The sequence below is a fragment of the Pinus tabuliformis genome, chromosome 3_2, assembly GCF_031772625.1.
Source record: "Pinus tabuliformis cultivar Carrire ecotype Pingquan chromosome 3_2, CPIR1, whole genome shotgun sequence".
Classification (NCBI taxonomy): Eukaryota; Viridiplantae; Streptophyta; class Pinopsida; order Pinales; family Pinaceae; genus Pinus; species Pinus tabuliformis.
In genome coordinates, this window is record NC_142302.1 from 985661408 (window position 1) to 985949765 (window position 288358).

The 288358-nt window shown below is 38.3% G+C and overlaps 2 protein-coding genes, 1 long non-coding RNA gene and 1 pseudogene across 6 annotated transcripts; all 4 read right to left on the bottom strand.

Annotated features, from left to right (window-relative positions):
* Positions 1-31147: 31147 nt before the first annotated feature.
* LOC149183918 (pentatricopeptide repeat-containing protein At1g11290, chloroplastic pseudogene) lies at positions 31148-34670 on the bottom strand (annotated as a pseudogene).
* A 23016-nt stretch (positions 34671-57686) lies between these two features.
* On the bottom strand, positions 57687-178916 carry LOC149183919 (uncharacterized). Its single transcript, XM_089415143.1, has 11 exons — positions 177000-178916; positions 127612-127757; positions 80372-81310; positions 69262-71455; positions 68950-69055; positions 60744-60815; positions 60564-60659; positions 60455-60475; positions 60093-60172; positions 59783-59836; positions 57687-58663 (listed from the first exon to the last, which is right to left on the bottom strand). The coding sequence occupies exons 1-11, from the start codon at positions 178771-178773 to the stop codon at positions 57768-57770; spliced, it is 6378 nt and encodes a 2125-aa protein (XP_089271269.1). The 5' UTR covers positions 178774-178916; the 3' UTR covers positions 57687-57767.
* LOC149183920 (uncharacterized) lies at positions 67961-68892 on the bottom strand. Its single transcript, XR_016257216.1, has 3 exons — positions 68628-68892; positions 68456-68527; positions 67961-68371 (listed from the first exon to the last, which is right to left on the bottom strand). It is a non-coding gene; the product is annotated as an uncharacterized LOC149183920 (long non-coding RNA).
* Positions 178917-274438: 95522 nt separating the features above from the next.
* Positions 274439-279229, bottom strand: LOC149183921 (pentatricopeptide repeat-containing protein At1g11290, chloroplastic-like). 4 transcript variants are annotated; one of them, XM_089417314.1, is made up of 3 exons: positions 278448-279228; positions 275576-278347; positions 274439-274874 (listed from the first exon to the last, which is right to left on the bottom strand). In XM_089417314.1, exons 2-3 carry the CDS (start codon positions 278165-278167, stop codon positions 274725-274727), a joined length of 2742 nt encoding a protein of 913 aa, XP_089273440.1. In that variant the 5' UTR covers positions 278168-278347; positions 278448-279228; the 3' UTR covers positions 274439-274724. The 4 variants fall into 4 exon arrangements, 3 of the variants coding, with proteins under 3 accessions (XP_089273440.1, XP_089273438.1, XP_089273439.1); XM_089417312.1 differs by having other exon boundaries at positions 275576-279229; XM_089417313.1 differs by having other exon boundaries at positions 274439-274861; positions 275576-279228.
* Positions 279230-288358: the final 9129 nt, after the last annotated feature.

Consider the following 288358-nt stretch of genomic DNA (forward strand, 5'->3'; position numbering starts at 1 on the left):
AAACACTAAATTTACCATATGACAGATTTTACATGAACCTAAACATTAAAAAAAAACTTATCTAAAATGACTAATCAAACTGAAAATCATTTCTAGTGGTAATCATGGATAACAGAATCCATCAAGGATCCCCTCATTCCCTATGTATCAAAATTAGAAATATCAAAAGAAATATATGACAAACTTGTAGAATTGTTCTCTCTAAGCACTATAGTAAAAGTAATATCATTAAGGCAAGAACTATACAAAATGAATATATAAAAAGAAGGAGGAATAGCCTCATACTTTATGAGGATATCTGAAATAAGAGATAAACTACAAGAATTGGGAGAGATAATTTCTAATAAAGAGATGACTACCATAATACTCAATGCACTACCGGAAGAATGGAGAAACTTCACATCAAGTATCTAGGGGAAGAATAAAGTTACTCAATTCAATGATTTTTGGTCACTATGAAAAATTGAAGAAACTGGGTTGAAGGAAAAATATGATGTACGATCAAATGAGAAAACCTAGGCATATGTTGCCATGGCAAATAGAAAAGAGAAGTTCGGTAACATTGGTCCTCAAAAAAGATTTAAGAATATGGCAAAGGTACAATGCTATGGATGTCAATAATATGGGCACTACAAGAGATATTGTCCTAATCTTAATAAGGACAACAACAAAAGAGGAAGGGAAGAAGCCCATATCACTGAAGAAGTAGAAGAACCTGAAAAGAAGAAATCCAAGAAGGAGGAAGAAAATGATCTCTACTATGATTGAGATAGTCTTCCTCACCTATTTCTTTTCAAGGTTTTTTTTTGTGTGGTAGGAATCATTAGAAGCATGATAAGATGCATCATGGAGATAGCATCATAGATTCATATGATTGAAAGTAGTATCTCATGACATCATCATAAAGAAGCATGATTGATAGCTGAAATAAAAGTCTATAGCAGTCACCTATAGAAGGATATATCTCTTGGTAACCTCGGTAGTACTTATGGGAAAAAGAAATTCATCTAGCATATAAATCATCATACATCATTCAAGAGGAGAATTCTCTAATAAGGATGATCAAGATCCTTCGATGGAATCATCTTTGGAAAGTTCACCTACTTGAAGAAGCAAGTGTCTCGCTAGGAATTCTAACTTGTATGGGATCCATGGAATAATGGTATGATGTAAAAAAAATAAGGTGGGTCAAGGGATTGAAGTTATTCAATCAAGGAAGTTTTGTAAGGAAGTCTAGATGACCAAAATAAAGAGATGAGGTATGTATGCTTGTATTTGATAAAATAGAGTCATTTCATATGGTTGTAGATGTCATGAATGAGTGTTCTACCTCAAGATAATGATCAAAAGAAAGGATATCCTCATTTGAAAGGATGAATGAAGGCGTTGTTTGTTGGAAATTGGATAAACCAATGCTCCCCATGTGTTTCGTGACATGGACTAACCACCTCTTGTGGATCATTATCTCTGGTGATGTGATCATTGACTAACACCTGTAGGTTTTGGTTTAAAGGCAATCGTGATTCCCAACAAATGGTATCAGATCATAGGTCACGAGTTCTATACACACCTAGCTCGCATTGGGGGAGAGATTGTTGGACATTGGATAAACCAATGCTCCCTGTGTGTTTCATGACATGGACTAACCGGCTCTCGTGGATCCTTATCTCAGGCGATGCGATCGTTGACTAACACCTATGGGTTTTGGTCTAACGGTAATCAAGATTCCCAACATGGTTCACAATTGACTAGATGAAATCAACATAATATGTCCTCATATGAAATATGAGGTGGTTGAAAAAATTACAAGAACTATGATTTGAAGTTCCTGGGAGGAAGTGTATGAATAAAGGCAAAGATCGTGAAAAATGCAACTATGGAGAAGGAAATCAACATCCAAGGACTAAACTATTTGACTATGATATCTCCATGGGAAATATATGAAGATCCCGATGAAGTCTGGAAACGAAAGAGACCCTTAACGTTGTATATATTTTTAGAGATGTGTCAATATATATGCAGGATGTTGATGTAAACAAGGAGATGTCATGATCAAATACCATCACAAAGGTAATTTTGGTTTAATATTCATTTTCTATTTTTGAACAATATCTGGATGGGCTAACGTAGGGCTACCAAAGAAAGAGTTGTAGATGTGATCTACAAATGATATTCATGTGATAGTATGAAAGATCTTGAAGGAATCATGGCATGAAGAATGTAGCAAGGCATGAAGGAAATCCATATATGGACTAATGGATCACTTTTCGATGAAAAGAAGGATGACATGACTGACATAATTCTTGAATGAAAGTGATGGATGGTTTCTGCCCTACAAGAAGTCCCAAAAAGGTGTAGGCTCCATATCAAAGAAGAAACGCATGACATCGAAGGAAGGATTCCTACAAGTAGTTTTTTATCCCATGATCTCCACCTAAAGAGTTGTTGGAAGCAATTCCTTGGTCAAGAGGGAGGTTGGGTACATTCCTTTTATAGGAATGGGTACATTCATTCAACGTAATTGGTATATCCTCCCTAGTTAAGAGGGATAGATAGACAAATCATTCTTGTCTTCACTTGGGAAGATAGAATGGAGGATTGGGTAAGCATCTAGCATCTCATACTCTTTGAGGATGTGATAGGGCATCTAAGACAAGAGTAGTCGTAGAGGATTGATATTCTTTAAGGAATGGGAATCCAAGATAATAATAGTCCTGGTGGAACATACTTTGAGGGAACCTGGGTGGGGTATGTTTCGAGAGAGACAATGATGAGGGTTTCTATAAATCATTGCTCTCACCAACATTGTGCTCTAATCTTATGGAGAGATAGAGTGGTTAGCCAAGGCCTTTTTATGTGACAATGTTGGATAATATGATGCCATAAATATGGGTTACCAATCCAACTCTTCTTATGAGAATTATTAAGATTCAGAATGTCCAAGTACCTTGTATGGATTATGAATACCTCCCTAGTTCAGAAGGAGTGTTGAAATATGTAACTAGGTTTGGTCTTCATAATGACGTGTAATCATGATTTTATGTAATTAATGAAAGAAGAAAAATAAAATAATTTTTATGTTATGCTTGAGTCATGAGTTTCATGCTCGATAAATTTTGTAGATCAAGCTCCCATTGTGAGCTATTAGGTTTGTTCATTAAGTCATAAGTCAATTGAGTCATTGTCATGTATTGAAGACCCATTTGGGCATGTTACATATTGTAAAAGAGAATTTATTTGAGTCACTATAAGAGTCACAAACCCTCCAAGACCTTGTCACAAGTACTCAAATAAGTCGACCTTTCAAATATGATATAGATCGTTTTAGAAGGATATGTCGGCCTAGGAATATAGATAGGTTAGCTTATTTACATGGGCATATCACTATATAAAGGAGGAATCAACCTCACTTGCTAGATCATCCATTCAAGCATCTGAAATAGAAGAAGAAGTGTGAGTAAAGGGTAGAAAGAAGTCTCTCATATAGTGAAGGAAAAGAGAAGATTGAATTATTTTGGCATTATTTTTGGGTCATATTCCTCACATGTTTGACTGCAATTAGGGTTTCTACAGTGAGGTCACATCAATCCTTGAAGAAGCCAAGAAAAGGGTCACCAAACAAGCATTATTTCTAGCCAAGATCATAACGAGAAGTTTCCAAGTCAAGCGAAGGGAAGGAACCTCACCAAACTCCTCCAATCATCTCACACGTGCAAAATTGCAAAGTCTTCAGGTAGGCCGAAAATTGTAGGTCTGTGTAAAGAGGCCAAATTTCATAGAATCTAAGATTAGAAGTGTAAGAGGACAATTTGTTGAGTGTTGAATTTTAAGAGAAGAAGAAGTTGTTGAAAAGGTCTTGTGAGTTGGTCTTGGAGAGGTTAGTAGGTCAAGGGTCTTGGTCTTGGAATTCACCAATTGAAGGTTCTATAAGAAGAATAATTTTGTGGGTTTTCCTCTCAAGATTGGAGAGGTTTTGGCCCTGAATGATCGCCTATATCTTGTGTCTGTTGTCTCATTATTTTTTACATTTTGATAGCTTTTTATGAAAAGAACACAAGCTAAAGAAGAACCTAATCAACAGAAGTAAAAAGGTACTCACAAGCAATTATCATTGCTAGAGAAATCACTTCATCTATCTACCCTAGATTTCTTAACACTTCTAACTGTACCATCATATAGCTTGGTTAGAATGAAGTAATTGACTAGCATGTAAAGTAATCAAAAAAGAATAAAAATCATGTTTTTTAGTCAATTGATGTGGATGTAGTCTTTCTTACTTATAAGAGTTGATTATGTATTTTTGTCATATAAGATGGAGTAACTTTAGCCACATAGTTTCATGCACGTAAAGATAATAGAAACCATGACCAATGTTCTTATTACATATTTTTATTGTTGTTGCTTGCAATGTGGAAACACCTCATGAACTAGTTTCACATGTGGCTAGGGTAACTTGTCAAATTCCCGTTGAGGTCCATTATTTCCATGTTGAGGGATCAATTTCACCAAGGTCAACAAGTTGTTTGTGTGTTGCGTCACCATGATCAACTATATTGTAAGCAACCCAATGTCAATTCTCGTCGCAACTAAACTTGTGTTTTCTTGTTATTTGATTAGCTCTGGTAGTAGATTGATGAAATAGTGATGAAGTGATAACTAAGAAGGGAATCCTGACATCACAGTGAAACTTTTGTTTTCTGGTTATTTGATTAGCTCTTATAGGATACTAGTGAAATGGGGATGAAGTGATAATTGGGAAGGGAATTGCATCACATCTAAACTTTTGTTTTGTGGTTATTTGATTAGCTCTAGTAGTACACTAATGAAATATTGATGAAGTGATAACCATGAAGGGAATCCCATCATAGATAAATTTTTAGAGGGGGAATGTAAATGGTCTTAATTTCGCTAAGATTGCAATAGATTCAACATAAGTTTCTAGGGACAGGTGATAGTTAATGATCTTTTTAAGCCAGTTGTTAGCATACACTTAGAAGAGAAGGAAAGTCATAAGGGAAGGGATGTTAAGTGATGATATTGGAATAGGAAGGCAAAGTATGTGTTGTGACTCGAATGTCATCCAAACCCCTGAGCTCAACCCAAAATTGAAGTAGTTGAGACCAAAATGTGCAATTTGGAAGGTCATTTGCTAAAAGGATTTTGGAATTTCATAATCACATACCATACCTTTTTCAGCACATTTGCCTATGCAAAACATGATTTTTTTTCTTGCCACAAAGCTTAACCATCCAAATTTTGAAATGTTGTACGATAAGTGACCACATGGAAAGAAAATAAAATGACAAAATATACAATTTTGAATTTCTCGAAGGCATAGACATCACATAAGAAATTATGAGAAACACAGAACAATGCAATTTATAGGTCATGAAATGTCATCTCTAAATTGTCTATGCAACTCTAACAATACAAATTGCCATCAAGTTATGAAAAATCACTTCCATGCATTGTGTTGGATGAAACAATTAAAAAATGTAAATAGATTATAATGAATGGATTTTGGATTTATTTTGAATGCTCATTACTGTGATTTCTATACATATTATTGCATTTGATATTGGACAAGTGAAGAAATTGGAGGAAAATATAGAGAGAACAATGGAAGCATGGAAGGGCCCAACAAAAGTAGAAGTGGAGTTGAAGAGTAGGCTCTCGCAACTTACTGATCTCCTAATTCAAAAGCAGGCACAAGTTTGTGTGTAGACTAGAATGGATTTCTATAGTTGTGAAATTTTTTATGGCTATGTTTGAATTGAATGGTCCCATATATTCACAAAAAGGTTTATATCATATTCATATTTTCTTGTCAGCTGAAACGATGTCAAGACTGCTTATTTACGCATTATTGGTGCCATATAAATGTTATCTATGTAAAATACTAAAAATAATGGGCTTGAGTCTTAGTTTCTTCATGGTCCTTAAATTCTTGAATGAATGGTAAACATAGTAGAAAATAATTGCATATATAAGCACATTTGAATGCATGCATGTTCAGTTGTGTACTCGAGATTTCATTGGGAGTCTATCAAGGGGGGATAACTTTGTGAGCGATATATATTTTCTCACACTCCCTTGCATGGGGTTAACGTCGCAAAATACAACACAATAATCCATTTTTATGCTATCAAACTCTACTATGAACTTGTAGATCTCCCTCAAACTTTGCTATAAACTTTTAGTTTTTGAGAGAATTCGAATTGAGGTGAATGGTAGCGTGGATAGAGGACCCCTATAGACCTATTTTCAATTCTTTAAAATTTATTCAATATTTTCCTTTTAAAACTTATAGCTTATGTTTATAAACTTAAGAGTGCATATTTCATTTGTTTTGGTTTAAATTCATGAGAAATTTACCACACATTTTTGTTTTAAATCCTAAGTTTATATAGAAAAAAACATGAAAGTGAGAGAACAAAGCATTTCCTTTGTTTGATTGCATTATGAATTTCTTCCATTTTATTTCATTTCTGGTTCAAATGTAGAGTTGCCAAGAAAAAATACACCCAAGCCCAGAAAACCACCTCAAGCATGACACTTATCGTCGTTGCCTCAAACATCAACAAGCTTGAGGATAACATCTCAGATAATAAGTTTACTACACTCTCACCTATAGTCGAAAAACTTATAATTTGGTACTAGTATTGGTACTTACCTCGCATGCGACATTCAACGTTGAACATCCACCGAGCACTAATTGTTGTAGAACCAACAATATATCCACTAGCAGACTCTATATGGCATGTCCTCTTTTTTGTGCAATGAAAGGTTTATGCAAGGTTTCCCAGGTCTGAGCAGATCAACAAGCATAAATGGAATTGAAATTTTATATGTTCCTGGAACTTCTGATGTTTGCTTGTCATCTCCCTGGTTTCCCAAGAAGAACATGTGGCCAATTTGGGCAGTCGTGTGTAGCAGAGGGCTCAGGGGATTGTGGTGATTAGCAATAATAATCTATAATGCCAAACATTTTCAGTTCTTTAAAGCAAACATTTGATGTTAACCAAGTAATGCTAGACTGATGTTAGCATTACTTTATCATGAAAAATCATTCCGTAGAGTATGCTTTTTAGTCTAAGTTTTTCATACACAATGTGCTCTCCACCTTGGGGAGGCCAAATAAGATGGTAAAACTATTCATTGGCTAACCAAAATGTTGTGTCAAGATTTAATATGGTGGATAAAAAGTGTATTGCAACATTTCCTTTAAAACTTTGGTTTTTATGTCTTAATTCTTGTGCATGGACTAATACTAATCATCGAATTAATTATTATAGTCCTTACTGCCTTACGATGGGGACTAATAAAAACATCAAGCCTTGAAAAATATGTTTTGTTAATGCATTATTAAACCTTAGGGATCAAATACAAAAAATGAAAAAAAAATGAATCTTTTCCACCTATATTTCATGTTAAATGTTATCATGAAACATTATTAAACATAGAAAAAGTTAAAACGGGTAACATAAAAATTCAAACTCTTTGTTGTATATTTGAAGAAGAGGGTAGTATGTAATCCTTGAGGATCTTTAAACTTCGTCTATTGTTTTATTTTTCATTAAAAAATATTGTTTTGATTTTTTTAATTATTAAAAATATGTAAAAATTCATTTGTTTTTGAGGACTTAGAAAGAAAATAAAATTTATTTAACGTCTTTAATATAATTACTTTTATATTTGTTGAAGACATATGGAATTTATATTTTCAAGCTCCAGAGGGTGTGAATGAAAATTGAGAATAAAAATACAGAAAATATATATATATATATTTTTTTGAAGCTAGGTTTCAGCTTTTAACAAACTTTTTCTCAACAAATATTATACTTTGAAATATTTTAATATTAATTTAATCTAATTTCTCATCCCAATGCCAAGAATGAGATATTGTTTTCAAGCTTGACTAACCATGGGTCACTGCTAACCCCAATGTTGGATGAAAGAATGATATGCTCACTTATGGGATGTCACCAGGATTGTGCAAGGCTCAGTTGAGCCTAGACACCCCATTCAGATAGATTTTATCCCCCATGGGTGGCTCCCACCCTAAAACCCTCCCATGAGATACAAATCAATGACTTAATGGGGATTAAATTCCACAAAAAAACAACTATATACACCTCATAGGTCAATGGAAAATCATGTAGGAGTTGTTGTATTTTGAGGGTCTGGAAAGGAGGTGTGAATGAAAATTGAGAATAAAAACACGGAAATAGATTTCAAGCTAGGTCTGAGATAAAAAAACAAATTAAAAAAAAAAATTCTCAACAATATTACACATTGAAACATTTTAATATTAATTTAATCTAATTTCTTATCTAAATGCCAAGAATGAGATTTTTTTTTTCAATCTAGGTTAAGCATAGGTTAGGACCAACCCCAATGTTGGATGGAAGAACAATCTACCCACCTATGAAATTTTGTCACCAATATTATGCAAGGCTCAGTTGAGCTTGGAAACCCATTGGGACAATTTTTATCCCCTATAGTTGACTCCCACCCTAAACCTTTCCCCATGAGATTGAATGAGTGATCTAATAAGGACTAAACCCCACACAAACTAGGTAGTCTACATCTCATGGGTCAATGCCAAGAATGAGATTATCAATAAAATGTTATCTCAAGGATGATTGTATTGCTAGGCCTAAACACAAGCAAGTGTTTTGTCACCATGCCATTAGAAACAACAGTACAAGGTTAAGAATTAGAATGAGATATGGACGTTGAATGTCAAGCAATATTCTCATAAATGGATGGCATGGTTTAAATTTACTCTCAGTCGTTTCAACTGATGCTCCATTGTTCTACTGCATATTAAAATTTGGTTTACACAATGTTGCATTTATTGTTATCAACAATTTATCATTGGGGATTGAAAATTTAAATTATAGGCAATATCAAGAAAAATATTGGAAATTAACATCAACATCAAACAAATACATTGCTACATAAATATGAAAATAAAATCGATGTTTAAGATGTCAAGTGGTACATCAAATATCGATACTGAAATATAGTTTATGTCCTTGGTCATAAGATTTGACAAAATTATAGAAAATCATATCAAAACAAAAATAAATGTATCTCATGAGATGAATCATAGCAATGAAAAACAATGGATTTCCCTTTTTTGGTTAATGGAAAATAGTCATAGTGTCCTCAACAATGTATTAGAACCGGACCAAATATTGGTCAACCAAAACATACATAAAATATTCAATGTTTGAAAACAACATATAATTCATGTGCATCCATATCAATCCAAATTATTGTACAAAGTTTCTCATGTATATAGTAAGGGTGCATATAACCAAAATAATGTTGAGTGCAATACATTATTGAATCAAAACAGATCAACAAAGAGGCCCCAAATAACCTCTAGAGTCCAAAAAAACTCACGCAACAACAAATAGATACATAACATCAAAATAATATCTGATATCAGGATTCTTCTCAATAAGATTACCTCTAGGCATTAAATATAATAGGAAAAGCTTAACATGCATAATCAATGATTTTGCTTGAGTGAAGTGCACATTTTTACTAGAATTGTGATAGAGGAGTTCAATAATCAACACCACCCAGATTGAGGTACATAGAGGGCTTAGTGCTTTTGATTAAATGCCAGTTCCATACCCTCATACATCACATAATCTAGTAGAAATGTTGTAATCCTGCCAATCCTAACATCTTGAAAATTATTAAGTCTGTTGAATTTTGAATGAGATCTGAAATTCTACATTCTCCATATGAAATCCAGTGAGGTCGGAACCACTCTAAAACATCCCAACACAATTAATGGTGACGTTAAAAATTTAAGTAAAAGCGACATTCTCCTTTATCAATTTTACTTGAATTTACTTTTATCACTTTTACTTAAATTTACTTCAATCTCACTTCTACTTTCAGAATTTAATATTACCATTACTACTAGGGTATATATCTCATGATATGAATCATGGAAAATGAAAACAATAGATCTCCCCTTATTTTCTTGATAGAAAATAGGCACAATAACCTCACAGCTCAACCCCATAGCTCATTTTTTAAAAATTAGGGTTAAAAGAAAAAAAATGGTTATAAGTTGAAACTAACAAAGACAAGATGATAATTTCCAAATTAACGTGATAATTACCTAAATTATCACAATAATTTCAAAAGGGATGCTAAGGTAAATAGGGTATTCCATATAGGGGAATCACCTTCAATAGCCACTCATGCAAGTACAAGATCAAAGATCACAATGCCAATATTTTTACGTGGTTAACCTTATAAGAGGGAAACAGACCACTGCCCCAACCAATGTGGCCACTTGAGGGAATTTTATTAATGCAAAAGAAAATATTTTACATAAGAGAATTATCACAATCAATCATTAGCCATGGCCCTCCTTATTCTTTAAATAGATATCATGGACCAATTGGGTGTTAAGCCATGGATCAATAGTCATTAGTATCAAGGAGAATATGATTCATCAGAATACTCTATGTATAGAACATATCGTGACCATCTATTTACAAAGTGACTAATTCATACTAAATATACATACTCAAAAACACACTTTTACCTAATAGACACATTAGGCCAATTTGAACTTAACTAACTCCTAATAGTCTAAATATTGTAACATCACCCCTTAACATCAACTTGGGAAAGGATTGAAAGATTTACAAAGGTGACACAATAGGAGAAGAAAGGATCCAGTAGAGCTTATCCCCCCTTAATGGTAACTTCTTAAAATCCTAACATAGATCGAAGTGTAGAAATTTTTTTCTTATGCAAGAGACTTTGTGAAGATGTCTACAACTTTGTCACTTGTAGGGTAAAAGAGAACTTCAATAACTCAATCACGAATGAGCTTTCCGATGAAGTGCATTTGTAACTTAATGTTTTTGTTGCACTAACGCTGAACTGGATCTTTGGCAAACTTGATGGTACTTTGATTGTCGCACGAGAGAGTGGTCAGATGTTGTTGCTAGAATCCAAACTCTAATAGGATCTGTCGAAGCCACTGGACTTCTTGACTTGCATTAACCGTTGCTCGATACTTTGCTTTTGTGGAAGAAAGAGAAATACCATGCTTCCTTTTACAAGCCCAAGTGATAGGTTTGGATCCAAAGCTGAAAACATAACTTGCAAGAGAATTATGATCATTAGGGTTTCCATCCCAATCTAAATCAATGAAACCAACATATCCTCCTTGACCCATAATGTATCACAAACTAAATTGTACCTCAAATATATCAAAGTATCATTTTTGTTGTTTTCCAATAGTTTCATGTGGTGTTTTCATATACCAGACGATAAGACCAACGTTAAAGGAAGCATCAAGACATGAATGATCCAAATAAATGGGTCTGCCACCTAATTGGCAGTGTAAAGTGGCATTGACTTCAGGTGTAGTGTCAGTGGCATTAAATTTGACTCCATACTGAAAGGGAGAAGAGGTTTATTTACAATCTTCCATTTGAAAATAGTGATGAAGGTCGCATTCATACTTAGATTGGGAAATAGAAATTCCTTCCTTAGTTTGCAATACTTGGAGGTCAAGGAAATAATGCAAAGATTGTAAGTCTATCATTCAAACTTCTTCTTAAGGCTTGACTTCACAAGGGTTAAAATTTTAGGGTAACTTCCTATGAGGATAAATAATAAATATTATGAGATGGCTTCCTACTTTCTTGGTGTAGACATTGGGGTTGGAAATACATCTAGAGAAGTCAATGTCATGAAGAAAGTTATCTATTTTTACATACTAAGTTGGAGGAGCTCGTTTAAGATCACAGAGGGATTTCTTAAGGTGGAAAACAAGGTTGTAATCACCTTAAAGATAGCTAGGATTTTGTTCCATGTAGATTTATTCTTGTAGATCCCCATGTAAGAAGGTAGATATAACATCCATCTGATGGATATCCCATCCATGTGAGGCAACAAGGGAAAGAACAAGGCAAATGGAATTCATTTTTGGCAATAGGGGAAAAGATTTCATTGTAGTCAATTCCTTCAACTTGAGAAAATCCTTTAGCAACTAGGTAAGTCTTATGTCTTTCAACACTTCCATATAATGCATACTTAGTTATGTATAACCATTTACGTCTAACAAGTTTTCTTATTTTTAGAAGAGGTACAAGTTCCCAAGTGTTGTTTGCTATCAAAGAACTATATTCTTCATTCATTGTTGTTTCCTAATCTAGATGGTTAAAGCTTCTGCAAATGTTTCCAAGTCATGAGTTTCTGAAACATAAGGAAAAATAGAGGAGGCTCATTAGAACTGTGAACGAATATGATGTTGATCTATAAGATCACCAACTACTTCATGTGTTGAATGGACCCAATTGGGAAGTTGTGGTGCTAGTGTGATCCAAGTGGATATCAGTGGCTCAAAGAAAAATTCTCCATCATGGTAGTTTTTCTACAGTTTTTTAGGTCCTAAACATCCTTGGTTGTTTTGAGGCCTTAGACGATGTTTTTTTGATGTGTTAGAGGCTCAGGCTATAGCCATAGGAAAATCCTAGGTTGGTCAAAATGTATAATTCTTGGTTAGACCTTTCTAATGAGCACTGAGTGCACCAAACATATATTGTATGAAAAATTTATGACCTTGGGAAGTTGATGTACCAACTCACTCCAATGGGACCCACAAGACTTTTGGTGTTTAATCTCCTAGGGTTAGGATTCTAGATGTTTATGGTTTCCTCATTGCATATAATGTTAAAAAGGGTCTTTTGACTTCATTGTAAGGCACTTTGATGAAGGCACGTAGCCATCAAATTTCTTCTCAGCGATAAGTTATTACCATTCAAGCTAGTTTGTTTCATTCTACATTTTTACAATTTAAGCACCTTCCATTTATTAATAGAAGTCAAGTTTCACTATATCTTTGTTTTTTGTTTGTAAAGATATAATTCATTTTGTTTCCTTCATAAATTTGGATCACTAGTATTCGAGTGGTCTTCTCTTTATCCATTTTTTCTTTGTGTCCCCAGTGAGGTTGGGGTATAAGGAGTTGGGACTCAAACTGCTTGAGCTCTTGCAAGACCATCCTCACCGGCCTCGATGACCTCCCATGGTGGAAAAAAAATGATGAGGTACCAAGAGATCTTATTAAACTATTGCTCAAAGAATCCCTCATGCAACAAAAGAACGAAAAATTGGATAATTTTTCCCTATCCTAAATCGATGAATGCCAACAATTGATGCATCTTCATCAAGTGGCCACTTTGGAGGTGCCTCCCCCTTCAAGATACAAGTCAATTTTAATATTTCTATATTCGAGGGCCAGATAGATGCAAATGCTCTAAAAAAATGGTTAAATCGGCAAGAAGGGTATTTTTTAGTCCATAATTTTTCTGATAGAGAAAACATTACCTTTGCACTTCGTAAGGTTATCCCCCAAGTCAAAGATTGATGGGAGACTTACCGTGAGCAAAAGGCCATGGAGGAATATGAATTGTTTGCATGCGCATCCACTTGGGGCTCTTTTAGGGATGCTATTAAGGAACAATATTACCCTATTTGAAGCTATGAATACCAATACACCAGATAGACAACACTATGATAGGAGAGGGACAAAATAGTGCCAAAGTTCATAAATATCTTCCATATCTTACACACCAAGCCGAGTATCAAAGACTCCGAGCGACATATCTCAAGTACCATGGTTGTCAACATAGATACATCTAAATAGAAATGGAGTTTTTTGACATCACCTCACTTAGCATAACATACCAATATGTTGTCAAATTTGAGAAAAAGTTTAAATAGAAGTGAGACTTTGGATCTATGAATCTCTTATAGTAGACGCAGGGTAAGGGCATCCACAGATTACAGGAAAAAGGACAAAGTAAGGGTGGACCACCCCAGGACAACCAATCTAAGCCACAAACAAAGAATGATAATGGGAAGATGAAGAAAGACACTTGAAAGTGGTGTGAGTTCCAGAAGATCCCTTCTCATAACACTGATGAATGTCGTACAAGACAATCATTGGTGGCTAAGTTGAAAGCGTTAGATTCAGATGTAGGTTTTTACTTTGAATTAGACATAAAAAATGGGAAACATATATTGATGTAGAACCTAGTTCCATCATTGCCACCTCTAAGGTCCACTAAAGTGAGCCTGAAGACTTGGATGGAGGTGAGACACTTTTTCACTCACAGTTGTGGGTGAAGGGTGCTCCACTACATTTGATTATCATTAGTGAAAGTAAAAATAACCTCATCTCAGTAGAGATAGTTAAGAAATCGGACCTACTGACAACACCACACCCGAAACTATACATCATCGGGTGGCTCTGCTAAGGGCGAGATCTTTGTTTCAACCAATAGTGTTGTCTACCTTATGGAATCAAGCCCTCAAGAATGAGGTATTGTGTGATATTGATGCCCTTGAATTTTGTGGTGTTCTTAAAGGCCATCCATACTTGTGGAAGTGTCACACTGTATATGAGTTTATACTTTGTAGTTTTATTATTACTTTGGGTAGACAATTATATAGGATACTAGAGGTAGCTCCACCTATTTCCATTTCTTTGATCTCTACTAAGAAATGTAGTAAGGTCATCTCCTAGATTGGGAAATTCATCTTCTTCCTGATTTTATCTCAAGGTAAGGAGAAGATTTTGGCCACATCCATGGCCTCAACACAGTGCCCCTCCACACAGTAGAAGCAAGTGGACAAGGTCATGGAATAATACAAAGACATATTATCCTCACCCATTGGGGTACCTTTGCACTATCAGGTCAAGTATTCAAACAATTTGACCTCTGACGCACCTCTTCCCAATGGGTCAATATATTATTGCTCTCTTCTGGAAAATAAGGAAATCAAGTGTTAAGTCCAATAGTTTCTCCAAAAATGGAACATCTGACTGATTTCCTCGCCCTATTGAAGCTCAATTGTACTCATGCAAAAGAAAGACACGACCTGGGGACTCTACATTGACTATTGGGCCCTTAACAAAATCTCAGTCAAGAACCAATACCCGAATCCCAAATTGATGACCTTCTTGACTAGCTCAAGTTGGCCAAGTACTTCAGTAATATTGATTTGAAGTGTGGATACCACCAAGTCCTATAGAACCAATTGATGTATGGAAGATTTCTTTCAAGTACAAGGAGGTTCTTTTTGAATGGTTGGCCATGCCCTTTGGTTTGACAAATGAACCAACAACTTTCATGAGGTTGATGGATGCTATCTTGTATCCTTTCACCAATTCTTTTTTGGTTCTACATATGGATGATATCCTCATCTTCAGCAAGAGTTGGAAATGACACTTGCATCATATTCAATAGGTCCTTCACTCTCTACAATAGCACAAGTTATGTGCTAACTTGGAAAAATGATCTTTGGTATGAACAAGGTCCAATACTTAGGCTACATCATTGATGAGTAAGGTGTGCATGTGGATCCATCTAAGATCCAATTAATTCGGGATTGGCCAACCCTGATGACTCTAACAGAGCTTCATAGCTTCTTGGGCCTTACTAGTTTCTACTGAATATTCATGTTGGGGTTCTCTTATATCGCTTGGCCCTTAAGTAAAGTAACCAAGGGAGGAGCAAAATAAAAGCTTTTTCGGTCTAAGTAACAAGAAAAGGCATGATCTAAAACATTGCCTTTTCTTTGCATCAGTCCTTACCCTCCTAGACTTGAAATAACCATTTTATATTGATACAGATGCCTCTGACTATGTTATCGGTGTATCCCTCACTTAGAAAGGACATTTACTGGCCTATCATAGTGAAACATTATCTAATATTGTCTAGAGATACCCCACCTATGATAAGTAGATGTACTCCATCGTTTTGGCCTGTTCATAATGGAAGCATTACATTCTGGGGAAGGAGATGATCATCCACACTAATCATAAACCTCTAAAATTTATGCTGACACAAGGGAAGTTACAGAATGACTTCAAATAGAAATGGTCCACATACTTGCAACAATTCCTTTTGAATGTCAAATACAATAAGGGTAGTGTCAATCATGTCATAGATTGCATTAGTGAACCCCAAATTGTCACTCTAACCACAGTTCTTAACTCTTTTGGGAATAATACCTCTAAGTGGCCACAGTTATACAACAATGACTCAAAGTGACACGTACCAAATGTTGATGGAAAGTAAGCAAGTTCTAGGCTTCCACCTCCAAGATGCTTTGCTGTGCTACTGGTCCACTTTTTGTTCCTTCAAGCGAGTGTGCCAAGCTAATCTAGGAGGAAATTACAATCGGGTGGTAGGGAACTTTCGTGTGGAGAAGACAATGGTAGTACTTCAACAATATTTCTACTAGCCAAGGCTTTGATAATATGTTCAATGGTATATCAGATCATGCACCACTTGTGGCATTGTTAAACCAACATAAAAAAGTAGGGGTTGTACACTCCTCTACCTACCCCATACAAGCCCTAGGAGATAGTCTCCATGGATTACATATCATCTTTGACATCCACCAAGAATAGAAATCAGTGTGTGTTTGTGGTGGTCGATCGGTTCTCTAATATAGCCATTATGGCACCATGTAAGAAGAGTATCATAGTTGGAGACACTACTAAACTCTTCTTTGAGTGTGTATGGGTTCACTTTAGGCTACCTTGTACTACTATTTCAGATAGGGATATTAGGTTCCCCAACACCTTTTGGTTCAACCTATGGTGTCTCATGGATAGAAAGTTGACCAAATTGACTACCTTTCATCCCATATCATATGGAAAAACAAAAATGATCAATGGGATGATTGTGCATATCTTGTGCATGTACAACTCCAAGAACCCATGTGCATGAGATGAAAACTTTCCTTATGTTCAACGTAGCTATAAAAGATCCCTCTGTAGTTTTATTGACCATAGTCATTTCCATATGTGATTGGGGTTCCAACCATTGGCTCCAATTAATGTAGCTATTCCCATTACATCTTCACTGACCGAGTCCTCCCATGGTCAAATCAAGGCAGAAAAGGTAGCCAAATCTGTTGAGTGGATCCAACATCTCCAACAATAGGTCCATGATATCCTATAGAAATCAAATTCCAAGTATAAGCAAGACATGACCAACATAGGGTTCCACATAAGTTTCAAGTTTGTAATAAGGTTTGGTTACATTTAGAGGAAAAAGCGCCTCACGAGCCTCAATAATAATCTCATACCACTCTAGTATGGGCCATACTCAATCACAAATACGGTAGGTGATAATGCTTTTGAATTACGCATTCCCCCATTCCTTGGCTTGCACACAGTGTTCAGTGTGGAGTTGCTTCGACCATATTATCTGCCTCTCTTCGACACCTTGGAGGTAATCGAGCAATTGGCCCCCACAAAGCTCAATCATGAATACATTGAATAGGATACATTTGATCATGTCATGGACACCAAGACAAGAGATACCCATTAGCAACACGTCAAACTCTATTAGGTTGTGAAAACCAGGCACTTCTTCACCAAGGCAAGTGGCTCACCATGAGCCAAATTTAGCAAAAGTTTCCCCATATGATGGGTACACTTAATGCAATGGAGACCATTGCTTCTTAAGGGGGTGGGGGGTGGGAGAATTAATCTCGGCTGATATCGGTGGCCAGTCCACCTACTCCACTAAATCAAATCATAGTTCTCCATCTTGGCAAATTTTCTATATTTTTTCGGTTCCTAAACATTTGGGGTTGTTTTGAGGCCCTAAATGATGTTTTTTTGATGTGGTAGGGACTTTATAGCCCGGGTCAGTCGAAATGTGTAATTCTCGGCTAGACCATTCCAATGGGCTACTGAGGGTGCTAAATAGATATTGTATGCAAAAGTGATGACCATGGGAAGTTGATGTACCAACTAACCCTAGTGGGGCCAACAAGCCTTTTGATGTTTCATCTCCTAGGGTTAGGTTTTTGAATGTTTAGGGTTTTCTCATTGATTTTGATGTTAAAAAGGGCCTTTTGACCTCATTGTAAGGCACTCTAGTGAACATGCATAGTTGTCACATATCTTCTCAAAGATAAGCTACCACTATTTGATCTAGTTTGTTTCATTCTACATTTTTTACAGTTTTAGCACCTTCCATTTATTAATAGAAGTCAAGTTTCATTATATATGTGTGTTTTGGCTATAAATATGTAGTTCATTTCGTTCCCTTCATAAATTTGGATCATGATGCAAGTTCATGTTCAATAGACTTTTCTAAAGGAATATGTGTAGGTGAAGGTTGATTTTCATCCTTAGTGTCATCATTCGAAGAAGAAACTAGAATAGGAAGTGAAGGTGGCACAAATGTTGAAGATGGATTGCAAGTCGAAAAGGGCACAATCGTCGAATTAGGCTCTCAATCCAAGATATTTTCATCCAATTTAATAGCTCTTCTGATGATTATTTTATTGTAGTGAGGTTGAAGAAGTCTATAATATTTTACATCTTCAAAATATCCAACAAAAATACACTTCTCACTTTTAGGCTATAAAGCTTTCCTTTTTTCATCAAGAATGTGATCCCATGCTACACTACCAAAGATACGAAAGTGGCTTACATCTAGCATAATGTTAGTCCATGCTTCTTCTAGTGTTATATTGTTTATAGCCTTCTTTGGAGTGTAATTTACTATGCAAAGTTCACAATGGATTGCTTCCAACTAATAATGAAAACTTAATCCCTTAGATTGAACCACACAATTAGCCATTTCCTTTAGTGTATGATTTTTTCTTTCAACAACACCATTTTTATATGGTGTATATGGACCAACATGTTGTATTTGAATTCCCTATGCAATGCAATAAGTTGTGAATTTATTTTTGACATATTCACCTCCATTATATTTTCTTAACCTTTGTTGTTGATGTCCAGATTGTTTTTCTACAAGGGCCTTATAGGCCAAGAACAAGTCAAAAGATTCACTATTAAATTTTAAGAAATAAATCCATGTGTGTCTGGAGAAGTCATCAATGAAAGTTAAGTAATTGAACCCAAAGAAGGAGAAGAAAGTGGACCACATAAATCACTACGAACAAGTTGCATAAGGGGTTAGGGCATGTTTGTCAAAACTACCCCAATGATGTTTACCAAGAACACAACTGGCACAAACACCATATTTACAAGAAACAAGATGAAGATCAATCACCATATTTTGATTGCATAGTTGTTGCATTGAACGATAGTTTAGATGACCAAATTGCTCATGCCAAAGTTTGCTCAAGTTATCATTATAAGCAATAAAAAATGAGGGAAAATATGATGACTCAAAGTTACCAAACTTGTACACTGATAATATCATTAACTATATTAGTGGCAAGGAAATGCTTAAGATATTTTAAATCCTTAATTACAACTTGGTGAATTGAAAACTCTATTGTTTTACCTTCACTTGGATAAGTGATCTGAAAATTTGATAGAAGGTTGCAAGAAATACTTCGAACACATGATACATCATTGGAATAACCATTATCTACTTGAATTTTTCTAGACCCTACAACACTAAGATATCTACCATCGCCAACAAACATTTGTTTGGTGTTACAATCATTAAAAGAAAAAAAAAATGGCTTTATCCTTAGCCATATGATAAGATGCTACAGAATCAATAAGCCACTCATCAAAAGAAAAAGTAGAGGTTGCATTGAAGGAGAAACCAAAAGTAGGAAGTCTATGTCCATAGGAAGAAGTGTTAGAATGAGAATCAAGGCTGATGTTGTGCTTATTCATTGTTGCTTCTAAGGTTTTCATCTTTTTAAAATATTTAGACTCCACATGTCCATATTTCCCACAATAATTGTAATGTTTTTCAAACCTCTTACTCTTTGATTTTGGTATGTTTTCACCATTAGGAATAGAGGTTGGCTAAGACAGTTTAGGACCCTTATTTTTTTTGTTGCAAGGATGTTGCTTCTTTGGATGCTTGGTTTTTTCTTTCTATTGGGCCATTAGAGTCTTTTTACATGTACCTATAGTGATAATCACTTCAATATGCAAAAGTTTGTCTTGTTGTTTAATAAAAGAGTCACAAAATAATTCAAAAAAAGGTTTTTGATAGGTACCTCCTAGACCTTATTTAGTGGCATAAAATATAGATACAAAAATAGAATATGTAGAACCAATATTGGAAAGAATAATATATATGAAATGTCCATCCCTTAAGTCAACTTAACAGTCTAAAAGTAAATGTTTAAACAATACTTAGATAAATAATATTCAATGCAAGAGAAATCATTAGGACTTAAATTCATGATCTGATTTTTAAGTTGGTGAGATCTAATCATATTAGGTTCACCAAAAATTTGTTTCAACTTTTCTCACGATGCATTTGGATCATTGATTCCTTGAATATGAAATTGAAAATCAAGAGAAATGGACATTCCAATTAATCCATGTGCCTCATCATTCGTATTATCTCATTTAGATGTATTATCAACATCATTGAGGAGCATTTCTTGTCCGAAGGTAATCTGGTACAATCTTTTACTCCATAGCACATCCTCCATACTTGGTACTAGTAAGCAAAAGCTCACTTAGAATGGCCATATTAAAAGTGTAGATATTATTGTTTCAAAAGTTGAAATTGATTGTTTGGATAGAAACCTCTTGAACAAATAGGATGTTTCGAAAAAACAACATCGAAAATGGACTTCGGATGTGAAAGTTATGCCATTTAAAAAAAAAAGACATTAATGGTAGTAGAGACCCATGTGGAAAGTAGATGTTTACCTACATGGTAATGGATGTTGATAAAAGAAATAAAAAATGTTTTCCATTGTTAGTTTTTTCTATAAGCTCACTTTTAAAAATAAAGTACTTTATGAAATGACCCGTTTTTATAAAACAAGAATTGTGTTTACAATGAAGTTACTTTATAAGTGAAAGTTGTATGCAAAAAAATAACTTAAAAAATACTAAAGTTATTTAATAATGATTCACTTTTATATGACAAGTGAAATACACTTTACAATGAAGTTATGAAATAATTTGAGTTTACATGAACTTTTTCAAAAAATAGCTTAAAAGCATATATGAACTCAAGACCTTTTACTAAATAAAATATGTTTTAACTAAGCGAGTGAAAAAGGCATAATAGTAGTGAAACCGGGTGGAAGTCTTCTTGTTGTTGTTGGGGTTCTACCTTGAATTGTGTGCTTGCTTGAAAAAATGTGCTCATCCAAAAGAAAACAACAACTCAATTTTTTTTTCCAAAACTCAACAACAATGGGGTTAAATCTTGGTTGGCTTACTCGGGAAATGCAAGTTCTTTCGTTGTTTCTAATTTTCCGAGATCACACAATGCGCAAGGAAAAAAGCATATGCAGTCAAGAAAACACTTTCCACTATATTTATGATTTGTTGAGATCACATAGAACACAAGCTCAAAAACATACGCAGACAAGAAAGAGTAGTAGATAGGGAATATAAAGAAGAAATTGAAATATAAACTCTGTAAAAAGAAATTCAAAAAATGGCATATTTGGACTATATACCTCCATATTTGACAAAAAATGTTATATCTCAAGTAAAAAAACACTTTTTCAGATGAAATGAAATTTGTTCTTAACTAAAAACAATGTTTTGAATGCAATGGAATTGTCAATTCATACCAAAATGGTATATAAATAGAAAATCTGGGAAATGTTGCAACACAGGGTTTAAGATCTCGATCACCAATGAGAACATTTATTCAAATAGTCTCCAATACCATGTTTGGGTAAACATGGTATTCTATATAGGAAAAACACATTCAATAACCACTCACACAACCAAATCAAAGATCAAAACACTAGTGTTTTTACGTGGTTAAAACCCTTTGAGAGGGAAACAGTGCACAACCTCGGCCAATGCAGCCACTTGAGACAATTTTATTAATGCAAAAAAAATATTTTACTTAAGATACTTCTCACAATTGATCATTGGCCATGACCCTCCATGCTCTTTAAATAGGGATCATGGACCAATAAGGTGTTAAGCCACAAATCAAAGCCATTGGTATTAAGGAGAATATGAGCCATCAAATCACTTTATGTCTAGAACATATCATCGCCATCAAATTACAATGTGACTAATGCATACTAAATAAACTCACTAAAAAACACACTTTTACCTAATAGAGACATTAGACCAAGTTGAACTTTACTAACTACTAAGCGTCTAAATATCCTAACAAGGGAAAATTATCGCGATAATTATTGTTGATATTATCGTCGAGGTTGGTTTTGGTGATATTATCGCAATAACTCTCATATTATCGTGATAAGTGCACCACTAGGTTTACAATCCAAATTTCCCATAACAATCATAATTTAAGAATCACTCACTTATACAAACAAGTACTATAATCTTCCTTTTGATGAAATTTTAGGACAAGTTTAAGCATTTTTTCTCATAGTCAATATTAAAATTTGGTTATGCAATTGTTGGTGAAATGACAATTTTATATTGCTTAAATTTCATTTTGAATGCATAGCAGCGTAAAATACTTGTAGAGCCCTCAAATTGTGTTATCTCAATAACTGAATGCTGCAATTCTAGCAATCCTTCTAAATTTTTGGCCATATTTTGGGAAAAATTGTTTGTTAAAATGTGCCTAGAAAAAGTTGAAAACTCATAACATTTAGATTATGTGGGAATTTTATATAGTTTACCTCAAGATAATGAGTTTAACATATTGTACCATGATTTCGTGGGTGTAGTGTTTGTTAATGCAATGACATCCAACATAATATTTAAAAGCATTGATATCTACAAAACATTTGAATTGATTTTGGTTTGGATGAAATCTATGCAGTCATCACACATTTATATTAATAAGCATGACATGATAACAACTAGCTCAAAATAACTTAGATATCCTTACATGTGTAAAAAAATATAGTATTATACTATCTCAAGTCTTATGGAACTCAAAGTGTATATTTTTTTACTAAGTTGCACGCTACGGGGAAACGGGAACACATTGGAAACGTGATCCCAAAATAATTAGGAAATAGGAAACATGATATATATATATATATATAGAGAGAGAGAGAGAGAGAGAGAGAGAGAGAGAGCATTCAAGTTCTAGTTTTTAACATTATAATTTAGAATACATATATAGATTCAAGATTCAAGAATAAATGTGCATGTGCCAAAGTTAGAACATTTAAATGAGAAACATAAAATAAATTGGATGAGTGATACATCATACAGGTGACATAATGCAAAAAATAAACTCCAAAGACAACCTTTATTATTTATAAATGAGGCTATATATACAAAATTATTCTCTATATGTAGGCCTTAAAGGCTACAATGCTACATGTATGAACAATGTAAATAGAAGTTAGTAAAGATTAAAGGGCCAAGGCTAATAGCCATCATCATTTTCTTCATATTCATCATGGAAAATAGAAGAACGCGCAAATTCAACAATGGAATGTGGAATATTTGTATAAGTATTTCCAATTATACTTCTAAGTTCATTAATATTTAATGCAGAAAGAGAGATGTCCAAGTCAAGACATTCAAGATCTACATCCCATATTTATAAGACCCACTACTCTACTTTGAAGCGCTACGAGATGTGAGACCAAGTTTGGATTGTATAAAGAAGATCCCTAGCCTTCTGCAAACTCAACTTATTGTGCATCACTAAATGAATAAAACCATAGGTGCTTCAATTTCTTTCTACTAATGAAGAGTGTGTCACTCATGATAGAATATGAATGGCAATGCTTTGCAGATATACACCACTTGCTCTATGACAAATCCACCATCTAATTGTACCCATGGTGCTCCTCTCATCTAAAGCTAAAATATCTGAATACTCATCCAAATTAGCAGCAAAACTAGCATATTTTCCTTCACCTCCCTATGTAGATAAGTTGGAAATATTTTCATCAAAGCTCTTTTCACTCCATTTTCCACTTCCCTATCCTTATGTGGCACCTTTTTTTTCCCATTGTTTTCAGCAGTAAGGTCTTCGTAATAAAATCTTGGGTTTAGGGCATGTGTTAAAAGTGTGCAATGGAGTGCTAGTTTAGTTCCATCTCTCAACTAGGATTTTCTTCATTGTATCTCCAAAATGGGTATCAACACATAGAAGCTAAAGAGATTCTTGTGCAATAAATAGTTTTCTCAACCATGGTATCCATACAATCATAAGCCTCTCCCAAGAAAGTTGTGTGTTCTCAACACTTAAGCCACTCGTGCATTTAGAGTTTCTGATGAAAGTCATCTTGAAGATGAGAAACTCTATCTCCTCAAGGTTTTCAAAAATAATGGTTATAATAAGCTCCAATGTCTTACGGGTTTCCTTAAAGCTGGCAAGGGTTTCAAGATTAAAAAGGAACCCAATGATCGGTTTTATGGGGTACACCTTCCTTTTATGCAAGGGACCACTGACAAAATTGCAAGGATCCTAAGAAAGCACAAGGTTCCCTCAACCTTTAGTCCCCTTAACATTATTCAAAGTTCCCTACGATCTGTAAAGACTCGTTGGACCCTAAGAATATGAAAGGTGTTTATGTGATCCCTTGTTAATGTGGAACATCCTATGTTGGTTCAGAGGATTCAGGAACATGTGGCAGACATCAAACATGGGAGGACTCGCTCCTTAGCGTTAGCAAAACATGCAGAAAAGACAAAACACCACACCTGCATTGATGACGTCTGAGTCATTGCTAAGATAAATCATGTCCATCACTGTAAGTTTAGGGAAGTTATAGAGAGTGAAAGGAGGCCAAGCAATCTGAATATAGACGATGGCTAAAAAATTAGCAGTTGTTAGATCCCTGCCATTTCTTCTTCTTCAATATATATATAATTTTTATAATTATTTATTTGTATTTTTATCTTAACTACTAATAAATAGTAATTATTTATTCATTATTGATTTATTTATTTAGTTATTTAATTAATTAATTTTTTATTATTATTATTTTTCACCATTTATTACTTTTAAGATTTTAGAATTAATTATTTTGATTATTAAGTTTGGCCTAAATATTATTTTTATTTTAGTGTTTTGATTATTTAGGTTTGACCAAAATATTTTTATTTAAGTTTGACCATTTATTATTTTTATTTATTTTTAAGTTTTTAGAATTAATTGTTTTGATTATTTAAGTTTGACCCAAATATTATTTTTAATGTATTATATTATTATAATGATTTTATTAATTGTTTTATTGTTTGATTATTTAGGTTTGACCTAATTATTATTTTTATTTTTATTTTGAGTTTTAGATATTCATTTCATTAAAATTTTCCTTTTGATTAATTATTTTCTTAATTCAATATTAACAATTATTTCTTTATATTAAAATATTATTTATTTAGTCAAATTTAACCAATTTCTTTATATAAAAATATTATTTATTTAGTCAAATCTAATCGTTACATTATAACAACTAAAAAACAAATTCTCTTCATCAATTTAACTTGATGCCAATATTTTGTTCTTCATCTTGCCCTGTGGTTCTTGCCCTGATGATGAACCACATTGGATGGTTCGAAACGCATCGACAAAACTCTGATGATATGATTTTTACCAAAAGTTTTCTTGCTTTTGATAATATGGATCACAAAAACCTAAATTCAATTAAAGCTTTGTCTATGTCAACACTTCGAAGAAGCTCAAATGTAGGCGATGTGAACTTGAGCCAAAAAATTATCTAGCTCCACCAATCCTCATCAAGACATAATCTGTGCACCATAGACTCCCACTCTAAATTTGTCTGTCTCCATTCAACACAAAATTGATTCACCATGATAGAAACTAATGGTTGCCTTACCTCAAGAAGGTTGCCCAACAGATGAAATTTGAGGTATATCTCGTCTCAACAAGTTTCAACAACTCTAACCTAGAGTGTTCACGAAATATTGCTTGAGACCAGTGTTTTTAAAACCGGAACCGGTGACCGAACCGGTCCACCTAGCTAACCGGTTTACCGACCGGAACCGGTCTAACCGGGACTGGTTTGGTCTAAACGAACCGGTTTTTAAAAAATACATTAAATAATTAATTTTTAATGAAACAAAACTATTTTTAAGATGTAAAACCATGATTCCAAGCCAATAGAGACAAAATATGCAAAGTTTGCTCATTTATATACCATGCAAAGGTGAATATATCAAAATGGCACCGAGTGCAATACATATCATCGACAAAATAGCAAAATACATAAGAAATGAGGCTCTAAATGGCCTATAAAGTCCAAAAACAATGCTGCAAGCTATGAGGCCATTGGCCTACTACAAGTCTACAGTGTACACATGATCAATCATCAAGTCCATCACCACTACTAGACACAGGATCATCATCAGAGCTACATAGACATCATCTGGTTCAGAGTCTGAGGATGCCTCAGCACAAGTCAGAGTAAGGTCTGAGTTACCTATGTGTTTGAGACTGAGTCGTGAAAGAAGTTCAAAGCCAGATCTCTGTAATATTGTTGTGTAATCTGAACTCTCCTAAAAGGGCCTAATCTAGGCCTTGTTGCAGATATTTTCTAGCAGAACTTGATCAAGATATTTAAAACATATTGATGACACCTTGTTGATGGACTGACGCCAGCAACCTGTGGAATAAAAGGTTCAATCACAAAGCGAAGATGCATGACAAAAATTTATTATACAGGAAAGAAGTAATGAATTAGTCATGAGAATGCAGACCTACAAAAAGATCATTGAAACAAAGCCAGAAATCAAAGTCCAAAACATATTAAAGAAGGCCCGTCGTGAAGTTTACAAACAGATTTTGAATTGCACTGTCAAGTACCTCATTTCTCTTTGAGATTTATTTTGTGCTTTTTTGAAATACAAATCATTTCATAGTTTGAAGGACTCTAAGATCTCCATGCAAAAGACATTACAATGATGGGTAGCTCAGCATCTCATAACTCACAGCCATAAATGAGTCTAACAAAATTATAAGTCTGCAAATGAAAGGTATGCATCATGGCTTGATTTACCCACAGTGACCTTAATCAATATTAAAGATTTTGCTTTGGCATCATTCTTAAAAAATTTCAAGGCTTGGAATAAAAGACATGTATCAAGAGGTTGATTTCACAAGAATATGATCAGTCAGATCATAGAACTGTCAATCTTGTTGAAGATTGGCAGCTTCGGTCAGAATTTCGTTAGCAAATTAATGGAGAAACTTAATATTTATGACTTTGGCCAAGTCAGCCTCGTAGAAGACAAGTTGGCCCCACATTTCTGACCAGCATTGACTATCTTGATTGACTTGTCCATAAACCGGCCGGTTTAGGACAAAACCGGCCGGTTAGCAATAAACCGGCCGGTTTTGACCTAAACCGGCCGGTTTTTACCGGTTAGGTCTATTTTCTGGGCAAATGAGGCTTCTAACCGGGTTTTTTCACCGGTTCTGACCGGTGAGCCTCCCAACCGGCCGGTTAGGCCGGTAACCGGTCAGACCGGAACGGTTTTTAAAACTATGCTTGAGACTAGTGATGGTTAGTGACGAATTCAATCATCTCCCTTGCTTAATGCATATAAGTTCCCTAATCCATGGAACTTTGTCAATATCCTCTGAGATCAAATTTAGATTTTTGGCAATGCAAGGAATCCATAAAATGTGATCATACTTGCTCTCAATAATCAACCCCGCAACATTGCAAATCGATGGATTGTTCATGATAACTTGCACCACCCTAGCAGGTCCTAGTTGCTCAATAGCTTTGATTAAGATATCAACAAAGAATGGAGCAGCCTTTACCTCTTTTTGGTGAATTAGTAATGATGTTGATTAATGGCCTATGTCTAGTATCTATCCATCCATCTGAGATAATGTTAACCAAGAGCTACTCCATGAAACATGAATAGGTCCCAAAACATCCTCAAGAAGTTCTTCCTCCTTTTTGAGTAGATCAGTTCTGACCTTTTCATAGTTAGACCCCTTGTACCCTTGAGAAGTTGTGTTAATTTCCCTCACCAGGTTTTAACAACGAGGAGACCGAACGACATTGAAAGGGATACCACAAGCATAGATGGTCCTTGCCACTCTTGAATCAGTTCCTCCCCCAAGCATTGATCATTTTAGCTAGTCTACTCTCTTGAATTGATGGGTTCCTAACAGTTTTTGATATTGGTTGTTCATGTTGTTGTTGAGTTGCTCTCCTCTTCCTTGCTTCATGCACAATCCTTGGCTCAATGTTTGGAGCCTGATGAGTAGCATTGGCAAGTTGATCATGTCTTTTCTTAAGCCCATCAACCTCTTCTTGCTCAATCTCATACTTCCTCCTTTCTTTTGGGTCAGTTGTCATTGAGCAAACATTTGAACCCTTTCCCTTTCCCTTATCAAAAATGTTCCCTCAATCTTCGGTGAGAGCCCTTGTAAGGTTGCTGACACAGGTTGCATATCCATTCCCATGCACCACCACCTCCCAGCTTCGAAAACTTGTATATTTCCTTAAGGGCCAAGGCTTGGAAAATTCAAAACCCTTAAAAATCTGAAATACATTTTTAGAAAATCTAACAACTAAATAAACTAAAAAATGTAATCTTTTTACCACAAAAAGTTTGTTGTAGTTGAAGCTGCTCAAAAAACACCCCAAAACATAATGCAATGATGATTGTAGCTGTCCAAAAGCACCACAAAACAGCGAAAAACTATGGATGTAGCTCCCAAAACACCAAAAGACAACAACAAGGATGGTTGTAGCTATCCAAAAACACAAAAATACAGTAAGTTAGCAGCAAAGATGGTTGTAGTTGTCTAAAAACGTCACAAAACAGCCAAAAACTATGGTGGTAGCTGGGGAAAAGACTATAAAATAGCCAAAAACTATGGGTGTAGCTGTCCAAAACAACACAAAACAGCAACAGTAAGGCTGTAGCAACCTATTTGTCCAAAATCCTCTCTTGCTAACGTCATCCTCGCACAAATCCCCTTGCTGTAATCACCCTTGCTCAATGCCCAATTGTCCATTGCTCAAACTTCAAATAGCGTGAGGAGAAATGAAAGGGGCGACTTCTTTTCCCCCAAAATAAAATTTAAAGAAAAATAAATAATAATAAAATAAAGTCTTAGAAGCTCCAAAAAAATATTGAAAAAAATATTATTAAAAGCAATTTATTGTATTAAATTAATGTCTAAATGATTAAAAAAACTTGTTTGGTTTCCAACCAAATTGAGGCCCTCATGTCTCAGTCAACACGCTGAAACGCATTGTATGGACACAAAAATGTGTTTCAACATTCCCGTGGCAAAATACGCGCAAAACCTGGGGGGGTTATAATATGTCAAATACAACGCTACATCTTGATCTAGCTTTGGAGTTGTACAAAAATTGTGCATTGCTCGATATAAAGATAGTAGACATATTTTGAAAGCATTCCCTCTTACTCTTTGACTTATAGGCAATGATTTGACACTTGTAATAGAGCAAGAATGTGCATTTACTCATGAGCATATATGATGAGATTGAGATTGCAAGAATACTGCAGTGCTCTATTAGTTTGTAAGTATTAGGCATTCATTATGTCATTTTGGGCATATATACCTTTCATTAGATGATGTTATCAGCAATGTTATGGTGTGTTTTAAATGGGGTTGATGTCCTTGACAAGATTGGGATCGGTATATATTTCCCCTGTACCAACAAAGGACTCAGAAGTGCTTCTGAAACCATTCTAGTTGGTCCTCAATTTTCCTTCCCTTAATCATCAATATGGTCATTTTCCTGTCCTCTTCTAAACCATTCGGTGAAGGCAACTCCTCAAATTCAACTTTGTACCCTCATTAATTCATCATGGAATTTTCTGCCATCTAATACCACTATTCTCTCTATCACGTATCGTGGTAAAGTGGCTTTTCAAGGGATCAAAGTGGCATTGGATAAAAAGACGAGAGAAAAAGTGGAAATTAGGTATGGAAACAGTAGGGTGATGTGTCCACCCCTTACCATGAATGACATGCAAACCTTTAGTGTCCATGTAATGTTCTAACAAAACATAACAACAAGGTCTCATTGTGTCATGAAGCACTTGACATGTCCAAGTTGAGATCACTGTCAACATTTGCCATCATAGCTACTAGCTTATGGAATTTTAACATGCATTCTTGATGTATAATTATGGTAGGAATATTTTTCCACAAATAGTTGGCATGTGTTTTAATTCACAGTCGTACCAAGGCTTCTTTGTGCTTCACCAAGCATCAAGACAGAAAGACTCTCAAGCAAATGTGAGTAGTAGAACATTAAGTTAAATCAAGCTTCCAAATGGCATCGTCCCCGAGCTTCTAGAGAATGTTGATATGATTTATAAGCACAGTGCTAGAGTAAGAGCAAAGGAAGGAGATCGCAACCAATGAATAGCCCAAAGCATTCTAGAATGATTGATGAAAACATGGTTTCGTTGCATCTTCTCTTCTAAGATGCAGACACCAAGAATATTGAGCTTGGTGTTTTGGTTACTTGTTGACTTAATGGCTAGTGTAAAATATCCACTATGAGTATAAGATATACCTAATAGGGAAGCAAATCTTGGATTCATATCGAACTTAGAAGTTGTTGAAAGAAGTAAAGAAGGAAATTCAAATCTAAACTAATAAGTACTTGGATCAAGGGTCCATGGTTCTTGAAAGAAACCCTTTTGTAGCTAATATGGTGATGCACAATACAAAAAAAATTCTTTCAGAACAGTCATAGGCTATATCAACCTATCACTGAGAAAAAGTTCCTAGCACTGGAGATTTTAAATAATAGCAAACTATCAAAGAGACTCCAATCAATATGGCTATTTGGCAAAAACATTTTGTCTTTTGATGATAGCATCAAATCATAGTCATGAAAAGGCACAACCAAAAATAAACCCTAACAGCTAAAGGCTTGTACAATTTCAAGGTGACAATGCTCTGCCAGCATATTCTACAGAACTAATCTATTGAGATTTATTTAAACATCACAACTCCAACGGTTTGTTACATAAATTCAGCTAAACATTATAGAATTTAAATGATCTGACTGGGATAACAGACTTTGATAAGTTGTTAGATTAGACTAAAGGCAAAGAGAGTAACTGGAATTCAAAATAGCAGAATGTAGCATTAACATCACAATGCCATGAAGATCTGAAATTTAAGACATCCCAAACAGAGGGATATAATGCACTGTTGCGGACATTAACCAATATATGCAAACTGCAACATTGGCATGATATTATCCTGATATCAAACACATGCCTCTCTTTGTCCAGAGATGTTATACTTTTCTAAACAAAGGAATAGTGTGTATATATTAATTTGAAAAAATAAATATATTTGTTACATGGTTCAATTACCATCACCAGTAATCTCCACAAGAACACAATCCATCATTAAAGTGGTGGAAACGGTTTGCATCTCTTACAATAATTTCTCGCCCAACAATCTTGGAGATGAACTTAGTGGCATTGTGGCAGTCACTACACACGCGGAGATTCTTCGTGATACGGATGGGGGTGCCTGGGCTTGTATTGATGATCCCAAAAGCAATGGCCAGCTTCTCACTATGACTGCATAGCATGTTTTCCTTCACCTCCTCCTCCACATCTTGCAGCACAAGATTTGTGTTAGGCACATATCCTGCCTCCTTCATTTGCCCATACAAGGTTTCCAACATTGCATAAATTTTTTCAGATTGAGGATGGGTTCTGTCTCCCACAAGGAATGTATGAACTTCTCTATTTACCTCAATAAAACTACATCCTGGTGGCTTCTTCACTTCCCTCTCTTTCATCATTGTCCTCAACTTTGCTACATCCTCCCACCTGCCTGCCTCAGCATAGATATTTGACAACAATACATAATATCCAGCCTCACTTGGTTCTAACTCAAAAAGGTGTCTCGCTGCTTCTTCTGCAAGCTCAATATTGCAGTGAATTCTGCACGCTCCAAGCAAGCACCCCCACACTACTGCATCGGGCTCCAATGGCATATTTTTTATGATTTCATGTGCTTCATCCAGATGCCCAGCACGTCCAAGGAGGTCAACCAAGCATGCATAATGATCCAGATCAGGTGCAAGGCCATAATCCAACATCATGCACTCAAAGTATTGTCGTCCCTCGTCTACTAACCTTGCATGGGAGCAAGCAGTCAAAACACCAATAAAGGTGATATGATCCGCCATTGTGTCTGTCTGTTGCATTTGGGAAAAAAGTGCAAGGGCATCTTCACCATGTCCATGAATTGCATATCCCAAGATCATCGCATTCCATGAAACCACATTTCGACTTGACATCTTGTCAAACACTTGTCGAGCAATGCCTATATGCCCACATTTGGAATACATGTCCACAAGCCCACTTCCCACAAAAACATTAGAGTCAAATCCACTTCTGATCACATAACTGTGGATCTGCTTACCATGTTCCAGAGCCAATAAATCAGCACAGACAGGCATAAGACTAACCATGGCGATTGAGTCAGGTTTTATACCCTGGATTTGCATTTCGTGAAAGAATGCCAAGGCTTCATGGGGGTGGCCATTCTGGGAATAACCAGCAATGATTGCAGTCCATGACACAATGTCTCGTTTAGACATTCTTTCAAACACTCGTTGAGCAATGCCTATATGCCCACATTTGGCATACATGTCTACAAGCCCATTGCTAACAAAAACATCAGATGTAAATCCACTTCTTATTGCATAACCATGGATCTGCTTACCTTGTTCAACAGCTAATAAATTCGTACATGCATTCAGAACACTAAGAATGGTGACTGAGTTGGATTTTATGCCCTGGACTTGCATTTGGTTGAAGTATGCCAAGGCTTCACGGTGGTGGCCATTCTGGGAATAGCCAGTAATGAATGCATTCCATGTCACAACATTTCCATGAGGGATTCTTTCAAACAATTTGAGAGCAGTGTTGACATTCCCACATTTGGCATACATGTCTACAAGGGAAGTTCCCACGAGAACATTACATTCAAGTCCACCTCTTATTACATAGCCATGGATCTGCTTACCTTGCTCCAGAGCCAATAAATCAGCACATGCAGGAAGAACACTAATTATGGTGACTGAGTTGGGTTTTATGCCTTGGACTTGCATTTCTTTGAAGCATGTCAAGGCTTCATGGGTTTGACCATTCTGAGAATAACCACCAATGACTACATTCCATGACACAACATTCCGGCGAGGCATTCTTTGAAACAATTTTTGGGCGATGTCAACATAACCACATTTGGCATACATGTCTACAAGACCAGTCCCCACAACAATATCAGATTCAAATCCACTTCTTATTACATAACCATGGATCTGCTTACCTTGTTCCAAAGCCAATAAATCGGCACACACAGGCAGAACACTAACAATGGTGACTGGGTTGGCTTTAGCACCTTGGACTTGCATTTCATAAAATACTGTCAAGGCTTCACGTGGACATCCATTCTGTGAATAACCAGCAATGATTGCAGTCCATGACACAACATTACGTTGAGGCATTCTTTCAAACAATTTGTGAGCCATGTTAACATTTCCACATTTGATATACATTCCCGCAAGTCCGTTACCCACAACAACATCAGATTCAAATCCACTCCTTATTACATAACCGTGAATCTGCTTACCCTTCTCCAGTGCCAGTAAATCTGCACATGCGGGCAAAACACTAACCATGGTAATTGGATTGGGTTTTATGCTCTGAACTTGCATTTCATAGAAGAACGCCAAGGCTTCATGGGGGAGACCATTCTGGGAATAACCAGCAATGATGGCATTCCATGACACAACATTTCGTTCGGGCATTCTGTCAAAAATTTCGCGTGCATTCTCTAAACTCCCGCACTTAGCATACATTAATGCAAGCGCAGAACCCAAGAAAACATCCGATTCCAATCCCCTTGCGATGATATCTTGATGAATCTCCCTGCCCGTTTCAAGAGCCAACAAGCCGCGGCATGCATGGATCAGAGCAATAAATACCAACCTGTCAGGCTCTACGCCTGAGAGTTGCATTTGATAATAGAGCCTCAGCGCTTCCTCGTACAAGCCATTCCTCACAGAATCTCTGATCATGTCTTTCCATAAGAAAACATTTCGTTTTTCGTGTGTATTGTTTTGAGGGATTTGGTTTTGATTGCCATATGCGATTGCGCTTGCTGAAACTTCTCTCTTCCTCTTCAATTTATTTCTCCGCGGCTGTTTACCTGTCGCTGCAAGAACAGTGGAGGTGGGTATAGGACAACGGACATTGAAATAAAATTGGTAAGATCTATTAGGCAGAACTAAGGGTTGATGCAGATGTGTGTGATTGTTATGTACATAGAAAGCAGTTTCATTTAGAGACGCAGATACAGATAGAGAAGAAGGGGAAAATGGGGACAAATCCATCCCACAAGGAAATGTGATCTACCATATCATCATTCTTCACGCGAATTTGGCAACCACGAGTTTAAGAGTTCGTTTAAATGTGAATCTGCACAATCTGGATCCTGCCAATTAATTAAACCCAGACTGTACCAGAGAATAAGACTATCACATATGCTCATTTCTACAAATAAGAAAACATGTTTTGTTATTCAATAGTTGTTTCTGAGCATTCCTGATTCTCTGCGTTGTTTGTGGAGGAGTTAGAATTCATATCAATGTAGTGAGCATCTTGCCTGGTGCTCGGATTTTCATTTTAAATAAAAACCACATCTTCGTTGACATAATTTTGTTAAATTATATGAACAGAGTACATTGCCTGAATGCTCATGTACATCTTAATTAAAAACTTTTTCTACCATTCAGATAATATTGCTCTGGTATTAAAGGCTCTAAATTGTAATTTTTAAACATTTTCAAGCTTTTGGTTACAAACAAATTCAAAATTAAAAGTGTAGTTTTTTATATTATTTTGTTAAGTGAAATAGGGATGCTCCTATTGAAGCAATTGTTATAGTGTGGGTCATAAGGTATTTAAAAAAAATTGAGCAAATGGAAGATGATAGATGGCCTAAGGTTGTCTTTAATGACATATTGTGCAACAGAAAAAAGACTTGGATGCAACAAAATAACAAATGGTTTAATAAATGAGGTATTTGCTTGAACACGTGTCCCATAAATAGCGAAGAGATAAACGCTTTTGTTATGGATAAGTTCCATAGAAGTACTTGGGATAAAGAGCTAAGAAGTAAGAAAAAGGACTATATTGAAGTGTTTAATCCCACTCAGTCATCAACCAAAAGCATACATAGAGGTCAATATCTCTTGGAGAGCCAAAATTCTTATTGCTCAGTTAAGGACTAATTCTCATCAACTCCGTTGTGAAACAGGGCTAGAAAATGCCAAAAGAAGTGTGGGAGGAAAGAGTATGCATTTTTTGTTCATCCGGAAAAGTGGAAACACAAAAGCATTTCATTTTAGAATGTGAGGCCTTAAAGACAAGAAGGAAAGTTATGCAAATATGCTAGCAGCTAGCTCTTGGGATAATCTATTTAGCGAGGGGTTTGTCCAGAAGTTGGGAGCATTTATTGTGAGGCTTCATAGAAAAAGGGTTTACGTCAAATAGATGAAGAAGCAATATGTCCCATAGGCTATCTTTAACCTCGTGGACGTTAAAATATTTTTCTTTCTTTTTTTTCTTTTCTATATGCACTAAAATGTTAACTCAGGCACTCTCATCTAACCTAGGGAATATATTTATATAGAAACCATTTATATGTCACACCACAATAGAATCAAATTCCACTTATCAAATTAGATCATAATATAATATATTATATATGTTTGTGAAGGGAGGTTATGTAAAATAAGTTGTAATTGATGTAAAATACATTATAAAAACAATGTATAAGTTTCATCCATCAATCATACTAATTTAATAAAAAGTCCATTTTGTCATGTGGCTAAAGTTTTGTTTTGTATTTTGTCACACTCTTTATAAACAAGTTTGTTATTATCTATTGGTTATTTGAAATATAAAAGTTATTGTAAAATTACAAGTTGTTTGTAGATTATAATACTATCTAGACTAGTAAATGTTTCATTCATTTTAGTTTTTTTTATCATTTGTTTTCACCAATTCCTAGATTCTCACCATTTATATAGCCCATCTATTAATCTCTTTTGGCAAGGTCTCACTTATACCCTTGTTCTTTTGTGAATTCTAACTAATAAAGTGATTAGTATTTCATTAATATGTGAAGGGTTTTGCTTAGCTTCTCTCTTGCCAAAGTTCAAGTGTTAAATCCACTCTCTAAGTATATTCATACTATAGGTCTAAATCTACAAGGGAGTCTAATCCTCTTATTGTATCTTTACCCCTCTCTATGATAGTGAATGTAACCTTTAACTATGAGTTTCATGCCATTGAGGAAATCATCAGAAGGAATATTGTTGGGACTATGTATGTGCAAGGACTCGATGCAACAACTATATGGTGAGGACTTGATTCCTAGCTTGGTCCACACTCTACCATATCCCCAATGATTGAGTCATGCTAAGATGTATTGGGTTATCTAGTACTCCAGAGTGTCATATGATAACTAAACAAACATTGACATATATATTTTCTCAATTTATTGTTAAAATTACCAAATCAAACTGTCATTTTGTTACAGTAGAAAGTAGAATACGTTATAGTTGTAATAAGTAAGATGAATATCCAAGTAACAAAGTGGGTGCTTTATTAAAGGTGGAAACTGTATATTACTTAACTATATTTTTTTCTTGATCCAAGTACAAAGGGGTATTTTTCTAAAGAGTCTAAGTACACTAACTCCACTCTTGGCCAAGACAAGTTGCTCTTATCATTTTTATCTTGGTCATTATAACAATTTTTGTTTCTTGAAAGCAAGTAAGACTTTATTATTGTTATGTTGGGTGTGGCTTGTTTTGTAGCAAAAAGAAAGTACTTAAAATCCTTGGTCCCATATGCTCCAGCATAGTCATAACAAATCTTGCTCGAGCTCTACTTTAGTAAAGTCTTCATTTTACTTGTTCATGCTAGCTTTCTTAAAGTTTAGTTTTGAAAGGTTGGCATTAAACTACTTTTGCTCATACTTTTGTAACAATATTTGTATGCCTAGGGCTTACTGTTACATTCATTTTGTGTCCTTTTATGTGTTATTTTTCTTTGTTATTTTTTTTGAGATGCAAAGAAGATGTTAAATGTTAGTGTATTTTTCTAGGTCTCTTTTGCATCCCTCTTTTGTGTCTCCTTGCATTGAGATTGCATCTCATTTTGGTATGATCGTGTGTCCATTTCTCATTTTTATCATTGTTACTTAGTGTCTTTTTTTTGCATCCTCGTTGCATATTTTTTGCAAAAAAAAATGTTGTGCTTCCTATTTCCAATGTCTTGCATCCAATTTGTATATAGTAGCAAACTAGTTGCCTCATTACAAATTCAAACATGTGATCTATTAAATACTAACCTTTTGACTTTCCAATTGCTCTATGAATACAATTGGTAAGTGGTATGTAATTATTACTTTTAACATGATGTAATTACAATCATTTATTATCTTGTTGGGACCATAATGCCTACATATAAACTTTGTTTTATATACACTAAAAGTAGAGCTTGAGGTGTTTTCATATTTCAATAAGCTTGGCAAATTTTCAATATTTCAATGTTTTATGAAATTAAAAAAAAAAAAAATTGCAAGTCATTATGATGAAATCTAAGGAAACAATCATTATTTGGTGTGACAATGAAAATGAAATCTACCTTTCCAATCATCCAATTCAGCATTAACACAAAAAGCACATGAAAATATGCATGGGGCACCTCATTCATAGCTTATGCATAATCAAGTTGTGGACTTGACATTTTTCTACACATAAGATCAAGTTGTTGGCATCTTCATGAAGCCCCTAAAAAAGGTCAAGTTTGTTCATCTTTGAGTTATGTTTGGTGTGAAAAAGAGTTGTCATTGAGGGATAGAGGTAATGCCTACTTGCTTCTCCTATGACATTTTGTAATCCTTAATGCTATCGCAAGTTATTCTTTAGAAGGGGTTGTTAGCATATTAGACAATAATGGTTGCTTAAGACCTATTACCCCACCTATTAGCAGGGGTACATATACTTTTCAATGCAACATTCATCACCATTGTAGTCAAAAGCCATCTAAAAACCATGTGAGGCCATGTCTTAGGCATCCTAGACCTATGTCTCTGTTATTGAGTCTGCATTCATATGTTTGGTCAAACCATGTCTTATCCCTTGAAGTCTAACTTAAGGTTTCTTTCGTCCCTAAATGGATTGGATGGCTTTAGGTGAACTCTCTTGAGGACTCATGGTTTTATGGGAGACTGCATTTGTAGGGGTGATCACCACTGTATGGGCCATTCTATCTTGCATCAAGGTGCACCTATCTCATTCCATATGGTCAGAATCTATCTAGTCTACATGTGACCTTATCCATGGTGCAATATTACTCACGATAGCTCTCAGAGCATAGCAATCTATTTTTACAACATTCACATTTCCTGAGGCAACTCACGGTTCCCAATGCAATGTGGTCCCAGTGGTCAAAAAGTCAACCCAGTATCAGGCATGGTCAATTTCAGTTATTGAATATCGTTCTGCAACTAAGATTATTTTCTTACGATTCGAGCTAGGTCTGAAACTGGTTGCTCGTTGCAGCGTTCTGGGCTGCCAGAGAGGCGCTCAGGCCCGGGCCTGAAGACGCTTGTTTGTTGCGCTGGTGGTGAGCGGTGCTTTGTGCTTCTACTCTGGCCCGTATCGACTGTTGGTAACTCTTCTGCTCAGTCCGGGGGTGGGCTTTCCGCCCCCTCTTCTCTGCCTCCTCGTGCGGTGAGTTTTGATGGCTGCTCCAGTGTAACTTAGGCTTCTCTGCTTGGCCTGACCCGAGTGTGATCTTATCATGGATGCAGAAGGGGTGTCTGATCCCCCTCCTCTGCCTCCAGAGGTCCTGGCCTTCAAGTCGTTAGTGGCTTCCGGCCCAAAGCGTCCTCCTTCTGCGACTATGCAGAGGTTTGTAAAAAAGATGGACTCTATCCCATCAGTGGCTCTGCCCGAAGAAGATACTTGCAAAGCTGCCCTGAATCTGGCTGAAAGAGGCCTCATAGGCCAGTTCACAGGCCTTTGGCCTTCGCCAAAATCGGTAGAGGAGTGGACTCAAAGAAACTGGAAGCCTCTCATTAAAGAGGGTGTCAAAAGCTACTTCGTGGGTAAGGGATTCTTTGTTTTTGTATTCGAAAACCCTGACGACAAAGGATTAATTTTCAGAAATGGACCTTACTTCATGGGCCCCCAGGGCCTTTACCTAAACAAATGGTCGCCTGACTTTGACCCCACTCAGGACGTTCCTTCGGCTGTCCCGGTATGGGTCAGGCTTCCCCATTTTCCCCTCCACTGTTGGAATCACAAAACCCTACAGATCATAGGGAATGCCTTGGGAAAATACATAGATCAAGCTGCAAGGAAGGACCAGTATTCCTGCGCACGCATCTGCGTCGAAGTGGACCTGGAAGAAGGGCTACCGGAAGCCATCAAACTTACAGTAGTTGGGTGGACGTATGTACAAGAGCTGGACTACGAGCAGCTGCCGTTTAAATGTAGACACTGCCATGGTCATGGTCATTTTGCAAAGCACTGCAAGAAGAAGGCGGAGGAACAAGTGGACAAACAAAACGGGGATCAATGGATCCCAGTGCAGAAAAATGCAAATACAAAAAAAGGTACAGGAAAAGGAAATAAGAATGGAGAAACTAGCAGATCCAAAATAAACCAAGAGGTGGAAGTAAGTCCAAATGGGACAGAAAGTGAACAACAGATCCATCAAGTTAACCCAACAAAGGAGAATGAGGAGCAGGAAAATACTCCTCCTTCGCACAAAGAGGGAGCGGAAGCAACCCAGAGCGATTCCAACCAAGGCAGCCCCACCAACCTATCATATGCTGATATAGCAAGGAAAAAACCAATGGAGAGCTCAGATTCTTCAGAGGATGAAACCTACGAGCGTCCATAAAAAAAAGCAGGAAGGAAATCCCGAAAGGAAAAGAGGGAGGAGGAGGCAGAAAGACTCAAAACACAAGGAAGTCAGCCCACAATAGAAATGTCTATCGGGCGAAACACCAGGCCAAGGCCTTCCAAGGGAGGTCTCACCCATCAAAATAATAAATAATGAAGCTAGTCTCTTGGAACTGTAGAGGACTGGGGAATCCCTCCAAAATCGAGGTTGTTAAAGACCTTTTGAAAGCTGAACCCTCAGATATTCTCATGCTCCAAGAGACAAAAATAGAAGGGCAGGCCCTTCTAGAGGTCAGTAGATCAAAGTGGAATAAAAAAGCAGGCAAAGCAGTCAGTGCAAGGGGTACCTCCGGGGGCTTGGCAACCCTTTGGTCTGAAGATCTTTTCCATCTGAATAACTTCCAAGAAACCCAGCACTGGATCTTCACGGAATTGAAACACAAAGCAAGTAAGTTAACTATCTCTCTATTCAATCTTTATGTACCAGTTTCTTATACTGAAAAAAGAGAATGCTGGAACAGCCTCTCTGCCTTTTTAGATCTATCTTCCCCCATCAATATCATTATAGCAGGTGATCTAAATATCATAATGAAAGCAAAAGAGAAGAGGGGGGGAATTGTCAGCAGGGATCCCATGCTGCCCATGGTTGAGGAGCTCTCCCAAAGCTGGGATCTGTTGGATTTTAACCCAGTTCAGGGTATATATACCTGGTCCAATAACCGGATTGGTCCGGAACACATCTCTGCACGACTTGACCGCTTTCTGGTGCAAAGCTCCATAATGATGAATAAAAAAATCATCATCACAAAAATTTTACCTAAACTTACATCTGACCATAAGCCAATTCAGCTCCTCCTGGAAGAAGAAGAAGATCTTGGTCCCATCCCTTTTCGTTTCAGTCCCCTTTGGATTGAGAGAGAGGGTTTCTTAGACACGGTGAAAGAAGCTTGGTCCAAACCCATCAATGGATCAACTAGTTATGTTTGGGAGCAAAAGTTAAAAGCTACAAAACAAGCCTTGAAACACTGGATCAAGAAACCAACCCATACTCCTCCTGAACAAAGAAAAGAGGCAGTTCATTCATTGCAAACCCTGTAAACCGACATGGAAAGTAAAGATATCACAGCAGAATTGTTGGAAACAGAAACACAAGTACAACGATCAGTATATCAGTCATTCCGAAAGGAGGAAGAATATTGGAGAATTAAATCTAGAAGTCTGTGGTTAAAGGCGGGGGATCGGAATACATCTTTCTTCCACAGGCAATATAGAGCAAGACTGTCAAGGAATTATATAGCAGAAATTAAAACAGTAGATGGTCAAGTCTGCAAAGGATACAATCAAGTCAAGGCAGCTCCTGAATCTCACTTCCAGAACCTCTACACTGCAGATGCTCAAAGTAATGATGAGGAAACTGCTGCATTTCTTTCAAACATACCCAATCTCATCAGCCCTAAAGAAAATGCAATCCTCTGCAGACCCATAACGGAGAAGGAAATCATAAATGTTATATGGGCCATGGAGGCGGACAAGGCACCGGGGCTCGATGGATTCACAATCCATTTCTTTAAAACATGTTGGCATATTATCAAGGCAGATCTGCAGAAAATGATAAGAGGATTTATGACAAAAGCCAAGATAGGTGGAGGAACCAACTCCATTTACCTAGCTTTAATCCCCAAAGACACCAATCCTGAAACTTTTTCCAGATTCAGACCTATTTCGCTGTGTAATGCGTCTTATAAAATTTTGGCCAAACTGTTAGCAAACAGAATTAAGCCACTTTTAAAAAGGGTGATCTCCAACTCCCAAAGTGGTTTTGTGGAAGGTAGACATATTCTGGATAATGTAATCCAGGTCCAGGAGACAATCCACTCCAGCAGACAGCGGAAAGAGAAAGGAATGGTGATAAAATTAGACATGGCAAATGCGTTTGATAGAGTCAACCGCAATTTCCTTAGCAAAGTACTTCTCACATTTGGCTTCTCGCCCTTTTTTGTTCATCTCATCAAAGCCTGCATTGACAATCCATGGATCGCTCCCCTTGTCAACGGCCGTCCAACAAATTTCTTCCAAGCCAAGAGAGGCATAAGGCAGGGATGCCCTCTCTCCCCCTATCTGTACATTATTATGGCAGACTCATTAAGCCGAAAGCTCAATGCAGAAAAAGTTGCAGGTATCTTACCGGGCCTCAAAACTTCAATAGGAGCTAAGCCTTCAAATCATGCACTTTTTGCAGATGATTCTCTCCTCCTAGGTGGAGCCTCCCTCCACTAGAATTGCTCGAGCATTTGACACTGTCCTCAGAAACTACTGCAGAGTCTCTGGAGCGGCAGTTAATGACAGCAAGAGTGAAGTTTTTAGTTGGAATACTGATCAACAAGAACTTGCAGGCATAACTTCTATTCTTGGGTTCAAAGGACAAACAGTGTGGGATAGATTCAATTACCTTGGCCTGCCCATTATATCTGGAATCAATAAAAGAGCTTTATGGAGTGAAATAATCTCAAAAATGAAAACCAAGATTACAGCTTGGGGGGGTTACTGGTTGACTAAGGGTGGCAAAGTTATCTTGATCAAATCAGTGTTGTCAGCGCTCCCAATCTTTCAGGCTGCTTTTCTTTTGGCTCCTCGAAATGTTATGGAGCAGATCTCCAAACTACTCAGATATTTTTTGTGGCAAGGAGGGAAAGGCAATGAAAACAGAATACATCTGGTGAATTGGGATGTTGTAAAGAGAACGAAGGAGGAGGGGGGACTACAGATAAGAGATCCCCAGCTCGTTAACTTGGCCTTGGGAGGAAAAATCCTGTGGAAATTGATCCACGATCCCACTCACCCTGTCAGCATTACATTGCGGTCAAAGTATGGAGTCAGCAAAGATCTCAGCAACGTAATACACATGCCCACAACCAATAGCACGCAACTCTGGAGTTTGTGTTGTAAAAGCAGTAAACATTTCATAAAACAACTGTATCGAATCCCTGGAAGCGGCAAACACATCAATCTGTGGACGGACAGTATCATGAGGAACGCTCCCTTAGCAGATCATGCGGATATATCAGATCTAAGATCCTGGTTGGAGCGAGTTGGAGTCAAAAGTCTCTATGAACTGTCGAAATGGAACCAGCGTGGGGAATGGGAGGGCTGGGATCTCCATGGAGTCCCGAACAGATTGAATTATCAACAATCTCTGCTGGAAGATCGATTGGAGGACGCTGCCCCTGTACATAGAGCCTCAAAAGATTGCTGGGGATGGGGTCAATCTGGCGTTTACTCCACAGCTGCTGGCTATAGCGCTCTGCAGGGTTTAAGAAATAGTAATCATCCTCCGACTTTCTGGAAAAACGTTTGGGACTCATTTGCCACACCAAAAGTAAATTTCTTTTGCTGGACCTTGATTCATAACAAAATTCTCACGGGAGATAATCTGGAGAAACGAAATATAACAGGACCTCATAGGTGTTCTATGTGCAATAACAATTCAGAAACAGTCCAGCATCTATTTATGGATTGCAGTGTAGCAAAAGAAGTTTGGGGGCTCATATTAATGGACTTGCAGACTCCTGTCCCATCCTTTAACTCTGCAGCAGATCTTTTTGCCTCTTGGAGGCATCATTACCCCCATCATATTCCCCAAAAATCATTCTGGAGCAAAATTTGGGCAGCGATACCCAAATACGTTTGCTGGCATATTTGGTTGGCACGTAACCAGCAAATATTTAAAGAGGTGAGACACACTCCGCTGCAAATAGCTGCAAAAGCTAAGGCCTTTCTGATGGAAGCAGCCCAACAGCAGTATATAAAAGAAGACTCTTTGCTTCTGCCAGAAGAAAAGATGTGGTTAGGCTCTCTAGTGCCTTATCCGAGCAGAAACTATCCTAAACCACAAAGTGACAAACAAGAATGGCGCTTAAGAGATAAAGAGGATTACTTTCAAAACTGGTGGAGGTCTCAAAAAATACCCACAGTCTTCTTTGATGGGGCGTCTAAAGGGAATCCAGGGACAGCTGGAGCTGGGGGAGTCATCTACTCTCCAGACGGTTACTCTAAAGACATCTTCTATTGGGGATTAGACCAGAAGTCCAACAATCAAGCAGAGCTTCTAGGGCTTCTCAAAGCCTGCCAAATTGCAAGAGACAAAGGTGTGAAAAAGCTGCAAGTCTTCGGAGATTCAGAGCTAATAATAAAAAATTTAAACATGGGGGATCGATTCAATAATCCTAGCCTCAACAAAACGTTGGAAAGACTGAAAAGAGTCCTTCAATACTTCGACAACTGCAAATTTTATCATATACTCAGAAATTTAAACAGTGAAGCGGATCAAATGGCTAACAAAGGCAGTGCTATCATGAAAGGGCTTATCTTTGTTAACAAAAATAGTTTTGTTCAAATGCCCTGAATTTTGTAATAGAGGAAAAGAGTCAGAGTTCAGAAATCTGCATTGTATTTGGGGACAGTTCGAAAAAGTCCCATTTGCTTCCAGATAAATAAAAATCATATAAACGTTTCAGTTAAAAAAAAAAAAGTCAACCCAGTATCAAATTATAGAGCATGATGAGAGGATTGCATGCCACATGGAATGTTTCATATCTGATTATCCAATGGCTAGTTATAGCTTGGTAAAACTTGGTCAACATGTCGGGAAAAGTTTCCAAGGGGCATTTCAAGTAGGGCATTAGGTAGAATTAGGCATGCAATATTTCAAAAGTGATCATCATAAAAAAATGAAGAATATTCATGTGTCATATTTTGGAGAGTAGTCAAGGTGTTACAAATGCAACACAAAGTTATGATGACATGGCATATAGGGTGATGATGTGGCAATACCCTTGATGATGTGGAAAATCATAGACATATCCAGTATAGATTAAGACATATAGAACAAACCAAGGTTCCAAAATTGCCAAGTTGACTAGGATGTTGGAGATCCAACATCCTAGGCAACTCACGGTTCCCAATGCAATGTGGTCCTAGTGGTCAAAAAGTCAACCCAGTATCAAATTATAGAGCATGATGAGAGGATTGCATGCCACATGGAATGTTCCAAATCTAATTATCCAGTGGTTAGTTATAGATTGGTAAAACTTGGTCAACAGGTCAAGAAAAGTTTCCAAGGGGCATGCAATATGTCAAAAGTGATCATCATAAAGAGATGAAGAATATTCATGTGTCATATTTTGGAGAGTAGTCAAGGTGTTACAAATGCAACACAAAGGTGTGATGATGTGGCATATAGGGTGATGATGTGGCAATACCCTTGATGATGTGTAAAATCATAAACATACTCGGTACAGATTAAGATATATAGAACAAACCAAAGTTCCAGAATTGCCAAGTTAACTAGGATGTTGGAGATCCAACAACGGGGTGGCCAAGTCAATTTACTGAAGGAAAAGTCAAGTCAAACTAGTTGTTCGAGGTCAAACTGGCTATTGAGATGACTTGACTAGTTGTTACAGTGAAAGAAGGATTGGGAAGTTAGATGATGGACTCACTAAGGACTAGGTTGAACCACCAAGAGGAATTCATACCACTTTCTAGAGCAAGTTGAGTTGGGTAAAGGAACAAGGAAGGAGAATGTTGGGGATCTAATGTTATTATTTTTTACCTTGACCACCAAGAATCACTTGCAAAGGGAGTTTGTGGGCCTACTTGTGGATTCCAGAACAATTCAACTCCCTTGAGGGAAATATTAATTTATTTTTGTAATATCTCAAGAATTAAAAAAATCTCTCTCCAACTTGTGGATGACTAGCAATATTTTATTCAAGGAGAGACCCACTAGCCATTAATTAGCTAATAGAATTTTTTCTATAAAGGCTAGGCTCACATCATTTCTAAGGTTGTTGTTGTCAATCGAGACAAGTGTTATCATAATAAAGAGCTCATATTTTACAAAACCTTGCGTAATTTATTTTGTACATTAGTGGAGTGCCTTTTTATTTTTGGTTTTCTTCTTGGTATATGATTTGTGCATGGTTATTCTAAATTATTAGGTGACTAATAAAACTATTCCAACACTAAGAAATTTCTCTGTTGAGGGGCTACCTATTCAGGTTGAGATAATCAATTAGGAGACAACCCCACTTGAGTTTTATTGGTTTTGCAAGTAGGTCAATCCAAGCATTTTAACCATCTCATTGAGGGAGGTTCATATTGTTTTCAAGATTTTGTATTCTACCGCACACAAAAATTGAAGGTTGAAGATGCCACTTCACGATGAGCTTGCTCTTAGAAAAGTTTAGAAGTCACGAATAAGGGTTAAGCAACAATGAGGGTGACTTCCATTATGGACCAAACTCACTCCCTTAGAAAAGGCCATTTCTATCGACTTGGAAGAATACTGGCTTCACTCTTCAACAAGAGGTGAGACACCAAAGGGCACATATATATCACAACATCCATCTATTTTCAAAATCTTTTTTTTAATATGTAGTTAAAGTAGGATATTAGTTTGTCGGTTTCTTTTCTTTTATTCTTTTAGCAAGTTAAAATCTTGGGGATAATTGAGTTGATAAATCTTACCAAAATAGGTAAAAATTTTTGTTACACATTATTTTACAGATGTATCTAACCATTGGAATTGTAGATCCATGGATCCACAAGGTTGTACCAAGATGGATCTACATTTTACATAGAATTGTACAATTATTCAAGTAATTGTCTTCACTATAGAACTTTGCCATTTGTTGTTTTAAAAGCATTATTTTCATTATTTAGAGTAGATTTTCTTTTATTTCTTGCCATAAATAGTTACCTATTTTAAATATGGAAATTTATAGGTACTTGGCACTTAATTCTTTTACCCATAAATCTAAAGTTTAATTTCTAGCCTACTGAAAATTGAGTTTTTAGTTAAATTTGGGTAGAGTGAAGGCCTCATAAGCCTCTATATTAATCCTCTAACCTTTCCACCCCCTAAACTAACCCTCTAGGAGTGTTTAGACATTTGTAGGGTGGATGTAATAGTTAAATCATATTGTTGTTCCTTTGTTTAATGCAAACTTCATAGTTTGTCACACATGAAGAAATTTCAATCCCCACTCCAGTGATCAGTTTTCCTTATCACTCAATGCATTTAGTTTTAAATCCAAGCATGATAAAATTCTAAAATCTGGAAATGGAAATACTTTTCTAAAAACACAAATTTAGAGATTTTACAACTGCTGAAATTGTAGAAATAAAACACAGCAAAATTATGACAGCCACACACAGAAAATAACACAGTGAATTTTTGTCAATGTGACCCTGGGAAAACCCCCTATAACTCCTGGGAAAACCAGTTTGAGAGCTCTTATTTATTTCTGAAAATGCTTTTACAGAGAAACTAAAATACACAGTGAAAAATCCAGCAACCACAAATTACAACTTATCTCGATTTCTGTGCTTGCACTTCACCTTGAAAAACGTGCCAATCAGCAAATAGCCAAAACAAAAAATTTCCAACAATTAAACAACATTAAATTTTGTACGGCCAACCTCGAAAAAATGTGCCCAAAACTTGTTGTACGGACCATATAGATTTTAGCAGTACGACTGCCTTGAAATTCGTGCCCTTGTTGTTGTCCCTCTTCCTCTATTTTTGTGCCTTTCTCTTGCGGTACGATTTTGCCTTAGGATGCGTGCCAATAAATGTTGTTGTCCAAATTTGCTGAAATGTATTCTTGCTGCTCTCCTTCACTTCCTGACTGCTCAGAAATTTTCTCCTTGCTCTCTCTTCTCTCTCTCAAATGCTCATGAAAGAATGAATTGATATTTTCCTCTTCTCTTCTCCTTTTATATTCTCTAAATGACCTCTTGGGTTCCCCTAAGATCTAATGGTTGAGATTCATTTAGATCTAGAGATGAGAATAAATGTGCATTTAATTCTCACTTTCTATTTTTTAACTCACCCACTTAAATAAAGACCCACTTAACCTTTTATTTCCATAGTCACTTTTTCACTTTCTAATTCTTCATTGAATTTAATAAAGTCACCTCTAAATTAGAACGTAACTTTACCACTTATAAAATCACTTTTAAATTAGAATGTAAATTTACCACTTATAAAGTCACTTTAGGAGAAAAGTAAAAAAAAAAATTGGACACTTTTCCCTAGGCCAAAGATCAAAGTCTTAGGGAACCACTTGTCCTCTGGTACCCAAATTTTAGCATTCCCTCTTACCGAGGAAAGTGTTCCTCACCTGATCTGATAATCACCCTGTGAGTGACCTCAGTTAAAGATTTATTAAATGAAGGTATTACAGACTCATATGTTGATGTGTGTGTCTATGTTATTTAAGCAACGAATCAATCAAATTGCAAATACACAGACACTTGAAATGGAAAACAGCAGAAAAACATAGTAAGCAAATACAAGAACACAAAAATTTAATAAGGAGTTCACCCTATCCTCTAGGGCTATGTCTCCAGTCCAGCTTTCAGTGGTGGCCTTATTTTATTGTGTCTTGAAGCAGAGAATTGCAATGAAGGAGCTCAATGTGAGTCTCCTAAAATGGAATTTGCTTGGCAGGGTGGTTCTTGGATTCCCCAAGCGACTAGAGTACACAGACTCTTTTCCTTACCAGCTCTGTGACCTTCTCGTCTATAATGGAGAGAGCCCAATGTGGTGCTTAGTCCAGACAGATCCTCTCTGGGATGGCTTGAATCCCTCAAGCTCTCTAGTGCTCAATGCTGTCTTCAGTCAGCTCGGACCTCTGTCTTCCGTTCTGTTGTTGCTTCACTGTCTTTCTTCTCTCTGTTCTTCCTTTCTGTGTTCCGTCCTCCTCTCCAGGTTCTGGTCGTTCTTCCTCTTTCTGCCCTCTGCGTGTGTTATGTTCTCTGTTCATGGCTTAAAACCATTCGTACCCATGGCTCTTCGATTCCTCTTCCACTTCCCGTCGGATCGCCTGCTACAGCTTCGCTTGGAGTTCCCTGTTCGGCGTCATCATCAGGCTCATAGGGAGTGGCCACATGTCCTCCTGCAGCTGTGCCAATTCACTTCGTTGATTTGGTTTTTCCATTATGTTGTGGAATGAGTCTTCTGCCACCTTGGCAGTCAAATCGGATGTCAAATCTTTACAAACTGCGGCTTAATCCCCCGTCGATTCTGCTTTCCCATCGGGCGTGATCTCAGCCGTTATATCTGGATCCCCCAAATCCGACGTTGTTCGCTCGTCCCACGTGGTTGACTAGCTCGACCGTTAACACGCGATCAACTGCGGTTTTCTCTCTCCTCTGCTTGCCACACATCGACCGCTGAGTGGGATCGCTCCATTTTTGCCAATTCCGCTTACCGTTTGAGGGTGCCCCCGATCAATATCGCCAGTTTTCGAAGCAGGTCCCGCCTTTAGCGCTTTCGCTTTTATCCCACGGTTTTCCTGGCTCTCAGGCGATCGAGCACTCGAGGCTTCTCCAACCTCCTCCGTTTCTCGATCCGGGCTTCCCAGGGGCTAAATTTGCCTCCAGTTCAGTCTCCATGGGCCTCGGTCAGCGCGCTTTGACCGAGGTCCTCGTCGTTCCACGTTGGCTGCCATTGCCACTAGTTTAGAGGTGTTTTTTGATCGCTGTTGTAAATTCTTTGAAGTTTGTCCTGACCTGGTACAACCATGGTTCTATTTATCTCTCTTTATGGATCCAATTCGGATCACGACCTTCCCACTGAAAAGCTTTTGGACCACAAAAAGTTGGTTTTCTTTCAAGCATCGACTAAGTGAGGGTACCATTGTCTCACTTTTCCAATCTCAATCCACTTTGCACTGCTCAGCTTCAAAACTTTGAGTCCAATTCCGAGGTACTCGACATCCCCTCTGCGCATCGTCCTCGCCTTCCTGTCCAAGACTGTGTCTTCCTGCAATTCATTAAGATATTCAGGTAGCAGGTCATCAATAGAAGGCAATTGACTTTGCTCTTCAAGATCCTCAATCATTGAAGGTTCAAACAATCTCAAGCAATCTGCATTTACGACTGAGTAGATGTGCATGTAAACTGGTAGATCAAGGTGAAAAGCATTTTCACCAATCTTCTCAAGTATCCTAAAAGGTCCATACCTGATAGGCTTTAGCTTTTTACCTTCACCTTGCATCTTGTCCTTGCTGATATACAGCTAGACCTGGTCACCAACTTGAATAAGCTCCAATGTCTATAGGGCTTTCCTTAAAGCTGGCAAGGGTTTCAAGATTAAAAAGGAACCCAATGATCGGTTTTATGGGGTACACCTTCCTTTTATACAAGGGACCACTGACAAGATTGCAAGGATCCTAAGAAAGCACAAGGTTCCCTCAACCTTTAGGCCCCTTAACATTATTCAAAGTTCCCTACGATCTGTAAAGACTCGTTGGACCCTAAGAATATGAAAGGTGTTTATGTGATCCCTTGTTAATGTGGAACATCCTATGTTGGTGAAACTGGTCGCTCAATAAATCAGAGGATTCAGGAACATGCGACAGACATCAAACATGGGAGGACTCGCTCCTTAATGTTAGCAAAACATGCAGAAAAGACAAACACCACATCTGCATTGACAACGTCTGAATCATTGCTAAGATAAATCATTTCCATCACCGTAAGTTTAGGGAAGTTATAGAGATTGAAAGGAGGCCAAGCAATCTGAATAGAGACGATGGCAAGAAAATTAGCAGTTGTTGGATCCCTGCCATTTCTTCTTCAATATATACATATATAATTTTTATTATTATTTATTTGTATTTTTATCTTGACTACTAATAAACGAGTAATTATTTTTTCATTATTGATTTAATTTATTTAGTTATTTAATTAATTTATTTATTATTATTATTATTTCTCACCATTTATTACTTTTAAGATTTTAGAATTAATTGTTTTGATTATTAAGTTTGGCCTAAATATTATTTTTATTTTAGTGTTTTGATTATTTAGGTTTGACCCAAATATTTTTATTTAAGTTTGACCATTTATTATTTTTATTTATTTTTAAGTTTTTAGAATTAATTGTTTTGATTATTTAAGTTTGACCCAAATATTATTTTTATTTTATTATATTATTATATTGATTTTATTAATTGTTTTATTGTTTGATTATTTAGGTTTGACCTAATTATTATTATTATTTTATTTTTAGATATTCATTTCATTAAAATTTTCCTTTTGATTAATTATTTTTCTTAATTCAATATTAACAATTATATTCTAACAATTATTTCTTTATATCAAAATATTATTTATTTAGTCAAATTTAACTGGTTTCTTTATATAAAAATATTATTTATTTAGTCAAATCTAACCGTTATATTATAACAACTAAGAAACAAATTATTTTCATCAATTTAACTTGATGCCAAGATCTTATTCTTCATCTTGTCCTAATGATGAACCACATTGGATGGTTCGAAACGCGTCGACTAAACTCTGATGATGTGATTTTTACCGAAAGTTTTCTTGCTTTTCATAATATGGATCACAAAAGCCTAAATTCAATTAAAGGCTTGTCTATGTCAACACTTCCAAGAAGCTCAAATGTAGGCGATGTGAACTTGAGCAAAAAAATTATCTAGCTCCACAAATCCTCATCAAGACATAATCTGCGCACCATAGACCCCCACTCTAAATTTCCCTGTCTCCATTCAACACAAAATTGATTCACCATGATAGAAACTAATGGTTGCTTTACCTCAAGAAGGTTGCCCAACATGACGAAATTTGAGGCATATCTCGTCTCAACAACTTTCAACAACTCTAACCTAGAGTGTTCACGAAATATTGCTTGAGACTAGTGATAGCTAGTGACGAATTCAATCATCTCCCTTGCTTAATGCCTATAAGTTCCCTAATCCATGGAACTTTATTGTCAATATCCTCTAAGATCAAATTTAGATTATTGACAATGCAAGGAATCCATAAAATGTGATCATACTTGCTCTCAATAATCAACCCCACAACATTGCAAATCGATGGATTGTTCATGATAACATGCACCACCCTAGCAGGTCCTAGTTGCTCAATAGCTTTGATTAAGATATCAACAAAGAATGGAGTAGCCTTTACCTCTTTTTGTTGAATTAGTAATGATGTTGATTAATGGCCTATGTCTAGTATCTATCCATCCATCTGAGATAATGTTAACCAAGAGCTACTCCATGAAACACGAATAGGTCCCAAAACATCCTCAAGAAGTTCTTCCTCCTTTTTGAGTAGATCAGTTCTGACCTTTTCATAGTTAGACCCCTTGTACCCTTGAGAAGTTGTGTTAATTTCCCTCACTAGGTTTTAACAACGAGGAGACTGAACGACATTGAAAGGGATACCACAAGCATAGATGGTCCTTGCCACTCTTGAATCAGTCCCTCTCCCCCAACCATTGATCATTTTAGCTAGTCTACTCTCTTGAATTGATGGGTTCCTAACAGTTTTTGATATTGGTTGTTCATGTTGTTGTTGAGTTGCTCTCCTCTTTCTTGCTTCAAGCACAATCCTTGGCTCAATGTTTGGAGCCTGATGAGTAGCATTGACAAGTTGGTCATGTCTTTTCTTAAACCCATCAACCTCTTGTTGCTCAATCTCATACTTCCTCCTTTCTTTTGGGTCAGTTGTCATTGAGCAAACATTTGAACCCTTTCCCTTTCCCTTATCAAAAATGTTCCCTCAATCTTGGGTGAGAGCCCTTGTAAGGTTGCTGACACAGGTTGCATATCCATTCCCATGCACACCACCTCCCAGCTTCGAAAACTTATATATTTCCTTAAGGGCCAAGGCTGGGAAAATTCAAAACCCTTAAAAATCTGAAATACATTTTTAGAAAATCTAAACAATAAATAAACTAAAAAGTGTAATCTTTTTACCACAAAAAGTTTGTTGTAGTTGAAACTGCTAAAAAAACACCCCAAAACATAATGCAATTATGATTGTAGCTGTCCAAAAGCACCACAAAACAGTGAAAACTATGGATGTAGCTCCCAAAACACCAGATGACAACAAGAAGAATTGTTGTAGCTATCCAAAAACACAAAAATACAGTAAGTTAGCAGCAAAGATGGTTGTAGTTGTCTAAAAACGTCACAAAACAGCCAAAAACTATGGTGGTAGCTGGGGAAAAGACTATAAAATAGCCAAAAGCTATGGGTGTAGCTGTCCAAAACAACACAAAATAGCAACAGTAAGGCTGTAGCAACCTATTTGTCCAAAATCCTCTCTTGCTAACGTCATCCTCGCACAAATCCCCTTGCTGTAATCACCCTTGCTCAATGCCTAACTGTCCCTTGCTCAAACTTCAAATAGCGTGAGGAGAAATGAAAGGGGCCACTTCTTTTACCCCAAAATAAAATTTAAAGAAAAATAAATAATAATAAAATAAAGTCTTAGAAGCTCCAAAAAAATATTGAAAAAAACATTATTAAAAGCAATTTATTGTAATAAATTAATGTCTAAATGGTTAAAAAAACTTGTTTGGTGGGACTGAAACTTATGTGGAAGAGAGCTCCGAAGATGAACCCTAATCTCTTTGCCGTCGCCTCCCTTCCTTCAACCGCCATCTGGCCTTTGCTCGGCCCTGCAGAAGATGGAGACACGAGCTTCAAACATGGAATGCCGGCTTCTTCCATCGATGCTAAGCCGCATGTATTCCATTCCCTTCTGGGAGCTCACCTCCCTCTAATCTGCGCCGCTCTAGACAATGGTGTAGCCAGATCTTGGCCCTCTACTGCTGCATATCGTAACAGCCGCCCCCTTCAGATAGCAGATGCAAGGTTAAGGACGGAAATGTAGAATATAATCCTACTTCTCCTCAGGCTGCGGCTCTTGGGAAGAATATTACGCTCTAGAAGGCTACTCATCCCCATTAGTACCTCCTCTGTCTCCCCAGAATAGTCGATACTCTGTATTTCATATTCAGAATTCTTTCAGCTTCCTGGATCTGCCTAGATGGAGCATCTGGGAGCTCTTTTAGGTGGAAAGAAATGACAAACTCAATGACCATTGGACTCTCTCCACATCTTCTCACAAGCCCCTGCGGCAAGTTCAGGAAAAGGTGGCCCTCCAAAGCACTAGCTTCCTCTCGTCTCAGATTTGCAGAGCAAAGCAGAAGTCTGATCTCTCTGCCTCGTTCCAGATCCAGATCGTGCTCCTTTCTGGCAAAACTCTGCTACAATGGGTGAGCTCTTCAGATCTAGTGCAGGACCTCAAGCAAATTCTAGAATTCAAGCTGGGGATTCCCTTTGCATCTCAACGACTCCTCCACGAAGGTAAACAACTTGAGGATATTTATCCCCTTTTTTTCTACAACATTAAGAGAAATGCCTCCATCATTTTTACCCTTCGTTTGAGAGGTGGAGCTGTTGGACAGTCATCTTCAACTGCGGCTTTTTCATACAAAGATGCTGTCCATGCTCAGATGCCCAAGAAAACAGCTCCACCAGCTCAGGCTCCCAAACCTTTTTTGGTGGACAAACTGGAGGAAACCCCCTCCATGGAAATAATGCATCCAACGCTGGATGAGCAAATCCAAAAGTATGCAGAGCATGCCATTATTTGCAGGTTCAATGGGCTATGGCCATGCACAGCGGACCTCTACCAATGGATCCACTCTAACTGGACCAACAATTGCAAGGTTCTTTTATGCTCAAAGGGTTTCTTCATTGTAGTGTTTACTCTCGGTGACGACTACCAAAAAGCTTTAACTGAAGGCCCATGGTTTTGGGGCTCAGCAGGTTTATTCCTCACCCTTTGGTTCCCAAATTTCGATCCCTCTACAGCAATCATCACCAAGCTCCCCATCTGGGTCAGACTTCCTAATCTCCCGGTGCATCTATGGCACTTTGCTGTATTCCAAGGGATCGACAATACTCTAGGCCGCTTTCTAGCCACAGACACCTCTAGAGGGGAAAAGGGCATATACACCTTCGCCAGAATCTGTGCAGAAATAGACATGAGCAAAGGTCTCCCTGATCAGATTAATCTCAAAATTGGAGACTTCCATTGGACTCAGACCTTGGATTACGAGAATACAGCCTTTCGCTGCCGAAATTTCCATCACACAAGGCACCTTCAGAGCTCTTGTCCCATGATGCCTGCCCAAAAGAAGAAAGCCAATTCTAAGCCGAAATCCAAAAGCTGGAAGCCTCATGATCCTCCCCCCATGGACGATTTTGATTTTAGCTCAGATGAAGAGGAAGAGGATGAGGAAGGAATGGACGCAAAGCTGGCACAGGATCCGCCCTCGACTGGTCCTGAGGATTCGACTGTCCCACCAAACTCACAGAAAAGAACTCATGAGTCCTCTCCCTCAGATTCAGACAAGGAGACCTCTCCGTCAGCCCAGCTCAGTTTGCAAATCATGCCAGCTCAGCAGAGTCATCTTGGTTGGGTCAAAGTTGGTAAAAAGAAAGGAAAAAAATGCCGAATAGTTGATTCTACCCATGTTGGGTAGAATCCTTTGTTCTGCTCTTGTTCCTCTGTTCTTCTTGTTTCTTCTTGCTTAGCACTGCTCTCTTCTCATTTTCTCTTAGGGGCCGAGGTGGATAGTCTATCCTTTCCGGCTGCCCGTTTTCTTGCTTCTCTTGGTTGTAACTTCATATTGTACCATACGTCCTCTTAATAGAATTAGTTTTTACTGAGAAAAAAAAAAAAAAAAACTTGTTTGGTTTCCAACCAAATTGAGGCCCTCATGTCTCAGTCAACACGCTGAAACGCATTGTATGGACACAAAAATGTGTTTCAACGTTCCCGTGGCAAAATACGTGCAAAACCTGGGGGGGTTATAATATGTCAAATACAACGCTACATCTTGATCTAGCTTTGGAGTTGTACAAAAATTGTGCATTGCTCGATATAAAGATAGTGGACATATTTTGAAAGCATTCCCTTTTACTCTTTGACTTATAGGCAATGATTTGACACTTGTAATAGAGCAAGAATGTGCATTTACTCATGAGCATATATGATGAGATTGAGATTGCAAGAACACTGTAGTGCTCTATTAGTTTGTAAGTATTAGGCATTCATTAAGTCATTTTGGGCATATATACCTTTCATTAGATGATGTTATCAGCAATGTTATGGTGTGTTTTAAATGGGGTTGATGTCTTTGACAAGATTGGGATCGGTATATATTTCCCCTGTACCAACAAAGGACTCAGAAGTGCTTCTGAAACCATTCTAGTTGGTCCTCAATTTTCCTTCCCTTAATCATCAATATGGTCATTTTCCTGTCCTCTTCTAAACCATTCGGTGAAGGCAACTCCTCAAAATCAACTTTGTACCCTCATTAATTCATCATGGAATTTTCTGCCATCTAATACCACTATTCTCTCTATCACATATCGTGGTAAAGTGGCTTTTCAAGGGATCAAAGTGGCATTGGATAAAAAGACAAGAGAGAAAAAGTGGAAATTAGATTTCATATGGAGAAAGTAGAATTTTATATTTCATTCAAAATCCAGCAGACTTCTCAGTTTTTCAGGATTTTAGGATTGGGAGATTGTAATGTTTCCAGGTGACACCACCTGCCTGGGCTACCCCTGCCACCAGTAGAGGACGTGTTCTACCTCCTATAGCTCCTACTTCTACTTCTTCAGCTTCTAGAGCATAGCAGACTCCACTGCCAACTCCACCAGCACCAGCATCTACATCTAGAGGGAAAAGGAAAGCTATGGCATTTTCTCGCAAGAAGCGCAGAGGAAATCAATAGGATTAGACTTTAGTTATTTTCTTCATTTTATTGTATATGACATTATGACATGATGAGATACATTATTATATTTTTTGTTGATATTTTGAGGTTGAGTTGGGACTCGGGAGTCAGGACTTACTATTCAAGACATGATTCAATGTTATGTGTGATTTTAGCACTAGAAATGATATTAAACATCTTAGATATTAGTTCTTTTATCATATTTATGTGACAATGTATTTATTTTATGTTGTAGATGGTTTAGATATTAAAAAAACTGAGACAACCAAAAAAAATGAATATTTTTGTACCAAACGATTTTTTCCCGATTATTTCCCGATAATTACGATTTTTTCCGGCTTTTTCCTCGCGCCAATATTATCCCAATAACGATTAATGCAACATTGTAAAATATACACTATGAGTATAAGATATACCTAATAGGGAAGCAAATCTTGGATTCATATCGAACTTAAAAGTAGTTGAAAGCAGTAGAGAAGGAAATTCAAATCTAAACTAGTAAGTCCTTGGATAAGGGTCCATGGTTCTTGAAAGAAACCCTTTTGTAGCTACTATGGTGATGCACAATACAAACAAAATTATTTCAAAACAGTGATAGGCTATATAAACCTATCATTGAGAAAAAGTTCCTAGCACCGGAGATTTTAAATAATAGCAAACTATCAAAGAGACTCCAATCAATTTGGCTATTTGGCAAAAACATTTTGTCTTTTGATGATAGCATCAAATCATAGTCACGAAAAGGCACAACCAAAAATAAACCCTAACAGCTAAGGGCTTGTACAATTTCAAGGTGACAATGCTCTGCCAGCATATTCTACAGAACTAATCTATTGAGATTTATTTAAACATCACAACTCCAACGGTTTGTTACATAAATTCAGCTAAACATTATAGAATTTAAATGATTTGACTGGGATAACAGACTTTGATAAGTTGTTAGATTAGACTAAAGGCAAAGAGAGTAACTGGAATTCAAAATAGCAGAATGTAGCATTAACATCACAATGCCATGAAGATCTGAAATTTAAGACATCCCAAACATAGGGATATAATGCACTATTGCGAACATTAACCAATATATGCAAACTGCAACATTGGCATGATATTATCCTGATATCAAACACATGCCTCTCTTTGTCCAGAGATGTTATACTTTTCTAAACAAAGGAATAGAGTGTATATATTAATTTGAAAAAATAAATATATTTGTTACATGGTTCAATTACCATCACCAGTAATCTCCACAAGAACACAATCCACCATTAAAGTGGTGGTAACGGTTTGCATCTCTTACAATAATTTCTCGCCCAACAATCTTGGAGATGAACTTAGTGACATTGTGGCAGTCATTACACACGCGGAGATTCTTTGTGATCCTGATGGGGGTGCCTGGGCTTGTATTGATGATCCCAAAAGATATGGCCAGCTTCTCACTATGACTGCATAGCATGATTTCCTTCACCTCCTCCTCCACATCTTGCAGCACAAGATTTGTGTCAGGCACATATCCCGCCTCCCTCATTTGCCCATACAAGGTTTCCAACATAGCATAAACTTTTTCAGTTTGACGATGGGTTTTGTCTCCCACAAGGAATGTATGGACTTCTCTATTTACTTCAATAAAACTACATCCTGGTGGCTTCTTCACTTCCCTCTCTTTCATCATGGTCCTCAACTTTGCGACATCCTCCCACCTGCTTGCCTCAGCATAGATATTTGACAACAATACATAATATACAGCCTCACTTGGTTCTAACTCAAAAAGGTGTCTCGCTGCTTCTTCTGCAAGCTCAATATTGCAGTGAATTCTGCACGCTCCCAGCAAGCACCCCCACACTACAGCATCGGGCTCTAATGGCATATTTTTTATGATTTCATGTGCTTCAGCCAGATGCCCAGCACGTCCAAGGAGGTCAACCAGGCATGCATAATGATCCAGATCAGGTGCAAGGCCATAATCCAACATCATGCACTCAAAGTATTGTCGTCCCTCGTCTACTAACCTTGCATGGGAGCAAGCAGTCAAAACACCAATAAAGGTGATATGATCCGCCATTGTGTCTGTCTGTTGCATTTGGGAAAAAAGTGCAAGAGCATCTTCACCATGACCATGAATTGCATATGTAATGACCCCAGGATATGTAAATTTGAAAGTTTACTGTGGTAAAAGACAGTAATACAGTTGTTGTTATGTTTTAAACAAAACTGTGACAAACTATTTTTAATTAAGTAATTTAAATATTTATTGGAATTGCTGGCAGCCTCTAAGAGGTGAATCTTAAAGAAAGTGATCAGTTGTGATAACTGATGGAACTACCCTCCAAAACAGGAAAAGTCCTGACTGAGGGAAATTCTGGGCTGTGAGGACAGACAGAAGAAAGAAAATCTTTTTCCAAGAACAGGAAAAAGGGAAGAAAAGAAAAGTGGTTAAGTCTGGTTAGGACCAGATAACCTGGCATAGAGAGTGCACAAATCCTGTTGAGGGCTGGAGGCCTGCAGGATGGCTCGGGGGGAGAATTCCGTCTGAGGGATGGATCTCATGGCTGGGTGGAGAGCAGAATTAAAGCTCAGGTGACTTGTTTGTTTGAAAAACCATTCCTGACATTGGTAATCAGGTACGGTTCCAAACTGTGTAGTCCCTGATTGGAAATTAATGTGCATTGAAGTTACAGTAGTTAAATAGGAAAAGTCTGTTTGTTTTCCTAGATACTGTCGCAATGATTAGCATAGTGTACAAGTGTAAACCTTAAAGAAATGGACTGTCAGTTAAATGGGCAGGGGCTGGGTTGGTACCCAGGTAAAGTAAATGGTACGTAAATAGTAAAACAAGGTTGTATACGAGTATAAGGTAGCCATAACCGAGGACTGGTTACTGAGTAACAGTCTCGACCTAACCTTATTAGCAAGGTCATTACTGTTCAAAACAAATAGATACTGATGAAACTAAACAATAGTGAACTCTATAACTGTTATCTGAGGCGAATGCTGTGGAATGGCATTAGAATGAGGGTTTAAACCTCTGAGTTAAAAGAAGAGCACCGACTGTAGTCGGGAGCAACCCCGCGACGGAGGAACAGTGAGACAGAAGATAACATAAGCAAATAATAATCTGTGCATGACCAACAAATGACTCTATATAGAGAGTGTTGGTGAACTGTGAAATGGAGAGTAGAAATTGTAATGCACTTCATTAAATAATTGTTACCGGGTCTCAGTACTCGCGGTATGAATATAAAAACAAACCTGTGTTTATAGAGCTATAACCGGGTACAGAAAGAATACGAATAAACCAAGGTTCTGTGTATTATAGCAACAAATAATAACAGTGGTAATACATATCCAGATACGATGCATGCAAACGAAAATGAAAGATAATCATATTAAACCAGAGAACCTGTGCATGCAACTGTAACGATAGATATTCATTTTAATCAGGGAAACTGTGCGAAAACTGAAAGAGAGACAGTAATCATGCATGAAGGATAGTCTTTTCCACAGGGAAAAGGGCTAACTATCAAACGCTAAACATTCGCCGAGGTCATATTATACAGACTGGCGATAAAAGAGCGTCTGGAAATACAGAACTGGTAACCAGAAATTATCATCATAACTTTGATAACACCAAGGCGAATGCTGTATGAAAAATAAATAAAACCTGTAGCAAAATATAAACCCTATGCCTCTGTTTCTTGAGTATCGGACAAACAATCTGAAACGATTCAATATACTGATGGAAATGCCCTGAGGGCTAAAAGAGTTTGTGCTCAGTTGTAACTACAAACAGCACCGAACGGTGAAATATTAAACTTAAATAAATCAGTACATTTGATTAAGGGAACAAGCCCCAATTTACTCATTACGGGATCTGTGCGTGAAGACCAGATCTGAAACCCAAGTAAACTACATCAAATGTACCAAACTTGCCGCAAGGCAGTTCTGTAAATCCAAATGGAAAAATAAACGTGAAATGCATAACGTAACCCAGAACTTCTCTATGAACTATAACATTCAACAGCGAAATCACCGTCGTGACCTATCTATGCAGCGAAGGCAACTGTAAGGGTTCTCCACAGAGAATACCCTGCAGCGGAAATGAGAAAACCGTATTGGAGGCAGAGGTCTGCACCAAAACACACATGGTAGTTCATGATTGTAACCATTAACCATTACTAAGTAAACAGGGCTTCGAATGCCGGGAACATACCTGTGTGTCATCGGAGGATTGTTTTGCAGTGTGAAGTCACCATGGGTTCGTCCGAAGCATAGCAATATGCGGCTGCACAAACTCGGTAAAGAAATGTAAAGACTGTAAGTAACACTCCATGGATAACAAAGCAGTTAAATCATAATGCAAGACTGATATACCATGTTAATACCTGTGAGGATTCAGTTATGGGCGGAATGCAGTCTCCGAAGCGTTGCAGGTTGAAGGGATAAGGTTGTTGGAGTCGAGCTTGAGAAGGAGCATTGAACCAGGTCCGCAAAGACCGCGGACACCAAATGAACGCTAAGATAGTGTGGAGACGCTTAAATATCATAGATGACCCTTGAACGATTTCCAACCCTCCGATCTCCGGATGAGATCTGGGCCGTCGAAGTAAGGCGGGAATCACAGGCGGTAAGACCAAAATCTGCAATACCAAGGCATCACATGGCCGGAGAAACCAGGCCATGCCACCTGCCCCGGAAGGACTGTTGTCTTAAAGGTAAGTATGACCTGTCATCCGATAGTACTGCAGCGGGACCATCAAAGCCCACGCCCATTAATACAGTGTCGTTGGTAATATCTTTAGTAGGTACTGTAATATAGGTAGAGTATACACCTATAACATAGTTACTATTATGCTTAATGCCGTGTGGAATATAAAACAGGGATCCATAAAATAGTATCGCACGCCAATGATACACATGTATATGGTATAATGTGTGAACTATGATTATAAAGTGTAATGTGCACACGTAAGACCGGATTATCTTATAGTGAGCATTAAGTTAGAATGGTTGGGTATATATTAAAAAAAAAAAATTATGTATATGTGGAAAGAGGTGTGACAAATTGGTATCAGAGCCCAGTTTCAACACTGTGGCCTCAGGTAGAACTTATTTCAGTATGCAGAAGGGTACACCAAGCAAACATATGCAAGCTAACAATGTACTTAACTGTGTTCTGTTTATTTGGGGTGAAATACAGAATTGCAACAGCTAGCAGTTAAACCAGAGAAGAGACAAAATGCAAGGACCCGGCAGTAACCCTCAAGAGAATGCAGAGCTGTGGGTGCAATTGGGTGCAGAATCACGGAGTACCAACCTTGCAATCCTGGAAACTGTCCAGGAATTGAAGAATGAGATGGCACGGTTGCGAGAGGACAACGCGCGTTTAACAGTTGAACAGGAAAGGATTCTGAAGAGCCTGTCGGACAGGCAGAACCCACCCCTGTCTAACCCCAGTGCAGAACAGCAGAGGGTGACAGAAGAACAAGACTATCAAATGGAACCTGAAAATTCTGACGACAAGGAAAATCACTCTGATAATGCACCTCAGCAGCAAACCTCAAAACGTCAGAAAATGGAACTGCAGGGAGAATTCCGAAAGATTAAACCCCCACATTTTGATGGTGAACAGGAGGAAGCTGCGGAAGCCTGGTTGATAAATATGAATAAGTATTTTCAGTTGTATGAATATGACCACAATTTGAAGGCAAGATTGGCAATCTTCCAGTTACAAGGTAAGGCAACCTTGTGGTGGGAGGAAATCAAGATTGTCAAGGGGGTCAGCGAACGAACCATTACATGGGAGAAGTTCCAGAAATATTTTAAAGAAAGGTACCTGACTGAGCGCTTCTATGATGAAAAGGCAAGGGAATTTCATGACTTAAGACTGGGACAGCAGACCATGGACGAGTTCATTAACCGTTTTACCTCGCTGCTACGTTATGTACCTTACATCAAGGAGCAGAAAGCCAAGGTCCAAAGGTTTGTGAACAGCTTACCTTCATATATAAGGGAAAGGATTGAATTCGACAATCCTAGAACCATGGATGAGGCCATCCGTAAAGCGAGAATCTGCTACCAGCAGAGTAAACAGAAGGGGGACACTTCGAGCAAAAGATGGAATGAGAAAAGAAGCGGTCGGATGGTTGGGAACAGCAAAGGAAGTCGCAGCAATGGGAATAAAGGTGCTGGTAAAGGACTAAACAGTAGACCTGTTGCAAGGAATGCGCCCCGGTCCAGACCAATGAGCGAATCTAAAGCAAATGAGCAGTCTGTTAGACCAGAAGGTGAGGGGATGACCAGACCACCAGTGCAATGCTAGGGTTGTGGAGGACCTCACTATGTTAAAAACTGCCCACAGAGAAAGGGGACAGACCAGATATCCCAGATTCATGAAGCATCGACTGTTGGGGACGTGGCACGTAGTGTACCCAGAATCAATGCAGCACTGGAGGATCGCCAAGCGGAGTACCAGCCATCTATGGTCGAATTCGAAGGTAAAATCTCAAACCTTTCCATAGCTGTTCTTATAGACCCAGGGGCTACTTTAAGTTATATTAGCCCGAAAATAGTAGAACAGTGTAAACTGCAATCCGAAAAGTTCAGGAATCCGTGGCTGGTCCAACTAGCTACAGGAGCCAAGAGACGAGTCTTGGCCAAGGTAAATAATTGTTCCTTGACCATAGCAGGACATCCAATAGTGGCGGATTTGAATGTATTACCGTTGGGTTCCTATGACATCTTGATTGGGATGGACTGGCTGGAGAAACACTGGTCCTTAGTAAACTGCAAGACCAAAACCATCTATTATAAGGATGACCGTGGAGAACAGCAGGAGTTACAAGGAATCAGACACCCTGTGCAGATTCGACCCATTACAGCAACTCAGCTAGCTAAGTGCATCAGGAAGAAATGTCAAATCTACGCTATTCAGGTGGGATACGCAAATCAGAAAGATAAAACTGCTATGCTGGGTAGCATTCCGATAGTACAAGATTTTGCAGATGTTTTTCCCGAGGAAGTGCCGGGATTACCACCTAAAAGGGATGTGGATTTCACAATTGAGCTGATTCCAGGGGCAGCACCTGTATCACGGGCACCCTACCGTATGAGTGTACCAGAACTAACAGAATTAAAAATGCAACTGCAGGAGCTGTTAGATAAAAATTACATCCGTCCCAGCGTATCACCCTGGGGAGCCCCAGTGCTATTCGTCAAAAAGAAAGATGGAACCTTTCGGATGTGCATTGATTATCGTCAGCTGAATAAGCTCACAATCAAAAACAAATACCCTTTGCCTAGGATCGACGAACTTTTTGATCAGGTGAAGGGAGCAACGGTATTCTCTAAAATTGATCTGCGATCTGGTTACCATCAGATCAGAATTAAAGAGGAAGATATCGCTAAGACCGCTTTCAGAACGCGGTATGGGCATTATGAATTCGTGGTGCTACCTTTTGGGCTGACCAATGCACCTGCTACCTTCATGTGTTTGATGAACAGTGTGTTTCATCGGTTTTTAGACAAGTTTGTGCTGATATTCATAGATGACATTCTGATTTACAGCAGATCAAGAAAGGAGCATGAGGAACACCTTAGATTGGTGTTGCAAACTTTGCGAGAACATCAATTATATGCAAAGTTTAGTAAGTGTGATTTCTACAAGGAGGAGATACAATATTTGGGCCATGTAATCACCAAGGAAGGAATCGCAGTAGACCCTGAGAAGATCAGAACTATAATGGAGTGGCCTATACCAAAGGACGTGGCAGATATTAGGTCCTTTATGGGGTTAGCGGGTTATTATAGAAGATTTGTTGAAGGCTTTTCGAGGGTAGCATACCCTATCACCTCTTTGCAAAAGAAGGGAAAAGTATTTAAGTGGACCTCAGAATGCCAGAAGAGCTTTGAACAACTCAAGCACTTACTCACTACCGCACCTGTATTAAGTATAGCTGATCCTAATAAGGATTACGTGGTCTGCACAGACGCAAGTAAAGAAGGTGTGGGAGGAGTGCTGATGCAAGAAGGAAGAGTCATTGCTTATGAATCCAGGAAGCTGAAAGAGCATGAGCAGAAATACTCTGCTTACGACTTGGAGCTGGCTGCTGTCATTCATGCTCTGAAAATGTGGCGGCACTACCTTTTGGGCAGAAAATTTCTGTTACTAACAGACCACCACAACCTAACAAACTACTTCAACCAACCCACTTTAAACACAAGGCAAGCTCGTTGGGCTGACTTCTTAAGTGGGTTTGACTTCGAAATTAAGCATTTAAAAGGAAAGGAGAACCGAGTGGCTGATGCATTAAGTCGAAAAGTACAATGCTTGTGCAAAATTTCAGTTAGTAAATGGCAGAATACGTTATTGGAAAGGATAAAAATAGCAGCTGAATGTGATGCTGTTTACCAGCAAATTAAACAGCAAATACAGCAACTTCCTGGTAAAGAAACACAACAGGGACATGAGCTGGATGATGCCGAAATGCTGTACTTTAACAAAAAGCTGTATGTACCCAATGAAGACAGTGTTAAGAAGCTAATTCTGGATGAATTTCATACCAGCCATTATACTGGGCATCCGGGCTACCAGAAAATGGTTACCGCTCTTCGAAAAGAATATTACTGGCCAAAAATGAAGAAGGAGATAGCTGAGTATCTAGCACGATGTCTAGAATGTCAGCAGATTAAGGCGGAACATTTGCATCCAGCAGGGCTGTTACAACCCTTACCCATTCCGGAATGGAAATGGGAGACTATCTCCATGGATTTTATAACTGGACTGCCTAAAACAAAGAAAAATAATGATTCCATTATGGTGGTAGTGGATAAGCTGAGTAAGGCAGCACACTTCATACCTGTGCAGTCGACATATAAGGCTGTGCAAATTGCTCATATTTTCATGCAAAATGTGTTTAAGTTGCATGGGCTTCCGAAGGTGATTATCTCTGATCGGGATGTCAAGTTTACATCAACTTTTTGGAGGACATTGTTTGCTGAACTAGGAACACAACTGAACTTTAGCACAGCTTATCAACCCCAAACAGATGGCCAAACAGAACGAGTGAATCAGGTTGTGGAGGACATGCTGAGAGCCTGTGTTATGATGAAGCCAACCCAATGGGAAGAATATCTCCACCTGGTCGAATTCGCATATAACAATGGATATCACTCCTCAACACAGATGAGTCCTTTTGAAGTTATGTATGGGCGGAAGTGCCGCACACCCGCAAGCTGGGGTGGACCGGAGGACAGGTTGCGAATTGGTCCTGATATGCTCAAGGAAATGGAGGATACGGTGAAGAGGGTGCGTATCAACTTAAAAGCCGCTCAGGACAGACAGAAAAGTTTCGCTGATCGAAAGAGAAGATTCAAGGAATTCCAAGTTGGGGATCATGTATTTGTAAGAATCCAACCAAGAAGGAGTACCTTGCAGTGGAGCGGATGTGCCAAACTAGCACCTCGCTACTTTGGACCTTTCCAGATCTTGGCAAAAGTGGGGCCGGTAGCTTATCAACTTGCCCTACCAAGCCATATTAGGATCCACAATGTGTTTCACGTATCCGTATTAAAGCAATACGTTTACGATCCTAAACATGTGATTCAATGGCAGAATGTTCGGGTCGAGCCGGAAGGCGAGGTTCTGGTCGAACCACTGACCATTCTCGACCGGAGAGAAGTGCAGCTGCGGAAACGGGTTATTTTCCAAGCTAAAGTGCAGTGGCAGCACTATGGACCGGAAGAGGCCACTTGGGAGGATGAGGAACTCCTTAGAGAAGCTTACCCAAACTTGTTTAAAGGAGACAGACATCGGGACGATGTCCAATCTCAGGAGGGGGAGATGTAATGACCCCAGGATATGTAAATTTGAAAGTTTACTGTGGTAAAAGACAGTAATACAGTTGTTGTTATGTTTTAAACAAAACTGTGACAAACTATTTTTAATTAAGTAATTTAAATATTTCTTGGAATTGCTGGCAGCCTCTAAGAGGTGAATCTTAAAGAAAGTGATCAGTTGTGATAACTGATGGAACTACCCTCCAAAACAGGAAAAGTCCTGACTGAGGGAAATTCTGGGCTGTGAGAACAGACAGAAGAAAGAAAATCTTTTTCCAAGAACAGGGAAAATGGAAGAAAAGAAAAGTGGTTAAGTCTGGTTAGGACCAGATAACCTGGCACAGAGAGTGCACAAATCCTGTTGAGGGCTGGAGGCCTGCAGGATGGCTCGGGGGGAGAATTCCGTCTGAGGGATGGATCTCATGGCTGGGTGGAGAGCAGAATTAAAGCTCAGGTGACTTGTTTGTTTGAAAAACCATTCCTGACATTGGTAATCAGGTACGGTTCCAAACTGTGTAGTCCCTGATTGGAAAATTAATGTGCATTGAAGTTACAGTAGTTAAATAGGAAAAGTCTGTTTGTTTTCCTAGATACTGTCGCAATGATTAGCATAGTGTACAAGTGTAAACCTTAAAGAAATGGACTGTCAGTTAAATGGGCAGGGGCTGGGTTGGTACCCAGGTAAAGTAAATGGTACGTAAATAGTAAAACAAGGTTGTATACGAGTATAAGGTAGCCATAACCGAGGACTGGTTACTGAGTAACAGTCTCGACCTAACCTTATTAGCAAGGTCATTACTGTTCAAAACAAATAGATACTGATGAAACTAAACAAAAGTGAACTCTATAACTGTTATCTGAAGCGAATGCTGTGGAATGGCATTAGAATGAGGGTTTAAACCTCTGAGTTAAAAGAAGAGCACCGACTGTAGTTGGAAGGAACCCCGCGATGGAGGAACAATGAGACAGTAGATAACATAAGCAAATAATATTCTGTGTATGACCAACAAATGACTCTATACAGAGAGTGTTGGTGAACGGTGAAATAGAGAACAGAAATTGTAATACACTTCATTAAACAATTGTTACCGGGTCTCAGTACTCGCGGTATGGATATAAAAACAAACCTGTGTTTATAGAGCTATAACCGGGTACAGAAAGAATACGAATAAACCAAGGTTCTGTGTATTATAGCAACAAATAATAACAGTGGTAATACATATCCAGATACGATGCATGCAAACGAAAATGAAAGATAATCATATTAAACTAAAGAACCTGTGCATGCAACTGTAACGATAGATATTCATTTTAATCAGGGAAACTGTGCGAAAACTGAAAGAGAGACAGTAATCATGCATGAAGGATAGTCTTTTCCACAGGGAAAAGGGCTAACTATCAAACGCTAAACATTCGTCGAGGTCATATTATACAGACTGGCGATAAAAGAGCGTCTGGAAATACAGAACTGGTAACCAGAAATTATCATCATAACTTTGATAACACCAAGGCGAATGCCGTATGAAAAATAAATAAAACCTGTAGCAAAATATAAACCCTATGCCTCTGTTTCTTGAGTATCGGACAAACAATCTGAAACGATTCAATATACTGATGGAAATGCCCTGAGGGCTAAAAGAGTTTGTGCTCAGTTGTAACTACAAACAGCACCGAACGGTGAAATATTAAACTTAAATAAATCAGTACATTTGATTAAGGGAACAAGCCCCAATTTACTCATTACGGGATCTGTGCGTGAAGACCAGATCTGAAACCCAAGTAAACTACATCAAATGTACCAAACTTGCCGCAAGGCAGTTCTGTAAATCCAAATGGAAAAATAAACGTGAAATGCATAACGTAACCCAGAACTTCTCTATGAACTATAACATTCAACAGCGAAATCACCGTCGTGACCTATCTATGCAGCGAAGGCAACTGTAAGGGTTCTCCACAGAGAATACCCAGCAGCGGAAATGAGAAAACCGTATTGGAGGCAGAGGTCTGCACCAAAACACACATGGTAGTTCATGATTGTAACCATTAACCATTACTAAGTAAACAGGGCTTCGAATGCCGGGAACATACCTGTGTGTCACCGGAGGATTGTTTTGCAGTGTGAAGTCACCATGGGTTCGTCCGAAGCATAGCAATATGCGGCTGCACAAACTCGGTAAAGAAATGTAAACACTGTAAGTAACACTCCATGGATAACAAAGCAGTTAAATCATAATGCAAGACTGATATACCATGTTAATACCTGTGAGGATTCGATTATGGGCGGAATGCAGTCTCCGGAGCGTTGCAGGTTGAAGGGATAAGGTTGTTGGAGTCGAGCTCGAGAAGGAGCATTGAACCAGGTCCGCAAAGACCGCGGACACCAAATGAACGCTAAGATAGTGTGGAGACGCTTAAATATCATAGATGACCCTTGAACGATTTCCAACCCTCCGATCTCCGGATGAGATCTGGGCCGTCGAAGTAAGGCGGGAATCACAGGCGGTAAGACCAAAATCTGCAATACCAAGGCATCACCATGCCACCTGCCCCGGAAGGACTGTTGTCTTAAAGGTAAGTATGACCTGTCATCCGATAGTACTGCAGCGGGACCATCAAAGCCCACGCCCATTAATACAGTGCCGTTGGTAATATCTTTAGTAGGTACTGTAATATAGGTAGAGTATACACCTATAACATAGTTACTATTATGCTTAATGCCGTGTGGAATATAAAACAGGGATCCATAAAATAGTATCGCACGCCAATGATACACATGTATATGGTATAATGTGTGAACTATGATTATAAAGTGTAATGTGCACACGTAAGACCGGATTATCTTATAGTGAGCATTAAGTTAGAATGGTTGGGTATATATTAAAAAAAAAAAATTTATGTATATGTGGAAAGAGGTGTGACAGCATATCCCAAGATCATCGCATTCCATGAAACCACATTTCGACTTGACATCTTGTCAAACACTTGTCGAGCAATGCCTATATGCCCACATTTGGCATACATGTCCACAAGCCCACTTCCCACAAAAACATTAGAGTCAAATCCACTTCTTATCACATAACTGTGGATCTGCTTACCATGTTCCAGTGCCAATAAATCAGCACAGACAGGCATAAGACTAACCATGGCGATTGAGTCAGGTTTTATACCCTGGATTTGCATTTCGTGAAAGAATGCCAAGGCTTCATGGGGGTGGCCATTCTGGGAATAACCAGCAATGATTGCAGTCCATGACACAATGTCTCGTTTAGACATTCTTTCAAACACTCGTTGAGCAATGCCTATATGCCCACATTTGGCATACATGTCTACAAGCCCATTGCTAACAAAAACATCAGATGCAAATCCACTTCTTATTGCATAACCATGGATCTGCTTACCTTGTTCAACAGCTAATAAATTCGTACATGCAGTCAAAACACTAAGAATGGTGATTGAGTTGGATTTTATGCCCTGGACTTGCATTTGGTTGAAGTATGCCAAGGCTTCACGGTGTTGGCCATTCTGGGAATAGCCAGTAATGAATGCATTCCATGTCACAACATTTCCATGAGGGATTCTTTCAAACAATTTGAGAGCAGTGTTGACATTCCCACATTTGGCATACATGTCTACAAGGGAAGTTCCCACGAGAACATTACATTCAAGTCCACCTCTTATTACATAGCCATGGATCTGCTTACCTTGCTCCAGAGCCAATAAATCAGCACATGCAGGAAGAACACTAATTATGGTGACTGAGTTGGGTTTTATGCCTTGGACTTGCATTTCTTTGAAGCATGTCAAGGCTTCATGGGGTTGACCATTCTGAGAATAACCACCAATGACTACATTCCATGACACAACATTCCGGCGAGGCATTCTTTGAAACAATTTTTGGGCCATGTCAACATAACCACATTTGGCATACATGTCTACAAGACCAGTCCCCACAACAATATCAGATTCAAATCCACTTCTTATTACATAACCATGGATCTGCTTACCTTGTTCCAAAGCCAATAAATCGGCACACACAGGCAGAACACTAACAATGGTGATTGGGTCGGCTTTAGCACCTTGGACATGCATTTCATAAAATACTGACAAGGCTTCACGTGGACATCCATTCTGTGAATAACCAGCAATGATTGCAGTCCATGACACAACATTACGTTGAGGCATTCTTTCAAACAATTTGTGAGCCATGTTAACATTCCCACATTTGATATACATTCCCGCAAGTCCGTTCCCCACAACAACAACAGATTCAAATCCACTCCTTATTACATAACCGTGAATCTGCTTACCCTTCTCCAGTGCCGGTAAATCTGCACATGCGGGCAAAACACTAACCATGGTAATTGCATTGGGTTTTATGCTCTGAACTTGCATTTCATAGAAGAACGCCAAGGCTTCATGGGGGAAACCATTCTGGGAATAACCAGCAATGATGGCATTCCATGACACAACATTTCGTTCGGGCATTCTGTCAAATACTTCGCGTGCATTCTCTAAACTCCCGCACTTGGCATACATTAATGCAAGCGCAGAACCCAAGAAAACATCCGATTCCAATCCCCTTGCGATGATATCTTGATGAATCTCCCTGCCCGTTTCAAGAGCCAACAAGCCGCGGCATGCATGGATCAGAGCAATAAATACCAACCTGTCAGGCTCTACGCCTGAGAGTTGCATTTGATAATAGAGCCTCAGCGCTTCCTCGTACAAGCCATTCGTCACAGAATCTCTGATCATGTCTTTCCATAAGAAAAAATTCCGTTTTTCTTGTGTATTGGTTTGAGGGATTTGGTTTTGATTGCCATATGAGATTGCGCTTGCTGAAACTTCTCTCTTCCTCTTCAATTTATTTCTCCGCGGCTGTTTACCTGTCGCTGCAAGAACAGTGGAGGTGGGTATAGGACAACGGACATTGAAATAATATTGGTAAGATCTATTAGGCAGAACTAAGGGTTGATGCAGATGTGTGTGATTGTTATGTACATAGAAAGCAGTTTCATTTACAGACGCAGATACAGATAGAGAAGAAGGGGAAAATGGGGACAAATCCATCCCACAAGGAAATGTGATCTACCATATCATCATTCTTCACGCGAATTTGGCAACCACGAGTTTAAGAGTTCGTTTAAATGTAAATCAGCACAATCTGGATCCTGCCAATTAATTAAACCCAGACTGTACCAGAGAATGAGACTATCACATATGCTCATTTCTACATATAAAAAAACATGTTTTGTTATTCAATAGTTGTTTCTGAACATGCCTGATTCTCTGCGTTGTTTTGGCAGGAGTTAGAATTCATATCAATGAAGTGAGCATCTTGCCTGCTGCTCGGATTTTCCTTTTAAATAAAAACCACATCTTCGTTGACATAATTTTGTTAAATTATATGAACAGAGTACATTGCCTGAATTCTCATTTACATCTTAATTAAAAACTTTTTCTACCATTCAGATAATATTGCTCTGTTATTAAAGGTTCTAAATTGTAACTTTTTAAACATTTTCAAGCTTTTGATTATAAACAAATTCAAAATTAAAAGTGTAGTTTTTTATATTATTTTGTTAAGTGAAATAGGATACTCCTATTGAAGTAATTGTTATAGTGCGAGTCATAAGGTATTTAAAAAAAATGAGCAAATGGAAGAGGGTAGATGGCCTAAGGTTATCTTTAATGACATATTGTGTAACAAAAAAAAGACTTTTATGCAATAAAATAACAAATGGTTTAATAAATGAGGTATTTGCTTGAACACCTGTCCCATAAACAGCGAAGAGATAAACGCTTTTGTTATGGATAAGTTCCACAGAAGTACTTGGGATAAAGAGCTAGGAAGCAAGAAAAAGGACTATATTGAAGTGTTTAATCCCACTCATAGTCATCAACCAAAAGCATACATAGAGGTTAATATCTCTTGGAGAGCCAAAAATCTTTTTGCTCAGTTAAGGACTAATTCTCATCAACTCCGTTGTGAAACATCGCTGGAAAATGCCAAAAGAAGTGTGGGAGGAAAGAGTATGCATTTTTTGTTCTTCCGGAAAAGTGGAAACAGAAAAGCATTTCATTTTAAAATGTGAGGCCTTAAAGACAACAAGGAAAGTTATGCAGATATGCTGGCAGCTAGCTCTTGAGATAATCTATTTAGTGAGGGGTTTGTCGAGAAGTTGGGAACATTTATTGTGAGGCTTCATAGAAAAAGGGCTTACATCAAACAGATGAAGAAGCAATATGTCCCATAGGCTATCTTTAGCCTCGTGGATTTTAAAATAATTTTTTTTTTTTTTTCTTTTCTATATGCAATGAAATGTTAACTCAAACACTCTCATCTAACCTAGGGAATATATTTATATAGAAGTCATTTATATGTGAAATGAGATATGTTAACTCAAACACTCTCATCTAACCTAGGGAATATATTTATATAGAAGTCATTTATATGTGAAATGAGATTCACACCACAATAGAATCAAATTCCACTTATCAAATTAGATTATAATATAATATATTATATATGTGTGTGAAGGTTATGTAAAATAAGTTGTAATTGATGTAAAATACATTATAAAAACAATGTATAGGTTTTATCCATTAATCATATTAATTTAATAAAAAGTCCATTTTGTCATGTGGCTGAAGTTTTGTTTTGTATTTTGTCACTCCTTATAAACAAGTTTGTTATATTATATATGTGTCTGAAGGGAGGTTAAAATAAGTTGTAATCGATGTAAAATACATTATAAAAACAATGTATAGGTTTCATCCATCAATCATACTAATTTAATAAAAAGTCCATTTTGTCATGTGGCTGAAGTTTTGTTTTGTATTTTGTCACACTCCTTATAAACAAGTTTGTTATTATCTATTGGTTATTTGAAATATAAAAGCTATTGTAAAATTACACATTGTTTATAGATTATAATACTATCTAGACTAGTAAATGTTTCATTCATTTTATTTTACTTTTAACATTTGTTTTCACCAATTCCTAGATTCTCACCATTTATATAGCCCATCTATTAATCTCTTTTGGCAAGGTCTCACTTATACCCTTGTTCTTTTGTGAATTCTAACTAATAAAGTGATTAGTATTTCATTGATACGTGAAGGGTTTTTCTTAGCTTCTCTCTTGCCAAAGTTCAAGTGTTAAATCCACTCTCTAAGAATATTCATACTATAGGTCTAAATCTACAAGGGAGTCTAATCCTCTTATTGTATCTTTACCCCTCTCTATGATAATGAATGTAACCTTTAACTATGAGATTCATGCCATTGAGGAAATCATCAGAAGGAATATTGTTGGGACTATGTATGCTCAAGGATTCGATGCAACAACTATATGGTGAGGACTTGATTCCTAGCTTGGTCCACACTCTACCATATCTCCAATGATTGAGTCATGCTAAGATGTATTGGGTTATCTAGTACTCCAGAGTGTCATATGATAACTACGCAAACATTGACATCTGTATTTCTCAATTTATTGTTAAAATTACCAAATCAAACTGTCATTTTGTTACAGTAGAAAGTAGAATATGTTATAGTTGTAATAAGTAAGATGAATATCCAAGTAACAAAGTGGGTGCTTTATTAAAGGTTGGAAATTGTATATTACTTAACTATATTTTTTTTCTTGATCCAAGTATAGAGGGGTATTTTTCTAAAGAGTCTAAGTACACTAACTCCACTCTTGGTCAAGACAAGTTGCTCTTATCATTCTTATCTTGGTCATTAACAATTTGTATTTCTTGAATGCAAGTAAGACTTTATTTGTTGTGTTGGGTGTGGCTTGTTCTGTAGCAAAAAGAAAGTACTTAAAATCCTTGGTCCAATATGCTCAAGCATAGTCATAACAAATCTTGCTCAAGCTCTACTTTAGTAAAATCTTAGTTTTACTTGTTCATGCTAGCTTTCTTAAAGTTTAGTTTTGAAAGGTTGGCATTAAACTACTTTTGCTCATACTTTTGTAACAATATTTGTATGCCTAGGGCTTACCGTTACATCCATTTTGTGTCCTTTTATGTGTTATTTTTTTGAGATGCAAAGAAGATGTTAAATGTTAGTGTATTTTTCTAGGTTTCTTTTGCATCCCTCTTTTGTGTCTCCTTGCATTGATAATGCATCTCATTTTGGTATGATCGTGTGTCCATTTCTCATTTTTATCATTGTTACTTAGTGTCTTTTTTTTTGCATCCTCATTGCATATTTTTTGCAAAAAAAAGTGTTGTGCTTCCTATTTCCAATGTCTTGCATCCAATTTGTATATAGTAGCAAACTAGTTGCCTCATTACAAATTCAAACATGTGATCTATTAAATACTAACCTTTTGACTTTCCAATTGCTCTATGAATACAAGTGGTAAGTGGTATGTAATTAGTACTTTTAACATGATGTAATTACAATCATTTATTATCTTGTTGGGACCATAATGCCTACATATAAACTTTGTTTTACATACACTAAAAGTAGAGCTTGAGGTGTTTTCATATTTCAACAAGCTTGGCAAATTTTCAATATTTCAATGTTTTATGAAATTAAAAAAAAAAAAAATGCAAGTCATTAGGATGAAATCTAAGGAAACAATCGTTATTTGGTGTGATAATGAAAATGAAATCTACCTTTCCAATCATCCAATTCAGCATTAACACAAAAAGCACATGAAAATATGCATGGGGCACCTCATTCATAGCTTATGCATAATCAAGTTGTGGACTTGACATTTTTCTACACATAAGATCAAGTTGTTGGCATCTTCATGACGCCCCTAAAAAGGTCAAGTTTGTTCATCTTTGAGTTATGTTTGGTATGAAAAAGAGATGTCATTGAGGGATAGAGGTAATGCCTACTTGCTTCTCCTATGACATTTTGTAATCCTTCATACTATCGCAAGTTATTCTTTCGAAGGGGCTGTTAGCATATTAGACAATAGTGGTTGCTTAAGACCTATTACCCCACCTATTAGCAGGGGTACATATACTTTTCAATGCAGCATTCATCACCATTGTAAGCCTAAGGTCACAAGTCAAAAGCCATCTAAAAACCATGTGAGGCCATGTCTTAGGCATCCTAGACCTATGTCTGTGTCATTGAGTCTGCATTCATTTGTTTGGTCAAACCATGTCTTATCCCTTAAAGTCTCACTTAAGGTTTCTTTCGTCCCTAAATGGATTGGATGGCTTTAGGTGAACTCTCTTGAGGACACATGGTTTTATGGGAGACTGCATTTGTAGGGTGATCACCGATGTATGGGCCATTCTATCTTGCATCAAGGTGCACCTATCTCATTCCACATGGTCAGAATCTATCTAGTTTGCATGTGACCTTATCCATGGTGCAATATTACTCACAATAGTTCTCAAAGCATAGCAGTCTATTTTTACAACATTCACATTTCCTAAGGCAACTCACGGTTCCCAATGCAATGTGGTCCCGGTGGTCCAAAAGTCAACCCAGTATCAAATTATAGAGCATGATGAGAGGATTGCATACCACATGGAATGTTTCATATCTGATTATCCAATGGCTAGTTATAGCTTGGTAAAACTTGGTCAACATGTCAGGAAAAGTTTCCAAGGGGCATTTCAGGTAGGGCATTAGGTAGAATTAGGCATGCAATATGTCAAAAGTGATAATCATAAAGAGATGAAGAATATTCATGTGTCATATTTTGGACAATAGTCAAGGTGTTACAAATGCAACACAAAGTTATGATGACGTGGCATATAGAGTGATGATGTGGCAATACCCTTGATGATGTGGAAAATCATAGACGTACCTGGTACAGATTAAGACATATAGAACAAACCAAGGTTCCAGAATTGCCAAGCTAACTAAGATGTTGGAGATCCAACATCCTAGGCAGCTCATGGTTCCCAATGCAATGTGGTCCTAGTGGTCAAAAAGTCAACCCAGTATCAAATTATAGAGCATGATGAGAGGATTGCGTGCCACATGGAATGTTCCAAATCTGATTATCCAATGGTTAGTTATAGCTTGGTAAAACTTGGTCAATAGGTCAAGAAAAGTTTCCAAGGGGCATGCAATATGTCAAAAGTGATCATCATAAAGAGACGAAGAATATTCATGTGTCATATTTTGGAGAGTAGTCAAGGTGTTACAAATGCAACACAAAGGTTTGATGATGTGGCATATAGGGTGATTATGTGGAAATACCCTTGATGATGTGGAAAATCATAGACATACCCGGTACAGATTAAGACATACAGAACAAACCAAAGTTCCAGAATTGCCAAGTTAACTAGGATGTTGGAGATCCAACAATGGGGTGGCCAAGTCAATTTACTGAAGGAAAAGTCAAGTAAAACTAGTTGTTCGAGGTCAAGCTAGCTATTGATATGACTTGACTAGTTGTTACAGTGAAAGAAGGATTGGGAAGTTAGATGATGGACTCACTAAGGACTAGGTTGAATCACCAAGAGGAATTCATACCACTTTCTAGAGCAGGTTGAGTTGGGTAAAGGACCAAGGAAGGAGAACGTTGGGGATCTAATGTTATTATTTTTTACCTTGACCACCAAGAATCACTTGCAAAGGGAATTTGTGGGCCTACTTGTGGATTCCAGAACAATTCGACTCCCTTGAGGGAAATATTAATTTATTTTTGTAATATCTCAAGAATTAAAAAAATCTCTCTCCAACTTGTGGATGACTAGAAATATTTTATTCAAGGAGAGACCCATTAGCCATTAACTAGCTAATAGAATTTTTCTATAAAGGCTAGGCTCACATCATTTCTAAGGTTGTTGTTGTCAATTGAGACAAGTGTTATCATAATAAAGAGCTCATATTTTACAAAACCTTGCGTAATTTATTTTGTACATTAGTGGAGTGCCTTTTTATTTTTGGTTTTCTTCTTGGTATATGATTTTTTCCCCTGGAAAAATCATAATCTTTCATTATACTTTGAAAAATTACATATTGCAGATGCATCATAGATGCATATGCTATAGTCTGTCAGCCTAATGGCTCAGCAAAATAGATAATAGATATATCAGCATAGATAACCAGTTCATCACGCAGGATGATCATTTAGGTTCTGTTTGTTTTATATACATATTGCCACGCAGGGCCAATTATATACTTTCCGTCAAAATGTAATCAAAAAACTGTACAATTTTTATCAGATATTCAGTTTATGGGTTGTCCGCCCTGTGGTATTGAGGGTCTATATATGGCCGATGATAATATTGAAAAGCATTAGGCCCTCTCTGCTCATGGATCATCCACTCTCCTCGGGGTAGTGTCGTGGCCGCCTTGGATAGTTCGTCGACACTGCTGTTGTGTTCCCTGTAAATATGAGTGCAAGTAATATCATTAAAATGTACCTTCATGATATTTATTTCATCCAGTATATTGCTGAGTGTGTGAGTGTGACATGCAGTTGTAGCATTAAACCAGTCTATGATGATCTTTGAATCGCCGAAAATATGTATGATCATGCAGTTATGACCCAATGAGAAATGCATGAGGTGACGAAGTGTAATGATCTCAACATAATTGTTTGAGCCAGTCCCCAAACCCATTTTGAATTTATAATAGTGTTGTTCGTTTATGTAGAGTATAAATCCGCCCCCGCAACCCTGCTGTTGGGTTGCGCCATCAAAGAAAGCCCATGGGGTATTCTTATCTATATGAGGTGGTTCACGGGGTCTTCTGGCTCGAGGTTGAGGTGGTTCTGGCACATTATTGTAAGTTGTTATTATCTGTGCATATATGTGCGGCCAGCTTGCATTTTTGCCATCAAATATGATACGATTCTGCGTCAACCATAGTTGCCAACTTATAATAAGAGGAAGGCTCTGTAATTTGGATCCCTTGTTTTGGTGGTACCAATCTTCCCAGGCTCTGTACAAGTCATCACCCTCCCAAGTGCCTGTGAAATGAATCGCAGATGATATGTTTAGCCATAGATCCTTTAGGGCAGTACACTTCAGAAAGAGATGTGTTGTCGATTCAACGTCGTTTTTACACAGCGAACACCAAGTAGGCCCGTGTATGGCACAATGCATAAGATTCTCCCCAGTGGGTAATTTGTTTTTTAATATGCACCAGAAGAATAATTTGGCCCGGGGTGGCGCTGTAAGTTTCCAAATGGTCTTCCAACAGAAAGTAATCAAGTCAGGAACTTTGTGAGAAATCAGCACTTGGTAGCCCCCCTTTGGAGTATATATACCGCTATCAGATTGGTGCCAAATGAGCTGATCCAGTCCCTCTTTTATCCTAATGTGAGATTCGTAGAGAGCTGTGATATATTCAGTCCATTCGAGGTGCCAGCATTGGGGCAGATTGATTTGGTGTGTGGATTTCCATCCTTGAGTGAGAATGGTGGTATTGAGAGGATCCGCAATATTTGCAAATACCTTGATGTCCTGGGAGTGTATGTACTGTATAAGATCCCTGGTTAAACGATGTCTTCCACCGCTCCCAATCCAAGGATCAATACCAATGTGGGCCAACTGTCCATTATTTATTCTCCAAATCAGATTGTCCCTGATAAGAGGCAGTGAATGTAGAAGTGCCTTCCAGACTGTTGAGATGCCATTTTTGGGCCAATTTGGGAGTTGTATCCATTCCATGATATTCATTGGCCAAATATATTTATGATATGTGATGCTCGTCCAAAGATTTTGTCCCGTGATCAATGTCCACCCCATTTTGGCAGCAAGTGCCTGGGTGAAAAGAGGCAGGTCTTTCAAGCCCCAGCCTCCCCATTTCTTTGGCACAACTATCCTATTCCAGGCCACCCAGGTGAATATCCTCTTGTCTTGGTTCCCATTCCATAGAAATCTGTTGCATATTTGGTGAAGCCTAGTCAAGATGTTCCTAGGTATCCAGGCAAGTTCCATCCAATAAACAAGTGTTGCCTCAAGGACAGATTTGACCAGTACAAGCCTGCCAGCTCTTGATAGGTATCTGTGACTCCAAATTCTTAGCCTCTTCTCTAGTTTTGATACAAGCCAAGTCCAATCAGAAATTTTCTGATTGACAAGCTTAATCTAGTATCCCAGGTATTTTAGGCCCCGATCAAGCGGGGTGATGCCATAAGGAAACAGATGGTGCGCATATTGGGACTCTTGTATGGAGGTGCGAGTGTATATGATGGAGGATTTTGAGTGGTTTGCTAGCATACCAGTGGCAGATGAGAAGAGGGATAGGATCTTTGAGAAGGAGCGGGAGTCCCTGATACTGCCATCGAGAAAAATAATAACGTCGTCCACAAACAAGAGGTGAGTGAGATAGCATTCATCTGATATCTTAAGACCACCAAGATCACCATCTCTTTTAGCTGTTGCAATCAACCGACTGAGGCCATCCATGACAATCAGAAATAGAAGTGGAGATAGGGGGCAACCTTGTCTGAGCCCTCTTTCAAAGTGGAAGAATTGAGACGTAGACCCATTGATGAGCACACTGAAAGTTGGAGTGGTAATACAAGCCATGATCCATGTGATGAAGTTGTGGGGGAAACCCAAGTGGATGAGTAGCATCTTAATATATAACCAATTGACACGGTCAAAAGCCTTTGCCAGGTCAATCTTTAGGGTGATGGCCTTTAGGTTCTTGGTCCAAATGGAGTGGATGGCTTCCTGGGCCGAGCCAATAGCTTCATGAATCTAGCGGTGTTCCAAGGAAGGCAAATTGTTAAGGAGCAATATGTCGAGACAGGATAGGGCGGAGACAATTAGCTATGATCTTGGTGATGATCTTATAGAGGCAATTGCAAAGTGAGATGGGTCTGTAATCATCGAAGGAGGATGGGGAGTCCGATTTGGGTATGAGGGCTATAAATGTCGTATTGATAGCATTATACATTGATCTGGATACCCAACATTCCTCCACTACTCTTAGCAAATCATGGATGAGTAGCTCGTCGAAAGCAAGGTAGAATTCGATGGTCCACCCATCCGGACCTGGGCTTTTATCCTTTTTGAACCATTTCAAGGTGCCCTCAAGCTCCCCAGGAGTCACAGGATCAAATAGCGCCTCTGCTTCGTCCCCATTTACAAATCTGGGGAAATGACCAGCAATATTTATAATGTCAGCAAGAGTCGAGCCTTGAGGATTTTTATAAAGATTCTTGAAGCGTGTTGATCCCAGGTGAGAGAGCTTGCTAAATGTATCAGCCACACCTCCTTCCAGATTCGGCATGCTCCATATAGTATTGGTGACCTTCCTGCCCTGTGCATAATTATGAAAAAACCGTGTGTTTTCCTCCCCTGCCTTTAACCATATAGCTCTGCTGCGCATGCGGATAGATTCCTCTCTGTCTTTTAATATCTGAGTCTTTTGTCTTTCGAGTTCCACCAGGTGGGATTTATCTTCCGCAGAGGCAAACCCCAGACCTCTTTCATCCATCAGTGTGCAGAGCTCAGTTTCTATGTTCAGTAGAGCCGAATTTTCCTTCTGATACTTCTCTTTGGCCCACTTGATGGACAGATGCTTTAGCTGGGCTAAGTTGGAGCAAAATCCTTTTGCTAATGAGACTGTTCTGTCAATCGGATTTGCAGTCCAGAAGTCTGAGACCATTCGAATATATGATGGGTCCTGTAGCCATATGTGATTAAATTTGAAGGGGGCTTTTGGTTTTTGAATAGGGCTCGAGATCTCCAAGTATACCGGGGAGTGGTCCGATATGCCACCAGCTCCAACCCATTGTTTATATTGATGCAGATGCTGTATAAGGGATCCTTTCATGATAAATCTATCCAGTCTGCGAGTTAGGGCCGCCTCGCCCACCCTTCTATTCCGCCATGTGGGTTGAGGTTTGTTCATAGGGACATCAATCAGATTGTGCCTTTCCAGTAGATCAGTCATATAGCCAGTGATCGAGTCGACCTGTGCCATGGATCCCCAGGATTCACCAAAGCCCAGTGAGAAATTGAGGTCTCCTCCAATGATGATATTCTCCTGTGATAAAATAGAAAGTCCAAGCAGATGTTGCCAGAACTGCTCCCTTTGCTGACAAGGACCATATATGTTAATTACCCGAAGGCTGGTCCCCAGCTCTGTAGAGTAAAAATCAATACCCATATACCCTCGGCCTCCCCAGGATGTTGTAACTTTAATGGATTTTGGATTGTACCCAATAGCAAGACCTCCGGACCGTCCAGTGGAGTCTATGGCCAAAAATATCCACCCCGGGCACATAGAGGTTAAGGAATCAGAGATGAGATCAGCCGGGCCAAGAGTCTCTTGAAGTAGTATGATGTCAATAGGAATAATCTCGAAAAGTCTCCGCAAGGCTAGTTTCTTTGAGGCACTAGCCAAGCCTCTGCAATTAAAGGTGAGGCACTTCATGGGGGAACGCTGGCAGGGGTGTTCACTGCTCTAAGAACCCCATCTAGCGTAGATTGACAGCCAGAGGCTACTTCAGCTCCAGCACGTCGGATAGCCTTCGAAAGGTCAGATTTTCTCCCTCGAGATGTCAAGGGGGTAGATCCAGGGATGGCAAGACCCAAACCAGAATAATGCAGAGGGGGATCCCGGGTTAAGATGCGAGGACGAAGGTTATAGTGATGAGCCTTTGACTCCCGAGGTGAGGAGGGAGATGAGGAGGGCAAAGGTAGGGGGTGCAAGGAGGGAGCAGGTGGAGCCATGACAGGAGAGGATGGCAATGAGAAAAGTGCAACAGATATAGATGGTACATGCAAGGAGGAGTAGAGAGAATTATAAGAGAAGGGAGAGGATAGAGAAGTGCGGCTTCTGCTACTACCCATGATCTGGTGACTGATGGCGAGGGCGAGCAATGAGTCGCGACCACTGCCTGTTGAGCCGAGGGCGCCGGATTAGGTGCAGGAGTGTGCTAATTTTCCTGAGCAGCAATCTTGGAGGGTATAGTAGGTGTAGTGGGGGTATCATCTATCTTCTTGTTGAGTGGGCAGTCCTTAAATAGGTGCCCAGCCTTGTGGCATCGACGGCATCGAAATGGTACCCCCTCGTAGTCCAATATCTAAACCCTGGTGTAGTTTCCCCAATGTAGAGTAATTTTCTCCTCCAGCCCCTCGCAGGTATCCAAGTGTACTAGTATGCGAGCGAGGGTTCTGTTCCTTGATTCCACGAAGGTTTTATCATGATCAAGATATGTCCCCAGAGCATTTCCTATCCAAATGAATACCTCCTCACACCAGTATTGAAGAGGGAGACCAGGCAGGCGTACCCATAATGGACCAGCCCCTATTTGTTCTCTTTCGGGATCAAAGAGAGGGCTCCATCTCTTTAGCAGGACCGATGCCATCTCAATGTGCCAGTATCTACCGAGTACCAAGTCAGTGTAGGCCTCCATTGCAAAGTGTAGAGCAAACCAACCTCTAGGTAATACTTGTACCTCTGGTAATTCGTGAAGTACCCCTCCCCATATTTCCTTGACCCATTGCGTAAGTCGAGTAGCCGAGTACGCCCTTCCACGAACATGACCAACCAGAATGGTGCAAGCCATGGTTGCTGCTTCCCCAATGGCTGAGGTTTCGCCAAACCGGATCGAGATGTCCCTTGAGGTTGATTTTACGCACTTTGATTTCCTTTTCCGCGAACGAGGTGCAGATGGGTGGTCTGCAAGAGGATCCTGTGTGCCGGCCGGGGGAGTAGATCTAACCCTAACCGCCGAAGTCTCAAAGCATCCTGATGGCGAGTGAAGTGAAACCGCAGGATTAGGGGCCACCGGGGAAGGGGATTTGCAGTAGGCTCTGCGAGGAGGGAGATGCCGGGCGGATTGGGGTCGAAAGGGGGCGACAGAGGCGCGATAGTAGCTAGGATGTGTAGGGTTCCAGGTGAAAGAGGGGGTGTATCCAGAGCCGATGAAGACTGAGTGAGCCCAGCTGAGAGCGATGCCAATTGGGGTTCCAGTAAGGTAACCACCGGAAGGGTGTGGGGCGGAAATAGATCTGACCGATAACCAAGACCGGCTTCCGAAAATTCGAAATTAGGGCCACCAAATATAACGCAATCAGGATGGGGGTCTTCTGTGTAGTCTACCTCCTCCAAATCCATTGTTTCTCCCAATATACCTGCAAAGGAAGACATCCCGAAAATGACAGATGGCCGGGAAAACGGGAAAGGAACATATAACTGTTGGCTAAGAGTACGCGGTTAGTAATGTTATCGGGCTGCAGTGATGGCTTGCGGTTAACCGGTTCCCTGCGGTGATGAAAGAGGGTTATCCAAAACCCTTGCGCAGTCCTGCGGTGCCCGTGCGCTCCATCCTCCCGTTTTTTCACATCAAGCTTGTCCAGAGCTCAGGTTCACTTCTTGGTATATGATTTGTGCATACTTATTCTAAATTATTAGGTGATTAATAAAACTATTCCAAGACTAAGAAGTTTTTCCATTGAGGGGCTACCTATTCAGGTTGAGAGAATCAATTAGGAGACAACCCCACTTGAGTTTTATTGGTTTTGCAAGTAGGTCAATCCAAGCATTTTAACCATCTCATTGAGGGAGGTTCATATTGTTTTCAAGATTTTGTATTCTGCCGCACACAAAAATTGAAGGTTGAAGATGCCACTTCACGATGAGCTTGCTCTTAGAAAAGTTTAGAAGTCACGAAGAAGGGTTAAGCAACAATGAGGGTGACTTCCATTATGGACCAAACTCACTCCCTTAGAAAAGGCCATTTCTATCAACTTGGAAGAATATTGGCTTCACTCTTCAGCGAGAGGTGAGACACCAAAAAGCACATATATATCACAACATCCATCCATTTTCAAAATCTTTTTTTTAATATGTAGTTACAGTAGGATATTAGTTTGTTGGTTTCTTTTCTTTTATTCTTTTAGCAAGTTAAAATCTTGGGGATAATTGAGTTGATAAATCTTACCAAAGTAGGTAAAATGTTTCGTTACACATTATTTTACACATGTATCTAACCATTGGAATTGTAGATCCATGGATCCACAAGGTTGTACCAAGATGGTTCTACATTTTACAGAGAATTGTACAACTATTCAAGTAATTGCCTGCACTATAGAACTTTGTCATGTGTTTTTTTAAAAGCATTATTTTCATTATTTAGAGTAACTTTTCTTTGATTTCTAGCCACAAATAGTTACCTATTTTAAATATGGAAATTTATAGGTACTTGGCACTTAATTCTTTTACCCATAAATCTAAAGTTTAATTTCTAACCTACTGAAAATTGAGTTTTTAGTTAAATTTGGGTAGAGGGAAGGCCTCATAAGCCTCTATATTAATCCTCTAACCTTTCCGCCCCCTAAACTAACCCTCTAGGAGTGTTTAGACATTTGTAGGGTGGATGTAATAGTTAAATCATATTGTTGTTCCTTTGTTTAATGCAAACTTCATAGTTTGTCATACACGAAGAAATTTCAACCCCCACTCCGGTTATCAGTTTTCCTTATCATTTGTAGGGTGGATGTAATAGTTAAATCATATTGTTGTTCATTTGTTTAATGCAAACTTCATAGTTTGTCATACATGAAGAAATTTCAACCCCCACTCTGGTTATCAATTTTCCTTATCACTCCATGCATTTAGTTTTAAATCCAAGCATGATAAAATTCTAAAATCTGGAAATGACAATATTTTTCTGAAAACACAAATTTAGAGATTTTACAACTGCTGAAATTGTAGAAATGAAACACAGAAAAATTATGACAGCCACACAGAAAATAACAGAGTGATTTTTTGTCGATGTGACCCTGGAAAAAACCCCTACAACTCTTGGGGAAAACCAGTTTGAGAGCTCTTATTTATTTCTAAAAATGCTTTTACAGAGAAACTGAAATACACAGTAAAAATTTCAGCAACCACAAATTACAACTTATCTCGATTTCTGTGCTTGCACTCCACCTCGAAAATCATGCCAATCAGCAAATAGCTAAAACAGAAATTTTCCAACAATTAAACAGCATTAAATGTTGTGCGGCCAACCTCGAAAAAATGTGCCCAAAACTTCTTGTACATACCATACAGATTTTAGCAATACGGCTGCCTCAAAATTCGTGCTCTTGTTGTTGTCCCTCTTCCTTGATTTTTGTGTTGTTCCTCTTCCTCAATTTCTATGCCTTTCTCTTGCGGTACGATTTTGCCTTGGGATGCGTGCCAATAAATGTTGTTGTCAAAATTTTCTTAAATGTATTCTTGTTGCTCTCCTTCACTTCCTTACTGCTCATAAATTTTCTCCTTGCTCTCTCTTCTCTCTCTCAAATGCTCATGAAAGAATGAATTGATATTTTCCTCTTCTCTTCTCCTTTTATTCTCTAAATGACCTTTTGGGTGACCCTAAGATCTAATGGTTGAGATTCATTTAGATCTAGAGATGAGAATAAATGTGCATTTAATTCTCACTTTCTATTTTTTAACTCACCCACTTAAATAAAGACCCACTTAGCCTTTTATTTCCATAGTCACTTTTTCACTTTCTAATTCTTCATTGAATTTAATAAAGTCACCTTTAAATTAGAATGTAACTTTACCACTTATAAAATGACTTTTAAATTAGAATGTAACTTTACCACTTATAAAGTCACTTTAGGAGAAAAGTAAAAAAAATATTGGACACTTTTCCCTAAGACAAAGATCAAAGCTTTAGGGAACCACTTGTCCTCTGGTACCCAAATTTTAACACTCCCTCTTACCGAGGAAAGTGTTCCTCGCCACTCCCATCTTGTCTTTGAAGTAGACATGATTACCCCGTGGTAAGGCTTTGGTGAAAATGTCTGCTACTTGCTCATTTGTGGAAATGTACTCAAGCTTGACAACGCCCTTTTGGACATAGTCTTAAATGAAGTGATGCTTGATCTCAATATGCTTTGACCTATCATGAAAACTAGATTCTTCGTGAGTTTTATGCAAATCTGATTATCACAGTAAATTACTGAAGGTCCCAATGCTTGACTAGATAGACCAAACAACATCTTGCAAAGCTATATAGCCTCACAACTAGCCAAACTAGCAGCCATATTCTCTGCCTCAGCTGACCTCAATGCAACTGATTGTTGTTTCTGGTTGATCCATGACACAACTGTCGAACCCAACCCAAAACAACACCTAGAAGTACTCTTCCTATCTGAAGCACAACTTGCCCAATCTGAATCCGTGTAACCTGCCAGTCTCAGTACATCACCCTGTCTATAATCCAAACCAAAATCCACAGTCCCCTGCAAGTAACGAAGAATGTGTTTTGCAGCCACCCAGTGCACTCACCCGGGCTCACACATGAACTAACTCATAGTGTTAACTACAAAACATATATCTGGTTGATTGTTGACCAAATACTCAAACAACCAATCAGTTGTCTATATAGAGTAGGATCCACCAACTCGGAATCAAAAGCATGAAGCTTCTTCCAGTTAGTGATCATAGGTGTGGACATGGGTTTGCAGTCCTCCATGTGAAATCTGCTAAGAATATCCACAATGTATTTCCCTTGTCCTAGGAAGAAATGCCCCTCCTCCTGCCACACCTCTTATCCCAGAAAATAATGCATCAAGCCGATATCCTTCATCTCAAACTCTGGAGCAAGATCTCTCTTGCAACCCTCAATGAGTCTCTTTGCAGCGATGATGATCAAGTCATCAACATACAACACCAAAATGAGAGGCCCCTCACCCACCACAATGAAGTATAGGTTCGGATCAGCCTCACTCTTTGTGAAACCCAACCGCTACAAGTATGTATCAATCCTAGAGTACCAAGCTCTAGGAACTTTCTTTAGGCCATAAAGTGCCTTTTTCAATATGCATACATGGGACTCCTTCCCATGCACCTCAAAGCCCTATGGCTGCTCAATATAAACCTCCCCCTGAATGAAGCCATTGAGAAATGAGGTCTTCACATCCATCTGGTGGATCTTCCAACCCACCTCTGCTACAATCGATATAAGGGAGCGAATAGATGTATACCGAGCTATGGGAACAAAGGTCTCCTCATAGTCAACTCCCTCTACTTGTGAGAACCCTCTCACCACAAATCGAGCCTTGAACTTATCGATGCTGCCATTTGCAACATGCTTTATCTTGTAGAGCCATATAGAAGTAACAACTGATTTACCTTCAGGCCTCAGCACTACCTCCCAAACATCGTTCTTCATAATAGAAGAATACTCCTCCATCATGGCCTCTCTCCAGACCTGTTGGCAGGCTGCCTCCTCATAACTAGAAGGCTCAGAGTCAATAATGCTTGTTACCAATGCCATGTAACTACAAAACCGCTCAGGTGGTTTATTCTCTCTAACCTATCTCTTTGGCCCAGCAACTGATGTGGCCTCGTGCAAGGTATCTTTAAGCCACTTGGGCTTCCTCTTACCTAAGCATGCTTCTCCCACCGGAGTGAAAGAATCCTCATCATCATCAGAATCCTGAACTCCTGAAGGCCTGCCAACTGACCTCATACCTGAATTTGTGCCCATAGATGCTGAAGTATAGTGTGAACTATCCATTAGTGGACTACCTGTAGAAATTTTTGAATAATTTAACACATATTCAACAGAGATTATCCTGATCATGTACTATTGCGGAAAACATACACAATACATAAGCTCCTCTACGTTGATCATCAATATAGCAGCATCAATAACAATAAAACATCAAGAGAATTCACACATTAACACAGTATGTATCCCGGGGAAAGCATCTCGCTAAAAACCCCAACTGTCTGTATATTAATGATTGAGTCATGTAACATTACACAGCATAATACTTCTCACAAGTATCTCCACCTCTGTTACACACAATACAGCTCAGATCTGATCTCCAAATCTCTTCCACTGCTTGTCTGCCTCCACTGCTCAATACCTGCTCAAGAACTGATGAGAATGGCTCACCAAACTCGTTTTTCACCTGCAAAATAGTCACTCACACTTTGTTGGACGTGAGCACAAGCTATAATGTGGGAAAATACGTGAGCAAACTCATTGGCATACTCAATCCCTTTATTGTGCAAGATCTGGTGCACAACTATAGTCACAACTGATAGCAATCTGATTCTCTACCACCTGTCCCTGTTGAACTGAACATGCACTGACATGCAACTGAGTTAACTGATGTATTCATTAGTTGTATTATGAGTTAATAACTTGTGAATTAATTAATAACTAATTCACCCAACTCATCTCTAGTCTATTTGCCAGTTAGACTAAATACAACCAGTTTAACAAAGCTAAATTGAACACAACTCCATCAACTCCACAATCAACTCCACCAAACTCAACTGATTGAGTTCTAACTGAATTCATGCATGCAACAACTCAACTGACTCATAAGAAAAGCGTGTTTCCTTCTGAGAGCTGCATGTGCCACCTCTGTAGCTCAAACTGAAGTGCTCCAAGAGAATAAGATTAAGTTTATAGTCCAAATATTATTGTGAGATAATAATATTTGACTTTTCTATTTTTGACAGCTAGTCTAAAAATAGACTTTGATCACTCACACTGTGATCACTCACACTTTCATCAAAAATAGAAGTCCATCTATTTTTTCCAATTTGATCAATCATCCATAAACAGCAACCTGCAATCCATAGACATGATCCATATGTATAAAAATAGACATAGTCTAAAAAATAGACTTGCGCCAAAAATAGCCTGCGGGCCCACTTAGTGAAGGCGACTCTTTTCACTAAGCTCCATCATCTTGTTGCAATCTCAACACTACCCTATGAACTGCTCTGTGGACTATCCCGCATGCTATCGGAACAACCACCGTCTTGACTCTGAGAGCCACTGCTCACTGATGGACTTGGCACTGTGATCGATGTTCTTGATCCCTAACCATTGGATCCCTGTGACAAATTCAGCTGCTCCTGAGGGTCTGGTGACTCTAGATACTCTAACTCCCGTGACCTCCTAAAATCTCTCTCCTCCTCAAACTTCACATCCCGCCTAACAAACACTTTCCTCTGCGCAATAATATAAATCCGATAAGCTTTCAAGGTCTTGCTATAACCCACAAAGATGCCCTTGTTTGCAGTGGGCTCTAGCTTGGTATTGTTCTCCTTGGGGACAAAGGAATATGTGAGGCACCCAAAGATATGAAAGTACCAAACATCAAGATTCTTCCCAAAAAAATTCTCCTCTGGAGTCACATTCCCCAAGGCCCAATGTAGACTTCTGTTCTGTAAGTACAAAATAGTGTTGCAGGCTTCTACCCACAAAATAAAGGTAACCCTTGATCATGAAGCATGGCTTTGGTAGCCCCTATAATGGATCTATTCTTCCTCTCTACAACCCCATTCTGCTGGGGGTGGTAAGGAAATATGAACTCCCTCCTAATGCCTACCTCAACACAAAAATCAACAAATGCACCGAGGGTATACTCCCCTCCATTGCCTGACCTGAGGACCTTGATCTTCCTATCTGTCTGGGTCTCCACAAGAGCTTTGGACTCTTGAAACTTCTTGAAGACCTCATTCTTGGTCTTCAAGAAATAAATCCAGGTCTTCCTGGAGCGGTCATCAATGAATAAAACATAGTACTCATAGCCACTCAAGGATACATGAGACATTCGACCACTCACATTAGTATGAATCAAGTCAACGATCCCAATCGCTCTATTGTCACTACTGGGAAAAAGGGATCTGGAAAACTTCCCCATATCACATCCTTTGCATACATCAAGGTGATCAGAACTGAAATCTGGCACACCAGTGGTGATCTCCTGCAATGTACTCAAGACCCCATGATACATGTGCCCCATCCTGTGATGCCAAATCTCACACAACTCTGAATTGCTAGATATTTTGTTGGTCCTATCTCGGGTGCTGCTACTCAATGCCATCAGGGGCTGGAATGAGAAATTGTACACCTTGGCATGGCACACACCAATCTCTCTAGCTGAAGAAACTAGAGTTCCCCTAGGATATATAAGCACTTTCCATCTCATGAACAACACATCATACCCTCTGTCCTCAAGTGCTAAGACGGATATCAGGTTCTTCTTCATTCTAGGCACATATAGAACATCTAACACTTTCAAGGGAGGTTTGGGTCCCCTATCAAATGTCAATGTCCCCACATCGACTACTCTAACAATGTTGTCATCACCAAGTACTACCTCCATATCAATATCACCCTCTGAAAGCTCTGAGAAGTACTCTTTGACTCTTGTCATGTGGCGGGATACCAAATGCTCTACTAGCAGTGGGGAATGCACACTCCCTCTAAACCTATATGGCAGGTGATCTCGCACTAGTGGCCTCACAAGATATGAATCCAAATTCTCAATCAAATCTCTCTAAGAAGTTGTCTATCTCTACAGAAGCTGCCATGCGTTTGTATTTCCCTTTCTTGTTCTTCTTCTTCGGACACACAACAATATAGTGTCCCAACTTTTGAAAATTCCAACATTTGAATTTGGAATAGTCCTTTTCCTTGTTCTATTGCTTGCCTTTACCTTTACCTTTGCCTCCACTTTTGGAAGCTTACTTCTTTGCTCTGCCCTTCTTGCCTCTTGCTAACAATGCCACATTTTCCTCCTCCTCCACCTGTTTGGCTGCCCCAAGATGGTTCTTTCTGATCTCATTCTGAATGCAATCATCCCACAACCTCTCCCAATCGGGAAGGTTTTCCTGTGCAACAATGCCATCCACAAAATTCTCCCAAGTCTTGGGAAGACCATTCAAAGTAATCCTCACCAACTCAGTGGGTGCAATGATCTCTCCTATGGCTGCCAACTCATCTCTCACTGAAGTGATCTTTGTGAGGTATGTTGTAGCACTGTCAGCCTTAGCCATTTTAATGCCCTTTAGTTTCTCCTTTAGGACCATTTTTATGTTTTCATTTGAGCTTTGGTAAAAACTAGTCAAGGTTGTCTGCATCTCATGTGCATAAGTCTTTCCTCTCACATGAGGAATGACATGGTCTTTGATTCCTTCCAGAATCAATCTTTTTTCCTTAGTATTCTTTTTGTTAAACTCTGCCAACTGTACAAGATCAGTAGGTAATACTATTGGGTTCTGTGTGGTATTTACCATAATGCCCCAGAATTATGCTTCCTCAAAGATGCTCTGGATTCTATCCTTCCAAGCATGGTAGTTGTTCTGCCCATCCAATCTGTCTTTAACTCTCAAACCCAAAGACATGTTTCACTGTCCTACCAAACTAAAATTTTCAAATTTGTGGTAAAGGTTTTTGTTTTCTGTGTAAAAATCAGCTTGCTGTAATTTTCACTTTGATGTCCGAAACTGCACTTTTCAGCCAACCAAGCTTTGATACAATGAAAAAATTTCAATCCCCACTCCTATTATCAGTTTTCCTTATCACTCCATGCATTTAGTTTTATATCCAAGTATGATAAAATTCTAAAACCTAGAAATGACAATATTTTTCTAAAAACACATCTTTAGAGATTTCACAACTGCTGAAATTGCAGAAATAAAACACAACAAAATTATGACAGCGATATACAAAAAATAACACAGTGATTTTTGGTCAATGTGACCCTAGAAAAACCCCCTACAAGCCTTGGGGAAAACCAGATTGATAGCTTTTCTTTATTTCTGTAAATGCTTTTACAAAGAAACTGAAATACATAGTAAAAATTCCAACAACCACAAATTACAACTTATCTCGATTTCTGTGCTTGCACTCTGCGTCGAAAATCATGCCAATCAAAAAACAGCGAAAACAAAAATTTTCCATCAATAAAACAACATTAAATGTTGTACAGCTAGCCTTGAAAAAACATGCCCAAAACTTGTTTTACGAACCGTACGAATTTCAGTAGTATGTCTGCCTCGAAATTCATGCCCAAATCTGCTTCGAAAATTATGCCCTTGCTGTTGTCCCTCTTCCTCGATTTTTGTGCCTTTCTCCTATTGTACGATTTTGCCTTGGGATGCATGCCAATAAATGTTGTTGTTCAAATTTGTTGAAATGTGTTCTTGCTGCTCTCTTTCACTTCCTCACTGCTCATAAATTTTCTCCTTGCTCTCTCTTCTCTTTCTCTCAAATGCTCATGAAAGAATAAATTGATATTTTCCTCTTCTCTTCTCCTTTTATTCTCTAAATGGCCTTTTGGGTTACCCTAAGATCTAATGGTTGAGATTCATTTAGATCTAGATATGAGAATAAATGTGCATTTAATTCTCACTTTATATTTTTAACTCACCCACTTAAATAAAGACCCACTTAGCCTTTTATTTCCATAGTCACTTTTTCACTTTCTAATTCTTCATTGACTTTAATAAAGTCACCTTTAAATTAGAATGTAACTTTACCACTTATAAAGTCACTTTAGGAGAAAAGTAAAAAATAAATTTGGACACTTTTCCCTAGGCCAAAGATCAAAACCTTAAGGAACCACTTGTCCTCTAATACCCAAATTTTAACAACACATGACAAAAAGTTGTTTTAAGTTGTATCTCATCAACCAATCACCCAAACTGAAAGACAATAATATTTCTGATTAGAAATTTTAGTGTATACCAAAATTCAAAGGTTGCATGTTATATGTTTAGTGAGTTTTGGCTATTAATAATTGTTGTTTATATTTACACTACTACGGTGATAGTTTTACAACTACACACTAGGTATAAAGTAAACACAATTCCACCTCAATTGACTCTACATAAGGCGTTGGCCTTGTATCAAATTTGTTGAGGGTAATTTAGTGACTCCACCCTTGGTTGTTTAGAGGGTATTGATCCTACACAACAGGGACTTGGACCAAGGTGACAATGGGTCCCTAATCTAGCAGGTTATTAAGGCCTTAGCAATATTGCTAATTCAAACAGTAACATTTTTTAGCATCGTTGTTGGGGATAAGTTCATTAAGCCTAGTCATATACAACATCACTCCACTTTGGTAAGTTTTAAATTATTGTTTTGTACTTTGATGAGATTTTTTCTTGGAAGGACAAACCTGTAGGATCTCATCTCACAACTCCAACTGAGTGGACTTCAATAGGACAGAATAAAAACAAAAAGTACACAACAAGGTATTCTAACTAAGGTAAGTTAATCTTTGTTCCCAAGCCTAAGTTATTTTATCAGTGTAGGAAAGCTAAATCTAAGAGTAGGGAACAAAATTTATTTGCATCTCAATTTTCATTACTTGCGCTTAGAGGATTTTTTAAATATTAGGAATCTTTAGTTCCAAGTGCATCAAATCAAAACACATCTCATAATAACACAATGGCTTTGCCTTGGTTGACCAATCTTTATAAGCCTCTTGGTTTTTCACAAATATTTGGTCAACGTAATGCTCTCCCTTATTCTTTAGGCACATTTCTTACCTTTAATGCAGATCAAGCACAAAATGCATAAGAATTTTGGGAAATATTTACTAAAAGTATGTCTAGCATGAAAGTAGAGCATGTAGATATAGCAAAGGGATGTTTTTCTTGCATTAAGTGGTGATGCATCTAGATGGTTTGCTAGTCTTCATGATAAAATAATTAGTGGTTTTGATCGATTGAAATATGAGTTTTTTAAAAGATGGTCACAAAAGAAGGATTTTATATTTTTATTAAATGCATTAACTGAATTTAAAAGGAGTAACAAAACAGTAGATGAGTTCAATATTAGATTTGATAAAGTGGTCCAAGAGGTCCCTCAAGATCATTGGCCACCTGAAAAGGGTATCCTTATCTATTACCTTAATGCTTTTAAAAGAAAATATGCATTATTCCTTATTCACAACCAAATCTAGTGCCATTGTTATAGTATGACATTATTTGGAAAACTAGATCCAATGACTCAACTTAAATCAATAAGTAAAACCCAAACTAAGACATCTAAACCAAAAGACAAACCTTCAACTTCTAATTTATATGACCCAATTTCCCAATTAGCTAACCAATTCAAATAATTCCAAATAACCATGAAGGAAATGGCACAACGACAACAAGATTTGCAAAACAAATTCATCCTGTTAGAGAGGGGTCATCAATTATTTCCACCTAAAAATAACTTCGCTCCTAAATCAATTCTAAAATCTCCTTATCAAGGTCATAAGAGTCCAAACCTTAGTCTAACAACATTTTAGAACAATTCAATCCTTATTTTTGTAGGGTGTGTGATGATTTCCATTCTAAGCACTCTTATGCATCTTTTGCATAGGCATACAATGCAAATAAACCCAAGGGTCCTAATTTTCTATACACTTGCACTGTATCCACCTTTTCGGGGATTGGTGCTTTGTTTGGGGAACCACAACCTAATGATAGTGAACCTGAAGTCAATAAAGCCACTAATTGTTTGGAAGGATGCCTTCCTAGAATATGATTGGAAAAGTGGTTGATTGTTTTAAAGAAAAGACCTATCAATGAAAAGCTAAAGAAGCATCCTCCCCAAGTCAAACGTCTATTCAAACATCCTCTTCTTCCAAGAGGAAAATTGATCACCCAAAGTCTTCAAAACCTGAGGAATCAAATGTGGACATTTCTAGTTGGGCTAGCAATGTCAAAGTGTCAATTCCCTTGACGAAAGTTTTCAATTTCCCCACTTCAAAAGTCAAATTGGAAAGGTTTTAGGTTTTTAAGAACCAAAGGTTCAGGAGGAGGCAAGAGATAAACCACTTAATGTAGAACAAAGTGAGGATTTTCCCACGTTTCTCACATCTGCAATATTTAGTAGACTTAACAATAACCCATTTAATGAACCTTTCTTGGTATTATTGATTGTGACCTAATGGAACCTTCACAACTACATGATGGATTCAGGGGCTACAGTTAATGTCATGAGTCTTTAAGTGGAAAATAGGATAGGACTTAGAACTTCATGTCCATACAAAAACATATGTGCTTTTGATTCCCATGAGATCCCATCTGTAGTCTTGATCAATGATTTGCAAGTACACTTCGCAATGCATCCTAATGCATTATTGAGTATGGATATGCCTCTAGCTTTGGGATTACTATTGTCACAAAAATGGATGGCAGATGTAGGTGGTTCTATTCATATGGATTTATTATACATCACAATACCTATCCCCTAGCATGAGCCTATTAGATTGTATAGGGAAGTGTATATGATGAATCATGTAGAACATCCCAAAAAACATATCAACAAAATAAAAATTTGTAAAAGAAAATATGGGATCCTACATGGTCATGGTTGTTAAATCTCTTAAATGAAAGGAAGATGATCAATTATGGAGGATAAGCTTTGATGGCACTTCCTCAAAATATGGAAATGGGGATGGAATATTTGTCACCTCTCCAAATGACTAAATAATCCATTTATATTATTGATTGTATTTGAGGCCACAAAAAATGTGGCAGAGACAAGGCATGAATGTTAGGATTAGTTATCACTAGGTATATGGGGATTTCATGCTTAAAGGTTATATGAGATTTTGATTTGGTGGTTTGTCAAGTGAAAGGTCAACATTCCTGTAAGAATGAAAGAATTAAAAGTTATAGGTGGGAAATTATGGGAGCCATAAATGTGTTTGATGCATTTAGTATAGAGATAGTGCTAAGATCAATGAATAACACAATTAATTTATTGGCAGTGTGTGCATCAATCATGCAATTGACCCTGGAATTAGAAAAGGGTGGTCGAATCAAAATCTTATACAGACCTTTAATTCTACATAATGTTCAAAACTGGTAGGTATTTGAAGATGATGATTAAATGGTTCGATTTATTAAGGGAATAGAAGATTTTGAGGGAAATGAGCAAGATCCATGGGATGAACATTATGTAAAACCATTTCCCTTAAATAAGATTCCCTTTGGTTTGATCCTATTGGAAGCATAATTCAATAGACAGTATGCTTTCAAAGGTGGAATCGAGTTGATCAGTGTTAGTTTTTGGTAGCAACGAACAAGTGCTCTAGTCTATATGGTGTTTGAGAGGCTAAGGAATATGATATCTCCAAAACCCAAAAGAGGTTTCACGAGAAAAGCCTTAGAAACTCCTTGATTATAGAAACTAGTTAATTAAATTAGATTAATTAAGGGAAATCAATTTTGCTCTAGAGACTTCCAGAAAAGTGAATTGATGGATTCAAGATGATCATAGCCATTGATTGAGATATGATCATGGTTGTTGGTTTCCCAACAGAAGATTATAAGAGCAAGTCGATGGGTTTTGGAGAAGACACTCTACTATGAAGAACAAATCGACTACCTAGTTGCAGTGATTGAGCAAGGGTGAATTTGAAGCTAGAAAGACACCAGTAGCAAGTTATTTAGTGGTGATAATTTCTAGAGAAATTCCCAGGAGGTCAGTGATTGAAGGTGTTCTAGAGTCAAGAAAGGAGGCCGAGATTTCCAGCAAAAGAGGTTGATTCAACTAGTGTGAGTAGCCAGTTCCCCAATGCCAGTTGCAAGAGAAGTATATCACTTCTAGTTTCTACGAGAGTTGTCGGAAGGAGGTGTGAATATCTTCAAGAGGTAAAGGGACGCAAGGCAACTTGCAAGGAGGAGGCCCGAGGCTGTGCAAATTTCCTAGAGGTTATAGTGCGCATTCCTGGTAGACAATTCAACTGCCAGAGAAGAGTGTGAGTGGCCAAGAGAAGGCCAGATCGATTTGCTGGAGGGAAAAGGGTTTTCCCAATTATTTACCAGTGAGATAAATTTGATAGAAGCTTTTCGAATGAATAGGCAAGTAGTTGTATTCTCTATTTTGCTGAAGAATAATAACAAAACCCTCATTTGCTGCATTAGTTTTCCCTTCTAAATTTTTCCAGGGACTATTTTCCAAAAATATTGGTGTCAAAATTATTGTGTGTACATTATTTTCTTCATTCTAGTATTTTTATTTTTTGTAGTGTATTTTCTTTGTGAGAAATTGCAGTGTAAGTTATTCTATATTTGTCGTTAAGAATTAACATAAGACAAATAAATTACATAATTTAAGAGAATACTTTCCAGTTGCTCTAGTTCGTGGAAATTTCACATGGTATCATAGAAAAATAGATCAAAGAAGCTTTAGAGTGAAGTTGGTGCAAATCAGAGGGAGATCAGTGCATTGAAGAACAAAACTTTGATTTAGCCAATTAGCCAGTGCGTGTTTTAGAGGCATCAATTCAATTTCCAGTCCAGGGAGGTGATTTGGAGGAAGTGTAAGTTGTTTCAATGAGTAACAATAGGCAATGAGATTGCAAAAAAGGATTTCCAGACGTAGATTGAATTTCGCAGAGAAAATATAGCGCAAAGAGTTTGCAACAAAAGGATTTTGCAGGGTAAATCAGCATAGGGCATGATAGAGAAAGAATGAGGGTATTATAATCTAGTTTATTAATTTCTCTGGTGTATTTGAGTTCACAGATTTTCCAGAGATGGCCGCATAAAGATTCAGAGACTAGGATAATTTGGATTTGTCTTTCAGATTGGAAGATGAATTCGCTCAGATAGCTTGCCTCTCTAGCTCGAATTCATAGGGTGTTTAGTACATAGATAGTGAAGCATGAGCTCATATGACAGGGGTTAGAGACTACTTCTCCAGTTATAGAGAGGAGGATATGGACTTCTAGATACAAATGGGAAACAAGACAAAATGTACTGTAGTTGCGGGAGGTACCATCGATTTTCAGAGGGTGTTAGGGGTAAGCACCAGTGTTACAAATGTGTTGCATGTGACAAGTTTGGGCATGAACCTAATTTCAGTTTAAGAACTAGAGGATAAGGGATAAGATGTCTACTTTGTAGGGAAGAAGGTGTTTATCAAGCACCAAAGTTGGAAGAAGGTGAAACAGATTGGGGTTCGAAGCAACAAATTATATAAGTTGCAACTCGATTATCCAAAGACACTAGTTAGCAACACCAGTAGCAATGGGAGAGACTTGGGTGAACTGTGGCATAGGAGAATAGGGCATTTAAACCATAGGGAACTTAAGATGCTCAAGGAGACAATGACAGGTGTTCGAGAATTAAGCACAAAACATGAAAATGTGTAGGCGGTGTGTACTTGGGAAATTCACTAAGGCAGTGTTCCCAAGAAGTGACAATAGAGTAGGTGGTGTGTTACAGCTTGTACATGCAAACATTTGCGACCCAATGTCCATCAGATCTCTCAAAGGGTATGAATACTTTGTCACCATCATAAATGAATACTCCAGGAAGACCCGGATCTACTTTTTGAAGACCAAGGATGAGGTCTTTAGTCACTTATAAGATTTTAAGGCTCTTGTAGAAAACATGACAGGGAAAAGATCAAGGCACTTCATATAGATGATGGAGGAAAGAATGCAGATAGTGACTTCACAAGTTTCTACATGAAGAATGGCATCAGGAGGGAGTGGAAAACTCCATACAATCTATAACAGAATGGAGTAGCAGAGCAGAAAAACAGGACTATAGTTAGTGTAACAAAGGCTATGATTTATGACCAGGACATGCCCAAGTTTATGTGAGCAGAGGCATGTAGCATAGTCGTGTACATAAAAAACAGGGTTTCTCACAAGGCGTTGGGGAAGAAAACACCTGAGGAAGTCTTGATAGAGAATAAACTTGACGTCAGTCACTTTAGAATCTTTGGTAGTATGGATCACCACCATGTGCCGGATGAAAAACACACTAAGTTAGATCATACTGCAGAGAAGAGGTATTTTGTGGGTTATAGAAAAACATCCAAAGCATACAAGATCTGTGTTCCAAGAAGCAGAAGGATCATTGTGAGACATGATGTTAAGTTCCAGGAGGATAAAGCCTTTAGAAAGTCTCACAAGTTGCTGGTAGGTGATCAAAGTGAGCCAGCAGAAGCTCCATTAGTCCAGTAGTAGGGACAACCACAGGGACAGTCGCAGGGATGACAAAGTATTAGTACAATTACCAGTATGAGCACCAACTCAGGTACAAAGGGTTCAACAAGTTCTCAACAGAAAAAGCAGGAGAGGCAGGATGAGGAGTTGGTAGAACCACCCACCACTAATTCTAGAACCGGCATAGAAGTTTGTCAGACACTGAAGGATGCGTTGGGGTTTGTGGGAACTCCTAGAATAGGCAAGAGGGAGTGTAAACATCCATACAAGTAAAAGGCATTGGTGACAGAGGTTGTCAATAAGTAACCTTAAAGTAATGAGGATGAGGCACAACATCAGGTGTGGCAGGATGCCATGGTGGATGAGTATAGTTCCATCATGATAAATGATGTATGGGAGGTTGTGCCTAGGCCTGTGGATAGGTCAGTTGTAGGCTCTAGATGGATCTATAAGATCAAATATGTTGCAGATGGTAATGTAGAGAAGTATAAGGCTAGGTTTGTGGCCAAAGGAAGGTATAGACTATAAGGTTACCTTTTCACTTATGGCCAAATATACTTCCATCGAAGCAATGATATCTCTAGCAGTGCAGATGGGATGACAGATTCACCAGATGGACGTCAAGACAACATTCTTGAATATGGTGATAGAGGAGGAGGTATATATTGAAAAAATGGAGGGCTTCTAGACACATAAGATAGGCACACATGTCTGCAATCTGAAGAGAGCGCTCTACGAGCTCAAGTAGGCTCCCAAGGCATGGTATGTCCAGATTGACAACTACTTGCAACATATGGGATTTGTGAAGAGTGAAGTGGATTCCAAACCTTTATTATCTGATGGTAGAGGGTGAGCCACTCATCCTAGTGTTTTATGTCGATGATCTATTCTTGACAGGGTCATCAGGGCTCATAGAGGACTGCAAGAAGAACCTGGTAGAAAAATTTCAAATGAAGGACTTTGGGTTGATGCATTACTTCCTAGGTCTGGAGTTATGGAGATGGATGAGGAGATCTTTCTTGGGTAAGGGAGATATGTTATGGAGATCCTAAAGAGGTTCAGGATGCAGGACTGTAGACCCATGACCACACTTATGATTACTAACTGGAGGAAAATATATCCATCAAAGGATGAAAATGTGGACCCAACCTTATATAGGAAGCTCATCGGTTCACTCATGTATTTGGTCAATAAAAGGTCAGGTATTTGTTTTGTGGTCAACACTCTCGGTTAGTTTACGGTGGAACCTAAGAGGGTGCAATGGACATCAGCAAGACATATATTGAGGTACTTACGTGGCACAGTCAAGTATGGTTTGAGGTATACTTGAAGTGATGATGTCAGGTTATGTGGATATACAATTGTAAATTGGGCATGTAGTTCAACGGATCAGAAAAACATGTTAGGTTGTTGCTTTAGTATTGGATCAAGGGTTGTCTCTTGGTGCAACAAGAAGTAGAAGTTCGTGACACTGAGTTTTGAAAAGGAAGAATACATGGCAGCTAGCATTGCCACATGCAAAGATATTTGGCTTCAGAAGCTGCTAGTGAGTTTGTTCGATCAAAGAATGGAGTCAACCAATATCTATTGTGATAATCAGAGTTGCATCAGGCTCTTTGAGAATCCAGTGTTTCATAATAGGTCGAAGCATATCGACATAAGATACCATTTCATCAGAGATTATGTGCACCATGGATTAGTTCATCTATAGCATGTTCCCACAGATCAACAGGTTGCAGATATATACTCACGAAGTCCTTGGGTAAGGCAAATTTTATTATTTCTGTACACAGGTTCAGCATAGCAAGGGCGCGTATACACGCTGGTTTGGTAATTCATAACAGCGTATACGCAGGTTTGCCTTAATATAGCAGCGTATGCATGCAAGTTATACATATTGAAGTAGCGTACATCTCAGTTTTAGCTACTTCTGTTTATTGCTGCAGTCTTCTAGGTTCAGGATTGGTTTCTGGTTACTGTTACTATATTTTGGCTACAACATTCAGAGAAGTGATTGTTTGATTCATTTTTGGTTGGTGCAAAGGAGATTGGTTGATGTAGATATATTTGATGTTTCATTGATGTTATTGATGGATCCAGTTTGAAAATTTATGAAACGTGGTCCCTGGAAGAAAAGAGAAGGTTGTAGCCTTCTGTAGGTCAGCACCTACGTACTAGTACATCAGCTAGTACAAGAGCTAATGGGGTTGTAGCTCCCTTCCAGGAGAAGCTGGAGAACGATAAAAGGTTGTAGCCTTCTACAGGTAGAAGCCTGCGTACTGGTATAAGACTGCACCAATACATAAATATTGTAAAAAGAAGTTTCTTATTAAAAGAAGATAGAGACGAATTGCAGCAGGTGGTTTTCACCCACATTGGGTTTCCACCTTATATCTTGTGTTCATGTGTGTGATTGCCTGTACTATTTACTGCACTTGATTACTGTTTTATGGTTCTGATACACAGATTAAGATCAACTAACTAAATTAGAAGTTTGCAAGATATAGGCGGTTTCCTCTAAACACAATTGCGTATATACGCAGGTTGAATCAACAGAATTAGCGTATATCAATTTGTTTATGGAAATGAAAATTTGTTAAATTGCTAATACTAATTCACCCTCCCTCTTAGTATTATTTCCAGCAATTGGTATCAGAGCAGGTCCTTCAGAAGAAGCTTGATCGCTTGAAGGAAGATCTATCATCATGAGAAATTATGAAAAAGAGGCATCCATCAGGCCACTAATCTTTGATGGGAGCAACTTCGTCTATTGGAAGGTAAGAACCACAACCTATCTTCAATCTCTTGGTACAAAAGTTTGGGATATCGTGGAAGGAGGATACACATTTCCATCAACAACTCCTACAGATACGGCTGGTAAAAAGCAGTATGAAACAAATGCAAAAGTTGTCAATACTCGATTGGGGAGTCTATCCCAATCAGAATTCGTCAAGGTTATGCCACTTAAAACCACCAAAGAAATACGGGACAAGATCATTCTAAGCTATGAAGGAGACAATCAAGTAAAACGTGCAAAACTACAATCTCTCAGAATTCAATATGAAACTCTCAAAATGCACAATGATGAAAGTGTGGCTAATTATTTCTTACGTATAGATGAGTTTGTTAATCGCATGAAAAACTTGGGTGAAGAGATAAAAGAGGTTACTTTAGTTGAAAAGGTTCTAAGATCTTTATCTTCTAAGTTTGAATCAAAAGTTTCTGCCATAGAAGAAAAGCAGAATCTTCAGAGTATTACTATGTCACAACTGCATGGAATCCTAACTACTTTTGAAATGAGAAAGTGGGGTCCATCGGACATGAGAGAAGCTACATTCAAAGCTTTAGGAAAAGGAGAATACAATGAGTCATGACATACATCAGAAGGAGAGGAAGAATCAAATTTTGTCAAGAACCTTCAACGGGGTTCTGGAAGATTTAGAGGCAAGCTACCTTTCAAATTCTTTGCTTGTGGAAGATTCAATCAATATGCAACCAGATGTCCTCATAAAGATAAGCTTGATAAAGGTAAGGAACCAGTTAAATGGAACAGAAAATAGAACGTAAGTAAGAAGAGCTATTATACACATGAAGACAACGATGGATTTTCAAATAGTGATGAAGATGAACATGGTAATGATTATAGACTTTTTATGGCTTTTGAAGATTATGATTTCTTGGATGTTATAGATGAAGATGGTCTCTATGAAGAAATTTCTAAACTTAAAAATCTGTTTAGACGAGAAGAATATGATTATAGATACTCTGACATTCCAACTTGTTGAAAGGGAAAAACACAATGGAAAGTTATAATGTGAAAATTGTGGGACTTAGAAAAGACATTGAGAAAAAAAAAGCTCTTAATCTTAGATTTGCTAAAGGATCTGAAACTTTAGATGAGATTATCAAAGTACATCGTTCTCCTCTAATCAAGACAGGTCTTCGATATACTGAAGAAGCATCTCAAGCACATAAACCATCCACCTCCAAAAGTTATCTTGAGGCAGCAAGGAGAAGTGAACAGGTTGACAATCGTCAGCAAAGGCATAAAACGGATCACCAGGTAAATCGGGGTCAAGCTTCCTCAAGGAAGTAGAAGCTACAACCAACCACAGGTAAATCATTCTCAATTTTCCTCAAGAATGAATGTCAATGGAAACTACAATCACCTGGTCGATAGATTTGATAATTGCAGGAATTTATTTAATGGCCAATGTTTCTCATGTCATAACTTTGGACACAAAGTTTCTCAATGTGTTGCCTACAAGACTATCATGACTAGAGAAGCACGAAATCAAAGGAGTGTGACTGGGATCATGAAGAGGACCTACAATAAATTTTCTGCTCTTGAAAATGAAATAAAATGCTCTATTTGTAACAACTTCGGTCATGAAGATTCTGATTGCAGGAGTAAGTTTCGACAAAAGGGGCAAGCTTCATTGGGTCCCAAAACATGGAGAAATAAAGAACCGCAAACAGAAAGATGTGCTATAGCCTTGTATGCAGAAGGACAGGAAAATCAGTGGTACATCAACAGTGGATGCTCGAAACATATGACAGGTGATAAAGAAAAACTTCAGTCATATAGTGCCTTAGAAAAGGAAAGGAAGGTCTCATTTGGAAATGACACCCCTGCACTCATAAAAGGTAAAGGCTCTGTTCTTTTAAAAGAAAAGGTCAAAGCTAGAAATGTTATGTATGTTGATGGCTTAAAGCATAATCTATTGAGTGTTAGTCAAATGTGTGATCAAGGAAATGAGGTAGTATTTCGATCAAATGGATGTATTGTTCGTGAGCTTGATACAGGAGAAACAATTATCAAAGGCATAAGAACTCCAAATAATTTATACATACTCAAGGGAGGACAACAACAATGCTATCTAAGCAAAAATGATGAACACTGGCTATGGCACAGAAGATTGGGGCATCTAAGCTTCCCTCAGATAAGGAAAGCATGCAAATATCAAGTTGTTCGCGATCTTCCTGACATCAAAATTCCAAACAATACAATATGCAAATCATGTCAGTTTGGTAAGCAAACCAGAACACATTTCCCTAAGAAGGAAGGATCAGCTAGTAAGCCATTTGAACTTGTCCATACTGATTTATGTAGTCCATCAAGGTAAAAGTCACCTCGTGGAGAAGAATACTTTATATTGTTCATTGACGACTTTTCCAGGATGTGTTGGATAGGACTTTTGAAGCATAAAGACAAAGCTTTTGAAAAGTTCAAAACTTTCAAAGCCTTGGTTGAAAATGAATCAGATCGCAAAATCAAATGCCTCAAGTCTGATCAAGCAGGGGAATTTAGCTCAGATGATTTTTTCGACTTTTGTGAAGAACATGGAATAAGAAGGGAATTCTCTACTGCAAGGACTCCTCAACAAAATGGAGTGGTAGAAAGGATGAACAGAACGGTTCAACAAATGGCTCATGCTATGCTTGATGAGTCTGGAACTCCTGCAACCTTCTGGGGTGAAGTTGCATTTGCTGCCATTACTATTCTCAACAAAACAAACGTCCGGGTAAACAGCACTCAAACTCTTAATGAACTTTGGTATGGTAAGACTCCTACTGTAAAATACTTCAAAGTTTTTGGAAGCAAATGTTATCAAAAGGACTGATGAAAAGCTTGGCAAGTTTGAACCTAAAGCAGATGAAGGCATTCTCCTTAGGTACTCTTCCCGAAGTAAAGGATATAAGTGTTACAATAAAAGACTTGGAAATTGTTGAAAGTATTGATGTGGTGGTTGATGAAGCAGGCAACAATCCAAAGCAGATAAAAACTGAAGATTTTGAAGATGATGAGGACTATCCTTCAACATCAAATCAAACTAATGCTGAAGAAGAAACTTATGAGGCACCAGAAGAACAGATAAGGGTAGAAGAAAAGACTCCATCTAGGTACATCTAGAAGAACCATCCAGAGACTCAAATTTTGGGGCAAAAAGAGGCAGGTGTACAAACAAGAAGAACTATTACAGAAGCTTCAAGCTATCTAGCATTGCTTTCCTCCGTTGAACCACGAAATATAAGTGAAGCATGAAAAGATGAATGCTAGGTCAAGGCCATGAATGAAGAACTTGAGAAGATTGAAAAGAATAACACTTAGGAATTGGTTCCTAGACCTAATGATAAGAATGTCATAGGGACCAAATGGATATTCAAAAACAAGCTGAATGAAAATGGAGATGTTATTAGAAACAAGGCCAGACTTGTTTGTAAAGGGTATGCTCAACAAGAAGGTATAGACTTTGAAGAAACTTTTGCACCGGTTGCCAGACTTGAAGCCATAAGAATGTTCCTTGCTCTTTCTAGCTTTCAGAAGTTCAAAGTATATCAAATGGATGTGAAATCTGCCTTTCTAAATGGAGACTTAGAAGAAGGTGTATATTGAGCAACCAGATGGATTTATCTTTGGAAATGATCCAAAACTTGTATGCAGACTCAGAAAGGCTCTCTATGGTCTTAAACAGGCTCCAAGGGCTTGGTATTATCGTCTGGACAAATAGCTCCATCAACAAGGTTTTTCAAAAGGATCAACAGATAGCAATCTATATATAAAAATTGACAATGATAAATTGCTAATACTTGTTGTGTATGTTGATGATATCAACTTTGGTAGCAATGAAGAAGCCATGAGTCAAAAATTTGCTTTGGTGATGCAGAAAGAATTTGAAATTTCCCTGCTTGGTGAGCTCACATATTTTCTTGGTTTACAAGTCCAACAAAACAAAGACAGTATCTTTCTATCACAAACCAAGTACCTCAAGTAGATCTTGAAGAAATATGGCATGGAATATTCGAAGCCAGTATGTACCCCTATGGTAACAGGATGCAGCCTCAGCACAAATGATGAATCAGTAGCAGTACATCAACCAACCTATAGATCCATGATTGGTATTATTCTCTATCTGACAGGTAACCGACCAGACATCATGCATGCAGTGGGAATAGTTGGAAGATTCCAAGCAAATCCAAAAGAAGCACACCTTAACACAGTTAAAATGATTTTCAAATATATTCAAGGAACACAAAACTATGGCTTATGGTATCCTAGAGATACAGATCTCACACTTCATGCATATACAGATGCAGATTGGGCAAGAAGCATGGATGACAGAAAAATCACTAGCAATGGTGCATTCTTTATGGGTTCTAGATTAGTATCTTGGTTCAGCAAGAAACAAAGTTCAATTACATTATCTACAGCTGAAGCAAAATATGTGGCTGTTGCATCTTGCTACACACAACTCCTTTGGATGATGCAAACATTGCAAGACATTCAAATCACTTGTACTCCACCTATTTCCATTTTATGTGATAATACAAGTGCAATCAGTATTTCAAAGAATCCAGTCATGCATTCAAAGACCAAGCACATACCTATCAAATATCATTTTCTCCAGGAACAAGTGCTTGAACAAAAGGTGAAATTGGAGTATGTTCCCTCCAAGGAACAGGTTGCTAATATATTCACCAAACCACTGCCCAAGGAGACATTTGAATACCTCAGACAGAAGCTGGGAGTAGTTGATGCATCATCTTACTGTTGACACTTATATGTTTCATAGAAAAGTGGTTGTACGTGAGTTTCATGAAGAGCATCCATGTACATGCGCCTGTTTCTGTGGGTATAGTTGCGTATATGTTGGTTTGAAGAAAAACAGTGGGCCAGACTTAGGATGAAAAGAGTCTGATATGGGTTTGATAGAGACCATCTGGCACAGGTTTAGGGGGAGCATATACTTCTAATAATGCATTGTTGGCATTATCTTAGAAGATCTTGGTACAACTTCACAATTGTTTTTTATTCAGGTGGAACAGGTGCAGAGGGAGATCATGGTTGATGGTCCAGATGGTGATTGACAGATGCTGCTGATAATAGTTTCTGATGACTGTCATAGTCTTGTCTTAGATATTTGGTCTCTATGTCATGTATTTCTTTTATTATCAAGGTCATGTAACAACCTATTTTGTTTCCCCACTATGCCTGGGATGGATGATGTAATATTCTTGTTTTATCATGTATAAATTTTTGGTATATCCCCACTTGGTTGGGTGAATGAGTCAATTATGGTATATCCCCATTTAGTTGGGAGATGGATGTATGTATGAGTCTGTGGTGATAGGAAGGTCATTTATAATGTATCTTTTTACAGACACTACCTACAGTCAGGGGGAGCATGGACAACATAGCAGAGCAGAGATTTCAGCATGTACTCAGGGGGAGCATAACCCTTTGCCCTTGATGACAAAGGGGGAGAGTGATTTGGGGTTGCCATCAAGTCCAAAGGGGGAGATTGTTGGCATTATGACATAAGCTTGGCACTATGGCACAGGTATTGTCCTTGATGGCAACTCACTCGGCAAATCACTCAGATGACAATTCAGGCTCACAGGCTCTCAGAATAAAGGAAAATGAGGTATACGCAGTTTTCCATTGACCAAGATGCGTATACACACGGATTCACAGACCAAAAGGCACGTATGCATAAACACGCACTTTCATGCACTGAAAAGCGCGTGCAGTTTTGAAAACTTGGTTTTTGGACCTTGGTATTTGGACCTATGGTTTTGGACCATGGTATCTCGTCCGAAGTGTTGAACCCAGGTATTTGGACCCAGGTATTGGTTCTAAGTGGTTTTGGACCATGGTATTGAGTAAGGCCTAAGACTATAAAAGGGGAAGGAGATCATTAGGCAAGGACACCAAAAATATTGAATATCTTATGAAGAGCAAGATCTAGAATACAGGTCATTAGGTTATGGTGCATAGCTGGATCTGAATCAAGGAGGAACCTGAGCACTAGAAGACGTTCTATTGATGGGTCAAGATCTTAAGGCTTTAAGAAAAGTATATTTATGTGATTTTGATCTTTTATATTTGGTGCATGACTTGATTTGTAAATCTGATGATCTGGGTATAACTGATGTCTGAATAGTTGAAAATGGTAAATTATCTTTTATAGATCTGTACGCAGGTTCAGCATAGCAATGGCGCATATATACGCTGGTTTGGTAATTCAAAACAACGTATACGCAAGTTTGCCTTAATATAGCAATGTATGCACATAGGTTATACATATTGAAGTAGCGTACGTCTCAGTTTTAGCTACTTTTGTTTATTGCTGCAGTGTTCTGGGTTTAGGATTCGTTTCTGGTTACTGTTACTGTATTCTGGCTACAACATTCAGAGAAGTGATTATTTGATTCATTTTTGGTTGGTGCAAAGGAGTTTGGTTGATGCAGATATATTTGATATTTGATTGATGTTATTGATGGATCCAATTTGAAAATTTATGAAACGTGGTCCCTGGAAGAAAAGAGAAGGTTGTAGCCTTATGTAGGTCAACACCTACGTACTAGTACATCAACTAGTACAAGAGCTAATGGGGTGGTAGCTCCCTTCCAGGAGAAGCCGGAGAACGAGAGAAGGTTGTAGCCTTCTGCAAGAAGAAGCCTGCATACTGGTATAAGACTGCACCAGTACATAAATATTGTAAAGAGAAGTTTCTTATTAAAAGAAGATAGAGATGAATTGCAGCAGGTGGTTTTCAACCACATTGGGTTTCCACCTTATATCTTGTGTTCATGTGTGTGATTGCATGTACTGTTTACTGCACTTGATTACTGTTTTATGGTTCTGATACACAGATTAAGATCAACTAACTAAATTAGAAGTCTGCAAGATATACGCGATTTTATCTAAACACAGTTGCGTATATACGCAGGTTGAATTAACAGAAGTAGTGTATATCAATTTGTTTATGGAAATGAAAAATTGTTAAATTGCTAATACTGATTCACCCCCCCCCCCAGTATTATTTCCAACAGTTTTTGTTCCTATCTTTTCATAGACCATTTTGACATAATACATGTAGAAATCTGACAAGTCCTACCCCTGTTTTTTTCACCTGAAAGTTATACATACCATTTTACCAATTTTAGCCACTCATAACTACATCATGCCTTCACTATTTGGAAAAATTTCAACATGGCATGTAATCTCCTCAATATTGTGAGTATTTTGGGACCAAGTTGGCTTTTTTACTTATAAGACCACTTGCATCATGAAACATGAACTACCTCAAAAAATGTGAAAACGTTGATCTTGAGACTATCATGTTTAGAATTGCCCGAGGAATACTAAACCAATACCAAGGCCACATACAAACTCTATGACACATCACCATGCCATAAAACAAGGCACACCATGACATGGGATACACTGATCCATGCACCACTGATCACCCCTGCATCATAAAGGCTCCTCTAAATCACGAATCCTCCTGAGATCCATCCACAATCTCTCGATCTTCTACAGGACAAAGAGACTAAGGACTTAGCCAAAAATGATAGACCATGGTCGACCATCAAAAGGTCTAGGATACCTAAATACAAAGAATCGCATGGTTTTTACAAGGCTTTTGACTTGTGACCTTGGGCTTACAATGGTGATGAATGCATTTTGAAAATATACATAACCCCCAATGACATGTGGCGTAATGGTTGGCTTCTATTGTAAAATGTGTGCTCCACCCAAAAGGATGTGAGAATCCTAAAATCTTCCACCTATCACCTGAAAAAACCTTACAAAATAGGCAAACAGTACTAGGAGATAATTGAAATTGAGTCCTATCCCTTCCTAACATGGAAATAAATCAAATTAAACCATAACTAAAACAAAATTGCATAAGTAGTGTAAAAATAACACACAAAGAACATAAGGAAAAATGAATAAATAATGTAATAAGAAAGTAAATAACAACGCAACAATAAATGAAATCACACAAGAAAAAATGGAAACTAGCTAAGGTTTTGTTGATGCCTCTAAAATCGTAGCACCAACATTGGGGATAACCACCCGGTCCGGACCTTAGTACAGCTCCTTTTCCGTTTGGTGTGGTGGCTCCGACTGGATGTTATGGGACCAGTTTCCCAATAATGTATGGTTTGATGAATGAGTGTTTTAAATGTATAACAAAGATGATAGGTGATTTAATCTATAACTCTAAAATATACAAATATATCTATATAACCCAGGTAATCTCATAACAATGCGATTCTTGATGATTCCTAGCAGACAAATAATCATATAGATGATTTACTTATCCATAGAAAGATGCATTTAAATAATGATTACTTTGTTTAAGAAATTAAACAAAGTAATTGTAAAAAACATATCGCATGACATACTAATATTTATTGCTGACATATATCTTTTAATATAACAATTCTAAATCATTCAGAAGTGACATAATATAGAGTTTCTTGAAGCATGTTAATACATCAACAATAGCAAATTAAATGGAATGCTAATTACATAAAGAACAAGACAAAAAGAACAATGATAGAAATACCGAATGCATTTGAGTCTCGTTATGTAAGTAACATTCTGGTTCCACCTTCTTATTCCAGAAACTCCAAGGAGATACAAAAATGCAGGTCTTGATTGAAGTTCTTTCACAAAAATCTAAAACCTTGATCCACGGCTTATAAAAAATAAATTAAGAAGTGCAAAAGTGCAACTTCTCAAGTCTAGTTTTTGTACAAATTGAGGACCCCTTCTAAAATAACATGAAAGGGGTTTTATAATAAAATTAAAACAAATTGTTCACAAAAATCGCTGAGAGTTGTTGGAACTGCCTACATTAAAATCTGGGATTTGAATTGCAAAAATAGTATTGCAATTGCCTTTGAAAAGATTCATCGCATCTATTTCTTCTCTGTATCCGCAACCAACAAATTGAGAGCATGTTTTGAATTTCTGGAGGATGACTCATCCTGGAGTGTAGTTGTCTCGTGTATGTGGCATCTGAAAGCTCAGGCATCATGCAATCAACAACATCAGCAAGGCATTTGATGGTCATCTTTTGGCTGTGCGGCTTGACCAAAAAGGACCAATATGCATCCCAGTTAAGGCTTTCTATTATGTTGAGTTGTTCATCTTTGGTGGCGAAATCTTGCTTCCATTGATTTTCTAATACTTTCACCTTTGGAAGATTTCCTAGGGAACAATCGGAAATAAAATTGGCTCCATATAAATTATCATTTACCAGCTCAATCACATTATTCTTTATAGCCCTGGCCTTGGAGGTAGCCCTTTCTACCTTTATCAACTCTGTTTCACATTCTGAAAACAATATTTCTTTATGAGACCCTTGAATTTTCGGTAGTTTAGCAACTCTTCCTTCCTCTGTGCTTTGCCAGGAGAGGTAATTTGTAGCCTTATCATCCACATCCTCAAATTCTAATCTGGTATTAACTGCTTGATCGTTCAGTGATGTAGTTGTGATGCATAATGGGTCGATAAGAGATATTTTATGGCAAAGTAGATTCAGCTATTGAGATAAGGATTTATTTGCCTCTAAGGCTTCCTTTTTAAATTCCTCAACCTTGGGATAATCTCTAAATTGTTCTATGTAGAGTTGTAGCTGTGTGATTTGCTCCTCTTTAGCCTTAATTTCTTGTTGATGTGTCAATTGAAGTTGTTTGAGCTCTTGAGACAACTGTTGTTGTTTTTGGATGGCATGTTGGTCGATCTTCTATTTCTCCAGGTTTAATTGTACCTCAAGCTGCTCGTTCTTTTGTTTTTCTTCTGTCAATTGTTCCTCAAGCCGATTAATCTTCTGTTGTTCTACTACTGCTTGTTCTTCAAGTTGATTAATCCTTTGATCCTTTTCTTTGAACAATTGGTTAACTTCAGTTGCCTTATCAATTGTAGCAGCTGTGTATGCCCCTGCAAATTGAGATAACTTAGTCAAATCCTCAGAAGGATTGACCTCTGAATCCTTCCATAAAACATTCATAAATTTAGATTAAGGAGCTGTGGATGATGTCTGGTCTATTTTCCTCTTTTTCCTCTGCCTTTTGACTACAAATCTATTTTTTGGACTGTAAAATACATCCAAGGGTGGTATTTCCTCAATATTCAATGTAATTTCTCCTAAAGGATTTTCAGGGATTATTTCAATCTCTTTCTGAGCTATGTCTTTACTGGGTGTTCCTTCAATCGCACTATCAGGAACGATGGGCCGTTGTGTTGCGGGCAATGTTGATGTGATAATGTTTTGGGGGTCGCTCTGGATTTTGATCTGTTGATCAAATTTCTCCCATTATTTAATCAAGATGGGGTCAATATGAACATCTGTGCTAAGTAGCTCACTGGTCTTTCCACTTGTTTCACCTTCTGCGGAAATATTTTCAATAGTCTTCTCCCCGCTGTACTCTGCTTGTTGAATAATAGGGGTAGTATTTAATAAATCCAGAAGTACTGTCAGTAACCTCTGTGTCCTATATTCCATGAATCTGTCCATCTTCTCAGCTCCCGATTTGAATCTTGCCAGATGAATTACTGTTGAGAATAACTCTACTAAAGCGAATAAGTCATCAAACACATCATTCTCATGTATGAATTTACTAACTTTCACCTAAGTGGTGAAATTGAACGCGACCTTGTTTGGATCATATTGTCTTTTAGGAATAACCGCTAGACTCAGATCCTTTGTTTTCTCTGCTTCTTTCTCGGCATGTTTAAAATCATGCAATGTGTAAGTGCCACAGCAGAGGGGAAATGGAGGCCACACTTGTTTCTTAGAGTCTTTAAGGTTTCTAGACATCCCTTTTTCCACTATCTAGTAGGCTATTTCCCTAGCTAATAGCTTATCTGGAATGTAGAGTGGAAGGACATGAGGATCTATGATACTGCCAAAAACCCTAATATAGGTGAACTTCTCCTCCCCAAACCAACTGTCGATTGCAGTTAAATCAATGCTAGCCTCGTCAGACAGCCAAGGAGCAGGTTTATTAAAGATGGCTTGATGGATAGGTAAAATGAAACCATGGCAAATCCTGTATAAATGATTCTTGTATTCAGACTTCCATAAGTACTTATGATAAATATGAATGGGGGTTGGATCCTGAATAGTCCATTTCCAACCTAGGATGGGAAAGTCAGAATTAAAACAGATTGTGTCCATTATGTAAGCACTCATATAGAATGGGGGCACAACTCAGGTGGTGACAAATCTGTTCTTTCTATAATCTAGTATTTTACTGGCCATTTTATCCGATGGAATAGTTTCTCAATCCATAACAAAGGAGTTGATCACTGCTTCTATCAATGGAACCATTTCTATAGAAAATCTAGCAAAATCGGGGCTTCCAAAGAGCCTACATAACATAGCAGCAGCATAACAATATGGAGATGCTAAGGAGTCCACAGAGTACATACCAGAAGATTCATGTTTATGCTTGTTAGGAAAATGTCTCCATTGTTTGATAGGGTCTGACTCTATCTGATTCTCCTTAGTGAAAGCTTCCAAGAATGATTTGTTGTAGTGTCACTGGGGATCCGTAAAGTGATACATCCTCTTGACATCTTCAGGTTTGAATGTCCTGAACATCCTTCCATCGACTGTGAAGAAAGCTCTGTCTATTATATTAATACTTTCAATTACCCACCTCACTAGATCATTATATGGTAAAACTTTTTCACAGGTTGCTATTCTATGGAGGAAGGAGCTGGACAAATCACTGAGTTTGTTTTATGTTTCATCAATTCCATCGGTTGTTGCTTCTTCTTCTATCTCCTTTGGATTCTCTACTTCAAGTAAAGCATATATGCCTTCCCACGATATTTTACCAAGGCCTTGACAAGTAGTATCTGAAATTAACACCAATTTTTGATTGTCCTTCTTCCACTGTAATGGGGACCTTTGTCTTTTGAGATTTCCTAGACATCTTGACCAACTGTGTGATTCTGGATTAACACTACAAAATGAGAAAGAGGAGAATAATAGGCGAAAAACTTGAGAGGAGATAATTCACAAATTACAGACTAAAAGAAGTTATGCGCATTAGATGCAAAAGATCTTACATTATACATAGCCACCACGAATGAAATCCTTAAAGGACTTAACCATAACTATCCCTTAATGCTTTTACCATAGTCTCATAACGTGAAAATTTAATGCTGAAGTAATATATATCGCATCGCAATGTTCGTAATGGTCATTTTTAGAACAAGTGTCGTGACTCTTGCAATTTGCGATTAGCGATTGTATTATTTTAATATTTGTAGAACCATCACGTATCGCAAATCGGGAGTTACAAGCACCACACTCAAAAGGTTTCTTTGCATTGTTGTGATTGTGATGAGTGCTGAGCTGGCATGGGGAGACAACGGGTTTCAAACTTGGAAAATCACGTTTTTCTTTATAATTGCTTTATCCCTATACCGCATGTATTCATAGTATTTATTACTCGCTTTTATCGAGAGCGTGATATGCGATATTTATATCGCATCACAATTTTTCAATGGAGTGTTTTGGATGCTTTCCTATGGATCGACGATATGCGATTGCGATAGCCTTATCGCATCACAAGGTTTCAATGAAATGCCATAAGTCATTCCTTGGGATTAATGATGTGCGAGATACGATAGTTATATCACATCATATTTTTTATAAATGGCTTATTTTGATTAAAATTTCATGATGAGGGTTTTTCTATGACTCTGATCGCATCGTAACTTTCCAAATGGATGTTCATGGGTTCTAAAGAATTGTGATTTGTGTGGAGCAGTCCTAAATACTCATAAAGCATCTTTTATATGACTAATATGGAAAATCTATTTTATTTCTTTTTAAATTCTAAAGGGGACCCATTTCTTATTATCATTTAAAGACTAAAATTAGAAATTAAAATGGGGCGCTGTTGTATAGCACAACAATTGGAAATTCACTGGCAGAACTAGTTAGCTCTGAAAAATAATGAAATTTATAAAACTTTCTTAAGTTGAATCAATTTAGGAAAAGAAAACTATCTAAGAATTGGTTAGATAAAACAAATCTTACTCTGAATAAACAAAATATCAATTTTTCAATTTCATTTACAAACCCTTATGATAAAATAAAAACATTTTTTTGGTTTCTTCAAGCTTTGATTGGTTGTTAAAGATAAAGTAGGGGGCTCTTCCAACTTAGCTTTTAAATTTACTCTTTTGTCACAAGTAGTGCCTCTGCTGCCAGCAAACATCTATAGTCTCAACAGGGTTACCTTTTAACCATCAATCATTCATTGTCCCATCCATTTAAGAGTATAACTTTTGAAAGATAAATCCAAAAAGATATATCTACATGTATTTTCATTTTTTACTTTTTATTTTTTTGGATAAAAGCCATTGTCCTGATTTTGGAGCCATAAGATGACAATGTCATTCACTAGTTGTAATTGAACTGAACAAACTGGCTCGTAATGAGACCACTTGTCTTATGATTATAAGCCATTAGCCTGTTTTGGTATGCGGTATTGGTAATGTCAGTTTAATTGGTTCCCTATGATCATGGTAACCAAGCTCATCATGAGACCTCTTATCTTTTAAATCAGATATATTTTAGAATTACACTCTGAAAAATCATAAACCTAGTGGATGGGGTGAATGACTTACTCCTTAATAGTTTATGGATGAAAATTCTAGAGTTGTGGATGCTTATCTGGAAAAAGTCTTTATCTTTTTATAAATAACCTTTCTCAACTGATAAAACTCAAAATGATTTACTGTATTTTCAAGGTTTGGAAGATTTCACAAATTTAAAGAGGATATCAGATTTCCAAAACTGTAATCATTTCCTTGAAATTTTCTAATTTTTGAAATCAAGTATTCACAATATTTTTTCAAAGATATTTTCAATAGTGAAAATCCAATGGTAGACTATTTACAACATTATTTCCTAAAAGAAACTAGCTTGCATAAAAAATATGTACAGGTAAGAAGGGGTTACCTCCTTAAGAAAAGAATTTCTTTAAGATAAGCCCATTCACAGGAAGAGAAATATCTCTTTCCTGATAAGTCTTGCAGTAGAAATGTCGATGAGCCTATCTTTTCAACGATCTGAAATGGTCCAAGCCACATCTTCTGAAATTTGGTATGCTTACCTTTGTCTTCATGTGCTTTGTCCCATTTCAAAATGATATCACCAATCTGTAATGTTTTTGAGCCGACAGAACTTGCATCAAAAGAAGATTTAATGACCTGTTGATGTTTAGCATGAGTAATTTTGGCCTTTTCTCTTTCCTCATCCAATTTAAGGATTTGATCAAACCTTAATTAAATAGAGGAGGAAGGAATTTCTTCAATGAATTGTACTAGGGCTAGAGATGGGAGTGCTAAATTTGGTGGTATTACAGCTTCTTTCCCATACACCAAATTAAAAGGAGAAGTACCTATTGAGGCCTTCTGAGTTATGCGATCTACCCATAATGAAAATATTAAATATTTATGCCAATTCTTTTGGTTTTGATCAATAGTTCGTTTAATAATCTTGGTGAGATTCTTGTTAGTTGACTCTGCTAAACCATTTCCTTGAGGATGGTAATTTGCAGATTATTTTAACTTAAAACCTCTCTTAAGATCAAATTCAACTATATTATTCCCAAAAAGATAATATGCATTATCAAAAATAAGCGCGTTAGGTAAACCAAACCTTATAATGATGAACTGATCAATAAATTCAATAATTGCATCAGAATTGGCTACCTTTAGTGGAATTGCTTCTACCCACTTTGTGAAGTAATCTGTGGCCATGAGGATGTATCTGTGTTGCTTGGAAGAATGTGGAACAATCTCTCCTATAATATCAAGCCCCCACTGTTCAAATGGTTGCTCAATGTTTACTGGTTGTAAAGGAAAGATTTGTTTCCTTTGTCTTCCGCTAGCAGTTTGGCATATCTTACATTTCTTTACATAGTCATGGGCATCTTTAAACAAAGTTGGCCAATAATATCCAGCATGTAGTATTTTGTGAGCTGTAGTGTCTCCTCCAAAATGTCCACCTGCTAGGCCATCATGAAATTCTTGCAAAACCATTTGTGCTTCAGTTTTTTCAAGGCATCTTAATAAAATTAAATCATAGTTTCTCCTAGATAACACATTATCAATGATTTCAAAGTATTTGGCTTTTAATCTTAAGGCACGTTTGTTTTTGTAACTTAATTCAAAGGGAGCATATCAATTTTTCAAGTAAAAGATCAGATCAGCATATTGAGATTTAGAATTAATGATACTTATCTCATTTACTTGTGCAGTATTATCTGAATCTTCATGGTTTGGAATATTGGAAGCTCCTGCCAATAACATGCAAAAACCTTGTCCTCTAACAATTTTCGTTGGTTTAATATCAATATCATACTCTTGTAAAGTTGTTACCCAGTTAGCTCTCTTCTCTCCTACTTCCCTTTGAACTAGCAATTGTCTCACTGCAGAGAATGGGACTATTACTTTAGTGTGTGTTTTTAGGAGGAATGGTCTAAAGTGTTTGATAGACTTAAATACAACGAAAGCTTGTTTTTCAACTTCGGAATAGTTGAGCTTAGCACCTTGAAAATTAGAACTAAAGAAAGATATGGGTGCTTCTACTTGTTGGTCATTGATCTGTGTTAAAACAACAGCGTAAGATGTTTCAGTGGCCAAAGTATACAAAATAAAATGACTAGAAAAAATCGGAGTGTTCAATGCAGGAGCATTAATGATTGCTTGTTTGATCGAGTTAAAGGCCTCTTTTTTGTTATGTCCCCATTTGAAGACTGAATTTTTCTTAATCATGGATTGCAAGGGCAAAACTATATGAGAAAAATCAGGAACAAATCTCTTCACGAAATTTATTTGTCCCAAAAATGATTGCATAGATTTCTTATTATGTGGCAAAGGGATATCAGAAATCTCTTTTATCCTGTCCGGATCAATGTATATGCCATCTTTGGATACAATGAACCCTAAGAGTTTACCTTCATTAAGAGCAAAGAATGATTTCTTGGGATTTAAAGAAATCCCATATTTTTTGCAACATTCAAAGATTTGTTTTAAATCATGCAGATGATTGCTCTTTTTCTTAGAATAGATAGTTATGTCATCTAAGTAAACAACGACTGTCCTATTGATCAAACCTTTGAAGGCTATATCCATGGCTCGTTGAAAAGTAGCTCCAACATTTATCAAACCAAAAGGCATTTTTTGATAAGCATAGGTTCCCCATTTAGTTATGAATGTAGTCTTTAATCTATCATCTGGATGTACCAGTATCTGATTGTATCCTGAAAATCCATCAAGAAAAGACATTAAATCTGAGCTGGATACTAATTGAAGTATCTACTCCATTGTTGGTAATGGGAAATTATCCTTCTGACATGCTTTGTTGAGATTTCTAAAATCTATGCAAATCCTAATATCACCATTCTTTTTCCTTACTGGTACTAAGTTAGAGACCCATTTAGAATGTCTAACAGGAAAGATTATTTTAGCTTTAAGGAGTTTATTCAAATCTGCTTTGATTTGACCTTCAAGATTTGGGTAAATTTTCCTTAGCTTCTGTTGTACAGGTTTCTCATCAGAAGTCATTGGAATTGTGTGTTGAATGATAGAAGTATCATAAGTTTTCAGATATTCGTAATTCCAAGAAAAAACATTTTTGTATTTCTTTAATAATCTGATGAAAGCAAATATTTCATCTAATGAAAGTCCAAGTCCTAGATTAACATTTTGTGGTTTGGCCTCAGTGCCGAGATTTACTAATTCGAACCTTAAAGTAGAACTTTTAAGTTTTGAATTAGTGGCCTTTTTGAATCTATTTTTATTATCATAAAGATCTTCTAGCTTGACCACAGATTTAGGAATAGGATTTTCATTGAGTCTTTGCTTTAATTGAAGATCATGATCGCTTTGATCGACAATCTAGTAGTCATAAGATCCTTCAGAAGTCAAGAAATTTAAGATTTCCTCATCATGATTAAACACATGCCAATTGGTGACATTATCTGGAACAAATGGCCAAAAAATTAATTCAATAGAAAACCTATATGGACTATAATCCTCGGATGGAAGGAGTTTAGAAGCAACATTAGCCAAAAGATCAGTTGTTGCATTCTGTGATCTAGGAATGGGAGAAATGTCAAATTCCAGAAAATGAGTTATGAGATCTTGAACAAGTGATTGATAATATTTGAGATGCCCTGAGAGACAATGGATAGTATTTCTCACTTGTTTAATGAAAATTTCAGAATCACCAAATACTTTCAGATATTGGATATTCAAGCCTATTGCTTTATAGAGCCCTTGAATCAATGCCTCATATTCTGTAGTGTTATTGGTACACTCAAATTCTAGTCTACATGATAACATCATTTTTTCTCTTTCTGAACTAACTAAAATACATCATGCTCCTGCGCCGTCATTAGATTTTGATCCATCAAAATACAAAGACCAAAATAAAGGCTTATTTACGGGCTTATTTACAAGTTCATCTGCAACACTAGCACACTTGGAGGTATCAGTATGGGAAAAAAAATTTATTTGTGACATGACACTATTAACAAGAAAAGGGGATTGTTGAGCATTAAAATTCCCAAAAAATGATTCAACTGAATAGTTTCCAAGGATGTTATTATTGAAGGCTACAAGTTGATTTTCTTCTTCAAACTCGGTTACTATATGAGTCAAATGTTTTTCGTAATCTATTCTGATTTGATTTGGTTTCCCATTATAGGGAAGCCACATGTGAGACCACTCAGTCGAAATATAACTGTGAAGTTTTTCAAACCAGTCCCTGCTAAGGATTAAACCATAAAACTCAGGGATGTCAGCAATTAATATATCAATTCTTTGGACAACCCTGGGATCAGCTGATAATATGATAGTAACTAAATTTATTTCTCCTAAAACTTGAACCTTAGTTCAATCTAATTGAACAATATGAACTACAGACTTCTGGTGCTCAATATTTAACTTGGAGCAAACTAAGGCTGGCATTATATTTGATGAAGCCCCTGAATCTATCAAACAATTATGAAAATTTCTATTGTAGATCTCATAAGTCAAGAGAAAAGGAGGAGTATGAGAATTTGACCTATTCCCAATTAAAACAACATCAGTGGCATCTACATTATCAGAAGATGGCTTTCCTGATCCTCTGGCAGCCTTGGATAATACACCAGTTGGAAGAGGAGAAGAAGGTACTGCATTTAATTCTTTAAGCAACAACTTTTGTTGATGTTTGAGATTGCTAAGTTCATGTAAATAAATATTTTCTCGAGTCTTCTTCATGTCTTCCACAATGTTATAATCCATGGAATCTGAAACTACTAGCGTTTTAGATGATGGGGGAGGATTGAAGGATGATTTTTTATTGTGGGGAGACACAACTGGAGTTTTCTTTGTGGGGGTTGTGTCTTTAGTAACACAACTTGAGTTTTTCTTCTTTGAATTTGCTTTATTAGGCTCTACTGTACTTTTGATTCTGGTATTTACTAGGAGAGCTTCCTATTCACTTTCATTATCAGAGTTGGGTAAGATAAAATCCCACATTCCATGACATTCAATTATTTCATCTTCATTTATTTCTTCAGCTGATAAAACATTATCTTCATCATCATCATCATCCAGATCAGATTCTGCATTAGATATAGCGTTAGGCGGTTTAGGATCAGTTGGTTGATTTCTTTTAAAGTTCCTAAATGGTCTTTTTGTAGAAGTTTCAGCTACCTGCTTTTTTATTTCAACCATTTCATTAGACATAGTTTTAAGAACTTTTTGTAAACCTTCCATGTCATATGGATCCTTGATTGCTTTCTTCTTTGAATCATCTCTAAAGGTAACTTTTTTGGATTTCCTTTCTTCTAGAGCATTTTTCTTTTCCAAAGCAAGGATACGTTTTTCAATAACGATTTCTTCCTTCATATTTTCTGCTAATGTTGGTTTAGTAGCCCTATCAACGAAGATGTCTATGTTTGAAGGCAAGGCAGAAATATACCATTCATTCTGGACTTCCTCACTAGGCTTGGATGTCGCAAGAATTTTATTCAACAGTTTATTAAAGAGTGAGTTGAAGTCTTTGATGGGTTCCTTTGATTCAGATTTCAGATTGGAGAGATCATTAATCAAAGTTGTTGTAGACCTATCGTCTCCAAACTTAGTTAGAAATTGCTCCTGAAAAGCATCCCAACTATTGATAGATCCTGGTGGTAATGAAAAGTACCACGATCCTGCTGCTCCTTGTAGAGTGTATGGAAATAGTCTAACAACCGCATCTTCTTCCGTTACTCCATTCAAGTTGATTGATAACATGAAATTTAAAGAGAAGTTTTTCGGCGAAAATCACAAGGAATATCATTTGTCGACGCGTTTCGAACCAACCAGTGTGGTTCATCGTCAGGACAAGTTGAAGAACAGAACCAGCTTAGCGTGTTTAAATAGCTAGAGCAGAGACACCAACGGTAACCAGGGCGAAAGGTTGACTCAAGGAGCAAGGTCAAATTTAGTTATATTAGGTAAAAAATAAATAAATAAAAATCTAAATATATAAATGATGAATTATAAAAATATATAAAAAAATATAAATTTAGTTATACTAGGTGTAAGAAAAATTAACAAATATAATAGTAAATCGATTATAGTAATATTATTAAATAAATTAATTTAGTTATATTAGTTATATAAAAGTAATAAATAAATTAATTTAGTTATATTAGTTGTATTAGGTAAAAATAAATAAATAATAGTAAATAAATTAACAAATATAATAGTAAATAAATTATAGTTATATTAATAAATTAATTAATTTAGTTATATTAGTTATATTAGTAATTTAGTTATATTAGGTAAAAAACAAATAAATATCTAAATATATAAATGATAAATTATAATAAATAAAATATAAAAAAAATTATATAAAAATATAAATTTAGTTATATTAGGTGCAAGAAAAATAATAAATTATTCATTTAATATATAAATGAAGAATATTAATAAACTTTTTATTTATTAAAAAAAAATAATAATAAATATAATAGCAAAAATAAATAAATTAATTAATTTATATAAATAAAAATAAATGGTGTCATTAGCAAGGTCAATATATTCATATATAAATTTAGTTATATTAGGTGTAAGATAAATAACCAATTGAAGAATTATAAAACTAATAGTAAATTATTTATTTATAATAATAAATTACTTATTTATTTATTAAAAAGGAATAAATTTATTTATAATAATAAATTACTTAATTATTTATTAATGGTTACCGAAATTTAATCCTGACATTGGACAAAGTCTCACTGTTAGATTATGATGGTGTCTTCCTAACCCCTTTTCGACTTGGTAGAGGGAATTCAACTGGTAGAATACTAAGTTTTTCACTCTTTTCCCTAGCAAGCGGTTGCGATGGGATATATTGCAAAGTCAATTGCCTTGGGATAACTCAAACTCTTCTTGGGATATTGAAAACCCTTAGAGTTTATGAATCAAAGACTGTACTTCAGGGGGTTCAAGAGAAGAATTTTCTGGTGTGTTTAGGGTTTCAGCAATGGGTGTTGTATTTTCCTTTTCAACTTCTCGCTTAGGAATAAGAGATTTGGAATGAGAAGGAGAAGTTGGAGGATATGGTGAGGGAGTTTTACTTTTAGCATGGCCTATGGATTTAGATTTATTCGCCATTCACAGTTAGGCCCTCTTTCTAGCGCCAAAAATTTTGATGCCTCTAAAATCATAGCACCAACATTGGGGATAACCACTCGGTCCTGACGTTAGTACAACTCTTTTTCTGTTTGGTGTGGTGGCTTCGACTGGATGTTATGGGACCACTTTCCCAATAATGTATGGTTTGATGAATGAGTGTTTTAAATGTATAACAAATATGATAGGTGATTTAATCTATAATCATAAACTATACAATTATATCTATATAACTCGGGTAATCTCATAACAATGTGATTCTTGATGATTCCTAGCAGACAAATAATCATATAGATGATTTACTTATCCATAGAAAGATGAATTTAAGTAATGATTACTTTGTTTAAGAAATTAAACAAAGTAATTGTAAAAAACATATCGCATGACATACTAATATTTATTGCTAACATATATCTTTTAATATAACAATTCTAAATAAATTAGAAGTGACATAATATAGAGTTGCTTGAAGCATGTTAATATATCAACAATAGAAAATTAAATGGAATGTTAATTACATAAAGAACGAGACAAAAAGGATAGTGATAGAAATACTGAATGCATTTAAGTCTCATTATGTAAGTAACATTCTGGTTCCACCTTCCTATTCCTGAATCTCCAAGGAGATACAAAAATGTAAGTCTTGATTGAAGTTCTTTCAAAAAAATCTGAAACCTTGATCCACAGCTTATAAAAATAAATTAAGAAGTGCATAAGTGCAACTTCTCAAGTCTAGTTTTTGTACAAATTGAGGACCCCTTCTAAAATAACATGAAAGGGGTTTTATAATAAAATTAAAACAAATTGTTCACAAAAATCGCTAAGAGTTGTTGGAACTGCCTACATTAAAATTTGGGATTTGAATTTCAAAAATAGTATTGCTATTTCCTTTGAAAATATTCGTCGCATCTATTTCTTCTCCTGTATTTCAACTGACAAATTGAGAGCGTGTTTTGAATTTCTGGAGGATGACTCATCCTGGAGTGTAGTTGTCCCGTGTATTTGGCATCTGAAAGCTGTGATGCTTGACCAAAAAGGACCAATATGTATCCCAATTACGGCTTTGTATTTTGTTGAGTTGTTCATATTTGGTGGCCAAATCTTGCTTCCATTGATTTTCTAATACTTTCGCCTTTGGAATATTTCCTGGGGAACAATCAGAAATTAAATTGGCTCCATATAAATTATCATTTACCATCTCAATCACATTATTCATTATAGCCCTAGCCCTAGAGGTAGCCCTTTCTGCCTTTATCAACTGTGTTTCACATTCTGAAAACAATATTTCTTTATGCGACTCTTGAATTTTTGGTAGTTTAGCAACTCTTCCTTCCTCTGTGCTTTGTGAGGAGAGGTAATTTGTAACCTTATCATCTGCATCCTCAAATTCTAATCTGGCATTAACTGCTTGATCGATCAGTGGTGTAGTTGTTATGCATAATGGGTTGATAAGAGATATTTTATGGAAAAGTAGATTCATCTATTGAAATAAGGCTTTATTTTCCTCTAGGGCTTCCTTTTTAAATTCCTCAACCTTGGAATAATCTCTGAATTGTTCTATGTAGAGTTGTAGTTGTGTGATTTGCTCCTCTTTAGCCTTAATTTCTTGTTGATGTGTCAATTGAAGTTGTTCCAGATCTTGAGACAACTGTTGTTGTTTTTGGATGGCATGTTGGTCGATCGTCTATTTCTCCAGGTTTAATTGTACCTCAAGCTACTTGTTCTTTTGTTTTTCCTCTGTCAACTATTCCTCAAGCTGATTATTCTTCTTTTGTTCTACTGTTGGTTGTTCTTCAAGCTGATTAATCCTTTGATCCTTTTCTTTGAACAATTGGTTAACTTCAGTTGCCTTATCAATTTTAGAAGTTGTGTATGCCCCTGCAAACATAGATAACTTAGTCAAATCCTCAGAAGGATTGACCTTTGAATCCTTCCATAAAACATTCATAAATTCAGATTGAGTTGTGGATGATGTCTGGTCTATTTTCCTCTTTTTCCTCTGCCTTTTGACTACAGCCCTATGTTTTGGACTGTAAAATACATCCAAGGGTGGTATTTCCTCAATATTCAATGTAATTTCTCCTGAAGGATTTTCAGGTATTATTTCAATCTCTTTTTGAGCTATATCTTTACTAGGTGTTCCTTCAATTGCACTATTAGGAACGATGGGCCATTTTGTTGCGGGCAATGTTGATGTGATAATGTTTTGGGGTTCGCTCTAGCTTTGGATCTGTTGATCAAATTGCTCCCATTCGTTAATCAATATGGGGTCAATATGAACATCTGTGCTAAGCGGTTCACTGGTCTTTCCACTTGTTTCACCTTCTCCAGAAATATTTTCAATAGTTTACTCCCCATTGTACTCTGCTTGCTGAACAATAGGGGTAGTATTTAATAAATCTAGAGGTACTGGCAGTAACCTCCGTGTCCTGTATTTGATGAATTTGTCCATCTTATCAACTCCCAATTTGAATCTTTCTAGATGACTTATTGTTGAGAATAACTCTGCTGAAGCGAATAAGTCATCAAACTCATCATTCTCATGTATGAATTTACTAACTTTCACCTAAGTGGTGAAATTGAACGCGACCTTGTTTGGATCATATTGTCTTTTAGGAATAACCGCAAGACTCAGATCATTTGTTTTCTCTACTTCTTTCTCGGCATGTTTAAAATCATACAATGTGTAAGTGCCACAGCGGAGGGGAAATGGAGGCAACACTTATTTCTTAGAGTCTTTAAGGTTTCTAGACATCCCTTTTTCCACTATCTCGTAGGCTATTTCCCTAGCTAATAGCTTATCTGGAATGTAGAGTGGAAGGACATGAGAATCTGTGATACTGCCAAAAACCCTAATATAGGTGAAATTTTCCTCCCTAAACCAACTGTCGATTGCGGTTAAATCAATGCTAGCCTCATCAGACAACTGAGGAGCAAGTTTATTAAAGATGGCTTGATGGACAGGTAAAATGAAACCATGGAAATCTTGTATAAATGATTCTTGTATTCAGACTTCCATAAGTACTTATGATAAATATGAATGGGGGTTGGATCATGAACATCCATTTCCAACATAGGATGGGAAAGTCGGAATTAAAATTGATTGTGTCAATTATGTAAAGACTCAGATAGAATGGGGGCACAACTCGGGTGGTGACGAATCTGTATTTCTATATTGTAGTATTTGATTGGCCATTTTATCCAATAGAATAGTTGCCCAATCGATAACAAAGGAGTTGATTGTTGCTTCTATCAATGGAACCATTTCTATAGAAAATCTAGTAGAATCGGGGCTTCCAAAGAGCCTACATACCATAGCAGCAGCATAACAATATGGAGATGCTAAGGAGTCCACAGAGTACATACCAGAAGATTCATGTTTCTGCTTGTTAGGAAAATGTCTCCACTGTTTGATAGGGTTTGAATCTATCTGATTCTCCTTAGCAAAAGATTCTAGGAATGATTTGTTGCAGTGTCACTGGGGATCCGGCAAGTGATACATCCTATTGACATCTTCAGGTTTGAATGTCTCGAACATCCTTCCATCGGCTGTGAAGAAAGCTTTGTCTGTTATATTAATACTTTCAATTACCCACCTCACTAGATCGTTATATGGTAAAAATGTTGCACGGGCTGCTATTCTATGGAGGAAGGCGCTGGCCAAATCACTGAGCATGTTTTTTGTTTCATCAGTTCCATCAGTTGTTGTTTCTTCTTCTATCTCCTTTGGATTCTTTGCTTCAAGTAAAGCATATATGCCTTCCCACGAGATTTTACCGAGGCCTTGACAAGTAGTATCTGAAATTAACACCAATCTTGCTTATCCTTCTCCCACTATAATGGGGGCCTTTGTCTTTCGAGATTTCTTAGAGATCTTGACCAACTATATAATTTTGGATTAACACTACAAAATGAGAAAGAGGAGCGTAATAGGCGAAAAACTTGAGAGGAGATAATTCACAAATTACAGACTAAAAGCAGTTATGCGCATTAGATGCAAAATATCTTACATTGTACATAGCCACCACAGATGAAATCCTTAAAGGACTTAACCATAATTGCCCCTTAATGCTTTTACTGTAATCTCATAACGTGAAACTTTAATGCTGAAGTAATATATGTCACATTGCAGGTTTCATAACGGTCCTTTTTTAGAACAGGTGTCGTGACTCTTGCGATTTGCGATTAGCGATTGTATTATTTTAATATTTGTAGAACCATCACGTATCGCAAATCGGGAGTTACAAGCACCACACTCAAAAGGTTTCTTTGCATTGTTGTGATTGCGATGAGTGTTGAGCTGGCATGGGGAGATAGTGGGTTTCGAACTTGGCAAATCACATTTTTTCTTTATAATTGCTTTATCCTTATACTGCATGTTTTCATAGTATTCATTACTCTCTTTTATCGAGAGCGCGATATGCGATATTTATATTGCATCGCAATTTTTCAATGGAGTATTTTGGATGCTTTCCTATGGATTAATGATATGCGATTGCAGTAGCCTTATCGCATCGCAAGGTTTCAATGAAATGCCATAAGTCATTCCTTGGGATTAATGATGTGCGAGATGCGATAGTTATATCACATCGTATTTTTTATAAATGGCTTATTTTGATTAAAATTTCGCGATGAGGGTTTTGCTATGACTCTGATCGCATCGCAACTTTCCAAATGGATGTTCATGGGTTCTAAAGAATTGTGATTTGCGATGAGTGGTCCTAAATACTCATAAAGCATCTTTTATATGACTAATATGGCAAATCTATTTTATTAAAAAGTTTTATTGCTTTTTATATTCTAAAGGGGACCCATTTCTTATTAGCATTTTAAGACTAAAATTAAAAATTGAAATGGGGGGTTGTTGTATAGCACAACAGGTTCAAAAACACCCATGATAGAATTTAATGTATACTTATGTACTAGAGCTTGAGGGCTTGCCCATGTACGAGAAATGGAAAACTCTCACCATTCAGATGACCAATGTAGAAAGAATCTTAACTAGCAATCTCCACAAGTTGGTAAGGACCTAACCAAAAACTTTCAAACTTATCACGGTTACATGGTTTTTCTCCCTTTTTGTTCCAAAGCAATACCAAGTCTTCGATCTCAAAGTTTCCTCCGCGGACCTTTCTATCAAACTTCTTCTTTGTTGCTTCCTCACTCTTGACAAGGTGGTCGAAAGTTCTCCTCTTGTTCTCATTTAGTTCAATTAGTTTTGAAATTCTCTCCTGCATAGCATCTGCATCAGAAAAGAGTGTAAGATATGATATACAGGAAGTTTTAAAGGAATAGGCAAAGTCACTTCCATCACATACACCAATTCAAACACGCTCTTTCTAGTTGAATCCTTCTTAGTAATCCTATCATCTCATAAAGTTTACTTGATTTGACTATCCCACCATCTTTTATTTTTGCCAACGATCTTTGTAATGATATTCATCAAGTTTTTATTACTAAAATCTTCTAAACCATTTCCTTGGAGATATTTATTTGAAGAGTGTGACCAAATAATGCCATAGTCAAAGTAGAAAGATGTTACCCTTGTGGATCTAAATTCCTTTCTATTATCTGTCATAATTTTAGAAGGGACCCTAAATCAAGTAATAATTTTATCTTCAAGAAAATTAATCACAACCTCATCAATCTCCTTCTTGGCGGATATGGCCTCCACACACTTTGTGAAATAATCCGGGAAGTAAAAATTTGTTTATGACCTAGATTTGTCTTTAAACTCACCTATAAAGTCAAGGCCCCATTGTTGGAATGGTGCCTCCACTACTACTGGCTCTAGAGGTAATATTGTCAACTTTTGTTTTCTCATGAAGAATTGGCACAGTTGACACTCTCTAACAAACTAATGAACATTTATGAGGATGGATGGCCAATAGTAGCCACCCTTAAGGTGTTAAATTTTGTAGCTATGGTCAGTCTTCATATTGTTTCATTCATACTTGTAATGATAAAATATAAACTATATTTGTAAAAGAAAAACTATTTTTGAAGCATGTTCTTCATGCTCTTTAATGGTCAAAAATAAATTTAGAAAGACATGTTCTTCATGGCCTCTGCAAAAGAATAAAAATCGACTTTTTTCAAGAGTCTTTTGTGTCCTCATGTGACCAAGTCAGCCCTCCTAGCATCAAGTCGGCTCATCCTACAAGGAGACACCCATTCGCATTAGTGGAAGGCTATATATAAGCTATTGGACTCCCTTCAAATGGCATATCAATCTATAATCTATTTATGTCCTATGTGAAGAACACAAGGAGAACAAGGAGGTTGAAAAATAGAAGCAACTAAGTGATCTTATCTACTTCGCTCTTGTGGACCAAAGAGGCAAATTTCAGGCATAACTATGAGACATATTTTATGTGGTTCTATGGCATGAATTCCTTAGGATAATGTGGATATTATGAGGCAAGAATTTTTGAAGTAAATGTGAAGTTCTGAGGCATATATTCTATGGTGATACCTGAATTTTGTGGCTAAGATAGAGGCTAAAATTCAGCCTTCTTGGAGATTTGAAACAAACTTTATTGAAGACCTATTTGTGGACAAATTTGAGGCATCTTGTCTTGGAAACTTTGGAGGGTTGGTTTGGCACTTGGTGGATGGCCATATTGCTACTATGTTGGTTAGTTTGTCTATGACTTTGATGTATCTTATTGCATTGATTCTGTAAGGAAAGGTTGTGTTAGGTCCCTATACTGCTAGTGTAGCCCCTTATTGTTATTAGTGCAACCCCCTTATTGTATTGTTGTGTCCATGTAGTCCCCATATTGTTATTATTGTGCCCCATAGAAGCCCACTATTGTTATTGTTGTACCCTTACATTATTATTGTTATGTTGGTTCTTATTATATTGTGACCCCTTAGACTCCTATATATAGAAAGGAGGTCTTATCATTTGTATCATCAAAGAATTATTCATTTGTGTACTGTAAAGGAGGTTTCCCCCTCGAAGAGGCTAATTTTGAAGTTTTTGATCTATCTTTCCTTCTATTTTGTGAATTGGAATAACATTTGGTATCAGAGCTTTGGATTCTAGGGTTTTGTTGCTTCAAATGGGTTAACATTTGATACTGGTTGCATAACAGGTTGGTTGCGTTTTTTCCCCTGGTGAGTTTTCCCAGGGTAAAATCTTATTGTCTCTTTGTGCATTGTGATCTCTATTGCTTTATTGACTCTATGGTTGAATTTTTGAACATGCAATTACTTAATGATTCACTGAAAGTGAAAAATAATTATTTACATCATTGGAAGTAATTATCAAGTTTTAGAACTAAATGCTTGTATAGTTTGGAAAAAAAAAATCAACATAAGGATCTTATGCAGGGTAGTTCTAGTTGTGTGATGGCCACTACACAATCCTTGTTGGAACTCTATGATCAAGTTATGGGCTTCCTTTGGATTAACACACCTTATAATCAACCCATTGGGATTCCTCCATCCCTATCCCTGATCTATGAAACAATACTTCGAGGCCTTTAAGCTCAAAGATATTTTTATGCTTTGGAAGGTGTCTAGGACTACTCAAGTGTTTGAGATAATAGATTATGTCTTTATACCAATCATTTTGCTCTAACTCTTGAGTAACTGTGCTTATCATGGCACAATTGTCATTGTTGAGCCCAAGGGATTTCTCATTGCCTTTGGCCATGAGTTTCATGAGTCCTTGACTCTTAATAATCTTCATGGGTCTAATCTCTAGATCATACTCTTGAATATTTGCAACCTAATTTCCTCATGCTCCCAAACAATCATGTTGTGATAAAATCTCTTTTACTGCAGGATGAGGAACGAATGCCACAATTATTGAATAGTCCATGTAAGTATGGAAATGTTTTAATGACTTCACTGGAGGGTATGTCTATTTCTCCATAATCACATAATTAAGATCGACATCTCTGAGCATCTTGCTCTTAAATGCTATGGGTTTTTCATAACTTTCATCATTAATTTGAAGTAAGACTCTGACAATGGTATCATTTGGAGAAAAGGAAAATATGATAAATTCCTTCTCAAAATTTGGACTCACAAGGCCTGGGGCGTGAACTATAGCATCTTTTACGTTTTGAAATGACACACAACTTGCTTCATCCCATTTGAATGTGGCATCCTTCTTAAGCAACTTATTAAGAGGTTTTGTGATTTCAACAATGTTTGGAATGAACCTCCTAATAAAGTTGACTTTGTCAAAGAAAAATTGTAAGTATTTTAAGTTCCTTGGTTGTTGAGTCTACTAGATGGCCCGAATTCTCTTGCGATCTACTCTTACTTCTTTTGACACTATATGCCCGAGAAGCTTCCCCTTAGTCATCCCAATAAAATGTTCTTGGGATTCAAAGATATCCCTGTAATATTCCTAATGAAATATTTTATAGTGATAACAAAAACATGCAAGACAATACAACATAAAAAAATTCACTGAACACCAACAACCCATAAATGCTCCCAAGCATGCCAAAATTGGGCAATTTTATTATATAGATTGTTAGAGTACAATGTGAAATAGAAAGAGTGTGCATGGTCTTGTACAAGGCAAGCTACAAGCCTCAGGTGATTGATATGCCAATGTCCAACTGATGCTGGAGTTTATCTATCAGAAAATCTACATCGACCTAGTAATTTTGCATTGTTGGCTGTGTTGAAATCCTTAATTGACCCCTCAAATCTACCTAGAAAATTATGCAAAATTAGATTTGAGGTCCTTTCCCAAAACCCAAAAAGGGTTTTGGAAAATTCCACCAACCACCTAGGACCAAAAATTTAAGCTCACTCCTCCTAACTCGTTGCTAAATAATCTTGTTGTTTTGGGGCACCAAAACTCCTCCAAAAATTCTTCAAAATTAGGAGCATACTTCTTGATACTATTCCAACAAAACCCAGAAATGTTTTGGGTTAATTTCGATCTCCTGGAATTACCCAAATTTGGTGCTACACTCTCCTCTACTAGTTATGCATCCCCCTCAAGCTACTACTACAAATTTGACCATATTTCCACCCTCGAATGGTTGTAGAATTTTCTGCAAATTACTCCTGGAAGGTAAGAGGGAAATCCTTTCCTCAACCTTGCACAACTCAGCTAGCAACAACTCCATGAAATTTTGCCCAACAAAAGACTACGCAGGCCCTAGGAATGTTGAATTTGGTTCTCACCAGAGTAGCAATCTCCAACCTTGAAACTCTCCACAAAATCTGGTCCAATATCAAGGGAATTTCTCCTAAATTCTCCAGTTGAATTTTCCCTTGAAGACCCCTCAACCAAGCAAATCGATTTCTGTCACTGTGTCCTCTTGGAAGTTCGAATTGGCTAAAGTATAGCTGCAAATAACCCACAATCTCCAGCAATCTCCTCTCCAATAAGCTCTAAAATTCTCTCCTAGGGTGGCACTCTAAGTCCACTGAAGAAAGAGCTGATATTTCCGCTCGGAAATCTCCTTGTGCTAAGCAGCACTGGTAGTCTTGGCTAAGCAGCTCAAGAGTACTCTAAATCAGAAATTCAATTTGTCAAAATCCCCCAAAATGGTGCCTCTTCCTTCAATTTATCTTTGTTCCCCTTCTCTCTCCTTATGGGCTACACTAATTCAACCTTTCTCTCCCTAGCTCGATTTTCCTAGGGGATTTGAATTCCCCTTTTGGGTGGCCCCCACATCCCCGCTACCAATTTAATTTAATTTTTCTCTAATGTTGGTGGCTTCCATTTCTCCAAAAATTAAATGGGGACTCCCTCAACCCACTTTTCCTAAAATTGGAATTCTTCTTAACAAAATTAATTTAATTGGGGACATTACAATCCTCACCACCAAAAATTGTTATTCCTCAAGCAATGCCTAAACAAGCATCCTCTCGATCAGATGACCCAAATAGTCATTGCACACAATACCAACGTCCCAAATGTACCACAAGGCTAAGTTACCAAAAATGTCCCTCCCAAACCCCAGAAACATCGTTCAACATTTCGGAAATGGAAACGGTTACAATATGGCACAGAAACAACATGGAAACGTTTTAATTTTTTGAAAACGCATGATCCTAATTCTAAAATGTTTTCGCTTTTTTGGAAATGCATGATCCTATTTTTGAAACGTTTCTATAATTTTTAAGGGTTTTGGATCCATTGCCAGAGTTTCCTGACTTGGATATGACATTGAATGCCATGTCTCATATGATTTTGTTTGATGAGGAGGCACCAATAATTGCATCTTCAAGTGGACATGGCAGCAATGCTCCCACACATGGAGAGGATCCAAACGATGATGTGAATCTTAATTACATGGATGAAAACATATTTGATGATATGTAAATGTAATTTATGATGATGTTTTAAACTTTTGAACAATGGACATTGAACATCATAATATGTCATATGATAGTAGATTGTCAATCATAGTTCAATTTTGTAATTTGTACTATGTAGTGTGCATTTAGCATTATTAATTTTGGTGATGATGTTGATGATTGAAATTGGAAACAGAAACTTGATGATATGTTGAATGTTATAATAATCTCTAATGATGATGACAATGTTTAAGCTTAATTGGTGATGATGATTTGTTTGTGTGGAATTCATGATGATGATTATGTATTTTTAAATATAAAATCTAGATTCTAAAAGATGAATGGTAATATGAAAGTTTTATTCTGTCATATATATAAATATATGTGTGTGTGTCATTTTCCTGCCATATTGTATGTAGATATTTTGAAAATTCGTTGTACCTGTTTCAAACCCTATTTCCATATATGTTTCAATGCAACTTAGCCACCGGGTCACCTTGAATCCATGCACCATCCTATCATAAATAAATCCCTCAATACCAGGGTCTCATGCTAATCTCAAAAAGATGCCACCATGTTGATGTTGCGCTACTCTGATTAGAACTAACTACGCATCGTGCACATATCGTATCGACCTCTCCTGGAACCTAATGGTGAAATATGGATAAAGGCCAAATACATCCTGCCCGGGCATCTCCATGATGCCAAAGGCTGCCCATCCAAAGATAACCCTGAACCTATGCAGTAACAGTGAAAGATTGCCTAGCCATACGATGAAGGCCTCCGCAAACCCCCGTGTGTCGACCTAAGAGTGAACTAGATCACTTTCTTCCATGACTTTGCTCATCACAAGACAGAGTGATCTATCAACCAACTGAACCCTTGGATCCAATAGCCAAACCTGTGGCAGCATAGCTCTAACTGTTGAAGAATATAGGGAAATTAGTGATAATAGAATTCTTCAAGACTTGATAACAAATTGTGAAGCACTTTTTCAATTCTTCTTGTTAGCTTGATCTTCTTCTTATTATTATTGTATGTGTGTTTACTTCATCAAACTACTACCAAAACACAAGAAACGAGAACACAAGATATTGGCTCTCTGCCAGGGCAAAACCTCTCTCCCTTGGAGAGGAAAAGCCTTTCGTAAGTTTCTTTTATTGAAGCTTCTATTCATCAATGCCAAACCCTAGACCCTTTATAAGAATATCCTCCAAGCACAAGTCAAGTCTTTGACCTTCATTTTCCGGCAGTTCTTCCTCCTTCTTTTGACACTTCATTCTTCTTTCTTCGACACTTTGCTCTTCTTCCGGCAGCTAATAGTAGTATTGGTTATACTTGCTCGAGAAGAGATATTCTTCTTTGATTCTTAGTAGGCTCCTTCACATATGAAGGGTACCTTATTTTCTTTCCAACCGAGCACCTTCTTAAGGTATAGTTGCAAACTTGTTGTGACAACAATGCAGCCCTATTTCTTTGCACGTGTGAGGGGATACCTTATGAAAGTGACCTCTTCCTTCTTCGCTTGAGTGAGCTTCTTCTTCACTTGAGTAGGAGGTATTATATGCCTATGTTTCTAGCCCAAACATTGAGAGATATGTGACTTTGGTAGAGGGCTTCTATGACAGCAGATAGACCCTCTCTTTCTCGCACGTGTGACTGTAATTTGACCTTAGAACAGACTTCCAAGGCTCGGTTTTGTTTCTGTTGGGTCCCTATAATACTAATGATTACCCCATTACTATTGTAGTTGCATCCCTTATTAATATTTTTGTGCCCCTATTATCCCCATATTGTTATTACTGTGCCCCATAGAATTCCTCTATTGTTATTTTTGTGGCTTTATATTATTATTGTTAGGTCGGCTTGGTTATATTGTGACTCCTTAGACTCCTATATATAGAAAGGGGGTTTTGTCATTTGAATCATCCAAGGATTTTTCATTTATGTAATGTAAAGGAGGTTGCCCCCTCGAAGAGGCTGAATTCTAAGGCGTGGATCTATCTTTTCTATCTTTTTCTTGAGCTGGTTTCATAACATTTGGTTTCATAGCCTTGGATTCTAGGGTTTCGTTTTTCCAAATAGGTCATCGTGGCATTTCGCTATAACTTTTTTTCTGCGACGTTTCAGAAGCTAAAAAAAACCCATTTGAGAAGACATTACGCTGAACCTCGGGTCTGAATTTCAAAGATTTTCACGCTATATTTGCGGAGATATGATCTGAGGAAGTTGGTCTTTTTGCAGACTCCTGAATTACATTCCAAACAGGTGACCTAGGGAAAATCGTCATAACTTTCTCTCTGAGCATCGAATTGAAATTTCATATGAAGTTACAGAAAAAGGACAGATTGTAGTTTCTTGTAGTTATTTTTCAGAACCAAAGGTCGAAACAGTGACTCATGGCACGTCGTACAAGTTTGCTCTACTGAACTAATCTATAATCAAGTCACTGTGGAAGATTTCGCATAACTCTTCCTTGGAGAATCAACTGGGCAATTTTTACGGAAGAATTGATAGCACATTATGAGGATACAAAAAGCAACACTTTTTTTAGCCAATTGATAAGTCTCAAACAAAAGGGTTCAATAATGGAGCACATTGAGGAGTTCCAAAAATTGAACATAAGGGTAAAAAATATTCCAGAGGAGCATAGGATTGATGTGTTCATAGGGACTTTAAAGGATAATATCCAACATGATGTTTGCCTTTGGGAACCTGATTCATTAGAGAAGGCATTCAGGTTAGCAAGAAAAATGGAAAGAAAAATTATGGCAACCAAGAAGCATACCACTCACAACTATAAAGATGGAATTGTGGTTTCCCCTAGTCTTCCACAACCTATAAGGTTGACACCACAAAAATTGGAAGAAAAAAGAGCAAAATGGCTTTGTTACAGTTGTGATAGAAAATACACTAAAGGTCATAAGTGTGCCGAGAAGAAATTATTCTACATAGATTTCGAAGAGGAAGAAGAAAAGGAGCAAGAAAGGTCAAAAGAAGAGGATATACTCCAGGAACAAAACCTAGATAAGAAGAAATGAATCCGGCCATATCTTGTAATGCATTGGTAGGAATTACCACTCCTCAAACCATCAAGATAGAAGGACAAATCAAGAAGAAAAAGGTAATAGTGTTGATTGATTCAGGAAGTACCCACAATTTTATTCATTGTAAGGTAGCAAAAGAATTGAATTGTTTCTTATATCCAGCACCACAGTATCAAGTGATGGTTGCAAATGGAGGAACAATAAATTGCTCTGGAAAGTGCCATAATATCAAGCTATCGATGGGAGAATATGTATTGACTAGCCCAATGCTTTCCATTCCAATGGGAGGTGTTGATGTTGTACTAGGAGTCTAATGGCTACAATCCTTGGGTACAATAGCTTTTAATTTTCAAGAACTTTTCATGAAATTTTCCATGGAAGGAAAGGAAGTTGAATTAAGGGGTATTGCAGGGAAACCAGGAAAGATAATTAGCTCTAATGGTATGACAAAGCTTCTAAAAATGGAACAAAGGGGTGTAATTGCACAATTATGTTCGCTAGATGTTTCCACATTGCAATCATCTATTTCTCCAGATCTCCAAAAAGTCTTGGACAATCATTCCAAGGTGTTTGAGACTCCCAAAGGTCTCCCACCTATTCGTGATCATGATCATGCTATTCATTTGGTTCCAGGAAGTATTCCTCCAAACATTAGGCTGTACAGATATCCCTATGCCCAAAAGAGTGAAATTGAACGTATGGTTGTAGAAATGCTAGAGGCTGGTATAATTCAACCGAGTCAAAGTTCTTTCTCTGCTCCAGTAGTATTAGTGCACAAGAAGGATGGATCATGGCGCATGTGTCCGAATTATAGGGAGCTCAACAAGCTCACTATTAAAGATAAGTTTTCCATTCCCGTCATTGATGAATTACTGGATGAATTGCATGGATCAATTTACTTCACCAAGTTGGATCTTCATTCAGGATATCATCAAATCAGAATGAAGACTAAAGACATTCTGAAAACAACATTTAGAACTCATGAGGGTCATTATGAATTTTTGTTCATGCCTTTTGGCCTTACCAATGCACCTTCAACATTTAAAGGTTTGATGAATTTCATTTTCAAACCATTCCTTAGAAAATTTGTGTTAGTATTTTTTGATGATATACTAATCTACAGCAAGTCTTGGAAGGATCATGTTGAACATGTTGACAGGGTGCTACAACTGTTGGAGGAGAAACAATTATATGCAAAAAGATCCAAATGTTTCTTTGGAGTGCAAGAGGTGGAATATATGGGTCATATTGTATCTCATGAAGGAGTTAAGGTAGACCCTAGCAAAATTAAAGCCATTAAGGAATGGAAAATCCCCACATCAATAAAGCATCTGCAAGGATTTCTCGGGTTGACAAGGTATTATCACAAGTTTGTTAAGAATTATGGGAGAATAGCAACACCTCTAACAACATTATTGAAGAAAGATGCATTTTCATGGACTCCAGAAGCAACAAAGGCCTTCGAACATCTTAAAGAGGCAATGTGCCAAGCACTGGTCTTAGCCACACCGAACTTCAAAAAAACCTTTATTGTGGAATGTGATGCTTCAGGAAATGGAATTGGTGTTGTTTTAATGCAAGATGAAAGACCCATTGCTTTTGAAAGTCATCCAATCAAGGGAAAGTTTTTACACAAAGCTATTTATGAAAAGGAAATGTTGGCAATACTCCATGCACTTAAGAAATGGCAACCCTACCTAATGGGAAGACACTTCAAGGTAAAAACGGATCACGATAGCCTTAAATACTTTTTAGAACAAATATTATCCTCTGAAGAGAAACAAAGTGGGTCACAAAGATGTTGGGTTATGACTTTGAAATCATCTACAAAAAAGGGAAAAAAAATGTGGTGGTAGATGCACTCTCAAGAAAGGATGAGGATGTGGAAGCATTGTTATGCGCCATTTCTATTATTCAACCAGATTGGATAAACGAAGCAAGGGAGGAATGGAAGAATGATGAAGAAGTGTGGGCACTTATTCAAACTTTACAAGAAGATTCCAGTACGTCTGATACATTTAGTTGGCAAAATGATTCTTTATGGTACAAAGATCACTTATACCTCTGTAAGAATTCCCAACTAAAACAAAAGATTCTTATGGAATTGCACACTTCTCCCTTAGGAGGGAACTCGGGATTTTTAAAAACTTACCACAGGGTTAAGAAGGAATTTTTTTGGGATGGCCTTAAATCGGATATTCAAAAATTTATAGCGAAATGTTTGGTTTGCCAACAAAATAAAGTTGAAACAATTAAGACATCAAGTCTATTACAACCTTTATCCATTCCAAGCCAACGTTGGGAGGAGGTTTCAATGGATTTTATCACAGGTTTACCCAAGTCTGAGGGAAAGAGTGTCATCATGGCGGCAGTTGACAGACTTACCAAGTATGCACACTTTTGTGCATTATCACATCCATTTAAAGCCAGTACAATTTCTACTGCATTTATGGAAACAATTCAAAAGCTACATGGAAACCCAAAGATTATTGTAAGTGATAGAGATGCCATTTTCACTAGAAATTTTTGGACAGAATTATTTTCTTGTCTTGGTACTCAGTTAGCTCATAGCTCATCTTATCATCCTCAATCTGATGGGAAAACTGAGATAGTAAACAAATGTTTGGAAGGATATCTTCGTTGCTTTGTATCTGATAAACGGACACAATGGGTCAAATGGTTGCCTCTGGCTAAATGGTGGTATAACACTTCCTTCCATACAACAACAAAAATGACCCCATTTATCGCACTTTATGGATATCATCCACCATCCATCACATCATATTTAAGAGAAAATTCTAAAGCTCAAGTAGTGGAACATCACATCGAACATCAACAACAAGTCCTCCAACTCTTAAAGGATAACCTCGTGTTGGCACAAAATAGAATGAAACAGCAAGAAAATCAACATCGCAGTGAAAGAAGTTTTGATGTAGGTGATTGGGTATTCCTACGGCTACAGCCATATAAGCAAATGTCCCTCAAGCAAGCTAAGAAGGATAATATATTATCACCAAAGTATTATGGTCCGTACAAGGTGTTGCAAAATATTGGTACTATAGCATACAAATTGGAGCTTCCTGCAGCTTCTCGATTGCACCAAGTTTTCCATGTTTCATGTTTAAAGAAGTTTATAGGCGATAAGCTCCCAGTTCAAACAATATTGCTAGAACTTGACGAGGAAGGAAAATTTATATTGAAACCAGAAGCAGTCACAGAAACAAGAACTCAACAGCTACGAAATCGATCAATTTCGGAGTATCTTATCAAGTGGAAGAACTTATGCGCTAAAGATTCCACATGGGAGGATGGGAATTTTATACAGAAGCATCCAAAACTACTCAAGAGTTGAGGACAACACTTTTCTAAAGAAGAGGGGCATGTTGGGTCCCTATAATACTAGTGATTACCCCATTACTTGTTGAAAAGTGTGCAACAAGAAATTCTTGTTGAGATTGCAACAAGATGATGGAGCTTAGTGAAAATAGTCGCCTTCACTAAGTGGGCCCGCAGGCTATTTTTGGCGCAAGTCTATTTTTAGACTATGTCTATTTTTAGACATATGTATCATGTCTATGTTTATGGATGATTGATCAAGTTGGGAAAAATATATGGACTTCTATTTTTGATGAAAGTGTGAGTGATCACAGTGTGAGTGATCAAAGTCTATTTTTAGACTGGCTGTCAAAAATAGAAAAGTCAAATATTATTATCTCACAATAATATTTGGACTATAAACTTGATCTTATTCTCTTGGAGCACTTCAGTTTTGGCTACAGAGGTGGCACATGCAGCTGTCAGAAGGAAATACGCTTTTCTTATGAGTCAGTTGAGTTGTTGCATGCATGACTTCAGTTAGAACTCAAGTGAGTTGAGTTTAGTGGACTGGAGGTACAGTTGATGGAGTTGTGTTCAGTTTGACTTAGTTAAACTAGTTGTAGTTAGTCTAACTGCAGATAGACTAATGATGAGTTGTTAAACTAATTATTAACTCATAATACAACTAAAGAATACATCAGTTAACTCAGTTGCATGTCAGTGCATGTTCAGTTCAACAAGGACAAGTGGTAGAGAATCAGATTGCTATCAGTTGTGACTATAGTTGTGCATCAGATCTTGCACAATCAATGGATTGAGTATGCCAATGAGTTTGCTCACGTATTTGGCCCACATTTTAGCCTTTGCTCACGTCCACAAAGAGTGAGTGACTATTTTGCAGGTGAAAAACGAGTTTGGGAAGCTATTCTCATCAGTTCTTGAGCAGGTATTGAGCAGTGGAGGCAGGCAAGCAGTGGAAGAGATTTGGAGATCAGATCTGAGCTGTATTGTGTGTAACAGAGGTGGAGATACTTGTGAGAAGTATTATGCTGTGTAATTTTACATGACTCAATCAATATAATATACAGATAGTGTGGGGTTTTTTAGCGAGATGCTTTCCCCGGGATACATACTGTGTTTATGAGTTTGATTGATGCTTCTATGTGTGCCTGTGAATGTTTCTGCTTCTGTAAATTGATGATCAACGTAGAGGAGATTATGTATTATACATGTTCCGCTTATAATTGTATGATCAGGATAATCTCTGTGAATATGTGTTAAATTATTCAAAATTTCTACATGGTATCAGAGCTAGATAATTGTAGAAAAAGTTTCTACATGGTATCAGAGCAGCTTGATTTGTAGAAGAGATTTTTACAGGATATCAAGCGAGGATTGATCATCAGATCTACTATTCAGGAAGTGGTTACATTCTATTTCTTCAAGCAGAGTCTGTAATCGGGCTAGGTAGCCTCTGGATTCATCCTTCCTTTGGAAGGTGAGATATCCGGTGAATGCCCATACTGTCAATCTCTGTACAAGAAATAATTTGTTCTCATGAATTCTAGATCGGAAGCAGTTGAGTTTTGTGCTGGTGGAATTCGAATTTAATTCCAAAGCAAGAGATAAAACTCAGAAACATTCAGTTCGAGAATGGAGATAGTATGCCCTAGTATCTCACGAGGTTCACTCAGTGTCGAGATGAGCTAGGAAGTGTGGGGGTTACTGTTGATGATGAGGATGGTGAGTCTAGGACACCTTGACCTTCCTAAGAGTTGGCATAGCTACTAGGACTCGGTGAATGGAAGGGAGAAACTGCCAAATTGGGAACGACCACGGTTGGATTTGATGCAGGAGGAGATTAGACGGAGCACCAGAGACGGTTCTTCATCCATGCAGGATGAGGAGAACTGTGCCTTAGCGAGTAAGGCGAAGAAGGGGAAGGAGAAGGTTTCTCTTTTCGAATCTTGTTCTTCCAATGATGGGAAGAAGGTTGACAAGGCGAAGGTGAGATGCTTTCGTTGTCATGAGTTGGGTCATTATGCTACTAATTGCCCAAAGAAGAAGTCCAAGAAGGGATCCGGGGAAGGATCTGAAGGTGAGGCAGCCTCACTTGCTTCACAGTTTGAGTTGGACTTCACACTCTTCGCATGCATGGTTTCATCCATGATGGGAAGTGGTTGGTTTCTTGACAGTGGAGCTTCTTTCCACATGACCGATGACAAAAGTTTGTTCAGTACTTTGGAGGAGAAAGATCTCCAGATACTCATAGGGATGGGTAATGATGAGAAGTATAGTGTCTCAGGTGTAGGCACAGTTATTTTTCAGAGGGAGCATGGAGCTCGCCTTACCTTGACCGATGTCAAGTATGTACCAGGACTGAAGAGAAACTTGGTGTCGATCGCGATGCTGGAAGACAGAGGCTATGATGTAGTCTTCAGTAAGGGAAAGGTTTTCCTTAGACACATCATCACCAGACAGGTGAAGAAGATTGGTTCACGGGTCAAGAACCTGTATGCTCTTGAGGTTCAAGATGCATGCAAAGCCTTGAGCAGCAAGGCAACTGATGGAGACTTGGTGGTTGAGAGGGAGCGTATATTACCTCTCAACATGCAGAGCCAGAAGAAGTCTCAGACGATTGTGGAGGAGCCACGATTGGTGCAGCAGCTTCAGGAGATTGTGGAGGAGCCACAACAGGGGAAGCTGAGAGGATATCGAGTAGAGACATCTACTCATCTAGAGACCTCCAGTAGGGGGAAAATTCAAGCCAGGTGGGCTGAGGGATCGCATGCATCCATACCTCCAGGTAGGAGGTGGGGTGATGTGGATTGATCATCCCAAGGAGGAGGGGCAAGATCCTTGAGGTACCCAACCTCTTGGATGAGACCTTGCTACGGGAGCCCCGATGTGTAGTAGCAGGAACTGACTGATTGGGTAGAGACAGATGCGGATGGAGCGGCAGAGAGAGCGACAGTGCAGGGAATCCCAGGACAGCGCATAGCTAGCAGGCTGTAGCAATGCGAGAGGCACAAGTGTTTTGCACAGTGCTAGGTGGCACAGAGAGGTGTGCAATGGTGCGAGATGCATGGAGATGTTGCAGTAGCGCAGATGTCAGAGAGGGAGCACTTGTCAGCAGCAGGTAGAGCTTCAGCATCAGAGGATGTTTCTATCCCAACAGGGAGGTCAGTTGGGAGGTGCAGTGCGGATGCAATGCTGGGAGATAGAACCAGCAGCAGCACGGATGCAGACAGAGATCAAAGTGACAGAGGCTAGAGCAGTCAGATATTGAAGAGCACAGAGATGCAGAGTTTCAGTCGACAGAGGCAATAGCAGTCAGAGACTTTGATGACAGAGCAAGTGGACCGGCCAGATGTGTTGCATGGAGAACATTCCAGAGTTACAGGATCGGGTTTGAGAGGAAGCCTTTCTTGTTGAGAGGGAGTGTTGAAAAGTGTGCAACAAGAAATTCTTGTTGAGATTGCAACAAGATGATGGAGCTTAGTGAAAAGAGTCGCCTTCACTAAGTGGGCCCGCAGGCTATTTTTGGCGCAAGTCTATTTTTAGACTATGTCTATTTTTAGACATATGGATCATGTCTATGTTTATGGATGATTGATCAAGTTGGGAAAAATATATGGACTTCTATTTTTTATGAAAGTGTGAGTGATCAAAGTCTATTTTTAGACTGGCTGTCAAAAATAGAAAAGTCAAATATTATTATCTCACAATAATATTTGGACTATAAACTTGATCTTATTCTCTTGGAGCACTTCAGTTTGAGCTACAGAGGTGGCACATGCAGCTGTCAGAAGGAAATACGCTTTTTTTATGAGTCAGTTGAGTTGTTGCATGCATGACTTCAGTTAGAACTCAAGTGAGTTGAGTTTAGTGGACTGGAGGTACAGTTGATGGAGTTGTGTTCAGTTTGACTTAGTTAAACTAGTTGTAGTTAGTCTAACTGCAGATAGACTAATGATGAGTTGTTAAACTAATTATTAACTCATAATACAACTAAAGAATACATCAGTTAACTCAGTTGCATGTCAGTGCATGTTCAGTTCAACAGGGACAAGTGGTAGAGAATCAGATTGCTATCAGTTGTGACTATAGTTGTGCATCAGATCTTGTACAATCAAGGGATTGAGTATGCCAATGAGTTTGCTCACGTATTTGGCCCACATTTTAGCCTTTGCTCACGTTCACAAAGAGTGAGTGACTATTTTGGAGGTGAAAAACGAGTTTGGGAAGCTATTCTCATCAGTTCTTGAGCAGTGGAGGCAGGCAAGCAGTGGAAGAGATTTGGAGATCAGATCTGAGTTGTATTGTGTGTAACAGAGGTGGAGATACTTGTGAGAAGTATTATGTTGTGTAATGTTACATGACTCAATCAATATAATATACAGATAGTGTGGGGTTTTTTAGTGAGATGCTTTCCCCTGGATACATACTGTGTTTATGAGTTTGATTGATGCTTCTATGTGTGCCTGTGAATGTTTCTGCTTCTGTAAATTGATGATCAACGTAGAGGAGATTATGTATTATACATGTTCCGCTTATAATTGTATGATCAGGATAATCTATGTGAATATGTGTTAAATTATTCAAAATTTCTACATTACTATTGTAGTTGCATCCCTTATTAATATTGTTGTGCCCCTATTATCCCCATATTGTTATTATTGTGCCCCATAGAATTCCTCTATTGTTATTTTTGTGGCTTTATATTATTATTGTTAGGTCGGCTGGGTTATATTGTGACTCCTTAGACTCCTATATATATAAGGGAGTTTTTTTCATTTGAATCATCCAAGAATTGTTCATTTATGTAATGTAAAGGAGGTTTCCCCCTCGAAGAGGCTGAATTCTAAGGCATGGATCTATCTTTTCTATCTTTTTCTTGAGCTGGTTTCATAACCGTTTCCTCCTTCTTCACTGCACTAGAGGCTCCCTTTCTTCATCTTTCTTCACCCTTTTCTCGACTTCTTTTCTCGTTTATTTCATAGATGCTTGATGCTTGTCGTTGGAGGAGTGGTACTCTATATATAGAGGTTTGTTGCTCCTTTAGGCCGACTTGAGGCCAACTAGAAGACTTTAGACCGACTTGAGTCTGACGAGAAGACTTTAGGTCGACTTGAACTTTATACTTCAGATTTGCTTCTTTGGTGATGTCGTTGCATGGAGGAGACTAGTGACTTTGCTTGGAGGTATTATTTTGACTCTAATACAAGTATATACATAGTGCAGCATGCCCTTAAGGGCCTTCATCATTTCTTTTAACTCTTTGACTTCCCTATAACACTTTAACATGTGCTAGACCTATTCAATGAGCAAGAAACTCATTGATATAAATAACAAAAATAATATTTCTTTTCTTTTATAAATACAAATATCAAAATTACATTTATGAAGACCGAACCTAGTTACACTTTCTTCAACACTCCCTCTTAACTAGGGAGGTATTCATAAATCATTACAAGGTGTTTGGCTATTTTTTCAATCTTGAAGAATTCACATAAGAGAAACCGGATTGGCAATCCATCTATTATAGCATCATAGTAACCAACATTGTTTTATAGCAAGGCCTTGACTAACGGCTCTACCTCTCATAAGATCAGAGCACAATGTTGGCAAGACCAATGATTTATAGACACCTTTATCATTGTCTCTCAAGGTTGTTGAAGATAATGGAGAATATCCTAGAATAGGTAGAGTTGGTTCACGTAGACTTAGGATAGGAATTAGTTTCTATTTCTAAGGACAATGTTCTAACTTCCCTAAAACCATGTATTCTATTTAATTTGTAATGTTGATGAAAAATGTAGAGCATTCTACAGAGCCAGACTCTCCTGGTTCAAACTCTCTTTCGTAGAGCTAACCAGTGGCTTTTATTTTTCTTAATACAAACATTGCCATTTTCATCATGGTATTAGAGCGTCAGGGCTAAGGAACCTGTACGTTGGCTGGTGGGTGGTTCTTTGAACCAAAATCGTCGCAAGTTTTGAGTGGATAGCCATGACAATAGCACTATTACACTTCTCAGAATTTTTATTTTTCGATCATCGCAGTTTTCAGTTTACAGCTGCAACAGTCTCAGAAAATTGATGTAAAACTGCGACAGTCTCGGATATTGTGTGTATATCTGCGACGATCTTGTAAATCAACGAAACTACATGAGGGAGCCAAGAACAAGGTTGTAGCTGTCAGAGAAGCTGAGTGGGGAAGCCAAGAACAAGGTTGTAGCTGACAATAGGAGGTTCTCTGGAGGTTGAGAAGAAAGCCACGGTGATCTGCGTGTGTTAAGAGATCAAACAACAGTGATCTGTCTCTGTCACAGATCTGGGGTAAATTTAACATCTTTTGTCTGTCGAAATTTTTTTTTCTAAATCACCAAGATGAATAACAACATATTTGAAGCATGCATGAACAAGCATAACAAGCTCAATGGTTCCAATTATGCAAATTGGAAGTTTAAGATGCAGACTCTGCTAGAAGTGTAGAGTGCTTGGATGATTGTTAATGGGGATGAGCCGAGGCCCGTGGCTGGATCAGCATCGGTCCCAGATTGGGAGAAACGAGAAAGCAGAGTAAGGACAATGTTAAAGATGTCAGTGAAATATGTATTATACCACACGTCAGAGAAGGTAAGTCAGCTAACGAGATCTGGGGAATTCTGAAGGAATTGTACGAGATCAGAAATTCAAATCGTCTTCTGTTTCTCAAGAGTAAGATTCTGTCCATGACAATGGAGGAGAATGAAATGACTGCTTCATTCGTAGCAAGGATCAAGGATCTAAAAACCAAATTATCAGATATTGGTCATACAATGGACAATACAGATCTTGTGACCATTACAATGAATGGTGTCACTGACGATTATCAGATGTTCATCACTGGGATCAATGCCAGAGAAAAGATCCCGCATTTTGAAGAGCTGACAGGTATACTGATGCAAGAAGAAGAGAGGAGATCGACTATGAAGCCTTAGAGAGCTGATCTTGAATTGGTGGCGAGGAAAAACTTCTACAAAGGGAAAGAAGGTCCACTACAGAAAAACGGAGCAAGTTCACAAAAACGGCAAAATCTAACCCAAGGTATGTACTCGAATAAAAACTACTCTGAAACTAAATGTTTATGTTGCGGAAAATTGGGTCATATTGCTAGGGAGTGTAGGAAAAAGAAGTATCATGAAGAACAACAGAAGCCAAAGAGACATGCAGGTCATCTCGCAAATGGTGATCAGGTGCAGAATTTGAGGTTGTTCATGGCATATTGCGATGAAAATGTTGATGCAGACATCTGGTATGTAGATTCAGGAGCGTCAAAACACATTACAGGGAACAAGCACTGGCTGGAGGATTTTAAAGAGATGAACATAGGTGCACAGATTTACCTAGGAGATGACAGAAGTCATCAAATCAAAGGATGTGGGAAAGTTTCTGTCATTCTACCTTATGGTAATATTAAACAAATTTACAATGTAATGTATGTGCCTGGCATAAAAAAGAACTTGATTTCTGTATCAATGATTACAGATCAAGATTTGAAAGTTGAATTTTTAAAATCTAACTGTTACATTAAGGATCTGCTAGATGGAATGAAGACAATTTCTACAGGAATTCGAACAGGAGGACTGTACAAGTTGGATGTGAGACCTGCACCGGTTCGAGCATTGACAACAATGAGCCTGACTACAGAAGAGCTTTGGCACTAGAGATTCAGTCACATCAATTACAATGATTTGTTGTTACTACAGAGGAAAGAAATGGTAAGAGATCTTCCAATGCTGAAGCAAGTACATAATGATTGCAATGCTTGTACTTTAGGAAAAATGCATAGAGAAGAATTCCCTGTTAGAGTAGAAAAGAAACAGAAGGATATACTGGAGTTAGTGCACACAGACCTTTGTGGTCCCATGCAGACAAAATCATTAGGAGGTGCAGTGTATTTCCTATTGTTTATTGATGACTGTACGAAGTTTTCTTGGGTGTATTTCTTAAGTAAGAAGAGTCATACATTCAAATACTTTAAGCAGTTTAAAAATATGATTGAAAGACAAATAGGGAAACAGATAAAAATTCTCCGCTCTGATCAAGGGGGAGAATATAGGAAAGATGAACTCATCAGATATTGTGAAGATCATGGAATTTTGTAGCAGTTTACAGTACCCCATACTCCACAGCAGAATGGAGTAACAGAAAGGAAGAACAAAACTCTGGTGGAATGTGCTAGAAGTATGCTTAAACGTAAGAATCTTTCAAATGGTTTTTGGGCTGAAGCAGTGAATATTGTGGTTTATTTGAAAAATAGGAGTCCTACAAGAAGTCTTGAGTTTAAAACTCCTTTTGAAGCTTTATATGGATATAAACTTGCAGTAAAACACTTAAGAATATTTGGATGTAAAGCATTTGCCCACATACCAATGGAAGATAGAAAGAAATTAGACTCAAAAGCCATCAAATGCACTTTTATAGGGTATTTTTCGTCACATAGTGCATACAGATTATTTAATCCCTCTACTCACAAGATCTTTGTTAGTAGAGATGTTAAATTCCATGAGTAGGATAGTGAAGAAACTGATGAGCACTATGATGGATGGGACATTCCGTACTTTGAAGAAGAAGATGCAGAGAACAATCAGGATCAACAGCAAACAAAGGCAGAGGATGAAAAACAGCAGCAGCAGCAACAACAACAACAACAACAATAGGAAGAAATAAGGCTTGAAACCAGTACCCCACCACTCAGGAGATCAGGTAGGAAAGCTCAAATGCTTGCAAGATATAGGGAAAATGCTTTTATAACTAGGATGATGAATGTGGTTGAACCGTCTAGTTATAAAGAAGTAAATGAAAGTAATGAATGGAAAATAGCCATGGAACAGGAATATGATTCAATAATCAGAAACAACACTTGGGAATTAGTAGAACTTCCTAGAGGAAAACATGTCATAGGTTGCAAATGGTTATATAAACCAAAAATTAATGCAAATGGAACTATAGAAAAACTGAAAGCTAGGTTGGTTGCAACGGGGTACACAAAAAAAGAAGGGATAGATTATGAAGAAACCTTCACCCCTGTAGCTAAATTGAACACCATCATAATTTTAATTGCTTTAGCTACTAAGAAATATTGGATAATGCACCAACTAGATGTAAAGTCTGCATTTCTAAATGGAGAACTGAAAGAAGAGGTTTATTTAGAGCAACCGGAAGGGTTTGTCCAGAAGAGAAAAGAACATTTAGTCTATAGGTTGAAGAAAGCACTCTATGGACTAAAACAAGCTCCCAGGTCATGGTATGAGAAAATTGATTCATTTTTTCTACACGCTGGCTATAATAGAAGTAAGAATGACCCTAATCTTTACACCATGAAAGATGAACAAGGGCGCGTAGTGTTGATTTCATTATATGTACATGATTTGATAATTACAAGTGATGCTATATATCTAATTGATGAAATCAAGCAGCAAATGTCACAGATGTTTGAGATGAAGCATCTCGGTGAACTCAGATACTGTTTAGGTCTTGAGATCTGGAGAGATTCAGGTCAAAAATTTATGTCTCAAGTAAATTATGTCAAAGGCCTATTAGAAAAGTTTAGAATGGATCAGTGTAAGCCGGCACCGGTACCATTGCAGTGGAATATCAAATTGCAGTGTGAGGATGGCTCAAAAGCGGTGGATGCAACACTTTACAGACAACTAGTTGGGAGTCTAATCTACCTAACCACCACTAGACCTGATTTGGCTTATGCAGTCAGCGTGTTAAGCCAATTTATGTCTAAGCCACTTGAAATTTATTGGAATGCAGTGAAGAATGTTTTGAGGTATCTAGAAGGTACTGTAGATTATGGAATTATTTACACTGGCTCTTCTGATGTTAGATTGGCAGGATTGGCAGGATTTGCAGATTTAGATTGGGTAGGAAATGTAGATGATCGCAGATCTATAACAAGTTATGCATTCAGTCTTGGATCAAGGGTGATCACTTGGAGCAGCAAGAAGCAGAACACAGTATCCTTGTCCTCAGCAAAAGCAGAGTATCAAGCCATGTGTGCAACAACGTTCGAGGCGGTTTGGATGCGGAGACTTCTCCAGGATGTTGGGGAAGAACAGATAGTTGCAACAACAATCAAATGCGACAATCAAAGTTCAATCAAGCTGGCCAACAATCCGGTGTTTCACAAAAACACTAAACATATTGATACTCAATTCCATTTTGTTAGGGAGAAAGTGCAATCTAAAGAAATTCGTCTAGAATATTGTAATACATGTGATCATGTTGCTGACATTTTCACTAAGCCCCTTGGAAAAGTAAAACTTCAAATGTTTAGGGAGATGTTAGGCATATATGTGAACCCATTCTCTATTAAAGGGCAGTGTTGAAGATAATGGAGAATATCCTAGAATAGGTAGAGTTGGTTCATGTAGCCTCAAGATAGGAATTAGTTTCTATTTCTTAGGAAGTTGTTCTAACTTCCTTAAAACCATGTATTCTATTTAATGTGTAATGTTGATGAGCAATGTAGAGTGTTCTGCAGAGCCAAACTCTCCTGGTTCAGACTCTCTTTCGTAGAGCTGACCAATGGGTTTTATTTTTCTTAATACAAACATTGCCATTTTTATCAAAGGTACATACCCACCTTCTAGGACTATTCTTGTCTTGGGTTCCCAGCCCTCAAAGAATATTGGTCCTCTTGCCTACTCTTATCTTGGATGCCCTACACATCCTCGAAGAGCATCAGATGCCAGATGATTACCCAATCCTCCATTCTTTCTTCTAAAGTGAAGACAAGAATGTCGTGTCTATCTCTTCCTCTTAATTGGGGAAGGTATGCCCAAGTTTCCTTTGACAAGGAACTTTCTCAAGCTCCTTTGTAATTAGGAACTTGTTGGAACTCCCTCTTAGCTAGGGACTTGTCCATTCATCAACAAGTTCTTCACCATGTGTCCTTCAGCTGCTAGATCTTCTTCTTCCTTTGGTGTCATGAAGTTTTGTTGTGCTTCTTCTTTGTAGGGCATCGACCATCGATCACTTTCCTTCCTAGTTTGTCGTGTCATTTCTTCCTTTGTGGAAAGTGGCCTTCTTGATATATGTCAGGATCTTTTGTCATTTGGCTACTCCTTTGTCATTTGGTTATATTTGGGAATGTGTATCATATGGATGCTTAGTTATGTCTGTCTTTTCCAATACTTTCGATTTAGTATCCCTTCTTGACTTCATCTTGATATTACTTCATCAAATAGTGCTTTGTTGGATGGCCTTCCATCATGACATCTTTTGTAGACTTCAATCAATTATCTGCATCTTAATATATCCAAGGCCTTCATGGGTGTCAAGAGTCCTTTGATCTTTTTCTTTGTCAGAGTTGTCATGCCTTCTTTTGGGAGATGTCTTTAATGGATCTTGTCAGATAATGATTCTTTGTGACCATGGTGTTCTTACATCTTTGATCTCTTTCTTCATCTACTTCTTCATAGATTGTTTAGTCAACCATCTCATACTCCTTATGAGGGTACTTCTTCATGTTGGCCTTCATTGGTTTGTAATCAATGCTTTAGGGCATGTCATTGGTGAAAGAGATCCTTGTGTACTGATCATGTTTAGAACTATTCCCATGATTCAATAATACATATGATGACATGTCTAAATATTGATGCATACATACCTCATCTTGATTCTTCTTTTGATCATCTCAGCTTCTTTTGTTGGTCCTTCTTGATTGAGATTGCCTCAATTTTCTTGCTTCATCTTTTCTTGCCTACATATCATCCTTTTTTTGAATCCCATGAATGGAACTCCTATTGAGACATCTACTCTTATTTATGAACCTTCTTTTGAAGATTCTATCATAGGATCTTGAAGAACTTCATCCTGCAAATGCTTCTTCTTTTTTGATGATGGAGGTTTTCTAAAATTTAATCATGTTCAATTTTATTTCATCATGGAAGAGGTTCTTTAATAGGTATATTCTTTCTACATTGATATCTTGAACTATATCTACATCATGCTCCTATATTCTAGAGGATATATTTAAACCATGCATTCTATCCTATTGTAGAAATTTTGAATAATTTAACACATATTCATAGAGATTATCCTGATCATACAATTATAAGCGGAACATGTATAATACATAATCTCCTCTACGTTGATCATCAATTTACAGAAGTAGAAACATTCACAGGCACACATAGAAGCATCAATCAAACTCATAAACACAGTATGTATCCCGGGGAAAGCATCTCGCTAAAAACCCCACACTATCTGTATATTATATTGATTGAATCATGTAACAATACACAGCATAATACTTCTCACAAGTATCTCCACCTGTTACACACAATACAGCTCAGATCTGATCTCCAAATCTATTCCACTGCTTGCCTACCTCCACTGCTCAATACCTGCTCAAGAACTGATGAGAATGGCTCACCAAACTCGTTTTTCACCTGAAAAATAGTCACTCACACTTTGTTGGACGTGAGCACAAGCTATAATGTGGGAAAATATGTGAGCTAACTCATTGGCATACTCAATCCCTTTATTGTGCAAGATCTGGTGCACAACTATAGTCACAACTGATAGCAATCTGATTCTCTAACACCTGTCCCTGTTGAACTGAACATGCACTGACATGCAACTGAGTTAAATGATGTATTCATTAGTTGTATTGTGAGTTAATAACTTGTGAATTAATTAATAACTAATTCACCCAACTCATCTCTAGTCTATTTGCCAGTTAGACTAAATACAACCAGTTTAACAAAGCTAAACTAAACACAACTCCATCAACTCCACCAAACTCAAATGATTGAGTTCTAACTGAAGTCATGCATGCAAATATTAGTCATCCCATAGGTAACCACGTATTTCCCTCTGGGATCTGCATGTACCACATCCGTAGCTCATCCTGAAGTGCTCCAAGAGAATAAGATTAAGTTTATAGTCCAAATATTATTGTGAGATAATAATATTTGACTTTTCTATTTTTGACTTTGATCACTCGCACTGTGATCACTCACACTTTCATCAAAAATAGAAGTCCATCTATTTTTTTCCCAACTTGATCAAACCTGCAATCCATAGACATGATCCATATGTCTAAAATTAGACATAGTCTAAAAATAGACTTGCGCCAAAAATAGCCTGCAGGCCCACTTAGTGAAGGCGACTCTTTTCACTAAGCTCCATCATCTTGTTACACTCTCAACAAGCATTTCTTGTTGCACACTTTTCAACACTCCCTCTCAACAAGAAAGGCTTCCTCTCAAACCCGATCCTGTAACTCTGGAATGTTCTCCATGCAACACATCTGGCCGGTCCACTTGCTCTGTCATCAAAGTCTCTGACTTCTATTGCCTCTGTCGACTGAAACTCTGCATCTCTGCGCTCTTCAGTATCTAGCTGCTCTAGCCTCTGTCACTTTGATCTCTAACTGCATCCGTGCTGCTGCTGGTTCCATCTCCCAGCATTGCATCCGCACTGCACCTCCCAACTGACCTCCCTGTTGGGCTAGAAACATCCTCTGATGCTGAAGCTCTACCTGCTGCTAACAAGTGCTCCCTCTTTGACATCTGCGCTACTGCAACATCTCCATGCATCTCGCACCATTGCACACCTCTTTGTGCCACCTAGCACTATGCAAAACACTTGTGCCTCTCGCATTGCTACAGCCTGCTAGCTATGCGTTGTCCTGGGATTCCCAGCACTGTCGCTCTCTCTGCTGCTCCATCCGCATCCGTCTCTACCAAATCAGTCAGTTCCTGCTACTACACATTTGGGGCTCCCGTAGCAAGGTCTCATCCAAGAGGTTGGGTACCTCAAGGATCCTGCCCCTCCTCCTTGGGATGATCAATCCACATCACCCCACCTCCTACCTTGAGGTATGGCTGCATGCGATCCCTCAGCCCACCTGGCTCGAAGTTTCCCCTTACTGGAGGTCTCTAGATGAGTAGATGTCTCTACTCGATCTCCTCTTAGCTTCCCCTATTGTGGCTCCTCCACAATCTCCTGAAGCTGCTGCACCAATCGTGGCTCCTCCACAATCTTCTGAGACTTCTTCTGGCTCTGCATGTTGAGAGGTAATATACGCTCCCTCTCAACCACCAAGTCTCCATCAGTTGCCTCGCTGCTCAAGGCTTTGCATGCATCTTGAACCTCAAGAGCATACAGGTTCTTGACCCGTGAACCAATCTGCTTCACCTGTCTAGTGATGATGTGTCTAAGGAAAACCTTTCCCTTACTAAAGACCACATCATAGCCTCTGTCTTCCAACATCGCGATTGACACCAAGTTTCTCTTCAGTCCTGGTACATACTTGACATCAGTCAAGGTAAGGCGAGCTCCATGCTCCCTTTGAAAAATAACCGTGCCTACACCTGAGACACTATACTTCTCATCATTACCCATCCCTATGAGTATCTGGAGATCTTTCTCCTCCAAAGTACTGAACAAACTTTTGTCACCGGTCATGTGGAAAGAAGCTCCACTGTCAAGAAACCAACCACTTCCCACCATGGATGAAACCATGCATGCGAAGAGTGTGAAGTCCAAATCAAATTGTGAAGCAAGTGAGGCTGCCTCACCTTCAGATCCTTCCCCGGATCCCTTCTTGGACTTCTTCTTTGGGCAATTAGTAGCATAATGACCCAACTCATGACAACGAAAGCATCTCACCTTCGCCTTGTCAACCTTCTTCCCATCATTGGAAGAACTAGATTCAGAAAGAAAAACCTTCCCCTTCCCCTTCTTCGCCTTACTCGCTAAGGCACAGTTCTCCTCATCCTGCATGGATGAAGAACTGTCTCTGGTGCACCGTCTAATCTCCTCCTGCATCAAATCCGACCATAGTCATTCCCAATTTGGAAGTTTCTCCCTTCCATTCACCGAGTCCTAGTAGCTATGCCAACTCTTAGGAAGGTCAAGGAGTGCTAGACTCACCATCCTCATCCGACAGTCACCCCCACACTTCCCAGCTCATCCCAGCATTGGGTGAACTTCGTGAGATACTGGGGCATACTGTCTCCATTCTCACATTGAATGTTTCTGAGTTTATCTCTTGCTTTGGAATTAAATCTGAATTCCACCAGCTCAAAACTCAACCGCTTCCAATCTAGAATTCGTGAGAACAAATTATTTCTTGTACAGAGATCGACTGTATGGGCATTCACCGGATATCTCACCTTCCAAAAGAAGGATGAATCCAAAGGCTACCTGGCCCGATTACAGACTCTGCCTAAAGAAATAAAATGTAAACACTTTCTGAATAATACATCCGATGATCAATCCTCGCTTGATATCTTGTAAAAATCTCTTCTACAAATCAAGCAGCTCTGATACCATGTAGAAACTTTTTCTACAAGTATCTAGCTGTGATACCATGTAGAAATTTTGAATAATTTAACACATATTCAAAGAGATTATCCTGATCATACAATTATAAGTGGAACATGTATAATACATAATCTCCTCTACGTTGATCATCAATTTACAGAAGTAGAAACATTCACAGGCACACATAGAAGCATCAATCAAACTCATAAACACAGTATGTATCCCGGGGAAAGCATCTCGCTAAAAACCCCACACTATTTGTATATTATATTGATTGAATCATGTAACAATACACAGCATAATACTTCTCACAAGTATCTCCACCTGTTACACACAATACAGCTCAGATCTGATCTCCAAATCTATTCCACTGCTTGCCTACCTCCACTGCTCAATACCTGCTCAAGAATTGATGAGAATGGCTCACCAAACTCGTTTTTCACCTGCAAAATAGTCACTCACACTTTGTTGGACGTGAGCACAAGCTATAATGTGGGCAAATACGTGAGCAAACTCATTGGCATACTCAATCCCTTTATTGTGCAAGATCTGGTGCACAACTATAGTCACAACTGATAGCAATCTGATTCTCTAACACCTGTCCCTGCTGAACTGAACATGCACTGACATGCAACTGAGTTAACTGATGTATTCATTAGTTGTATTGTGAGTTAATAACTTGTGAATTAATTAATAACTAATTCACCCAACTCATCTCTAGTCTATTTGCCAGTTAGACTAAATACAACCAGTTTAACAAAGCTAAACTGAACACAACTCCATCAACTCCACCAAACTCAAATGATTGAGTTCTAACTAAAGTCATGCATGCAAATATTAGTCATCCCATAGGTAACCACGTATTTCCCTCTGGGATCTGCATGTACCACATCCGTAGCTCATCCTGAAGTGCTCCAAGAGAATAAGATTAAGTTTATAGTCCAAATATTATTGTGAGATAATAATATTTGACTTTTCTATTTTTGACTTTGATCACTCACACTGTGATCACTCACACTTTCATCAAAAATAGAAGTCCATCTATTTTTTTCCCAACTTGATAAATCATCCATAAACAGCAACCTGCAATCCATAGACATGATCCATATGTCTAAAAATAGACATAGTCTAAAAATAGACTTGCGCCAAAAATAGCCTGCGGGCCCACTTAGTGAAGGCGACTCTTTTCACTAAGCTCCATCATCTTGTTGCACTCTCAACAAGCATTTCTTGTTGCACACTTTTCAACACCTATTTCTATATGCTCCTATGATACTCAAAACATTGAAAGAAGACTTATGTAAAGAAGTTGACTTAGTCATAGTAGAGATCTGGAGGATCTTCCTTCTTCTGCTTCTTGTCTTCTTCTTTCACTTCTTGAGTTATGTGATCTTCTTCTCTTTTTCTCTTGTTGTTGTCCTTCTTAAGTTTGGGACAATCCCTTATGTAGTGTCCATATTATTGATAGCCAAAGCATTGTACTTTGGACATATCTCTGTTGCTTGTTGTTCGTGGACCAAATTTGCCAAATTTCCCCTTTCTCTTGGCCATGGTAGCAAATGATTTCTCTTTTGATCCCACATCATCCTTGGCTTTGAGTCTAGTCTCCTCAATTTTGCATAGAGACCAAAGTTCACTTAGTGGGGTACCTTCTTTCTTGGCATATATGCTTGATGTGAGGTTGCCCCAATCCTCAAGTCGAGCATTGAGTGCTACAGTTGTCATTTCTTTGTCAAACATGACTTCTCCTAGTTCTTGAAGTTGAACTCTCATCTCAGAGATCTTCATGAAGTAGGGAGCTATTCCTTCCTTTGATATCTTCATTTTATACAAATCATTACGTAGAGATATCACTTCTCCAGTTTATCATAGATTTCTTTTGATGTTTCAAATTTGGAGACATAAGAAATGAGAGAGTCCTTAATAGTTTCTATTAGAATCCTTTGAGCTCTTGTCTCATCCTTATTGTACTTTGCTAAGGCTGGAGTTTGTTCCTTAGCAGGGAGAGTGATGTTTCCTCGGAGGAGGTCTAGAAGTTCATTCTCCTTGAGAAGTAAATCAGTCCTCTTCTTCCATGCAAGGAAGTTAGTGGTCCCAACCAATTTGTTGTTCTCCTTGCAAAAAGACATTTAGGTATGTTCAAGAGGGAACATATATATACTTACTTGATAGAGCTTGTGATGTATTAGTCTTGCTTGCATCTTGAAGACTAGATGGCTTGCCTTCTTGGATCTTGATGATCTTCAAATTGCTTCCTTCAAATAGACTTGCTTGATGATGAGATTTGCTTGGAGAGAAGGACTTGACTTGTAGTGCTTTTTCCCTTGAAGATGGTGCCACTTGATGTAGGTCCCTCTTTGATTGGATCTTCTTGTAGGTGCCTTTATATGAAAGGCTTCTCTTCTTGCTTTGTAGTCTTCCTTGATGGATAGTAGATGGTAGACCTTCTTGTCCTTGATGTATTTGAGACTTCTTGTCTTGATGCTTCAACCTTGTAAATGTTCTTGAGATGTCCTTCCTTGATGTGTCACCTTATGAGTGTTCTTGAGATGCCCTTTCCTTGATGTGTCACCTTAGCTCTGATACCATGTTGAAGAATCTAGGGCAACTAGTGATAATAGGATTCTTCTAGACTTGATAACAATTTGTGAAGCACTTTTTCAATTCTAGTTAGTTTTATCTTCTTCTTATTATTAGTGTATGTGTGTTTACTTCATGAAACTGCTACCAAAACACAAGAAAGAAGGACACAAGATATTGGCTCTCTGCCAAGGCAAAACTTCTCTCTTAGAGAGGCCCTTTCGTAAAATTCTCTTATTGAAGCTTCTATTGATCAATTCCAAACCCTAGACCCTTGACAAGAATATCCTCCAAGCACAAGTCAAGTCTTTGTCCTTCGTTTTCCGACACTTCATTCTTCTTTCTCCGACACTTCGTTCTTCTTCTGGCAGCTGATAGTAGTCTTGGTTATACTTGCTCTAGAAGAGATATTCTTCTTTGATTCTTAGTAGGCTCCTTCACATATGAAGGGTACCTTATTTTCTTTCCAACCAATCACCTTCTTAAGGTATAGTTTCATAATTTTTGTGAGAACAGTGCATCCCTATTTCTTCACATGTGTGAGGGGATACCTTATGAAAGTGACCTCTTCCTTCTTCGCTTGAGTGAGCTTCTTCTTTGCTTGAGTAGGAGGCCTTATAGGCCTATGTTTCTAGCCCAAACAATGAGAGATATGTGACTGTGGTAGAGGGCTACTATGACAACAGATAGACCCTCTCTTTCTCACACGTGTGACTGTAATTTGACCTTAGAACAGACTTCCAAGGCTCAGTTTTGTTTCCTCCTCCTTTGTTGCACTAGAGGCTCCCTTTCCTCGTCTTTCTTCACCCTTTTCTCGACTTCCTTTCTCGCTGATTTCAGAGATGCTTGATGCTTGTCATTGGAGGAGTGGACAACCTCTATATATAGAGACCGTCCCTCCTTTAGGCCAACTTGAGGCCGACTAGAAGACTTTAGGCAGACTTGACTTTTATACTTCGGTTTTGATTCTTTGGTGATGTCATTGCATAGAGGAGACTTGTGAATTTGCTTGGAGATATTCATTTTACTCTAATAGAAGTGTATACATGGTGTAACATGCCCTTAAAGGTCTTCATCATTTCTTTTAACTCTTTGACTTCCCTATCACACTTTAACATGTGCTAGACCTATTCAATGAGCAAGAAACTCATTGATATAAATAATAAAAATAATATTTCTTTTCTTTTATAAATACAAATATCAAAATTACATTTATGAAGACCGAACCTAGTTACACTCTCTTCAACACTAACAATTGTTGGAATCCATCTGTGCCTCATCTCTAATCCTTGCATGCAATCAATATATAGGCTCCATATATCATGAACTAATTTGATGCATGCTAAACTTCCTTGTGCATGCGAATGTGTAGTACTAATGACCATTGGAAACCACATGTGCCAAATAGCTACCCCTTGAATGTAAACAATAAATGGGTATCTAATACTCCCAATCAATTCAGTGTATGTGGATCCACTTTGCTCATGCCAACCATCACCACTAAGTCTGCCATCCGCACCCTTGGTAATGTGCTGATACAGTGTATGAAGCTTGGATACCCCATGGAAAATTGCTTTAGTTGTACATGGTATCCCCTGCTCATGCAGGATACCAACAAGCCCTACTAAAGTAGAGGCACATGTCTCCCCCATGATCAGCTCCCCAAGTGTGAGCTCAGAGATGAATGGTATACCACCCCTATAGAAGTCATCTCCCAGCCCATGGCTGCAAACTCGCGTACCAACCTTGCTCCTCCACCGAGGAATTCATATTGTGTCGTTGATACACTGAATCCCATAGAGTCGTCTCAAGCAAGTTTCCTAGGTCCTGCTATCCATAATGTAGGCCTCGATCAGACACAACAAGGCTCTCCTCTACCGCCTGTGATACCAATGAGTGAGAGATGTGTAGATTCTGATGGGTATGATCAGAAACCCGTGTAGATGCTCCCAATCTGTCCCATGACCGATCTGCTCTCCTAATCTGCGTATGTCCATCCCAATGGCATGCCTGACATCCTCGTCAAGAAATCTCCTTGCTAGTAGCACTCCCTTAGTCTGTAGTGTATCCCTGCACACTACTGTATATAACCAGGTATCCTCGTGTCCCTTGGCATATAACTGCACCCAGTCGCACATCTCTGTGTAGCACCGAACCCTGCTACATGTTGTTGCATCATCTCGGATCAACTGGTATCCCTCCTATATCGATTTTTCTATCACTCTATGACGTAATGTACTATGATGCCAACCGCTCCTTCGACAACCTAGTGCGACACTACACACCACTATGCACCACTGTGCACCTTTGTGCTCCACTGCATATCGTTGTGCACCATTGCATGCCCCTATACACCCTTGGGTACCATGGTCTAAAACTATGTCTGTAAGTATCAGCCTCCATCCTGTCAGTTCCATTGTATCCACCCTCTCATCTCCATACTCTCGGATGAGTGGACCTCCCCTCTTAATCCTCCCCAAGAAATATAACAGGAAAATCTCCCAATGTGCCTGTGGTGGTATCACCACGGTGTCGTTCCACGGTGACCACTATGCCCCATATATCCATGGGAAATCCTCCTATCCATACGAGGAATTATCCGGTGGCATGTTGATGCCACCTCCTCTGACCTCCTGCCAGGGTACACTGATCATCCAATGACCCCATGCACAACCAACTTGCCAAGACGACTCACAAAGTCTGTCAGCTCCCCTATCAGCCCAACCTGTCACTAGTGTTGTCCAGAACTCTTATGGGAATATGAAAATCAAGGTGAGTCTGATCATCAAATCCACCATCCTGCTAGTACCATGACTAACCCAATCCATGAAGTGATGGGGAGTCCTACTTGGATCCCAACAATGATCTAGCCCTTGAGCCCCTCTGGAAAACCACAGCCCCTGCTGAACTATGCTCCTGACTATGGATGTATGCAAGAACCTAGCCAACTCCACCAAGTACCAACTCAAAACTTCTTTCCACCCAACCCCATGAGAGGGATCAAATGCAAGGACCCACGAGTACGTAAAAAATCTATCATGCAAGTGTTGCGCCCTACGTAACTCATGTTGCCTCGTCTCACTGGCCCGATCAACATATACAATCTGTCTAGGTAACGTAGCCACTATCCCTCTAACGTGCAGAGGTAACCTAATAATGTTACAGGCCCCATCTACGTAACTATGAAGAGAGTTACTGATTAGAAGTACTGCAGCTCTATTGCCCGCCTGCCCATTTATCTGCTCCCCATCGATGGTAGGTGCAACAAATGACTGCCCATCCTCCTCTACCATTGGCTGAATTGGAGTCCTGAGTTGTCACTCCAAAAGTAGCTCATCGAGCATAACATCCTCATCTAGTTCACACTCCTCAAGGTACTCTCCATGTTGTTGTGGGTATCTATAGTCTGAGAATTCTGTCACATCTCTGGGTACCTTTGTGCCCATTAGCACCTCACTAATGGATATGTCTCTTGTCACCTCCCTAATTTGTTGTGGGCTACCATCACTGGAAAACCCGGATATGAACCTGGACACCTCATCAATGGATACCTCTACAATGGATGGAACCTCATCAATGGTGGTCACAACATCATCAGATGGCCCTCTGAGTGTATGATCTACTCCCTTTGCTAAGGTGTCAACTAGAGCTAGCAAAGGGATCTCCAACAAGGGTGACTCTTGCGTCACACTAGGTATATTAACATGCCCCTCCTGCCTACCATCAACCTCATGCTCAATCTCCCCCTCAAGCTCCTGATATCTAAAGCCAAGTCTCCACCAACAGAAGTGTCTCCTGGTCTCACCCTCTGATTGACATCCTCTATGTTCCTCAAACGAGAAATCCCTCCTAATCCTAGGGTCCAACGCCTCATACTCATCAATCCTATCCACGAAGGACCTCCTCAAATCTACAAAGATGTCGGGTTCCCTCCCCTTCTCCTGTTCATCCAGAAAATGTGGCATGGTAGGTCAGCTATGTTGGCCATGGGTATTGTTCTACTGGGTTGCGCGTGCATGTGCATGGCTTCTCTACTGGGTATGTCTCAACTTCCCCATCATTTGTTGCATCCTCTCTAGGACCCGTTGGTTTTGCCTCCTCAATTGTCGGCTCTGCCTCATCAACTCCTCCATGATCTTGCTAGCCTCCCCCGCAGTTGGCAAAGATCATGTTTTGATACCACTGTAATATTCCTAATAAAAAATCTACAATGATAACAAAAACATGTAAGACAATACAACATAAAAAAATTCAATAAACACCAATAACCCATAAATGTTCCCAAACGCGCCAAAATTGGGCAGTTTTATTATATAAATTGTTGGAGTACAATGTGAAATAGAAAGAGTGTGCTTGGGCTTACACAAGGCAAGCTACAAGCCTCAAGTGATTGATATGTCAATGCCCAACTGCTGTTGGAGTTTATCTATCAGAAATTCTATGCTAACCCAATAATTTTGCACTGCTGACTGTGTTGAGACCTTGATTTGATCCCTCAAATCTGCCTAGAAAATTATTCAAAATTAGATTTGAGGTCCTTGCCAGAAACCCAAAAAATCCCATAAAGGGTTTTGGAAAATTCTACCGACCATCCGAGACCCAAAATTTAAGCTCACTCTTCCTAACTCATTGCTAAATAATCCTATTGTTTTGGGGCACCAAAACTCCTCCAAAAATTTTGCAAAATTAGGAGCATACTCCTTGAAACTATTCCAACAAAACCCAAAAATGTTTTGGGTTAATTCGATCTCCTGGAATTACCCAAATTTGGTGTTATGCCCTCCTCTATTGGTTCTGCGTCCCCCTCAAGCTACTGCTGCAAATTTGGCCATGTTTCCACCCTCGAATGGCTGTAGAATTTTCTGCAAATTACTCTCAGAAGGTAAGAGGGAAATCCCTTCCTCAACCTTGCACAACTCAGCGAGCAACAACTCCATGAAATTATGCCCAACAAAAGACTACACAAGCCCTACGAATGTTGAATTTGGTTGTCACTAGAGCAGCAACCTCCAGCGTTGAAACTCTCCACAAAATCTGGTCCAATATCAAGGGTATTTCTCCTAAACTCTCCAAATGAATTTTCCCTTGAAGACCCCTCAACCAAGCAAAACGATTTCTGCCATTGCGTCCTCTTGGAAGTTCGAACTGGCTAAGTACAATTGCAAATAACCCACAATCTCCAGCGATCTCCTCTCAAATAAGCTCTAAAATTCTCTCTTAGGGTGGTACTCTAAGTCCACCGAAGAAAGAGCTGAGATTTCCACCCAGAAATCTCCTTTTTCTAAGCAGCGCTGGTAGTCTTGGCTAAGTAGCTCAAGAGTACTCTAAATCAGAAATTCAATTTGTCGAAAGCCCCCAAAATGGTGTCTCTTCCTTCTATTTATCTTTGCTTCCCCTTCTCTCTCCTTGTGGGCTACACTAATTTGACCTTTCTCTCCCTTCTTCTTGTTATCACCCCAAGAAACTCTCCTAGGTTGTAGCTCAGATATGCTCGGGAACATTACAAACTCAACTTAATGTTGGAAATGGATGAATGGAAGGAATGATGCTTGTTCAAGCCAGATAACCACTTCTACTATGCTTAACTCCAGACATGCGTGAACACCCCCAGACTACAAGACTTTAGACCACCAATTACTCACAATTTAAGGATTAGGTGAATATGGAGAATACTGACCACACCAGCAGATGCACAAGACCATGTGATGGCCGGCTGCAACCAGTAAAGAGGTCTGCAAATCTATTTCCTAATGCACAGACAGGATGACAGCTCTCTGGCACTAAGTTAACAGAAACCTGAACAACACATTCACTGATATCTACAAGATTTTAACACAGAGGTAGGATGACAGCTCCTCTAATGCTAAACATCTAGAGTTCATGAAACTGCATAACAGGCACAACCTAGAACAGAATAGAAGTGAAAAGTGAGCAATTAATAGCAAAAGAAGCTTGTATTAGCTGAAAATGAAGACGAGACGCTGCAAGTATCAAAGTAGTTACAGTCTCCAGAAGTTGAACCTTACATCAAAACAACAACCATCAACCCTAATTACATCTTATTTCTGGGAATATATAGAGTTTCAATACAAAGGCATTTAGCCATTCTAGGTATGGAGGGGTAATAATTGACCACCAACCGCTTTAGCTCCCTGATGGAGTCTCTGATGCAATTCGCCTACTTCAGTGAATGAATTTGATCTTCTTGGGTGCTCTGTTGTCCTCCCGGGCGAGTGGAGTGTCGTGCAGAATGAAATTCCATAACTATTCAATGCTTTCACCTGCTCGGGCTCTGTCCTTTTCTTTTTCAGCCATACTGTCTGTTGAAGGCGGTTGTTGAGGAGCAAATGTGTCGTGTACTAGTAACTAGTCACCTTCGTCCTTCGGGTGCATGGGAGAGTTCAAGGACGTGGACTACATAGCAAATTGACGAACTGGATGGAGGAACACGATTGGCTGTCGGATTGAACAAATGGACGACGGATACGGCTTGGCGGGGACTATCAGGAAGGCAAGGCGGAAGATGATCGTGAGCCGTTGGATGTCGGGCGGACAGATCCAACAGTGATCAAGCTTCGAAGATGAATGGGCGCTACCGAGCAAGAAATTGGGACTGAGCGGTAAGTGGTATTGCTCGCACCGCTTTCGAATGATGGGCGGTAAACGTACAAGGGCACGCGATTCCATCCGGAGGGTGACACGTGGCTGTGGGGGCAGAATGAAACCGCTTTCGATCGCGAGTTAACAAGTTGTCAATTCGCGGGCGTGGGAAAAGAGAACGTCGTCCGATCGCGGCGGGGATGATCGGACGATGGGGAAACAAACGCACAGGTTTTTCATTAAACGCAGCGGGGGAACCGTTGGATCGAGATGTGATGATCGATGGCTATGATTTAGAGACGAGTGAGGGTTACAAAGGCGCAGGGTCATGTGATGGCAGTGCTATGGGGATTTACACTTAGCGCTTTGGGGCTTGAAGAAACAGGGGCTTATGTCGAGTTTTGGAAGAAAAGCAGAGATAGCGGGGTTAAGGGAGAGTAAGTGTAATGAAGGAGAAAAAGGAGGATGACTATTGTGAGCTCCCTTTTGAGCACAAACACATGGCCAAGCTTGTATTTGGCCCTCCAAATGTCGAGATATGTAGCAGAGCTAACACTGGCTCCTTCTGTGGATGAGACCCTCCTTGTGAGGTCTCAAGAACTACAGACCATTGCCTTTTCTGTGAAAACCGAATTAGCAAAATTTCCTAGTGTTCCATTAGGCATGGAGTCTAACTGAGCCTACACTAAAAACTGATAAAATAACATATTTACAACCTTAAGGCCAGAATTCCTTAAGCAACATAAATTTTTAAAAACCACCCATTAACTGGGCCATCAAAAACTGTTTCTCCTCCCATACTTTGCAGTATGAAGGTATTGTTCCCTTAGATCTGAGAAATGATAAAAGGCCCTGTCCAGAAAGCATCAAACTTCCCATAGTTTCCTTTCTTTTCTTTCAGTGCATCCCACTTCAAAACCAAGTCTCCAACCTAAAAATTATTTGTTTTTGTCCTTCTATCAAAAGCTTCCTTGATCTTTTTCTGATGTGCCATGGACCTTTCAACCAGTTGTTCTCTAATTTGATGCACCTCTGCTAAATCAATTATTATTTTTGCCATGTCTTCTTCTTCATTCTGCTCTTCTTGCAAGAACTTTGCTACAGGGAGGGTTAACTATATTGGGAATACAGCCTCAGTGCTATATACCATCTTGAAATGAGAATCCCCTGTGGATTTCTTGGTGGTCACTCTGTCAGCCCACAGTGCATATCTGAGCTTAGAATCCCAATTCATTTTGTTGTCTTCCAACAGCGTTCTAATTATCCTTAGCAAGCTCTTGTTGGGGGACTCTGCTAGACCATTTCCTTGAGGGTAATATGAGGTGGAATGAACCAGTTTAATGCCCATTGAGTCACACATGTCCACCAATTCTTTCACCCTAAAATCTGTTGCGTTGTCTGTGACTAGTTTATGTGGACAACCAAACCTGGTGAAGATATTCTCTGTCAAAAACTTCATGACCACATGATGATCAACCTTTCTAGTAGGGATTGCTTTAATCCATCTTGTGAAGTAGTCTGTGGCTACTAAGATCCATCTATGATGGCCACAGGAATGTTGATTGATTTCTCCAATGAAATCCAAGCTCCACTGCTGAAAAGGACCACTAGCATGTATAGGCTTTAAGGGCAAGGACTTCAATTGCTGCTTCCCTTCAAATCTCTGGCACCTGTCACAAGATTTAACAAATAAACACACGTCAGAAAATAAGGTGGGCCAATAGTACCTAGCTCTGAGGATCTTGTGGGCTGTAGTCTTCCAGTAGTGGTGTCCTCCACACATGCTGAAATGAAACTGTTGCATAACTTCCATAGATTGTTCTTTGTCCAGACACCTCAAAAGAATTCCAGAGGGGTCCCTCTAGTAGAGCAGATTGTCATGAATGTAATATTTAGCTGCTCTGAGCTTAATAGTTATGCCTTGGCTTGAACTAAGACCTGGAGGAACTTCCAGCTTCATCAAGAATTGAGCTATCACAGAATACCAATCACAAGAAACTAAATTTTCTGCCAATGACTGATTTTTTCCTGGTTCAGCTGTTACTTCTATTGTTGTCTGATCATTTTCTGAAATTGAGCCCATGATATTTATGTCCAGTGTTCTGGAATTTTCTTCAGCGAATAATTTGGCCAAGCCCTGGCCTCTGACAAGCTTGGTGGGCTTCAATTCTATGTTAAATTCAATCAACTTTGCAATCCATTTAGCCCTTCTCCCGTCAGCATCAGGCTGCGTTAAGACATCTTTTCTTGAGGCAGAGGGTACATATGCAATTACCTTGGAGTGCAGAATGTAAATCCTGAAAGCCTTCAAAGACTTAATAAGAACATATGCCTGTTTCTCAATGATCTCATACTTTATTTTAGCATCCCTTAATGTTTTGCTGAAAAATGCCATTGGATGCTCTGAACCTTCCTCATCTGCCTGCAATAAAACTGTTGCAAGGGTGTCTTCTGAGGCAAATGAAAATATATGGAACTCCTTGCTGTAATCTGGGCTGCTTAAAGTGGGAGCTTCCATAATAGCTTTCTTAATGCACTCAAAGGATCTTCTTGCTAAATCAGTCCATTTGATCTTTGACCCCTTTCTCAACATGGAGGCAATATGTTTCACAAGTTCTACAAAATTTGGGATACACCTCCTCACAAAGTTTATTTTGCCCAGAAAGGACTGGATATCCTTCTTTGATCTCGGGACAGACAAGGTCTGTATTGCTTTTCCTCTTTCTGGTCAATTTGGACACCTGCAGCAGAAACATGTTCTAACAACTTGTGTTCTTTTAAAGCAAACTGTGACTTTTTAGGATTGACTGAAATCCCAAACCTTCTGCACTTCAAGAACACCTTTTTCAAATGCTGCAAATGGTAATGATGGCTACTGAAGTACATTGTTATATCATCAAAGTAGATAAGGACAAACTTATCCTTCTCTCCTACAAACGCTATATCCATAGCTCTCTGAAAGGTGGCTCCAACATTCATCAACCCGAAAGGCATCTTGGAATACATAAAGGTGCCCCAAGGAGTAGTGAATGCAGTCTTTTCTTGGTCATTTGGATGTACAACACCCTAATTATACCTTGAAAATCCATCCAGGAAAGACATCACTTTGGCTCATGAGACCTTCTGCAGCAAATGCTCCATCTTGGATAGAGGATAGTTGTCTTTCTTAGAGCATTTGTTTAGATTTCTGAAATCAACATAGAGTCTGATTTCACCACTTTTCTTCCTTACCACTACCAAATTGGCTACCCATTTTGAATATCTGAGAGGGACTATGATTTTGGCAGCCAGTAACTTCTTTATTTCTTTTTCAATCAGAGGGAGGAGCAAGGGATTCATCGTCCCAGCTTCTGCTTGAAAGGGATGGTGTCTTTCTCTAAAGGAATTTTATGCTGGATGATCTTTTTGTCATAAGTTTTCAGGTCACTATATTCCCAGGCAAAGACATCAGCAAATTGCTTCATTAAATTGCAGTATTCAGCGCTTTGGTCAGCAGACAGGCGAGTGGACAAATTTATGTATCTTGGCTGACCTGGACTCCCTATGTTGTGCTCACAGACTACAGATTGATCTTCTTTTCGGGCAACCTTATAAGGCACATCATTCTGGTCAAACAACTTCTCTAAAGGAACTAGGCCTTTAGGTATATGATTGTTGGGTAATTAGACAATGCTATTTTTGCCAATTTTGTTTCTAAGTCAGGGCTGGGAATTTTCTTCGAAGGCTTCATTCTCTTGATCAATTTGCATTTCAGAAAATTCATTAATGACTTGCAGAAACCTGTTCACCTCATCATCATCTTCAAAAACTTTCCAATGCTGGACATTATCAGGCAAGGATGTTCTATATTTCATCTAAACTTCATAAGCTAGTCTGGGAGGCATGGGAGGGATAAACATGCTAGCAGACACAGCAAGGGAATCATCAAGCTGATTTTTTACTCTAGGAATGTATGAGATACAAAAACTATCAAAAGAATCTTTGAGTCTCCATACCTCATCTCTGTATGCTTTCAGCCTAGGGTGCTTTGCTTGAAAAGTTTTGTTCACTTGCTGAATGATAAGATCAGCATCTCCAAACACTGTTATGTCCCTGATTCCTCTGTCTTTAGCTGCGTTAAGGCCCAATATCAGAGCCTCATACTATGCTATATTGTTCGTGACTTGGAAAGCCAGCGTAAAAGACAGGTGTGTACTTTCTTGTTTTGGAGATATCAGCACCACCCCTGCTCTTGCAGTCTCCCTGGAGCATGCTCCATCAAAGAACGTCTCCCAAACCAAACTTCCTTTCTCTTCCTCGGCCTGATTCACTGGTTTCTTGATCTGCATTGAGGCCTTCTGGGATTCTTCTATTTGGAGAATGCATGCTCCAAAATCAGTGTCCACAGCATAAATGGGATGATTAGAAGGATGCTTTTGATCATTGATGATGTATGCCAATTGTGCCTCTTTGTACAATCCCTTGCTTTCTCCTCCAAAAACTGGGACAATGGCATAAGATAAATCATTTTGTAGTGTCCCACCTAGTCTCTTGATCCACCCTCTGGACAGCAGCATGCCAAACTTAGGAGGGACATCTGCCACCACAATATCCATCATCATGCTCTTCATGGGCAGCTGAGTTAGGGTAATGGCTAGATCTTTGATCAATCCTAGGCATTTTACTTTCCTTGAATCAAAAGAGAATAAATCATGATATGGTCTGGTGATATCAAGACCTAACTCTTCCATGACAGCTTTGGGCATCGGATTGTGGCTAGCCCCCATATCTAGCAGGCAATTGTGGAGGATTTTGTCATGAATGGTCAATGAGACATAAAATGATGGGGAATTATCATTAGCAAGTTCGGTCATTGGACTAAGCACAACTGTAGGCTTATCATCTTGAAAATTGACATAGTCAGTGGAGGCTTGTGTGGCTTTTAGCTCAAGAGCATCAAGGATATGCTTTATAAAAACTTCACTCTTTGTAAGTTCTGTCAGAGGCACAGATATTTTCAACTTCTAGACTTTTGATTCAAAGCTAAAAGGGTAAGGCGACTTGTCAGGACCTCTGACCTCTTGAACTGGCACTTTGAGGATGATTGGATCAGCTGCTGGTCTCTTCAGTCTGATGTTCTATTGCTCTGTGGGAACAACAGCTTTTTGGACAGGGTTCTCCTTGACATTGTTTGCTTTTGACCTCAGATTATATCTTTGTTGTTCACCAACCTACATAACAGCCTCTTTGTCCCATTCTTGACTAGTTTGGTCCTACAGCAATGATTTTTCATAGGCAAGCAATGTCAAAAAGGCAGCACTTCCTTTATCTTCCATACAATGAATTTCATCCTCATCTTCAAAGTGCTCCTCCTCCATGACTACATTTTGGAAAAGGGCCTTAACCTTTTGTTCTTCATTTGCTTCTTTACCCCTCTGAATGATTTGCAACTGTTCATTTGCTCTTCTGAATGGATTTGGGTTTCTTGGAGCAAATGTGTTTGGAGGCCTTGTCTTTCCTGAACTCTGTTCAGCCTCTAGCTTAGATATCTTAGCAGCCAATGACTCTATCATTCTAGTCATTTTGTCTAACTTAGATTCTGAAGAGGAAGCAGAAGAAGAAGAAGCCTCACCTCTCTTCCTCCTTCTATCAGCATGACTCTTGAGCTTTTTTGCAACCGTAATGTTATATTCCACCTCTAGAGCTGCATCTTGCATATCAGCGAGAGTGGCACATCTTCTTTCTCTTAACAGCAAGCAGAAATCAGAGTCAAAGGCACTAGCATAGGCAAGTTTGGCAGAGGTGGGAGTAGGCTTTACTTCAGCTGGTATCTTACTATACATATGATTGAATCTTTTATTAAAATCAGGTAGTGATTCCCCATTTTCCCTCTTCAGGTTTCCAAACTCAGTATGGTAATATAGCAAGTCTTTTTTATCCCCCCAGTACTTCAAAAATACCTCGTCTAAGGCTTCAATACCTGTTATAGACCTAGGTATCAGTTCTCTGAACCACTTTCTAGCCTCTCCATCAAGGCTCTGGACAAATACTCTCATCCACACATCATCCTCACTGATATCCAGGTTGTCAGCATAACTATAAAAAGATTCAAGGTGTTCTTCAGCGGTTACCCCCTCTGTACCAGTGAACTTAGGCATGTATTTATGGTATTCTCCTGCAGTGATGGCATTCAAAGGAACAGGCAAGACCAAGGGTCCATATCTAACAGCTATGATTCTTTCCATCTTTGTAGGTGCTAGCTGGCCTGCCATCACTGGGGTAGGTGGAAGGATACTCGCAGATTGAATGGTAAAAAGGAATGAAATAGATGACAGAGACAAGGGAATATGATGGACTGTATGGGAAGTTTTCTTTGGACTGAAATCCAAAGGGGAACCAAATGAACAAGGAGCTCTATGAATCTCTAAAGGTATTTCTTCACTAACAACGCTAGGCCCTATTTCTTCAAATTGTCTATTCTCAGCTATAATCTTCTCTTGCAGGGATCCATAAGATTACTTGAGCTTATCTGATCTTGATGCTCCTTTCTGTGATGTTTTCTTTTGCTTAGCAATCTTCTCAAGGTCAGGCACTGGGTCCGCTGGTGATTTCTGAGGATTTCTCCGAGTGTGCCTCACAAACTGAGCCAGAACTGCAATGTGGAGTTGCCACTAGGTTGGTTCTCCAGTAGAGTCGCCAGATAGCTGATTACAACCAAAAATGTGCCTAGACTTTGTCTATCATCAAAATCTGGAACTATGTCGTTCTCCTAGGGAAGCTGAGCTTCAATCTTCAATCCCCAGCAAAGGCGCCGATTAATGTTATCACCCCAAGAAACTCTCCTAAGTTGTAGCTTAGAGATGCTTGGGAACATTACAAACTCAACTTAATGTTGAAAATGGATGAATGGAAGGAATGATGTTTGTTCAAGCCAGATAACCACTTCTACTATGCTTAACTCCAGACATGCGTGAACACCCCCAGACTACAAGGCTTTAGACCACCAATTACTCACAGTTTAAGGATTAGGTGAATATGGAGAATACTGACCACGCCAGCAGATGCACAAGACCATGTGATGGCCGATTGCAACCAGTACAAAGGTCTGCAAATCTATTTCCTAATGCACAGACAGGATGACAACTCTCTGGCACTAAGTTAACAGAAACCTGAACAACACATTCACTGATATCTACAAAATTTTAACACAGAGGTAGGATGACAACTCCTCTAATACTAAACATCTAGAGTTCATGAAACTGCATAACAGGCACAACCTAGAACAAAATAGAAGTGAAAAGTGAGCAATTAACAGTAAAAGAAGCTTATATTAGCTGAAAATGAAGACGAGACGTTGCAAGTATCAAAGTAATTACAGTCTCCAGAAGTTGAACTTTACATCAAAACAACAACCATCAACCCTGATTACATCTTGTTTCTGGGTATATATAGAGTTTCAATACAAAGGCATTCAGCCATTCTAAGTATGGAGGGGTCATAATTGACCACCAACCGCTTTAACTGCCTGATGGAGTCTCTAATGCAATTCGCCTACTTCAGTGAATGGATTTGATCTTCTCAGGTGCTCTGTTGTCCTCCCGGGCGGGTGGAGTGTCGTGCAGAATGGAATTCCATAACTATTCAATGCCTTCACCTGCTCGCGCTCTGTCCTTTTCTTTCTTAACGATACTGTCTGTTGAAGGCGGTTGTTGAGGAGCAAATGCGCCGTGTACTAGTAACTGGTCACCTTCATCCTTCGGGTGCATAAGATAGTTCAAGGACGTGGACTACATAGCAGATTGACGAACTGGATGGAGGAACACGATTGGCCATCGGATTGAAAAAATGGATGGCGGATACGGCTTGGCGGGGACTATCGGGAAGGTGAGGCGGAAGATGATCGTGAGCCGTTGGATCTTGAGCGGACATATCCAACAGTCATCGGGCTTCGAAGATGAATGGGCGCTACTGAGCAGGAAATTGGGTCTGAACAGTAAGTGGTATTGCCCGCACCGCTTTCGAATGATGGGCGGTAAACGTACAAGGGCGCGCGATTCCATCCGGAGGGTGACGCGTGGCGGTGGGGGGAAAATGAAACCGCTTTCGATCGCGAGTTAACGGCTTGTCAATTCGCGGGAGCGGGAAAAACGAACATCGTCCGATCGCGGCGGGGATGATCGGACGGTGGGGAAACAAATGCACAGGTTTTTGATTGAATGCGGTGGGGGAACCATTGGATCAAGATGTGGCAATCGACGGCTATGATTTAGAGACGAGTGTGGGTTACAGAGGCGCAAGGTCATGTGGTGGCAATGCTATGGGGCTTTAAACTTAGTGCTTTGAGGCTTGAAGAAACAGGGGCTTATACCGAGTTTTGGAAGAAAAGCAGAGATAGCGGAGTTAAGGGAGAGTAAGTGTAATAAAGGAGAAGAAGGAGGATGACTGTTGTGAGCTCCCTTTTGAGCACAAACACATGGCCAAGCTTGTACTTGGCCCTCCAAATGTAGAGATATGTAGCAAAGCTAACACTTCTCCCTAGCTCGATTTTCCTAAAGGATTTGAATTCTCCTTTTGGGTGGCCCCCATATCCCCATTACCAATTTAACTTTCTTTTTCTCTAATGTTGGTGGCCTCCATTTCTCCAAAAATTAAGTGGGGACTCCCTCAACCGACTTTTCCTAAAGTTTACATGCCAAAACATTCTCAACGCCCAATTACAAAAATGGGAATTCTTCTTAACAAAATTATTTTAGTGGGGAACATTACAATCCCATACTTCCTGCATCTCTTGAAAACCTATGTTAAATAGTTGATGTGATCTCCATTTTTTTTTAACACAGTGAGGTCATCTAAATAGCCCTCTATGATTTTCTTCATAATATCTCGAAAGACATAATCCATTGCCCTCTAGAATGTAGCACTTGCATTTTGCAACCCAAATGGCATTATAATGTGTTCAAAGGTACTCCATGGAGTCATGAATGCCATTTTTTCTCTATGCTCCTCTTTTAATAAAACTTGATTGCATCCTAAGAAACTGTCGAGGAAGGACGTTATCTTAAATCTCGTGATCCATTGCAACAACATTTCCTTGTTGGGCCATGGATAGTTATCCTTGATGGAGGCCGCATTAAGTTTCTAAAATCCACACACATATGGATTTGACTTGTCTTGACTTGTCTTCTTCCTAACTACTACCGGGTTTTGAGTACCCTTTCAAGCTCTTGCTTAACCAAAGGTGCCAGCTTAGGATTGATTTGCCTCAGCTTTTTCCTAAAAGGTTTGGCATCCTTGGTTAGAGGGATGGTGTGTTGGATAACGGTGCCTCTGTACACCCTGAGATCATCATATGAACAGGCAAACACATCCCTGTACTCAGTAACAAAATTTCTGATCCGCTTTTCTTCTGGTGTAATGTTCTTTCCAATCTTTATAATCTTTGGATCAACCTGCGTCCCTATGTTAAGTTCTCCATGCTCTTCAAGGCTGATAGTATCTGTTCATCCCTTGAAAGCATCATCTTGATTGAACGGGGCTTCCAGACCTCCGGGAATCTTGTTAGAGGGCCATTATTCAATAGAATCTTCTTCTCTTAAATCAGGCTCATTTCCGTCGAACTCTTCTGTGACATTGAGAAATCTGACAGTCTGATCATCATCTTCAAAAATCTGTTAGTTTTCTACATTATCCAGAATGGAAGGCCTGTAAATAATCACTCTTCGCCCACCCTGTTCAAGTTCCAGGCAAGGCTGCAGAATAGAAGCTGCGCCTGTTAATGAATCGGCTGTCACATTCATTGACCAGGGCACCGCAGATTAAACATCATGGAAGAGGAACAACTAGCTGAAAGTTCAGGAATATTTTAATTTCGACAGCATCAAGATATAAACAAAGCCTGTAAGCCGCTAGATTGTCTGCTCCAATGCAATTGTAACATACCCACTGTGCAAGGTGCACTCACAATTGAAGGTTATGGCCTTGTTGATTGTCCCAATAAAGATGATTTTATAGATCTGAATTCTGTCGAGAGAGTGGAGAAAATGTCACTGACAGAGTCAAATCAGCTGCTGATTGGTTTGAGGGTGAAAGGGTTGGTTGTATAGATACTTATATTTCTGGCAAACAGCACTACGTAGTCTTCAAAGCTATTGACTATAGGATCCCTGTTGTCCAAGGAAATCCGCAAGACAGAGGTCTCTGCATAACCAATAGACTTTCAAATGCGTTAAACCTTGATTCCATGTAGGTATGAAAGTGTGCAAATATTGTTTGTGACAGGCCCTTGAAATTACACCTTGAGGATGGGAATGGATTCGGTTTTAACCCTGTCTAGACCTGGAATGTTTGTCAAATGTTAAAACATACGCAGAAAGGAGAGGATACTAAGATCTCTGTTGATAGAAAGAAGTGTGACAATGAATATGTTGATGCTGGTTGGAAAGAGCATATGCCTGGACAAACAGGCCTTAAACAGATACCCAGGTATATTTTTTGAGTCTACACTGAAAGGGGTAACAGCCTATAAGCATGAGAAATTGTGTTTCCCCCAGAAATGTTGAGATGCCTAAATTGGATCATGCATTTCACTTTAGCATTTTCATCCATGGCATAGCGAAGTAATAATGAGATTCTGGGATTCTCAAGTGCCACTAAGTAGGATGCTTGTTCCAAGTTGGAGCCAAATGTTACCCACCATATGGTTGGGTGACATAAAGGGGATCATTGGGATGAAGTTGCATGAAGAAGTTGAATGAGCTAGTAAAGGTTTCAAGCCAGATCTCTTTCCTCTTTTAGTGTAAGTTGTATTCTGAAAGTCCAGGATCGATTGTTATTACAAAGGGTTGTTAAAACAGAGCATGAAGATTTCTGATGCCTGCTGGAGAAAAATGGACTCAGAAAAGATGTCAGTTTAGACAGTTAAGGGCCCAGGATTATTGAAGCAAAGCTATCTATGCAGAAAAGGATACAACAATGGTATTGCTGTTGCAAAACTCTGTTCCAAAACAATGCATTGTTACATCATCTTTACTGAGCATATCAAACAGGGATGAAAAGTTCCAACTAGGTATTCTGAAATTTGTGAAGTGAACCAAGGCATGCTACGGAACTTCCAGTAAAAGAGGCACCCATGGAGGTTCATGATAATTTTTTATCAGATATATAGTATAATAAACCCCAATGTGCTCAAGCAGAACAAAAGAAAGATAGTCAATGAAGTTTAGAACGACAAGGTGTTGTCATTCCTAGCTCAGTATGACAAAAAATATTTGGAGCAAGGATATGAGGACAGTGTTTTATGCTGCATGATCAAGCATATGAAGATGCTAACTCCAGAGGTTGCAGAAGGCTCACAAGATAACTCCTGTAGTATTGTATGTGATAGTTGATTCTTCCATCTACCTATATCAAAGGAGACTTTTATGGATATATTATTATTGATCCGTTTATGGACTGTTGTGAACTTGTAGTGTTGAAGGCTGTTACAATTTGGGAATATTATGAGGTTTGGAATACTTCTGCAAAATATAAAGTGTGATGATGATACCTTTGTAAGAATTGATACTGTATTCCCCATGTACATGGCTTGTATATGGGTAGGCCTAACCTTTTCCATAAGCCTCTTTGTGTTGGCAAATGGCTTGTATTATGCATCTGTTTATATATCATATTGAAGCAAACATTAAGTCTCTGTTTTGGATAAGTATAAAGTTGAGCCTGAAAATTCAAAATGTATATGTAATTGCTCTACAAGCATGCAGCTCCCATCCCCAGGGATCAGTGCAGAAAATTGGATGGCTATTTCAGAGACACGGGTGCTCCAGCAATGAATGAAGCGTCTTTGATACACCTGTACAACAATTTCCATCATAAAAACAATTCAAATCAGAGCACAAACCAAACTAAGGGTATAGTATAATGTTGAATGTGACTTCCAACCTATTCTCTATGCCCTGAGATTTCAAACATTGAAAGGTGCTGAATGTAGACAATTCTGTTGCCACCCAATTGCAGGGCCTAGTGATGAATACCTTGACATCATAAAACAGTGAGCTTTGTCTTTAAATATATGATCAGTAAGTGAATTTTCTGATTGGGGCCAAACTGTGCATATAAGTGCACAAGCAAGCCGATCTTGGCAGCCCTAAACCTGATTTTGTTTTGTGGGGTTGACCTCTGAAGGCGTAATTTGTAAAAATGAAAATGAATCTGAGCCTACCTGTTTGAGGCCTAGGGTCGACCTATTCATTTTGAAGCTGATTTGTATGGATCTGTTATATTTTGTTTTGAGCATTTGGAAGGGTTGTCTTGAGGAGTTTTGTGGATGTACGTCGCTTGCATTGGATGCTTATATGACTGCATAGCATGTTTTCCTTCACCACCTCCTCCCCATCTTGCAGGACGAGATTTGCGTTATGCACATATCCTGCTTCCTTCTTTTTCTAGGACAAGCTTTCCAACATTGCATAATTTTTTTTAAATGGAGAATGGATTCCATCTCCAACGAGAAATGCATGAAACTCTCTCTATATACTTCAATAAAATTACGTCATCGTTGTTTGTTCATTTTTCTCACTTTTCATCATTGTCATCAACTTTGCTACATCCTCCCATCAGCCTTCCTCAGCATAGATTTTTGACAACTTTACATATTAGCATTTCCCATTTTAAAGATGGAAGGAATAAAAGGCATTGTCTATCAAGGCCACAATTTCGCCTGGAAAGCTATTTTCAACCCTATCAAAAACCCTGAGCCCTTGGAATCTTGAAACTTGAAAACTGTAACTCAAAGTTCCCAAAATTTCTGCCATATTTTATCAAAAATCTTACTGGAATTTTCACTATTTTCCAGACAAAATTCTTTTTCCAAGCAAAATTGTGGCTGCTCTCCAATAAAGCACCCAGAGGAATCACAATCCATAAGGTGCCATTCCAATGTTTTCCTCGGGATTGGGATTGTGAAACGTTGGGAATTGCACCACAGAAATTGTGATTCCTCTCCGCACTTTATTGTTTCCACCTTTCCGATGGGCAATGCTAGTTATGACAGAAGAAATATGTTTAGGTTCAGAAATATACAAAATTAGATCTCCAAAAATTCACGTCGGTTGAATTCGCCTTCTTTTTACATATTCTAACAGAAAATCATACCCCAACTGGACTATGGTTTACACTTCTCAGCACAAAGATCCAGCTATGTTTGATTTTAATTCGAAAAGGTGATGTGCAGCTTTCTCTCCAAGCTAAATATTGCAATGAATTCTGCAGACCCTGAGGGAGGCATCCCATCGAAAAGCATTTGTTTCTTAAGGCATCCTTTTTATAATGCCATGTTTCATCTATATAGCCCAAGGAGATCAGCCAAGCATGTATAATGCTTCTGTTCAGGTACAATACCATAATCTGACTTCATGCTCATAAAGTATTGCCAGCCCTCATCTACTAGCCCTGCATTAGTGCAGGCAGTCAAAACACCAACGAAGGTGATATTATCCGCCTTTGTGCCTGCTTGCTGCATTTGGGAAAAAAGAGCGAGAGCATCCTCACCATGTCCATGAATTCTATATCCCAAAATCATTGCATTCCATGAGGCCACATTTGGACTCGACATCTTGTCAAACACTTGTCGAGCGATGACTATATGCCCACATTTGGCATACATATCTATAAGCCCAGTGACCACAATAGCATTAGATTCAAATCCATTTCTTATTACATAATTGTGGATCTGCTTACCTTGTTCCAGAGCCAATGAATCAGCACATGCAGGCAGAACACTAGCCATGGTAATGGAGTTGGGTTTTATGCCCTGGACTAGCATTTCCTTGAAGAATGCCAAGGCTTCACGAGGACGACCATTCTGGGAACAACCAGCAATTATTGCAGTCCATGAAACAACGTTTTTTTGGGGCATTCTTTCAAACAAGTTGCAGGCAATTTTAACATTGCCACATTTGGCATACATGTCTACAAGCCCAGTGCCCACGACAACATTAGATTCAAATCCGCTTCTTATTATATAACCGTGGATCTGCTTACCTTGTTCCAGAGCCAATGAGGAGCCACATGCAGGCAGCACACTAGCTATGGTGACTGGGTTGGGTTTTATGCCCTGAACTTGCATTTCATTGAAAAAGGCCAAGGCTTCACTGGAATGGCCATTCTGGGAATAACCAGCGATGATTGCATTCCATGACACAACATTTCGCTGAGGCATTCTCTTAAACAATTTGCAGGCAATGTTAACGCTCCCACATTTGGCGTACATGTTTACAAGCCCAGTGCCAACAACAACATCATATTCAAACCCCCTTCTCATTACATAACCGTGAATCTGCTTCCCTTGTTCCAAAGCCATTAAATCGGCACATGCAGGAAGAACACTAGCCACAGTAATTGGGTCCGGTTTTATACCCTGGACTTGCATTTCACAGAAGAATTCCAAGGCTTCATGAGGTAGACCATTCTGGGAATAACGAGAAATGATTGAATTCCATGACACAACATTTCGTTTGGGCATTCTATCAAATGCTTGGCGCGCATTCTCTGAATCCCCACATTTGGCATACATTAAAGCGAGTGTAATACCCAAACAAACATCCGAACCCAATCCCCTTGCAATTATTTCTTGATGAATCGCCCTGCCCGCTTCCAGAGCTAACAGAGCGCGGCATGCATGGATTACATAAAAAAATACCAACTTGTCTGGCTCTATATCTGTGCGTTGCATTTGATAATAGAGCCTCAGCGCTTCTTCGCACGAGCCATTCTTTACAGAATCTCTGATCATGTCTTTCCATAAGAAAGCGTTTTGGGTTTCGTGTATATTCGTCTGTGTGTTTTGGTTTTGGTTTTGGTTGCAATATACGATGGTGTCTGCTGAAACTTGTTTCTTTCTCCTTAATTCATTCCTCCGCAGCTGTTTCCCTGCTACTGCAACAACAATAGAGGTGCGTACAGGACAACGGCCATAAACATAAACATCATAAGAATTAGTATGCAGGGCTAAGGGCAGATGCAGATGCGTGTGATTCTTATTTGTATGGATGGAAGTTTCAATCGGACACAGAGATGCAATTATGGATAAAGAAGCCGGCCAGAATGGCAACAAATCCATTACAGAAGGCAATGCAACCTAACAGATCATAACTGTCCACAGTAGTTTCTCGTCACCAACAACGGCTTCAACAATTTGGCATCCACGAGTTCAATCACTGGTTTGAACATGAAGGTGGACCATATGAATTTTTTAATAAATAAACAAAGGACCATATGAATTTTTTAATAAATAAACAAAGGACCATATGATTTTTTTAATAAATAAACAAAATATCCAGAGAATTTTCTATACCACATCCTAGGTGGGTGCTTTTAAGAATGATGTGGGTATTTGTCAAACAACCAATTTATATCATTTATATTATCCACTGTGATATCTTGAAAGGAAAGAAAAAGCATTTTTGTGAAATATTGAATATGGTTAATCTTAAAATTTTAATGTTTAAAAGGGTTGGGAGGAGCGAGAGGGGTCTCCTATAGCATTAAGAAAATGATTGTTTTGCATTTTATTTTCTTCAGAGGAAGATTTAATCAAAATCTATTTCAACTCATGGTTTTTTGGTAAAAGGTTTTTATAGACTTAAAGGTGACATGTTAGTTTTAACCTTGTTAGCGAGAAACCCCGCCTCAATTACTTCTGGGTCAAATCGCGAGGGTTTCCTTTTGAGCTCTGGATGTGGAGTATTTTTGTTAGTTTTGCCAATGCTCTCGGGATATTCATCTACTTCGACAACAAGTCTTTAGTGGAGTTTGACAAATGTGTTGCCTAGATTTTGGTAGAATTGGATTCAGAGGCCAACATCCTTGAGGAATTGCTTATCTTATGTGGTGGCATGACTTATATCTAACCTCTGGACTATTGAAAAACTTATTTTAGATGCTTTGGTTGCGACCAACTTAGGTCATCTATGCAAGGATTATAGGCGGCTGCATCGAGGAAAGGGATATGGTCATATGCACAGGGCATTCCAAGATATGTTGGAATTTTTGCCTAATCGAGTTGATTCTTTGGCTCCTAGTTTTACAGTAGCCCCTTCAGGGTCAGCAGGCAATACCTTTCCAGAACGTCATGCATCTTCCAACTTAAGGTTGCAGGGTTTGAAATTTGGGTAGCCAAAGTCATATTTTGATCCCTTTGAACCTACGGAGCTCGTGCAGGATGGGAGCGCAACCTCAAGTTGCCCTGACCTTCTTGTCTTTGATGCCTTCTCTACACAGGTAGCTCCCTTACATGACTCTCTAATTTCTTCCCTCTATCTGGAAGACATGGCTATGATGGATGAGTTTAATCATATTTTTGTGCCCAACTGTTCTAATCCTTTATCGAGGGTTAGTGTTCTCAAAAACTCTTTAGAGGTTCTGGGTTTGAACAATGTTAATAATAACACTCCTAAATCTTTGTTGGTTGTGTCAGTCACCAATTTTGACTTTTTGCGTGCTCCTATGTCTTCATCCCTCTCTAGGTAGTTTTTGAACCCTGAAAATCCCTCTCTTCCTTATCTCTCTGACCCTCGCTCATATTCCCTTAATAATTCCACTCATTCTCCCATCCCAAGTCGCCAACGAGTTCCTTCTAGATCCTTAGATTTGGGCCCTTCCCCCCCATATTCCTTTGTCCTCCTCCCTCATCTTTGTTATTCCACCCCAAGCATCCTCTTAGCTCACAGCCCTCGCCCTCCCTAACCCCTGCTCCCGTGGCTCTAATCCTCTAGTCTCGTCCATTTCAACATCTTGTGATATTCTTCACCCAATTCCCTTATTGATCCATAATGGATCCTCCTCCTCTCCCCTAATGATGGAATTTCCTTCTCTCTCTAAAACCTTCATCACTGTTCGCAGGAATTAAAAAGACAACAAAAAATATCTAGCCAGAGAAGTCCCTTCTCATGGTGACTATAGTAACCTCTCTTCCCAACCCCTTGGAGCTTTGTCGTCCATGAAAGACAGTCTAGAATGAAAATATTATCTTTAAACATTAGAGGCCTTGGGGGGAAGCCCTAGATCCCTCTCTCTAAGGAGATTGATAGAGTCTCACCATCCTTCGGTCATGCTTTTTCAGGAAACAATAGTCTTCGAACCTAAAGCTGGGGATTTTTACTCCAAATTTTGTTTAGGCTCGTGTGTTTGTGCATCAGACACAAATGGACAATCTGGTGGTCTTGTTGCGATCTAGGACCCTACCATTGCCTCTTTCTCAACCTTTCAGTCCAAAGTGGGAATCATTCTTGAAGGTAAGCTCAAGGGTTTTCCTAATTTAGTGACAATAGTAAATTGTTGTGATCCATATTCTGAAAGGAGGTTTTTTTGGGACACTTTTTAGAATAATGATCTTTTGAGTAGTAATAAGCTTATTCTTGCAAAGGACTTAAAGCTTACCCCCTCCACAAACAAATTTTGGGGAAGAAAAGTTAAGTTGGATCCCCTTGCAATGTATTTCAATTCTCTCTTTCAGGAAGCATACCTTATTAATCTCAGGCCAGTTCCATTGGCCCCTACCTAGAAAAATGGAAGACTTAATAGTGATGGGATTGCAAAAAGGTTGGATTGTTTCCTATTGGATGAGAGCCTTATTCCTTGTTTCGGTAGATACAAATCATGAATAAGAACTGACAGTATTTCATACCACTTTCCTATTTTTTTAGAGATTGAGGCTCAAGTTTCCTTTAAACCTCCTCCTTTTAAGTTTAATCAAATGTGGTTGGATGATCAATCTTTCAACAAGATGGTAAGAGATTTTTTGCTCTCTCTGGAGGTACCCCCCTTTGATTTATATATGGATTCCTTTTCCTATAAGTTAAATAAGTTGAAAAAATTGGTTGTGAGCTGGGTGAGGAAGAAAAAAATGATTTAAGCCTTTAGATGGATGTGCTGAAAGAGGAAATAACCCTCCTTAATAACTCTTTTTTCAAAGATAGTTTCTCCTTGGAAATCAAAGATCACTTGTGCAACTTACAGTCGAGAAAGCTTCACATGTTAAAGTTAAAAGAAGAAGAATGGAGAATCAAAAGCAGGGTCATCCAGATTTCCAAAGGGGATGACAATACAAAGTTTTTCACAAATATGTCTCTTTTAGGAAAGTTAGTAAACTCCATTTGGGAACTGAAAGGTTATGACAGATCAACTATTGTTGATCCAAATGGTCTTAAGCATGTTGCAATCTCTCATTTTTCTCAACTCTTAAAGCAACCCTAGGTTAATAATCTGATGGAACAACTCCAAGCGATTAATCTTTTCCCCTGTTTATTTTCTGATGATGAAGCAGTTTCTATTGCTTGGCTTGTTTCATTAGAAGGATTGGATGGAGTCCTCAAGTCTTATGCTAAAGATAGAAGCCTTGGTCCCAAAAGTTGGTATGTTGAATTCTTCTACGATTTTTTTGACCTTCTAGGGAATGATCTCCTAAAAGTAGTTGAGGAATATAGATTCAACGCTAGAGTTACTAATTCCATTAATGCTTCCTTCTGGGCCTTAATTCCTAAGTCTTCCAAACCTCTCTCTTTTGAGCAATTTCACCCAATTTCTTTGTGTAATTTTGTATACAAAGTTATCTCCAAAACAATAGCAAATCATCTCAAGGATAAGTTGGCCTTTGTAATATCCAAGGAATGGTTTGATTTTCTGCTTGATTGTCAAATCTACGAAGCAATTGGAACAACACAATAATTCCTTCATTCCGTAAAGAACAAGAAGATAAAATCTCTCATTTTTAAATTAGACCTCAAGAAAACCTATGACAGAGTCCACTAGTACTTCCTCAAGATGTTATTAATCCAAATTGGTCTCAATTCTTTTGCCACCAACTGGATAATGTCTTGCATCTCTTCAGCTTCCTTTGCAATTTTAATTAATGGCTCCCTAACTTCTTTTTTCCCTTGTTCCATAGGGATTCTCCAGGGGTGCCCTTTATCCCCTCTTTTCTTCCTTCTAGTTATTGAAGGACTCAACAAACTTATTTTGAAGGAGAGAAGGGAGGGCAATCTAAAAGGTATCAAGGTCTCTATAGGTATTATTGTTTCCCATTTACCTTTTGTTGACGACGTGCTGATTTTTGGGGATGAATATTTTAAGGAATGGTCTATCTACAAGATGATTATTCTCTATTTTCTACTTGGCTTCAGGGATGGAGGTGAGCCTTGAAAAATCTTGCTTTCTTCTTCATGACATTGAGGATTCCATCATGTCTAGCGTTCTGAATATATGGCCCTATAAGATGGAAAACCTAGACTCAAGTTTTAAATACCATGGATTTTGGCTTAAGACCAACAACTATAGGATGGAGGATTGGTTATGTCTTGTTAAGAAGGTCGAAAAAAAAATTAATTGTTGGTGTTAAAGGTGGCTTTCATTAGGAGGATGTTTAGTGTTGGTCAAATCGGTGCTAGAGAGTATCCCAGTTTTCTAGATGAGTCTAATTAAAATTCCTTCCTTTGTTATCTGTATAATCAGACAAGAATGTTTCAGTTCTTGTGGTCAGGTAAGGCAGAGAAAGCCAAAATCCATCTAGTGGGTTGGGAAACTATTTCTAAGCCCAAAGACTTGGGGGGTTTGGGCCTCAAGAACCTCTCTTGGTTTGGGAAAGCTCTTACAACCAAAACACTATGGGGAGTGATCGAAGGTAGTGGTTTACAGAGCTCAGTCATAAAAGATAAGTACATTAAAAGCCAACCAATGCATGAATGGGTCCGAAAATCAATAGCTACTACAACCTCCTTTGTTTCTGGGTCTATTGTATGGAAAAAATTTATGGCCTCCTTTCTTTGGATCTACAAATGGTTATCATGGAATATTGGTAATGGATGCCAAATTTGTCCTGGTAAATTATGTTTTATGCCTGACACCTTGATCTCCTTGCTCAATTCCAAAGGTATAAATCTATTGGCACAAGCCTTCAACTCCTTTCCCTTTGATTGTATCGGGGGGCATTGGCTTTCATCCATAGACGTAAATCTCCATGGTGACCATGCTTCTAAATGGGATTGGTTTGTTCTTAACTTGTCACTCAATGGTATTAATCTTTCTGGGGAGAAAGACAGGCTTGTCAGGGATTAGAGGAAGTCATATGAAGAAATATCTTCCCATTCAATACACTCAACTATAGCAAATTCCTTCTACTAGATGGATTCCCTTTGGTGTTTTTCCAATATATGTAAATGGAATCTTCTTATGAAAATCAAAACCTTTTTATGGCTAGTTTTGATGAACCAAATTATAACATGCGATAATTTGCAGAAAAGGGGTTTTCAAGGCCCAAACACTTGTGTCCTCTGTAGAAGTTGGGGGGGGGGGGAAGATATAGATCATCTCTTCCTTAGGTGTGAAGTGGAAAGACTTATGTGGATCTCTTTTTGAAATCCCTTGGTATTAAGTCCTATGAACAATTTAATTTCTTTTTAGGTTGTCTTCATTTCCAGTACTTCAATAAGAGAAATTTCCACTCCCTTATGATCTTCATAGCCTAGAAAATCTAAGGGGTGAGAAATAAGTTAATTTCTAAAAACTCTAAGCCTAATATGTTGTTGACAACTTCCGAAGTTATTTCTCTTTGGGGGAATACCCTCCTAATGTTAAGGATCATCACACACGGAATGTCACCAACCCAATAGTAAATATTTGTTATCCTGTTGCTTTCTTTGATTGCACAAATCAACAAGACAAAAGTGCAGGTGGATTTATAATTCTCCTTGGCATAAATCATGTCATCAAATCCAGAATGAGTTTTGGTTTGGGCACAAATACGAAAGAAGAAATTTTGGCTCCCTAAGCTACAATGCTAATAGCAAAATACTTATCTATATCTAACTTAATGATTAGAGAGGACTCCAAGATCATCATAGATTGGATTCTTGGGAAGTCTAAACTTCGAGTATTGAATCTTCATTATTGGATGGTCAAGGTGGAGGATTTTTGTAGAGAGTTTCAAGCTATATCTTTCTTTCATGTTTTTAGAGAATTCAATCTTCAGGAAGATACCTTGTCAAAGAAGGGTCTTCTAATGTAGTTGGGGTCTATTTTCCTGGAAGAATCTTATGAAGGAAATAGGCTCCATGTTGGTCTTTATCAACTACTTTGATTCACTCTAGACATGGTTGTGGTGTCTTTTTAGTATTGGTTGTTTCGGTTTCTTTTTTGTGAAGAGGATCTTAGAAGGAGTGGCTCCTTATCACTGGCCTATAATAGTCTTTGGTATCTCTTCTCGCTGTCAACTTTAGTTTTTGTTGGATTCTCAATTTTTATTTTGAAGTTGTGCTTCTATAGTTAAATAAGATCTTTTGAGCTCTAGCTCACATCCTTTGTGGCATATTAGTCTTATGGTTAGTGCTTTCTAGATAAACTTGTGCTTTGTAAATATCTTTGATTTAGTAAGGAATATTAGGATATTGTGTTTCTTCCAAAAAAAAAAGACGTATGCATGGGGACTTGAATCAATGACAAACAATCAAGAAAATATGCATTATTTGTTACATGTTTTGATCTTGTCTACAACATGATAGGTGTCTAAAATTAGAATTTTGAGAGATTCGTTTATTACCATACGAAATTTACACAAAGGAACATCGCTCTGAGACAAGCACTTGACGAACCTCTTAAACCAAATAAGAATGCTCCTTGAATACATTCCATAAAAAATTTACTTTCATATATTGAGAAATCAAAATGAAGAAGCAGACAAATGCACTAATTAATCCTACAACTTCAATCAGGACATTTAGAGGTAAATGGCATCTTAGAATGGTGGTATTAAAAAAAAATAGATGGCAAAGTTTATTTAATAAAAATATTTATATAAAAATATTATGACTTTCAACAATTATAGATTAGTTAGTGAACACGACATATTTTACAGTAAAAATTAGGTAAGTGGCCCAATGAATGTCATGGTGCCCCGAGTAAATTTGGTCCATGTAGAAGGTAGAAACCCCCCTCTTCAAATGTGGGACGCAGGCCAAAGGATATTGTATAACATGCCATCATACACTCACTTATGTTGATGAATATTATGGGCAGCAAGACAATTATGAGCAAGCATGCAACAATAACTCTGGATACATATGGGATTGGGGAAAGATGACGAAAATTGCAAAAGACACTGAACAAGAGAATTTTGTGGGTTTCCATTTTGATCAACACTCTGGCAACAAGAAATCGCGAGAAAGGCCAAAGAGTTTGGCAGGTTCATGTAGTCAGGACTTACACAGTGTGCCATCCTCTCTAGTTGAGACTTTTGCCCTCCAATTTGGTTTCCATTCCTATTTGTTACTTGGTAAATTTTGGGTGCATGTTTGGGGGAACATTTTAGCTCTCATTGCATGGAATAGGCATATACAAAGACTATATTGGTAGGAATTCCATTGTAGAAAAGGTTTCCTGGGCTCTTCACAAAGACTAGAATCAAGCTCAATGACTTGGGAAATTAAGGCAATGTGTGGCTTGGGATTGGACAAACCTGTATATCTTGGGATCTTATGTTGTCTTACAAGCCCTCTTAGTGGCTCAGTTTGATTATCAGCGTGATATACTATGGGGTAATCCACACAAGAAAGGGCACAAAATTAAAATGTTGAGAAGGCACACAATTGGGTCTACTTGGGCCAATTGGTGGCTATGGAAGAATAAGGAAAATGACAAATTTGGGTTGGCCGATTGTGAGTATTTCAGATTGAGTTTGAGGGCTAGTAGCAACACAGGAGTTGACCTGGGGAATCTGGGTGGTATTTTGAGGATCAAGACCCTGGGGAAACTATGTGGTGTAATGAGGAAGGTGGATATTCTCTTTGGATCGGACAAGTCAAGATGCGGCAAGGTAAAGAGAAAACTTAGTGTGATAGTGCCTAGGGAAGGCAAACAAGTTGCAGATGTAAGGAACGAGTCACTCAACTAACGGAGAAAATGGACGCCCTCCAAATGGAAATGATTATGATGAACTTGAGACAACAATAGTAGATGGAAACCATGGTAAATGTGCTTGAGGAGATTCAAAGTTTAAAAGATAATACATGCCAACAAATAGATGAGATAGAGGCACTTTGCCAACAAATTGTAGAGTTATAAGAATGAGTCCAACTCCTAAAATTAATCCAACTCTGGAGGTTGGAAGGAGATAAACAAGGATCGAGATCTCAACCAAACACTTAAGAGTGAGGATTCTAAATAATGTCTTGTTGCAAATTTTGTTTATTACTAGGAACTTATTGTCAGACATGTCCATATTGGAATGTACTAAATTTTCTGAAACTTTGTACCTTAGAAGTTACAAAATTTTATAATAAATATAAAAATAAGAGGCAAGTTGAATGATAGTCAATGTATTCCTAGAGTATTCTCTATGACAAGGCATTGATTTAATACAATATAAATACTCATTTCTATTAAAAAAATTAGTTAAGAAAATAATATTTAATTAAAAAAATCAAATAAACATAATACAAAATTCTATGTATATATCAAAATTGAGATTATTTGGTTTATTTTTTTTTAATTATCAATTTAAAATTTATTAAATTTTTAATAAAAAGTAAAAATAGTTATATTATATTATATTATATATATATATATATATAGATATAGATATATATATATATATATATAACAAATAAGAAGAGATTTGTTATTAAAATGTGTCCAATCATAGCAATATACTGGAGAGATTTACATCATGTTCAGAATGGTTCTAAGAGGAAAGAAGGAGATTTCTCTAAAAGATTTAGTTGGTTTTTGTTACAATCCTTCCTACTGCCAAAACTTTTGTGGCTGTAAATTCTACAAAATTGGTCATTAACCAAAATATATTTTCATGGAATTATCATAGCTTACTGAGGTGGATCAATTGACATTTGATCTGCATGGGCTCTGCTTCTTGTGCTTATGGAGTCTTCATTGTTCCTTTGGGCTTTCAGATCTGTTAGTTGAAGGCACATGCCATCCATTTCGTCTTCCATATGATGAATTTTAATTTGTTGGCTTTGCACAGTTTCTGACAGGGCAGAATTTGTTGGCGTAGCTCTGAAACCTCAACACACCAATCAAGTGGAGGATGAGGGCATAAATGGCAATGGTGATCGATTATAATTTTTTCACCTTCCCTGATGACAAGTTCATTCCACGAGCTGCCAATGTTTGCAATATTCAAACTCGAAAACCTTTAAAAGGCTAGAGACCATTCAATGTAAGAAACAACCTATTCATTCATGCTTGAAGATGATTTTATAGCTGATATTGAATCGTTATGTTTGCTCAAGCACTGAGACCTGAGATATTGTACATGGCAAGTTGCAACAGAGGCGGCCAAGACACCTATTTTCGCAGATTTAGGAAGAAAGTTGCGATCTAGCCTAAGCCAAATCTCTTGAAGAGTGGCTCTAATTTTAGGAACGGACTTAACTTGAATCATAAATGCATGAGAGAACTGAAAACCAGGTGGGATATGACACTTGAATGAAAGAGAGACAAAGATTTAAATCGAGAAGGGCCAAGCTTTGTCCTTGTCGTTGAATTGATCCATGTATTTATCCACGAGGAACCAATTTAATAGCTTCAACATGAGCTCAACCTACATGAATGTTTGCATAGGGTACAAGATCTCCCATGCTTTCTAGATTGCTAACAATGTCATTACCTGGCATAGGTGACAATCAACATCGAATTTGTAGGTTGCAAATGAGTATGAGAGACAAGGTGAGGAGCCAAAATGTAATTCCAAACTAGCATTATTCTGCATACAATCTAGATCTCTAGATGAGGGAGTTAGCCTAATAAGGACACTTGCATCTCGAGATCATCAGTTAGGGAAATTCACATGAACCTTGAGCGCATGAGTTATGGGGTTGACACTGCCATTTTTTCCATACATGAGGAGCGAGACCTTAAATTTGGGATATTATTCCTCTGTTGAGTTTTTCTTAGCAAGGATTTGATCATGGGATACATTTCCAAGAGATATTTTGTTTATCCTCATTTTCCATTCTTCAAGATGGCAAGCTAAATTAGCTTGTTTATCGACATCTTGATGCTAGTTGCAGAGAATATGATGGAATAATTTATGAACAAAATATTCGAGGATACCAAAAACTCTACAGAGGAGGAGAGAAAGAGTGTTGTGCAAAGGGAGTGAAGCATAAAAAACGTGTTGAATAATCAAAAGAGAGTCCTTGAGAATTACAATAGAAGAAATACACTAATCCTTGGCTAACTAAAGGCATAGAAAGAGGCCATACATTTCAACTGCATTACTCGATCTTTTCTCTAGGCCCAAGAATAATTGATCTTCATTTCTCCTTCAAGATTTATGATAATCCCTCCCCGTCTTATCAATCCTGGATTTATTTTAGAGGTACCATCAAAAAATAGTAGCCAATTCTTTTGTTGCATTCTCCATATTTTAAAGTCGACATTAAATAACCTGTGTTTCCATTGCAAGGAGGAAGGACACCTTAAATAGGCCTTAATTGGGAAGCCGACCCTTGGAATTGCAAGATGCTCAACCCATTGCTTCTTATGGAGATACAATCTAGGGTCAAAGTCTTTGAATTTTAATTGGTTAGCATTTGCATAAATCTAGAGAGCCTTGGCAACCACTGATCTTGAAGGGGTTTTGATGTCCTTGAAGATGACCTTGTTTCTCATGAGCCAAATCTACTAGGAAACAAACTTAGCAAGCGAAGTCCATATCCATTTAAAGCTGAGATTACTTGTGACAAAACCTTCATATTGATTTAGCTAGTTAGTCAATAAATTGGCTATATCATTTGGGAGATCAAGTTTGGATGACAAGGGGCCAACAACCATATTCCAAAATTGAAGAGTAAAGGGATAGGATAAGAATAGGTGGGGATCAATTCTTCATCGAGGGGGCAAGGGGATGGACCAACAATGCCTCTTCTTTTGAGGTTTTCAGAGGTAAGGATTTTCCTATGAAGGAGGGTCCAACAAAATGAGTTAACTTTGGGGATGGTGTTATTGGACCAAAGCTTTCTCTAGAGGGATGATTTAGGAGAAATTTGATCTTGGAAAAATAATTCTTCATAGCCTTCCTTAACTGTGTACACATAGGATTTCTGTCCAAGCTTGTCTTCTACCCATCGGTCAACGGGAGCACGTCTAGATAGCTTAACTTTAAGAAAATTAGCCAAATAAGTGAGATTGGGGGGAGGTCTCCTAGCCACCAATCAAAGCAAGAGATAGAATTAGACCATGCACTTATCTGGGCTAGCGTGTTGATTCCTTGGAGAGATATATGTTATTGAAGAAGTCAAAGAACTTCACAATATTTAAGAGGGGGGCGGTGGAGGATGGAGTCAGACAAAATACTTATTTTTTACTCACACCCAGAAGTCCAACTAGCATGATTGTTAATAAAGGAGGATGAGGCCAGGATGAGGCTCCAAATAGGCGAGTGGATTTTAGGAGGAGGATCGAGCCTAGAGGCAGAATTATCTCTCAGATATTTATTGGATAGAACTTGCACCCACCAAGCTTTCGAATTACGTTTCAATTTCCAAGCCAATTTCGCTCCCATTGCCTAATTCATCAAGGTTGGGTCTCTAATCCCTAGACCACCATGATCTTTGGGAGCCTGTTATATACCTAGGGGGGATAATATGGGGTACCAAGGGAGGTACCCAAGGTAATAATGGGATGGGCCATAGTAATAAATAAGGTGGTTAACCCATATCATATAAGGGACCACAAGTAGTTAATAATAATGTAATGGGCCCATGGTATTAGTTGATGGTATGAGGGAACCATGGTAATGACCCATGGTATTGTATGTATAAGGCCTATATAGAGGCTAGAGACTCCACATGGAGATAGAGTTAAGGATTATTGTATGAACAGGCATATGGCTTGTGGAGTGTTCTCCTTCCTTAAGGAGTGACTGTATGGTGTTGCCCTACCTTAAGGGTTTGATCAATAAAGAGAAGCATTTCTATTTCTATCTTATTATTATTGTGTTTATTTATATTCTCATATATTTTCTGGGTTAGATCTATAACAAGTGGTATCAGAGCTACAACAAGTGGTATCAGAGCACTTTCTTGGGCAAAAAAGTGGAGATTTTTTTTTTTTTTTTGCAGGATTTCGGGGGCGGTGAGTTTGCAGATCAGATCTGTAAATTTTGGTGCAAGATATGTAAAATCTAATTACAGATCTGGATTCTTTGTGAAAAAATAGTCGAATTCAAAAAAAAATCAGTTGAGTCGGAGTCCGGATGAAGGAGATATCGCTGATCTAAAAATCAGTGGGGTTGCAGACAATTTCTCAGGGCAGCAAGTTTGCGGCGCATATCTGGACCTCCTGGTGCAAGATCTGCAAAATTTAATTGTAGATCTAGATTCTTTCTGAAAAAATACCCAATTTCAAAAAAAAATCAATCGAATCGGAGTTCGGATGAGGGAGATATCGCTGATTTAAAATCGGCTCTTTTTTTAGAAATTTTGGGTGACGGCGGGAGAGTAGCAGCGCAGATCTGAAATTATAGCGTCTGAATCAAGATTTCTATCACATGGGCAGATGCAGAATAGTTGTTCCATTTCCAAAAACATGTTATAATAGGGATTCTGAGCAATATTGACGAACTTGTGACCATTTCAAATTTTCGCCAAATTTTTTGTGATGGCGGGCCCAAATCGGAATTTGAGGGACTTGTATAAATTTGATGGCTCTCATCCAGCTAGATGGCTAGCACAAATGGAGCAGTATTTCAATCTGAATCGCATCTTAGATGATGAGACTCAGCTTATGGTGGAGAGCATGTACTTGGACAATGAAAGATGATAATGGTGGCAAGAGCATCAATGTTCCAATAGAAGGTTTTGGACTTGGGACATATTCACAAAAACTATTATGGACCACTTTGGCCAAAAAACTAATCTTGTTGATAAGCTCACACAGACAGACACATTGCCTAGCAAAGATTTTATTTTTACAGAAAAGAAGGAAACCATGGAACCTAAAGGGTTATTTTCTACTGATGTTTCCTTATTGCAGGTTCATGGATTGATTCAGAAAGAGAAGATCATTGTTTCTATAAATCCTAGTTGCAAGCATAATTTCATCAATGCTAATTTGGCAAAAACCTTGCAAGTTCCTGCAAAACACATTGAAAACACACAGGTGGATGATGAGGATGTTCAAGTGTATAAGGATTTGAAGATTTCTATGGATAAGTATGTGTTGCACGGTGATTTTTATACTTCAGAGATGGATAAAATGGATGTTGTTTTGGGATATCCTTGGATGGAATCTGCGGGTACGATCAATATTAATGTGCAAAAGAAATTCCTGAAGCTCTGGTACAAAAAGAAGAAAATTACATTACAGGATATTTCCATCAATAAACAGGTAGAGACCATTGAGGTTGACGCAAAAGATGTTCCAGGGACTGACATATCAGATGATGAGCATATGATGGTCGACAATCAAACACAAACATAGGCTGAAGCTGAAAAGGTAACAGGTGCTGACACATCATGAGGATTCAGTGGTTGAAGTCATATTGGAAACGAAGACACAACAACAGGGTGAATTAAAGAAAAAGGCACCGTGGGTTAAAACTTCAACATATCATCACCCACATCACCCCGCAAGAAAACAACCAATAAGATGGCAACCAATTAGTCATAAGGACAACAACCCCCGTATGACGGATAGCGAGGAGCGACGATCCACCTACTACACATCAACACAGAAGAGCTGCCATGGTCAACTTCCATCTCAAGCGAGCGAGGCACCAGCGAGATCGAGGGTTCACCTTTCTCTTGGATGGCTAGATGCACGTGCATGGTACCAGTGGACTACTCTTTTGAGTAGATCTTATTATTTGTGTTCTTCCCATGTTTCGGGGACGAAACATGCTTAGGGGGGTGGAATGTTATATACCTAGGGGGGATAATATGGGGTACCAAGGGAGGTACCCAAGGTAATAATGTAATAATGGAATGGGCCATAGTAATAAATAAGGTGGTTAACCCATATCATGTAAGGGACCACAAGTAGTTAATAATAATGTAATAGGCCCATGGTATTAGTTGATGGTATGAGGGAACCATGGTAATGACCCATGGTATTGTATGTATAAGGCCTATATAGAGGCTAGAGACTCCACATGGAGATAGAGTTAAGGATTATTGTATGAACAGGCATATGGCTTGTGGAGTGTTCTCCTTCCTTAAGGAGTGAATGTATGGTGTTGCCCTACCTTAAGGGTTTGATCAATAAAGAGAAGCATTTCTATTTCTATCTTATATGATAACGGAAATAACCCAAGAAACAATAAGAGAGAAATAGATAGAAATGATTCACTTTATTGATATCAAACCATTAAGGTAGGGCAACACCATACATTCACTCCTTAAGGAAGGAGAACACTCCACAAGCCATATTCCTGTTCATACAATAATCCTTAACTCTATCTCCATGTGGAGTCTCTAACCTCTATATAGGCCTTATACATACAATACCATGGGTCATTACCATGGTTCCCTCATACCATCAACTAATACCATGGGCCCATTACATTATTATTAACTACTTGTGGTCCCTTACATGATATGGGTTAACCACCTTATTTATTACTATGGCCCATCCCATTATTACATTATTACCTTGGGTACCTCCCTTGGTACCCCATATTATCCCCCCTAGGTATATAACAGAGCCCTCATAGTTTTCTAGTTGAGAAGTGAAGTTTTCTTGAGGAGGATTTGCTTTCTTCCCAAAGGAACCATCAAATCTCCTTGTTGATCACCTGCAAAATAAATTTAGGAGCCAGAAGAGCCAAAAATTGGAATATAGGAATGGCAGACAAGACGAATTTGACAAAGATGATACAACCTGCTAGAGTAAGCTATCTTTCTCCCCACGACTCTAATTTTTCCTTAAGTTTCGAAAGGACTGAAGCCCAAGCTTGGGAGGGATTTTTGGCATATAGGAATGCTAAGGTGTTTGAAATATATCCAATTCTCAGCAAAAGTGAAACCAAATATGTTGTTAATTTGATGTCTCTTATCAGTTGAAACATTCTAGGAATAGATCAATGATTTGGAAGAATTCGTTGAGCCCCCATAGGTTGCTATAAAATGATCCAGGATCTTCTTGAATCTTTGAGAAATGAATATCAAGGCCCTTCCCAAGAGAATAGTGTCATCAACAAATTGGGAATGGTTGATGCTCTTGACGAGTTGTGTAAATATGATGCCTGGAAGTTTTCTTATGCTTCGCTCATATTCCAATCTTTTGCTTAGGGTATCTACCACCAAAATATAGAGGAAGGGGGGAAATGGGTAGCCCTAGCGCAACCCCGTTGAGGCTTTGAAGAAATTGGTAACACGTCCATTTAGTAAGGGAGAAATCCAAGGAGAACCTATGCAGATGGAGATCCATGGAAAAAAGTGTTGTTGAATCCCAATCTACTCAAACATTTAAATAGGAAACTATGCCAAACTTTTTCAAATGCATTAGCCATATTAAGTTTAATATCCATTCCCCTATCCTCTCATTCTCTACTTGAGAGGATTGCCTCTTCAAGTAGAATAATATTATCAGGGTTTGTCTCTTGGGTACAAATCCGCCTTGGTTTTCATATATCACTTCAAGGAGGAAATTTTTTTAGTCTTTTTGCTAACAAGTTTGAATTGATGATTTTATAAGAGACATTACACAAAGAGATTGGGAGGAATCTGTGGAAGGAGGATGGATTGGATTCTTTAGGGATTAAAGCGAGGAAAGAAGAATTGATTCACCCACAAATATCACCATTCTTCAAGGCATAGGTAATTATTTGATTAATATCTCTTATGATGAGGTTCCAAAAGTATTGGAAGAAGTGAGCAAAGGACCCATCTAGCTTGGGGCCTTGTTCGGGTTGAAAGAGAAGAAAATTTTTGAATCTTCTTCAGAAGGAATATAGGTAAGTTGCTTATTCATGTCTTTTGTGATGAGGGGTAGAATATATTCCAACATGTAGATTTATGAATCCTCATTCAAAGGATGATTTTGAGAATATAGTCTATTGAAGTGGGCTACAACCTCCTCCTATATTACTTGGAAATCATTAAATGTGGCTCCATTGATGGTGATTTCTTGGATGGTATTTTTCTATTCTTTTTTTTCTGCCTGATTATGAAAATATTTGGTGTTCTTATCGCCTCCTTGGAGCCAACCACTTAGATACTTCAATCTTCGGTATTCTTCTTCCCCCTCATCAACACATGGTATCTGTCAAACAAATGCTTATCTTGTTTTAATTTCTCCTCAATAACTTGGGCATCTTCCATTGTAGTGTGCAATTGGCTGATTAAGTCTCCATTCTTTGGATTTTCCCTTGCCTGTAAGATTGAATATAACGGGCCCAATCTTTGAGTTGATTTTTTTCTTTAATTTTTTTCACCCATATTGTAATTGGGCTACCTACTTCCCATGACCACTAGGATTGAGCCACAATTTCACATAGGTCGGGATTTTGAAGCCAAATCAGGCTAAATTAGAAGGGGATGGGTCCAAAATTTAATGGGGGGAGAGATCAAGACAGATGGGACGGTGATCCAAACCATTCTGGGGAAGAATGGAGGAGGAGATGGAAACATTTTGATGGAGGAAATTATCAAAAATAAGAAATCGATCAAGCCTGGTAGCAATGTGGATGGGACCCACCCTTTTATTGGACCAAGTATATTTAAATCTAGTATGCTTAAGGTCTATTAGGTTGGCCAAAGAAATTAAATCCTCCATTTTCTCTTGAAAGGGGTCTATAGTAGGAAACCCTCCTTTCTTATCCCAATTATACAAATTTGTATTATAGTCTCCCTGGAATATACATAGATCCTTCATTTTAGAGTCCCCAAGATTGCAGAGGGATGTCCAACACTCTTACTTGTCTCTAAAATGGGAATGCATGTAAATGTCGATAAAAATGCATACCTGATTAGAGGAGGGATCAATAAATTTTGATGTCAGCCAGTGGACATTGGATATTGATTCAATCATCTCATCCTGGAAGGGATCCCAAAGAGTGCAGATTTCTCCAAAGGCCCATCTTGCACTTACTTCTGCAATTCCACTTCCATACCACAAATGTGATTGGTGTGTTATTGTTTCTTACTCTTATAGCTTTGTCTCCTAAAGCAGAGCTATGGAGTGCCTCTCTTTTCGAATTAGAGAGGATACTTTAGATCTTGTTTTCTTGGACCCCAACCCCCTACAGTTCCAGGAGAGTACAATCATTGCTTAGATATTCTTTTCTTTGGGTTCGTTACCTCTTTCTCCACCAAATTGGATGTTTCTTAGAGTGGGCTAGTGACTAAGTTCATTTTCTTTTTTAGTTTTTTCTATTATTATTTATCTATTTTATTTCCTTCAAGACTGATGGGATTCATGGGATTTCCCCAAAGCTTTCTCAATTTTATACTTTTCATCCACTGAGCTTGCAAAAGGAGCACCAATTGTTCCATCCATTGGACAAAGAAAATCCTCCTCAACTTATGAGGTGTCCTCCTAGCTCGAATTACCATCTATCACTTAAAGGGAAAAGAAAATTTATGGTGTTAGCAACTCAAGGAAGTAAACAATTAGATGAAAAGAATATTTCATAGAAGAAATTCAAAAATTATTTCCAAAGAAAGTACTTGTCTGAACAATACTATGAGAGAAAAATGTAGGAGTTTTTTAAACTCAAATTGGGGAATATGACAATGGAGGAATATGGTAGAAAGTTCACTTAATTACTGAGGTATGTATATTTTATCAGAGATGAAAATTTGAAGATACAAAGATATGTGAGTGGATAATTATCACCATTCTATGGATTCGGGATTAATTTTGATGAATCAAATACCTTGGATGAAGCTATGAGGAAGGAAGAGTACTTGAATGAGTAGGGAAAAAATAAGATAACTTTCCTAAGAGCCTGGGATGATAAGAAAAGAAGCAAGGTGGAGTGAAGGAAGAATGGGTTCAAGCCTCCAATCTTCAAGAAAAATTCTCAAGCAAATCAACAAACTCATTCAACCCATAGTGAATGAAAGAGGGTTTATTTCTTGAATAAGAGACCAAAATTTCAACCCTTTAGTTGTTGGAGTTGTGGAGGAGAGGATCAGTATAGACAATTCCCACACAAAGAAGGAAAATGAATATTGCACATAAGATCCAAGGATATGATACAATCTAGGGCGTGGGAAAAAGCACGCCCATGATCTATTAAGTGTTGGATAAAAACAAGACGAGCACTGGGAACACATGGTTGAAGTGGAAAGTAAGTTAAATCATTATCTCATTTCTATTTTAATTGATTATGGAGCTATCCATAGTTATATTGATCCTAAGTTGGCTGAAAAGTGTAAATTTAAGGAACCCAAGGATATGAGGACTTGTTTAGTTCAGTTAGCTATTGGAGCTAAAAGAAGAATAATTGAACTAGTGAAAGAATTCCCCATCAATATGAATGGATTAGAAACAAATAAAAATTTAAAAATAATACCACTAGGGTCTATTGACAGTGTTGGACCCACCAACATGTCAAGGGGATCTCCCCAGTAAGAAGTCCCAATTAGACCTCAGACCTTTTGGTGTAGTAGTCCTAGCAATGGGTCGTATGGTAATGCCTTGACCGCAATGTCGCACAGAGGCAAGTAAGATAACTCTATTGGTAGCATCGGTGTGGCCGCTACAGTGAGTCAAGGAAGGTGCATGAGAGGTTCCTAACATAGGTGGGTTGAGATGAGTGCGCCCCTTGGCAACCTGTAAGTGTACTCATCTGGGAAGGGAACACACGAGCGAAGATGCATCACAAGTTGGAAAGCAGGTCAGTCCAGAAATCCAAAGTGATGGTTAAACCAATAGCACATCTGCAACAAGATTCATATAATTGCATACAAAAGTGTTCATACACAACTACGTAAGTTAAACAACATACATTGCTACAACAACCAGAACAGTCCAACTACAATAACAACATATGCATGAAAACATGTTGGCTCTTATTATATAAACAAGTCTAAGTTCAAATCATAAAACACATCCATGTAAACCTGCTAGCCCCAAAAGTGGAATGTTATAGCCACATCCTCCTGCTCCTCCAAAGAGATGAACTAGCTTCATGCAATGGATAAGCCAAGGCACATTACAATATTCTCCAAGCTCTTTCCAAGATAGTCTTATCAAAATCTTGGCTGACTAAAAGCCTATACAATAAGTTATGAGGGACTATTTATAGAAAAAACTAGGGTGGCCCTTGACATTCCCCTCTGTGACTGTTTAACTACCCTCATGACTCTTCACCTACTCTACGACTATTACATCCACTATTAACACTTGACTTACACTTGACAAGACTCAACCTTACAACGCACATTCACCCATGTGAACACAATGGCTTGAGAAAGCCAAAATAGACATCACTATGACTTAGACAACTATAGAAGTCCAACTGCTCAACATCCTCATGCTGATCAACAATAACAAATTGATGCCAAGCTCTATCGTCCCTAATAGTGTCTGTGTGTTCTGCAGTGACATCCATCTGAAACCTGACCTTTGCCTCCATAGCATCTGGGTACACTTCTTGGGCTCCTCTGTCCCACTCATCTAAAAGCATATGCATCATTGTCTTCAATGTGGCCAGACCAGAAATATACTTGTGCGTGATGTCTGCACTAATAGGCAAGTATGGGCTGGTGGCAATGTGCATGAACTCGTCCAAGTACGATTCAAGATCTAGTCATACCTGTTTCTTTGTCTTTGCCTAGGTGACAGTCTCGATTGATAGGATCACATGCATGTGCACCAAAATATCTATACTCTTAATTATTGGTGCATGGGAGGCCTGTATGCTAGTGATGAACTGTGGGAGCTCTTCATAATTCTACATTTGACTCCAGATACATGCCTTCATCTCGACTGCATTGACCCTCATCATCTTAAGCAAGTAAAGTGGGGCTCCCTTGTACTTCATCATCCATGTTTGCATGTCATCAACAACAGCATGCACGTTCATCAAGATGCATGCTCTTCTAGCACACCATTGCTGCCATCCATTCAGATGGACGACTGCCTTGTGCACCGTACCAAACTTGGATTACAATGCTCACATAACTGTGTCAAGGGACAATACATCATCTAGTATTGCCTTCTTCAGTTCATCTTGGGCGAACATTGTCACCAAATCTCCTCCTTGCTTGATCATTTGTATTTCCTTCACCATTTGCTCATTCTCAGCTATTAGGAAGCAAACACTTGAGCTAGTGGCTTTGGCATACACTCTGGTTGCATCAACCAATGTAGTTGGACGTTTGCGCACATCAGTCATAATCACTCATTCTTCAACTTGCACAGGAGATGTTTGATCCTCCGTAGTTGACACTCTGTGAGACTGCACAACTCTATGTTGGGATTCATCAAACGAGATGTTGTGCATCTCTTCTTCCAATTGATCACCAAGGATCTCAGTGCGTCCTTGGTCATCCGAGACTTGCTCATCATCTGGATGCATTGAAGCGGGTGAGTCGACCTCTTTGCAGTGAGGCATGAGTTCAATGTCACGTTCCAACTCCTGTTGCTCCATGTCTGCATCCAACTTTTGAAGTGTTTGTTCTATCTCACGAGCAAAGTCTTTCCCCTGCGATGGTTCACCCTGTTCTCCTGATCCCAATTGTTCAGATGAATCAATTACTTGTATGGGCGTTTCTTCTTCTGTTTGCACATGTTGTGCCCCTGTTGTATCTGTTGTTGTTGCGCTTTCCCCTCCTGTTTGCACAGCTCTTGTTCCTTTCGGAGTTTCTCCCTCAACTCATGCAACTCCTTCTCTACTTCTTCCATTCTCTTTTTTTCCTCTTGCCTTCGCTCGATTCGGTTGTCGCAAAGCTACCTCTTTGTCTCTATAGCCATAGCTTCTTTCTCTACAAGTGGATCTGCTCGAAACTTGCAGCTTTTCTCCTCCTCCATGTGATCGACAATCTTCCTCTTCCCTTTGTCGCACACTGGTATGCTTGGCTTTGCTGCCACTGTTGCTATTGGTGATTCTCTCTGTGATACTTCTTCACGCTATTTCGCTAACCACTACACAGCGAAGCTGACCAGTTCATTGTGTCTGGAGAAACTGTAGCAATATCTCCATGGGTCCTCCTCAGCCCAATGAAATGCCCCGTGGATCCAGTTGAACTGAACTCTCGTGCAATGATCTTTCACAATGCAATGTGGGTCATACGGATTGTAGCTTCGGAGGTCGAATGGGTACTTCTTCATCAGTTTTGCTTCGACATTCGCTTGCTTGATACTTCGGATCTCATATAACCCAATCTGCAATAGAAGAGTGAGCCAAGGTGCCTTCTTCTTCCAAAGTCGTATAGTTGTCAATCATGTCAAGATGTGATAGGCTACTTCCTACATGAAAAGTACGTCCAAGGCAAACTTTGGCAGAACATGCAGAGGCTTCTCCACACTAAACATTCGAATGAAAGTGTTAGACGGTGAGGCATACCAATCTGCAATGCCTCCATTACTTCCTTTAACATTCAAGGTGGATCCTGTTTAAATATCATCTTATACACAGGGGCAATAAAATGATCGCATAGCCATATGATCACTCCTTTGAAGCTACATTCGGAAAACAACTTGAAATATGTGTTCACAGCAGTCTCCGCCAGTGACCATGCCCACTCCAAGATCGGGAAATTTTATACAGGAAAATGACCTCTTCATCATCTCAGAGGACAAATACATGATTACTGAAGGACTGACCAAGTTCACATGCCCAGTTGTCAAGCTAATGTTGTCTAGACACTATCAACCTGCTTTATAAAGCTTCTCAGCAAGCCTAAGGGTGTGTTAGTGCCTAGGGTAATTCTACTTGTCACCTTAGGAACAACGTTAGTGACCCTACATCAGTTTCTATGGGTCAAAGGAGCAAATTGACTGAGAAAATATCCCTATATTCTCTCCTATGTCAACTCATAAAAGTAGGGAAACATCAGAACTCGACTTGTTTGGGGGAATTACTAATTCCTAATGGAGTATGCAAATGGGAAAGAGCACTAAAGCATGGAAACATCACTGCTTTTTCCTAATGGAACTCATGAAGGACTTGGAAACCCTAACCCTACATGTTATATATGCAAGGCTTGGGCCATTGTGAAAGAGGTTGAAACATTTGAAAGGATTTCTTATTTGACTGTCAAGCAGAGTCTTAGACTAAGGCATCAGAAGAGGTTAAGAAGGGGGAGAGAGAGAGGAGCTGGAGGGGTAAGGGAAGGCTGATGCAACTGATGGCTGTAATCACTCTTTCTACATCAATATAGAATTATAGTTTTGTTGTCCACTCCTTGATGTTGGTAGTATAACTTGTTTATATGCTTATCTAATATCTTCTAGCATGAGAGGATTAGTTATATGCAACTAGATATCGTTTATATGTTCATGCATTTGTTTATCAAGGTTTTTTGTTGTGATATTGCGTTTGTCTTTGTTATGTGTAGTCAACTCAAGGGTCTTCTGCCTAGCTAAATTGTGCTCTCCAGCAACACCACACTAAGACTCAAGGTAATAATTCCTTCTCGCTTTGATATTCGTTGTTAAACATAGATATGCATGTATCTTTGTGATAGTTGCAACTAATTTGACTATTTGTTCAGGATCCTGGGAAGATCCTTGAGGGTTTTATACATCACCAAACACCCGTGCATTAATCCCTATAGTAGAATTGGCGATCCCATTGGGGACTACACTTAGTTCCCAGTTTTTCCCATAAATTTCCTAGATCTATCTTTCTTCCAGGCCTTCCTGTACTTCTTCATTCCCTTTCCAACCACTCAAGACCATACAACACCCTTCTCTCAGTTCTCAGCCCTAGATCTAATCCCCACAGCCCATTTTTTGAGTATTTTTCCTCACTAACGCAGGTTACCAGTGAAAACAGTGCTTTATAAAGCATTGTGCCCTCACAAACAGAGCATTAGTGCTGAAACTAACTCTCTGTAGCCTCTAGTACAGAGCGTTAGTCAGCCATTTCTTGATAAACAACTTACCCTGTGAACTCAGGGGTTGGGAAATATGCTTGTAGACTGATCAGGGATCTGCAACTGCACTTGTTTGACTGATCTGTGTCCTGAACAATTTTTTTTTAAGAAAATAGCTTTACTTCTTAAAGTTTTTGTTTTCATTAAAGAAAAAATACAAAATTTTTACTGTTTTCTGCTTAGCTGGTTAGATCTGCATTATTTGGTTTCAATAGTTGTTAGTGAGCATTGAAGTTCTGTTGGTTATGCTAGTGTTTTATTGAATAGGATGCATGGAATAAATATTGATGTATGAATGACTCTCCCTTTGTAGAAGCAGCTTATTCATCAAAAGTGAAAATTTACAAGCATTGTTTTTGCATGATTTGAGTCAAAGTCCCATATAATTTCATACGTCAACACCCCTACCAAAGACTCTAACAAAGTACATTTAAAATCTACCTAATAAAATCAATCAACAACTCTTTTTAGAGTAAACACACTTTAGTTTAGGCTAGGATCTTGGGATAGGCAGTGTGAGTTAACTACCCAAGATCATACACCAAAACTAGTGTCATTAAAGAGAGAAATCCTTCTGCACTCATACTATCTGGGACCACTCCAGTAAAAGCGGAGCTAAATATGAGACAACATCGGACTATAAGTGAAGACAACCCGTCTTTGCTTACATCTCCTTTGGGTATTCTATATATCGAGGATCCCTTCGGGTATATCAGAGCTGAGTCGGGGACTCAAGTATCCTGCCCACACAGCGTACTGTCTGCGACTATGTGCCCCCTGGTAGTGTCTGTGATTTGAGGTATCCTTAGTGGCCATACATTTAGGGATGAACACAAGGTGACTGGGGAGGGCTGCCTTGGTACCTAACACAGACGAACCTACTTTTTCTTTGGTTTTTGGGAGGGTGCTCGTATTCACGAGAGTACTTGGCCCTTTAATTTGAGGTTCGGGCGAAGTTCAAGAGTAATTGTAACTATACATTTGGCCAAATCTCTCTGTTATTCATTGTGATATTGGGTTCATCTCTAGTGATCGGTGCTTATCAGACAGGGTCATTTCCCTCTGCTTGTTTATTGATTTCCTTAGTGTATTTTCTATTTTTAGGTTCCAAAGTGTTATCACCGAGACTTTAATAAACATCACTGTAAAATTTACTAATAAAAATTATCAGCCACTGTGGCTACATCCGGCCCTTGTCGTCAATCTAGACGATTGTTAGGACTTCCCCCACTCACTTTGGAGGATCTGCTGAGCTCCAGTGAACTGAATTCCTTGTCTTCGGGAAATCATTCTCCGAGATCTAACACAGAATCAGTTTGGACATCCCACGATTCAAGATTACTGGAGGATTTCTTTACTGAAGGATTTCTTCCTCCATACAATCCTCCAATCATGAATCCGTTGGGCCCACTCTTGGTTCTAGTTTCATTTGTACCTCCTTTGTCTTCAATTGGAACATTTCCACCCATCCCATCGATGACTATTAGGTTGTGAGCTTTTGTGGACACTTTTGGTCCACTACCACCTCCCCAGTCGACAGTCAGTACCACACCTCTAATGGTAAACCCCATTATCCCATCTGTCCCAGATTCAAACCCTATCATGACACCCTCCGCGAGTGGAACCTAGTACATTCCAGGTTCCGGCCCTTTTGTGTTAGCCCCTAGACCTTTGACAAGTGCAACATATAGCGCTCCTTATAACGCTAAATATAGCATGGCTAGCACAGGTCCCTTCAACCAACAATATGGTTGGAATCCATTGTATAGTTCTAACCTGAGATTCAGGTATCTATGGGCATTGTTCCCAATATGCATATATCGGTCGGGAGCATAACAGCTCCCCCTCGGTTTTTAGGTATGCATGGTCAGTCATATTTTGACATGAACCCTCCTTATGTCAATCAAGGACCTATGGTTAGTTATGTGGCAATCAGGAACCCTTAACAAGGTCCCAATCAATCCATAGGGGCACCCTACTCACAACCTCAAATGAGTCAAGGTGGCATTCCTTATCCTGGGGGTGTTTCTATCCCCTAGCCTAACAACCCCTATGGAAACCCACAATACAATACCATACCCAAGGTATTTACTATACCACGCAACCTGTGTATAATATTGGAAACAACACGATGGGAGGACCGCAAGTATCCTCAGGTCATATGTCATCTCCTTGGTCCGATTCGAGGGCATCAAACACTTTTCCTTTCTTGGCAATGCTTGATATCCCCGACTTGTACAAACTTACAGATGACCCTATCTATCACAACTTACTTTGGTTGCCAATCCCGCATAAAATACCAACAGACATCCCGAAGTTCGAAGGGAAACAACGGGAGGATCCGGGTACACACATCACCACCTACCATTTATGGTGTGTTTCTAACTCCATGTTGGATGATGTTGGGTGTGGAGCATGATTATTTAGAGGTCTTTGTTTCAGTCAGATGTATACCCTAGGAAGCTTTTACACCCCTCCACGCAGGGAGGTGCGGGGGGGGAAATCCTCCCCAACTGGGGGGTTCGGGGGCCAATGGTCCCCTGGCAAGGGTTTCGGGGGCAGCGCCCCTGAAGCTAAAAACAAATGTAAAATTTCCTTGTAAAAGTATAGTAATTTCTAGTCAATCTGGGCCGTTCATTAGGCGGATGATCTCACGATAGAACTTATGTTTAGTTTAGGGTTTTTTTGCCCAAGAAGGCAACCCCTGTCTTTGTATGAGGGCATTGTATTGAGGCTGTGATATAGATGTGTATTCTCCGAGAGAGAAATAGAGAGGTGAGACTGTGAGACAAAACAGAGGATATTACAGCGGATATGTTGTAGTTTGTGTCTCTTCATTTTACTGGATAATAGAAAGGAAGGACTGGTTGTTCGGGGTGGACGTAGCCAAAACTGGGTGAACCACATATATCTGTGTCTCTTTGGTTTTATGCATTTTATGTGTTTATATTTATGCAATATTCTATATGTTCCATTGCTCTGTAATATATAATTTTCTAATAACTGGTATCAGAGCCAAAGGTCTATTTCGCTGATAAACTCGTAGGAAAGAAGGGTTCCTCGTTCGAGTGGGAGCAATGGTAGAAGATGGTAATTTTAGGGTCGAGAAATTTAACAGCCAAAACTTCTCGCTGTGGAAGATGCAGATGGAAGATTATTTGTATCAGAAACATCTGTACCTACCATTGGGCGGAAAAACAAAGATGCCGACGGGTATGATAGATGAAGAATGGAACCTTCTTGATAGGAAGGCACTCGGAACAGTACGGTTGTGCTTCGCAGCGTCAGTCGCCTTCAACATTTTGAAGGAAACAACGACAGAGGGTTTGATTAAGGCGTTGGAGAAACTATATGAAAAACCCTCGGCCTCAAACAAGGTATTTCTTATGAAACGGTTATTTAATATGAAGATGTCGGAAGGTGGATCTGTTGCAGACCATTTAAATGATTTTAATACTGTTACAAGTCAGTTATTTTTTCTAGGGGTAAACTTTGATGATGAAGTTAGAGCTTTGTTATTCTTGTGCTTATTGCTAGAAAGTTGGAATGGTTTAGTAATGGCCATTAGTAACTCTGTTTCTGGATCTACTACTTTAAGGTTTGATGATGTTGTCGATGCTATCCTTAGCGAGGAAATGCAACGGAAAAGCTCCGGTGAGACATCGAGCAATTATTTGAGTGCAGAGTCTAGGGGAAAAAATGGAAGGAGGAAATAGCTTAGGATATCACAGTAAATCAAGGAAAGGTAGATCCAAGTCTAGATCGGGGATAGTGTGATGGAAATGCGGAAAGAAAAGACACCTAAAGAAAGACTATAGATCTCAGAAGGGAAAAGAAGGAGATGCACAACAAGAAAACAATCATGAATCAAATGTGACAGGTGAGGTGTTACAAGATGCTTTGATTCTTTCTTTCGAAAATATTATTGATTCCTAGGTGGTAGATTCAAGGGCCTCATTCCATGCCACACCTGATAAGAAATATTTTCATGATTATGTTCAAGGAGTTTTTGGAAAAGTCCTTTTGGGTGATGATAAAACTTCTAGAATTGTTGGAATGGGTAAGGTTCTTGTAAAACAGCAGAATGGAAACCAATGGCTACTAAAGGAGGTAAGGCATGTTCCAGATCTGAAGAAAAATCTGATTTCAATAGGGCAGTTAGGCAGTGAAGGTTGTGTGACAACTTTCACAAATAAAGCTTGGAAGGTCACCAAAGGAGCCCTGGTAATAGAAAAAGGTGAAAAGGTTGGTACATTGTATTTATGCAATGGCATTTCTAACTCTGTTAATGCTTTAACTTCCAAAGGAGTAGATGCAACATTATGGCATCATAGGCTCGGACACCTGAGTGAAAAGGGGATGAAGATTCTTCACTCAAGGAATTTGTTGCCGGGTTTGAAGAATGTTGATTTGGACTTTTGTGAGAATTGCATTTATGGAAAACAAAAGAGAGTCAAATTTCTTAGAGTTGGGAAAGAAAAGAAGAGCAAAAAATTAGAGCTTGTGCATACAGATGTATGGGGACCTGCTGAGGTATCATCTCTCGGTGGCTCTCATTATTACGTTACTTTTATTGATGATGCAACTAGAAAAAATTGGCTTTATTGTATTAAGAATAAATTTGATGTATTTGATACTTTCAAGAAATGAAAAGCTTTGGTTGAGATTGAGACAGGAAAGAAATTGAAGTGTCTCAGATCAGAAAATGGAGGTGAATGTTGCGGCAAAGAGTTTGATAGGTATTGTTCAGAGCATGGAATTCACAGAAAGAAGACAGTTCCAAGAACACCACAAGAAAATGGTGTGTCAGAAAGGATGAACAGAACAATCATGGAGCGCGCAAGGTGCATGAGATTGCATGCAGGATTGCCTTTACAATTTTGGGCAGATGTTGTAGATACTATTGTTTATCTAATTAACAGAGGGCCTTCAAGTTCCTTGGATGGTGGTGTTCCAGAGGAAGCATGGATAGGTAAAAAGGTAAACTACTCTTTTTTAAAGCCTTTTGGTTGTGAGGCCTTTGTCCATATTAATAAAGAAAATAGAACAAAGCTTGAGGCAAAGTCAAAGAAATGTACCTTTATTGGATATGGTGTTAATGATTTTGGTTATTGCTTATATGATTATGAAAATCACAAAATCATTAGGAGCAGAGATGTAATATTCAATGAAAAGGTCTTGTATAAGAATCAGTTGCAGGAAAAGAAACAGGAAAAAGAAAACAAGGAATATGCAGTTCTTGATGAAATCACTGAAAAAGTAAAGGTGCCTGAAAATAATAATAATCAACAACCACAACAATAAAAACCACCACAACAGCAACTGGCACCCCAAACACCTGAAAGTGGTGTTAGAAGATCTACCAGGATAAGTATACCTCTGAATGATACTTTCCTTCATTATATTATTTATTGTTGACTGATTATGGTGAACCCGAATGTTATGAAGAAGCAATTCATGTTGAAAGCAGAAAGAAGTGGGAGGTAGCCATGGAAAAAGAGATGGAATCCTTAATGCATAACCAGACTTGGGACTTAGTCAGGTTGCCTGCAGGAAAAACTACATTGAAGAATAAATGGGTTTATAGGCCGAAGGAAGAAGATGGAGGAAAACAGAGGTACAAAGCTAGACTTGTGGTGAAGGGGTTTGCATAGAAGAAAGGTATTGATTTTGATGAAATATTTCCTCTTGTTGTTAAAATGACTTCAATCAGAACTATTTTAAGTCTAGTAGCAGTTGAAGGTTTGCATCTTGAGAAGTTAGATCTAAAGACAACCTTTCTCCATGGGGATTCAGAAGAAGAGATATATATGCAGCAGCCACAAGGATATGAGGTGAAAGGGAAGGAGAAACTAGTGTGCAGGTTGAAGAAGAGCTTTTATGGCTTAAAACATGCTCCAAGGCAGTGGTAGCTAAAATTTGACAAGTTTATGTCTGAACAAGGTTATACTAGATGTCACTCTAATCATTGTTTTTATCTGAAAAAGAAAAATGATGGCAGCTATATTATATTGTTATTGTATGTAGATGACATGCTTGTTGTAGGGTCTAACATGCAGGAAATAAATGTGCTCAAAAGAAAATTGGCAAATTCATTTGCAATGAAGGGTTTGGGAGCTGCAAAACAAATCCTTGGTATGAGAATAACTAGAGACAGGGAAAATCACAAATTAACATTGTCTCAAAATGAGTACATACGAAAGGTGTTGAAAAGATTCAATATGCACAATGAAAAACCAGTCAGTACACCTTTTGCTAGCCATTTCAAAATTAGTAAGGAAATGTGCCCAAAGACCCAAGAAGACATGGATTATATGTCTAAAGTTCCATATGCATCAGCAGTTGGAAGCTTAATGTATGCAATTCTGCACAAGGCCTGATATTGCACATGCAGTGGGAGTTGTAAGCAGGTACATGAACAATCCAACAAAGGAACATTGGATGGCAGTGAAATGGATTCTCAGATATTTGAAAGGTACCACAAATCAAGCATTATTCTTTGGTGGTTCAAACATTTCTCTACAGGGATATGTTGATGCAGATATGGCAGGTGACAGAGATAACAGAAGGAGCACTACAGGATATGTATTTACTGTAGGTGGAACAACTATCAGTTGGGTTTCAAAAATCCAAAGTGTTGTTGCACTTTCAACAACAAAAGCAGAGTATGTTGCTGCTACAAAGGCTAGTAAAGAAATGATTTGGTTACAAATTTTTATGGGTGAATTAGGTAAGAAGCATGATATGGGCACGTTATACAGTGATAGCCAAAGTTCCATTCATCTTGCAAAAAACTCAACATTTCATTCCAGGACTAAACACATACAACTCAGGTACCATTTCATACGATCAGTGTTGGAAGATGGAGAGTTGAAGCTAGAAAAGATACACACTAGCCAAAATCCTGCAAATATGCTAACAAAAGTTGTAACCAGGGAGAAACAGAGAATATGCTCAGTTTCAATTGGTCTTCAAGGATGACGATGAAGATGAGAAATAGCCAGGTACAAAGAGAAGTCATTGTCCAACAAATGAAGCAGTGGTGGAGTTGCTACAATCACTTTCCAAGTGGGAGATTGTTGGGTGTGGAGCATGATTATTTAGAGGTCTTTGTTTCAGTCGGATGTATACCCTAGGAATTTTGTACATCCCTCCATGCGGGGGGGTGTGGGGGGGCCGATCCTACCCAGCTGGGGGGTCCGGGGGCCAGTGGTCCCCCGGCGGGGGTTTCGGGGGCAGCACCCTCGACGCTAAAAACAGATGTAAAATTGCCCTATAAAAGTATAGTAATTTCTAGTCAATCTAGGCCGTTCATTAGGTGGATGATCTGACAGTAGAACTTATGTTTAGTTTATGGTTTTTTTGCCCAAGAAGGCAACCCCTCTCTTTGTATGAGGGCATTGTATTGAGGTTGTGATATAGATGTGTATTCTCCGAGCGAGAAACAGAGAGGTGAGACTGTGAGAGAAAACAGAGGATATTATAGCAGATATGCTGTAGGTTGAGTCTCTTCATTTTGTTGGATAATAGAAAGGAAGGACTAGCTGTTCGGGGTGGATGTAGCCTAAACTGGGTGAACCACGTATATTTGTGTCTCTCTGGTTTTATGCATTTTCTATGTTTATATTTATGCAATATTCTATGTGTTCCATTGCTCTGTAATATATAATTTTCTAACAGATGATAGTATTCGGCTACGTCTCTTTCCCCACACCCTTAGTGGAAATGCAGCCAAGTGGTACATCGAGTTACCACGCACGTCAGTCAATAGCTTTGCCACTTTAGCAATGGAATTCTTAAAGCACTTCTAGCTACCCATCCGCTCTGAAATTGGGATGGAACTCATCACTTCATTATGTAATGATAGCGCCACCCATATCTCTGAACATATACATGAATGGAGACTTAGGTAGAGGTTATTCAAAGCTCCCATCCTAGACAATCTATTAGCGGATTGGTTATGCAAGTCCCTACTCCCCTAAATCGCTAAAGATGTCGCCTTAGGTGGTGCTGTCACAAGAGACCAATCCATTTTTCATGCCCAGCACTTAAATCTGATATATTCATAGTATGGCACTTTATATGACGTCATTCCTAATGCCCCTCACAACTCTAATGCTCCCACTACTCAACAACCTGGAGCGCACACCGATGGGATTATTGACGCAACCTCCGGGGCTGCTATAAAAAAACTCAATGGGCACATTACTAGATGTCAATTGACCCCTCTACCAATTCAACTGCTCTTCCTACCACTGCGGTAAACTCTGTGCAGTCTACACAAAAACCCAGTGGTAACAACAAGAAGAGTAAGAAAAAGACTGATCCTTCTAAAGAGTAATCAATAAAGCAGCACACCCCAAAGCAGAAGGCTATTGTGCCCTCTTATGATGGAAAGGATAAACTCGCCAGATTCCCTTACAAAATCTGTGTCGAAGACCACATGACCTATCGTTGTCCACGTCTTCAGGAATGCACAAATTTCATTGCTAAAAAGGACATTGGCAAGACCCCTGTTGTCCTAAATAATCCTTTCCCTACTTAGCAGCAGCAGCACCTTATTGAAAACCAACCCCAACCCCCGCAAGGGGGCAATGGCGGATCGCAACATCCTTTAGCTAGTGAAGAACCATCTACTATTTACACCTTTGAAACGATAGATCTACAAACCAAAGCCAAATCTTATGGAGCTCTAGTCACTCATGCAGAGGAACCCTCAGTTGAGTCCCTATAATACTAGTGATTACCCCATTACTATTGTAGTTATACCCCTTATTTATATTTTTGTGCCCCTATTACCCCCATATTGTTATTTTTGTGCCCCATAGAATCCCTCTATTGTTATTTTTGTGGCTTTATATTATTATTGTTAGGTCGGCTGGATTATATTGTGACTCCTTAGACTCCTATATATAGAAAGGAGGTTTTGTCATTTGTATCATCCAAGAATTGTTCATTTATGTAATGTAAAGGAGGTTTCCCCCTCGAAGAGGCTGAATTCTAAGGCGTTGATCTATCTTTTCTATCTTTTCTTGAGCTGGTTTCATAACATTTGGTATCAGAGCTTTGGATTCTAGGGTTTCGCTGCTCCAAACAGGTCATCGTGGTATTTTCGCTATAAATTTTTTTTCTGTGACGTTTCAGAAGTCGCAAAAAAAACCCATTTGAGAAGAAATCGCATTGAACATTGGGTCCGAATTTCAGAGCTTTTCGCGCAATATTTGCGGAGATATGATCTGAGGAAGTTGGTCATTTGCAGACTCCTGAATTACATTCAAAACAGGTGACCTGGGGAAAATCGTCATAACTTTCTCTCTGGGGATTGGATTGAAATTTCGTAAGAAGGTACAGAAAAAGGATGGACTGTAGTTTCTTTTATGTGTGTTTCAGATTCAAAGGTTGAAACAGTGACTCGTGGCACGTCGTACAAGTTCACTCTACTGAACTAGTCTAAAAGCAAGTCACTGTGGGAGATTTCACATAACTCTTCCTTGGAGAATCCAATTTGGGTCAGACTTGTGGCATTGGAAAGAGGACGCAGAAGGCTACTACAGGTCACAATTTCAGAACTGGATGATCCAAAATTACAGAGATACATCAGATTCAATATCAGGCTTCTATAAAGTGAAAAAAGGTGTGTAGTTTTTTTTAAATTTTTGTGTAAGCTTGGTTTAACGGAATTCAAAGGGCATAGTAAAGCATTATTATCGGTAACTGATGCCCCGAGGAAAGAAAATGCAAACACCTAGTAAGGAACCTGAAAGCTCTAGCATGACTCATGAAGAAGAGGAAGAAATGCTACATGATATATCAAAATTACAAGAACAAGTGCAACAAATGTCACGCTCACAAAAGCTAACAGAAGCTAAGATAAGTGGCGTGGAATCTAAGATAAATGGCGTGGAATCTAAGATAAAGGGCATGGAAGCTAAGATGGATGATTTGAAGACAGATTTGAGGACAAATTTGAAGACATACATGGCAGATTTGAAGACAGATTTGACAAATTTTCTACAAGAAATACTTACTAATGGTGAAAAGGTTGTAAAGGAAACTCATGATGTGAACAAAAATAATGTTAATCATGATTCCATAGACGCTAATGTTGGATCGAAGATCCACCATATTCCAAAAATCGATATGAGGAAGTTTGATGGCAAGGATCCCGCCACATGGATATTACAGATGGAGCAGTTCTTCGATCTCAATAATGTGCAAAACACACAAAAGGTACGTATGGCAACTGTATATTTGGAACCAAATCAGTTTGTATGGTATCAATGGCTTTGCTCTCGTAAAAATTTATCACTTGGGCAATTTTTACGGAAGAATTGATAGCACATTATGAAGATACAAAAAGCAACACTTTTTTTAGCCAATTGATAAGTCTCAAACAAAAGGGTTCAATAATGGAGCACATTGAGGAGTTCCAAAAATTGAACATAAGGGTAAAAGATATTCCAGAGGAGCATAGGATTGATGTGTTCATAGGGTCTTTAAAGGATAATATCCAACATGATGTTCGCCTTTGGGAACCTGATTCATTAGAGAAGGCATTCAGGTTAGCAAGAAAAATGGAAAGCAAAATTATGGCAACCAGGAAGCATACCACTCACAACTATAAAGACGGAAGTGTTGTTGCCCTAGTCTTCCACAACCTATAAGGTTGACACCACAACAATTGGAAGAAAAAAGAGCAAAAGGGCTTTGTTACAGTTGTGATAGCAAATACACTAAAGGTCATAAGTGTGCTGAGAAGAAATTATTCTACATAGATTGTGAAGAGGAAGAAGAAAAGGAGCAAGAAAGGTCAAAAGAAGAAGATATACTCCAGGAACAAAGCCTAGATGAAGAACAAATAAATCCGACCATATCTTGTAATGCATTGGCGGGAATTACCACTCCTCAAACCATCAAGATAGAAGGACAAATCAAGAAGAAAAAGGTAATAGTGTTGATTGATTCAGGAAGCACCCACAATTTTATTCATTGTAGGGTAGCAAAAGAATTGAATTGCTTCCTATATCCAGCACCAGAGTGTCAAGTGATGATTGCAAATGGAGGAACAATAAATTGCTCTGGAAAGTGCCATAATATCAAGCTATCCATGGGAGAATATGTATTGACTAGCCCAATGCTTTCCATTCCAATGGGAGGTGCTGATGTTGTACTAGGAGTCCAATGGCTACAATCCTTGGGTACAATAGCTTTTAATTTTCAAGAACTTTTCATCAAATTTTCTACGGAAGGAAAGGAAGTTGAATTAAGGGGTATTGCAGGGAAACCAGGAAAGATAATCAGCTCTAATGGTATGACAAAGCTTCTAAAAAAGGAGCAAAGAGGTGTAATTGCACAATTATGTTCGCTAGATGTTTCCACATTGGAATCATCTATTTCTCCAGATCTCCAAAAAGTCCTGGACAATCATTCCAAGGTATTTGAGACTCCCAAAGGTCTCCCACCTATGCGTGATCATGATCATGCTATTCATCTGATTCCAGGAAGTGTTCCTCCAAACATCAGGCCGTACAGATATCCCTATGTCCAAAAAAGTGAAATTGAACGTATGGTTGCAGAAATGCTAGAGGCTGGTATAATTCAACCAAGTCAAAGTTCTTTCTCTGCTCCAGTAGTATTGGTGCACAAGAAGGATGGATCATGGCGCATGTGTCCGGATTATAGGGAGCTCAACAAGCTCACTATTAAAGATAAGTTCCCCATTCCTGTCATTGATGAATTACTGGATGAATTGCATGGATCAATTTACTTCACCAAGTTGGATCTTCGTTCGGGATATCATCAAATCAGAATGAAGATTGAAGACATTCCGAAAACGGCATTTAGAACTCATGAGGGTCATTATGAATTTTTGGTCATGCCTTTTGGCCTTACCAATGCACCTTCAACATTTCAAGGTTTGATGAATTCAATTTTCAAACCATTCCTTAGAAAATTTGTGTTAGTATTTTTTGATGATATACTAATCTACAGCAAGTCTTGGAAGGATCATGTTGAACATGTTGACAGGGTGCTACAACTATTGGAGGAGAAACAATTATATGCAAAAAGATCCAAATGTTTCTTTGGAGTCCAGGAGGTGGAATATTTGGGTCATATTGTATCTCATGAAGGAGTTAAGGTAGACCCTAGCAAAATTAAAGCCATTAAGGAATGGAAAATCCCCACATCCATAAAGCATCTGCGAGGATTTCTTGGGTTGACAGGGTATTATCGCAAGTTTGTTAAGAATTATGGGAGAATAGCAGCACCTCTAACAACATTATTGAAGAAAGATGCATTTTCATGGACTCCGGAAGCAACAAAGGCCTTTGAACATCTTAAAGAGGCAATGTGCCAAGCACCGGTCTTAGCTACACCCGACTTCACAAAAACCTTTATTGTGGAATGTGATGCTTCAGGAAATGGAATTGGTGTTGTTCTAATGCAAGATGAAAGACCCATTGCTTTTGAAAGTCGTCCAATCAAGGGAAAGTTTTTAAGCAAAGCTATTTATGAGAAGGAAATGTTGGCAATACTCCATGCACTTAAGAAATGGCGACCCTACCTAATGGGAAGACACTTCAAGGTAAAAACGGATCATGATAGCCTTAAATACTTTTTAGAACAAAGATTATCCTCTGAAGAGCAACAAAAGTGGGTCACAAAGATGTTGGGTTATGACTTTGAAATCATCTACAAAAAAGGGAAGCAAAATGTGGTGGCAGATGCACTCTCAAGAAAGGATGAGGATGTGGAAGCATTGTTGTGTGCCATTTCTATTATCCAACCAGATTGGATAAACGAAGCAAGGGAGGAATGGAAGAATGACGAAGAAGTGTGGGCACTTATTCGAAAGCTACAACAAGATTCCAGTACGTCTGATACATTTAGCTGGCAAAATGATTCGTTATGGTACAAAGATCGCTTATACCTCTGTAAGAATTCCCAGCTAAAACAAAAGATTCTTATGGAATTGCACACTTCTCCCTTAGGAGGGCACTCAGGATTTTTAAAAACTTACCACAGGGTTAAGAAGGAATTTTTTTGGGATGGCCTTAAATCAGATATTCAAAAGTTTGTGGCGGAATGTTTGGTTTGCCAACAAAATAAAGTTGAAACAATTAAGACACCGGGTCTATTACAACCTTTATCCATTCCAAGCCAACGTTGGGAGGAGGTTTCAATGGATTTTATCACAGGTTTACCCAAGTCTGAGGGAAAGAGTGTCATCATGGTGGTAGTTGACAGACTTACCAAGTATGCACACTTTTGTGCATTATCACATCCATTTAAAGCCAGTACAGTTTCTACTGCATTTATGGAAACAATTCAAAAGCTACATGGAAACCCAAAGATTATTGTAAGTGACAGAGATCCCATTTTCACTGGAAATTTTTGGACAGAATTATTTTCTTGTCTTGGTACTCAGTTAGCTCATAGCTCATCTTATCATCCTCAATCTGATGGGCAAACTGAGATAGTAAACAAATGTTTGGAAGGATATCTTCGTTGCTTTGTATCTGATAAACAGACACAATGGGTCAAATGGTTGCCTCTGGCTGAATGGTGGTATAACACTTCCTTCCATACAGCAACAAAAATGACCCCATTTATGGCACTTTATGGGTATCAACCACCATCCATCACATCATATTTAAGAGAAAATTCTAAGGTTCAGGCAGTGGAACATCACATCGAACATCAACAACAAGTCCTCCAACTCTTAAAGGATAACCTCGTGTTGGCACAAAATAGAATGAAACAACAGGCAGATCAACATCGCAGTGAAAGAAGTTTTGATGTAGGTGATTGGGTATTCCTACGGCTACAACCATATAAGCAAATGTCCCTAAAGCAAGCTAAGAAGGATAATAAATTATCACCAAAGTATTATGGTCCGTACAAGGTGTTGCAAAAGATTGGTACTATGGCATACAAATTGGAGCTTCCTGCAGCTTCTCGATTGCACCCAGTTTTCCATGTTTCATGTTTAAAGAAGGTTATAGGCGACAAGCTCCCAGTTCAAACAATATTGCCAGAACTTGATGAGGAAGGAAAAATTATATTGGAACCGGAAGCAGTCACAGAAACAAGAACTCGACAGCTACGAAATCGATCAATTTCAGAGTATCTTATCAAGTGGAAGAACTTATCCGCTGAAGATTCCACATGGGAGGATGAGAATTTTATGCAGAAGTATCCAGAACTACTCAAGCGTTGAGGACAACACTTTTTTGAAGGAGAGGGGCATGTTGGGTCCCTATAATACTAGTGATTACCCCATTACTATTGTAGTTATACCCCTTATTTATATTGTTGTGCCCCTATTACCCCCATATTGTTATTTCTGTGCCCCATAGAATCCCTCTATTGTTATTTTTGTGGCTTTATATTATTATTGTTAGGTCGGCTGGATTATATTGTGACTCCTTAGACTCCTATATATAGAAAGGAGGTTTTGTCATTTGTATCATCAAAGAATTGTTCATTTATGTAATGTAAAGGAGGTTTCCCCCTCGAAGAGGCTGAATTCTAAGGCATTGATCTATCTTTTCTATCTTTTCTTGAGCTGGTTTCATAACACCCCCCTCAAGTCAAAACCCACCGTCGCCTAACAATATTCATATTGAAAGGTCGATCTTTGATCTTGTGATTCACCCCCGAAAAGGGGCACTTCATCACACAACGCACAATGCATATGCACGTGCCGCCAAAAACTACAGTATTTCAGAAGAGTTGGCGCAAGCACCATTAGCTATGTTGGCTCTCGAAGTATTACAAACCTGTCTTGCACAAAGGAAAGCTCTGCTTTCGGTTATTGGTGATATCGACCCTCAGGATTCCATAATTGCAATTTTCGACATGGAAAAATGTAGACCTCCCCTTTCACACCAGCTTTCATTTTAGGTGCAAATATTTTTGAAAGGGAAAGGAATACATAGAATTGTCATTGACGAAGGTGCTTCAACCTGCGTAATGTCGGCTTCATGTTGGCTCGCTTTGGGTTCTCCAACACTATCCCGTTGTCGAATTCCCTTAAAGCTTTCGACGGCCACAATTTCATCCCAAAATTTTACCTAGCTAGCTACCCCATCACCTTGAATGGGAAAATGGTAACGATGGACATTGAAGTCATAGATAGAAAGCTCGACTATAATCTATTCTTGGGTCGTAATTGGACTTACGCCATGATTTCCATTGTGTCTATTGTCTTTCACATCATCCTATTTCCAATGGATGGAAATATAGTCACAGTGGACCAGTTTTCCTTTTGCACCCCTGATTATTCCCCATTACCCAGCGGCTCTGTACCCTTAGTGGGTGGTGTACCTGACTCTTACGTCAGTATCAATATCGGTCTATTGAAGGGATCTTCCCTTATGGGTTGTTTCCCTCTTCTGCCTCCAGCGATTCCACAGACAATCAATATGGTTTCATTCATTCCTCACAAACCGATCGATCCTTGGATCCTACTGGCCCCTTCAGACATTGACAATTAAGGAGAACAAATGCCACTATCACCAGCTGAATTTGCCTACCAGGCCATTCAATCTGCATCTGAGTCTCCGGTCACTTTGGTCATGGCCAACAGTGCCACCACGCCTCCCATAAATGCTCCTTCTTTCTATATCCTCAATCAAGTCCTACCTACGGACGAAGCTATTAGAGGGATCATGAGTTTAGAAGAGCAACCTTAGGAGGAATTGCACCATCATGTTTCGATATCTTATTCAGACATGATGCCTCTTCAAATCATGTCATTTGACACGCATGAAATCATTTCCTCACCTTATACGACTATCCAAACTTTGGACTCGGAGGGAAACATGGGAAATACTTCAAAAACATTGCGCATCGATTTTTCTATCAAGACAGGGATCATGGAGAACATCCAGGTTGGAAAAAATTGCAATCCTGAGGAAATTGCGAGCTTCACCTACCGTTTTAAGGACTTTCGCAATGTTTTCCCTTGGTCTTATGAGGAAATGCTTGGCATAGATCCTTCTATTGTCAAGCATAAGATCAAGACGTAGTGAGCATTATTTTTATGATATTTTTCTTGCTCGTTAATCCGAAAAAACCTCAAGTCTCCTTCTTCGGGCTCATTAAACTACCACAAAGAATATCAAGCATTCTTTTTATGGTATTTTTCTTGCTCGTTAATCTGAAAAACCTCGAGTCTCCTTCTTTGGGCTTGTTAAACTACTACAAAGAAGATATGGGCACTTTCTTTTATGGGATGTTTTCTCACTCTAAAACTAAAAAATCCCCAAGTTTTTCATCGTCGGGCTCGTTAAACACTTACGATGACGGTCTGAGCAACTCTTTTTCCCTCTTTTTCTAGCTCACTAAACTGAAAAAAAAGATCGATTGAGCATTCTTTTTTTGGACCTTTTTCTCAATCATAAAGCTAAAAAAACCTCAATTTCCTTCTTTAGGCTCGTTAAAAACTTATGAAGCACCGAGCATTCTTTTTGGGAACTTTTCTCCCTCGTTAAATTGAAAAAACCCTGATTTTTTGTCATTGGGATCATTAAACATTTACAACGACAATATGAGCGCTTTCTTTTTTGGGACTATTTCTTGCTCTTAAAACAAAAAAATACCCAAGTTTTTCCCTTCTTAGGCTCGTTAAATCTAAGAAGAAGGAATGAGCAGTTCTTTTACCTCTTTTTCCTCTCTCACTGAACTGAAAAAGATAACTTGAGTTTTCTTCATTTGACTCGTTAAAATTCGATGAAGGTATTAAGTTTGTCATCTTATGACTCATTAAAATTTCACGACAAATATTGAGTTTACTCCATCTCCTCGTACTCGTAACAAAATGAGGCAAACATCTATTGAGCATAGGTTTCTCTTTATATGGACTCAGTAGATTAACTTACGGAAAGGAACCGTTTTGGGTATACTATTAAAATTTTGTCGCACCCGGTTAACAACTATGACAAAGGGACCACCTTAGAGTCGTTCTTTACAATATTTTCAAACTCTTGAAATATGAAAATACCACCAAGTTGTATCGCCTGGACTCATTAAATTACATAGATGAGGAATAGAGTCGCTCTTTTTACGATCCTTTTCAGACTCTTAAAACATGAAAATGTCGACGAGTTTGCGTGTCTAGACTCATTAAACTAATCAGGTAGGGCATAGAGTCACTCTTTTTACAGTCCTTTTCAGACTCTTAAAACATGAAAATATCGATGAGTTTACCCGTCTGGACTCACTAAACTAATCAAATGGGGAAAGTGGACAATACAACTACGTTATGTTTTGTATTTTGAAAGAGTTTTTTGGTAGCAGTCGCTCCCTTGAACATGGCACTCCCTCAGATAAACCTTCCTTGTGATGGCCTCTCAATATGAATCTTACCATCCTATGAGTTTATCCTATATACCCCGATGTTCTTACATCTCTGTATCCTAACGCTCTTTGGTGTTCATGAGTCTAGTGCTACATGGTTAAAACCATTGTCATGCCTTATATTGTTCAAGGGAAAGTCTTTATCTTTTGTTTCCTCCACCAAACCATCAAGCATAACCTACCATCACGCCCTCTATTGCTTCAACCCAATGCTCAAAAGATTCCTCAAAAAACAATCATTCTTGTCCCATTTCATGCCGACTGATTTAGGACACCTTATTTCCTACCTTTCGACAGGTCTCTTCCTATCGACTTCAATACTCTATCTAGGAAGAAGACCTAGAAACACTTCAATGTCTTGGTACTTGCAGACATCAGCGATAGGTCACGTTTTGTTTGATCAGGGGTTTTCATTATTGGCTCCTGGTTAAATGATTCTACAAGTGTTTGATGACAAAAAAAAAAATTGCACTCATTAGATTGTACTATGCATCTTGGAAACCATCAATATTATTGGTGTCCATCCTCGTGTCTGTTAACAGTCTCCATTATTGACTGGTAATCAGACGATTTCGTGCATGTTCAACATCAATGCCTATATTCACATTTATCAATCTATGTTGTTCGGTGAAGCGGAAATCAAGACCTTGGGTAGAGGCTTGCATCACTCAACCTTGTTTCCTCTACCAAGTTGTGTTTATTTTTTTTTGGAGACAGCTCATCAGAATGATCCTATTATGACACAGGTTCTGCATTGTGCTTATCGCCAACCAGCATTGTCAAATCTCTTTTCTGATAAAATCACTCGAACATAATTACTGAGCGTGGGAATGCCCGACTCAGGACATGAATTTAGTTGTTTTATATATATGTGTTGTATTTGGTTTCCCGTATCACCCGAAGCTCTGCTCCTCTCTCTCTCTTTTCCAAAGAAAAGGACAATTAAAAATAAAGTATTTTAGCGATCGTCGCAGCCTCTGATCTCACACTTTAGGGGGCATCTGTTATATAGGAAAATGACCTCCTCATCAGCTCAGAGGACAAAGACATGATGACTAAAGGACTGACCAAGTTCACAGGCCCAGTTGTCAAGCTAACGATGTCTAGACACTATCGACCTTCTTTATAAAGCTTCTCAGCAATCCTAAGGGTGTGTTAGTGCCTAGGGTAACTCTACTTGTCACCTCGGGAATGGTGATAGTGACCCTACATCAATTTCTCTGGGTCAAAGGAGTGATTTGACTGAGAAAATATCCCTAGATTCTCTCCTATGTTAGCTCATAAAAGTAGGGAAACATCAGAACTCGACTTGTTTGGGGGAATTACTAATTCCTAATGGTGTATGCAAACGGGAAAGAGCACTAAAGCATGGGAACATCACTACTTTTGCGTAATGGAAATCATGAAGGACTTGTCAACCCTAACCCTACATGCTATATATGCAAGGCTTGGGCCATTGTGAAAGAGGTCGAAACATTTGAAAGGATTGCCTATTTGACTGTCTAGTAGAGTCTTAGACTAAGGCATCAAAAGAGGTTAAGAAGGGAGAGAGAGAGATGAGCTGGAGGGGTAAGGGAAGGTTGATGCAACTGATGGTTGTAATCACTCTCTCTACATCAATATAGAACTGCAGTTGTGTTGTCCACTCCTTGATGTTGGTAGTATAACTTGTTTATATGCTTATCTAATATCTTCTAGCATGAGTGGATTAGTTATATGAAACTAGATATTTTTTATATTTTCAGGAATTGTTTATCAAGGTTTTATGTTGTGATATTACGCTTCTCATTCCTATGTGTAGGTTTTGATCTCGAGCCAGCTCAGGGTCTTCCGCCTAGCTGCATTGCACTCTCCAGCAACACCACACTAAGACTCGAGGTAATAATTGCTTCTTGCTTTGACATTTGTTTCTTAAACATAGATATGCATGTATCTTTGTGACAATTGTAGCTAATCTAATTGTCTGCCGAGGATCCCAGGAAGATCCTTGAGCGTTTTCTACATCACCAAACACACATGCATTAATCCCTATAGCAGGAACTCCTGTCGGGGACAGAATGCATCTAGGATGTAGGCAGATATATAAATCACTACATGCATACCTTTGGGCGAATGTCGAGCCTTCGTTACTTGCTCCTTCGACTAATGATACAATATGTCGAACCAGTTACATGGTTTTCCTTCTCTAGCCAATTGGTCCAATGCAACCACCCAACTCTATGGGAAGGTTTTCGTGCTTGCTTGGTGTTAAATTATGGTATGTTCTATGCTTAGAGCAATTTACTTATATTTCTTATTATTATCCACATATTAGCAATCACATGTACATAACTAAATTGTAGATAGAACATTAAACGATCAATATAAAACAAGCCAAGACAAGAGACACAAGATGTGGCGGCTAGCCAGGGACAAACCCCAATATGGGGAAACCCTTTGATCAAATATTCTTTTATCTTCAATAATTCAGCAAAGAGAAATAATACAAAAATCTGATTTATATCAGTAGCATTAAACCCTAGATCAGTGGCATCAGTGGCATCAGTCAATATCTGTCAGATCACCTAGATCAGCGGCATCAGCGACATCAGTCAATATCTATCAGATCACCTAGATCAGCGGCATCAGTCAATATTTGTCATATCACCTAGATCAGCGGCATCAGTCAATATTTGTCAGATCACCTAGATCAACGACATCAGTGGCATCAGAGGCATCAGTAAATATCTATCAGATCACCTCAATTTCTGTGCCAAAAATTTTGGCTTTCCAAGGAGAGTCAGCTTCACCTACTACCCAGTCAAGAGAGAGAGAAAGTTGGTCAACGTTGGTCAAAGTTCTGATCTACAGTTTGTAAACCCTTATAAAATTACGTCCTTCCTTCCCATGTGTGTGAGAGAGACCTATCTACGCAGGAGAGAGAGAGACTCTTTTCTGTGCAAAAGAGAGAGAGAGCGATGGATGAGAAGTGTGTGTACAAATGAGGAGGAAACATCCTGTATTTATATGCAAACATTGATGATCAAATAGATGTGTCTGTTGGACTTAGGAGCCTACATAAGTTGCTGGTCGACTTTGACAATTAGTCCATAATCTAAATAAATTCATATCTCCATAAATACTTATCGGAATCAGATGATCTTTAGATCAATCCTACACCTCTTAATGAGAGGAATCCAAGAAAAATATAATCAGCCATGAATAAGGTGACCCACATGAATTTTGGCCCTAGTTTCTAATTTTAACACTCCCTCTCAACTAGGGAGAACTTCATCTGCAATTTGTCGGACTGTCACTACTATTCATCCATCAAATGCACTATCTTGTATAGCTTGACCCCTACTTTTCTCTGCCTTGCCATGCTCTGCTCTGCCTTGCTATGCTATTCTTTGCTCGCTCAGTTCTGCTCTGCTCAAACTATGAAGAAGAAGAAGAAGTGATCGAGGACGTATCATACCATCCTCCACTGACCCGAAGTTATTCTCAGAGTGTGTACTACTGGTCCCAGACCAATCCTCTACTGACCTGAAGTCAGTGTCATAGTGGGTACCACTCTCACTGGTCCCAAACCAGTATCATTGATCCCAGATCAATGAAGGTCATCCTAGAATAGGGAGTATGATAGATACAACGATGTGTCCATCGATACTACTGTGGTCCGTATCCTCATTTCCCTGCTCATTGATCAAATGAGAGGTACTTCCCATGAGTCCCAAACTGCATGGGTAGGATGCCTCGACAGGAGAAATAATCATCCTATCCACAGGAGAGCGAATCGTCCTGTCTAATGGATTCCATAGAGAACTAATCATCCTGGCCTACTGGAGAATGAATCATCCTGTTCCACAACTGCCATGGAGAACACATATTTCCAAGCCCACAGGAGAACTAATCATCATGTTCCACTACCACCATGGAGAACACATCATCCAGGCCCACATGAGTACTAATCATCCTATTCCATAGTCGCCATGGAGAAAACATCATTCAGGCCCACAGGAGAACTAATCATCCTGTTCCATAGTCGCCACGGGGTGTCACACGGGAAGGTTAAACCTTTTACCCTATACAAAGTGCACCAACAGGGGATGGTGAGTAACCCTGTGGTCATATGTCGCTGCAAGAAGTACCCCGCGCCCCCCCTGGAGCTCCCAGAGCTCAGTACATCATACTTGACCCTTGTTAGAGGGTCTCTGAATGACATCAAGACTGTTCTCGGAAAGTCAGGAATTTGACCTTTCCTAGGGGCTTTGTCAAAATTTCGGCGACCTGTTCATCTATACTGATATGTCGGAGCCTTATAGCTCCATGTTGCACCATATCTCGAATATAGTGGTACTTGATATCGATATGCTTGGAGCGATCATGAAGTACGGGATTCTCTTATAAACTAATCCTGCTCTGGTTTTCACACAGGATCATGGTGGTATCGAGTGTAAATCCAAACAGCTCACTGAAGAGCTTTCGTAACCAAACTGCCTCACAGGTGGCCATGCTAGCAGTAATGTACTCTGCCTCGATGGTGCTCAAAGCCACCAACTTCTACTTCCTACTCATCCAGGATATTGAAGCAGATCCCAAGGAGAAACAACACCCAGAAGTGCTCTTACAGTCCACCACACTGCCTACCCAATCAGCATTAGTATATCCAAGTAGTCTCACATCTCCGGTAGTGTATATTAACCCATGAGTGATTGTGCCACGAAGGTATATCAACAGATTCTTGGCACCAATCCAATGTATGTGGTGAGGTTCAATCATATGTTGACTTAACGTGTTGACTGCAAAGCATATATATGGACGAGAGTTCACTAAGAACATCAATGCTCCGACGAGTTGACGATACTTGGTGGCATTTCGTAAGACAGGTCCAGCAGCACTACTGCTTAACTTTTTGAAGTCAAGCTCCATTTGGGTAGTTACGGGCTTGCAGTCCACCATACAGAATCTTTCCAATATTTTCACCACATATTTTCCTTGAGATAGGAAAATATCCCCTGGCTTCTGCCAGACTTCAAGTTCTAGGAAATAGTGCATCAATCCTAGGTGCTTCATTTCAAACTCAAAAGACAACTCCCTCTTACATTTGTGAATGGGAGGGTCTGCACCTGTTAGAAATAGGTTGTCAACATACAGCACTAGTATGAGAGGTTTGTCATCTATAACCTTAAAGTAGAGGTTAGGGTCGACTTCACTCCTAGTGAATCCCAGCTTCATCAAGTAGTTATTGATCCTTTCATACCATGCTCTGGGTGCTTGCTTCATCCCATAGAGGGCCTTCTTCAACCTGCCCACATGAGATTTTCAATCATAAACCTCAAATCCTTCGGGTTGCTCCACGTAGACCTCTTATGTAATTGAACCATGCAAGAATACGGTCTTAACATCCATTTGATGTAGGTTCCATCCTTGTGTAGCACCAAAGGCTATGATTGAGCGAATGGTGGTATATCGGGCAACAGGTGCAAATATTTCATCATAGTCTATACCTTCCTACTGGGAGAAGCCATGAGCAACAAAACGAGCCTTATACTTTTCCGTACTTCCATCAGCTACATACTTTATCTTGTAAATCCATTTAGAAGTGACAATTGTTTTGTTCTGGGGTCAGGGGACCACATCCCAGACATCGTTCTTCATTATAGACTCATATTCTTAGGTCATAGCATCCTTCCATACTTGATGCTTGACGACATCTGTGAATTATGAAGGCTCATTTTGGATGATCATGCTCATGATGGTCAGGTATCCCTGATATCTATTCGGCTTCTTACTTTCACGGAAGGTTCCTCGGGGTGCGGTGTATCCTTCAGCATCATCAAGTGTCCCCCTAAGCCATGAAGGCCTCTTCTTAGAAGAGGAAGGCTCAGGCAGAGAAGGATCAATAGGACCCATGGGTTCTTCCACATCGGGCATTGTCTCATCTTCTTTTTCTTTCGATTCCCTGGTGTTAGCTTCTTGAGAGCTCCTCAAAGTAGGAAGAATGTTCACCTTGCTAAGGGTCATATCTTTGTCAAAGGTGACATCATGACTAATCACAACTTCCCTTTGACTGGCTACATAAATTTTATATCCCTTAGTATTTTCACTATAACCCACGAAGATTCCTTTCTTTCCAGATGCACCCAATTTATTCCTTTTCTCTTTAGGCACATGAAAATCTACAGGGCTTCCAAAAATTCTAAAATGAGAGACATCAGGTTTCTTACCGGTGAACATTTCTTCAAGAGTCTCGGAACCCAATGCTTGATGAGGGCATTGGTTTTGTACATATACAACGGTGTTTGCAGCTTCGGCCCATAGAAACTTCGGAAGTCTTTGATCATGAAGCATAACACGAACAGCTTCCATGATCGTACAGTTCTTCCTTTCCGCCACACCATTCTGCTCAGGAGTATATGGTGTAGTAGTCTCCCTCTTAATGCCAACCTCTTTATAAAAATCATGAAACTCATTAGATTCATATTCAGTCCCATTATCAGTCCTTAAGATCTTGATCTTTTTTCGGTTTGATTCTCGATCAAGGCTTTGAAGTGTCGAAACCAGGAGAACACTTCATCCTTCTTTTTCAAGAAGTGTATCCAACTCTTGTGAGAATATTCATTTGTAAAAGTGAGGTAATATGAATATCCTCCCAAGGAGTTCACAGGCATCATACCAGATATGTCTAAGTGAACCAACTGTAATATATCGGAGGTCTTGCTTTGGTTGGAGGGGAATGGTCCCCTTTTGAGCTTTCCTTCGGCACATCCCGAATATACACCTTCTTGCTCTATTCAGAATTCGGGCATCCCTATCACCATTTGTCTTACATCAGATAGAGCTTTATAATGAAGATGAGCAAACCTCTATTGCCATAGTTCGGACAGAAGAGATGTGTCACAAGACATGACACCTAGTAGACTTCCTCCGACCTGATATAATGAATCAACTCGAAACCCAAGAGTGAAGGCAAATTTAATATTGTTTTTCCATACATGTACCTTGCCATCACTGAAGGTCATGTTGTAGTCTTTGTCTTCCATAGCTGAAATGGATACCAGGTTCTTTTTAAGATCAGGTACATAAAATACATCCTGTAGGTGGATTGTATTACCTTGATTTAATTTAGGAGAGACATTTCCTACACCTTTCACGAGATATATTGTCTCCAAGGAAAATTTCAAGGTTGGTTTCTTTCTCTATCAGATTATTTCCCCAATAGATAGGAGATCATTCTTGATCTCAATGATCCTTAGGAAATATGCTTGCATACTTTCATCTTTGTCTTCAGCTTATTTCTAAGGAACAAAACTTGATTGCATCATTAACTTTAAATAAACTCACCAATCTATCGTAGATTTCCTTGGAGGTGTTTAGGTCGGAGATGTAGGCCACCAAATGTTTGTCGATAGAGTCCCGGATGATCTTCTTAGCTTTTACTCCCCCCCCTGATCCATTTGTTCCTAGAAGCAGTAGATGCATTTGATGGAGGTTCAACAATTTTTCCTATCACATGGTCCAACACTTCCTGTTCTTCTATTGTTAGATCGAGAGACATCTTCCATCCATGGTAGTCAAACGTCTCTCGGAGTTTGTCTTCAGTAGGGAAGTGTGTTGAGGACCCCATGGTTTCTTTGGATAGCCTTGCCACTCTTCTCTTCGGTGATTTCTCTTGCTCTTGCTTAGGCTTTGTCTTCACCTCAGCTCCAATACCATGTTAAATTATGGTATGTTCTATGCTTAAAGCAGTTTACTTATCTTTCGTATTATTATCCATAGATTAGCAATCACATGTACATAAGTAAAGTGCAGATAGAACATTAAACAATCAATAGAAAACAAGTCAAGACAGGAGACACAATATGTGCTGGCTAGCCAGGGACAAACCCCAATATGGGGAAACCCTTTGATCAAATATTCTTTTATCTTCAATAATTCAACAGAGAGAAATAGTACAAAAATCTGATTTATATCAGCAGAAACAAACCCTAGATCAGAGGCATCAGTCAATATCTATCAGATCACCTAGATCGGTGGCATCAGTGGCATCAGTGACATTAGTCAATGTCTGTCAGATCACCTAGATCAGCAGCATTAGCGACATCAGTCAATATCTATCAGATCACCTAGATCAGTGGCATAAGCAGCATCAGTCAATATATGTCAGATCAGTGGCATCAACAGCATCAGTTAATATCTATTAGATCACCTCAATTCCTGTGCCAAAAATTTTGGATTTCCAAGGAGAGTCAGCTTCACCTACTGCACAGTCAAGAGAGAGAGAAAGATGGTCAACGTTGGTCAAAGTTCCGATCTGCAGTTTGTAAACCCTTAGAAAATTGCGTCCTTCCTTCCCACGTGTGAGAGAGAGACCTATCTGCGCAGGGGAGAGAGAGAGACTCTTTTCTGCGCAGAACAAAGAGAGAGATGGATGAGAAGTGTGTGTACAAATGAGGAGGAGACATCCTATATTTATATGCAAACGTTGATGATTGAATAGATGTGTTCGTTGGGCTTCTGAGCCTACTTAAGTTGCTAGCTGACTTTGACAATTAGTCCATAATCTAAATAAATTCATATCTCCATAAATACTTATCAGAATCGGATGCTCTTTAGATCAATCCTACACCTCTCGACGAGAGGAATCCAAGAAAAATATAATCAGCCATGAATAAAGTGACCCACATGAAGTTTGGCCCTAGTTTCCAATTTTAACACTTGGCCATACATTCAACAAGCAATATGATCAAGTATTGGTACGCCTTCCTTAGTATCTTTGTCTTGTATACCTAGTTGGGTGTCAACTTGAATCGAGCTAGCTCCTTTACCCAATTCTTAAGAATGTCTCTAGAGTCAGCACTATTGTTGGGTAAGCTTAATGGAGTCTCCATGAAAGTCACGAGCTCTAACATCTGATACATCTCATCATAATCTCATTCCCAGAAGGTCGCAAGCTTCAACCCACTGACACTGCTCATGGTCATCGCCTTGGGATCAGTGTGAGCGACGATCCAGTGTATCATGTCCGCACATGGTAACATGGGATATTTGCATGTAATCCGGTACAAGCCAGACATGTGAATGTTCACGTACACCTAACGGTCTTTGTGGTGTTCCCTGAAAGTGCGTGCAAATGTTTCATTGACCTTTTGCCACTTCAGTTTGATGTCCTTGTCTAGAATTTGTATCTTCATAGATCAGCACATTAGAGGACACTTTCTCAACTGCTGCTCTAGATGCATTCCCATCAGTGTCCTGAGATCCTATTCTCTTGGAAGCCATTGAGACAGATGAACACCTGAAAGATCTGGAGACAAGAAACATGCATGGCAAGAAATTTGTTAGTGAAAACAAAGCAACTTCGGGGAATGACACAGCACATACATACTGATGGGCAAGACTGCACAATTTCTTCTAGGAGGGTGGGTGACTGGATTCCAGAACTGTGCAAAAGGAAGTCTAGGTTGTCTGGGAGGCAGGACTAGTTTCTGGATCTGCGCAATGTGCAATCTAGACTCGTTGCTAGCTGTTGGGATTGCGCAATGAAAAATTCAGCTGGGAGTGATTGCAGGCTTAGGGGCTACATTGTGCAATTTTTTGGGCTAGCAATCACTGCCCCTCATAAATGTGCAAAGTAGTCCTACAAGGCAGTGTTGGGGCAGAAATGTGCATTTTTGGAGAGGAAGGCAGAGTCTTCCTTCCCCAGATTGCGTAATTCAGTCTCAGTTAAGGCAGAGTTTGGGCCAGGGTTGGCCCAACTTGCCGACGAGCAACTAAAAGAAAATAGGACAATGAATGCATGGCGACACTAAGTGATAGTAGAAGTGATTGATATTCCATGAAAAACATGAATGAAAGATTCATCAAACAGATCAAAATGCATGTGGGTGAAGCGATTCGTTGGTTCGGTGAATGTTTGTGTAAAATAGTTTCATGCATGCGACAGCAGTGAGATAGCAGCAAAAACTAAAACAGAGCTAGGACAAGCTAGTATACATGTAAATGATATCAAGCATTCAAATAAATCAAGCAAACAACACTTACACAAGCGAATACACAAAAAACGACAGAAATACTAAAAAAGACAAGTTGACGCCACTTACTCGTGAATAGCTAAGCTGGATGTGTCGAATTGTCCTGGATGTGCTGTAGGATGTCAAAGCTCCAAGATCAATGTGAAATAATGAGCTATGATGCGTCGAATAAATAAGTTTGGGCTCATGAAACGCATGCCACAAATCTAGGAAAAAGCGACACTTGGAGGGAAGTTTCTAAAACAACTTTGCATGTAACCCGATTGCTAAAAATAGCTCCTTAAATCATGGGATGTCTTTTGCATGTTGCCTTTTTCTATTTCAGGAATAGCAAGTCATGCAAGCATGCAATTCAATTTCCCTTGGTCACAGGTGGAACTAGTCAACGGGACTGCTCACGCATGCAGCTGCTCAACTGCTTGAGAAAATGCGCATTTCTAGATTGGAGCTGGGTTGACTGCCTAGGAGGTTTGCACAATTTCTGGGCAAAGTAGTTGACTATTGCCCAGATTTTTGCAAATTCTAGGCTGAGCAGCCCTACTAGGGAAAATTTTGCAATTTTCACTGTGAGTGTTGACTAGCAGAATTGTGCAATCCTGGAGCCCAACAAGCTACCAGACAGGATTACGCAATTTCTAGAGGTAAGGTTGGTGTCCCTCTAGAATTGCACAATTTCTTGGGGGAGCTGCTCAACCTGAAACTGGACCAAGTCTAGGTGGAAAACCTCTGAGGGGAATGGATCAAGTTCTGATCGACAGGCTGACTTTGTGCATGAAAAACATTGAAGCTTGTGTACTTGACGAAGCAAGACAAGGTGATGTGGAAGGTTGGTAGGGAGGCTCCAAAACAAGATAAGGAAAAACTTTAGAGAGTGGTTGTATCTACTACAACTCTTGGCGGCACATTGGTAGAACTCCAGCTCTCTGAATGGACCTTGTTCATGAAAAAACAAGTCTAACACCTCCAAAAGTATTGTTCAATTCTCATCTCGCCTTGGTTTCACATTAGCTTGATTGTAAGATGTAGCATCTGCCAAGATCTTGGTCGATTGACACACATTCCAAGCCAAGGAAACATAGTTGTTTCGATTTGGGTTGAGGGTTATATTGGTGCACAAGCAGTATAGTCATCAAAGTCTTAGTTTCATCTCTGGTGTTGCTCTACTACTAGCAGGCCTGGACAGTACCCCGGCGGAGTCACATAGGAACACAAGCATGGCTCCACTGCAAGCGAGCCTCGTCAATACCCCGGAAAGTTACTTGCATTTAAGTATGGGGGTTTACGCAGTGCATTATATTAGATATTATTTTGGGATTCAACTGCGTTAAGTAATTCATTCACGTATGACCATTTCCATGAGAGTTACTTGCATCACCTCCCTACACAGGAAGCCTTTCTCTTATTTCGCCTTATTCATTTTTCATTTTGAATTTTTTTAACTTTTCATTTTTTCATTTTCATAACTGTGCATAGCACTTATTCATTTCAGAGGCGGAAGAGGGATCCCGACTTATTGAGAGCAAAAGAGGTTGTTCCAGCAAAGAAGTAGTTTATTGTATCTCTGAAGTGCCTGTTAAGTTTTCCCCCCTCACCTTCCTCTACTTGACTGAGCTGACAAGGGTTAACCAAAAAATAACCGACTAGAGAAGGTGACACTAGTTAGCGCATAAGCGTTGTGTTTTTACCAAGGTTCACTTCAAACAGTACGTATTTTCCTTCGATGTATCATGGACTAAAAGTAACAATCTCTTCATACAGAGGCAAGATGACAGATAACCAAGTAGTGATAGCTATACAAGCCCTCTTGTACTTCATCCAATTCGTTTCAAGAGTCATACATGGTTTCATGCAAAACTAACCAATGAATGAAACAAACGAACTATACGAAACAAGCGAACTAACAAACTACAAAGCAAAGTAAGAGCAGAAAAAAAAAAAAAAAAAGTAAGCAAACAAGCATGTAGACAAACAAGCAAACAAAGCGAATAAGCATAAAAGCATGCAAGAAAAATGACTGAAAGAAAACACTACTCCTACTCCTACACTAACGGTGCATGGGCATGATCACATGAAATGATATTTCCAATGCAGCCACTGGCACATTGGTTGACCCATGTTGGTGAAGGCTTGGTCCACGAGCAACCCAGTTGTTCGAACCAACAAGCAAGAAAGATATAACAATGAATACAACCATACTTTGTGTTTAATAGTGCCCATGGGACATAAGTGAGTGTAAGTGCATGACGAGAAGTCCGTGGACTTATCATGGCGTTGTGTGACAATGCGCACAACTTTGAAGCACAAGCACACTCTTGACTGAGGCATGCAAGAAAATGAAAGAAACAAAGATAACTTGCATCGTACATGTGTGCTTGCAATGTAAGATTCCTCCAATGCATGAGCGATGGGATCGTGTAGTTTGAGTGGAGGAAGTGTGATTTGTGTGTGAGATGGATCTTCAATGCATACATATGAGTGATGAGGAGCCTTTGGTGATTGAACAATTTTACGATCAGAAGTGAGACTAACCCCAGGAGAGCGAGGGCCTAACATAACCATCAACTCGGGCTGAAGTGCCTCAACAGTCTTAGGTGTTTCAACTTCATCATCAGATCGATCATCATAAACCAGTCGCTTCGAAAGATCAATTGTGATAGATTCATGATCGTGATCAAATATGGAAACAAATGGATCACGACTGCCACGATTATAAAAATCAATGATTTCATTGGCATCTTCATGATCAGATGAATCAAACAGAGGGGTAGATGAAAAGTGAACAAACTCATCCTCTGTGTTTCCAGAAAAGACAGATGAAAGATCAAGTGAATTTTCAACAAATAAATTATCCTCTCCATTGTCAGATGGTGGAACATCATCCGGTGAGTCCTACGAATGAATAAAAATGGGTGCATCCGTGGATGAAGATACACATGTGAAATCATGGATGGAAGGTTCACCAAAGATGTTAGGAAAGAATGGAGGGGGCTCTGACGGAAGGGTTTCCTCCTTCGCCAAGTGTTGATGCTCAAGCTCCCACTCATACTCTTCATGAATGATAGCGCATGTTGGTTGTGAAACACCAACTCCGTCGATGGGTTGTTCCTCGTTCACAACAAGTGAAGAGTCCAGAATGGACAAACACAAGACAGTATCATCTGGAGGAACACCCGAGTGCAAAGATGGAGGGTGTAGAATAGAATGCATATGAGAACTCGAAGGACTCACAACCAAATCTGCGCGAAAATTGAGTGAAGTGATGTTGGGAGGATGTGAAAGATGAACAAGTGTATAAGTGTGATCTTCAACATCACTAGGCAGTGGTGGAACTGTTGAATGAGAGGAAGGAAGACAGTCAGTCAAGACAATGACTGCATCCACATGAGATTGTGCAGCTCCATCAATGAAGAATGTTGAACGATGCTTGATCTCAAGCTTCTTCTTGGGACGAGAAGATTTCTTAAGGCAATACTCGAACTGGGCCCAAAGATAGGCAAATTTCATCTAGCTCCTCAGAGCTTGAACTGCGGAGCTTGAAACTACAAGTCATGAAAGCACTGCCAAAAATCAATAATTGATTCATGCGGAGCCTTCCGTTGTTGTAATAGTTTTCGGTCAATATGGTCTGGATCAAAATGATAGAAAGTGTCTTCAATAAGATCACATAAGTGCTCAAGTGAGTGCACGTTGTTAGTCGATAGGCTGAGCGACGTGGAGATTCGCGAAGTATGTGTGCAAGCAGCAACCTGGCTTGTTCATCAGAACATCCAACTTCCTCATGAAGCATGGAAAGAGAGTCACGTAAGTACTTAGGCCAAGCAACTTCACCTTCACCATCACACATGAAAGTGGACAAGTCGAAAACTCCCCCGTGACGGAGACATCTTCATGACTCAAAAAACATCGCGGATGGAGAAGAGTGCAAGAATCCATGAAAGGTATGCAGAGGTTCAAAACAAGATGGGAGGACACAACTTGTCAGCCCTGCTTCTAGCGCCAAAAATATTGACGGTGCTAGATCCGCCAACATGTCAAGGGGATCTCCACGATAAGAAGTCCCAATTAGACCTCAGATTGTTTGGTGTAAGAGTCCCTACAGTGGATCATATGGTAATTCCTGGACCGTGATGTCACATAGAGGAAAGTAAGATAACTTTGTTTGTAGCAAGGGTGTGACCACTACAGTAAGTCAAGGAAGGTGCATGAGAGGTTCCTAACACAGGTGGGTTGGGATGAGTGCACCCCTTGGAAACCTGTAAGTGTACTCAGCTGGGAAGGGAACACATGAGCGAAGATGCATTGCAAGTTGGAAAGCAGTTCAGTCTGGCAATCCAAAGTGATGGTTAAACCAACAGCACATCGGCAACAAGATTCATATAATTGCATACAAAATTGTTCATACACAACTACGTAAGTTAAACAGCATACATTGTTATAGTAATCAAAACAATCCAACTATAATAACAACATATGCATGAAAATGTGTTGGCTCTTATTATATAAATAAGTTTAAGTTCCAATCATACAATACATCCATGTAAACCTCCTAGCCCTAATAGTGGAACGTTACAGCCACATCCGCCAGCTCCTCCAAATAGATGAACTAGCTCCATGCAGTGAAGAAGCTAAGGCACGTTACAATACTGTCCAAGCTCTTTCCATGATAGTCTTATCAAATGCTTGGCTAACCAAAAGCTTATACAATGAGTTATGAGGGAATATTTATAACAAAGGGTGGGGTGGCCCTTGACATTCCCCTTTGTGACTATTCAACTACCCTCATGACTCTTCACCTACTCTATGATTGTTACATCCACTATTGACACTCGACTTACACTTGACATGACTCAACACTACAGTGCACATGCACCCATGTGAACACAATGGCTTGAGCAAGCCAAACTAGACATCACTCTGACTTAGAAAACTATAGAAGTCCAATTGCTCAACATCCTCATGCTGATCAATAGTAACATATTTATGCCAAGCTCTGTAGCATCTAATAGTGTCTATGTGTTTCATGGTGACATCCATCTGAAACCTGACCTTTGCCTCCATAGCATCCAAGTACACTACTCGGCCTCCTCTGTCCAACTCGTCTGAAAGCATGGACATCATTGTCTTCAATGTGGCCATACCAGAAACATACTTGTGAATGATGTTTGCAGTGATAGGAAAGTTTGGGCTGGTGATGATGTGCATCAACTCGTCGAAGTACGAGTCAAGCTCTAGTCGGACCTGCTTCTTTGCCTTCGCCTGGGTGAGAGTCCCAATTCATGGGATCACATGCGTGTGCACCACAACATCCATACTCTTGAATACTCGCACATGGGAGGCATATATGCTAGTGATGAACTGTAGGAGCTCTTCATAATTCTAGATCTGACTCTGGATATGTGCCTTCATCTCAACCGCATTGACCCTCATTATCTTAGGCAAGTGAAGTTGGGCTCCCTTGTAATTCATCGTCCATGTTTGCATGTCATCAACAGCAGCATGCATGTTCGTCAAGATGCATGCTCGTCTAGCACATCATTGTTGCCATCCATTCAGATGGACGACTGCCTTGTGCACAGTACCAAACTTGGAGTACAATGCTCGCATAACTGTGTCAAGGGATAATACTTCATCTAGTATTTCCTTCTTTAGTTCAGCTCAGGTGGACATTGTCACCAAGTCTCCTCCTTGCTTGGTCGTTTGTAGTTCCGTTGCCATTCACTCATCCTCACCTATTAGGAAGCAAACACTTGATCTAGTGGCTTAGGCATACACTCTGGTTGCCTCAGCCAAGGCAACTGGCTATTTTCACACATCAGTCATGATCACTCGTTATTCAACTTGCATTGGAGATGTTTGATCCTTCTGAGTTGACATTCTGCGAGACTGCACAACTCTGTGTTGGGATTCATCAAACGAGATGTTGTGCATCTCTTCTTCTGGCTGATCAATAAGGATCTCAGTGCCTCCTTATTCATTCGAGACTTTATCATCATCTGGATGCATTGAAGCAAGTGAGTCAACCTCTTTGTGGTGAGGCATGAGGTCGGTGTCCTGTTCCAACTCCTGTTGCTCCATGTATGTATCCAACTGTTGAAGTGCCAGTTGTTTAGATGAATGAAAATACTTGTACGGGTGTTGCTTCATCTATTTGCACATGTTGCTCCCCCTGTTGTATCTGTTGTTGCTACACTTCCCTCTCTTGTTTGTGCAGCTCTTGTTCCTTTCAGAGTTTCTCCCTCAGCTCATGCAACACCTTCTCTGCTTCTTCCATTCTCTTTTTTTTCTTCTTCCTTCGTGTGATTCGCTTATTGTGTTGCTGCCTCTTTGCCTCTATAGCCATAACTACTTTCTCTACAAGTGGATCTACTCGAAACTTGCAGCTTTGCTCCTCCTCCATCCAATCGACAATCTTCCTCTTCCCCTTGTCACGCACTAGTATGCTTGGCTTTGCTGCCACTGCTACTACTATTGGTGCTCTCCATGATGTTGCTTCACATTGCTTCACGAACCGCTCCATACTGAAGCTGACTGGTTCATTATGCATGGAGAAACTATAGAAATATCTCCATCGGTCCTCCTCAGCCCAATAAAATCCCTCCTGGATCCAATTGAATTAAACTCTTGTGCAGTGATCTATCACAATGCAATGTGTGTCATACGGATTGTAGCTTCGAAGGTCGAATGGGTACTTCTTCATTAGTTCTACTTCGACATCCGCTTGCTTGATAATACAGATCTCATATAACCCAATCCGCAATGGAAGAGCGGGCCAAGGCGCCTTCTTCTTCCGATGCAGTCTAGCGATCAATCCTGCCGAGATGTGATAGGATACTTCTTGCATGACAAGTACGTCCAAGGCAAACTTTGGCAGAACATGTGGAGGCTTCTCTGCACTGAACATTCAGATGAAAGTGTCGGATGGTGAGGCATACCAATCTGCAATGCCTATCAATGCCTCCATTGCTTCCTTTGACATGCAGGGTGGATCCTGTTCGAATATCATCTTGTACACAGGGGCGACAAAATGATCGGACAGTTGTGTGATCACTCCTTTGAAGATGCATTCGGACAACAACTTGAAATCTGTGTTCATAGCAGTCTCCGCCAGTGACCATGCCTACTCCAAGCCTGGGAATTCCCGTCGAGCACAAACTACATCTAGGATTTAGGCAGACATGTAAATCTCTGCATGCATACCTCTGGGCAATTTTCAAGCCTTCGTTACTTGCTCCTTCAACTGATGAGCCAATATGCCAGACCGATTACATGGTTTTCCCTCTCTAGCCAATTGGTCCAGTGCAACCACCCAACTTTGTGGGAATATTTTCGTGCTTGCTTGGCCATACAGTCCACAAGAAAATATGATCAAGTAGTGGTACAGCTTCCTTAGTATCTTTGTCTTATAGACCTTGTTGGGTGTCAACCTGAATCGAGCTGGCTCCTTTACCTAATTCTTCAAAATGTCTCCGGAATTAACATTGTTGTTGGGTAAGCTGAATGGAGTCTCCATGACAGTCACGGCATTTGACATCTAATACATCTCATCATAATCTCGTTCCCAGAAGGTCGCAAGCTTCATCCCATTGAAATTTCTCAATTTCATCGTCTTGGGATCAGTGTGAGCGACGATCCAGTGTATCATGTCTACGTATGGGAACACGACATATCTACATGAAATTCGGTACAAGTCAGACTTGTGAATGTTCACGTAGACCTGACAATCTTCGAGGTGTTCCCAAAAGTGCCTGCAAATTTTTCATTGACCTCTTTCCACTTCAGTTTGATTTCCTTATCTAGATACATCTTTGTATCTTCATAGATCGACACATTAGAGGACACTTGCTCAACTGCTGCTCCAGTTGCATTCCCATCAGTGTCCTGAGATCCTATTCTCTTGGAAGCCATTGAGATAAATCAACACCTGAAAGATCTGGAGACAATCAACATGCATGGCAAGAAATATGTGAGTGAAAACAAAGCAAATGGATGGGCAAGATTGCGTAATTTCTTCTGGGAGGCTGGGTGACTAGTTTCCATAACTGCGCCAAAGGTCTTCTGGGTTGTTTGGGAGGTAGGACTGGGTACTGGATCTACACAATGTGCAATCCAAACTAGTTGTTGGCTGATGGGATTGTGCAATATGCAATTCCAGTTAGGACTGACTGCAGGCTCAGGGGCTGCATTACGCAATTTTATGGGCCGGCAGTCACTACCCCTCATAAATGTGCAAAACAGTCTTGGAGGGTAGTTCTGGGCAGAAATGTACATTTCTGGAGAGGAAGGTAGAGCCTTCCTTCCCTAGATTTTGCAATGGAGTCTCAGTGAAGGCAGAGTCCGGGCCAACATTGGCTCAACCGGCCAACGGGAAACTGAAAGAAAATAATATAGTGAATGCATGGCGACACTAAGTGTTAGCAGAAGTGATTGATAGTGCATGCAAAACATGAATGAAAGATTCAGCAAATAGATCAACATGCATGTAGGTGAAGCGATTCGCTGGTTCGGTGAATGTTCGTGCAAAACAATTTCATGCATGCGACAGTAGTGAGATAGCAACAAAAAATGAAACAAAGCTAAGACAAGCTAGTATACATGTAAACAATAGAAAGTGTTCAACGAAATCAAGCAAACAACACTCACACAAGCGAATACACAAAAAGCGACAGCTGAGCTGGATATGTCGAAGATTCATGGATGTGCTGTGGGATGTCAGAGCTCCAAGATTGATGTGAAAGAATGAGCTCTGATGCGTCGAATAAATAAGTTTGGGCTCATGACCTGCATGCCACAAATCCAGGAAAAAGCGACACTTGGAGGGAAGTTTCTAAAACAACTTTGCATGTAACTGGCTGCTAAAAATAGCTCCCTGAATCATGGGATTCTTTTTTCATGTTTCCTTTTGCTATTCTGGGAAGAGCAAGTCATGCATGCAGCCAAATCAAGTCCCTTGGTCCCGGGTGGAACTGGTCAACCAAACTGCTCATACATTCAGTTGCTCAACTGCTTGAGAAAAATGTGCATTTATGGTTGGGAGCTACACTGATTGCCTAGGAGGTTTGTGCAATTTCTGGGCAGAGAAGCTAACTGCTGCCCATATTTGCGCAAATTCTGGGTTGAGTAGCCCTGCCCGAGAAAATTGCGTAATTTTCATTGTGGGTGTTGACTTGAAAAATTGCGCAATTCTGGAGCCCAGCAGCCTTCTAGATAGGATTGCACACTTTCTGTAGGGAAGGCTGGTTTCCCTCCAAAATTGCGCAATTTCTTGGGGGAGTTGCTCAGCCTGTAGCTGGACCAAGTCCGAGTGGATAGCCTCTGAGGGGAATGGATCAAGCTGTGATCAACAGGCTGCCTTTGTTTATGAAAACCATTGAAACATGTGTACTTGATGAAGCAAGACAAGGTGTTGTGGAAGGTTGGTAGGGAGGCTCCAAAACGGGCTAAGGCAAAATTTTGGAGGGTGGTTGTAGCCACTACAACAGGGTCGTATGATTTCCTAATTGGCATGGATTAGTTCAAAAATCATCATGAATTACTAGATTGTTACAACAAAATGTTCACTTGCTTAGATGAAGAAGGGAAACAAAGGCAAGTGGAGGGGATACCAAGGCCAATTTCTATCAGGGAGATATCAACTATGCAACTGAAAATTAATTTTAGAAAAGGGTACCAAATTTATGCAACCCACATGGAGCAGATGGTTGAGGATCATGCACCAAGTAAGGGGAATCGCCCATTACTTGACGATTTTGAAGATGTTTTTAAGAAATTTCAGGGTTACCACCAAAAAGAGACATTGACTTCTCTATAGAATTGGTACTTGGAACTACACTAGTGTCCAAAACATCATATAGTATGAGAAAAGCACAACTAAAAGAGTTACAAATGTAGCTAGAGGATCTCTTAATAAAAGGGTACATATGCCAAAGTGTATCATCATGGGGTGCCCCAGTTTTGTTTCAAAAAGAAGGATGGTACACTGAGACTATGCATTGACTTTCATCAATTAAACAAGCTCACAATGAAGAATAAGTACCCATTACCCAAAATAGATGATTTGTTTGACCAACTCAGGGGAGCCAAGATATTTTCTAAATTTGATCTAAGGTCATGGTATCATTAGGTAAGGATTAAGGAAGAGGACATCAGTAAAAAAACATTTTGGAATTGATATGAGAATTATGAATTCACAATGGTGTCATTCGGGTTATCTAATGAACCAAGTGTTTTTATGTTCCTCATTAACGATATTTTTATATTTTTTTTTTTGTCAATTTGTCTGTCTTCCTCCAAGCTTGACCCGTGGCTTGATAAATTGAGCCCAGGGGCATATAATCCGCCAAAGTTACCAAAGGATCGCACCTGGCCTGGGCTACACCATCCCTAAGCTGAATAGAAATTTTAGCATGTCTCCTCCCCCTAGCACAGGCACAACCACCCCTTGAGGTTTGATCCTGGGTTGCCTTGCTAACGAGGCCCATCCTCAACCGGTTTTTCTAATGGGACTTGAAGACATATTTAGGAATTAATTGGATAATTTTGTTAGTTTTTTTAAATGATATCCTCATATATTCTAAATTTGATGAAGAGATTGAACATCATCTAAGAATGGTGTTGCAGGTACTTAGAGAGCACTAGATATATGACGAGTTGAATAAGTGCTCATTTTACTAGAGAAAGATTCATTATTTGGGTCATATTATCTCAGAAGATAGTATAACAGTAGACCAACAAAGATTAAAATAATTTAAGAGTGGAAAACACTGAAAAATATGACAGATATAAAGTCTTTCATGGTTTAGCAAGTTATTACAGAATATTTATTGGATGGTTCTTGAGGAAAACCCATACTATTACTTCCTCACAAAGGAAAGGTACAAAACTTGTATGGTCTCATCAATGTGAAGAGGTATTTCAGTAGTTAAAGGGGTTGTTATTAATTTCACCTATATTGATGATAGTTGACCTAGATAAATATTGTATCATGTGCATAGATTCATGTAAATAAGGACTAGGAGGATTTCTCGTGTGGGAACATGCATGTAATATATTATGAATCCAGGAATCTTAAGGAGTGTGAAAGAATTATGCCACACATGATTTGGAGCTGGAAATTGTTATTCATGCCTTGAATATGTGGAGGCATAACCTCATGGGAAAGAGGTTTGAGTTAAGAACCGATAACATTGGGTCAAAGCATTTTTTTGGAAATCCACGTTCGAATGTTAGAAAATTCATATTATTTCTTTTGGACAATTATGAATTTTAAATTAAGCACATAAAGGAGAATGAAAGTAGAGTGGTTGATGCACTCAATAGGATAGTATATGCAATGCATGCTAGAACCATAAGTACATTTAAATCTAATTTAAAAATAATAATTTTAGAGGATGGGAATTCAAATAAGCAATGCAAGGAAATAAAAAGCATCCTACAACAAGATGAAGTGCAGCCCAAATAAATGGCTTACGAAGTGGAAGAAAATGGGGTTATTTTGTATAAAGGCAAGATTTATTAGCCAAATTCTCAAAGGATGAAAATTTTGGTACTGAGTAAGATGCGTAGAGTGCCTTATGCTAGGCACCTAGGGTCAAAAAGACAATCTTATCAGTATAAAAGCAACGCTATGGAGAGGTATGAAGAAAGAATTTTTTTATTATGTAGAAAGATTCTTGGAATGCCAAAAGGTCAAAGTTGAGGGTAGACACTCAGCAAGGTTGCTACAACAATTACACATTTTTTCGTATGACCAAATGAGTATGTAGAGCATAACCATAATTAATTCAAAGAATGGTAAGCTATTAATTCGATGCCATTAATACTCCACTTTTATCACAATTAATGCATGGATTTTACTTATATGTTAGGTTCCAACCTTATCAACCTTCATATAACATGAAATATTTAACATATACCATTTATCATCAATAAATGGCATTAATTAGGCTATACCAATTTTTAATGCCATCGAAAGTGTTATACTCCTATACCAATAGGTGTCATATTTCATGATTGACTTGATGAGCTCTGTAATATGTTCATTCCTTTCCTTACTGTAAAGGTTTCAATATTATCAAAAAATCAAAAAATGTAAAGAGGGTATTCCCTAAAAGAAAAATCAAAGGGTAAAAAGAATAAGATGGTCAAAAAAGTGAAAGAAATGAACCCCAAATAAAAAAAAGACCAGGAAAGTGTGCAAGTCCAAAATGCCACTACTTTTTCATTTTCTGTAAGTAAAGTATTGTGAGCAGCTTGTTGAACTTTATGCCACAATTGATGAAAAGCCAAACAACTTAATCTTGGCTAGTTCATGTTTGAATTTCCTGTTTTAGAGATAGAGAATAAAATCTGACCAAATTGTTTAATCTTGGCAGATAAGTAGATAGGTAGTGAAGCAAAGGAGCTCAACAGTTTAATCTGAGCCCTTAGAAGTAATAAGTGCAGACTTAGGTAGGCTTAACATGCGAAGAAAAGAAAAGTTGATGAGGGTTTGCTAGTCCAAGCGCACCCAAGTAAAAGGAAGAAAAAATGCTAGCCAAGTATGCAGGGTAGGTAGATTGTTGTTGCAGAATGATACCATTAATAGACTATGTCTCAAAAATTGTTAATCTTTATCTCTATCACTGGTGCAATGGCAGACATTATACTTGGAGCAGCTCAAGTGAGGCAAGGTTTCATAACTAACTCCCCTTCATATTTCCCCCTAATCATTTACTAATTTCCCCCCTAAAATATTAAGAATTTGTTCTTAATATCACTAAAAAACCATTCATTTCATTTCATAAACTCATTTCCTTAAGTAAATCCCTACTTTACTTGGGAAAATATATAAGGTCACCTCAAAACCCCTTTTGTCATCCTAAGCCTAAGTTTAACTACAAAAGCCAATTGTTTTTAACTTAGCGCTTATTTTCAATTCATTTTTTCATATTAACGATTAACATGTATTATATATAACTCCCTTATAAACGTTTTTACCCTATCCCGTATTGTATAAATATATTAAAAACCTCGAATAAATACATATCCCCTCCCCGGTCGAAATACGACCATATCACTGTTTAAAAGGGATTAATGGTTTATTTGAAACCTATTAATAACCTTCCCGCGCGCAATGATGAGTTAATTAGCCATTTCGGTTAAATAATAACATCCCCCCTGACCATTAAAAACCAACCCCGATATTTTAAAAACACAGTTAATTATATCGGCCCCCTGCCGCTTAAAACCTCCACCAAGTTCAAAGTCCATCCACCGTCTGATCTGGGCCTGACCATCTGACGGTCGACGATCATTTCGCAACCCACCTTTCGGTCGATGTTTAACTCGAAGGGGGTCCAGTGGTTTTGGCGCCCGTACTTTTCCATGCGTCGCGCTCCCATAATGATCGCTTGCCCTCCGCCCGAAACCACCCAGCCCCAAAAGCGGTGTGGGCAAAACCCTTTACCACCCTCCCCGCTGATGTCATCTGCTGACGTCCTCCATCCTGTGATGACATCACCCGCCACGTCATCTGCTCCTATACTACTTCTTATGTCATCCGTCCTTCAAATCCAAAAATCCCGCCAAAGCTTCATTTTGTCAAATAAAAGGGTAAAATCATCATTTTTTGTTATATTTCGCTGTAAACTGGGCTCCGGGCATAACAACGACTGGGGTCGTGTTTTCAGTTTTACGACCAGAAAGGCTACATCGATGGGCTCGCAGACTCAACCGACCTGCCATTTCACAGTTTCCTCCTCTTTTGGCACAGGTACCTTTAAAAACTTTCTCAATAAATGGATATCAGTGCATCAATTGCTAGGACTTCTCAGCAATCTCCGCAGGAAGTTAGCATACTCACCACAGAAAGGTCTAAAGGAAGGGAATTGGAAGGTGCAGAACAACCTCCAGTGTCCCGACAACAGGTGTTTATCCATAGTTGCGCTATTGCCCTTGGAAAAAGGGAAATTTTGGGCTAAATATCAGACAAAGATGGACAGCGGTGAGCAGAAGTCAAAACACAATTAAATAATATCAGTTCAGCATTAAAGTGTATCGGATCAGCGATAAATATGTCAGAGCGGAATTAAAGAAAGCAGATCAGAATTAAAGAGCACAGTTAAGACAGTCAGTCGGCACAGAGTTACTATAGAAGACAGCTGCAAGTCGAACCATAAAGGCCTGCCTCCAGCACAACATAAGTTAGTTGTTTCTAATTTACTTGTAAATTATTATTAGTCATCCTAGATATTATCTCACAACTGTTATGAGATATTTGTTGTACAAATTTATTGCATAAATACCACCTCCTTTAGAGTAGTGTGGTGTGTGTGGATTTCCTAGACTCTGTTATAATATTGAAATTTTGGAGTAAAGAGATGTTGGAATCAACTGTTGTATGGCCTACTGGATGAAGAATTGAAGTAGAGGACTTGTCATAGATTTCTTGAATCAACCTATGGATCAATAAGTCCCCTATATCTCGTGTTTTACAGTTTTCTTGTTTATTATATCATCTATGTTTCATAATCTGAATGATAAAGAAAAGGTTAATTTCAGAATATGCTTGATTGCTTTGTTTTCAGTCTTTATTGTTCCCTGTGTTTTCTTTAGAATTAGAATAAGTAGTGAAATATTAATTGCTCCTGTTTCCTGGTTCTTTCATGTTGATTATTTGCTAAAGAATTCTTAAATGCTCCTTATCAATAATCATCCATTTTCCCTCTTTCAATAGGTTGAAGGATTCTTAACTGCCCTTCACCCATTTGAGCCCATTCCATCTACTTCAAGTCTTCTATTTGTTCCCTGTTTGACCATCTTGCTCTCTGAAACCATCCTCTGTTAAGAAAACGAATCTAGAAAGCCATCTTCTTTGACTCCATTAGCCCAATGGACTGAAATACTCAGTTTTACCTCTTTGTTCTATCGATTCTCACCACCCAAACTCAAACAAAACCCTTGAACTTCATAACTAGCCTAATACCTTTAAAAACAAAGATAAACCATAAAGAGAGAGCCCTCTCTGGATACAGATTGGCTAGATTCTGTATCTAAAAGATTGGTCTGTGGTTACCTAGGCATCCTTCCCTTTCTTATAACTTTTGGGAAAACCTAAGTGATAAGAGAAAGGTGTGATCTTACCATATATTATAGTGTCCATATATCACAATATACCAAATCTTGTGAATTATATCATAGGAGTGATGCGTTATGTCTTTAATAGCATAACCTTTGCATAATGTATCATATGATACCATGATATGAATTTAATAATATAAGTCATAACATTATAATGTAATGTTTTCAAATGCTAATTGGAGGTTTAGAACATGTTCCATAATATTTTTACCATGAAACCTAGTATATAGACCTTCTTACCATCATCCAAGTGTGATCACAATCAATCTATATGGTTATACCACAAAGAAATATTTCTAAATACAAAACACATGATTTGGTTACATTACATTAACTAATGTAATGCACATTCAATATAAGAGTTATCATGAGCTTCAAACCATATTCCAATCCTTGCACTATACCACATATGATCAAGGTTTTTCACTAATCCCATTTAGCCTTTCATGTGACAACATAAAGATACATGTGTAAACCAATTTTGTAATATGAGTCATCAACTATAAAATGCATTTTAAAATTTCTCAAAACTAAAACAATTTGCGTGATAATAAAGTGTCAATAATTTTCAAGTGAAAAATAGAATCATGTGCCATATAATTATATACTGAAATAAATCATTTGCAATACTTTTACTAGGGGACCCCACCTACTTTAGTTTGAGCATAAAACATGGATACTAAAATTTGCAACACTTTTCACACTTTTATAACAAGTGGGGTATATATGTGTCAACATGGAGGTCATAGTTTCAAGTTCAAAGTTGGATTGGGCCTAAGAACTAATAACTTTGTTGAGCTGATGGCTCTAAAACTACATTTTTTTATATTTATACAATAAAAATTTTAAAAAGGAAAATCCATAAAGTTTCAAATCTTTGAAGATTCAATAAATATGATAAAATAGATAAAGGAGAAAAATTATATAAACTTTTCTCCCCATTATTGAAGGAAGTTTGAGAGATTTGCTTTCACTTACCTTTATTTTAATGATATTTATAAACAAATAAACAGTATGTGAATTATTTTTGAAAAGTTGAATATGATACATATTCAATGGTACATTTTGGAAGACAAGGAGGGTCATACTTCTAACTATTTTCATCCCCCTTTTCATGAAGAAGTCCAAGTTTGAACACTCTTGCTAGGTTCTAGATGAAGAATCTTGGTTGGAAAAATTGATGTATTTTATGTTTATTAATGTTTATATATATATATATATATATATATATAGTTTTATTTTGAGCAAAAATATACTAAGTAGGTTTTGTTCCCTATGGATGGCTAAGGAATATCCTTGAATTAGGTGTTGATTATTTTATGTGGTACATTGAAAGGTTTTCTTTATTAATATATTTTAGTTTCACCTAGGGATGACACAATCCATAGACCTTAACTATGAAACTCATTATTTTGAGTATATTTAAATGCTATCAAAGCATATGACAAGGGGAATTATGTTTCATTTATTAAAAAAATTATGAATGTTCCTTTTGGATTAAAAACAAAATTCATTAACTTTGTTTTTTTTAGAGTCATGTTTATGGTTGTGTTTATCCTAAAATCTCTTCTTATAATAATTCTTCATATGATTATATTTTCCATAGTAGTAGTAATAATAGTAGTCTAATTTTAAGGTGACAACAAGAAAGACACCAAATTGGTGTATGACACCCCATTATTTGTGGGATAAAGGACCCTAATAATTTAACTACTAAAGTCTATGTAGGTGTACATATTATACCCCCTTCTAGATTTTAACCTCCATGTTGTAGGTTTCAACCCTATAAAAAAATTACATGCAAACGAATTCTTAAAAAGAAAAACAGAAAATATACAATGGAGACAAAAGAATATATACATAGAGATTTCTCTCCTAAAACCCAAAATGGGGAAAACCAAATTGATTTTTCATTATATTCCATTCAATGTTACAATAAATTATATACATTTTGAAGCATTCATAAACCCCAATCAATTAACCCTAGATTAGAACATAATCATAGTTCTCTTGACCAGATCTACAAAATAACATGGGAAAAATAATCATGCCCAAAATCATGCAAAAAAACCATGTGCAAAACCATGGGTGATTTTACCCACCATCCTTGGGTTTTTCCCCAATCTTTTGGTCAACCCAATTTTTTTATCGATAAATTCCTTCTGCGTACAAAAGCAATCTCCCAAGACCTAGTGGCTTGATCTGGAAACAGCCAAGATGAAATTACATTATTTATCCTTAGAGAAGTTTGAAATATGGGAAGAATACCTAATTGGAATCTAATGAAAGTTTCCTCCTCTCCTTGCTTGCAAGCTTCAGTTCCAACTCCAATAGCTAAAAGTGGAACATGCAAAACATTCAAAACATGCAAGAGAACCAAAACATACAAATAGCATATACAAACAACTCTAAATAAGAATCCAAGGATTGATTTTTCTACATATGCATAATTGAGACATATTGTATAGGAGAACAAGGATTTTTTTTATTAATAGTAGGTAATATTACAACCCTTATAGGCCTTGGCCTTGTAGATCTCTCCTAGCTATCTTGTATGTTAGGTTCCTATACTACTAGGGTAACCCCTTATTGTTATTAATACAACCCCCTTATTATATTGTTGTGACCATGTAGTCCCCACATTATTATTATTGTGCCCCATAGAAGCCCACTATTGTTATTATTGTGCCCTTACATTATTATTGTTATATCGGCTCTGATTATATTATGACCCCTTAGACTCCTATATATAGAAAGGAGGTCTTGTCATTTGTATCATCAAATAATTGTTCATTTGTGTAATGTAAAGGAGGTTTCCCCCTCGAAGAGGCTTGTTTCTAAGGCGTTGATCTTTCTTTTCTATCTCTTTCTAAGCTGGTTTCATAACATTTGGTATTAGAGCTTTGTATTCTAGGGTTTCGCTGCTCCAAAGAGGTCATCATGGAATTTTCGCTATAACATTTTTTCTGTGACGTTTTAGAAGATAAAAACAAAACCCATTTGAGATGAAAGCTCGTTGAACCTCGGGTCTGAATTTCATATCTTCTCTCACTATATTTTTGACGATATGACCTGAGGAAGTTAGAGTTTGTGAAAACTCTAGCATTCCATCTCAAACAGGTCATCGTGGAATTTTATCTATATTTGTTTTTCTGCGAAGTTTCAGACTCTAAAATTAAAACCCATTTGAGCCGCAATTTTGGTGAAGCTCGGGCCCAAATTTCAGATCTTGGTTCTCTATATTTTTGGAGATATAGTCCAAGACATTTAGGGTTTCTGCAGGCTCCTGAATTACATCCTAAACAGGTGACCTTCGGAAAATCGTCATAACTTTCTCTCTGAGAATCAAATTGAAATTTCGTAAGAAGTTACAAAAATAGGACGGACTGTAGTTTTTTGTGTATCGGTTTCAGATCCTAAGGTTGAAACAGTGACACGTGGAACTTCGTACAAGTTTGATCTACTAAGCCAATCTATAATCAGGTCACCGTGGGAGATTTGACATAACTCTTCCTTGCAGAATCCAATCTTGATCAGACTTGCGAGGTTATAAATAGGACTCAGAGGGCGACTACAGGACACAATTTTAGAACTTAGAGGTTTGAAAATACAGAGTTACAGCCGTTTCAATATCGACCTCCTAAAATCAAGAAAAAGCGAGATGAGGAAGTTTGATGGCAAGGATCCAGTAAATTGGATGCTACAGATGGAGAAATATTTTGATCTACATGGTGTACCATTGTTACAAAAGGTATGTATTGCATCTAATTAATTAGAACTGAATCAATTTTTATGGTATAAAATGCTTTGTTCTCGTAAACCACTTGTCACGTGGTCAATTTTCACAGAGGAAATGATAGCACATTATGAGGATACAAAGAGAAACACCTTCTTTAGCCAATTGACAAATCTCAAACAAAAGTGTTCAATGGCAGAGCACATTGAGGACTTCCAAAAATTGAATATAAGGGTAAACTATATTCCAGAGAAGAAAATGGTTGATGTCTTCATAGGGACTTTATAGGATAACATTCAACACGAGGTGCGTCTTTGGGAACCTGATTCATTGGAGAAGGCATTCAGGTTGGCAAGAAAAATTGAAAGCGAAATTATGGAAACAAGGAATCCCACCACTCACGACTATAATTATGGAAATGTTTTTTCTCCTAGCCTTCCACAACCTACAAGGTTTACACCACAAAATTGGAAGAGAAAAGATAAAAAGGGCTTTGTTACAATTGTGATAGCAAATACACTAAAGGTCATAAGTGTGTTGAGAAGAAATTATTTTACATAGATTATGAAGAGGATGAAAAAAAGGATCAAGAAACATCAAAAGAAGAGGATATACACCATATTTTGTAAAGCATTGAAAAGAATTACCACTCCTCAAACTCTCAAGATAGAAGGACATATCAAGAAAAAAAGGTTCAAGAAGTGAAATCTCACATTGAGAAAGAAGAAATGAATCCAACCATATCTTGTAATGCATTGGCCGGAATTACCACTCCTAAAAGTATCAATATAGGACATATCAAGAAGAAAAATGTTCAAGAAGTGAAAGATCACATTGAGCATCAAGAAATGAATCTGACCATATCTTGTAATGCATTGGAAGAAATTACCACTACTCAAACTATCAAAATAGTAGGACATATCAAGAAGAAAAAGGTAATAGTGTTGATTGATTCGGGCAGTACCCATAATTTTATTCATTGTAAGATAGCCAAGGAATTGAATTGCTTCCTATATCCAACACCAAAGTGTCAAGTGATGGTTGCAAGTGGAGGAACCATAAATTTCTCTAGAAAGTGCCATAATATCAAGCTATCCACGGGAGAATATGTATTGAATAGCCCAATTCTTTCCATTCCAATGGGTGGTGCTAATGTTTTACTAGGAGTCCAATGGCTACAATCTTTGGGTACGATAGCTTTTAATTTTCAACAACTTTTCTTGAATTTTTTTGGGAAGGAAGGAAATTTGAATTGAGGGGTATCGAAGGGAAACCGAGAAAGATAATCAACTCTAACAGCATGACAAAACTTCTAAATAAAGAACAACGAGGCGTAATTGCACAATTATGTTCACTAGAGGATCTCACATCGAAATCATGTATTTCTCCATATCTCCAAAACTTTTTGGACAATCATTCCAAGGTATTTGAGACTCCCAAAGACCTCCCACCTATTCGTGATCATGATCATGCTATTCATTTGATTCCACGAAGTGTTCCTCCAAACATCAGGCCTTACAGATATCCATATGCCCAAAGGAGTGGGAACTCGTTCAAAAGTTGCAAAAGATCCCAATTCAAACAGTATTGCAAGAACTTGACAAGGAAGGAAAAATCATATTGGAACCTGAAGCAGTCACAGAACCAAGAAATTGACAGCTACGAAATAGATCAATTTCAGAGTATCTCATCAAGTGGAAGAACTTACCTGCTGAAGATTCCACGTGGGAGGACAACAATTTATACAGAAGCATCAAGAACTACTCAAGCGTTGAGGACAATGCTTTTTGAAGAAGAGGGGCATGTTAGGTCCCTATACTACTAGGCAACCCCTTATTATTATTAATACAGCCCCCTTATTATATTGTTGTGCCCATGTAGTCCCCATATTGTTATTATTGTGCCCCATAGAAGCCCACTATTGTTATTATTATGCCCTTACATTGTTATTGTTATGTCGGATATGATTATATTATGACCCCTTAGACTCCTATATATAGAAATTAGGTCTTGTCATTTGTATCATCCAATAATTGTTCATTTGTGTAATGTAAAGGAGGTTTCCCCCTCGAAGAGGCTTGTTTCTAAGGCGTCGATCTTTCTTTTCTATCTTTTTCTGAGCTGGTTTCATAAATTGTCCTTCTTTTGCCACAATGGTAAGCCTTCAATCATACCTCAATCATATGGATGGATTATGGACCTCTCGACACAAGTGAACAACATGAGGGCACAAATAAGAGTCTCCCAAATCCAACAAGGACTCTATGGTAGCAGTTGGATTTATGGGGTAAAAGAGGATGTTTGGGATTTCACATTCTAGGGATTAGATCCACTTTTGAGGGAGGCGAATTCTAGAGGATAAGAGACAATACCTCAAGATTAGGAGTTCAAAATATAATCCATCATAAAATGGTTAAAACCACCTTTGAATCTTCTGGATAGAGAACCTTCAAAATTAATTTTTTGTTTTTACCAATTTCTAGTTATTATCGCACTTGTTGAATAGGCAACTTGTGTTGACCAAAGTTATTTTCATGTGTGCAAACTCCACCATCACAGATTCCTCTAAAGAAAAGTGTGTTGATCTTCAAAAATTAGGTTTTAGCTAATGTAACCAAGGATTCTTAGAACTTCTGGAAAGGGGATAATTTTGTCTTTTTATGGGATGATTGCAAAGTGTGAATGGATGATGATTGATCTGGGTTCAAGGTCATTTTTTGGGTGTGATAAAATGACATATAACACCAACCATTATTGGGTATGCATTAAAAAATCTTTGGGAACTACCCTGGACCCTTTGTAGGGGGTGGTACCTCATCATGGGTGGGGGCGGGGGTGGGGTGCACCTTCTTCGCCCTCGCAATCGCCCCGCTGGGCCCAACACATCATAACAGCATGTGGTTTTAGTCATGGAAATAATTTAACACATACCTAATATTCTCCACTTGTTATTTTATTTCCACACAAGGAGATGCAATAGTGCATAATCATTGGGCTAGGGTTATAACACCTATTATTTCTCTACACCAAGAAAAATTCTCAAAGCTCACAGACTTTGTTGATGGATCTACAAAATTATTCAATGTGTCAATATTTACCAACAACACCATTTTTTCTTCAACCATATCCTTCACAAAGTGATACTAAACATCAATATGGTTTGTCTTCGAATGATAAGAAGGGTTCTTTGCCAATAAATTTGCACTTTGGTTGTCAAAGTCTATATTTATAGCTTGTTGTACCAACCCCATACCTGAACACAATATTTGTAACAAAACCACTTCCTTAATTGCATGAGTGCATGCCATGTATTTAGCCTTTGTAGTTGAAAATGCCACTAAAAATTGTCTCTTGCTCATCCAACTGACTGCTCCTCCAAATAGGTTAAACACATACCCACTTGTAGATCTTCTCTGTTCCATATCTCCAGCCTCGTCTACATCAACAAAGCCAAGTATGTCCAACGTTCTCTCCAATCTTTATTTTCCATGGTAACACAGAACATAATCACTAGTTCCATGTAGATACCTAAAAACTCGCTTCATTGTTGTCCAATTCTCCTTCCTTGGTTTTCTAATAGACCTTATCAATACTCCCATTGCCTTTGCAATGTATGGTCTAGTACAAACCATTACATACATCAAGCTACCAACTGCACTCGCATATGGAACATGGAACATATCATCTTCCTCTTCTTGTGTCTTGAGACACTATTCAATGGATAACTTTACACCTATAAGAATAGGAACCTTCATCAGTTTACTATATTTCATATTAAAATTCTACAATATTGTCTCGACATACTTCATTTTGTTAAACCAGAGCTTCCTAGTTGCTCAATCTCATTTAATTTCCGTGCACAAAATATAGTTTGCAACATCAATATCCTTCATGTCAAATTTAGAGGACAATTGGGTCTTCAGATATTGGATAATTTCTTTTTCATTTCCAATCAAAAATGTATCATCCACATAAAATACCAAATAAATAACATGAACACCAACTAACTTATAATACACACAATGATCCACTTTGCTCCTTGTGAAGCCAAGTCCCTATATATATGTATCAAATTTTTTATACCACATCCTTGGTGATTTCTTTAATCCATATAGATACTTCTTTAATCTACACACAATTTCTTTCTTACCCTTCACTGCAAATCCTTCCAGCTACTTCATGTTGATCCCTTCTTCCATATCCCCATGTAGGAATGTTATCTTCACATCCATCTATTCTACCTCAAAATAAAAAGCAGCAACAACAGACAAAAGTAATCTAATAGAAGCTAACTTGGAAACTGGAGAAAAAATATCACCAAAATCAATTATTGGAACTTGGGAATAACCTTTCACTACTAACCTAGCCTTGTATTTCTCCACTTTCCTTATGCATCCATATTCTTCTTAAACACCCGTTTTCTACCAAAGTTTTCCTTCTAGCTGACAACTCAACCAAATCCCAGGCCTCATTTTTTTCTAAAGTTGTCATTTCTTCAACCATGGCCTTCTTCCAATTTTTTCCATCCTATGAATGCACTACCTCCATGACAATTCTAGGATCACCATCAATAATATATAAAGAAAATTTTGAATAGAAATTATATGGACTATACCTCTCTGGTTGCATTCTCTCTCAAATTGATCTCCTCAAAACTGGAGTGTGTGGTTCTTCCTCTTCTCATTCTTGTTCTTCTGTAGAGTTTGATTCTGCATCCTTAAGTTCAAATTATATCTCCTCTAGTTCCTTTTCCTTTGGTAGGAATTTATGTTTAATATAACTTTTACTTCGATAAGCACCACATCTTGACTGTACACAACCTTCCTTGTTTCTAGGTTCCAAATTTTGTAACCTTCTAAACCATCCTTATAGCCATTAAAGATGCACCTTTCATATTTACTATCCCCCGGCCATAAAGGCATCCCATTGAAGTTAAAACAACTCTTATACCAAATGAATATTTTAAACCTATACAGAAATTACTTGCAAATGAATTATTTAAAAAAATATAGAAAATACACAATGGCAAGAATAGAAAATATACATAGATAATTTTTCTCTTGGAAATCAAAGTCAGGGAAACCAAATTGATTTTTCATTAGATTCCTTTCAATATTAAAATACATTATATACATGTCAAGGCATTCATAAACCCCAATCCATTAACCCTAGATTAGAACATAATCATAGTTCCCTTTTCTGAATCTACAAAACACCCTAGGAAAAACCATCATTCCCAAAACCATGTTCAAAACCATGGGTGAGTCCCTCCACCATCCTTAGGTCTAACCAACCATTATTGGATTTGCATAAAAAAAAAACTTGGGGTGTTTTCCAGTGGTGGACCTACAAACATTCATGGGATATCCCCGATATGAAGTCCCAATTAGACCTCACAAAGTTTGGTGTAGGAGTCCCATCCGGAATATGACATGATTTCTGATGCAGTGGATTTTAATGATGTGCCTTGGCTGTAATAACGCATAAATTAATGTATAATGACTTTGGTGAGAATAGGTGTGTGACCCTACGGCGATTCAAGTGTGATGCATGAAGTTTTGCCACACGGAATATAAAATAAGTGAGCCCCTTAAAATCATGTAATAGTACACATCTTGAAAGGAATACATAAGCATAAATGAAATCGCAAGATAATATGTGAAATAGTTCGCAAGTTAACAATGACAAATTAATACAACAGCACACGTTCAACAAGATTCGTACCAATACAAACAAAATCGTTCATATTAGCGTAAGTTAAATAACATAAATTGCAAACATAACAAAAATAGTCCTACTATATTTACAACATGTGCATGAAAACGTGTTGGCTCTGAGCTTTTCATTAATTGAAATTTCCAATCATACATACACTATTAAAGGACGACTAGCCCCAATAGTGGAACGTGAATTCAACATCACCTGCTCCTCCAAAGAAATGTGCTCCCTTTATGCTACAGAGAAGCCAAGGTTCTCACAAAACTCCCAAGCTCCCGACTCTAATCCCAATCCTAGCCAAAAGCTTGGCTCCAAAAATCTCCTTACATGAGCTATGAGGTTCTATTTATAACAAGAGGGGGTGACTCCTCAACTCCCATTTATGACCTTTGGACTTCCCTCATGACTCTTCACATTCTTTACAAAATAACTCATTACATTACATCATGACTCTTCACATTCCAATATTGACACTTGGAATTCCACTTACAAATTAATTACAAATAATATTACAATTTACATTTGTACCCATATAAGACAAAATAGGGTAGAGCCAACTAGACATCCTAACAAGACAAATCACTATCATGCTTGAGTCTGGGAGAACTCAATCTCAGCAACTTACAACTCATGTTTCTCAGTCACGTAGCGATGTCAAGCTTGGTACTATGCGATAACATCTCCAAACTATGTCATGGTGTCTGGATGGAAGTGCACTCTAGCCTCCATGGCATCCAGGTACAATGATTTGGAACCAGTTTCAACTTCTTTCTTAATCATGAGCAACATTGTTCGCATTTTGACAGGGACACTGATGCAGTGCTGCATGTTTCATCTATTCACCTGCAAATATTCCTTGGTGGAAATTTGTCTCAATTGTTCCAAGTATTCCTCTATCTCCCTACTAACTTGGTTCCTAGGTTTGGCTTCAATGAGTGAGCCAACTGATGGGATCCTGTGGGACTTCACCAATAAATCCAGACTATTGTATAATTGTGTATGTGAGGCCTGAATGTTACCAATGAGAGAGGCAAGCTATTTGTTGTTTTGGATCAACATTCACACTCTTGCTTTCTCTAGCTCTGCCTGTGGCTTCATTTTATTACCCAAGTCAATCTATGCCCCCTTGTATTGCATTTTATGTTCATGCATGGAATCGATTTCATCTTTCACGTTTCTAAGGGTTTTGAAAAATTCTTCACACTGTTGTTGCAAGCCCTCCACGTGGGTGACTTCCTTATGCATGGTAACAAGCTCCTCACAGAGATTTTGCATGGTCTCTCGAAGTGTCGATACTTCACTAAGTATCGCTGCACTCGTTTCCTCCATATGGAACTGTGTGAAAGTGGTGTTTTGAGATGCTACGTGGAGTTGTTCAACCTCTTGCTTGGAAGCCTACAAGCTATTTCCAAATTCCTTATTCTCAATCATCAAAAACTCAGTATTTGACTTTGTTGAACTTGCGAAGGTTAAGTTGGATGCAGTAATGGCATTGGTATTTTTCCTAGTATTAGCACAATCACCCTTTCTCTCATAAAATCCGAAGATATGAGGTCATCTGGAAAATTATTCTTTCACGCTTGTATAATCTTCTTCTGAAGTTCATCATATGACATATTGTACGTGTCCATAACCGGATCATCATCAAGAGGCTTAATAGGTCAATTCATGAGGATTTGTCCCTCCCTATATTCTGTGTGGTTGTAGGTTGAAAAAAATGGAAACCCATGATCAAGGGTTCTGTCACTTCAAATTTCTCATGAAAAGGTTTGTTTACCTTCTTTTTCAAGAACAAGAATTACCAAGACCTTATCTCTCAAAGCGGGCCTTACTTCATGATGGATAATGGTTATATCTGGATTGATGGAGCCAATATTTTAACCCAAAAAGTGATGTCCAATATGTTGTCCCTATTTTGGTAAATCTCCCTCATTTTTCCCTGCACTATTGGTATGATACTATGTTCAAAAATATCGACAATGTGCTTGGAAAATACATTGAGTGAGCTGAGCCACCAAAGGGATATTGTCCTGTGTAAGGATATGTGTGAAGGTAGATTTAGATAAGGGGATCCCAACAACAATAACCCTAAATCTAGATAGTTGGACCCATATTCAGGAGGTTGACTATGATTGGTTTCCTTTTAAATGCAAAGTTTTCCATGAATATGGCCACTTTGCATGAAGCTGTAAAATGAAGCAGGAGGAGTAGAAAAACAAGGGAATGAAGGAGAAAAATATAAACAACAAAATAGGAAAAGAGGTTTAGCTAAGCAATAACTAAGGAAAATTTGCTTATTTCAAGGTTATCATGCACAATATATGCAGGAAAAAATTGTTAACTGGCATTGGCTAATTCCTTACGCTAATATTTCTTCTACAAGAACTTGGCACTTAGTCAAATCAAAAAAATTATAACTCTTCACACTTACCATAATGGAAAATCAATCCACAAAATTCTCACTGTCAAACCCTCACTTATAGTAAAAATAACTCACTACACATAATGTTGGAATCATAAAATCACTCTTGTAGAAATAAAAACACATTCATGCATCGAGATCACTCTCGCAGGAAACATAAACAACACACCTTGAAATCAATCCTCCACTTGGATAAGTAATTGAATAGCAACACATTGTAACAGCAATTGAATAACAACACATTGTTAATAGGGATCAATCCAGGAGTAATTATGCCGACACATGAGAAATCTATATCATATACTCTATAAGCTAGTTTAGACAACAATAATGGAAATGTATTAGCAAGAATCTATAATAGAGGTAATCGAAATTATAATGGGAACTAAATTAACATAACTTGCAAATGAACTAAAATAATATAACTACACTACCTATATAGACACAATGATCCATGTTAAAGAGGAGGGGCCTTCCTCCTTAGCAAGGAGTTGGTAAAATCATAGTTCATAGGCTGCCACAAAAATTCATAAATGGACCATGAACTCATAGAATATTTTATTAGCTTTGGAAATGGAAATACAAGATGCACAACCTGGAAATGATGATGCCTCCTATCCCTAACCTACCCTCAGCCCATACATTTTATACATATAGACAAGGGAATGAAATGGAACCAATTCCCCCAAAATTTCACTATCGAAATTATGGATATATTGACCAAATATTTTTATTTTATTTTTTGGAAGATCTTAGTTAGAAAACGACTTAAGATCTAATTACACAGTGTTAGTATATCATGAAACCATTTCAGGATAAGTTGGAGTTATTTCATTTTTTAATTAGTTTCTCTATTTAGATTTTTGTTATCCAATGACCACGTCAATAAAGATATTCCTAAAATAACTACATGTATCTCCCCATCCTGAACTTTTGGAAAAAATACTCATGGGTTACCTAATTGGGGATGTTTTGAAAAAAAACCATTTCGTAGATTTTCTTGATTCATCTTCATTTCTCCATAAACTACGCCTGAAGTTAGTTACCCAATTATGTTTAGTGTGAGTTGTCTAAACTATAGACAATTATTTGGATCCTAATGGGCTTGACTTGGGTATGACTTAGGTAACAAAAATCCATGTCAACATCCCTAGGAAAAAATCCCATGTTCCAAAGTTCCTCTTGGGCCTATGTAAGTATGCCAACCTCAAAGGTTGTTACTTTTACTGCATGAAAGGTACAGGGGAGGATCTAGGAAAACCATCATTAGTAAAACCATCAATAACCCTTTATAATTCATCAAAAATAAAGGAAACTAATAGAAATAACAACTTTATCATTCTTAAGCTTAATGTGGCACATTCATGGAGAAACATAGCGCGACAAATAATAGATGGGTAAAGAAGTGTGGTGATATGACTGAAAATGGTTTTTTATAATGGTGAAAAAGATGACAAATTGAAGACCCAACACCCATCCTTAGACTATGCTAATTTTGATGAAAAATATCAGGATAGGTGACAATAGAAGTATTTGGTAACTTATAAAACCTTGACATGTTTGTTTTCCTAAGTAATCCATGTTGTTAGGATGTGATAGAATGGGAAGAATAAAAGGGTAGTATAACAATTTTCTCATTCTAAGATCATACAAGATGTAGTGCTTAAATCCATGACTACATTTGTAAAGCCAAAGCTTCTAAGACATGAATATACATATGTCATGTTCAATGTAGAATGACATGTCAAGAATTCAATGTTATGGTTGTTAAAAATTTGGTAATTTTAAAAGGGATTGTCCTAAGATGGATAACAACAAAAGGAAAAGGGAAAACAACATGTTGTCACAGTTTATGTTGAATTGAACACCCAAATAAGCCCAAAGGTTACAAAGACTTATTTTAGTTTACTGCTCTAACAAGTTCTATTGCAAATGATGATGACACGTGGTTTGTAGATAGTGATGCATCAAGACATATGACCGAAGATCATGGAAATATTACTAGCATGATGGAAAAGAGGTTGTCTCAAAGGGTATAGCTTGGAGACATTCATAGCTATGCAATCAAAGGAGTTCTAAAGGCATACATTGAGTTAGAATTAGGTAACAATATGAATATAAATATGTTCTAAATGTACCAGGTATGAAAAAGAATATTTTCTCTATTTCATGTTTATAAGATAAAGGAGATAGAGTAGATTTTGTGGATGGAAAAGGGATCTAGTATAGATGATGCTATGGTTATTGGGATTCGTCAAGGAAGGTTTTATATACTTGTCAGTCAACCAACTCAAGCCCTAGTTCATGATGAAATCAATCCAAGTGAATTAAGGCATAGAAGGTATGGACATATTCATTATAGATCATTACCTGAATTGAATCAAATAGTTTCAGGCATCCCTAAACTACAGATGGATCATCAAGGTGTTTGTAAAGGTTGTGCTCTTGGGAATAATATCAATAAACCATTTCCAAGCAATGACAATAGATTTAACGAAGTACTGGATTTGATACACTCTAATGTGTGTTGTATGATGCCTATAATATCACTTGGAGGTTCATTGTATTATGTTACATTTCTTGGTGACTTCTCCTGAAAAACATGGATTTATCTTATGAAGACTAAGGATGAAGTTTTCACAAGTTTTAAAGAATTCAAAGTTGAAGTATAGAACTTGACTGGTAAGAACATCAAGATTTTGAGATCTGACAATGGAGGAGAATGCACCTCAAAAGAGCTTATAGATTTAGGGATTAAGAGGGAATTTATTGTTCCCTATAATCCACAAAATAATGGTTTAGCAGAACAAAAGAACAATTCCATTGAATAATATGTCAATTCCATGATGCATGATCAATATTTTCCATTTCTTCTTATGGGGAGAAGCATCATTGATAATTATATATATTCAACATGGAAGTCCTCATCGGATTTTGGAAGGTATGAATCTTGAAGAATTGTTCTCTAAAAGGAAGCCAAAGGTTGGAAACATGAGAATCTTTGGTTTTCCTATCTATATCCATGTTCCTAAGGATAAGAGGAACAAGCTTGAGCCTTCAAGAAAGAAAGGCATATTTGTTGGTTACAGTGAATCATCTAAGGCCTATAGAGTATACATTCCAAAGAAGTGATGAATCAAGCACAATGGGATGTCACTTTTGATGAGAAAGTGGCATATTGGAAGTCCAAGGAAGTTTCAATGGACTATCTTGATGGGGTAAAACATGAGGATGATAATTCGAGTTTTAAAAAAAGTCTTGTAGAGTCAAAAGGGCCTTGTCAACTAGTGGAACCAGTTTTTGTTCCAGAGGTTAGAAAAGGCCTACATGGCTTAAATCTACATTGGAAGAAGCAAAAGGACATGCAACTCCTAATGGCACATCCAGAGAAGTTAAGAAACCAAAAATTTTCTCTAGCTATGCGTCTCTAATGATAACTTGATTATTTCAAATCCTTCCACTTATGAAGAAGTAGCCAACCAGCAAGTGTGGAAAGAACTTATGCATGAAGAATGCCACTCGACTATGAAGAATGGTGTCTAGGAAATTGTGCCAAGGATGAAAGGGAAGTTATTGGTAACTTCCAAGTGGATATATAAGATCAATCATGTTGTAGATGGAATTATCGATAAATACAAGATGTGATTCATGGCAAGAGGATTCTCCCATAAAGAGGGAGAAGATTATGATGAGACCTTTTGTCTAGTTGCAAGGTACACCTCCATTAGATCCATCGTCTCTCTTGTTACTTCGATGGGATGGAATTTACATCAAATGGGTGTTAACACTACTTCCCTCAATGGTGTGATTGAGGAACGGGTGTACATAGAGTAGCCTCAAGGTTTTGAGGCGCATGGAAAGGATTCTCATGTTTGCATGTTAAAGAAAGTCTTGTATATACTCAAGTAAGCTCTAAGAGCTTGGTATGCTTGTAATGATAGTTATATGAAAAGATTGGGATTTACCAAGGGTGATGCCAATATAAACCTTTATTTTAAGTTTGTGAAGAATGCACGTATTATCCTATTGTTATATGTTGATGATTTGTTTCTTATAGGTGTTGAGCCTCTTATTATTCAATGTAAGAAGCAACTAGATTCTAAATTTGATATGAAGGATCTTGGGTTGGCATTATTACTTGGGACTAGAAGTATGGTATAAAATTGGTGAAGTCTTCCATGGTCAAGGAAAATATGTGATTGAGATCCTTCGGAAGTTTGGTATGATAGATTGTAAATGGATGGGTACTCCCATGGTGACAAATTTCAAAAACTTAAGAGGCTCTAAATCTAGTTTGGTAGATCCATCTATGTACCAATGATTGATTGGCTCGCTGATGTATTTGGTTAACACTAGGACAGACAATTTCTTTGTTGCAAACACATTGAGCAACTTCCAGGTTGAACTGAGACATGATCACTAGATTGCAAAAAAACACATTCTGAGATATCTATGTGGTACTCTTAACTATGGTTTCACATATGTTGAAAAAAATGATGTACAAATTCAAGGATATTTGGATGTTGATTGGGAAGGAAGCATTGAAGATAGAAAGAGAACTTCAGGGGTGTGCTTTGGCTTGGGCTCTGCTATGATAACTTGGATGAGAAGGAAGCATATATCTATTGCACTAAGAATAATTGAGGAAAAATATATTCTAGCGAATGAAGCATGTAAAGAAACGGTGTGGCTTCGGAAGCTATATGCAGCATTTTTATAATGCTTGAGTACCTCTCCACTTATGAGCACCTAGCTAATGTTCTAATAAAGTCATTTCCTAGAGACAATTTTTTTTACTTCAGATATAAGTTGGGGCTTCTGGAGATTAACCCTCTAGTTGAGAGGGGGTGTTAACTTGACACTAGCATGGATGGACACTCACACAGTAGGGAGAGTGGTTCCATGAGGCCCAAAATGCTCAGCAGGTAGATTTGAGTGAGTGCTTCTTGGAGGAGACCCAAACACACACCAGGAAAGGGTGTAGTGAGGTTTGTGGACTTGATCACACACTAGGAAGGGTGTAGTGAGGTCCTTCGGCATCTTGACCCTATCACCAACCAGGGAAGGGTTGATTGGGGTCCTTGACCTGATCACACACCAAAAGGGTGTAGTGAGGTCCTTTCAACATCTAGACCCACTCACCAACCAGGAGGGGTTGAGTGAGATCCTGACCCAGAGTGCTCACTAGGAAGGGTGAGTGAGTGCTAGCTAGTTGAGGTCTCATCATTTTTTCGTAGGGAGATGCCATGGGGACTGATCACTCTAGAGGCGTGAATCATTATATGTTGATGGCATTTCCATGGGTTTGGTACTCCCTCGGATATGACCATTAGAAAATGTTGATGGTAGATGATGATGTTGATGATGATATAACCTTTTCTAAGAGAAAATTTTCAACTTTAGAACACCTATGACAGTTATTATGAATGTATCCCTAGTTAAGAGGGAGTGTTGAATTTGTAACGATGTCTGATGTTTATAATGTATATTTGGTCACTTGATGTACTTGCATTTATTATTGTAAAACATATTTTAAATGTTAGAGTCAAAAAGAAAATTTGTTTTGATTCAAAGTCCCATTTTGACTTTTAAAAGAACAAAATTTTAATATTTTGCTCCAAAAGTTGTCAAGTCAGCCTCCCTCCTACTGAAGTTGGCCTAGGATAAATACACACCCATTTAATTTTGCAGATCACCATATAAAGGCATATTGACCTCATTTCTCCACCACCAATTTCCATTTCTCTCTCAAGCAAGTTTCTGGGTAAGTAAGCACCCCTTCCAATTCTTTTTGTAAGTGTTCCTTTATGTGTTGATAATTTTCATATTGCTTCTCAACCTATTTAATCTTGTCTTTCATGTTTATTTCATAAGAAATCGCAATGGCTACATGGGCTACTTGTAGCTTTATCTTGAGTGCATCCACTACCTTGTTTTCTTTTCCCTTTATGTATTTGATTTCAAAATCAAACTCACTAATTAGGCCAAATAATCTTGCCTACCTGGCATTCATCTTAGGTTGATCAAATAGATACGTCATCCCTCCATGATTGGTAATTAATATGAAATTTCTTCCAAGGAGATAATGTCTCCACATACTTAGTGCATGGAATATCGTGGCCAATTATATGTTATGAGTCACATAATTCTACTCATGCTCATTCAAATTTCTAGACTCATAGCGGATAAATGTCCTTCTTGCATGCGGAGGCCATCGAGCCCTTCCTTGTAGGCATCTAAGCACACCACAAAGTATTTATCTAGGTCACCTATCCTTAGCACTGGTGCATGTGTGAGAAATTATTTCAATTTCTCAAAGTTGGTTTCGCATTCCAATTTCCACTAGAATTTAATTCCTTTTATTTGCAATATCGTGAATGGATAACCAATCTTAAAGAATTTCATAATGAATTTCCTATAGTATCTTGCCATCCCCATGAATGCTCTCACTTTTGCTACATTTTGTGGAGTTGGTCATTCCATAATTTCCTTGACCTTTTATGGGTCAATAGCCACTACCCCCTTTGAGACTATATATCCCGCGTACTAAATATGGAACTAAAAGAACTCACACTAGTTGAGTTTTACATAAATTTTATGCGCTTAATAGTTGTAGCACTATTGCTAGATGCTCTTTGTGCTCCTCTTTGGCTTTTGAATAAACCAATATATCATCAATAAAAACTAATACAAAGTTTTCCATATAAGCATTGAGCAAACTATTCATTATACACATGAAAGTCGCAGGGTAACTAGTAAGCCCAAAGGGGACAACCACAAACTCATAGTGCCCATACTTAGTTCTAAATGTTTTTTAATGAATGTATTCATCCTTTATATGTACCTGATGGTACCTAAATATCAAATCAATCTTTGAAAAGATTGGTTCTCCCCTTAGATGATCAAATAGATCATCTGTTGTTGGCAAGGGATATGTATTCTTTATGGTGGATTTATTGAGTTTCATGTAATCTGTGCATAGTCTTATTTTTCCATCTTTCTTTCTCACGAACAAAATTGGTTCTCCCAAAGGTGACACACTCAACTTGATATAACCTGTGTCTAGCATTTCTTTTAGTTGTAGCTTCAACTCTATCAATTCTAGCGTACTCATTTATAAGGAGTTTTATATTCTAGCGCTACCCCTGGCAAAAATTCTAGGGATAAGTTTCCTTCCCTGTTCAATGCCAGTCCAATGATTTCTTCATAAAACACATCACTGAATTATTTAATGATTGTGCAGTCTTCCATTATGCCCTCCTTATCCTATAGTGCATTGGTCACTTACAGCACGAATAGTTGGCATCACTTCCTACTCCACCACTTTAGTTGTAGTGCATTGATTTATCTAATTGTTATAGGCTTTCTTTTTCCTTGCAGCATAATCCTCTCCCTATTGTCATTAAGGTACTTGAACGTCTTTCTAAATCAATTGACCTTCATCCTATTCTTAGTTATCTATTCCCTGCCAATCAATAATTCGTATGAACCTAAGGGTAATATGTTTAAGTTGTCTATCATAGGCATGTCGTCCATCACCACTATACATGACTTTACCATGTGTTCAAACCTCCTCTTGGTTTTGGTGGCTAGTTGAACCAGCCACGAATTCTCGTGTGTTGTGCTATTAAACGCACACTTCTCTACAACTGAAGGACTCACATAACTAAAATTTGAGCAAAGGTAAATTAGAATAGAAACAGACTGGTTATTGACCATACCTTCCATTTCAATCATCGATGCTTGGTGATAATTATATCTATTGTCGAATGTTACATAGATGCATGTTATGCTCTGAGCGACGTCATTTATTGTCTCAGCTTCCTATACATTGTACATTCTTGGATGGTTTCCCTGTAGTTGAGGATAATTTCTTCATAGGTGGTCTTCCCCACACTTCCAACACTCTATGGGTTTTCTCCTAGACCCATCTATTTTCTTTCCGACAAACTTAGATAATTGGTCTTAATTATAAAAATGGGGTTTCTGCTAAGACTCACTCCTTGTAGAAGTGGAAAATATTGCAATTTGACCTTACATGCATCCTGCAATATTTTGCACCTTTCCTTTTGATTCGAATTCCCCTTTGTCCTCTAATCAATCTTATCTTCATATTTGTGCTTGGATTGTTCATAATATTACTTCAGCTTCCTAATAGCATCCTCTTGAGTCTAAGGTTCATCAAACTCTATGTCCCTGGAGACCTATGGAAACTCATTGAGATACCTTTGGATCTTTGGATTCTCATCCTTGAGGTAGGGAACATACCTCAACAACTCTAAGAATCTGGTTTTATAGTCATCAGCTAACAGTTTCCCTAACTTGTGCTCATAAAATTCCTTGTCTAATTTGTTGTCATAATACCCCTCATATAGGTACTTCACCAAATATGTTTCAAAACTCCTCCAGGATAGCTCTTCCTCTTGAATTTTCTTGACATTATTCAGGGCTTCCCACCAGATATCATCCTTTCCCCTTAAGCTGAAAGTGACTACTCTCTCCTTCATATTTTTAGAGTAACTATAAACCCTGAAGAAAATCTTCATTCCAACCAGTCATGCCTCTGCTTCCTCAGCCTTTTTCACTTCTCTGCCAAAGGTAGGGGGCTTTGTCTTCTTGAATTCCTCTGGCATGAAGTCCTTTCCCTTCCTCCTTAACTGATAGTGCCTTTTTGTTGTAGTACTAGGCAAATGATTAGGATTCCCTATCCTCCTTTATGGGGTATTCTGAGGAGTTCCACCCCTCACTATGTCTTCACTTCCATTTGTTTGTGTCTCTTCTTGGACCTGCTGCCTTCAGTACCATCCATCTTCAATTCTTGTCTTCCAAGTCCCGATGAAATATGCTTAAACTTGTAACTAGATCCTAGCTCATGTTTTTTTATCTCTGCATATCTGACAAACTTTGCAATATGACTACATTTACTTGTACTTTCTTCTCCTAGGCCTTAACAACATTCTCATTTTCATCCTTGCAACTTCTTAACTCAGCCTTTAGAATTTTAAGAGTATCCATCCAATCATGGGAACCTTCCTCTCCGTGTTTCTCCATTGTCTCCTCTTCATGTCCTCGTTCATATTTGTAAGTGATACACTGCACCATTTTTTGTTCATCCCTTGTTCCTTGGTTTCTTCTTATCTATTGTCATACACATACAACTATTAGCCAATCAAATATAAGCAATCATGAAACATCACACCTCAAGTTAGCATGTATGTTAGAAAATAATGACCAAATCAAGGTTAGTACTCGCATACAACATGAAATATATAATCAAATGCTACACTAGCATTCAACAATCAAACAAATCGGTTACCACACTCTGTAACAAAGCATCGAGATTTTATCCCCAAAGGTATAGTGTCAAACATTTAGCTCTGATACCACTATGTAACAGCCCCTCCTACTCCCTAGTTCCTTCTAGGTCAAATGGGAGGTGGTAATTTATCATAACCTGACCTCCATGGTCACATTATGGAGATGGGGTTATAAAATTCCTACTTCTCCAAATCTTGTAGAACTAACTTTGGAATATACCATTGTACTCATATTGTCAAGTGTTTTTTGATGTAACCCCACTAGTCAACAAAACAAGACCACTCAACATGACAAAACAAGTTGAAATAACCCAACTAGATGACTTAGCATGACTAAAAAAGATCATTCAAAATGACCCAACCAGTCGACTTACCATGATTAGTTGACCTAACACAGTCAGTGGAATTCACACAACTATCCTACCTAATGCAAGCAATCAACTTAGCACAACTAGACAAGATCAATCAAAATGATCCAACCAGATGACTTAACACGACTAGTCATCCCAACACAACCAGTAGACTCCACATGACTAATCGACCTAATCCAAACAGTCGAATTAACACAACTAGACATAATCAGTTGAAATGATCCAACTAGTTGACCTAACAAGACCAATCAAGACCCTAATCTGGGCCGACATAAAATCAATGTTGATAGTTAATCAAAACCTTTGTATATGCCGAAAATCGGTAAAATTAATGCATATAATTGAACAACACCCTCATATCGTTGGTCTAGGAAGAAAACACTAAATATGTACCATGCTCTTCAGGGACCCCTACCCTACATCGATATTTTTTACACGTAAGCAACGAACAAGCCACAACATCTTCAGTTGGCAAACTCAGATGAATTGGGTACCCCAACAATCTAGGTCTTCCCATAATGTGCTACATGCTAGCTACTTTGTGCTTCTCGTATAGATATGACACCTTTGTAACTATGCATAAGGCATGACTCATCAACTCAAACTGAGCCTCGACCAACCGTGATATTAGAGTTCCATTTATTCGAATCAAAGTGAAGCTATGTTGGCTTTCCCTACCATTGACTTGTTTGTTAGCCTCTTTCCACAAACAACTGGTAGTGTAAAAACCAACCCTCTCGACCAAACATCAACCTGGATTTCTTATTGATTAGATCCCTATTGATGAGATTCGACTAATATACCATATAATGTATTGTACTCATTCCGTTCTTGGAAAATACAATCATAGTCTCAAACATTCCAAGAGTCATAATATCCATAGCTTACCAACAAATGGAATTCACACATTACAACATCTTATTAAATTTCATCCCAAAGTCACACAAGGCCATATGAATAAATATGCACTACACGAACATATTAACTAACACAAAGGCCTCTGATTCCCCCTTAACCATGAGAGTTGCACATACACATAAAGCATCTCATCACAGGTAGGCAGGAATAACATATTCATGTTATTTAATAGTATCAATACATATATATAACACAAAAACATTACTCATCTTTTAAATCAACCAAGTACTCAAGTAATCACTTATCTCGTTATCTTCAAATGACTATAAATTAAGCGTGGGACTTCAACTCTCCACCCAACTGTTGGTCAACTACACTGCAAACTTTCTTGCAGTCGACCACCCCTGAGCTAGATTCAGAGTTTGAGGAGGTAAATTGCTCAAGATTTCTCAACCAGTCACACCTAGAAAGAGTCCATTTCTCATGTGGTCTCACTACATCTCCTCATTGTAACACCACAGGGACCTCAACCAATCATACAACAACCACTAGGTTTCAAGCAAGGCACAGAGAGTCTCAGTCAATTCTAGAGATGGATTACATGTGCATAATGGGGAGTTTATCAACTATATTAGCTACTATACGAGTAAAGAGAGCACTAATTTAGGAAGTTTATCAATGGGTGCTAACTCTAGTGCTATTAACCCCAAGGCTACACTTGGTGTTTATCAACCCCAACTAGTATCAGAGTGCCTCAACCTAGCTAGTATTTTCTCAACCCAACAAGTTCCCAATGATTTATCAGCCCCAAGGTAAGCCAGTTCTTAGGTGGTTTACAAGTGAGTAAGCCCTCATGGGTTTATCAACTCACCAAGCACCTGAGTGTCACCACTCCATTGAAATCTATTTGGTGCACATCACATAGGCACATAAATTGGCCTTAGTAAAACAACACACATGCACATACGCAGGCCTCAGAATCACAATACGCAAGAACAAAATAGGCTCATTAAATTTTGGGAATCAATATCTCAATTGTCGAACATGGGCTCTTAGGGAGTCTGAGTCTTCCAGGTAGCCACACCAATTACCATACTTACTCTACATTCTCCCTCCTATTCGCATGCACTATCTTGGAGACCTCAACATCCATCCAGAAATTCACCAATCCTTGAATATTAGACCCCTCCAAAAATAATCAACCTTTTATGATGATCAACAACTGATGATTATGATGATCAACAACCAATGCCCCTCTCATCTCCCTGTCAAGATTTTCTTTCGGGATTTTTTCTTGCACATTGACACTGTCAACACAATTCACGAGAGAAAGTTTGCTAACTCATCCTCCACTCAGGAGGCTCATCTCCTCCATTAAAACCACACAACAGTGTCATTAGAACAACAAAGGTTTATGTGATGGAAAAGAAATTGCATCCTCCTCAGTCCTTTGGATCTGCATCCACTTCTTATCCAATCAATGTGTTACAATACCACATAATTTACATGAGTTAAAGTCCATAATGATATTTACAAGAGGGTTAACTATAGGGGTCATCACAAACTGCGACCACAACATAAATATTTTTGTTAAGTGTCACAAACATTCCCCTTTCCTTGGCCTCGTTAATCATTGCTTAGCCTGTGAATCCGCACGTTGAACCTCCTAAGGTTCGTAAGCTCGTGATTATGTCATGTTTCTACATGGACCTTCCCAAGGGCGTCGCATTTCACTCGACTACAGGCCACATTATCTCATCATGCACTTCATTTCACCACATTGACTCGGTCCTAGGTTCCACTAGGGTCCCAAATCCTCGTGCAAATTAACATTTCCCCATTATAAAATATTTCTGACCTTCGATAGAGCCAAGCCTTCGAGCCTCCACGTAATCATGCCCCATCCATTTTCCATTGAAGCATAAAAGAGTCACCCCAAAAATTCATGACCGTGAATTAAAATAGTCTCTCATCACTTGGCGGACATAATGTCCATCTCACAGTTGCCATCTCCCAAGGTCGCGACAGAAAGACCAACTATCCTTATTCTTGGCTCGCGAATAGGAAATCCTTTGGTCTAGTGATGGAAAAGTTCCATGTTAAATGACTAATGGATTCTTTGTCTCACACCATCCCCTCTCACCAAAATAGATAAAGGGTTAATGCCCCAAAGGCTCGTGGAATTTCATACATACTCCCACTTGCATATGGGAAAACACTCTATCTCATGGCTCTCATCTCCTAGGGTTGCATTGAAGTGGCACGCTCTCTCAACTTCCAGGGCAAGAACTAGAAATCCCTCTATTATGTAACGGGAAGTGCCTCTCTATAGCCGCCCTTCGACACTTAGAAGGTTTACGACAATCCCTCCTAAGCTGCAGTATAGTAGAGAAGCCTACAGGGTCTCTTACACAGAGGCTATTATTTTGTGGCCTCTGGTTCCAAGAGTTACACTCGATTTGTCCCAAGGGAATACTAACAAGATTTTCCCTTGTTAACCATTGAACCTTAGGCCTCAAAGCCCTTAGTATTAATTTACATGCATGATTATATAGTAAATGAAAATATCACATAAGCATCACACCATTCAAAGTAACTTCGTAACAACCACACCATATCTTGTTGGTTCATCCATGCATAACAAATCATTTCATGAGTAAGGGAAGTAAAGACCAATAAATCATGCAAAACCCATAAATTCTATTACAACCATACATGCATATTAAGTACGTTGAGCACAATCCCCAGTCTAGGGATCCACTTTCCTTTATAACCCGAAAGCCTTGAAATCTAACATACCACAACAACATATATGAATTCTTGAAACATCCAACTGAGTCTTGTAATTTATATGAATATATTAGCAGCACAAAGATGCCTAGATCTCTCATATCATGAGAACAAACATGTAAACATCTCATCCCAAGCATACAATAATATACCATCTTATTAGCAGTACTACAACATATCAAGAAACCTTGCACAACCATGCATATAGCTTATGTTTATACAGAGATCTCAGTTACCTTTTGAGCTAGATCTTCCTCATATACATAGTGCATCAATGACCCTACTAATGAAAATACCAATTAGACATGCAAATGGCCAATAATTCCACACCCATCCATGCGAAAAGCCCTACAATTGTTAAGGGAATTACATGCAATTAATATCACAGCAACAAGTTTCCAAGACTTTCCAAATACAAGGTTCACTAACACATGGGATATTGGGACATCCAAGCATCCCCATCAACACCCTGCATCAAACAAGTCAACTGCCACAAATACTCTTATTGACAAAAGATAACCAAATTAGTATAAGGTAACAAAAGGATTTCTAGTTACTCTAGACCACCAAGAATGTATACATCAACTCTCTCTTGCAATGAGTTGACAAGGTTAAATCCACATATCTCAAAGAATCCCTAATTACCATAAACACACTAAATAGCTAGACATACATAGCTCTATGATGAATCTAACATCCTTGATGGCATATCATAGGAATACAAATCTTTACAATATTTAACACTTATCTTATTTATTTAAAGATGTTGGAAACTAGAGAAGGGACTTCGACTCTCCTCCCAACAATAGGCTAATATGCGCTGCAATATTTCTTGTAGATAGCCACCCCCAAGCCAGATTCAAAGCCTAAGTAGTGAAGTTCTCAAGTGAATGTTCTATATTTAGTTAGTTCCTAGGAGTCCAAGGACCTCACAGTGATTCCACATACAACCCCAACAGGACTTTTCTAACCAATGTGTCTCCTTCTCCTCAACAACAATCTGATGTTCCTTCTCTCAAAATCGTTCCCTTTCTCTTTTTCCTGCACGTTCATGCCTTTATCCTTTTTTTTTCCTCTCTCCAATCACTCTGCCCACTCTACTCTACATCCAATGATATGTATGTGCCCCAAAATGTATTCCTTGTCTTTTGCGCTAACACATCCTCTCATCTCTACATGTGCTCCTGAATCCTCCTTTTTTCTTTATATTGTCAAGGAAGATGTGTTTCCCTCTATGTTGTTCTTGCGCTTGTGAATGCTCTCTTCACATAGTCCAAAACTTCTCTTATTCTCTCTTTCCATGGGCCAGCCCCTAGTCCTCTCTGTTTCCCCCTATCATGTTGACCATACTAACACGATTTTCTAGGTACATGGATAGCAAGGCTCGTCCTATTATGCAAGAGCCCCATCTCTTTTCTTAATTTCCTATACTAACTACCCTTTCGTCTTTGGGAAGCTAGATAGTTTCTTAATTACACCTCTGATTGCAATCTTTTCTCGGGCACTTCTCCCAGCAACTTCTCCACTCAAGCTCTAAATGCGTGTCCTCTTCTCAGACAATCTTTATACTACATTTTCTGCATTATTTATGTGAAAACAATTCATAATAATAGTTATGAGATGGATTAACTACAAGGGATGTCATAATGAGCATGTGCCCTAGAATGATTCCATGGATATTCCAAATAAATAATGTAAAAGAGCTAACACGGGTGGTGGTTGTGATATGTTTAATTCAACTTTGATGTGAAGGTTAGGGGTGATATTGCTCTTGCAATAACAAGATCTTTTCTTGCATGTGAAACCCATTCCAATGCAAACTGTTCACCTATTTTGAATAAATGCTCCATACTATTAACGTTGTGGGACTAACTGACCATAATCCACCTAGTTATGAGAAGTTCCAAGCTATGGTGTTTGGCAGGGAGAAGGCATAGCTAGAGAAGGCTATAACACCATTGAAAGTGTCTTTTAGTGTGGGTGGATATCTCATTGTTATGGGTAGTTGGACACATTGTTAGAATCATCCACTAATAAGCATCATTGTCTCTTTGATATTTGGCTCATATATTTTTAAGGTTATCAATTGTTTAAGTCAAAAAAAGAATACTTTGTCCTTAAAAGACTAATTATATGAGATCATTATAGAGGTGGGGCCATCTAATGTTGTCCAAGTCATCACTAATGCAAAGCAAGTTTGCTAAGTAACAAAGTTAACGGTCTAAAAAGAATACACATTAGTGTATACAATCTAGAACATTACTAATTTAAATGAATTTTAATATGTTTTTTTTCATTACCCTGGTATGTCTATTTTGAAATAGGGCTTCTAGAATTTTAATTTAATTATCAATAATTATTAAGTGGATGGTGGAGATTTAACCTCCATGAAATATTCTAGAATATTTGTAGTAGTATACACAAATCAATGGTTGAGATTTATCTTTGAAGTAATTATGCCCCTTTTACTATTTTAATTAAATTGATTAATTAAAAAAAATGTCATATAAACAAGTGTCATATGAAGTAACTTATGGGTTTTTGGGCATTTAAAGATAAGTCATGGTATTAGCCCATGAAATTGTAACTAAACCTATTTACAAATTAAGAATCTCCATAATAAAGTCAGGGTAAATCTCCATGGTTAAGAATCTTGTTTCATGTTTTTTTAAATGTATATATGTTTAACTTATATATTAATTAATTTTATAATTAATAATAATTTAAAATAAAGCTGTAAATTATTTTTTATTTTTGTGTTTTATTAACAACTTTAGATGAATCATGAAGTGTTTTGATATTTATTATGGATTGATGCCTATCAATATTCACTAGCCATTTAATTTATATAGTTACGCTAGTATATATATATACCCTTAATGTACCCACAAAAATATATTCATATGTAGCATATTCTTTAACAACTTCATTGAAAGAAAATGACAAACTTCAGTGGAATCTAGTGCTTATTGAAAATAAGCATAAAATTTATGGTTTTATATGTAATTAGCACCATTCACAAGCCATTCATTGTGAGTTTGCCAAATTCGGACTTCTTAAACCAATTGATACTTGATTATGCACTTATTACATTCTTCTTCATTGGCTATTGGAGATGGAACTATTGGAGTTGTTTTGACTTTGGATAAATCATTTTCGGGCCGATGTTAAATTTGTGAAAATATGTGATATGATTTATGTGTGGATAGGAACAACTTATGTTTAGGTGATATTTATGAGAATATGAACCCTATGCGAAGGGATTCAATGACAATGATAAAAGAGATCCTATTTTATACCCACAATGGAAAACATTTATACAACGGTAGCAGAATAAACTAAGCAACCCATCTGAAATAAAACAAATGCAATCAATGTGAAATGGTATGATCGTGTAATGGGAAGGCAGGCTCCTTCCCAAAGAAGAGAGGTGGTGAAAGGATTTATGAATGTTGTTAAAAAAAATTATGTTTCCATAGAAGGGGCATCTGATATATGTTTTCAATTTTGCCTCATTTTCACTTGTACAAGTTGTCTCTATCTCACATGTCACTTTGAGAAAGAGGTGTAAGCATAACGATCCAATGGATCACTGGTGGTTTCATCGTGTATGCTCCAGGTGGCAAGGATTTGCCATATGGTTGCTCTCAAAGGTAGAAACCTTTTTGTTTTATTAAAGGAATTGGAGCACTTATTATTTATCCTTTTAGTGAAAATAAACCAATTAGGATCGAAGAAGGTAAAGAACTTAGTCTACCTTCATTTCAGACTCTATCTCATTGCTCAAAAGAACCAAGATAAAAGGAAAATCCTTCTAAAAATGGGGCCAATAGATAGAGAATGTTGTGTTGTGGACAAGGATCCTTGTCAAAATACCTCCAATTACAACGCTAGAAGAGCGGCCTTTGCTTGAGAGAAATGGTAACTTAGAAAGCTTATTGACTGAGGACCTAAGTGATGAGGAGAGGAAGGGTGGAATAGAAGACTTGCCTTGAGGACTTTGCGTTGGTTATTTTGTTACATTTTTAGAAATGGTAACTTGGAAAGCTTATTGACTGAGGACCTAAGTGATGAGGAGAGGAAGGGTGGAATAGAAGACTTGCCTTGAGGACTTTGCGTTGGTTATTTTGTTACATTTTTGGAAAGATCATTAGAAAAAAATTTAATATACTTAGTTTAAGACTCAAGAACAATCAATGAGAATGATCAAGTTTTCCTAATCATTATCCAATATCAAATCAAAATAGGAAAATGGCACTAAAACATTGTTGATCTACATAAATTTCAGTGATGTTATTTATTTGATTTATATTTTACGTGTGTACAACTGATATACCCCTTCCTCACATTCAAAAAGTGTTGTAGTACTTATGTTGCATGGAGACCCGTCCCCCATAAAAAAACCCATGTACCTTGCTTCCCCACATTCCTGGGACTAGTGGACACTTACGAACCGTCGCCAAATTGTTGGGGACTTCCTTGTTGTCTCCAATATGTTCTGGGTAGATTTCAGGGATGTTCCAGACAGATTTTAGGAATATACTGGAAATATTTTAGGGATAATCTGGTTATATATCTTTAGTTTTATAATCATGGACATTGATGATTGGACAATATGATCACTTTTCCATCCATTATTTTTGTATTGCACTTAATCTAAAGTTGTACAAGTTGTATCTCAAAACATGGGTTTTGTATGGTAATGAGTTTCAATTGGGTTTCTAGTAATTTAAATATTGTATTTTCAATAACAAAATTACAATAAGCAAAGTCTCCATGTCAAGAAAACAGGAAATGAAACATTTCAAAGGATTGATCCTTGTAGTTATTGCTCTTGCTTTTTTTCATTTTTCAGGTCATTTCAGCTTTTACATATTGTACATAGGTTTCCAGGAATCTTTCAAGTCCAATGCTTCCACCATCCCAACTTCAACCATTGTGAAAAACAATCAGATATTAGACTTGGATGGGGTACTAAATGTTTGAATAAAATCCTATTCAACCACCTTCTTACCGAAATATGAATCTAATCTCTTTATAGAATCAAAGTTATAGTGGTTTTCAATATAACTGTAAAGGTTGCAAAACCTCCTGAAAAGGGAATGCCTTTTACATTAGTATAATAATCATTAACAAGAAATATGAAGAAAAGCTGCTATAGAGACACTGTTTTGTCTCATAAACCGTTCATGGATTTTATTGCAAATTGAAAATGGTTAAACTTAAGCTTCCTAAAGTTAAACTGCATTTTACTCATGTCTTGCAGCCAATAATGGAAAGTCACCCTGTCCTTTTTAAGTTCAAGTCATAATTGCCATCCCTAACCAACTGTCATCTGAAAATTTTGGAGATGCGCTCTTGCTGTCCCGGGACACGTCCCCATCCCTTCCATTCCCCGTCCGGAAAACCAATGCAACATAGTGTTGTACCCATGCACCTAAGCAACATTGCTATTTGGAAAGATCAGTTCCTAGACAAATATCATCACATTAAAAGTCAAGAAAAGGCACAACAGAACAACTAAAAATAGAAGGGTTTCAACATTTTACAACGTCAAAGTGATGTCTTTTGGCCATGAAAATGCTCCACCAGCAAATTATATAGAGCGGATCTGTTCAAATGTATCTTAACTTCACAGGCTCTAATGTTTTGTTAGTTAGATTCAGCTAAACATTACAGAATCCAAAACACTTTGATTGGGATGACAGACTCCGAGAAGTTATTAGATTAAATTTAAGAAGAGTAACTGAGATTCATCAATACCATAATGCAAAGAACTGTAGTAAGTGATGATCTGATATTTAAAACAGCCCGCACAGAGGTATAATGCAGTGTTTCTAGAATTGACTAGTATATGAGAACTGCCAAATTAGCATGATATTAACGTGATATGAAACACCAGCTTCTCTTTGTACAGAGTATACACAGCCAAGCAAACGAATAGTATGCACATATTAATTTGAAAGCATATATATACATGTTAATCAGTTAAATGAATATCACCAGTAATCTCTACAAGAACACAATCGTTATGCACATATTAATTTGAAAGCATATACATACATGTTAATCAGTTAAATGAGCATCACCAGTAATCTCTACAAGAACACAATCCATTGTTTAAGTGGTGGAAACGGTTAGCATCTCTCACAATAATTTCTCGTCCAATAATCTTGGAGATGAACTTAGCGGCATTGTGGCAATCATTACACACACGAAGGTTCTTCATAACCCGGATGGGAGTGCCTAGGCTTGTATTGATGATCCCACAAGCGATGGCCAGCTTCTCACTATGAGTGCATAGCATGTTTTCCTTCAGCTCCTCCTCCACATCTTGCAGCACAAGATTTGTGTTAGGCACATATCCTATCACTTTCATTTGGTCATACAAAGTTTCCAACACTGCATAAATTTTTTCAGATTGAGGATGGGTTCTGTCTCCCACAAGGAACGTATGAATCTCTCTATTTAACTCAATAAAACTACTTCCTGGTTGCTTCTTCACGTCTCTCTCTTTCATCATTGTCCTCAACTTCACTACATCCTCCCACCTGCCCGCCTCGGCATAGATGTTCGACAATAATACATAGTATCCAGCCTTTGGTTTCAATTCAAAAAGGTGTTTCGCTATTTGTTCTCCAAGCTCAATATTGCAGTGAATTCTGCAGCCCCCAAGCAAGGCCCCCCACACAACAACATCGGGTTCTAATGGCATCTTTTTAATAATGTCATGTGCTTCACCTAGATGCCCGGCACGAGCGAGAAGGTCAACCAAGCATGCATAATGCTCCAACTCAGGTGCGAGTCCATAATCGGACTTCATACATTCAAAGTATTGCAATCCCTCGTTCACTAGCCCTGCATGAGAGCAGGCAGTCAAAACACCAATGAAGGTGATATGATCTGGCTTTGTGCTTGTTTGTTGCAATTGGGAAAAAAGAGCAAGAGCATCCTCACCATGTCCGTGAAAACCATATCCCAAAATCATGGCATTCCATAAAACCACATTTCGACTAGATACTTTGTCAAACACTTCCCGAGCAATTCCTATGTAGCCACATTTGGCATACATGTCTACAAGCCCAATGCCTAAAACATCAGTTTCAAATCCTCTTCTTATTATATAACCATGGATCTGCTTACCTTGGTCCAGAGCCAATAAATCAGCACATGGAGGCAGAACACTGAGCATGGTTACTGAGTCAGGTTTTATGCCCTTCACTATCATTTCATTGAAGAATGCCAAGGCTTCATGGGGCTGGCTATTTTGGGAATAACCAGCAATGATTGCAGTCCAGGACACAACATCTCGTTTAGGCATTCTTTTAAACACTTGTAGGGCAACGCCTACATGTCCACATTTTCCATACATGTCTACAAGCCCATTGCCCACAACAATATCAGATATAAATCCACTTCTTATTGCATGACCGTGGATCTGCTTACCTTTTTCTAGAGCCAATAAATTGGCACAAGCAGGCAAAATGCTAACCATGGTGACTGAATCAGGTTTTATGCCCTCAACTTGCATTTTCTTAAAGAATGCCAAAGTCTCATGAGGATGGCCACTCCGGGAATAACCAGAAATGATAGCATTCCATGACACAACATTTCTTTGAGGCATTCTTTCAAACAATTTATGGGCAATTTCAACATTCCTGCATTTGGCATACATGTCCACAAGAACGGTGCCCACAACAACATCATAGTCAAATCCATTTCGTATTGCATAACCATGGATTTGCTTACCTTGTTCCAGAGCCAATAAATTGGCACATGCTGGCAAAACACCAACAATGGTGATTAAGTTGGGTTCTATGCCCTCTACTTGCATTTCACTGAAGAATGTCAATGCTTCAAGAGGGTGCCCATTTTGGCAATACCCACCAATGATTGCATTCCATGACGCAACATTTGGTTGAGGAAATCGTTCAAACAATTTGCGGGCAATATTAACATTCCCACACTTGGCATACATGTCTACAAGTCCAGTGCCCACAACAACATTAGATTCAAATCCACTTCTTATTACATGACCATGGATCTGCTTACCTTGTTCTAGAGCTAATAAATCGGCACAAGCAGGTAGAACACTAGCCATGGTGATTGAGTTGGGTTTTATGCCCTGGACTTGCATTTCTCTGAAGAAAGATAAAGCTTCATGGGGTCCGCCATTCTGGGAATAACCAGAAATGATTGCTGTCCATGACACTACATTTCGTTGAGGCATTCTCTCAAACAATTTGTCAGCAATATTGACATCCCCACATCTGACATACATGCCCACAAGCCCAGTACCCACAGTAACATCAGATTCAAATCCACTTTTTATTACATAACAGTGGATTTGCTTACCCTGTTCGACAGCCCGTAAATCGGCACATGCAGGCAGAACACTAACCACAGTAATCAAATTGGGTTTTATTCCTTGAACTTGCATTTCATTGAACAATGCCAAAGTTTCATGGGGATGACCATTGCGAACGTAACCAGCAATGATTGCGTTCCATGACACAACATTTCGTTTGGGCATTCTGTCAAACACTTGGCGTGCATTCTCTAACCTTCCACACTTCACATACATTGATGCAAGTGCGGTACCCACATAAACATCTGCCTCAAACCCCTGAGAGATTATATCTTGATGAATCTCTCTCCCCGCCTGCAGAGCTAATATGCTGCCACATGCATTGATTACAGAAATAAATATCATTTTGTCCGGCTCTATGCCTGCGCGTTGCATTTGGTAATACAGCCTCAACGCTTCCTCGAACAAGCCATTCTTTACAGAATCTCTGATCGTTTCTCGCCATAAGAAAACGTTGGTTCGTTTGTGTTCGAGTGTATTGGATTGTGTGTATAGGTTTTGGCCGCCATACACGATGCTTCCCACCGAAACTCCTCTCTTTTTTCCTTTATTCTTCTGCAGCCGTACAACAACATTGGAGCTGGGAGTAGAACGACGGCCATAAAAATAAAGATGATAAGAATTAGAGTGCAGAACCAAGGGAAGATGGAGATACCTGTGATGGCGATATCTGTAAGAGGGAGTCTCATTCGGAGGTGGAGATGGAAATAAAGAAAATGGGGCAAATGGTGACAGATCCATTATAGGTAACATAGTAGAAGGAGGAGGAGCTTCTTCATACTCTTATCATGGTTGAACTAAAATCCTGGAGTGTAGGTTGGTGTCATTGTATCTTCTTTCTTTCATTTAAAACAGTATGGAGTCATGTCTTGTAACATTGTATTTGACATAATGGTATTCTCTGTGATAATACAGACTATTTATACACTAACATATCCTGGTTTGTAATCCACAATCAAAACCACCTTCTTTCTCTAAGCATTAATGGACTCTCTCCATGCTTGAGTTCTTCCATGATGAAATCTATTGTTGTGCTGAACAAAGCTTTGCCAAAAAATATTACTGTTGCAAAAATCCTACGCCTGAACTGAAAATTTGTGAGAGCAGGCTGCTGGTGCGAAAACTCTATCGCTGAATTGAAATTGTGTAACATCAGGGTGCCATAGAATATCGCTGTCATAAATCTATTTCAGAAAATTCTGCAGTAAGTGTAAAAAAATAGCCGTTGAAAATAATGTCATCTAAACGAAAGTGTAAATGTTCACAGGAGGGTTTTATGGTAAGGGTTGATAAGAAAATGCACAGTTACATCTAACTTTTAATTAAGGAAGGAGAGTTTGATGTCAAGTTGGTACTAGGCCGAGAAGACAGAAGAATTTGATATTGATACCTTTTCTCTAAGCATTAGATAAACCAAAAGTTGATTTGAGTCCAAAGAATGAAAATGCCATTGGAGCATCTTGTTTTGCTAGCATATATATAGAAAGAGAGATTACTTCTCCTATCTTTTGCAATAGATTATGTGTTTTATTTTAAGTATTTCTAATCATTTGCCATTGTTAAATTGTTCATATATTTAGTTTTAAGTATTTTTAAAGATATTTTGTTTTAAATTTTTATCAAACATGAAAAGAGTTTGTAAAAATTTTGTTTTGCTAGCATATATATAGAAAGAGAGATTACTTCTATCTTTTGCAATAGATTATGTGTTTTATTTTGAGTATTTCTAATCATTTGGCATTGTTGAATTGTCTATATATTTAGTTTTAAGTATTTTTAAAGATATTTTGTTTTAAATTATTATCACATGAAAATTTGTAATAATAAGGTTATAAGAATTTGTTTTTAATTTATATTATTATTAAAATATTTTTAATTTGGGGAAGGTGTGTAAGTTTCATCATCAATTTCGACATTTAGAGTTTTGGTGTTTAAAATCGATTTGCAAGTAATCTCACCTGTGTTCAAATCTCTGGAAGCGTCACCCATATGCCCGTATCGTAGGAGGATACAAGCAATATGAAAGTAAGTCTCATCACCAACTCCGCCCTCCAGATTTTTGGTGTTTGGAATCGATTTGCAAGTAATCTCATCTGTGTTCAAATTTCTGGAGGCAGCACCCATATGCCCATAGTGTAGGAGGATACAAGCAATATGAAAGCAAGTCCCGTCACCAACTCTGACCTCTGGAGTTTTGGTGTTTGGAATCGATTTGCAACTAGTCTCACCCGTGTTCTATTTCAACCCCAGGTGGATGAACCCACGTTTACTTTTTAATGAAGGGCGAAGATTAGATATTTTGGGAATATGCTTCATCTAAAACCAATATCGATATTTATGCCTTCGCCTTCTCTGTCGGAAATTGAAGTGGAAGAGCCATGATGTGTTAACATTTGCAACATTGTTGTTGTTTGAGCCCAGTTGTGATTTCCAAAGGACGCATGCTTATGTTATGATTTGTGCTTTTATAATATTTTTATAAGTGCATAATATTTTATAGTTATTTTTTAAATACTATCATGCTTTGGTTCTAAGTATTAATGCCTACAGTTTATTATTACCTTGGGTTTATAATATCTATCATGGTCAACAACAGTTACCATGTTTTATAAATTCAATCATGACCAACTACGGTCAACAATATTTTATAAAATCAATCGTGGGCAATCATGGCTAATCATGGTCAACCATGGTCCAACGTCACATTGTGGCAAAGATTGTCTCAATATGAAAATCAATCATTATTACAACCATGGTCCAACGTCGCATTATAACAAACATTGTCTCAATATGATAATCATAGTCAACCATGTTCAATCATAGTCAACCTTGGTCAACCATGTTCAACCATGTTTTAAAAAATCAAAAATGGTCATCCATGGTCAATCATGGTCAACCATAGTCAAACGTCGCATTGTGACAAAGATTGTGTTGATATGAAAATAAACCATGGTTGAGAATGGTCAACCATGGTCCAATGTCACATTGTGACAAGGATTGCCTCTATATGAAAATCAACCATGGTTAACCATGTTTATTTTAGTGTTTATAATATTTATCTTAGGGTTTATATACCTTGGGTTTATAATATTAGTCCCTTGGGTTTAATATTATTCCATTGGATTCATAATCCCTTTGGGTTTTAGTATCAAACCCTTGGGTTTATTATATCAATCCCTTAGGTTTAATATTTCATTAGGTTTATAATATCGATCATGGCTAACCATGTTTTATAGATTCAATCATGGTCAAGCATGCTCAACCTGGTCCAACGTCTCATTGTGATAAGGATTGTCTCAATATGAAAATCAACCATGGTCAGCCATGTTTATTTAGGTGTTTATAATATTTAATATTATAATATGGGTTTAATATTATTCAACCATGGTCAACCATGTTTTATGAAATCAATTGTTGTCAACCATGATTAATCATAGTCAACCATAGTCCAGTGTCACATTGTGACAAAAGTCTCAATATGAAAATCAATCATTGTCCCAACCATGGTCGAACATTGCATTATGACAAATATTGTCTCAATATGTTAGTAAACCATAGTCAACCATGGTCAATCATAGGCAATCTTGGTCAACCATGCTTTATAAAATCAAACTTGGTAATCCCTGGTCATTCATGGTCAACCATGGTCCAACGTCGCATTGTGACAAGGATTGTCTCAATACAAAAATCAACCATGGTCAACCATGTTTATTTTAGTGTTTATAATATTTATCTTTGGGTTTATATACCTTGGGTTTGTAATATTATTCCCTTCGGTTTAATATTATTCCCTTGGGTATATAATCCCTTGATCCCTTGGGTATATAATCCCTTGATCCCTTGGGTTTATAATATCAATCCCTTGGGTTTAGTATTCCCTTGGTCCACTATTGCATCGTGACGAATATTGTCTCAACATGAGAATCAACAATGGTCAACCATGGTCCAATGTCGCATCATGACAAATATTCTCTTGATTTGAAAATCAACATGGTCAAGCATAAGCAACCATAGTCCAACGCCTCATTGTGACAAGGATTGTCTCAATATGAAAATCAACCATGGTCAACCATGTTTATTTTAATGTTTATAATATTTAATATTATAATAGTCCCTTGGGTTTAATATTATTCAACCATGGTTAACCATGTTTTATAAAATTAATCATGGTCAACCATGGTCAATCATTTACAATCATGGTCAACCATATTTTATACAATCCAACATGGTCATCCATGGTCATTCATGGTCAACCCTCTTTGAACATTGCATTGTCACAAAGATTGTGTTGATATGAAATTCAACCGTGGTCCAACGTCGCTTTGTGATAAGGCTTGTCTCAATATGAAAATCAACCATGGTCAACCAAGTCTATTTTAGTGTTTATAATATTTATCTTTGGGTTTATATAAATTGGGTTTTGTAATATTAGTCCCTTGGGTTTAATATTATTCTCTTGGGTTCATAATCCCTTGGTGTTTTAGTATTAATCCCTTGGGTTTATTATTCCCTTAGGTTTATAATATCAATCATGGCAACCATGGTCAATCATAGGTAACCATGGTCAAATGTCGCATTGTGATCATGATTGTCTCAATATGAAAATCAACAATGGTCAACCATGCTTCAATGTCGCATTGTGACAAATATTGTCTCGATATATTCAAATCAATCATGGTGAAGCATGCTCAACCATGGTCCAACGTCGCATTGTGACAAGGATTTTCTCAATATGAAAATCAAGCTTTGTCAACCATGGTCATTTTAGGGTTTATAATATTTATCTTAGGGTTTATATACCTTAGGTTTATAATTTTTATACCTTGGGTTTATTATTCGCTTGGGTTTGTAATATCAAACCCTTTGGTTTATTAATATAAAGGTTCATATTCCTAGGGTTTATTATTATTCCCTTAGGTTTATAATCCCTTGGGTTTTTAGTATTAACCCCTAGGGTTTATTACCCCTTTGGATTTATAATATCAATCATGGTCAACCATGGTCAAATGTTGCATTGTGAAAACGATTGTCTCAATATGAAAATGAACCATGGTCCAGAGTCACATTGTGACAAAAAATTGTGTCAATATGAAAATCAATCATGGTCAAGCATGGTCCAACGTTGCTTTGTGACAATGATTATCTCAATATGGAAATCAACTATGGTCAACCATGGTTTACCATGTTTATTTTAGGGATTATAATATTTATCTTAGGGTTTATATGTCTATAGAAATTCTATGTAGATTCGAAACTGCTCATGAAATATAGTAAATCATAAGACTCAAATCTACTCTACTCATCTGTGGAAAGAAATTCATGATCGAGAACACATATCATAAACATACACAAGTATTTAACACACATACACAGAGATTTATCTAGGGGAAAACAACTTCTCAAAACCCCTTACTATCTGTATTGCATTAATCAAAGAATAGAGAAGAAATGCAATGCTTTCTCAAGCCTGAGAAACCTCTGCAAGTGTATAGTCTTTCCCTCTGCTTGAATGACTGAACCTGGCCAACATTTAACCATTTTTTCAAGCCTCCAAGCTCCTATTTCCTTGCTTTGTTCCCTTGGGAAATTGCCCCTATTTTTTAGGAATTTCACACTAAGGACTTACGCAGTTACCATGTAACACCCTCCTCCCACGTCCACCCAAGTAGCCATACCAACAAAGGTAAACATGAGATGAGAGGCTACTATGATCAAATTTGACCTCCTAGGTGACCTTAAGGAAGTGGAATCGACAGAACATCACACACATTCATCCAACACCATCAACAAAACCTTTAAGAGACAAGTTACCCACCCAGACATCTTGTCCACGGGTCCCACTATTGTTCTAAAACTTTGAGGCCATAGTCACTCTCATGCTATGGCAAGAGGGCGACCACAGACCTAAAGTCACTCTCACAGGCCTACATGCCAGCGATTGTGGACCAAACTTGCTAGTTTTGTGTCAGTGTCCTTGGGATTTAAGCCACTTTTTTAGGCCCAAAGCCCAAGCCACTGCCCAGAATGGAATGAAAGCTCGGAATCAAGTAAGTATAGGGAAACAATGATGCAAAAGTAAATAGTTGATCAAGACCTTAACCAGACCCCTACTATGCATGATAGGCATTTGATCAAACATAGTGTCAACATGTAACCTACAGGTGCAAACAATAGAATTAAGTGTAGGGATCTCATACTTATCTGAGAATCTCCATGAACCATTGTTTCCTCGTGTCATTTGTTTCCTTATCACTTATTAGGTCATAGATACCATATCCATTCAAATACAAGTAAAAACATGTTGAGAGCCATACATAATTGTTGTCATTAAATGTGCATATAACTAGTATAATAGGAACAGAATTACAATGAACATATCAATCATACATAATTGTTGTCATTAAATGTGCATATAACTATTATAATAGGAACAGAATTACAATGAACATATCAACCATCAAAATCCATATATATATATATATATATATATATATATATATATATATATACATGAAAATCAATGGCATGAATTTCTCATTAATCAATGCAGTGAACCAACAGGAGATGAGACTACCACATTCCACCCAACCATAGATTAGCTGAGCCAAGTCTCTCTTCATCCAACCCCCGTGCCATATTCCAAGGATGAATGTGGGACCCATAGAACACATCAAAAAACACCAATCAATGTGGATGCCACCAGAGTTCTACGCCTACACTGTGAGTGCATCCTAGTCTCTCAGGCTTTACATGCATCCGCAGTCCAATCCAGGGATCATTAGGCCCTACACCAAGACATACTCTCTAGGATTTACCGTGCATTCCATCCCAAAATCACTAGGCCCAATGGAGAGAAAATTCACCTCTTGGATTTACCGTATATCCTGCCATTCACTGGAAAGGATTCCTAGGCCCATCGAGGTACATAATCTAGATTTACGCAACCCACAATCCAATTCAGGGGCTACTAGGCCAATGGATTTGTGCATCCTCATTCTGGTTCAGGTACCACTACCACCATGTCTTTGTCAATTCGGAGATCCACCCCACTCGGCTTCGAATCCAATCTAGCCATCCCACACAAACCGAATGAGAGAAACCATCTCATCAAATCTATCAAGAAATGGCAAGGCTAGGCTAAAAATATTGTCACACCTAGAAAAACCCATGCCATGGTAGAAAATAAACACATGCAATCCCATGCATGCCAAATCTAGCAAGGAAAATACACATGCAAGTCGATACTTGCAATGAGTCATGATGTAGCTACTTGATCATGCCTTTGCTTGCTTAATCTTTGCTCCCTCTTGCCTTCTTTTCCTTTCTTGCTCCAATGCCAAAGTGCTCCAAGAAAACTCTAAGTGTCCAAGAGTATGAGAGAGAAACAGAATAATGAAAGAGCCCCAAATCTAAACTGACAAAAGGTTACCAATTGATCCTCATAAGTCTTTTTATGAATGAGGCCTCTGTTTTCTTCATTTTCCATTATTTTCCTTTAGTTTCCTCCTCACATGCAACCTGTGAACTTTCACCTCCATTTTCTCCTAATTTCCATTAATTCAATAAATAATTGTGCCAAAAATGTCATTTTGCCTTTCCAAAGCCTTGGCCATTTCCTTTTCCAATTTCCTTAGCCATAAACAACCAAATGAACACCTCCTGGGATATCTTGCCCAACATTCAGCTTGGAATAAGTGTCCCATTCATCATTGTTTTTAACTTTTATTACATGGAATTTTCTCCAGGGTTGTTACATACCATAGGTTAATCCTCCGACTGCATGCACCACATGTATAAATTGGAATAGTTTACAACTAATAGTACACTGCCCTTGAACTCCAATCTCAACTGGGTAACTCGAATTCTCTGCATGCAACAATTATTTTGGGTTGATTGATCAGTTAACTGGTTGATCACTCAGTGTGGTTGAAGTTCCACTTCCACAACTTTGACCTCCACTAGTTCTTCTGACAGTTAGAAGTAGTTAAATCAATAATAACTCAAATTAATTGAAATAGATTGCTACAAATTAGTAATCAATCATGCTAAATTGAACTCAATTGTCTCCAACTCAAATTAACTAAGTGACAAGTGCCACGTCACCTCAGTTAACTACCTCCAAGTATTATGTTGAAATTGAAATTCGAATTTTAATCTAGTTTGACCAAGGAAAAGTCAAAACTAGATTTTCTTGTTGCATTTTCAACACTCCCTCACCAGAACAGGATTATTAACCACCTAATTCATGCACTTGTGGAACTCGAATTTTCCTCTTGTCAAAATATTTGCACCTTATTCCTCTGTCGGAATGCACTGCAACAACATAACCCACCTCTGGACAAAATCATGTAGATGGTGATATTGGATATCAATATGCTTGGATCAATCATGAAATACAAGATTCTCAAAGAGTTATACAACTTTGATTATCACTGTAAACCACGGTAGGATCATCATCTGACCAAGTAACCCAACAAGGATATTTCTCATCTAGATAGCCTCACATGTTGCTTGACTTGTAGCCATGTACTCTGCTTTTGCTGAGCTAAGTGCCACAAATCTATGCTTCGTGCTATAACGAGAAATCGTTGTTGACCCAACACTGAAAATTCCTCCTAATGCACTCTTCATGTCTGATGGACTCTCCGCCCAATCTGCATCTGTGAAGCCTTGCAGCTTCACTCCCTCTATCCATTTGTACCAAAGACCAAACTGAGTAGTGCATATGAGGTATCTCAACACATAATTTGCTACCTTCCAATATAGTTTGGTTGGCTTAACCATTGCTTGACTAAGCTGGTTAACTGCATAACACATGTTTGGTCATGTGTTCAGCAAATACATAAGTGAACCGACAAGCTTCCTATAAATGGTAGCCTCCACTTCCTCACCTGAAGCGGCATCCTCTTTCCTCCAATTCCCTGTTAGAGGAGTGCACATGGGTTTGCTACTCTCCATCTGAAACTTCTTCAATATCTTGTTGGCATACTTGCCTTGTGAGAAAAACAGTTCCCCATCTCCTTTCCATACTTCCAAACTAAGGAAATAATGCATGAGTCCCATGTCCTTCATCTTGAATTCTCGTGAAAAGTCATCCTTGCAAGATCTGATCAGTTGCTCATCACCAATCAAAATTAAATGATTGACATATAACACAATAATCAACAATTTACCATCAACAACAATATGATAAAATCTTGTATTTAGTAGAATTTTGGTGAGGAAAAACTCGGTAGGATAGTTTTCAATCCTGGCATACCAAGCATTGTGTGCTTGCTTGAGTCTATACAATGTTCGCTTGAGTCTGCACACATGTGACTCTCTATCAAAGGTATCAAACCCCTTCAGCTGCTCAATATACACCTCGTCCCCAATAACTCCAATGAGGAATGATTTCTTCACATCCATCTAGTGGATCTTCCATCCCATTTGCACTGCAAGTGCTAGAATTGATCTGATGGAAGAGTACCTTGCTACTGGAGAAAAGGTCTCCTCATAGTCAATACCCTCCACCTAAGAGAACCCATTGGCCACAAATCTAGCCTTGTGTTTCTCTATGCTTCCATCTACTGCTTGCTTCACTTTGTAGATCCATCTCAAACCAACAATTGATTTGTCTGTTGGTCTTGTGACCACTTCCCAAAAACGGTTTCTGACAATGGTATCATATTCCTCTACCATAGCATCAACCCATATTGGTTTCTCTACAGCTTCCTCAAATGAGGATGGCTCGGTCTCTACAAGATCAAAAATCAGATCCAACTAGCTAGTGTACTGATCCGGTGACCTCCTATGCTTGCACTGTGATGTGGGTGCTCCCACATTCTCTCTAGCATCCAAAAATAATTTTTCAACTTGCCTGGTTTGCTTCCTTTCTTCTCTGGATGTCTCTGCTTGAGTGGATGTCTCCACGCTTTGCTCCTCTTCTTGTGGTTGCTCCACAACTTCCTGAGGTTCTTCCTTTGGTGTTAAAATCTCTTGATATGAATGCAAATGAAGCTCCCTCTCAAGATAACACATGATTTTCCTCTCCTCATCAAACTTCACATCCCTACGAACAATTGTCATCCTGAGGGATGACAGCTACACACAATAGTTTTGAGGTGTTTCCGTATACCCCACAAATATCCCCAACTCTACTGTCGGCTCTAGATTTTTTCTTGCTTCCTTGGAAACATGACAATAAACTGATAATCCAAAGATCCTAAAGTGTGACACATTTGGTTTCTTCCTTGAAAAATCTTCCTCTAGTGTACTCATGCCAAGAATCCAATGAGGACTCATGTTCTGCAAATAGATCGTTGTGTTGCATGCTTCAGCCCACAAGTGTAGAGGTAGGCATTAGTCATGCAACATCGCCCTTTCTTCTTCCATAATACTTTTGTTCTTCCTCTCATCAACCCCATTCTACGATGGGTTGTGGGGTGTTTTCAACTTTTGTCGAATGCCTTCGTTTGCAAAGAAATTTACATACTCATTTGACACGTACTCACCTCCATTATCGCTCCTAAGAGCCTTCACTTTCTCTACAGTTTCTTTCTCAAAAAGTGCTTTAAATTCAACATA

What these genes read in the sequence shown, in the direction of transcription:
- LOC149183919 (XM_089415143.1), bottom strand. Translation starts at nt 178,773, where the DNA reads ATGGATTTGTTGCCATTCTGGCCGGCTTCTTTATCCATAATTGCATCT. An exon ending in TGCATAGATAGGTCACGACG is followed by an intron (nt 60,476 to 60,563) that starts GTGATTTCGCTG and finishes TTGGATTTACAG; the next exon opens with AACTGCCTTGCGGCAAGTTT. An exon ending in CAGACGCTCTTTTATCGCCA is followed by an intron (nt 59,837 to 60,092) that starts GTCTGTATAATA and finishes TATAATACACAG; the next exon opens with AACCTTGGTTTATTCGTATT.
- LOC149183921 (XM_089417312.1), bottom strand. Translation starts at nt 278,545, where the DNA reads ATGTTACCTATAATGGATCTGTCACCATTTGCCCCATTTTCTTTATTT. An exon ending in TTATTGGACGAGAAATTATT is followed by an intron (nt 274,875 to 275,575) that starts GTGAGAGATGCT and finishes CTTTCCAAATAG; the next exon opens with CAATGTTGCTTAGGTGCATG.